Below are 260,147 nucleotides of genomic sequence, written 5' to 3'. Positions count from 1 at the left end.
TCACTAATTTTAATGGACTTTTTAAAAAATGTGTCCAACAACAGGTGAAACAAGACTTAATAAACCAGTCTGGTGGTTATTTGCAGGGGAGGGTTTGCCTCCATAGCTTTACTTTGGTAAGTTTTACATATCCCTGTGAGTTCTGTTACCACACCATGTGAATTGCTCACAGACACAAAACTTCAGTCCATTCCTTTGGCATTTGAACACAATGTACAGCAGCCATACAAGCTGAGGTGTGTCTCTTGCCCTCCTTGTAGTTATCTCTTGGTGGATACATACAGATCGTATTTGCAATTTGGTAACAACTGTGCTAGAATAATCAACGCTAATAAGTTGTAAGATTTGCAGAAGAATAAGCAAAATAAGAGAAAAGAATGGAGTATAGCAGAACTCACCAGAGTCAACAAGCCCATGAGCATCCGTATCCAATGGCTGGTAGCAAGAACAGTAAGATCCAGCAGATGTGCAATAACAACAGAAACAGGCAGCTGAAGAAAATATTAGTACAGATAACTGTATTACTGTCACAGCCTAGCAACAAACATATGTGCATTCAAGTCTGTTGGCTACTGTAAGGACATAAAGATCATTTTTCAGTCATGGGAATCATAAAATTGATCTTTCGTTGACTTAAAAATTTTCTTTTATAAGATGAAAATCAACTATAAAACTATGATTTTTAAAACAGTTATATACTAAAGCATATATAAACTATTTGACATACAGAAGATTAAGTACGTTAGCAGCAGGTTTAGCTTTGGGAGGACACGCAGCAGTTTCTGTCCTTGCCAAGACATGCCTCTCCCTGGGAGGCCCCACAGGCTCTCAGAGACCAGGGCCCTCAGCATTTGATGGAGGAAACCTATACTTCTGTTAAGACCAAGTAAGCCATTCCTTTTACTGGCCTCTTAGTGAAAAGGAGTGATTGAGCTGAGCTGATGACATACTGCCACATTTGTTTCTCGAGAACAAAAAGCAATTTGGTCTGGGGAAAGCCTGACTGTTCATTGGAAACAACACTGTTGATGACAGTGGCTGGCAAACGTAGTGATGACTTGGGTATAAGAGCACACAATAAAGAAAATACCCTACTGTTCATAAACACACCACACATGCCAGCACTTTGACCCCTCCCTGCGTTCAGGGTGAGCAGCTTTTGCTTCTCTCACCCTGCTCTTAGCAGAAACATCTCAGGCATGCCCCTGAGAGCTCAGGGCCTGGATGTTCCTCTTCAACCACTCGCCAAACCCTCTGCTTCAGCCAGGGAAAAGGAAGAGTGCCGACTGCCTCTCCCTAGGCTGCTGACAGCTCTTAATTGCTACTGCACTCACTGGGGCAGCACTAGTTTCTAAAGCTGGAGGTTTCAAGTGTTTTGCACCCAGAGCTGAGGCCAGCACAGCAAATGCAGGCTTGGGAGCAGCTCACACGTGGTTGCCGGTTCCTTTGAAAACCTGGCCACCATTATGGATGCTGAGCTTTTCTGCAAATCTGGCCTTTAAATCCTGCTCCTGTTCCCACTGCAATCAGTGGCGATGTTCTGATTGATTTAATGGGGGCAGGCACAGAGACTTAATTAGAAAATTGGTAACTGCAAGGAAAGGAGAGAATGCACAACAGCCTGCCAGCTCTCTGGTAGGAAACAAGCAAAGGAGCCAGTTGTCCTTAAGACAGAGATTTTAGCCTCACTCTCTCTCAAATAAAGGATAATAAAAGAGATTGGCAAGATGGCCTTGAAGCTGCTCTTAAGCGTCTTGTGTAATATATAATTGCTTTTCAGCTCTTGAGTACTCTATCTAACTTTTAGATCCGTCCCCTGGGAAGAAAATACGAAACACGCTGAAACGCACACCCCTTAACAGCAATCAAGTATTTCAACTTCTGTGTTGGGAGGCAATTAAAACTTTTCTTGAAACTCCTTGCTCTTTGACAGCTACAAAGATGGATTCAGTCTAAGGCGTGTTTGTCATGTTAGTCCAGCTGGGGGCCAGAGAGGCATTTTTCGTACCTTAAGAAAGTACTGAGATTCTCAATTCATTACTGTATGAAAAATCATAATATCTGGAGGCTCACAGTCACAACACTCCAGGCTTTTTATTTGCCTTGAGGATTATCTGCATTGATGGACAGCCTGCATAACAGACTTGGGGGCTACTTCTACACTGATAAATGCATCTGCTTGAATGCCGGATCATCAATGCAAAGTCAAGCTGTGCAGTTTTATCCATACTGCTTGGGAACCAATGGTCCCTTGAGCAAACTATCCCCCCAAGGATCTTTGAGCTTCTTTTGGACAGCAGTATCTGTTTAATACTTCAAGAGAGCCTAGGCATCAACAGTTGTTTGCCTAGTATAGGTAGTAAGAGGATCACAATCTGGGAATACGCTGTGAGTTATTTGATAGCATAGATACACCTGGAGTTTTATAGTCCTTAAGGGGAATGGTTAACTTTGGTATGTTTTATCAGGACTGAACCCTGGGTTGTGTTTAGCCAGGGAGAAGCCATTCTGCTTTGTGCTCAAATGAGGGAAATGCCAGGAGCTCAACAGAATTGTGGCATTCTTGATCCCACTCCTTTCAGTAGGGGAGCAAGGCTATGCATATATGTCAGTTACTGGCTGTGGTAACTATCTGAGATTTTGGCTGCCAACCCATGAGAAGAATTCCTTGTTTAAAAGAATCCCTCCCATTTGGAGCAGTGTCCTATCAGAGTTTAATGCTAAGCAAGTAACAATCATTAAAGAAAACAAAAGCTGTAAGTTTCCAAATTTCCAAAGCTCCAGAATGGATTCTAATTCAGATAACAGGGTGTATCAATGGAGGACTCAGTACAAAAGGCAGTATGCAGCAAAAACTCTTGATGTAGGCAGAAATTTTGCCTGTGAGAATACTGTGAGGCAGACCCGCAAAACTATGTCTTACCTTCCTCCTGCACACAATCCATACTGCCTCACCCCTGTGATGGCTGGGTTAGCAGAGAGCACTCGTACAAACTCTGCAGCCTCCTGCCTCTGGAACAATACAAAAGCAAAACATCACAGAGAGTGAAAAGAGGTTGCAGAAACATCTAGCTGTTAGGACAGTCTGCAACAGCTTGCTTTTGATGTGGCTGTGTTTAGACAGACTGAGTGCTGTGCTGATTTCCTTTCTGGGTGCAAGCTTAGGCCCTCATTACGGAAAAAGCAAGTGTTTCTAAGCAGAAATCTCTCAGCTGAGTGTGCTCAGGGATTGTTGCACTCTGGCAAGGGCATAATTTCTCGGTGTTTACAAAATCTCCTGAAAATGGCATTTGTTAAAAGGGTATGGCTAACATCACAGTAGTGGTGCTACACTATTTATGTAATGTTCTCAGAGAAAACTGTGTATTTACCAGGGTATTGCTGGTTCAGAACCCTACATTCAAATGTCTTCCTAACAATCTTATCTTCTTTAATGTTAAAAAGAGTAATATGGAGTAATTGCCCACTACTGCTTAAACCCCCCAATATTATGAGCTGCTCCCATTGTCTGCTGTAATGTATTTTTGTGTTTGGCTCATGGACAGCTTCTGCCATGCATACTCATACTGGTTAGCACTTCAGGGACGCACTAACACCTGGCTGATTACAGATCAAATGGTTTAACCTGCAAGGAATTCTGTGTGTCTGCATACATCCCAGAGATCAGCAGACTGCAGGGATATACCCCCGATTTATAAGAACATAGACTAAAACTACAAAACACATCACCGACACCATCCAGTTTTGCTTGTACGAAGCCATAGTCTCAGTGCTGAAGAAATGTAGATATGTAATAAATGGTAAATGTAGAAATGACAAGGGAATAAAGCACAACCTGGCTTATTGTATTTATTCACAGGAGTTTCCACAGGGTTTTTATTCTGTTTGGGGCTTGCTAATGTTTTCTCAAACTAAAACTACATTTCCTGTAAGGAATGCAGCTAATTCTGTGGCATAAGCAACCCTGGAACATTATTGTTCTCCTAACAGCACACTGAGATGCACCGAGGGTTACAAAGCCCAAGGTGGGACATTAACTAGCATGAAAATGTGAGGCAGCGCTACAGTTTTCTGCCTGGATACTCATAACAGCAGGCATGCCCACAGAATTCTCTGGTTTTCCCCTGCTGTGTATTTTCCCTGAGCCGGGGTTCAAGGAAAGTAACCAGGCAGACTTGCACAGGCTGTGAGGGAAAAGGAAAAGCTGAAGGGCTAGCAGGGCAAGGGACTGAAAATAGGAAGAGGTAATATTATCTCAGCCTGTACTCAGGACTCACACAAGCTTAACATCTGCTCTGTTCACAGCGAGTGTGATTATTTAACATCATTATAGCAGTCTAGGCTGTACAGTTTAGGCTGCTAATTGCATGTTGTAGATGATGATCACAAAACTATTTCCATATAGCTCCTATAGCTCACAGTTATCTACTTACAGACATCATAGAATGTACCTGTAGTTCAGGCTGCCATTCATTTTCCATTATAGCAAACAACATTCTGCCACTTGCACTATTGCCAAGCTGTTCCTTTCTGGGCCATAAGTCTCCATTTCAAGCATCAGAATCAGGATGAATTGCTTAGGAACACTTCAGTTCAAAACTCCAAGAACAAAATCAGTTTAAACTGACCCAGGCTGCTGATTTTAAATAATTTCTTTCAACTGTTTTACTAAGAACAAGCATTCAAATTTCATGCAAAGGTGACATTTAGCTGGATGGTCTCTGAATGGAAGAAAATATGGCTGTGAAAATGTGTGTCTTTGCCCTCTGGAAACTGATTTCTCACAGAATACCCAGTACAAGTGGACAGTGCTGAGTTCAAAAGGTTTAACTTCATGGTGGGAAGCACCTTTTGCGTGAGCCTAGTAACTCACACAACATGCTGAGAAAGTGGAAGACTTTGGTACTAGGCCTTTGCCAGCGTGAAGAGATCTAGAAAAAAGAAGTATCAGGCTAATGTACAGGGTCAAAAAAGACAAATATTCCTATTCCTCTCCTATCTCTGCTATTGAAACCTGGTAAATTAAGCTCTTGAAAACTTAGGGTTCCCAAAGTAGCTTCTCTGCATACCACATATACATGAATTTGTCCAACTTTCATACTGAATTTTTTAAACTCGTAGCCCTTTAGTGTTCTTAAAACATAATTATACCTACAATGACAATTTCCTTATGGCTAATATGGGCTATCCAGATGTGCAACTCTAAGTGATCCTCTTGGGCTTCAGAGCTCCAACACACATACCAGAGGAACTGAAACAACATTTTAAATTTCACTCCCTCTAATGCAACAGCCCTTTCCTACTGCTATACTTCACCCCATTAGTAACAGCCAGGAATTTAATGGGTTTATTTGTTGCATAAAATGCTACTTGGTGTGGCCCAACACAACTGTTTATGTTTTTCCAAGGGCATCCCTTTGATAGCTTTCTAGAGCAGAAGGTGCAGGCCTCGGTCCTGTAGCACTGCTCCCCATTCCCAAAACATGATACCCCATTTCCTGCCCTAACTTGGTTGACAGCAGCATCCATCCCCAGCAGGAGACCTGGAAAACTCTCCTTCCTTCCTTCGTCCTCAGCCACTGCCTTCACCCATTGCAGCAGCCTCCAGTGTGGCAGGAGCTAATACACTTGGGGCCAGAATGCCTGGCTTGGCTGGAGACACCCAGGTTGGGTGGTTAAAAGCAGCCTCCTTTCTTTGCTGCTTGAATGAAGCAAATGAAGAAGGAGGGAAATGGAAGGGATAAGAGAAAACAGCCCACATACCGCTATGGGGGCACAACTCCCCCCACAGACACACACCACCCTCCTTCGCATCCATGTCTCGCTGGTGGGGCCAGACAGTAATAGCGGCGGCGGGCGGGCGGGCAGGGCTGGACGGGGCGCCTTACATAGGAGCAGAAGGGCCAGCACCTTCGTGGCAGCAGCGCCACCACATCCTAGTACCGTAACGCCGTGTGGTTCGTGAAAGGGATGCGGGAGTACGGGCGGCAGCTCCCCCCGCGCAGCGGTGGGCGAGAGCTGCGGCCGGGCTGGGGCATTTCCGTGCGTCCGCGGGCGTTTAACAGCTTCCAGGTGGTTTGGTTTTTAAATGATCTCAACGGAAACGTGCCGACCCCCGCCAGAGTGGACAGAACTCAACACCTTACCTGTGAGAGCCCAGAGCCCTCCCGAGCACCAACATTTGGGCTGTGCCTTGTGGCAGGCAAATGCCTTCAGTTGCTGCATCACTCCTTGCAGTGTCCCTGGCACTACACGTGGCCTGTCCCATGGATATAGAGAGTAATAGGGAGAGGGAAGGTGTTTCGCTTATGCTGAGCTGTGAGGAGAGGTGCTTTTCAATCCTCCCCAAGGATTTTTTGGAAGTACTCGTGTAGTTCCTCACAGGTGTCTCTGATTTGTTCAGGAGGGGCTATGAATCTGCTTCAGAGCACTTCAGTCCAGCTGATGTGGAGGTGAATGTGACTGGAAGGTCCTTTCTGGTCACTGGTGCAAACAGTGGTATTGGTAGGGCCACAGCCAGAGACAGCAAGGAGAAGTGAGCCAGGCTGTAATGAGGAGCCTGAGGGGTTGTAATGGAGGTGGTGGAAGGAAGCAGGTTTAGCCTTCCAGTGAAAACACAAAGACACAACTCCCTGGGATGAGGGGTCAGGTGTGTTGTTTTACAGGGCCATTAGCATGGGTTGGAGGTTTAAGTATGAGCAGTGTTGTGAAAACTGCAATATTGAAACCAAATTAGTGGAGAGGATCTGCAAAGTGTTTCTCAAGTGCATGTTTACTGAAACTGTGTGTGTTACAGTGGCATCTAAGGATGTTGGTGATGGATCGAGGTCCATTTAGGTCTGATTCAGTACAAGTAGCGACTTGAATGGATTTGAACTGTTTTGAAGAACTTACAAATGTATTCTATGATGAAAGAAAACAATTGGCTGTGCTAAGATGAGGTGGGAGAGTATAAAAGCAGCAACACAGTTGTGCTCGATCTTAACGATGATAACCTGCAGTTTGTGCCCTTTAACTGATTACATTCAACCATTTTTTCTGTTGCTCACTGTAACCAAGGAGATGGTATGAACTGGAACTAGCTACTATTGAAGGATAAAACTAATCCCTTTCAGAGTTGACAAAATAATTTCTGTTGTGAAAGATAGGATTTTTGGCATGTAGAATAAAAGGGAGGAGCTTGTGGCTTTTTGCTCTCTTTGCCTGCTTAGGTTTCGCAACTAGATTACGAAGGAAAGTGGTGGCTCAGTTAAATTAAACTAATTCAAAATTATTAGCATCGAAGAGCCTTTGGGTTGAAGATCCCCATCAGTGCCAGGATGTGACTGATTTTCAGGTTCCCACTACTGCTATTATGTGTAATAGCCTTATGTAAGTATTGCTTTGTCTGGTGACTGTTTTGCTCACAAATGGATGTGCCTGCCAGGTTTTGCAAGCTGTCAGGCTGACTGGATCTGCATAGGATTTGGTCACCATGTCTAGTATCAGGAGCCCAAAGAACAATGTTGGGCACAGATTGCTTGTCTGATTCCTTTTGTGGGTGTTGCTGTACATATAAAGTTAAAATGATTTAACAGTGTGTTCCTGATCCTGTCCTTGAACATGTTGCTCTGAAACTCAGCATCAGTTGTTGGGTCTCTGGCTTTTAGTTGAATCTCTTCAAGTACACCATGACAGGAAAAAAAGGAATTCGGATTCAGCAAAAGAATGACCAAGCTATGCTGGCTTTACCTTCAAGCACTTCACATCTTTGTGAATAATGACAGTCTTGATGACAATTTTTTTAGTTCAGCTTTTCTCTGATTTGGTGTCTCATGGTATTGCAGATTTGGGCTTTCTTGTATGTCTTTGGAACTGCACTTTCAGTTTGATGCAGTCTTCTCCCCATCACTCTGACAATTCCCATGTGTTGTTTAAGTTCAAATAATTTCAATCTTTACCATGGAAAATGTATTTAAATCTGTTTCCTAGCCTGTAGGTCACACCAAATCTGTCTTCTCTCCTTAACAGCAAGAAAAAAGCTCATACTCAAAGCTCTGAAAACCCACCTCTTCCCGTAGAATGTTTTCTGCTGTAGACTATAAGAATGTTTCTGATTGTCTTAAAGGCCAGATTCCATGTATTTAATTTGTACCTGCATGCATAACTTATGCTGTGCCCTGTTATTTGGGAGGTGTTTCTTAAAGACCTGTAAATACGCACCCTTAACTGCTGTATGATCTATAATTAAAGCCCTCCTTTGCAGTGAAGCTTGCAGTCACTGTGAGAATGTCCAAAGAAGTGAGCATTGGACACTGCACCTTCTGATTGCTTACCTTTTCTCTCACTCGTGAAATCTGTTCTCCCTGGGATAAAGACTCTCTTTCATTCTGATCTGTATATATTCAGTGCCTGTCTGTGCATGGTCCGTTGCATGTATGGTGTATGTGTAACACAAACATTGGTTAGGGTTATCTGTATGCTAATCCCAGATTTGGGAGTTTCCCACCGCTGCCTGCAGTTGTGAACTTGGTAAAAGTAACCCAGCCATCTCTGGCAGTGCAGTGCAGTGGAGAACTGGAGAATTTTGGAAGAACCTTGAGGTTTGTTGCTTGTATCATCAGCTGCATGCCCAGCTGTGGGCATTGTGGTGGTTTAACCATGGCCAGGTGCTCACCAAAGCCACTCTCTTACTGCCCTCCCCAACTGGACAGGGGATTGAAAAATACTATGAAAGGCTCATGGGCTGAAATAACTACAGGGAGAGATCACTCAGCAATTATCATCATGGGCAAAACAGACTCAACTTGAGGAAATTAGTTTAATTTGTTACCAAACAAATCAGAGTAGAATAATGAGAAATAAAACCAAATCTTAAAAGCGCACACACCTGCCCCTACTTCCCAGGCTTGACTCTACTTCTGAATTCCCTACCTTTTCCCCCAGGGTATGGAGAATGGTGATTGTGGTCAGTTCATTATACGTTGTCTCTGCTGCTGCTTCTTCCTCACACTTTTCTCTTGCTCCATTGTGCTGTCCCTCCCACAAAAGACAGTCCTCCATGAACTTCTCCAACATGAGTCCTTCCCACAGGCTGCAATTCTTCACAGACTGCTCCAGTGTGGGTACCTCACAGGGTCACCAGTCCTGCAGCAAACCCACTCCAGTGTGGGCTCCTCTCTCCATGGGACCACAGGTCCTGCCAAAAAAAAAAAATTCCCTACACCAAAATCAAAATAACATCATCATAACACTGGACAAATCCACCTCTTGTCCCTTCACCACAATTACAACAGAAATCCCTCATGATCATTCCACTCTCTGACATTGTTTAGTCAATGTTTTGCCTGTTACCTCTCCCAAGTACTATCCATATCTGAAATTCCCCAAGGTCCACATTGGGCACCAGAAAATTCTGTGGTGGGTTGACCTTGGCTAGACATCTGGTGCCCACCAAGCAGCTCTATCACTCCACTCCCCAGCATTACAAGGGGGGAAGAAAATTAAAGCACAGCCCTGTGCTGTGCTGCTATGGGGAAAATTAATTCCATCTCAGAAGAAAGCAGAAATCTTCCAGCTTTCTAATTACATCCACTCCTTGTGTCCTAAACCTTTCATTTGAAGTCTTTTGACAGACCCCATTGGTATTTTTGGCGTGCCCACTCTGCTTGATGGTACAGCTGGATCAGTGCCTTTTAGGGGGAATTTGTCCCTGAGAATGGCCCAAGGCTGGTGGAGCTGGGACTGCTATGGGTTGCTATGGCCCTAACCAGCTCCTTGCTTCCAGCTCATCAGCAGGAGTCACGGGAGCCCTGAGGAATCCACAGACCTGAGCTTCAGCAGTGCTGGTGAAGAGCCACCGCGGCAGAGAAGTGGGTCTGTTATCAGTGCTCAGGAACGTTCTGCCTGCTGGGAAGCTCCCATGGTATTTCACTGACCATCTGACCAGTATTGCCACGGTTACTAGCAGGCTATAGGCTTCCCGCAAACTGGAGCTCAGTCACAAAAGGCTTTTTGTTTCATTTGGTTTGTATCAAAACCTAACCCCAAACAAGGACTGCAATTTACACATCACTGCCTGGCCGTCCCTCTATGCTGATGGGCACACTCGGTAACGAATGATCAGCTGTGTTTCTGGTTGGAATCCACCAGGTGGCACGGTTCATCTGGTCTGCAGAAGTAAGGAATGAGCTGAGGTCGTTAAAGGAGAAATAGTGACGGAAACGGGCAATCAGGTGAGTTGTTTGTCAATCAGTTGTTTACTCTTAGAAAGACTGTTAATATTAAAGACTTCTGAGGCCTTGAGGTATTCTGTTTCGTCATTTTGCTGTTGTGTTTATGATGGTATTTTCATATGGACATGGAAATCTTTAGTAGTTCATCATCCACAGGGTTTGAAGTGATTTAATTTCATTAGGTGATGTTTTCTGTCATTAATAACATCACCACCAGCATGCTGTTTTATTTAATTTTTGTTGTCAATAGGTTTTGTGGTATCTCGCTTTTCCTAACTATGTGGCTGAAGCTTTTGAAAGTTAATGCATTGCAACACTTTCACAACATTTAGGAGTCTACAGCATTGGAGTGGAAGGTTTTATGTGTCTGAATGACATGCTCTTGATTTGCTAAGGTTGGCTGCTCTGTGAAGTCCTGTAGAACATGGTCCTAGTTCCATGTTCTACATGCTTTTCCATGTCCTTTTCTTATACACCTCTTCCTTACCTCCTCCCTTCTGTTAGATATTTTTGCTTCCATGTGTATCAGTGTACAGTATACCCCTGTAGCTGTCACTGCTGCTTTTACTAATTATTCAGGAGGGTGTGCTTATGGAGAAGTGCAATCATTGTCTTTTTATTTTGGTGTACTGGTTCTGCTTGGGACAGAATTCATTTTCTTCATAGCAATTCCCATGGTGCTATGGTTTGGACTTGTTACCAAAGCAATGTTGGCAACCCATGGTTTAGTTATTGTTGAACAGTGTTTGCACAGCATCAAGGCCTTTTCTGCTCCGCACCCCACAAGCAAGTGGATTAGGGATGGACAAGGAGCTGGGAGGGGACATAGACAGAACAGCTGACCCCAACTGACCAAAGGGATATCCCAGACCATATGAAGTTGTGCTCAGCAATAGAAGCTGGGGGAAGAAGGAGGAAGGGGAGATATTCAGAGTTATGGTGTTTGGCTTTCCAAATCGCTGTTGCATATGACACAGCCTTGTTTTCCTGGAGATTGCTGAACACCTGCCTGACAATGAAAATTAGTGAATGAATTCCTTGTTTTGCTTTGTTCGCACACACGCCTCTGCTTCACTTATTAAACTGGCTTTATCTCAACCCACAAGTTTTGTCTGTTTTACCCTTCTGATTCTCTCCCCTTCCCCACTGGAAGGGGAGTGAATGAGTGGTTGTATGGGGTTTAACTGCCTACCAAGGTTAACCCACAACACTTGCATGGAGAGCTGTCATCATTTTAAGTAGTGACTTGGCTCTTGAACACAGTGTTTCGATTCCAGTAATAGTTTTTTAAGTGGATCAAAAATTCTGAAGACTTTTTATGGTTAGAGGTACCGTATTGACTAAATTTCTGCTCATTGGTTTCAGCTCCCTAGTGTGACACAACCAGCATTACACTTCAGTTCTTTAATGAAGGTGAATTAGATCAGTCCTTAAGTAGAAATAAATACTTTCCAGCTGTCTATAACTATGTAATCCCACGGCTACAGTAAGACTGGTGATTCTCTGTGTTATCTCTTTTTCTAACTGCAGTCAGACAGCCTGGGAAGAGGGATGAGTCTGACCTCTGAAGGTTCCTTCATGTTCTGTTTTCTGTCATTTGGTGGAACAAAACTTGAGGCCAATAATGTTCTTCTACTAAAAGAAGCACAATTACCACGTTCCCACTTTTTGGTAGGCTGCAAACCTGTAGTTTTTCTAGTCATGAAAGAGTATGATGGCACTGCAGAACTTGTTTGTGACCCTGGGGACAGGGCACTATTATAGGAAGCATGCAGTGAAGTGTTAGACAAGCTGTACAAGGAGTCCACAAGCACATCCTTCTTTATAAGTGCTTATTCAGAAGCAATACAGGGTGATAACAAAATGCTTTATGTGCAGCTTGACAAGCTGTATCCAGACTAAACTTACTCTTCCTGATCATCTGGACAGAGATCCTGTTGCAGTACACACCAAAGATTTTTTTTCCTCTTCCACAGCAATAGGCTGTGGAGTTGGAACATGCTCAAGTTTAGTGCTGTAATGGAGTTATTTGGTAGGCACTGGGAACTAGAAAGTTCTTCTAATATGTTAAAGTAGATCTAGTCACAGAGATTAGGTCTCATTTTGAAAATGGCTTTGCTACCATCCAGGACTTTCATAGGGAACAGGCTTGCGTGTCCTTTTTCTGAACCAATGTGACAGTCTTCAGCAGATAAGTGTTGTTTTACATCTTCTTCACTCTCTGAAATCACTTGTAATATCGAACATTTACCCAGGAGACTTCAGCTTTTCTGTACCAGTAGATAATGGTGGTAGCTTTAAAAGTAGAAAGCTCTTGGAGAGGTATCGAATTAGGAACAGCAGAGCAGCTTTTGGTCAGAAATGAACATTACAAGGAGAAAATTCTGGCCTAACTCAAATAAAGAATTGAAATCCAATGGCTTGAGAGAAAAAAATCATGGTTTTTATCTTCAGGCAAGCAGAATTATAGGCAGGGAATAATGCCTGCCTATTTTCTCAGCTTCTTCCCTTACTTCATTTGCTTGTATAATGAGTATTTAAAGAAGAAACTTGGAAAGAGAGGAGGCCCTTTAATGATTATTTGTTGTTTTGTATGAGAACACATCCTCTGCATAATTATTTTAAAACTGCCTTTTCCTGGGATACGTCATAGGACTATCTGTGGAGAGTCTTTGAGACTAAGTACTATCCAGGAGAAGAGTAGGAGTTGACATGCCTTTTGTATGCTGATAAATGCCACTGTGCTTGTACTGGGTAGAACACAAATCTGTAAAAAGCAAGAGAATTGCCTTAACAAACAGTAAAAGGTTTTTGATGTTTGGAGAGAGGAAATATTTCTAGCTTTAGTGGTTTAGAAAATTATAACTTTGCTCTGTGTCAAGCTTTTCAATTTCTTCTTTTTATTGTATTGCATCCACATTTCTGGCCATAGTAGTTAAAAGCATTACAAGGCTGTTGTGACATGGGGCGGCTAACAAGGACTTAGCAGTTAATGCAGCATGAAAGGGCGTGCAGAAGGCACCCAACACTCTGAAGCAGCTGGAGTGGGCACCTGAAAGGGTGCTCTCCTGCCCTGGTTGGAGCGACTGCCCCTGGCATGTGGGAGCCTGGCCCCCACAGAGCTCCAAAGGAATGATGTGGCAGATGGGCATCAGGGAGTGGCTGGTGCTTTTTCCTGAGCCTGGGGCAGAGCATGATGGTGGCCTCATCTGCTGGGTTCTGCTGCTGTCAAAGTGCTGGGCTGGCAGGTGAAGTGGCAGCAGGCGATGAGCAGGCTGCATAGCCATAGGGAACAAAACCAGCAGATTGACAGGGTCTTTGCAGAGAGTAGAAGAGCACAAACCCCACGTTGCATGGAAGAAGGGACAAGTAGAAGCTATGCTCAAATAAGTGGTGGATAAAGACTCCCAAGATGAGGAGGAATGGAAGCTGGGGACTGCTGGCAACAGAAGGCAGGCTCGTTCTCTGCCTGCAGATGTGCATTTATAAGATAGGTATAGTGCCATGGTAACAGATGAGGAAGAACAAGTTCTGTCAGGGTAGGTGTTGGAGACAGATGAGCCTGAACCACTGGTTGTCAACAGTGGGAGGAAGTGGTGGGTGATTATGGCTGGAGGCTCCCTCCGCTGGGGGATGGAGGCATCCATCTGCAGTCTTGGCTTGATGTCTTGGGCAGTTTGTCTCTTTATGGGGACTCAGATCTAGGGTATTGTGGAGAGTCTGCTGAGGCTTGTCTGGACTTGAGCCTAGGACCTCTTCTTGCCCAACCACATGGGCGCCCATGGTATAGTGAGGGGTGACCTTAAGTTCATGAAGAGTGCTTTGAGAGAGTGAAAGGCATGAAAGCCCAAGTAGTGCTCTCCAGAGGGCTTGGATAGGAGCATACGCACCCTGCAGGTTGATGCCTGAATGTGCCGTTTGTGGCCTTTGCCATTTTGTCTTTGGCCTTTATGACCTTTTTGACCTTCTCTGAAAAATGAGCCTTGCTGAGCAGTAGTGGCAAAGTGGAGCAAAAGTATCTTTGCCAAATAGCTTAGGTTTGCTAAGCTAGTGAGAAGGGCTTTAAACTGGTTTCACTGGAGGATGGTGACCAAACCCAGAAGAGTAGTGGAGTCATGGGGAAAGTGAGTACGTTTCTAGCATGTGACAGCAAAATGAAGGAGGCTCTCACAGATTTCATGTGAAAGTAACATGACAGGAAGCCCATCTCAGATGCTTGTAGATGAATACACATAGCATAGGAAACGCAGGAATCCATGCATAGTTGCAGAGCAGTGATCTCACTGCAATTAGACAGATATGGTTGTCATGACTAGAGCACTGGAATGGATGTATACAGATCCTTTTAGAAAGACAAGGGGAAACAAGGAGGAGGAGTTGTGTTCAATGCAAATTAGTGGCTTCAATGCATGGAGCTTTGGTCTGAAATGGGTAATGAGCCAGTTGAGAGTTTATGGGTAAACTCTCAACTGAGAGTCACAGAGGTCAGATCAATATGGATGATGTCATGGTGGGTATCTACAAAGACTGCCTGGTGAAGTAGATGGAGCCTTTTTTAGAGGCCTAGGGAAGCCCCGTCATCACAGGTCCTGGTACTCATGGAGCACTTGAACCACTCCGATACCTGTGGCAGAACAGCAGGGCATAAACAATGCAAGAGATTTCTGGAGAGCATTGAGGACAATGTTTGATATAAGTGTTGGACAAGCCAGCTAGGGGTGATCTCTGCTGGGCCTGCTATAAATAACAGTCTTCAATAGCTGGTGGAAATACCCATGAAATTGTGGAATTTAAGATCAAGACAGGTGAGAAGGATGAGTAGCAATATACAGTCTTTGGTTTTAGGAAAGCATATTTTGGGAGACAGCTGTGGAGCACAAAAGGAGTTGGGAAAGGTGGTTATCTTCAAGGGAAACCTCCTCAAAGTGGGAGGTGCTTCCTGTTACCTGGAAAAAGGCAAACCACTCATCTTCAAAAAAGGCAAGCAGGATTTAGGGAACTACAGGCTGGTCAGCCTCCCCTTGCTCTCCAGCAAAACTAAGGAGCAAATCCCCATGGAACACAGGAAGGTGATTGAGAACAAAAGTGTGGATTTATCAAGGGCAAACCCGTCCTGACTGTCCTGGTTGCTGCCTTTGGTGAGATGACTCTACCTATAGAGAAGAGAGCAGTGCTTGCCACTTTTCCTTCACTTTGCCAAGGCTTTTACACGGTCTGCCATAGCATCCTTGCAGTCAGTTTGGAGAGATGTGATTTGAACTGGTGGATGACAAGCTGGGTGGAAAACTATGTGGAACATATGGCTCAGAAAGTAGCAATCAACAGTACAGAGCTGATCTGTTAACAATTTTTTAGTGTCATCCCTGATGAGTCAATACAGGAGCGAAAGCTATTGAATGTCTCTTAACAACTTGGGTGATGGAGTGAAGTGCAGTCTTTGCCAGACTGCAGATGATCTCGGATCGGGGGGAAGCTGGAGAGCTGGGCTGCTACTCAGAGGGATTTGACAGGTGAGGAATTGGGCTGGCGTGAACCTTGTGAAGTTCACCAGGGGCAGATGCACAGTCCTGCCCTGGGATGGAGTAACCCCACAGAGCAGTACAGGCTGGGACTGGCTGGCTGGAGAGCAGCTTTGCAGACAAGGACCTGGGGCTGACAAGCTGTCACTGTGTGCCCTGTGGCAAGGGAGGCCAATCGCACCTCAGGCTCTGTGAACATGACTTCACAGAGCATCTTCGTCTCTATTAAGCCTTTGTGAGACCACAGCAGAAGTCCTGTGCCCAGTTTGGGGATCCCCAGAATGAGGAAGTCATTGATGTCCTGGAGCAAGTCCAGCTGCCAGGGTGACTAGGGATATACACGTGATGTGCAAGGGGAGGCTGAGAGGGCTGGTTTTGCTCAGTGTTAAGAGGGGAAGGTTGAGATGGGTCTTACTGTAGTGTACATTTGTGAGATGGGACAGTGTAGGGAAGGCAGTATCATGCTTCTCTTGGAGGTCTGCAGTGAAAGGACAAGAGGCAGCAGACACATATTGTAACAGGGAAAAATTCCGGCTAGATAGTAGGATTTGCTCGTTTGTTTGGGTGTTTTACCATGAGGATGGTCAAATACTGGAGGAACATGACTATGCATATTTTAAGGACTAGAAGTAGAATTCCCAGTTGTCCATGTTAACTTAAGTGTTTTACTTGTGTTCTGGAGATAATATTTTTTCATACTGCTTAAAATACCTTTTCACCTAGAGAGGTCTTAACAGTGAACAGGGGCCCTTCACTGTTCCTGTTGCCTGTAACTTGTTTTTTTTATTACTTTAGAATATTTTCTTGCATATTGAGGATATACCTAATCCCAAGGAAATCTGGAAGTTTGCTGAAAAATTCAAAAACGAATGTAATGAAATGTGTTAGTTAGTTTGCATACTTAAACCCTGAGCCTGTCTTTGGAGTGCATAGCCTATGAATTTGTCTAACAGGTAGTTTGGATTTCTCAATTTGGCCCACAATTCTCTGCTTAATTTGCTCTAAATGTGTTTGTGGCAGTCTCCATGTCTGTTTACTCTTGTCCATTCTCAATGCACGTACAGAGAAATGCTACGAAAAAGACAGAAAGGCAGTAATTTTTTAGCTACATATTTTGAGGTTCTTAGCAGACATTTTCTGTTCAACTCTCATTACCACTGTTAGGTTTTATACTCAACCTTTTTCCTGTATTGCTTCCTTAAGTCCTATTTACTTTGGAAACTAACATTTTAGATATGTTTTTTGCTTAGCTGATATGCTACATACAGCTTATTTTTTTCTGCAAGTCTGGCTAGATTAAAGTGACAATTAATTCAAGTATAAAGGCACAGATTCATTTTCTTCTGTTAACTTTCTTCTGTTTCTCATTGTCAGAATTCAAAGTGAATTTTATTTTGCCATCAAGTCTCCCCTGCCTGCAGAAGTACAAGAACTTCCACCTTGCAAAATGTATTCACCTGAAATTAGTTTAACTCTCCTGTGGTCTTTCAGACAAAAATCCAGCAATGTGCAAAGGTGCAGTTCTTCCAGAAGCAGAGTAAAACAAATACAACAGTCTGAACATGAAACCATGTTTTGGTTTAGTTTTAAGCACTGAGGAAATTAAATGTTGAGGAACTGTGCTAGTGCATCACTTGAATTAGATTTTATCACACAAGTAGAAGCATCAAGTTCTTCTTTCCCAGCTGTAAATCAGCCCCACTAGAGAGATACAGCTGCACAGAGGAAGCTGAATAATGATTATAATGAAATAGGGGAGTTCCTGCATTATCTTTTATGAATGCTACATGTAGATCTCCTTTGTTCATTTGTGTATCACTTGCTGCATGACTGTATAAGGCGGCCAAGGAAGTGATTGCACATTTGAGCAGATAAGGTAAAACAGGTAAGTTATCCTCTTGTCTTCTGCAGCATTCAGGCAAGGGCTGGGCTGTTTGCTCAGACTGATTCTCTCTAGGCAACAACAAGGATTAACTTTTGAAGCTTTTAGAATCAAGTGGGACTTGGTTGAGCTGGAAGAGGCTGTCTGTGCAAGAGAAAGCTTCTGTGCGTGCAGGTCAGACACATTTGAAGGACCAATGCTATCAGTGGTGCAGGGGTTTTCTCCTCAAAGTCAGAGATGGGGTAATAAATCATATTTGCTGGAGTCATAGTAGGGGACAGCAGCATGGAGAAATGGCTTTCAGAGTAGATACTGCGTTAAGTCATTTCCATAAGAACTAGATACCTTTGGGCATGCTTTACTTTGGAGAAGTTATTTCTGCATTGGTAACTATCAGTGGTTATAGGTTAGTTCTCCTTTTAGCCAGATAAAAACTTGGCTAAGTTAGATATGGCTGGTATATATGTTGGCTGTAAACTAGGATGTGGGCTGAGACAACAAACCAAATTGCCCTTTCTGCCTCTTCCCCCAGAAAAGCTAAAGCCTGAAGGGTGACATGGGCTCAAGATCCTTGTTTGAAAATCTGCAGCTGTCCCCCTCAGCAGCAGCATGGAAACAATAAGTCATGACTGCTTGATTTCTGCAGAAATAAGATGGAATAATATGATTTTTTTTCTTTTTCACATCTTCACATGCGATGTGTTCCTTCCAGCTTTCTTTCACTGTTGTTTTTCTACCCTGGATCTTAGCTCTGGTCTAGTAAAGGAGTGTGTAGGTTATAATTAACTAAGAATATAGGACTCTGAACTATAACATGCTTTAAATGCAGGGCATAGTCTTTGAATTCCGTATCTGATTAACATTCTTCATATAAGCTGTAGAACTGCACATCTGAAGTGCTGAGGAGCTTTTAAACCAAGTCTATGAATATTTTCCTCCTGACTTGTTAGTCTATTTTCAAGCACAATGGATGTTACAGTTCAGTTCTAATTGGTCATCTGACTTGTGAAACATATATTGTATCCTGATCTTTTCTAGGATGTATATGAGGCAAAAATGAATGCATAAGTCCTCGGGCGGATAAGATGAATATGTTCAAAAATAATACTGGTTAGACGAAAAAGTAAACTTCCCTTAATGTGGAACACCACTGACTGGCTAATTGAAGACAGCTCACTGAAATAGGAGGGGCAGAGTCCTCTCTGGTGCTGTCAGAATATACAAGCGGGTGAAGGTCATGAAAATGCAAAGTGCATGTTGACAGTTCAGGCTCTGTATGGTTTGTCTAATATTCAAGTTCAAACTGCAAACTGCATTGAGCAGGCAGCGGCAGCCGTATCTGTACAGATGCCTAACACCCTTGAAATGGGGTTCAGATACGAACACCATGTGGCTTGCTGTGGCTCTGTTATTGCTGTCACATGAAATATCTTACCTTTTTTCCCTGCTAGATCCCCAAGAATTGTTGCTCTGATTGCTGGAGCTCAGTGAGGATGTAGAGAGCGCAACAGCTGTGGAGCACTTACACTGTAATGTGGGAGCACTAGCCAGACGCACATCCGAAACAGCACTTTGCTAGTTGAATCGCACCATCAGTATGAAACCGAGTGACTGTCTTGGGGTAATACGGGCACACTTCCTGGGGAGCTGCCAGTCCTGATGGGCAGGATTTATATGTGTATCCTCTAGTTAGCATGTTGTTGCCCTTATGTTTCCTGCCGTAGACTGGCCCTGTACTCAGGGTTGTATCCAAGAGCTGGGCAGAGACAATCATTTCTTCTGATGAGACTTGCAGACTTTTGAGTCAACACTTCCTTTTTATTTAATTAAAATTAATTTTCCTTGGTTTATTAAAACTCCCGACAAAGACTATTCAAACTGGCAGTATTCAGTCCTGTCAGCATTGGTAGGCAAGTGGAGGCAACAGCAGCATGTTCTTATTGAAGCACTAGACATTGAAGCACTAGACATTTAAGTGAAACAATCCTTGTTTTATACCCTGCCTCACTTTACTTTTACTCAACACATCTTATTGTTTGACACGGAAAAATGGCATATATGTTATATTTTTATTGCTACTGACCAGCCAAGGGGATGCTAAAACACACTCAGAGATGAATAAATAATGATCCCAGTATGCATCTTTTCTTCAGTCTAATGTGCTCTCATGTTTTAATAATACAGCCATATACATTTACTCTCTGTGCAAAAAGGGGTAGGCCAGAGAAAATAAGATGCTTTTCTACAACAGCAGCAGTACAGCCCATCTATAGCAAATTGCCTAACCTCTATGGGTATTGGTCAGTCTGTTCCCTACACGTAAACCATATCTAACTGGTGTTTCACAGAAGGCAGAGTGGCCTGGTGGACTGTGTTCTGAACCACTTGGAAGTCAGGCAACTTGGATATCAGCTGTCAGTCTGCCATAAGATCACTCTCTGATCTTTCGCAAGACAACCTTACCCGTGAAAAGGACACTATGATACCATTTTTCTTTCTAAAGAGCTTTGAAACTTATGGATGAGATGTGCTACATGAAAGGATAAGGTTGAATATAATTGCACATCCACTAGCTGTACTGAAGCCTAAGTTCCCAGGACACAGAGGAACCCTTATTGAGCTGAGCTTTGTAATTCAGGGGAAATGTAAACCTTTGTTTTGTCTTTCATGTTCATTAGCTCTTCCTGTACACTCTGTTATTGCTAGTGTGGTAGAATTGGCCCTCGGAGACAGCACACTAAAATCTTCATTCCTGATCTTGTACTAAGCAAGCAGACTCAAGGATGTCTCTTACTTGAAACTGCATAAACTGAAGACTTGACAAGATAACGGGGTCAAGGAAGACTCAGTGTGTTCTTTTTTTTTTAAAACCTTGAACATAAGAAAAGCAAGCCAATTTAACTGATTTTTACCAGATGAATGAACCATTGAAATCTGTATAATAAAAGACGAGGTTTTTTTGTTCCCACTTTTTTCACAGTTGAAATAACACCGTTCCTAATAATACTGTAAAACTCAGGCAGATAGGAAACTTCACTGAGTGTGATGCTGGCTGCCTGCCCTTATCTGAATGTTAGCAGATTAAAAACCTCACCAACAATTTACCACTAATTGCCAAACAGGACATCAAGCAAAAGTTATTCTAGAATCCACCAAGGCACTTGGGTCTGCAATAATTGCATCATCAATTAATTTAATGTTATAAACAGGTAGTGGCTTTACAAAATTACTTCTGCTGAAACCATAATTTTCTTTATAAATCAATTCTAAAGTACAGGTTTTGGGGTCACTTTAAATCTGTAAAGCAAAGAGGAGTATGTATTTGCGTACTATTACTATACATGATATCCTGTTGACTTCCAAGTCTGAAATATGAATCCTCAGGAGTCTTCTAGGTTTTTTTAGCCGAAACTAAAGCTGAGTTTCACCACCAGCATTTTGGAAATGTGCTTTCACGGTGTTTGTTTATATTTTCTGTTAGGGCTATTCTATGCTTTTCTTAGTTTCATGTTCTAGTACAGAACAATTTATAGCCCTCTGTGGGATAGACCAGTGTCTAATACACTGTAGACTTCTGTCCCTTGCATGGGGATAGCTTTCACTTTGGTTATACGGTGGTAGAGATGCTGAGATCAACAGGGAACTAACTGTTGCAGGAACGTGCAGAGTTACCTTCCTGCAAAACCTAACAATAGTGTTTTCCGTAGAGTCTCCTCAGCTTCTACTTGTGATGCGAAAGGAGCATAATTTTATTTAGGAGTTTATGTAGCAGATAGGCTGACTTTTGTCAGCCTTTTGTGTTTTGTTTTAAACAACTTAGTGCTCAAATTGAATGTTTATCTCCATAACAGTTCCTCATTTTCTACTCTTGCATTATCAAAATTTCACTCTGTGATTGTGAAGGCACTGAATTACTGCTCATACAGGTTGACAGAGGAGCTTGCTGTATGGAGTTAAAACCAGGAGTTGTTAATTAGACCACAATATGACATTACTCAACTAAATTGAGAACATCTTGGAGCAAGTGGAGCAATTACAAACAGACCACAAGGGAATGTGTGCAATTCACTATTTTTTTAGCAAGTAAACATGAAACTTAAATAAACATTCATGTGATCAGCACTTGGGCGGGAGTATGTATGAACAAAGTGTGTTCTCATTAAGTGCCATGCTCCTTGCTTTTACTGGAATTACCATATGTAATGTGCAGATTGACAACCCACAGTGTCTAACCTACTGTATGACAGAGTTGGTTGAATGGAGTTGCTGTATCCTTATAGGAAGGTTTTGATTACACTGTATTTATTATACATGATTTCCTATTATGTGAGCTCAGCTTCAAGACACACAACTTACAGGAATTTTTCCAAAGAAAAGCAAATGTTGAGAGGATGTTTATCTTCAAAAGAAATTGTGCATCAATCCCAGGAGCCTCTTTAACTGGAGAAAACATTGCCAGCAAGTTCTGTGTCAAACCTCATTATGTGGAACTGGGCTGTGGCTTGTCCAGTAGGTTTCTCTAGTCAACTTCTCACCTAGCAGAGTTCAGTGAGGGCAAGATGAAATCTTGTACATGGGGGTTATAGACTGGATGGTTACTCACTCTCTTCTGCATTCCTGCTGCTTCTGAGCAAGCTCCTGAATTCATCTTGCTGGACTCCTTTGTGGAACAGCAAATACTCCTTTTAAAAGAAAGTGTTATATACCATTTCAGTGCAAAATTACTTTTTCCCCACCACTACACCAGTGGGAGTCAAGCTTTCAGGCCATGTAGACAATATACCTTCTTGCCTGGAAAAAGTGATGTGTAAGAGTCTGGCCTCTCTCACGCAATCATAGATGCAGGTAGTATGCCCAGCACTGCTGTGTAGGTGTACTCATGGCTCCCTGCCTGCTGGGTCTGAAATGTGTGTCAGAGAGAGGCTGCTGCTTGAGTTCCCACCATGTGAGCAATTCAAAGCAGCCTGCTCTTCCTGCAGGCACTCAGACCTGTGCAAGAAATGGGCCATAGTCCAGGAGGACTGTTCAGACAGAAACATCCTGCTCCCAGGTGCCTCGGGTCCTCTGTCGTGGATACGGCTGCTGGGAAACAGACACTGGGAAATGTGGTGGCCTCAAGTCTGAGCATCTCCATCCACAGAGTATCTGCTTGACACAAGGACACATGTTCCTCAGAAACCTCCAGGGGTAGTGGCAGTTCTTGTTTTCTGGGGAAAAAAAAAGGTCTTTGTTTCTGACAGAATCCCTAAGCCCTCTCAGAGGAGAGGCAGGATCACCAAAATACCCCAATGCTTAATGCTTTCGGTGTAAGGCACGTCACTGTTGATCATCACCTTTCCCTCCATGCACCTTTGTGTTCTCTCTTGGTCTTTTTAAACAAAAAAAAAAAAACCCAAACCAAACCTGTACAGTTTGAACACAGAGATAATTAAGCATTAATCACACTTGATATGCTTTACCATTTTTAATTAAGCTCTGCAGGAGGAGGTTTCTCCTTTGACAGACATAAATGATTTTTGTGTCAAGGAAATGTATTAGAATGCTGAAGTGTTCATTTTGGAAAGGCAGATGTCCAGTGTGTTGATATTAATAATGAGTTATTAGCAAAAGGATATACAATTTGGATGTTGCCTTGATTTCCTTAGGTGGGGGGAGAAGGGAATGGGGTTTCTTCTGCCAAATTAGTCTTGGTTTTTCTTGCAGAATTGTTTTTTTACTAAAAATAAGGAATTTTTCATTTTCCATTTTTTTATACTGTTACTGCAATTTATGCTTTTATAAGCAGGCCTGTGGCAGGCGACGCATTCATCTGTGGCTTCCCCTTTCACTTAGAAATTCATTTCTGTATTATTGCACGCTGCAGTACAGCTGTACTTGGCAAAACACATGCCATGAGGTACATGGCAGTGCCAGGCCTCTGCACTGGCCGTACTTAGCATTCTTCCTATTGGTTTGAATGTAACTATCTAACTACATGTCAGCTTTTATGTGAATAAAGATGTGGAGGTTTGAATTGATGATGTATCCCAATTGACAATATCTCTTATTAATACAGTACATCTATTCTACTAATATTGTACTAAATTTCTTCCAAGCTGTTTTGCCCGACAAACCAGCCCATGCAAATAAGAACATATAATATCCAAGTATATTGGTTAAAGTACTAAGGCGTTTGTGTTCAAACACTTAAAACCAGGACAGTATTTGGTGAAATATTTTTGTACTGGGAGAAATTAAATGCTTCAGTCTTAATGTCTGTCTAACGACATGTCGCAACTGTGTGTGTTTTGAGATACTAGTGCTTACCATACGAAGCCAAGATCAAAACTGGCCTTTTTGACCTCTGTCTCGAAGCAAATGAGCAAGTGGTTTTGTGGGGCAAAATGATGGAGTGCTCTGGCTCTGTGGGATTTACTGAATTGTTAATAAACTTGGGGAAGAGAGGAGACGCTGGCTTTGCAGTTGTTTTGTGGTTTTAAATAAGCACATAAACTTCTGACAAGCTGTAGTTGCTATAAGCAGGATTTTTGGCATTGAACGTTTGTCTCATCCAGCTGGAAAACAAAACAAAACTCAGTTGTTAATGAGGAAATGTTAGTGCATTCATCTTCGCATCCCTTTAGAATTAACAAATCAACACAAAGCCCCTTAAAAGTGTAGATTAATCTGTGGGACAGTAAAATCAAGCATCATCATAGCTGGTGCATTGCAGCTCTGCCTGTAGGAGTTGCAGCTTATTTAACCAAGACGTGGTGTTACTTTGCACTTGAAGCATCCATAGCAAATCAGAATTTAATCCATGCTCTCAGCTTGTATGGAAGGAATTGGTATATTTGGGGTTTTTCACATGGCGGCAGTCTCCCGTGACAATCAGCGGTAGGTCTTGTCCTCATGATGTCATCCTTCAGTCTCCCCACAGCTACCAGGGGAGACGTATAGGCTCTCGTTATTCACCAGCAACTGCCTTTGCTTGCGTTTTCTGCTGAAGACAGGCTGCGTTCACTCATCTGCTGTGCATTCGCTTTGTTTGATTTGCCAGGGGTTTGAATATATTGTGTGCATATGGATGTCCCTCTGATTACACAGAGGAAATGAAGATCGCTGTGGCTGACGGGGGAACTGAACAGTTTGTGCACCAAGCATATAACACATTTGATTGTGGTAGCATATTTATAAACATGATGTATTTTAACCGGGTGATCTCACTGCCTCTGTGGAAGAGAGGTTATAAAGACACATGTTGAAGTCTTCATGTCTGGTGGAAAACGTGGCCTCGGTAGCTCATGGAAAATAATATGTTTATCACTGACATAGAATTGTTGAACTGGAGCCATTTGTGAAGAGATGAGAGGGATTATTTTACTTGAGGCAGAAACAATAGACTAAATAAGGCTAGATTCATTTGGAATTAAACAGAGTTTTTAAAATACAGTTTAAAGGGAAAAAATGAAAAATATCCCTGAAGAGAGAAAAGAAAAATCCCTGTGTTGCACTTGAGTGGGTGAAACATCACTAGGTGTGTCTGACCCAAATACACTAGTGTCGAACAGTGTTTTGAATAACAAACTTTGCTGGTCATGGTAACCACTGTAATGGAATATATTTGTGTGGTATGTACAAATCTAAGCTAAATGAGCACTATTATAATGGGGATGGACCCAGTTAAGTTTCCCCAAGTAATCTTAGCTCGGCCTTGGGCACACAACATCAATATTCCACCCTCCACCCCCCGCCAAGGACTCCTTTTATTCTCTAATAGTCATGCTGGGGATTTAAGAGGCGTTTTTTGTGTGCAGCACAAATCAAAAGTGTCATACGCCGAGTGATTTCACAGCAAGAGGGCAAAAACGGACAAGTCTTAAGTGCATATGCAAGGCCCTGAGAAACACAAGTGTGAAGCACAGTTTGCTTCTCTTGTTTGTGACTTGGCATAGATATACATATATATGTCACACGGGGAGGAGAAATGCATTCCCTGTTTCTTCACTGGCATCCTCTCCACCCAAGGAAATCCGTACCTGAGGCATTTTGCCTTCAGAGTCATGGCTGAATGTAGTGAGCAGTTTGCTCTGTAAGTACAATAAACATAAAAGTCTATAAAATAACTGATGTGTCTTTTGATAAGCATGTAGCAATGTGGACGACTACAAGTTGAGTTGGCATATTGCAAATAAAGCAGCAACAAAAATCATCATTCAATTCACATAAAGTGTCAGAAATAAAGAGGAGTTTGGGTTGTTACAGAGGGTGGGGAGAGAAGAAAGCTTTTTTAAAAAAAAGTCAATGTTGGTGCCTGTCTTTTAGGTACTTACATTCTGACAAACGCTCTGCTGCCCCTCCTGGAAAAAGCAGCTGATGCCAGAGCGGTGAGTCTGTGATGCTGTTGAAAAGTGGTGGTTTACTATTCTTACCTTCTGGGTTATGACAGCATTTCTTTGACTGTGCTACCAACGCAGGGTTAGTTATAATCCAGTAAGCATCTCTAGAATCCTTTTGGATTTTGCTAACACCCACCTCCTTCTCCAAGGCAAAAGCTCCTGTCTGCTACTCTCAACTCTTCATTGGATATCAAAGTAAATGCTTCTTTTGGAAACTTTCCCTTTTACTTTCCCTGGGGCAAGTTATCTGCTGCAGCATAGTGCAAAATAACTATAACAGGAGTACAGAACCTCAGAGATCTTGGTGTAAAACAGATCTTGCTGTAAAATATACAGCAGGTATACTTTTTAAATTAAATTTCTCAGGTTTTAGAAAGTCTCCTGCTTTTTAATTACCTTCTATAAATGCTAAACTTATAAACTACAAATAGTTCAATTCTGCTGTTTTCTTTCTCCTGATTACTTTCCAAAAGGCAGAAGCACGAAGTTCCCTGAAGGAGTCAACACCACTTTCAATGAAAATCACTTCCTAAAAAATATTCTATTTTTTCCACCTCATCTCCAGGTTTGCTCCACACATGAGCACAAGCAGAGAGCAAAGAGTATGCTGAGGAATCCTGCTCCTTAGGGGCTTCCAAATACAGCCTGAAGACCACATTACATGCGTGAGTGCAGTTGTGGGGAGTTCCTGGTTCTGTTTTTCATTCACTTGCTTTGCATTCATTTGATTACAGATAACTGCCTCTTCTGGGGCCATGCTAGTTCAAAACCTAAACATATTTGACTTGCAGCTGGGAAATGTGACATTTGATGGAACTATGGTGTATGCACAAAAGAAGGTACAGTTCATGTTGTAGAAACGAAGCCCAGCATCTGTTTGCTAGACGGCTTATACCATCTGCGCGGCAAAAAGCCTGTTGTTCACTGTTGCTTGCCCATTGCATCCAACCTATACAGAGACACACAAGCAATATTCTTCAGGCGTATGATGGCATGAGCTTATGAGTGCATACCATCTTGCCTGGAGAGCATGGCTAGACTTTCATTTGATTTAAGAGAAGTCTCAAGGGGGAAAACTGTCTCTTGCTGACAAACCCTTTCTGCCTGCTCAGCTCTTCCCTACAGTCTGCAGCAGCAGATGTGGTCAGTAAAAGCAGTATAACCACTTTAAAAGTAAGCTTGCGGTCAGGATATGGGTTGCAATGACCATGGTGGTCTCTGACAAAATTCTCCCATAGATCCAGCCAGGATGAGCAAGGATGTATTTCTGCCATGAACAAATGACCTGGTATTTATAGCACATTTGATGTCGTTTATCTCCCTGGGAGCCAACTTAGTGGACAGGCTGTTGAACTTGACACTAGTCTGGCTATTTTCGCTCTGTCCTAGAGACAGCAAGTTGTCTTCACAGAACAATGGGCAAAAGCTCATGGAAACATCCATTTCTCTCTTATGCACCCCAGCTGGGCAGACACTCCAGGTAACATCTGCTGGACGCTCTGACTATAATTCTTTCTTTTCAGGATTAGTCTAAAAACAAAGAGAAATAAAACTTTCTAAGTGGATTTCTCCAACAGGTGCAGTGATTTCTTGGCTCCAAATTGGTGCTTAAAGTAGTTTTGTATCCCCTTGATAGCTCTGTTCTGCACAGTGTCTGCTATCTGTGTATATTCAGAGAATAACGATGGGCAATGAATGGTTCCAGCCCTGCGCAAATGCACAGCGGAGCCACAATGCTTTAAGCTAACCTTTAAGTTACATTTGTAGAGGGACTGTTAAACACAGGTAGAGCTTCTGCCTCTCTAAGTACCAAGCTGCAGACACTGTGAATTTGTAAGAGCATGTAGGAAAATGGAGCACGCACCGTTGTGCAGGCTCTGTTCCTCTCCTTTTCCTCTAAACATTTACTGCCCTTGAGAAGCAATGTTTGGCCAGACAGCCCTTTGTCTGAGCTGCAGCTGTTCCTCAGAGACTATGGTTTGGCAGGCATGCAGGCATTGGTTATCCAGTACACATGTTGCATTCCACAACACCTTACCAGCCCCTAACACCCAAGCTTGGGATGCAGACTAGCAATCTAATCTCTAGGTCTTTTCTAGGGATGCAGTTTCCCAAATTTGCTTCTGATGTCAGAAGCATTTACCCCATCTACTTCACACTTGAAAGTTGCCCTTTCCAACTAAATATATTTGTCTTTAAAATACATTTACTGTTGCATAGGCTTTATGGATTTCAAGCCTAATGAACCATGAAGTTATCCCACCTTAAAGTTCAAGGACTCTGCAACCCCCAAAAATAAACAACTGCGAGGGATGGGCCTTCAGTCATCACCTGTTTGACAAAATAAAGAGTTTAAGCATGAATTATGTAATTGGTTTAGGTACTGATGACCACACAGTTTTAAAATACAGTGCTGCAACTGGTTTCCTAAAAATGGTGAGAAAATAAGAGCTAAAAATCCTGTTAGAATACCTTCACCTGGGTATTCTGTTTCCCCCACATCTGACATCTTTGCACAGTCCAACCATTTCTATTAGAATATGAAGAATAACCTGTGCACAGAGACCCAGACAGCTGATACTGTTGTGTGGTTGGTAGTATCGCCCGAAGCAATGAATTTCCCAAGCAGCATGTTCTTCCAAGGTAAGGCAGCAGTGTCTTACTTTACACAGCAGTGGAGATCCCTAAGTTGCCTGAGCTGTAGGATCCCCATCTGGCTTGGCAGGGGATGAAGGCCAGACCAGGCAACCGTTGTTCAAAGGACAAAGTATTTCTCAAAATCATTCCAAGACTAAAGGTCCAAGCGAGCATTGTGCAACCAGAGAACAACTGTGTTAAGTTGTTATGTCCGTTTTTTCCCCTCTAAAGTAGCTGATAAAAACTTTAAAGCTTCTCTTTAGGGAGGGTTGGGCATTTTTTAATGAAAATGGCTGTAAGCAGGACTGTGCCAAGGGAAGGTGAATCAATCACAGTTGTCAAACACCATCTTGTACGAGGCAGGGAAACTAACATCCTTTTCACAGACCACTGGGGGTTGGCTTTGCTTTGGTAGGCTTTTCTTGCCATTCCAGGTAGTTAAAACTGCCAATTCCCCTTTCTCTAACACCGGGAGACTTGAGCACAGTGGCATTTTTGGCACTATAAGCATAGGGAACAGAAAAATAGGGCAGAGCCTTTCTTTTCTCCCAGACAAATGACAGGCATCTCAGTAGGAGCAGCTGGAAGCATAGATGCCTTAATGGTGATGCAGGTCAGTGCAGAAGGAGAAGGGTAAAGCTCAGGGTAATTGCTTACAGAAGCCCAGTGCTTTTGTTGGATGTGGCCTCCAAATCCCAATTCACTTATTTTCTAGGTAGAAAATGCAGGAAGTTCAGACTTTTCTGGATTTGGGTTGACTTTGTCCCTTCTGTCCCCTCCCAGGCAGTCAAACAGGGTTGGTTGACAAATATTTAACCAGACCTCTTCCATGTCATCATGTGGTGCATGTAGAAACTCCACATTCGAGCTGGTCAGTCTTCTTTGTAGAACCAGACTTTGCCTTTTTTATACTCCTGTCACCTTCTGGTCCTAATGCTTCTGCTCGGTTGTTCTTTCTCTAAGATTATAATTCCACCAGGCTTTTGCCTTTAGCCTTTGACTACCCCCAGCTTTAGTAAACAGGGGACACACCTTGGCTCTTTAGCTATAGCTAAGACTTTTGAGAGCTTTGGTCTTGGCATGACTGCTCTTAAGGCTGCAAGAGAAGTCCTGTGTCTGTGTCCTGTGCTTGTCAAATAGTGATGAAATCAGTTATTTCTCTCCTTCCTATTTCCCTTTGGAAACCACAGCTTAGTAGGGACCCTCTTCAGGCTCTTTCAGTAAAGGGCTTTGTGTGCAGGAGCACTTTCCACAGACCCTCATCTGGTCCCTTTGCTCATCTGGCCCTAGACGGCCTTTTCCTGAACCAGTCGCACCTTCCCTCCATTTCCTCTGTTCTCTTTTATTCTGTTCCCTTTGAGTGCAAAATAAAACCAACATTTTTTTTTGTTTTCCCTGAGGAAAAAAAAAAAAGGAAGTAAGACTTGTACAACCAGGATTCACTGCATCTGCCAACATAAATAAAACGTGTTTGACACAATCCAGCTTTCCAAAGACTAGAAGCATCTTCTCCATGATGCTCAACTTGGCTTTCACACATAGTTCCCAAACTTTAGCACAGGCTCCTGGAAGCACTATGGTTAGGTAGGAAGCAGTTCATGTTCAGTGATGGGGAAGAGAACATTCCTTTGCGTATTTCTGTCTCCTCAGTTTTCCATGAGCAGAGGTTATGTGGTGTGTGCAGCCAGTTACAACATTTGCTCTTTAGAGAGCAAACATCTCTGCTCCTCTGGGAAGCCTGATAGGTTTTCAGAGAAATCTGCTGCCCAGTATTGCAACAGCTTGTTCTTTTGGTCTCAGCTGGGTACTACAGAAGTTGGACTTATTAAATAGACTAACAGTGCTGCACCAGTGCTCTGACTGTTGTTGCACAGACATCTGAGAGCATCGTCATAAGGCTCTCAGGCTCTAGATACCATGTTCTTGGAGAGAAAAATCCCCTACAATGGATGGTGATATAGCTATATTTCCAGAGTGAGTGAAGAGTGTGAGATTTGGAAAACCAAGCAAAGCATCGAATTGAGAAAATATGGTCAGGCATCTTTATGTTGAATACATGTTACTTCTGGTGATTATGCAATTAGCTCAAGTTCTTTAGCATTTAGAATTTAACCATTATTTTCAAGGATGAAAGTAGGCATTTTAATACTGAAAATAATCCAAACTACAAGGTCCCAGTTGAGGAATTTGTGTAGCACTAGAAACATTATCCAGGAGGCAAGGGAAAACCCTGCCTCACGCTGCAAAAGCAACCTGTGCCTGCAGCAACAATTTCAAGTTATTGGTCTGCAGGAGTTGCACTAGTGACAGGGAACAGGAGGCATAACCCCACAGTAAGGACTTCCTTTATCTGTACTGCCCTGAGCTACAGCTGAGCTCTTGCTCCCCAGTCTAAGTCATATTGTGCTAAAGGAAAAGTACTCTAGTCCCAGAATACAAATGAAATTAATTTGATTTCTGTTTTGGAAGATATGTTTAACTAACAGTGTTTACAGATCCCTAGAGGGTAAGTTTCCTGGCTTTAACGCCATGAGGTATATTTGGGCGGTATAGATCCTTGAGGAAAAAAATCTCTGTGCCAGAAGAAGTAGTTAAATGTATCCATAAGGACTTTTACATTTTATCTTCCAGACAGGCAACCAGCCTCTACACACTTACCTCTGACAAGCACCCACAGTCCACCAGAAGATGAGGAGAAGCTAATGGAGGTGCTGGAACAGTTCTCCCAGAAGTTTAAACCCACTCCTGCAGGAACTTAGTGTCATTGCCAACACAGTATAACTGCAAAGCTGCTAATTGCACAGTAACAGTATTGCAGTGTGCTTGCTTTTGAGGGGAAGAAGGATGCCATCAGCCTGTTAAAAAGAAATTGGGTTCAGGTGTTCTCATCATGGAGGAGAGCGGTGCAGAGTCTCTCCCATTGTGAATATGCACCTGCTGTCTCAAGACACAGTGAACTTGTGTTCTTTGAGTTAGAAGAAAAATGGGGAGGCATTAAAGTAAAACCAAGGCTTGGTGAGGTCACCCACAACCATTTAAAACACTCAGCTTAGAGAAATACAGAGGAGCATTCCCTCGATAGCCCTCATGAAGGACATCAGGGAAGAAACAGTAAATGTTTTAAACTGTGTTTGACAGGCTGGTGGCTTCTTCACTGTGTGAGAGTGACTGAGCTCAAACCTACAACTGGGAATGCAGAATCTCACCCTTGCATCACCTGCTTAGTTTAAACAGAAGGATTCCTCACAGCACTCAGTTTCTATAAATCAATGCTGGTATGCAGAAGTGACCTGCTTCCTCATGTTTAAACAACAAGAATTTAGGAACACTGCCAAATGCCTTCCACATTACTTTATGGGGCCATGGCTGAATATTATCCCCCTAATGTCGAGACACCATGAAGTAGGAGGTTTCAACATATACCACAACCAGACATGTCAGAATCCAGCAGAAAAATGGCTGCATGACTGTAGGCATGAAAAGAAATAACATGCTAAGCCATCCATGCTTGCTATTTCTGTGATAGATCAAAGGGAATTCCTTGATCATTATGAATGGATTAAGAGGGGGAAGGGAACACTGGGGGCACAGGTTTTAGAAGAGAAGTCCACCTCCTGATGAGAGGGTTGTATTTCCAGACACAGAGGATGGGATTTGCTTTACCTGAGCTGTGAACATTTGAATTACTCATTGGGATTCTCACCGTAAACCAGTTGAGAGAAAACAGGCTTTTTCACAGTGATTTATTCAACCTAGGCTAAGAAAAAACACCTGTATTCCTACATCCTTCTACTGGTGGTGAAGACAATCAGCTCAGACTAAGACATTCGGCGGGACTAATTTTGCCTTTCATATTTCAGATTTACTACAAAGACAAGACTTAACACAATAGTGGTAACACATTTTCCCCTGAAATGAGTGTGTTTGATAGCAAACTGCATAGAGCACCCAACCAAGCTGCACTACTGTTTTATACCTAGCTGCAGACCAGTTTTATACCTAGCTGCAGACCACAAACATAACAGGCACTCCTGGGCTCTCTGCAGTGAGTGGCAGCTAAAGGCCATGCTGATGGGCAGAGGAGAACGCATTATGTCTGCCTTACCTAATTTAGTTTCCCAAAAGATTTTCTACTGGCCAACGGCATTTATTCATTATTCAAAGACATCCTATGAAGTGTCAGTTAGTTAGAAAAAAACCCACTTTTCAGCCTATTGTCAGTCTCCTTGGAAATAAAGGCTTTGCTGTCAGAAAGGCCCTGAAATAAGTTTTCCCATGATAAGCAGTGCTGAGGCAAGTCAGGCTGTGACAGCTCTTCCTGAAGAGGCTGGATCAGCATTCAAATTGTTGCTTCATTTTAGAAACTTAACTCCTTCTCGCACTACAGTGAAAGAAAACAACAGCAAGGCTTATACAGACATTTATTTCCTAGAAGTCCAGTGTTAACATTTTATATGGTTCAAACTGTTAAATACAGTTACTGAAAACAAGAGCATGGTTGGAAGTGTGTATAGTAACTACAGTTCTCAACCCAGCAGCTGCAAGGCTAATAAAAACATTTGCGTTATTATTTAAGTCAACTTGCTACTCAGCTCTGCAGTATAAAAGTTTAATGACTAGTATTTAAATAGTTCACAAAAATAACCCCAAAGTGCACAATATATATATAAAAATCACATATATTTTGGTCCACAGTCTGTACTGATGTATTTGAATAACCTGTATTTGTCATTTTAGTCACAGCTTGAAAATGACGCCAAAGGTATGAAAACTGCTTTAATCAAAGTTTGGTCACAGTGTAAAATAGCCAAATACTATGGTTTAAGAGCACTTGTGATTTAAAAAGAATTAAAACACAGGACAGGAATTAGAAGCAAAATCCAGAGTCCCCATGCTTTGGTGTTATGGTCCTGATGATGCTTTATTTCAGCCCTTTTCCACAAAAGCAAACATGGGACGGGGCTGTGAAGACAGCAAGATGCTTTGTGTTAATGCAATTCAGAACAACTTGCACCTGCACACAAGCAAATACTTTTAGTGCCACCTGTAAAATTTTAAGGGAAAAAGAAAAATGGCATCCAGTGACAGATGAGCAGGAATAGAAGGTGATGCAAATTATTGCTAAGCAGTGCACACTGTGGGCTTCAATTTATAGGAGCCCAAGAAATCTGGAGAGGGACTTTTTATTAGGGCTTTAGGGATAGGAAAAGGAGGAACGGTTTTAAACTGAAAGAGGTGAGATTCAGATTAGGTATTAGGAAGGAATTTTTCCCTGTGAGGGTGGTGAGGCACTGGCATAGGTAGCCCAGAGAAGCTGTGGCTGCCCCAACCCTGGCAGTGTTCAAGGCCAGGTTGGACGGGGCTTTGAGCAACCTGGTCTAGCGGAAGGTGTCCCTGCCCATAGCAGGGGATTGGAACTAGACGATCTTTAAGGCTGCTTCCAAGCCTAACCAGTCTCTGACTCTGTGAAAAGGTAAGGCTCAGCCCAGCAGCAGTGCAGTGGGACTGGCAGCAGTGGTGCAAGGGCCACTGAAATGTCTGAAACGTCTGTCTTGGGTAAAAGTTTTAGGAGGTCAGTGCAACAGAGAGCAGGTAATTTTGTAAACGCATTTCCTCTTCTCCTAAGTTTCATTTCTGGGCCATATTTACTCTTTGTAAAAAAACCTGTAGTTGATTAAACATGTAATTTATTAGTTATTTAAAACATATAAACAGTTGTTTGTCATCTGCTTTTGAATAAGAGGACATTCCCACACATACCTCGCTCTTTTGGAGTAAGCTGCAAATACCAACTGTATGCCTTTGCACCGACACACCCACCAGCTTCTGTGCTGCCCCAACTCTCCATGCTTACACCATTCCCCTCACTGGGAACAGGATGGAAGCAGGGATACCCTTTCCTATTAAACAAGACTTGGGTGGAATGTTGAACATGCATCGCCTGGGCTCAGAGAGGGGAGTTTTGCTGTAGACTTCAATGTAGACAGACTTAAGTCAGTGTCAGAAAACAGTGTAAACAATTTATTTGCTGGGACCCAGCCCTGGGCCAAACATTTCAATTCTCAGTTCAATCTCTAACTGTATTTTTCGAATGACAGAGCATGTTTTTAAAGCTGGAGCAGGAGCAGTACTAGTTTTCATTAACCAATATTTAACTCAGAGAGTGGAGAGTGAACACAGAGTTACCCTTTCATGAACAACCTGGTGGTCATTGACTCCAGTGGAGAAGGGCAGCTATAAAGCAGTTTAATCCTTAAGTTCCTTTCACCTGTGCCCTTCTTCCATTCCCACTGTGTGTTGCTCTCACATGCTCCCTCCAAAACTAAACCCCCCTTCTCCTGACACCAGATCCTACTTATCTAAAATTAGTGCTGGTCAACATCCACCCACTGCCCTTTTAAACACGCTGTTACCACTCTGACTGGCAGCAGGAAGCTTCACATCTCCCTTGGCTCAGCTCAGTGTATTTTCCTCTGTGTCTATCAGGCTTACATCACTTGTTTTGTTGGGAGAGGTAGTCCTGTGTGTGCTTGGGCAGACTCAGTGACTGATTACAGGAGATAATTTTGTAATGCAAATAAGACAACTTGAAAACTCTGTATTCCTGCGGTCATCCTAACACCACAAGATCAGACAGTGAGAGAAAGAAGGCGTTGAAAACGCAAGGAGCCTGTTGGGGGAGCAAGTGTAACAAAAAAGAACCACTTCTGGGACTAAAAGCGACCAAATCCAAGAGCTTCAATTTGTGAAGTAGGTCAGTATTTATCTTCCTCTCTCTAGAGGGAACCTTCAGATAAACGCTAGGAAAAATGATGTATCCTTGTGAAGGAAACTTGTTCTCTCTCAAGGCAAAAGCTCATGCACAAGCCTTACAAAGAGACGTGTCATCTGGGCCAAAGGTCTTCAGCAGGTTTTCATCCTGCCATCATAAGGAACAACTCAAATCTTTGCTGTGACAGCAGTATCAGTGGTATTTCACAGCTAAAACCATTGCCAGAACAGAGGGGGAGTGATAAAACCTGCTGCACTGCTGCAAACTTCAGAGAGGGAGCTCCCAGGAAGCGGTGTTTTCCTTGATGGTCAAAAATCATCTTCTTGAGCATCTTCCCTTTACTTTCCAGTTGAGAATCTGCATTTTACAGGGAGCCTTGGGGCAATGCAGAAAATCCTACAATTCCTTCACTGGCCAAACATGCTGCTTCCCTTGGCTGCTCACCTGCTGCCAGGTGGTTGGAGTGAGGATTCATCATGGCAAAGGAATGATGCCACTTGCCCATACAATAGTGGTCAGTTTTATGACAACTCACAGAACAGGGAGGTGAATGGGTCCAGGCAAAACTCAGTAACCCAAGTTCCTCATTACAAATCAACACATAGAGAAGGAAAGTAATAGCCAGAAGCTGATAGAAATTAATTTGGTGGGATTAAACTATCATGATTTATTCAGTTACGTTGGAGACATATTTACACACTGGAACAGAACTGGGAGGTGTTACAATACAATTAGAAGAAAAGATGGTCAAATTGCAGAGCTGTATTCCTAGAAAACACTGACATGAACAAAACCCAGCAAGATTTTTTCCATGTAAAATCCCTCTATTCTGAAAGACAACAAACCCCACAAGATACTGGTCAGTATAGTGTACTTAACTTGCCAAGTAGAGAGTGAGAAGCAACGCTCAGCCCTTGGAAAACTAAACCACTCCTGAAATTAGTGATAACGACAAAGGTGAATCATGTACTCATTTTTATCTGAAACTTTCTTGATTACTTGGTGGTGGCACAGAATTTCCTTGGGACAGGACAAAGTAGAGGTGTTAATGCTCCTTCACATCTGAAGGAAGCCCTGACCTGTGGTAAAATGTTTGTATTTGGTTAGTATCTATCTGCAAAGGTGCTGAATTCAGTCAACAGAGATGAAAAAAATAAGCCTGGAAAATACGAAAGACGTAAATCCTTCAATAAATTCAAATTATTTAATGTCTAAGGAGCCAGTAACTGGAGAGAGGCAAAACCTCAGCCATCACAGGATCTGACATCTCTTCTGCACCATCTCAATAGTTATGTGTGTCTTCCCCATCATTTCAATGTCAAAGTGCTTATGCATTTAATGCATTTCTTACAGCACCACTTGAGGTAGATACATACAATCAGGCAATTAAACCAGAGGACAAGAAATTGAAGTCAGATCTTCATAGACTCAATCTACCACCCCATCACCAGAACAATTCTATAATCCTCATGGCTTCTGGTTCCTGATCAGGCTGCTGGTCAATTCATGATCCTGGGACAGGGGATGGTTTGGCTTTGTACAGTTCTGATGAATATTCATTTCTATACTAGTGGCTTTTTACATATGCTGATACCATTCTCTCTTGGCATCTCTTGTTTCCAAAGACTTTGCCAGTAGGCTGTGCTCTCTTGTTTTCATTTTGCTTTGAGTTCGATGTCCCCACATGGCACCAAATTCAATGCCTTTGTATTCCACCTCTTCTGTTCTTGGCAGCAAAATGTTGTCCTGCAGCAAACAAAGTTTCAGAGATGGCCAAAGGCTGGTCACAAGGGAAAATCTCCCAAACCAGGAAAATGCAATGAAAAGGCACATGTGACCACACAGAGTTAATCTTAAACTTAAATTCCAGAACTTCAGGTTATTGTCAAACTAGGCACCACTTTTTTCTTCTGAAGGAGCAAAGACCTCCTGTTAAATTTTGCAAGCAATTTTAAAGAGAAAAATATGTTTCTTCCTCAATATTACACAACAGGTCAATGCTGAAGGGACTTAGCACATTAATCCACCCTGAAAAAAGGATTGAGTTTCTGATTACTATTGCATACTATTGTCACATATAGAAACAAAACCTTCTAAATCCTAATTGGAAACATCCCAGTGTGGTCTCCTGGAAAGGACCTATAAAACCACACAATGTACACCTATTTCCTATGTGCTGCAAAACAGAGTTTTGGTTGTTGTTACCCAGATCCTATCGGGAATAGCCAGGAAAGACATATGTAGTATTTGTTAATTAGTTACTAGCCCTTGTATTTTAGATTTAAAGAAAGATACATATTTTTTTATTTTCTAACCCATGAGGTAGATGCAGATGTTAAGCGGACTTTGAATCACAGAAGGGTTGAGGTTGGAAGAGACTTCCAAAGGTCATCTGGTCCAAACCCCCTGCTCAAGCAGGACCTCCAAGAGCCAGTTGCCAAGGACCATGTCCACACAGCTTTTAAATATCTCCAAGGATGGAGACTCCACAACCTCTCTGGCCAAGCTGTGCCAGTGCTCGGTCACCCTCACAGTAAAAAGTGTTTCCTGATGTTCAGTTTGTGCCCACTGCCTCTGGTTCTGCCACTGGGCACCAGTGGCAGAGCCCAGCTCCATCTTCTGTGCACCCTCCCTTCAGGTATTTGTATTCATTGATGAGATGCTCTGTTTCCTTCATCATTTTAGGGGCCCCTTGATGGACTCTCTCTAAAGCTACTGCTTTATCTGTTGTACTGGGGAGCCCAGAACTGGACACAGCTGTGAAAAAAAGATTTACATCCCTCTCTAACAGCGATTTCCTCAGCAGGCATAAAGCAAACTTCCCACCCTTACACCTTTTTAGGACCATGCACAATCCTTTTTGTGTATCCAGCCATCCACCTCCTCATTACTAACCAACCCCACTCACAGGAAACACATTGCATCTTTTCCTTGTGCTGGAAATACTTATGCCACTGTCTCAGGCAAAGCATAGTTATCACTTTTGATGTACTAAGAGTCGATGTGCTGACATTCAGGTGATGGCCTCAAGTTCAAGAGGACAAGGTAGGGAGGTTGCCTGGGCTGCACTGTAAAGAGCAGCTGTAGGTAGGCAAGAGTGCTAACAGATGAGCACAATAATGTCACCATTCGGGATTATTCCCTGTTACAGTCTGACTTTTAGCCCGATGCACTATCTCGTTTCAGCCATGTATAACCACGATGTTAGTCTCCCGCAGATGGAAGGATCATCAGTGCTGCCATCGCAAGCAGTTGCCCACATACTTTTCCCTTTACTAAGTATTTTCAGCTTAAAAAGGCTGAAGTTTGGGGCTCAGGTTGATCTTCCTTCAGCCACCTGGAACACAAGTGGCCCAAGTCAGGTGCTCAAGCACTGTGTATGTGAGCAGCGCCTGCCCCATCGCCTGCCTAAGCTCTCCAGATACTGTCCATTTGAAAGCCAGGAATGGCTCTGAAGAACACCACTTTTTCCCCCAAGCAAACACTAGCTAAGAGAGAAATGAAAGTCATTTTTTCTGAAGAGCAGAGGAAGGACAACCTTGTTTGTATGCCCCTTGGCACAGCTGGAGCAATCACTGAAAGTGTGCTGCCGCATTTCAGCAACCCCAGGGAACAGGGACTTTGCTTCACTTGAGCGTGTGTGGGTGTCTGCGTGGGGTGCTGCACAGTTTACATCTGTACCAAAAGAACCTCCCCTCCCCAATAATGCAATTCATAAAAATAACTGAGATTTTTTATTCAGCAACTCAAATGAAAAGGACCAGACAACAGAGATCCATTTTTGTGTGGCTCTAGAAGACACAAGAAACTGAGATTGTTACCCTAACGTGACAGAACAGGAAGGAAAGTGGTTTAACTGTCCCAGAGTCAAACCCTTCTTGTTTCATTTGGGAGGTAAAGAGACAACTATTTTCTCTTCATATCTCTACATTATAGCTGTTAAGGTCATAGCAAAGGGACAAACTTCCCTTTCCCCCTCAGCTTCACTTTCAGCTTATGTAATTTTCTAAGTTGGGAACAGTTTGTCCTGAGACCGCAAGATAAGGAGATGCTCAGCTTAAGTTCAGATAATCCTGCAGGTAGTTTAGTCAGAAAATCAGCAAGGGAAATTTTGCAAAATGGACATTTATACCCAACATCCACCCATAAGCAACACTGATACCATGACACCTTGGAAGAGAATTTACTGCAGAGCCAAGAGTTTAGTGCAGAGCTGTCCAAACACACCTTGCTCCCAAATTTGGTCTCCTTTGGAGTCAGTTCCTCACCTTTGTTTGAGCGTTACATATTCAGAAGGACTAGGTGTTGACTCAGGGGCAGATCCCTCAGCTTACTGACTCTGTGCTCCATCAGCGTAAGCACAATTCATGTTGGAGTCCCAGGCATATTGCAGCTGCTATGTCTCTTCAGGAACAGAGTGCTGAATAGTGATTTCAATTCACTTCAGTGCTCCCATGTTTCTGCCGCCATAAGAGATACTGTCTGCACAGCAGAGCCCAAGATAACATGGAACAGCATAGTCCAGTAATGTTTCATACATCTTCTCCAGCTGGAATGAAATACTGGCAGGCAACTTGCTCATCTTGCATAGCTTCATCAGCCAACAACACTTCAGACATCAGAAACCACACATAAGGTGTAATGAAAAGGCTTCCAAGGGGAAACAAGCATCTAGCTTCCAGGAGAGAAAGTGGGAGGACTTAGAAAACAATTAACATTCAAGCTGGAAAAAGAATCTTTTTAGTGCTGTGTGAATTACAGTTGAAAATACTCTTAAATATTCTGCCTAGAGGAATACCAACAAGCTGTATGACCACAAAAGCCAAGGTGACATCATTTCAGAGAATATGACTGCAAAATGCTTCAGCACAGTTTATAGGATGTTTAAAAAGAGAATTTCCCCTGAAAATACATAGCAGTCCTGTGACATGCACATGGAAGTCCACTCACCCTTCACTGCAGCAGCTCACAGGTCTACGATTAATGTCATGGATTGTGTTAACATTTTTGTTTCCTCAAAAGTGAATTACTGCTGGGCAAACAAAGGAAAAGCTTTATTTTCTTTCAGCATTATCACTCAAGGGAAAATACAAGTCTTCTCTAGGTAGCAATGTGCTCTGTAGTGATAAACATCATGGACTCCCCACTTCATATGGGAAAAGTAAAGCCCAACATGGGGCAAGACTGAGCACCACTGATGTGCTGTGTCACAGCATCTACAGACCATGAGGCCTGCTTATATAGGAGATACAGGGAATCCCTGGGTCTAGTCTCCAGTATTATTCTCTACACCAGTTTCTTCAAAGCGCATCAGCAATAGCATGCTGAAAAGTGAAATGGAGCAAAGGAAGAGAGAGGTGACTCTTCAGAGAAGATCCCTTTAGAAAAAAGGGTTTTTTTGCTTATTCATCTTGACAATATCCTTCTAAAAAGGTAATTTTGGTCAATCCAGGTTTTTAAATACTTTTTATTTTTAAAAGAAACTGTAAAATATGACAACAGGACAATAGGCGTCATTCAGCAATATCAGTTTCTGCTCTATAAAGGAAATTAATAAAAAACATTAGCATTTTAAAAAATAAATATGACTAACCATATGGAAAACAGGAAAATCAAATTCATCTTCAACAACACAGACAGGTATGAATGCTGAAATGTTGCTGTGCAAGGTAGAGGTAGAGGTAAACCAGACTTTTCAGACCTAGACCAGTTTTGGACCTGCCCCCCTGCATGCACACACTCCCAAAAGTTCCTGTTGCTAATAATTTAATTTGAATCAGCCTGTCAGCCTCATCAAACTCAAACAGGCCCGTGTGCTCCTTGTCATGCTCTGAGCCAGAGAAGTATTTCAGGTTTTGTAGAAATTAGTTGCTAAGCAACCTGCCCCCTGGTTTTGCAACTTGTGCAGCAAGGAAGGAGGCAGGAAACTGGATTTTAGCTACTACAAACCAATGAAACGCTCTCCAGGTGATGCCCAGTAGGACAAATAGATGGTAGAGCCCTTTTAGGAATTGCAATAGTCCATCAGCTCTTTGGTGATGCACCCAGAGAACATGCAAGACTGTGCCTGGAGTTCCTCCACTGCAGAGAGCACGGTCAGCAGGAACATCCCAAATCAACAGGTACTTGTTGTGGGGAGAGCTGGTTGCCTTATACAGTATGTTGCTACCAAACCCTCACATGGTAACACACACCCCAAGAACCCTCTGTACAAAGCAGCAAGTATCTCGACATAGTGAAATATAAAAACTAAAAATTGCACTGCACACGGATTTCCCAAACAAACTCAAGACAACGGAAGTCAGATCGTACAAACCATTAGTTAAAAAAATACCTTCTTGTATATTTTGAGAGTAAGTGGAAAGAGTCTTCGTGCAAATGTTCAGCCTTGATCAAGCAGAGGACGTAAAATTGTTGTAAACACATTAGTTCCTTTCTCATCTGCTGTGTGTGCCCAGCGTTACCTATCTTCTGCAGGATGATTAGGGTTAGGAAATCTGTTTCTTCTGTAAATATCACCTTTCAAGTTCCACTGATGCACCATCAAGACACTACTGGTGTCATATCCCACAACTGTTAATACAATAAAATATAACAACATAGTGAATAATGGTAAAAGTTTATAAGATACAGTATAAATGTAATCTCTTTTTTTGTTGTTTTGATTGAGAGAGGCTCTATGGCTAGAGGTGGATGCACCAAGTCTGAAGAAGCTTGATTTTGTTTTCCAGCACTCATGTCAGACTGGTGGGGGTTGACTGAATGACATTCTGTATGTCACTATGCTTTACCCTTCTGAGCCAGGTTCATAGCTGGCCTTAAGAGAAATCAAAACCCCCATACTACATTGCTAACTTGAATGATTAGTGCAGTCATAACGCAGTGTGATGGTTGGGGTTTTTTAATTATTCAAGCTTTGTTATAAACTTACACATTATTTTAGCTCTTTCTTTATCCAGCCACCCAAACTGAGGTTCGCCATGTTGAAATACAGTTTGTCTTCCCAGAGGAAAAGCTACAGTAAGCACCTGTCCCAACCCCTTCAGGCAATAGACCAAGACCTCCTTGGTCCTTATTGGCCAGAAGTCCATCAGAAAGGGGTGTCCAGTTAGAAGAAAGTGGGCAGGACATACCTGCAGCCACACAGGAAAGGAAGGGGAAATGAAATACAGGAGCTAGAGCCACCGCCTTGCTCTTACCTTAATAACCTTGTCTGTCCCCGAGGTCAACAGCCATCCCCTGGTGGCATCAAAGTGTACATGAACAATGTTGTGCTTACTGTCGTGGAAAGTAGCTGTGGGCGCCCGCCTGAAGAAAGGAATCAAAGAATCAGCAAAGACTGTGACTGTAGGATTTTCCCCCAAAATGTTCTCTATCGAGGAAATAAGTATTTGAATGCTGCTGTAAGTCATTAATTCAGCAATCTCTCTTTAAACTCCATTTTCATGAGACGAGCAAGGGTAGAGGGCTCTCTATCCTTCCCAGTTTGGTAGTCACCAAAAGAGTGAGCCCAGGGACTGCCCTACCTCACTGCTCCCTCCCAGAGCCTTGCGTCTGCCCAGGCCCTCCTGGAGGAAGTAGTTTTGCCTTACTCCAGTGCAAACCAGCCCAGTGTCCACACTTACTCTTCATCTGTTATAGACTCGTGACAGCTATCACAGACCCTCACTTCAAACTCAAACCCCATCAGCGGGATAGAGGAGCGCTTGGAGCTGCATTTGCCGCACACGGCTTTCCCACACTTCCGGCAGTGATGCTGTAAGAGACAACATGCAGAAAGGCATCTTCAGCCACAAACCCATATTACTGCTCAGGTGCCGCTGGCTCTACCATCTCACTCCAGCATACCCAGCTAAGGCTGCAGCAAACAGGAAAGTGACTTTCAGGAAAGATGAAGGAAAACAGGCTCCTCCTGTCTGGCACGCAGCAGCTGATCACTAGCATGGACACAGGGAAGTGGCAGATAAAGCACTACCCAAGCTAAGCTAGGTGGACTCCACCTCTCTCCCAAGCTCCAGGGTGACACCATACCCCACCTAGTAAATCATTGCTGCCCTCCACCACTTGGCATCTGCGGATGTAGCTGTGGGTCAGGGCTTCTACACTGAGTGTGACCAACGTTACAGGGGGCTTTCAACAGGGTAGAATGCAGAAGAACAAAGTCCAAGCTGTCCTCCTTTCATAAGCACAGCTAGAGACAGGAGGACAGGAAAAAGAGCCCTGCTATGCACCCAGGAGATGTGTCCCAGCCAGCTGGGCATCTGCCACAGGGCTGGGAGCTGTAATTACACTGAGAGTGCCACTTTGGGGGCATAGGGGGATGACACCACCACTCAGCAGCATGTGACACTTTAAAACACCTCCAGGTCAAGGTAGGACAGGGCTATATCAGTGCAGTGTCATTCTGAGTCCCATCCCAGTCTCAAAGTACCAACATCTACCTTGGTCAACTCCTTTGGCCATTTTCAGGCCCAGAAGCACTCGTGTTTCTGTATTTTGATGCTATCCACCTCACATTTTCTCATGCACTGGCTGTGTAGGATGGTGAGGCTGCCCCAACAGCTGCAGGACAGCCACGCTCTGCTGTGAGCAATACATAAAGAGCAGATGCAGCTCAGCTCTGCCCCAGGCACCTGATTTCTCCAAGCTTCATGAGAACATCCCTTGTAGCATTTTTACACCCCTCTCCCAAAAGTCTGCAACCCTCAGCCGTCTCCTGCTGGGCAGGAAAACGCAGCAGCATGTTCCAAGCAGACCAATATGCCTTTTCTAACACAGCCTGAGCAGTTACAGATGTTTACCCAACCTCATTGAAAACAGCTTTTGTTCCAGCACAGTCTCCAAAAATCAGCTGCAAATTTCTTTCTACAACACCTTCAACTAACAATAAGCAAAATCCCACATGGCTAAAGCCATGGAAGGCCCCAAACCAATTTACTCAGCTCAAGGCCTATTACATGCGTTTGTTATTGGGACTGGCTAAGAAAAAAAAACGAAGAAAAAAAGAAGTGTCATAAATCAAGCCTCATCAGTACAAGAACAAGGTGCAAGTTCTCAAGGCTTTAGGGGAAAAAGGTTACCACAATCTATTGTAAGAGAACAGCCTAATTGCACCACGTTAACACACCAAAGGACGCATACAAACCTGCCTGAGGCCTATTTTCTTACTGTCCCACATTTGCTTGAAGTTCCAGAAGAAAGGCTGGTCACATTTTTGACAGGAGTCACTATCCAGCCACTCCGGAGTCTGCAATACACACACATAAAGACAAAGTGGGATTGAGCAACAAACAAAAAAGCTTCCAATGGAGCCTAGAGACAGGACAAGAACAGTATGTTGGGGTGCAGTGATGTGGCCAACTAAACTTGATTAAAAATCCCCATTTTCACAAGATGCCATTTTAATTGTTCCCTGGGATGTCTTTTTTGGCTCAGCTCTGATCCATGAAGGACACAGGAAGAACACTTCTCACCCAAACCATGAAGCAGGGTTCTATTATAAGACCATAAAAATAACCCAGCAACAGACAAGCCTCTCCCACCTCTCCAAGTCTGGAATTAAGCATATAAAAATATTCTGTCCTATCTGGACAGCATTTACCATCTGCTATTGCCTCTGGTGGGATCTGGGGGCAATTAGTTTTTCCAATGGCCCATCTGGAGGGAAGTGGAAGGTATATGAAATGCTGATTTGGTTTGGGTTTTTTATTTATTATTTCTTTCTTTAATACTGTAAGGGGCATTCCTGCTGTCAGAGGTATCTGTGCTACAAATCACACATAAGGGTAAGAAAGATGAGATCCACCTGAACAAGCCTAAACCCCAAACCAGCTCTTTTTCCCGTTTTTACACAAAGACAAGGAAGGGAGGTTTTCTATTTTCTAACACGGTGTGTAGTTTTGCACTTACACTGTGGATTAAGAGGGTGAGAAGATTTAAAGAAAAGAAAGAAAATATTAAAGGCACTTCTCTTTCCTGAGGCCAGGTTTTGCTGTGCAGAGTAGTATGGACCAGACACCCTGCAGGGAAGCAAGCAAGTCTTGCCAGATCCTGGAAGAGCTCAGGAAATGCCTGAAGTGGCAGGGGAGCACATGGAGGGGGCAGTCGATCTCCTCCCCTACATTTGAGTCCGCCAACACTTGCCTTGCACTGAGCTGCTTGGGGAACATGGTGTGTCTCCCCACAGTGTTTAGGAAACCCTCTGGGGGATACAAGACTTGGGAAGACTCTTGGTTCTTGACCCCTCTCCAGCTGGCTGGCCCTCAGTCTGTCTGTCCTAACCTGACCTAGCAAGAGTGACACTCCTTCCCTGCAGATGACTTCTCCTTTCTCTGCCCCACCAGGACAAGAGCTCAGCCCAAAGCCAGTGCTGGCAAGTGGGTCCATCTGGTCCCCACAGTGGGGGGGGGGACCATGACAGCCCTGTGAGCACTGTCTCAGCACCACTGCAACACACAACCCCATGAGATTAAATTAACACTAAATAATGTTTAAAACTTTGTGAGGAAGTCCTATTAGCAAATTGCAGTTGTCTTATCAGAGCCACTGGCTTCCCACATGCTGCAATTTAAAATGGCAAGAAACACAGCTGAGATTAAGAATATAAAATAATCCAAAAGCCGGGCAAAGATAAGGTAAGGCTGGTGTAGACCTCCAGCCATAAAGCAACCACCTGCATCACCTTCTTCTGCCATTTTCTCTAAAGGCAGTTCATTCTGCTGCCAAATAATTGTCTTTTCTACTCACGATGGTCTTTCTGTTTAATGCCTACAGATTTACATTGTGTGTTACAGTTTTCATCTCTTACACATAACATTATAGACGAAGACATTTTGCTTGTGACAAGTAACCACTTTGTAGTCAAATAGAAACACAGCTTCTAGCACCTTTCAGATGTTGTCTTCCAACAGCTTTTTAAAAACAGAGAAGAAAATAAAGAATCAAGGGCTAAAATGGCTTCATTCACTCTAATGCAATCGCGGAGATATGGGCAAATCTGATAGCATCCAAGCGAGCACTGGGCCCACATCACATGCCCTTAAATAACGGCAAAAATATCAAAGCCAAATTCCAGAACAAAATGCTCCGGGACCCCAAACCAACTTTGGTATTAAAATCTCCAAGGTTCATGTTTCGGGGATGGTTTAGCACCATGAGCACCCTATTGTGCTACTGATAAAATGAACAAGCCTGCATAGCTATAGACAGAGAAAGCAGCGCACCCATTAGCACTTGCTGCTAAGCCCTCATTTAGTTAATGATATTTCTCCACTTTTTAAACCAGTCCTCTCACAGCATTGCTGCCTGGTTTGTGACAAGCCTTAACCCTTACTGTAGCCTTTCAAAGGCAGCAAATAAATAAAAAGTTTGTATTTCTGGATGCTCGAGTTGCAGTAAAAAGGAAACATCTGTTGGGAAGGAGGAAGCCACTCTGCTTTCGTTTCACTTTGGGAACTGATGACATAATTGGCCATTAGATTAGCAATTAAAGAGAGCCAACTGGAATGCTAATTCACATAAAAAAGGGAGCTCAGTTCCTCCCTATGCCTATTTCAGTAGGGTTTTTTAAAATCCAATTTTCCACTTAGCTTTCCTTCTTGCTCAAGGGAGTCACACATGACCCGGCGAGGACAAACCCCTTAAGAACCAGCAAAGCTGGTGTAACCCATGCTGCCAAAAGCCTTGTTCAGACCCACCCACTGCATGGACTCGGGGTGCCTTCCTACCCCCTGCAGGAACAGGGCAGAGGTTTGCTGTGACTCATGTCACCAGGCTTTGCCACGCTGATGCCTGACTCACTCAGCACAGTGTTCGTTCTCTCCCCCTCTCTGAGTCAGGTCTCCAAAATCACCGAGCGGAGGCTGCTCCAGCAGCACTGAAGACCTGGGGTGCACTTTTGCCCCCACTTACATTTGCTGGCTGCACAGCACAAAAGGAATTAGGAGGGCGTGGGTGAAATCCTACTGTCTGGATCAGCAAAGTCGTTTACCCTGCTTCCACATGGTTACACCAGAGGGAAGCAAGATCGAGTAGTGGGTGAGATTGAAGCCCTAGTTAAATGTCTTTTTAGCAAGAATAGGAAAAAGCCTGAGTTGCAGAGATGACAGAGTTTTCTTGTTATGTTTTCTTAAAACCCCCTAATAATTATCAATCCATCCATTTACCTCTGAACTGATAATATTTCTCATGATCTGCTGAAAAACAAAGCAGAACATCTCACAATACCCTCCTTAGAGGCTGTCTTTCAGAGCAGTAATGTAAAGGGTAAGAGCCATTTAGCAGCCTACTTCATACACATTTTCTGCCAGATAATTTCCCCTGTACCATATTATCAAAGGCACAGCGTAATTGCTGTAATAACAACTGGAGCATGTCCAAAAAACATTTTTAAAGCCTGGAATAATCTTGTTCAGATTGAAAGTTGCACATTTTAGAAAGGGCCCTTCTTCCCAAGATTGTTTTACACCAAATTGACAAGAACCAAGCACCTACCTCCTGCCTCTCAACATCCATGTTCCAGACGACGATTCCCCCATCTGCACCACAGGAGATGAGCTGCCGAGTGTGGTGAGCGTAGGAGAGAGACTGAACTTTATCACTGAAAAAGAAACAAGACAGTTCCTAATCAACCATCTATGCCCAGTACCCAAGTGTAGAATATACAATAAACCAGTACAAACCACTTATTTGTCCATATATTCCCCCCTCCCCACTGTACATGGTAGCCATGGGATGCAAATCAGCCTTTGCTGTCTAGCTGGGACCAAAACCAGAGTGTTGCTCATCTGGGCAGCATCCACAAAAGCAAAGACCTGTCCTGATAACTGCTTTGGCTGCTCCTGAGATGGGAGGTCCCAGCTGTACTGGGAAGCCTGAACTGCTCTCTGAAGGCACATCTGGATGCATAAACACAGCCCCAGTAAGGTACCTTCTTTGTCAGTAACAACTTTGTTTTTGTAAATCTCTGCAACACCTAGGAATGAAGCACTGAGAAGCTATTGAAGATTTTCTTTTAGCATTAACAAGCATAGAGTGTTTAAAAAAATAATAAAGGAATCACTAAACTGTTCCTAAGCCTTCTCAAGGCAAGGTGGAAGATTTAGGTGCTTCTGCTGCTTCTTTTAAGGAAAAAGCAACGTGGGAGAAATAACTCAGCTTAAAACCCTGAAGCTGGGCTCAGTCCTTCTTAAAAGAAAGAAACCCAGGCCTCATCTCAAGCTATTTATAACCTGGGAAACAAAGACCATACAATGCTGTGATGGAAAAAACAGTTACAAAGAGACAGTAACTGAGCATACAGCAACTGGAAATAACCCACAACGTTTAGCTTTCTTTGCTGCCACCTCTGGTCTTGTCTAATCAAAGGACTTTAATGCTGGTGCATTTGCTTGTGCATATGGCTGCTCCTCCAAAGGGGAATGTGTTTATGAGACAGTTTGGTACAACAGAGCGTGCCTTCACGGTGCCCTCCGGCCAATGCCAGCAGCACCATCAGGTGAAACGTGTGTTGTCCTTACAACCAGGTCTCTGTGCTGTACAGTGCCAGCCAACAGCTGTGCCACAGGTTAAGATCCAGAGGTTAACTTTGTATTAGGAGAACTAATTTCCACAGCAATAAATCTAGCAGCAGTGCATTAGCAAGGGTACAAGGGTGATGAGAGAATTTCAGCAAAGGCTCTGCAGTGCTCTGAAATCCCAGAGGCATCTGAATCACTCAGCTTAGTGAAGTATCTCTCAAAAGAAACATATGAATATGTAAGAAACTGTGAGACCAAAACCACCATGGGATTTTGCCTCTCCAGACCTGAGCGTGGCACACAAGCCCCACATATACGCATGCCCTATACGCTGAAAAAACCCTGTTGCATTGCCAGTGCTAAAAGGCTAGATCATTGCAGCTAGAGCCATCTGATCTCTACTCAATGCTCAGCACAGGCTTATTCTTCATCAAAGACATCTTGCTATCGTATGCAAATATGAGCTCTATACGTGCAAAGACGAAGCCTCTTTGCATTGAGGAGATAGTGAAGGCTTCTATGGGTAAAGCACATTACTTAGAATTCAGGTTGCAGGTAAAGTGGCATGGAAAAAGTGTGGAGGAAAAATCGACTAATTGTCCAAGCCTCATGCTCCCTCTAGGGGAAGGAAAGACCATAACACCTAAAACCCGAGAATTTCTCTGCAGCTGTTGTCATTTCAGGAACAACTTTTTTTCCAGCAAAGACGCAGGCTCTGACATAACACATTCAGAACTGCAGATATTGTGCTTTACTTCACCACGCTTTGCAGCCTCTCAAACCAGCCTGTGGGCCCAGTGCCGGAAAACTTACTATAAGCAACTTATTCCTGTTGTATATGGACCACAGGGAGTCCACACATACAAGCTTGAAGCTTGTGAAGGCTGCAACCTTTGGGCTGTTTGTTTCCAGATATTGCTTCTGCCTTTAGCTTTTACCCCATAAAAGCAGGAAGAAGGTCTTTGAACGTACTTATGTCCTTGCAGCTCGATGGCTGTTCCTTTTCTTCCTCCAATATCCCACATTATAATGGAATGATCAGAACTGCCTGAGAATAAAACTCGGTGTATTGGATCCCAACAAAGAGCAGTGACACCACCTGAAATAGGAGATGCATACGACGGTCATTTCATTACAGAAAGTGGAAGACAGGAATGTAGCTAAATATATATATAAAAAGATACAACAAAATATATGAAATGATTAAAATGCACGTCTCTTTAGCAAAGGCCATGCAGCCACTGTGCTTGCCAGTTGAAAACTAACAGTCTGCTGAAGCCCCATCCTGCTCTTCTGTAGGCAGAGGGCTATGCTGCCACTTGCATGGATGAATCCATGAATCCACTGAGCAGCAAAGTGTAGTAGAAGGATGGTCATGGTGTGACTACACAGCTTTTCATCTCCATCATTCTCAGATTACAAAAGAGAAGCAAGTGTGGAATACTATGGACAATTCCATAGTGACGTAGCACAAGGACTGAACTACCTTGTGCTACCTTATGATTGATTGAGTTATTAGTGTTCAATCAGAAAGAAGAGATATAGAGAGAAAATGCTGAGGAACGAGCACCATTTCTTCTGTTAGATGGCAAGATCACATCCCAGGATTGCTGTTTTTAAAGTGTGATGGGGCACCAGTCCCAGCAGTGAAACAAGCAATGTCCAAGATGTGCTTATTCCACATGGGCGAGTGTCCACCAATATTGTCGTTCTTTGAGAAGCATCTTTCTCCTCCTGGAATTACCACAACTAATTCTAGTCTCACTCTGCTTTAAATAGCAGCTACTGATTGTGGTGTTTTCTGCCATAGAAGTTTTCTGATCAGAGGTATGATCACTCTTTTTTTTTTTACCAATAAACTTCCTTGAGCTGTAGTGACAATTTAAAGTCTATCTTCCTTCAGTGCTATGCACTGACAAAAGCCATCCTGGTGTTTCTCAGGAGCGTCAAACCACCATGAACTGAACACAGATACAGAACCAAATTGGGTCTCCTCCTGAGGCCTTACCTGTGTGTCCCTTAAATGTCGTAACAAGGCTGCAGGACTCTTGCTCTAGTTTGAGTATGGTCACTTGCCCAGAATGATCACCTACAAACACGTGCCGGGTTTCCACATCAAATCTGAATGACGAATGCTGAGGCAAATACATTGCTTACACAAGCTTTGCATTCCTTTCATGACTTGTTAATTCTTTTAAGACAAGCATAGTGCAACTTTGTGAATAGTCCTTCAGTCTCAAGGAGGTATTCAGAGTGTACTTTTAGGCATCCAGCTCATACCTGTTCATATTAATAATGTAGTCTCCCTGAGTAAAGCAAAGAATGAGAAAAAATGAGACTATTCCAGGGGACACAATTTGTGGTTTGTTATGAAACACCTTTGAAGTAGCCCTTCACCATGAACAGAGGAGTCATAGCACTGATTTTATGCACATGGGACATTGGGTGAAAAAACCCACGTTCCTGGTTCTGCCAAGCTTTTTGCAATATTCGTCAATGATTCTCCCCTCACCTGCTATCCACCAGCATGATCCAATGACCCAAATTAAAGCGTCCTCCAAAAATTTGAATCACTTGAAATGGTGCATTCTCTAGAGAGATTTAAGACATACAGGACAATTCCTGTATCACAATTTCAAAAGTATTTATCATTTGATTAAAAACTAAATTCAGTCTTTATGCCATTTAGATTGACTGAATGATCAGATTATATAAAGCAAGCCCATGTTCAGACAGTAATTATGAGTCAATCTCACTTCCCATGAGCTTGCAAAACACACATCATCTATACCACATACACTATGGGGCACTAAAACGCCTGTTTATGCTAACCCCTAGTTTCAGCCTGAGAACTCATACTTTTCCACTTCCCCTTCATTTGCAATAAAGCTGAATTAATATTTCTTTTATCGTCAGGCAGCTGGGGCAGCTCTAGGTGAATAAGCCACTTGAGTGCCATTTCTGGAGCCATTTAGTCTTTAGTTAACCCAAATTCCCAATACATAGCGGGCTGTTCCAGAGCGAAGGACAAGTATTCATTATTCTATCCTAAAGTCATTTAATTTTTACCATGCATACACAGGCATACTGACCTGATCGCTGACCTACTTAGAACAATTCTTAGAACAAAGCATGTGCTGCATGTTTAAATGAAGCCCTGTTCATATTTATTACAATAGCAGACCACAAAAGGTTGCAGACTGCCCATTGTTTTGCTCAAAAATGCTTAGACCTAAATATGCCACCGTGCATTAAGGAGACAGAGCAAGGAGAACAGTTATTAAAATTGGTTTTAAATAACAGTTTCTCTCACAAAGTACAGAACCTATACAGGGCACAAAATTTGGAGCACAACTAGAAAAGGCTTGTTTGAGTGCCAAAGAGCAGAAATAAAACTGAGAGCTCAGCAAAGGATACTGCAGGCCACAGGCGCCCGCGTTGGTGCGGTACCCTCCCAGGCGCTGGCCGCTCTCCGAACAGTGCCACGTGAAGTGTTTGTCTTGTCCGGTGCTTAACACCCACTCCATCTCCAGGACAAAGAGAATCATCATGACCCTGCTTTGATGAGCTGGAAATTAAGCAGATAGACATATAATTGCATTGTGGATAACAACATGGGGGCAGAAGACCACTGCAAATACCAGCTGCGTCCAACTCCTCAAATCCCTAATCACCTGCTCACCCTTCCCTACAGAAGAAGCTGGTGTTTAACAATCCCACTGACATGAGCTACCATGCAAGCTTGTAAGGTCCCTGCTCTGCATGTTCAGTGTTTGCATGAAAAAGAGCAGAAGGAAGACTTAATTCCTTCCATGCCTATTGCAGTCATTTATCTTCTGCAGTAGCACAAGTCTTCCTTCCATCATTGTATCATCACCAACAAAGCTGCCATTGTGCAAAAGACTCTGGGCTCTACTTCAACCTCTTTTGAGGTCTGGTGGATCTGGGCTGCAGATTGTGGCACCCCAGCAGAATGATGAGTTACAGCATAGGCACAGTCCTGCACCAAAGGCAAGTTCTAGCATTGCATGTAAACCAGCTAAAAAGTACATTGGAATAAGATAAAATAAAACAAAACAGGAAAAACCCAACCAAACAAACAACAAAACAGAAAACCCTAAAAAGATCACAGCTGGGCAAGATGAATAAAACAGCTGAAGGAATAAATTTCTACTGCTACCTAAATAAAGCCATCAAAAGCTTTTCATTAAAACAAGTGAACCCAGGCTTGTACAGACGGGGTTTTTTATGAATGACCAGTGGGTTTGGTTGTGAAGTGCTGACTGAGATGACTTTTTAATAAAACAAGTGCGTGGTAAGACATGCAGAATTATTCTCAGCTGTAACTTAGCAGCAAATGCCATACTCTTCAATCTGCAGCCCTACTGGTTTATTAGTGTTCTGAAACCCAGCAACATGTGTCACACAAAGCAGGGTGCTTGTATTTGTTCCTGTAAAAGCTGACACACTGGAAAGATTAAATATCTTTGGAAGCTTAAAAACCAGCCTGAAACCTCCATTTGAAATGCAGAGAAATTCCTCAGAATGGAATGGGAAGATGGTATGGGCTGCCTGCCCTATACAAATATACAGCACAGATGAGAGCTGTGGTTCAAAGCCTATGAGGGGGAACTAGTTGTAGCAAAGAGTAGGAGGCTTGCACAAGCCAACATCTGCTCCTGATCCACACTGCTTTTTAGACCCAGATTCCCTGAGGAGAAAAGTCAATAGATGCATTTACACAAGTTGCCATAACTGTGATTGGCAGCTAGACCAGTTTACAGTGTTAGACATGAACTGTGCCCAGATGCTTTCACCCTTGCCTATAGAAGAGCTCAGATTTTGGCTCTTGTTTCCACACACTTTTAAACTCCAAGTTTATAATCAAGACAGATGGATGGGACCACCCAGGAGTCGCTTGAGCTTTTAAACAGATCCTCTCTTCTCCACCCTCCAGATATCTCTGGGAAGAAATTCAGTGACCCCATGGGTGACTAATGCTTGTCTTTACCTATCTGTTTGTCTCTCCACCTACACTAGCTGGTGGAGTGGTGCACTGCAGAAAGGGCTGTGATGGGATGCATGCAGTTCCAAGCATCTGATGGGCTCACATACAGGCCCTAGGGGCTTGTGTGCACCAGGAGTGCCATAGGCGGACCTATGCACTTCTGCAGAACTTGCAAAGCTGCCTGAGATCAGACTGTTCAAGGCCTGTCCAGGAATGTTTTCTCAGCACATGGCAACTGCTACTGCTAGTGTTGGCTTCCCATGGTTTGAACTGGCTGTGGGTATACCTGGCACCACTCAAGTCTCCTCAATGTCCTCCTAAAACTTCTAAAAGGCAGAGCTTGTACCTTTCACTAGAAGTAGTGCCCATGGATGGTGAGACAGCTCTTTCTGGCAAGTGTGGAGTAGACATTAATGAAATAAGTACACACCAAGAGATTGAAGGGTTGTACACGATAGCTTTGCTTATCCTACCACCCCCAAAAGAGCTTTCAACTGAGGCTGCTGAAGGGAGGGAAGGGTTTCTTCAACACCCATAGCCTCGTAGGTATGTGAGAGACACCCCCACACACATAAATTTGGGGATCCCAGCAGCCTGGAATCACCACATCCTTTCCACTCCCAAAACTAGATCGCTTGCATACCGCCACTATTTTTCAATTAGGGGAATACAGTTTTCATCAGCTTGAACAAGGAAATGACCAAACATGAAACTCTGGGATCAAGGGAGGAAAATGGGACAGGGATCCATGCCCCTGAGGGACACATCATCAGCGAGCATCATGCACACTGGCTTAAAGTGCCTGAAGGCAGACACTGTCCACTGTCAGCGGTCGCTATGGTTCAGGCTACAGCTGAAACGTTGGCTATTCTGGGCACAGTATTGCTTCACTTGCCCTAAAATAAGTTCACAGCTTTCAGATAAAATCTTCTAACACATCATCTGAGAATCCTGGCACAAAATGACCAGAACTGATCAAAAACCTTCCCATGCTGAGACAGGCAGTCTAGGAAGGAAGCCACTGCAGTTGGGACTGTGGTCACTTGTACCACCTCTCTTCTGATGTTAATGGACACTCTTTAGAGTCCTCTGTTGTCCAATGTTTGCAGGATGCCATCTGAACTCCTGGGGTTCTTCCACAGGACAACCCATGGAGGTTCTCCATGGCATCTTCCTATGCAAAGGACTCTGCAGCAGCAGCACATCTGGCACACTGCAACAAAAGGCCAGAACAGCCTTTGTTTTCCTTTATCTTTCCTTTTTATTTTATGAGGGGTTCTCCCCAGGCCTTGGATGGGCTGCCATAGTCAACTGGCCATTCTGCCATCCTGACAAGATATATGCTCTCCCCATCAAAATTTTCAACCGTTTCCCTCAAGAGCTTGGCAAGAAAACTGGTCTCATGCATATGTTGTTCTGTATATGCAGAAGATTCAGCTCGCTCTTCCTCAGCTGAGATTAGCCTGCAAGATTGAATCCCAGCATGCAAATGTATGAGTTAATAACAAAGAGGGTGACAGAACAGCCATAGGACTGTTCAGTGCAACAACCCTTAAATATGAGACCTAAGTGTGTGAAACTTTGGTGATTGTGGGGCAATCACAATATCGGATACTAAAGACTTGTACAGTCAGACTGCAGCAATCATATTTAACATTCATGTATACATTTTACCATCACTGGATGTTCTACTTCAGCTTTTACAAGCTAAGAAAAAAACGCAGGCATTCTAGCTTAATTTTACAACACAGCAGACATTCATGAAACAGCTGAAGTAAAACTTAAAGGCTGATGCATGTTAGCCATGTTCTGCAAAAATCAAGATTTTCTTCATGCCTTAAAATCTAAATGTTACAAAGTGATCTCCAGAGTCTCCATTTAGAGATTTAAATTATCCTCTCAACCTTTAAAGTTATACAACTCAAAATATATGAGTACATGTATAATTTAAAATGTATGTGAGAAATCTCAAGCCAACATATCAGAGGCTTCTCCAAAGAAACATAATGCTTAGCATATAATGTGATATGATACCAGATAGTATCATACTACCTCTTAGTTTAACAGCAAGAGAGATGATACAAAAAAAAAATTGCTGCATGTATTTTGTTACTTTTGGAAGAATAGCTGTCCCAAGCGGAGTGTCCTTTACAGGTTTGACAAGCAAAAATAACTAGGTTCTTAAAACATCACATTAGTGAACACCAGAATATAGTTAGAAAAGGTATGGATTAGCATTTCTTGACCTTTTAATAAGACAGGTATTCACTGGTAATCCTGAGATTACTGAAGCCAACAGTTACTGGAATATAACCAGACTAACCCCAGAAGCTACACTCCTAAATGCCTTAGCCCTAAAAGATGAGTTCTGTTCCTACAATGTTTAATTAGATACACTGGATCACTAAAGATTAAAAATTAATACTCATCTTCCCCAAACGTGGCCTGGATTTTGGACAGTTTGTTGTCTAGAATGATATTTCAAAGGAACATTTAAAAGGAAAAACAGAACATGAAACAGCTCTTTAAAAGTCTTGTAACATCAGAACAAAGCACATTATAAATCTGTTGATAAAACCCAGCATTTACATTAGTTAAAAAACCAAAATCAATCAACGGAAATCACCCCTCTATTCACACTCCTTAAGAGAACAATTAACAAAAATTAGCGACAACACAAACCAATTAACACTGATCATGATTCTTACCCTGGTAACTTTTCACTAGTGTCATCTTGTTGTAATCTTCTGATAAAATGAATTCCTGAGGGAGGGGAGAGAAAAATCAAGAGAAACAGTGCTTAGAAATACAAAGTGTTTGAGAGTGGTTTCATTTGATTTTGTTGCCAAGGTAAGCTCTCCCTTCGTTGCCACCACAGCCCTGTCTATACTTTTGCTAATTTTGAGTACCTCCATCTAAAAAACTAAATTATTTCACTTTGTAAAGCTGTCTGAGAAACCATCTCAAGTGCTTTCTGAACAGAATGGTGGAGATAAAAGAGGAACTATTTAAAAAAGGAGTAATTTTTTGAGCTGACAGAAATTCCTGGCTATGAACCTAGGTACCATGAAGTGAGAGACTTGAGGTCTCGCTTGTGGCAAATATCTATTGCTCAGGACTGCCTGGGCAGAAACCTGCATGTGCATATACACATGTATCCATGAGTATGCATACACTATACCCCCACCTGAACACTCGGGAAACTCAGTCTACATATGTAAGAGTCCCTTGAAGTCACCCAGTCCAAACTATATACCAATAATCATGGAACGGTTTGTGTTCGCAGGTCCTTTAGAGATCATCTAGTTCCAACCCCCCTGTCATGAGCAGGGACACCTTCCACTAGACAGATTACTCAAAGCCCTGTTTAACCTGGCCTTAAACACTTGCAGGGATGGGACATCCACAGCGTCTCTGGGTAACCCATGCCAGTGTCTCACCACCCTCACAGTGAAGAATTTCTTCCTAATATCTGATCTAAATCTGCCCGCTATCTATAATCCATACTGGGAATACATTTCAGGTTTCTGCTCAAAAGTCAGTGCTTCAGATAAACAGAAACTCAGAATTTTATGCCCCTTTGTCTTATTCTATTATTGGTTAGTATTTATAGTGGTGTGTCAGAAGCGAACTTTTTTGCTTTGGTACTGGTTCATTGTGGCTAACAAGCAGGTGTGCATGGGATAAAGGGTGGTTTATAGCACAGGCTGTGGCTACCTGGGGAGAGATGTGTGGTGTGACACAGCTGGGCTCGCTCCTGTGGCCAGAGGAAGAGCACACCTATGGGTACTAGCTCTGAACCTGCTGCCTCTGTGCTGCTGTTTAACCGCTGATACGGCTTTGCACGAGGAAATGATGAAAACAGCAGCTAAGAGTCTGCATGTCAGCCTTGGCTCCGAGAAAAACCCCATGTGGTTAAACTGACTGAGCACCTGGGTGTCCCTGCTGCTTGTTTTGAAGAGGAGAGCTGCTCAAAGCCAGGGAAACAGAGTGGCCACAACAAAACTGCAACATCTCTCCGGAGGAAACACACAGGCAAAGGGTAGGCTCTATGGCACCACTGCATGAATTAGCTTTCAAACTGCTGTCAGGTATCTACAATGTGTACACGACATACTCAGAGAAACACTAAGAAAAAACATGGCATGTAAAAACACATCACATTAATAATTTGTAGCTAGCTACACAAAAGCTCCCTGAGCTAATCTACCAAGGGGACTGAAGAAGTGAAACCTAACTCACTTAATCTGAAAAAGGGTAAAAAAAAAGAAAGAAACATTATAAACACAAAATAAGCTAACTTTTAAAGCATACAGTTGTGAAATGTTTGTGTATAAGTGCTTCCAAAACCACTGTGCAACAGTAGAGAAGACTCAATTTCAGGAGCCTACAGACTCTATTTAAGGCAAACCAAACATTTAAGGCAAAAGAGTATGAGAAGACATTCTAACCTCCAAAAAAAAACAACCAGCATTTACCCACAGTTTCCAAACAGATATTAAAAGAAGAGTCACTCTGCATTTTCTGTGGGGTCACTGTAGGTAATCTGCATGGCTTTCCAGCACCAGGATTACCCTAACACACCATATCTACTGCTTGGCACCAAGGTGGAGAGACTACAGTACTACTCTGTGGGACATCTGCAGATCCCAGCTTCCAGGAAAACAACTGTGAGTAATTTGAGGCAGCTATGTATTCTGCCGTTTCCAGGTTTCTGTTTATAAGCTAGTTATAGCTGTGTTCTCTTGCTCTACTTCATCTTCTTTTCCTTTATCTGCCCCACCTCCCATTAGCTTTCCCCTGGCAGCTGAAGGCTACAATAGGGAGTGTTATTTAAACAGCAGTAACAAATCAATTAAGTCAGCTGGATTTTTACACCAGGGTCACCTTAACTCTACAAACCACAGAATGTTAAGAATCTGCTATACCTCCCTACTTAGAGAAGTGTCTTTCATTAACCACTGTCTAAAGAATACTAAACCACCACATGAAATGCTTTACTACAAAGCCTACTATAAGCAAGAACCTTTGCTATGAATGTTAACTTTCTACTGTTGTTACCTAAAAAGAAATGTATTTCAATTACTGTAACACATGGTGGGATAATATGTCTACCTTTCCCACCAATTTGGCTGTCCCCAGCTTTGACTGTGGTGGCACACAGATGCTGGTGGGATGAAGAGTGTGGTCTACATTCTCATTTTTCTTTGCATTTTTCCCTTGATAAATCTGATGTGGCCTGTCTGCTCCATGATCTGAACAGTCCCACAATTTAATTGGAAGACTGAAAAGGCTTTTGAGTTTCTTCATTATAATACAGTGAATCAAACATAACTGCAGATTGTAAGGTTTACCCAAGTATTGATTAGCTCTGTATGCTTTAATACAAACCACAGCTATGTACTATTAATACACAGCTCCATCCAAAGAGATAAATGAATACAGTACAAACCAAACACAGTTCCAGTTAACCTGAATACTGGATAGAATTTTTTCCTTCTCTCCCCCCTCCCCCCCCGAAGAGTTCTTGCTTCTCATTTTCTTCTTTGAAAGCATACTGTAATTTGTAATGCATTTTCTTATTTTGCATTTTCTAATCTTTCTCCAGGTCTTTTACTGCCTGCTCCCCTTTACACTATTATCACGTGTACTTCCATTGCACTCATTTCCCTCTCCCTCTCAAGGCCAAACATATTAATTGCGTCAATAGACAGGTATTTTAGCACAGGGCACCTTGCTCAAGAAATTCATGCCCTATTGCACATACGTTGTGTCATCTGCACTACAAAAACACCGACTACATCTCTTTAACATTGTACCAGCAGAAACTGGTTTTTAATCTTTTCATACATACATGTTTTGCTCCTCTCAGAGCTGCTGACACTCAGTTCTCATTAGGCAGCTTTTTGGCTCCTCTTAATGAGCTAGAAAGGCTGAGGTGACCCACACAGCTTAGGCATTGCTTGTTAACAGAAGGAAGAAAGATTTCCTAGTCATGTGTGAGTCGTTTTGAGCAGGAGGGTTTGAGATCTATCAGAGTGCTCAGGATGGTAAAACCAAAACCCCTCCTTGTAGGGATTAAAAATATTTTTCTCTGGGAAGATCACTCTTTGCTCTTCAGAGGATTTTTTTTTTTTGGAGCTACTTTACTACCTTTTTTTTTACCATACTGAAAATATAAGTGATCAGTCTTGGCTGTTTCAGGTAAGCTTATTATTGCAACAGACTTGGTACCATGAAAGCCTTCACAAAGCAGAAAGAAGAAGTCTTAAGCATCTGAAAAGACTGTCCAATGTAGTGCCCACTGTTGTATAGTCTCAACTATACCTTCATGGAGCACACCTCCCTCACACTGAAACATATACACCCACCACAAACTTCTCTTGAGCCTAAAACCTCTGTAAATCCTCATCCTGGAAATATCAGTATCTTATTTCAAACGACTCTTGTTAAGGCAAATAAAACCCATGTTCAGCTGTGTGCCATTTCAGGGTCCTTGGCCATGGGGCTGGTTGACATGGCTCAGGGTCTAAGGAAGAGCCACACCTTCCCAGAGCTGCAGCTGGATGCTAGCTGATGTACCCCCAGATAGCACTAGAGACCTCTGTTTAGACAACTGAACACATTTCTGAAAGTTAATAATCTTTATAAATTAGTTATGTGTTACCCATTCACAGCCTAGTTCCCACCCAGGGAATTTACAGTCTGATAGATGATGCCATTTTGACAGCACCCTATGGATCTCCTTAAAGGCTTGACTTTATCCCGTTAACACAAGCGACTGACAGCACTGTCATGTCTTCTAGAGAACAAGAAGCTTGCTTCAGAAATGGAAGAGAATGAAGACTCTTAAATCTACTGTCAGACACTATATCTTTTGCAAAGAAAGCTCTATAAAATTATTACAGTGTTTTCACTTTATGAAGTATGAAAACTGGGAGAGGACAAAAACTATCATGCAGTTTTCCTGAAGGAAAACTTCCCACAGTAGTGGAGGGGAAGGGTGCACATTGGCAGGTAGATCCTGACTCAGTCTCAGGTGTTCAAAATGCTGCTTATGGCCAAACTGTAGACACCTGCAAGATCAGATTATGGGGAAGGTGCCTTATCTGAATAAGTACCAACCCCAGGGAAGAATTCCGAAGGGGTTATTCTGGTGCCCTTTGGTCCCTGTGACCCTGCTCAAAGTGTTTAACACCTTCACCTAGACAAGAGCATGGTCAGCAAACAAGATCAATTTAATTCAGTTTCAGCTACCTGAAAAATAAATCCCTCATTTAAATCTACCCAGAAATGGGGAGATTTATGCCAAACAGTTTCTAGGGTAAGTAACATGGGTGTCTCTAAAGGTAATTCACCTCACCTTTACCGGCTGCAGAACCTAATGATTAACTTTATCTAGGAAGCTAACTTTCAGATGGACGAAATTAGGTGAGGAATCTCATCTTGGCCATAGAAGTTTCCTGTCTATTGCAAGTAACAGACCTTTCCTCAGTTTCTTCTTGTGGTATCTGGAGAGATTTGCACCTTTAAAATGTGTTTTTCTCTACATCAGAGCAAGGAATTTATGACCATGATAAAGTCTTTTAGCTTCTAAAAGGGACCTTTAGATAAATTTAGAAACTTATCTAAACTTTTAGATAAGTTTCTATCTAAGGAAGATAGAAACTTTATTTATTTTTTTTTACTTTAAGTACCACTGTTTTTCAAGCAAGATGCTAGACAACCTTCCACTAAAGGAACGGTCTACTGTGCTGCACAAATGTTTGTGAAGTTGCAAAGGGTTGAAAACAATCTTTTCATCTCTGTAGAAACAAAAATTGCCAACCTGTTTCACATGGAAAGGTTGCCATAGAAGCTCACCTCGCAGTGGCTTTGCTGGAACATTTGTCTGTGACTATAGCATTGCTGCTCGTCTTTCTTAAAATGCACCATACACATTCCTGAGGTGTAAGGCTTGTAACTAAAACCCATACAGTTTACAAAAATTTCATATAAAAGAAAAAAGGCAGCTCCACTTTCTTATCTCCATCTACATCTGAAAGTAAAAGCAGTACTTCCTGGCACTACCAAAAGGTTAGTTTGAGATTATGCGGCCCGCTCAAGAGTATTATATCAGCTTTACAGCCCTTGCCAGGAATCCTTTCCTTCTACACAGTCAAAGTGAAGATGCAGAATGATTTTCAGCAATTTTTTTTGGCTCTGCACCCAGCATACTCAAGGGTGTTGGGCATTTACAGAAGTACTAACATGGAATAGCTGACTAATTCCCAAATATTTCAAGCTACTCAAGTAAATTCCCTGTACTTTCCCTTCGAGGGCCACACAATCAACAATAAGGACCCTGAGGTCACCTTGTTGAAGTAAGTTCTCTTATTTTGTGGTCAGTGTGCCCTGCTTGGATATTCCTGTGCTAAACTAATCATCTTAGCTGTGCCCAGGGAGGAAAATTTATTCTTGCCTTCAGAGGGTAGTAGTAACCCCCTTCAAGTACCTGGGGATTTTCTCTAACACCCCAATATTGCTGGGACTTGAATATGGGGTTACTCGTGCCATTCTGCCATTCCTGCTTCCACCACTTCTTGTAGCACATGACAGTTGTGGCTTCTCTTACAAGCCTTACGTTTGCTATGGAGGGAAACATTTAATCGCTTGTGGAAGTTTGTGGAGCATGTTTTCTGCACAATTCTCTACCACACAACTGCCAGCAGCTACAGGGGACTAAATCAAGCAACACAGACAAGTCCTTCCTCCTCTTACATACTTATATGCAGAAGACTGGGAAAAGAAAAGCCCAGCTTAGCAACAAACAGAATCTGCCTTGGACATGGCAATATATATCTATAAGTACCCAGTCACATGTTGTTTCACCACCTGCATCTCTCATTTACCTTCTTTAGCTTCAGAATAGGAAAATATTTGACCCCATTCAGACTCAAGCACTTCTGACTCTTCAAGGCAAAATGCCCCAAAGATAAAGGACACATCTCTTCCATCATGCCAAAGAATTTAAATACCTTATTTACAGTCGCCTTCACATTCCTCAAAGGCCTGATGAAAACAAAAGTGCCTAGTAGGACTGGCAAATTACAGCTATTTGAGAAAGTGGGAAGGAGGGAATTTCAGAGGTGCAGGGAATTCTCTTGCAGCTGTCCCATCTCCTAGATACAAAAGAAGAAATCTCCTACAGGCACAAAAAAACCCCAAAAAACAAAAAAACAAAAAAAGGAAAAATCTCTGCTACAAGCCATTAATAGCTTTATAGGTCAAAACCTTCACATCTTTGATACAGCTTACAGGCAACAGCTAATAGGGTCACACACCCTTTCCCAAATACCATCTTGGCTTTAGTGTAGACAGCTGCCCTTACATCAAGCTGCAATGCTCATTCAGTTATAAAGTCCATAAGGCAGAGAGAACAGTAGTAAAAATCTGAAATGATGGTAAAATGATCTTAAACTGTAAGAGGAGCCTATTGATGAGGCACAGGCGAAAAATACCTCTCTGACTTATGACCCCTCCACAAAGTGATATTGCTCTTTTCTTATCATCCCACAAGAAAAATACAATGAATAAGGTCAACTGTTACCCTCTGCCCCAGATCTAAAAACCACTCTTGCTTTAATTCCCTGCTTCCTTTCCACACATGCACACAGACACACAGACAGACATCTCAGACGTTAACAAACCAAATCTTTCAGAAACAGCACTGCATCAGGAGCAACTCCTCCAAAGGAAGTGAGAGGAAAACGAAGCTTGAACTCTGAAATTTGAAAAAGCAGCTAGATACGGAGCAGAAATCTACTTCTGCCTTTCAGAAAATGATTTTTCGCCTCTAAATTGCTGCTTTCAGAACACTGGTATGGTATGATTAACACGACACTCAAATTTCATACAGCAACAGCTGGTTTTCTGCATCGTTATTTTAAAAGAAATACGCAAATTAAGACAGTCTGTTGAGTTGCCTAATAAATATTGTAAACCCCACTGAATCTCTGTGGCAGTTGGAATTACATTTGTAATAATCTGCCATTTTCTACACTACAGCTTTAGTTCCACAAGCAGTAAAAAGTCTCTCTCCCAAACACTAGCAAAAATATCCTCACCACAACATCACACAAATACTTCTCAAAAGGGAAGCATTTCAACTAGAAATCTTTGGATGTACTTACTGAGATTGTACCATTGTCTAGACCTATGGACAGCCTTCTGGTTTCCGGGTTAAAAGACATGCATGAACATGGAGCTGAAAAAAATGAACATGTTGATGAAGTTAACAAAACTGTGATTCTCATTTTCTTGAAGTTCTGGAAAGCCTAAAACTAGCTAACATGCTTTATGATGCTGTTCAGCATTTTGCTGCTTCTGATAGACAAGCAAAGTGTTTTTGCAATTCATTCAACCTTATCCTATTAGGACATGGAACAACAGCTATTTCTAGCTCCAGCTCCTTCATTTTTTCTTACCAGTTATCTGAAAACAGGCATGTCATACAAGAGCAGTGGTGGTGTTTTGATATAAGAGGCACCTGACATTTCAGTATAAATCTGAGAGAGCTGAATAATTTAGTTTTTTACATTTGCCTGAACCTCACTGACAATAAAAGAAAACACCGTATTATGTCAGAAGCTTCATCCTATACCTGCAGTAAGAAAGTTAACCTGTAGGAATCAACGTATCAGCCAATATTAAGGACTCTGAGTCCAACTGTCCCCTATTCCAGTTTCACCACAGACAATGCTATGACGGTATCACATACTATGGCCAAAGTAAAAGATTGTGTCAAAAACTAGCCATTGTTTTATTATATCAATATTACTCTAATAAACACCAGGCTATACTCTTAGATTGCACCCAAGTCAGTCATACTACTCTCCCTAGAGGATCTGGCAGGATTCACATCAAGGGTAGAACCAGAATTTTCTTGCAAGAATTCAAGAGCTATGCTTGGTTTCATTGAGAAATTGTGAAGTTGCATTCTGAAGGCAGGGATTGTTTTTACTGCTCAACACAGCAGCATACAGCAGGGAGTCCTCCTGTCCCAACAGAAACCTTCAGGAATTACTTTTCAGCAGCAATTGCCAACTGCAGCTAGGGGCAGGCATTCTTGTTCCTTCAAAAGTGACAAGAGTCCTTTTTAAACCCTATTCTTGTGATAAATATAGAGTACAGTCACATGTGCTTTTAGTTCTGTTTTTCCCCACCTCGTGGTTTCTACTCTCCATTGTGATTACACAGTGGTTTTGTTACTACCAAGCCTGGAGTCCTCTCTTTTGCAGTACTTTGGATCTGGTATCTTCACAAGTTGTATAATGTCTCACCTAGGATTAAACAGTCCATAGCTCAGCAAATTTTCCTCAATAGTTTAGTTGGCAGCAAAGCTATATGAAGAAGAAGAAAGTCTATGTTGACTGTTTAACAAAACTTGTTCTATTTCCAGTATTATCTGCCCCTTGAAACATTTCCTAAAGGACAACCAGCCGCAAGCAGAAAGCCTACCAGATCCACATGCAGGCAGGCATCTCCCTCTCTTTCTTTCCTGCAAGGGTTGACAGAATTAAATCAAATAAAAGGCTTCAGTTCAAGGAAACTGCCCAAAAGGAAACACCTAAGTTAGGGCTACTAACAGTGACAAAATCACTCCTTCCCATAACTCTCCCTCAGAAAAGGCAAACTTGAATTGTCCTTTCATATGGTGGTGCATTACTATTACATTGAGACTTCTTTGCTGTAGCAGAATGAGACAGTTGTAGGAAAAATAGACAGGAAAAAAAAAAATCTAAGCAGAATAAACATCAAATCCTTTTAAACGCACTTCATGCCAGAACAGCCACATTCTACACATCAGCTCTCAAATTCTAGACACTGTGCATACACTGAAAGAGTTACTAGTAACTTTGAAGGCAATAAACAGCTCGCAGAGAAGTTGTCTCAGGTAAATTGGCTATCTGAAGTATGCTTTTCCAAAATAGCCTGAAACACTTCAGACACAAAAGGTACAAGCAGCTGCTTGAGACACAAGCTGAGTACAAAAACCAGTCACTTCTAAATTCCAGGCCTGTGTGTACACAGTCATAGCAGTGTAAAGATACTTATTTTGCTATAGTCATATTCCTAAGGGAATTCTTCAGTAACACATGCTCTTAGAAGAATCACTATGTCAGCACTAAAATTACATCCAGACTTGCTACACTAATGTGGTTAAAGCAATGCCAGTTGTAACAAGACTGCAGCAGCTTACACTTTAGTGAAAATCAGATACTTAAGCACTTAGGCTCATTAAGAAGCGGGGGAGAAGAAGGAAAAAAAAACCAACCCCGAAACAACTCCAAGAACCCCAACTTTAAGCTTCTGAGATGTTTAAGATCCTTTTAAAATAATAGCCAGGAAAAATAACAGACCTCTACTTCAGCATCTAGCTATAATTTGGATTTCAGACTGGAAAAAGATTGATCGGAACTACTGCAGAGGACAGGCAGGATATCCCTGATGCAGAAGTCTGGCTGTAGTCTTTGTCTTAAATACAGAGCAAATACACACTGATTTTAGCCTTTGGAAAATGAATTACTGAAGCTGAATTACATACTTCATGTTCCCAACAGTGTGTCGCCTCTATTAGAGGCTGACAGAAGTAGAAGAGAAACACAAACTTTGTACCAGCAGTTTCAGCCTCCCCCCACCCCTCTGAAGTGCCTAAAAGTGGCACAGTTTAAGACCAAAGAAGCATGCTTTGCATTGCAGGTTTTTTTACCCTTCTTCTCAAAGCAAAGTATTAGCTATAAAAACCATCATAAGACAGTGTATTATCTGCCTTGAAGACTGGATACTCCAGTAGTGTTCCTCACTACAATAAATCCTTTACTCTCTTCCACATCTGTGAGAAGTTTGGGGGGTTTGGGTCTTTTTTGGGTTTTCTGGTTGTTTTTTTTTTTTTTTTTTTTGCTTACTTCTTTTGACTACAATTCCTTTCTGTATCTCCTGTCACACACTTAAACATGGTTACACATCTATTATTTGTTACACATGTGTAACCAACGGTACACATCTAACCATGAGGAGGGTTTACATGCTCATCAGAGATCTGTTGTTAATACACTGTTAAGACAACACTCGCATGAAGAAGACGCATTAGCCAGGTTTCCAGTTTACCTAGTTTGCCTTACTTACAATACAACAGTGTGTATGGCACCCACAGCTCTCTCTCTCTCATGGGCTAGAAATGATCAAAAATGTCACCACCACATCCAAAATTTTCCAACCACAGAAACACCCACAGGTAGGGCATAAAACTTTGCAATTGGGGAAATCTCAACTCTAAACGGCAGTGTCCTTACTCAGAAGCGACCCACAATCCTGATAATTTTTCCATGTATTTAATGGGTTTCACATTCAGAATGCACTGATGGCCCCATTTGCGTGCAGAGCACGTGGCTGTCTCAGCCCAACTCCTCATCCTCATCCTCCTTAGCCCCAGAGTACCCAGGGTGCAAACTCAGTTGTTAAGGCTACCTGATATTCAATCATAAAACAGTGTAAGTCACGTACCACCAGTAACCACTGACCAGTCATGGACTAGCATGACCACCACAAGTCATGGTCTAGTCATGGTCATGGACTAGCATGACCACCACGAGTCATGCTAACAGGGTATCTATAGGTGGGATTGCCACTCACAGCTTGCTAAGCAACACAAAGGCACCATCATGCCTACTACATTTTCAGGCAGAACCTCTGGGCAGTCATCATTCTCTAAATGACAAAACCAGTATGAACCTAAAGCAGAGGACAATCAAAAAGGTGATCCACACAGAAACAGACAAACCGATCATTTCCAGTCGAGTGCAGACTTGTGCAGAGGCTGACTCAGAGCCCTTTCTATGATTTCCAAAAGCTGAAAGCCATGGCTGATAACAATGTAATTGGCATCACTTAGTCGTTAATTATACCTGATCATTCTTGAAACTGGTGAATAACAGAGCATAATTTTATTATCTCATGGCTCAAAAGCTTATCAGCCTTCCAAGTGAAGGAGCAGTGTCAGGTGTTCAGATTTATGAAGGAGCTTAAAAATAGTTCCCTTTGAGTGGATCTGGATCTATTTGATCATTTCCAGTGAAGCTGTATTACTGGCAATAATGCAGCCTTGCTAAGACCAGAGAAGAACCTAAGAAGATTTTAAAATGCAAATGTATGCAAAAGCACCACATGTAAAAAGGGAAGTATCCATGCCAAATTGCTAGAATAGTGACTTCATAACAGTTTAACTGGAAGCAAACCTCTTAGGACAGGTCAAGAGAACTCGGGCCATTGCTAGTGATCGTGACAGAGCTCCACAGACTGCCACATCATTAGCTGGTTTCCAATACCTTTTTGTGCACAATTTTGAGCACAAAGTACGTTTGAGGCTTGATATATTTTTATGAGCTAGTCATCACCAAAGGAAGAAGAGAGATCCTCCTCTCTACCAAAGGAATGCTTTTTTAGAGCAGGCAAACACCATGGCCGTTCTAGGGTCCCAAGCTGATGTTGTGGTACTAAAACTTATCAAACATTTTACATATCATGGAGACAGATGTCTCTTCCAAATCTAGCTATCTTAGCTGAAAATAATTCTTTCTCCAGACAGTAAGAATACTTCAGTGGGACTTGATAAATGCTCCCCAATCTGTGGATTTAAAGTCAGCTTCATAAGCTTCCTAAAGACAGGCTAAACTAGCACATCTGAAGCTGATTGAGGAGCATCAGCATACCCCTGCTTCTGGTGACCTGCAGAATTAATTATACTCCTCACTCAGCACAGCTAGGGCTGTGATTTCCTCAACTGCCTCTTGGAAAAATGGACATCGATCTGCCATTTGTTTTGAAGAATGATCACTCTCTCTGGAAGAGAACACATACAGCAGATCATACTGGAGGGATCCATCAGGGAGATTTGGTTTTCCACATTTGGGTAATGGGTTAAAACTTAAACAGAGGAGATTCAGGTTAGATATAAGGAAGAAGTTCTTTACTGTGAGAGTGGTGAGGCACTGGAATGGGTTGCCCAAAGAAGTGGTAAATGCTCCACCTCAGGCAGTGTTCAAGGTCAGGCTGGACAGGGCCTTGGGTGACCTGGTCCAGTGGGATGTGTCCTTGCCCATGGCAGGGGGATTGGAACCAGATGACAGTAAGGTCCTTTCCAACCCTAACCATTCTGTGATTCTATGATTCTATCATTTAACTGCAGGGATAAAATGATTCTTCTTCTTCACTGGAAAAGCTACCTTCCCTGCCTAGTATCCTCTCTATCATATTAGCTGCTGCAGGATATTAAGTTCTTACCAAATAAAGCCATTTACCATTGCACTCTAATGGACTAAGCACATGCAGTAGGAAGGGCAGAGTGATTTATAGTGGAGACTTACAAAGCTTTATGGACTCCATTAGTGGCAGAATGCAAGCCTACATTTTGAGCTCCCATATTTTTTATTCTATGTTTGCATTAAATGCTGGTCCCTTGCTCGCACATCTGTATCCTTTTGCTGCTGTAATCCCTTATGCCTCTCAGAAGCATTACCATGCAACTTCGTAAAGCTTCACAGAAACCAAGAGGATTGTTTAGAATAAATTTAATATGGAGCAGTAAACTTGCAAATGGTCGTAAACATGGAGCTTCATCAAAACCAGAAAAGCCATTTTGCAAATATAGAGTAAATAGCAAACACCTTCTTATACTTACATGGCATTGCATGGTATATGCTGGGCCAGTACTGCCCACTGTCTCTCTTCAGCCAGACACGAACTGTTCTACAAAAGAAAAAACATAACACACATATCAGGAGGAATGAAAAAGTAACCATAAATGAAAACATGGTGATGATGAATGCACAAGACCTTCTTCAAAATTAAATTATCTTGCTGAGAGGGAAAATAAACATGTAAATTCCTACAGCAACCTTCTACACCAGTCTCAGAGTAACCTCAGTAAGGTGATGAGGTGATCAGCCCATCCAGTCCCCTGCAGAAGCTTTCTCCCTACTCTCCGGGTAGGCCTTGGTTCAGCTACTGCCTGTTGTTTCACTGTTCTGCTTTAGGAACACCTCTAAGCAAATGAATACAGTTCTGAGATTTTCAGCTTGTATTTACTAAGATTATGTCTATTTGTGCCTGAAATGAGCTTTTTAGGTTCAGGACCTTCCCCTCTTCTCAGTGCACTCAGAGTGCTATCAAATGCCCATTTTGCATCAGGTTGAAGAATCCAACCTCTAATCCTTCTCTGAAGAGGATCATCAAGATGACAGGCAGCCTAGCAGTCCTCCTCTGTCCCATCAGTTTGGAGTTGCCATCCTCTAATAGAGGCACCCAGAATCACGCAGTGCTCCACACCTGCCCCAAACACCATCAGTGGTTTCCTCTCTGCTAGAAGACCTTCCCAATGTACCTTAGGATTACTTTTGCTTTCTCATAATGATACACTAATAGCTCCCTGTCACTCAATCCTTGCCCTTCATGCATTTGAGACACTTGTTGCTTGTTTCATGAGCAGAGAATCTGGACTGTAGTACCACCTGGGTCATTAAATGTTTATTATTTCAGTCCTCACTGTCATTCACTTGTTTTGGTCCAATCTCTGAAGCCTCTTTCTAATTGAAGCTCTCTCTTATCAGCTAATTTCATCAAAACATGCCTAGTAACTGTGTCAACAGTTAAAGCAGCAGTCAACCAGTAATCTCTACCACTTATTCCTACACAGCCCACTGTCATCTTAATTACAGCCAACTGTTACCTGCCTTTCTGTTCCTCAAATCCTTATCATCTCCAATTTTAACTAGTAAACTTTTCATATGATACTGTATTCCACACTTTACTAATTTACACCAAATGTATTAACCTTCTCAAAAAATTACTTATCCAAGACAGCACTGTGTTAGTGTAGCACAATAGATTGTAACCTGTCACTCACTTCTATTTAGTCCTTCCCACCAAAGTTAGTATGCAGTAGTACATACAAAAGGGATCTAAAAAGCTATTGTTTCTATAACTTGCACTTGATAGTATTAAGGAAAAAGAAACAAGCAAGAATGGCCCTTTCAATTCATGAAACATGTGGAAGTATAGCTTATCCCGAAGACTACATGGCCATTTCTACACAGAATTCAGTAAAGCAGATTTCAGCCCTCCTTAGCCAGTAAAAGTTCAGAGCAATACATTAATATAATATATATTGATCTAAGATACTACATCACACCAAGATACACAAATTGAGTCTGAACAGAGATGTGATGCAACATTATAAAGCAATTCAAGAACTAGTTACCTATCCTGCAAACTTCAAGCTAAGGGCTGCTTAAACACTATGTGTTCTAAGATTGCATATATTTAAACTGAGGTTTGGCTCAGCCTGCCCTGCATCCAAACTAATTTTTCAGCAAATAATTCAGACACCTACATATCTGGGGAACTACGCAAGCTGCATACACATGCATACACTTTGACACAGTATGTTGCTCTAAAAAATAAATTTTACTGGATTAATAAGTCCCATGGTTAGAAAGTTCTCACAAATTACTCAAAACATACAAAATAAAGTATAATTACCTCATAAGTCATAGAATCATAGAATGGTTTGGTTGGAAGCGACCTTAAAGATCTTCTAGGCCAACTCCCCTGCCACAGGCAGGGACACCTTCCACTAGACCAGGTTGCTCAAAGACCCTGAAGCAAAGATCTGAAGTAAAGCCACCAATATTTTTCCAGGGGCAATTCAGCAGCTGATAACAACACTATCATATTTTCAATAGCTAGAGAGCCAAACCCTCTGTCATTTCTCGCTGTCGCTAACCGCAGCTCTTGGAGTGGCACTCTGCCTCCAGACCTCATCATACAGGTTGAGGAAGATGTCCACAGCCACAGGGCTGTACACCAGCTTTGGGGCAGTGGTCCAGAACCTTCAGATCCACCCAAAGGGGTCCACCTTTGCTAAGAAGGTGGTCACTGTAATTCTGGAAGCATATCAGCTGCTCTATTTCTCAAGCAGGTGAGCTCTTACAGTGTGTTTATCTTTGACAGGTGAAGTTAATGTGGGAATGAATGAGTGTGCAGAAAAAAAAATAACAGGATGAATCACAGAAAGATGAAATAACTCAATATGAAACAGTCCTGAGGAGGTGTGCCAACATCCTGTGAGAAACTTGTCTTTCTTGACCATCCCAATCTATATATTCAGTGCTACTGGTTTCAAAACTCCCAGGCTTCAACAAGGCACCTCTCCTCTCCACTTTAAGGCTCTAGTAAATAAGAAATCCAGTACAATATCTTACAGATAGTTCAGCTTGTTAAAAAAGGACTATGTACAAGAAGAGATCTTTCAAAAGCTGGAGCAAATGAAAGTCAGTTATATTTGCAAAAATGGCATCAATCGGGATGCTTTGGGTTGGTTTTGTTGTTGTTTTTTAAACTGTACCCACTGCAGACTTACTAATATGACAATTATGTCAAATCTAAAGACACTTAGATGAATGATATTGAAGCAAAAAAATATTTTCTGCTTAAGCTTAAAAATGAACCAAAAAAACTCCCAAACAAAACAACAAAAAACTCTGGTGGAAGTTCAGTTAAGAGTGAAGCCCTCACTAGTGCAGGCCTCTTCTGTAGGTACACAGTATGCTCATTTATTTACATAGTCAAATATATTTCAATTCAATGACTAATTCATGCAAAATGAGAAACAAAGCATTCTAAGAAGACTATGAAAAGATGTTATCTACCTCAAAGGTGTGTGAAAGGGAATATAATCAGCAAGTCGGTTCATGTAACTCATTACAGAAATACTTATCTCCCCAGTAACTCATTTTGAAGGAAGGAAAACAAAAGATCTTGTAAACAATTTGTTTTAAAATTAAGGACAATTACTATGCATATCTTCAAAACAAGCATTTAAAAGTTAAGCATTACAATGGAATTTCAATCTCTATGTATGCGCTGATGTAAAAGCAGAAAAATTCTTCCTCATGTCAGAAAACGATGACTCACTATTTTCTTCACTTAACAACACTGGATTAGATCAGGCATTTTATTGAAAGAAGAAAAACTGACCTCAGTTCATTAAACTCTTCTGTGTAACTTTTTTTCTCAAAGTAGATTCAGGCTAAAAAACAAACTGTGCCAGCAACTGAACTTGGGAGAAGCTAAATGTTCTTGGAAGAGAGTGTCTTTTTTTCAGCTGCAGTTCTGCACATTTTTGTATACCTCTCAACACAATAGTACCCACTTGTGAAACCCAGAGCTTTTGAAGCTTCTAAAGAATACAAAGAAAAAAACCCAACAAAACAACAAGATGAACGACAATGAGCTTTTTTATGGATATGTAGCACGAAGAGTACTTGCTGGTTGCGTGGTTACTGGACTTAAACACAGCACCCACTCAGGTTAGGATCCATTCTTCAACTGCTCCAGAGTGATTCAGTCAGTATCACCATGGAAATGAGTTGTCCCTTCATTTTCTTGCCAATGAATTGGCTTGGAAAGATTTTTAGAACCTGTCAAATCAATGGATACTCTTCTAGTCTTTTCATAACAGAGATGATGACTTATTTTAAAATGAGACAGGCTGTACAGAAATAATTCTGCCATGCGAAAGACAGGCTACATCTTCATATATTAAGGAGATGTGAAAATGTGTATTTTGAAAGAAAAATTGCTTCTCTCTGTTACGCTTAAGGGCATGCATCTAAGTCCGGGTGGCTGTGGTGGTACTGGCAGGTCTGAAGCACACTGTTAGGCTCTGCCCCTGTGCAGGAGGTAGGATTCACCTCCACCACTCATGGAGGCACCCATGTCAACAGCAGCATGTCCGCCTCAGCATGACAGCTCTACGCTTCACCATCGACAGAAATTTATTCATCCAGTGGTATATGCCATGGTATCTTCTTTCTGAGAAAGATGTTCTGCTCATACAAATCCCAGTTTGTGCACTTAGAATCATAGAATGGTTTGGGTTAGCAAGGATCTTAAAGATCATTTAGTTCCAACCCTCCTGCCATGGGCAGGGACACCTTCCACCAGACCAGGTTGCTCAAAGCCCCATCCAACCTGTCTTAGGTTGCAGTGTGCTCCATTAAAGTCTGCACAATGCTGCTGGGCTGGATGCAAGATTGTCTACTTGACCCCTGGACTGAGCAGTCTTCTCACTGCTGGAAAACGTAGTGTCACTTAGAACTGTGGAGTTGAGTCTCTGTGAATGACTCATAGACAGGGTTTTTGTCTTTCCTCCTTGGTGCCTTGCATGAAAATTAAGACAAAGAGGAATACTGGTGTTGTACACAGACATATAGACATGTCTAAACACTATCTCAAGATATTTTCATGTTGCAATACTGTGAACTCCGTTGTAGAGAGATCCAACACCACCATTACCTTGAGAAACAAGTTATCTCTATTCTACTCCACTTCTCTAGAATAGCCATAAATCCACCAGTTCTAGTTTTCAACTGTGAGTGAAGAAATCCAATACATTAGTTTCCCATAACAGATCCCTCCTCTCCCATTTGTGAATGTTTTCCTTCCTCACTACTGCCTTTTTAAACATTTCTCTTTGCTGAGATGCACTTGTGTAATGTATTATCACCTTCATGCCCCTGGCATACGCCAGCTGTATCACAGAGCACAGGTAACCCTCCAACACATACAATTTACTACAGCATTTCGTAGGCATTCTCAGGCTTCAGGAAACTGGTTTAAATGGCATTTTAACATACTCCTCAATATTGTTTATACCTTGGACCTATTGTGGGTCTTCTTGATCTCCTGTCTTGCTGAGGGACCAAGAGCATCAAACCCAGTACAAGGTGTGAAATGAGTTTTATTCCTATTTGTAGTGAGCACCTGGCACATAAATTTTCATCTGTCACTTCCTACAGCCATATCAGATTCACCCAGAGATCAACACCTACCCTGTGTGCACTACTGCTCCTTGGGAAAGTGAGGTAGGTCATCACTGCAAATGACATTACATGGTTAAAAATAAAGACATCCCCTGCTGTCAGCTGTTCTAACCACAGAACTGATTTACCACAGTTACAGAACAGCTTTCAAACAGGAAAAGAAAAACACTAAAGTATTCTGGAAAATTCTTCAAAATGCTCATCTAGCTATTCAATTGACAGAAGAAAGGAAAAGAGATTAGGGCTAGTACAATCTGTGAGGTTTCAGGCATATATAATGGAGCACTAGCACATATTCTCAATATCACTCTACTGAAGTCTTCTTTAGTGTTGAAACAAAAAATTTTAAAATGTTCCTAAATATCCAATAATAGACAATTCAGAAGTATTCAAAAGCCGTGTCTCTCTGGAAACTGAATATCTGCAGTAGAAACAGCAAAAGCTTTATCTGCTGTCATTAAACAAACCTGACAATAGTAGTATTTGAAGTCCAAGTACAGCACTGACAGTTCTACTGCCTTTAACAGAGAGACATTGTCACTAGAAGTGGGATAAGGAAAACTATTTAACAACTGCATTAAGGATACTACTGTACTATTAACCTCCCAACTTTTCCAGGGACTTCTGTGAGCAAGAGATGTGAAGAGATTCTGGCTCCCACCAATTAATGACAGCTGCGATTTTCTGAAAGAATAAAAGATCTTTCATATTTAATGGCAGCTCATGAACCACTGCCAGTGTACTGGAACCAGCAACTACGAGTTTTGTTTCTCAAATATATGAAATCAAAAGTCAAAACCAGAACTCATTTCAGAGCCACCCCGTATTTCAAGGGAAATAAAAGTAAATTTAATAGCAGAGTGCCAAAACCTCAGGCACCAAGAGGACTTTATCCAACAGGTCCTAATCCTATGTCCTCCTGAAAAAAAAAACCTAACCCAAAACTAAAACCAAACCAAAACCCCAACACTTCCATACCACTACCCCACAAACCCAACCCCAAACAGGGCTGTTTTAGAAAGGTTCTCTCTTCGAAGTGATTAGATATGGGCATTTCAAGAAGATACAACATCTTCTTCATAACCTCAGTCTGCGATTCAAGCATTGGGCTTCCTTAAAATAAAAGCCTTCTGAGCAATAATTTCACTCTTTACTCTGTATGCCTCAAGCCCCGCAACAAAGCCACAGCAGTGGTAAATCTGGTTTCAAGAGGAAGCTGGGCCACCTCCCAACGCCTTTGACATCCTACTGTTGTATGCAAAGTTCTGCTGCTATCACTGCCAGTCTAGCAAGCCTCATGTACAAAGCTCAGAAGCACCACAGAAACATGATCGCTGCAAGAGAGATGAACCAAATAATGGCTGCACACAGTCCCAGATGTCAACTACGCAGGAAGCACACTGACAACCACGTGCAGGCAGCTGGATCTGGCAGCAGTAGCTCAGGCACCAACTCTGTGAGGGAAAGGAGTCTGATGAGCTGAACATTCAAGCGCACTGTCAATCCCTCCAGTGATATAAAATGCCACCACTTTGATTTCATACATGCCCAGGCTAGCAGGGAACATTTAGGTGAGGTTCATCACTACAGCAATCCCATGATAATGATCTACACATTCCCTGTCAGATGTGGGTCAATAAAAGTCCGGACTTTTCATTTCTCCTGCCACACAATGACACCAGATGCAGAATTTACAATTCAGGCACCCACCTGATGCTCAAGAGACCTCAGGAGCAACTCTGCAATCTGGTACAAAGAAGGTAGGGGAGAAACGCACAAGGGGTTTCACTCATGGACTTTTTAACCATCAGCTAGTGGGTACCTTTAATGATTCTCCTTAGTAAATCTAAATAGTCTTATTTGCTTTCTTTCATAATTGGCTCCTGCAAATATTTCTTGCCTCATCTCTTTTCAATCATTAGTATAGTTTCTTGCCATGGACTGCATCAAGACTCTGGATCCTACAAAAATCAAAGTATGTATGTTATATAAAACTTCTGATCATGAATAATCTGATTTTGAGGCAACATCAGAGGAGACAGGGGATGAGCTACTCAAATGTTGTGCAAACCAAGCTCAGAGGTTAACGATCTTGCAGAACACCTTACTAGTTCCTTTCTGCTTAGGAGGAATATGGTGGGAAAGTCTTGGAATGAAGCTCAGTGCAAAGGTACACTAGGGAAGAAACTGCAAACTAAGTACTGTACATTTATCACCTATCTTCAGAAAAAAACACTGCATAAAACAGTACATCAAGCAAGCAGGCAGATGGACCGAAAGGCAGGAATTTTTGCACAAAGCTTACACAACATCCTAACTCAAACCATGCTTTATTAGATATTTCTCCATTTAATTCATGCTGCTATAAATTAAATGCAAATGCATAGTGCATAATAGGGAAAATGTCAAAGTTTTGCTAGGTTATATGCAGCTATTCAATTGCATGGGTTTGCCAGGGAAAAGCTGTTATAATCATGAGTGGTACTTCGACCCAAGAGGAAGAGACATCACTTTATTTAACACAGTTTTGGTTTACATAGAAGGCTTTTCTGGTATTTTGTGGGAAGTGACTAGAAAACAAAGATTCTTAGGAGACAATCTCAGGAGAAACTCAAAAAAAAAAAAGAAGATAGTGACATGACAGTTTCACTACTCAGCTGTGAAACAGTTTCCACCCATTTTCCAGTTTTCTGGACAATGAGCAATGCAGTTGAGTGATTTTTCCAGTTACCCAAGCACATATGCCTGGAAGCAGTGCATGCTCTGCTGTTCAGGCACTGGACCAAAATCAGATTCTGACCAGTTTCCACTGCAGAAACATCAGGCAGGTAAACAGAGACCCCAAAAATGAACCAGAAGTTACAACCACTGAAAAATACTGTGTTACCTTGAGGTTACTAGCACAAGGTTCAGAAAGCCGAGCTGCCTCAGGTCTTCAACAGCCCTACAAAATCACTGCTCGATCATGTATCATGTGAAGCAATGCAGTGACTACACCACATTCCAACATAAATGCTATAGGGAAGCTGATTTTATCTGCAAGTGCAGGGCTGGAGTTCTTAGTGAGCTACAGCTTTGGAAATTATTAAATGAGTGTTATATCACACTAGGATGTTTTTTCCAGCAAAATTTCAAAATTAACTCCTTCACTAAGACCTAGGCATCAGTCTTCATTACAGAGCTTTGGGGTAACAAAATGATCTTTATCCCTCCCTCTCACCAACAGACCTCCCCTACCTGCACCCAACCAAATGATTTCCCTTCCAGAACAGATGCAGCTTCAGTGCTTCGTGTACTGATCAATTCCCGTTTGCATTCGGGGAAGCATAAACACACAACCTTTTGAAGGTAATCGCATTGGATGATTTAATTATTGCAATCCAATTACTTTCACCTCCTTCCCACATTCAAATGTTTCAGTAATGGAAGTTATTAGAAAGATCCTGATTAGATCAAAATACAGGCCTGCTATGCAGCAAGTGACTCAGTGGAACCATGCTAAAAATACCTATCAGGTCCATGATTTGCAAGAAAGCAACCCTTCAGCTCCCCTCTAAGTTGTCCACAATAGCAAACGTGAAGAACGAGAACCTACCAGGTCATCAGCCTGCTTCCAGCTGCCTGGAACATCTGGCAGCAGAACACAATGCTCTTTTTTTCCTTTCCAAAGCTGCTATGGGCTATCGGCTAAGTTAGTGATAATTTTTAAGTTATGCATGCTTCACTCTGCCTAAAAATGAATTAATTACTCAACAGATAAAAAAGTAAGCTTATGCTTTTGAATCTATTAAGTGTAAGCTGGAAATACCCATTTTCAATATACATACCATCAGCATGACATTTCGAAGAAATTATATTCATATATAGGTTAATTTAGGGGAAAAGATTGATATTCGATCCCAAACACTAAATAAAGTCCTTAGCTGGAATTTACAACAGGCATAAATGCTAGTATGTCGAGTAGAAAAAAATTCCTCCATTTTATTCTTCTTTCCCATTCTGCTCTGAAATGATGCTATGGCATCAGTAAGATAACAGCACAGCACCTGGGAGGAGAGATGAATGAAGAAGTAAAAACTTTGCAAGTAACAACGGGATATGGAGGAAGAGGAGAAATCCCGGCCTAAATAGCCATACCCTTAGGCCTCAATTTGTTTTCATATAAATGTTTTGCTTGGTTAAATATATAGTGCAGCATCTAGTAAATTACGCTTTTACTGCAGGGGAAGGAACCCACATTTCCACATCCATAGGATGATGTCCTCTCTCAGCATTTTAATTTCTGGATGTAAGTCATCTGCATCATCCTCTGCAAAAGACTAAATTAAATCATCAACCACTTCACTGCTTCTTGAAGGATATTTGATGTATTAAATGGCATATAACCATTCATTGCAGATATTTCAAAACCCTAGTGTAAAGAAAATAGGGTCCTAGCTGCAAAAAGACAAGAGCACACGCAACTGGTAAAAGTGTTATTTTCCCCTGACAGTAAACTTATCACATTCAGTCAGAAAGCACCAAACATTTAATTCATACAACACAAAGTTGTAGGGGAAAACCTGTGTTTTTTTTAATTTTGAGAAGAGCATCAGCCATATCCCTATGCAAATGAACCTCTTTCCAAGCAAGCAGCTGTTAAGTCCTAACACAGTTCTCATAAAGTCATTACCTCTCAACTTGCACATTTATGTCACTGTATGAACCTTAATTAATTGTTTCTCTGGTTTTGTTCCAAAAAACCCAAAAAGAACTGTGCTGGTTTTGTCTAGGATAGAGTTAATGTTCTTCACAGTAACTGGTATAGGGCAATGTTTTGGATTTGTGCTGAAAACAGTGTCGATAATTCAAGGATGTTTTAGTCAGTGCTGAGCAGTGCTTTACAGAGAGTCAAGGCCTTTCCTGACTCTCACCCCCCGCCACCAGTGAGTGGTCTGGGGGTGCACAAGAAGGTTGGAGGGGACACAGACAGAACAGCTGACCTGACCAAAGGGATATCCCAGACCTTATGGTATCATGCTCTGCATGTAAAGCAGGAGGAAGAAGGAAGTGGGGGACATTCAGAGTTATGGCACTTGTCTTCCCAAGTCACTGTTACACGTGACGAAGCCCTGCTTTCCTGGAGATGGCTGAACACCTGCCTGCCTATGGGAAGTAGTGAATGAACTTCTTTTGCTTTGCCTGTGCACATGGTTTTTGCTTTACCTGTTAAATGGTTTTTATCTTGACCCATGAGTTTTCTCACTTTTATTCTTCCAGTTCACTCCCCTATCTCGCTGTGAGGGGAGTGAGCGAATGACTGTGTGGTGCTTAGGTGCCAGCTGGGGCTAAATGACAACAAAAGCCCAACCCAAAACCCAACCCAACTCTTGCACATGTATGGTACAGGTAAGTTTCTTAGCCAGCAAACAGGACAATCAGCTGGTCATATGCTGCTGCAGACGCTGAAGTCATTTTCAAACATCCTCTCTAAGAACAGATAAGCTTTTGTATATCAAATACTGATAAACAATTATAGTGCTGTTTTTTCAGCAAACACATCTACTTGGAATGTTTTTGCGTGCTCTGTGCCACAAGATTCCTCTGTAAGCGCTCTCCTTGAGACATCAAGGACTTTCTGCAGAGGAATCCCATTTCCAGTTCCTCCAGTTTACCACTGAACTTGAACAATGATTCATGGCTGATAAAATGTTCTCTCAGATTTTCTGCTCATTGCTATTTTCCTCTCAAGGCAGCCTGACTCAGAGATATCTTCACTGTCCTCACACAAACCCAACTCCTACCTGCTTTGCTCTGCTAGAGGAGGCATGAAGCCACGCTGTTGCTCTGGCCTAGCAGGACAACTTTGGCTGGGGAGCCACAGTACTCTCTGGAAAGCGGCAAGCTCAGCAGCTTTAGTGCCAGCAAAAAGGGACAGAGAAAGCAGGGCACAGCAATGCAAACCCAACCTTGTCCTGAAAGGTTTGTTCTTCAGATGCAAAGGAATTGCAGCCCTGAAGCTCCATGACAGGGGTTCTCAGATTTCTTCTTATCACACAGAGGAGTGCCTTGTGAGGTGCCAGTAAAGCCCAAACCACTGACGCTGTATTTTAAAGGTGACCTGGCATTTCAAAGGCTTACAAGGCAGTCACTTTGTCACCTCTGCATTCCCACGGGGGTTGTGCGGGGAGGTGAAAATCAACACAAGTGAATAGTAGCTGTCTTCAAACCTGTGTTGCAAGACTGATCATCACATTTGAAACTGTAGGGTTTATTATTGAAAAAAAATCCATCTCAAATACGCAGTGCGTCTCACATCCGGCTACTTCTTTCATATAGCCTCATTACAGCTTTCCCATTCTTTAGCATTCAACTTGATACAATGTTAATTTTATTCTATAATATAGAATATATTTATTTTTTAATATAGTTAACTGTGAATTTCAATTAACATCCTCTTGCTCTTGTGCTACAAGAAGTTTCTGTTGTCTCTACTTTCTCCACTGGTTAGTTGCTGTGTATACTCCTAAAATTTCTTATGTTTCCTCTTTAAGGTAATCATTATTTCCAAACTCTTGGGAAAGCTGTTCTTTTGTCCTGTTTTCCTTACCTGTCTTCCAGTCCCTTTAATAAGGAAATATCGTGTCTGAACTGGCTTCTTCTGTACTAAACGCAGCAATCCAGACACAGCCAAACCTGATGAACTATAAGAGCATTATCATTCTTTTCTTTATCCATCTTCTCCCATATATACCCTAGCAGCATTTGCTTATTTGGCAGCAGCTGTACATGGCTTTTATTCCCACTGGCATGATTTAGAAACCTACAAACTATGGATGAGAGAAAAATGTATATTTATCAATATTAGATTCTCTCTGTGACACACAGCTATCCTCTTGCTATGTTCTCCTGCAGTTCTTCACATCTCTCCAGACCAAATCAGCTTATCTGCTAATTTGGGGCAGACGACTGGCTCAGACTGCACCGGTAGGGGAGGGAACAAAGGATTCATCTGCTACAGCTCCTGGGGCAACCCCAGAACCACATGTTACTGGCAAGAGAGGTGGAAAGAAAATTATAAAGGAGAGCAATGGGCAGAGGCAATCACATGCCAGGAAAAACCTTGACAGTATACATCACACTTTCTCCTTGTGAAAATAGGACAGGAAAGCAGTATATCTACATATGCATAGGGAGGACACAGGACCAACTCTCTCCACAGGTATGGAGAGATACATTATTTAAATACATGAAACAGTGGAATATATTACAGTGCAGTTTGTAAAGACACCTGGTGGAACTGGGTACTGACAGAAGGCCACTGCTTAGGTGACTGCCACCCATCCACCACACCAATAAAGCCTGTAGCAGCTTCACTTCATTTATCTAGTTGTTGTCTCATAGGTAACTTCTACTTTGCCGTAAGGGACAGGTTCCACTTGAAGGCAAAAGCATCAAACATTATTAAAACCTCTCTGCTGGCACCTTGTTACCAGCTTACTTTACTGACTTATTTTTCTGTAGAGAGTTACAAGAAGAGTCCTTTGCAATTCCTGTGCAGATGCTCTCTCAGCTTGCATTTCCAGTTTTTTACTGCTGCCATTCATAGGGGCAGTATCAGTATTATCTTGGAAGAAACAGATTTGAGGTTGTGAGATAAAATCAGCTCCAAAGATCTGCTTCTGTTTTGCAGCCCCTCATACTTAGATTTTATTCCAAGCTAATACAAAAAGCAACACCCTGAAGTTCCAAAGTAGTATGTTCTTACTAGGTTATGCTATTGGATGTGGTGATCACAATAATGGTGTCAATGTTTACATAGTCACAGGAATCAGGGATTCAAAACAGAGTACTTTCAAAGCAAGGATTTTCAATGTCATTGCTGATTTAACTACTGAGCAACTGTACTGAGCAATGATCACTGGGAGAAGCTGATCAGCTTTCCCTACCCTGATGAGTAGGGAATAAAGATGAGGTTCCTTACTAGGAGCTTCCTTTCAGTTAGCTCCTGCACCAGCCTGTCCAAATTCAGACAGTTAAGGATTTTTAAACTCATATAAAAAAATACTAACAGCTGACAGGTACGGAGATTACAACAGATGCAAAATATTTTATAATATGTACCACAGAGCTGGCCTACAACAGCAGCGTAGTGCAGGTATAAAATCATCCACTGTGCTACATCATCAGAGACGGCACATGCTGTAAGTGTTGTACCACCGATCCCTATCATGGTCAGGATGGTGCCATGCCTGTTACTACTGTTAATAAATCAAGCAATCCTCTTTGAAGAATAGTAAGGATGCGGAGAGTAAAGATGTAGAGAGACTAAGCTAGTAAGAAGTGGATGACTGGAACTAGATGATGGGGGTTGGAACTAGATGATCTTAAGGTCCTTTCCAATCCTAACTTCTCTGTCATTCTATGACTTGTATGGTTGCTTTTTAGGAAAGGGTAACTTGGTGTAAACAAAGACAATTACACATTACTGACAAGTAATATTTTCACATTGAGTTACCTGCAGAGAAGCTGCATGCACATGAACACAGCTTGTTCTACACCACTTCATTCAGAGATGTTGCCTTCCAGCAGAAGACCATTAGTTATCATAGGCATGGACAGTGCGAAGAAAGGTGTCTGAAGTAATGACTTTGGGCTATTTGAGGGCAGTTGGAAGCAGAGGGTGGCAGCAGATTGAAGCAGACTAGATCCGTCACTGACCTTGGCAGAGGACACCAGATTTTAAATGGTAACACAAGGTAGAAGACAGCTAGAGACCACCCACTGGGCGAGTAAATCCTTGTGCCATTATTTAAAGCCTAAAATCAGCTCACCGCATCTGCCAGGGAAAACTATGAGCTGAGAAGGAGTAAAAGCAGTAAATAAGAGAAGGGTCCTTTTTGATCCTGCTGCCATGCAGGGTCAGCACTGCCTGAAAAACTAAATCAGGTTTGTCATTGTGGCTCAGCTATTCACAGGTCAGACAGGATTGCTTCTTACACAGAGGGCAGGGACGGAAGGAACAGCTTTATTTGCAGACAGTTAAGTTATTATGCAAAAAGGCTGAGATGATACATCCAGTTACCTCAGGCCAGGAGATATGCTTCCCACAAACTAAACCCCGCTCATTTGGTTTCAAAACCCATGTATGTACTGCTGTGTCAAGCAGTTCCTCCTCCCACTCTCCTGTTCTGGTATCTGACGCATGCTGAAAACATCCAGGTGGAATGACCTGACAGTCCAGCCAGTCTCTTCCACATGTCATATCTAATACAAGTGAATCGTGTCTTCTCAAACACACACAGTGAGCTTTGGAGGGTTCTACCCAATTTGTGAGCAGTTACCAAAAAATATAAATCACTAACAAGCTGCAGCAGATCAAGCAGTTTACTTAATTCAGAGATGTCCCAACTACTGAGTGTCCAGAGGGAAGCAGTGCACAAGGAGGGCAATATTTTAATAATTTACTCAAAGGCCAATGCAAGGGAACAATTTATATAATCAATTTTCATTCCAGTTGGAGGGGAGGAGGAAGACTAGACAGAGCTGTGCTGTGGACTGGATCTGGCCCCTAAAACAGGTCAGCTGGACAGCTTGCTCTAAATAATACCAATATACAGGAACAGTAAGTTCACAATACCGAAGAACAGTTACGATCTTGAATATTGCAGTGAACAAATGGGCTGTTTTGGAAAGAAACACAAATTTTCATCATCTGCACTATACAATAGAAATACATGCAAACTAACAAAGGCTTTTAGAAATGTAACAACCATACCATTTCACAAATGCATCTTTAGCCCCCTGGCAGTGCACCTTTAAAATACTTGCTTCACTCATGTCAGTCTGAAAGATCAAGGGTTGTCTTTGTTTTTCCCACTCACTTGTTTTTTTTCTTGGCCAGAGCATTAAATGGTTTTGTTTCATCAATTTCTGAAAGGAAAATATTTCTGCAGAGGGAAACAGAAGCTCATGGTATGGCAGCTACATGCTAATTAGAAGCCACTGAACACTGAGGGTCTGTGACCTAGCTTTCCCTGTGGTCAACCAGTAACCCCTGCTTAAGACATAGGGATCAAAGAAGACAGTCCAGTAGCCTACTTCCAAATCATGCACTTAAAAGCTCAGACATTTTTCTGCACTCACATCAGTTCTCCAAGTCATCCCACACTGTCTGCTCCTTTGGCACCCTTCTTTTTTACGCACATTTCAACCTTACTACTTCTCTCCCCAGAGTTTTCGCTCCAGCACCCTGGTTCAGCAAATACTCATGCTATTGGCAAGAACATATATTTCAGATGTGTGTGTGTGTGCGCGTGCAAAAAGTGCAGATACTCCCTCTGCATACCAGTCCTCCTGTTTTCAGAAACACCCATTAACCAGCAGGTACCAGACTACAAAGGCCACCTCTCCTTGGCAGTAGCCTACCTTCAGGATTTGTGCACAACCAAGCAACTGCTGAGGTACCCCACATACCTGCTCAAGAAGCTGTTGTCCCCTTCCACAGCAAGTCCATCATGGCTTTGAAGTGGCAAGGCAAATATTGCCATTCTCTCCACCTCACTGCAAAGGAAAGAATCTCTTCCCATTTGATTTCCATTTCTCTACTGCTTGTAGCATCCCAGCCCACTCCCCATTTCCTGAAAGGCAACACACATTCACTATCCCTTAATTACTCATAATGATTGAATGCATTTTAATAATATTTAAACAGGTTAAAAAAATACCCAATAATAAACTGGGAATTACTATGGACTATTGCTGGAACATAGAAGGATACAGTGGGTACTTCAACTTTTCAGATGGCAACATCTGGCAGGCAAAACCAGCTAAACACACCAAAGGCTTTTCACATCACCAACACACAAGGTGATTTTTACCAGATTCTTGGCACAAGTGTTTTTCCTGATCCAAGCTGCCCCATTTCACTTTCATATCTGATGACTGCTGGGTATTGGTATTTCACAGCATTCAGCATTAGCAAGGACGAGCTGCTGCTCTGAGTTTATGCAGGAAGAAGACAGCCTGCCTTTTTTGAATTCCAAGTTGATAAGATGGGGTCACTGAAAGAATTAATAAATAGGAAGGTGAGGAAAGGAGAGTGAGTTGAGAGGAGTTGTGCTAAAGATAAAACATGAATGGGAGGAATGAGCTGCAATAAAGCACAAAAAATACAAAGCCTGCAGTAAGGATTGGCAGCAAGCATCTCGTTCAGCAACCCCCAGACAAGAAAATTGAAAGGGCACAGTGTTTTGGTAATAACAGATCTATCCAAATGGAGGCAACAGGCTGAAGACAAACCCTTCAGACCCCAAGACACTCTCTGCACTCTGATTACTGTGGTATTAAGGCAGCTTTGTGCATGAGGTCACCAGAAGGAAGAAGTCCAGCTCCACACTTTGCGTTTACGAAGCATTCTGCTGGTGACAGACATGGTAATGAAAATCCTTCCAGCTGCACTCAACAACTGAGCATTTCCTTGCAAATAACCTCCAAATATGTAACATGGAAAGTATGTCCCACATTAAGGCTTCTCCAGATAGTGGGCTTGCACTTACCTCAGTACATCACAAATATGAAGTTCTTGCTCTGCTACTTGGGTCACTAAATCCATTAAGCTGTGTCAGTTTTGTCTTAACAGACAGGATTTTTTTTGTTTAGTTTTGTTTGGTTGGTTTTGGTTTTTTGGGGGTTTTTTTGCATTTAAGACAAACAAAGGTTCATTATCTCCCAGTGCAAACTAAGCATAGACGAAAAAAACCAATAGTTTGAAAAAGGAAGTCATGACCAACACAGACTATCTGAATCAAATTTCAAGTGATCTTTTCCCAACTCTTACTGCAAAATTTGTACCTGAAAGAAAATGTTTTCACTGTACATTTTTCCAGGGAGAGAAAAAGCTCCACTTCAGTTGGCTTCCTCTGCAGTGCTCACGGTAAGTTTCAAGTCTTAGCACTGGCTCTTAGTAAGTTCCTACTCTTGTTTCTTCCCCAATTTGAATCAAGTTACTACTGGGTCTCGAGAATAAAACATTTTTCTGTTCAAAGCAGCTTAGCTTTTGAATAAACACATACATGGAATTGAACTTGGTCCTGTTCGGGAAATATTTACAAAATATGAATATTAGTAAAAAATTAAAACCATGTATTTGACATGCTCCTAAATCAATCCTGGACAGTTAAAGAAACCAGCACCATGACCCAGGTCCACAGGAAAACGTGAGGACAGTGATACCAAACACCAGGCCTATGGAAAGTGCACAGGTCTGGGAGTCCTGCTCTCACTAAAGAGATAGGTGCTGAAAAAATGGGCCTTTCATTAAGCATGGCAGTTCAAGATAACCAACACAAAATGCCAAAAAGATGTGTGAAATCTCACACCCTCCTCAGCCCTGGACTCATTCCTGTAATTCTGTCTTGTACTGTGTAAGCACTTGGATCCCAAACTCTTGCCTTATGACACCCAGAACAGCTTAGCTGTAAAAGCACTCAGCTAGGAGGACAAGGCAGACCATAAGATCTCCTGAGGAAGCAGGGACTGACACCATCCTCCCCAGAACCTCATCTTGAGCATGACTCTAGGGGGAAATAAATTATTAAATAGTTGATGCTACGTCCCCTAGTAGGATGGACATTAACCTGGCCATTTGCTCCCCAGAAGACTCAGGAGCCAGCTGTACTTACTAAGTTCTTACAACCACAACTCACCACTATACAAACTTATCGAAGACGAAGCAGTTATGTTTTTACATAACATAAAGACTGGATATGCACCAATTGAACAAGAATTAAACTTCTCTGCAAGGAAGGATGGATAATCATACGTTCTCTTCATACTCTTCCTCTACAAAGAAACTTTCCATTTCAACTTTTATCTTCACCAACTGATTTTTCCCCAATTCCCTATTTTTTTTTTTCCAGATAATACATAACCACAGCATATTGCCAAATGGCAACACCAGTGTCATTCTGATCTGTGATTTCAGGAAACAGTATCAATGTAGTTACATAGGAGGAAGGGGAGCCAAGTTAGACATCTTGTTCTGTTTATTTTTGTTTCTTCTGCATAATTGATAGCTATTCATAATTTAAGTTTATTTGACTCCAAATCTGCTCCTCTCTCTTAGTATCTGGTTAAAATTGTTGTTTCAACAAGATTTTACAAGATTATACAATGGAGGCCAAGCAGAATTTCTATTTGTGTCCAGAGTAAGAAAGTGCGATTTTATGGTACAAAAAAAGCAGCAAATTTTGTAGAAAAATACTATAAAGTCTGTTGTAAAACCGTTATGCCCTGGGTATTCAAGATACATACGATTCTAAGGCAATTTTGTTGCCTTCTTTATCCTCTGATCTAGGACCTTAAAAAGGCAATCTTAATAATATAACATCTTAGGGCTGGGCTAAAGAAATCTGACACAATTTTCTCAGTATTAGAGGACCTGTACCAGAGGATAATTTCAGACCAAGCATTCTGAGAACAGTTGAAATGATATTAAAACTAAACAAGAAACTTTCATAGAAAATGAGTAAACACAGAAGGCTTTTACAACAAGACACTCCACACAAGAAACCCAAACTAGAATATACAAATTCCCTTACAATCCAGGAGGGAACAAAAAAGCGCTGTGAGAGGTAAGGAAAACCCAACGCTCCTCGCCACTGGAAAACCTGACTCCAAGACACAAAACGCAGCTTAGCAACTTGATCCAAACTCAGGAGCAGGAGGAGAACGCAACTGTCATGGGGCAGCACCATGCCAAAGAGTGTCAGAACAATGATGATACATCCCCATGTATGTTCTGACTCCACCACCTCCCTACCCCAATTACCACGGCAGTGACAGCTAAAGGAAGCCTATCATCCTTCTGCCCACCCCAGCATTTCCTGCAGTAATGCAAATATCAGCTGCTCATCTGATCCGGCTCACAAGGAGGTCAGCAGCAAGACTCTCAGATGACACTGGAGCAGGATGAAACCAACGATTATAATCTTAGTGTTTGTCTATGTATTGAAGCAAAAGCAATGACTACTTCTTCCTAGTGGGAGACACATCAGTGAGTAAATAAAAAAAAAAAAAAAGTCTGAGATAAGTATCATGTGAATCCTCAATCAGATACCCAAATGGAAACAGTCTGTACAAAAGTAAGTTATGTAAGACTACAGAAGAGAGACCTTCTCTCCACAAGCCTTTGCCCCAATGACACGTGTAACTTCTGTTACATTATCAGTGGCAGGTAAGCTGGACAAGGCAGAAAGACCTACACAATAGTTACAGAACAAGCATCTCTAGCTGTACAGTGCTTTCTACTGCAAATGTGCTTTGAAGATTAATTTTTGTACCTTAAGTTTCCTGTGGCAGAAAAGCTCACAAGCTATTGAAGTAGCACACTTCCTCTTCTTGGTTCCTTTGTGGCATCTCCAGTTTTATTAGGAAGTGAAAGTTTCTTATCTTCTGTCCACCTTGAAGTTTTAATAAGCTACATATCCTATTACAGTTTTCTATAGTCATTTGGCAGCAACACTGAAGATCCTATTGAAGCCTTGGTTGCATGAAAAGACGTATGGGTGGAAAACAGTGCTTGGAGTAAGGCCTGTGGCGACTGCATGCCCAAATTATTTCAAGCATTTTAGGGATTGAAAGGAACAGAACTGTCATTTTGATGACTGAAGATCTTTTCAAAGATGAAAAGCTGAGGTAAAGCTGAGGTAAATCCTCCCTGCAGAGGGTCTCTGGACTTTCTTGATCTTCTCCAAGCTTTGCTCTAAATTTGGATCACCTCGATGAAGAATTCTCTCTTCAGCACGTAAGACCCAACTGTACTTGTGGTTCAAAGAGGTAGATGATTAGTGACTTGTATTTCAAACAGCTTAGCACTGTTCTATGACTTCAAAAATACAAGACTAAAGGTTTCACTTAGCTTGAAACAGTAGAAGGACTGTCACTTCTCAGAACTGAAGCCTGGGTTCTTCTATTGACAGCCCATGAAGCAGCCCCAGTGCAGCTGCAATGACAAGCCCGCTGGAAGGATGCCACCTCAGAACAGTGTAAGCAGGGAACGAGTTGGCAGGTAAATAAGAATTCACGTCCCATCTCCCAGTCCTACAGGATATGATGAAGCAATGCTCTTCTCAAACCAGTCAAAGATACTTCTCTGGATGTCAGAAGCAAAGACTCATGGAGACAAATCATCCTGTGGCTGTTGAGGAATGCAAGATATGCTCACACAGGTTATAAGCCCAAAGCTTGGGCCTCCAGTGGTGCAGCAAGTGAACACTGGGGTCTGACCAGAGGACTGACTCAGTGTTCCATCTGGGTTCCAGCCCTGGCTGCAGCGCCATGGGTCACTGCCTGATGTCGTATGAAGGAGTTTGGCAGCACATGCACTTGCGCTGAGCATTGCGGCCTCAGGAGACCTGCCCTCCCCCAGACATCTGGTTGAAGTTAGTCTTAAGAATCTCAAACTATTTTTGGTCTCAAATTCAGGCTTTTAAAACTTGTTACAGATCTCAAACCAGCAGAAATGTTTACAGGCTGTGTCTTGTTAAGGGCTGCATCTTGTTCAAACCAGGGACTGGTTTGTTTTGTTTTAAATCATAGAACAAATTTCTCATAGGCAATCTGACACTCCACCAGCAGTGACAGCCACATGATCTGTGTGCCCCAGAGATGTCAAACACACCTAGATTAATAAATGACACAAGCCTGGGACCAGTCTCTGGCAGGGAGACCACCTGGCATAGAAACCAGCAGCTGCATCCAAGCTGTGTACTGGGAACCACCCCTGGTCCAAGTCGACTCCCAAACCCTGTCTGGGGACTGATGCTGTGTGAATTGGCTCATGGCAAGAACAGTGCCTGGTACCAACAACCATATGGTAGAGCCATCCAAATCCTTGTGCTTGAAAACATACCCTCATGGTATTTAATTTATTAAATAGTCATTATAGCAACTGGCTCTGGGTTCAGCTGCCTGTTTCTCCCAGCTGACTCATGCAGTCATTGAAAAGAGGAAACAATATTGATTCTGCTAAAGTCTGCCCTGCATACACCACCCTGCGCAATACTGGGCTTGTTTAGAAGAATTGGGAAGTCGGAACAACGACGGATGAGCAGAGACAAGAAACAAGTGCTCTCCTTTCTTGTCACACTGTACACTGCAATAACATCTCAAGGTGGTCCATCTTTTCCCACTTTCCCTCCTTCATTTTTATTAGCCCGAGGTCAGCATAAAAGCATTAGCCAGCAACTGAATAAACAGCAATTTCTGGCTTAGGGTCATCATACGCAGCAATAAAGGGAAAATCAAACTCAAAACAAAAAGATGACCATTGCCAGGATAATGCTTTAGAGTATCACAACAGCTGGCTTGCAAATTAGGAGCGTGCTTGCAAACACAGGCAATATCATTTATTTCTGGAAAAATGCCATTGAGTCTGGGGTGTCAATACATGCACACACACTGCTTTTTAAAACCACTATTTGCACTTTTTAATCCACATGCAGAACATTTGAACACAGGTCACTAAGCAATTACCCATGTAATTTGCTTTTCCCACATCCAGAATTTTTGTCAAAATGGTTATCTATCTACTTCTCCTGTATCACTTTGCATACAGAACAGTTGCCTACATAGCTAATAGTCCAGCTTTTGTGATTAAGAGCTGAATAACAATTACACTTGTTTCTAAAATAATATGTCTCTTTAAACCATGTAAAAATGTCTGTTCATGTCAAAGAGTCCACATGAACACGAGCTCAGTTTTAAAGCAAAGAACACTGGACACACTAACTAAGGCAGACCAAGCCATTTATTAGGTTTATCCAAACTTCCTGCTGGTGACCTCAACATTTGCAGTCCTTGGGCCATTCATTCAGATGTGTTCACACCTCGTAAAAAGCAGACAACAATGTTCAAGGATGAATATAAACTGTGAGCAAAAGGATCCTGTGGATGAAACTAGTTGGGAATGGTGACTTCTTGGCTTGGCTTCTTGTTAATGAACACTTAAGGAAATCCTCACCAAGCTTATCTCTTATCTACAAAAGAGCCTATGGGGGAGGAGGGAAAGGAGGAGTAAAAGCATCCTAAATCACAAGAGAGCTTTCAGAATTCAAAGTTCACGCATTTCCAGGCACTACAGCATGTAGATTTCTTTTAAACAATCAGTACATTCATAATTCCCTTTCCCTACCACTTTCTCTGGTATCTAACACGTGTTAGCCATGGTATTTGAGGAAAAGCTAACTGCTGGAAACCTAAGGACCATAACCACCAGCAGTTATAGCATTTCTTGCTTAACAAAAATGCCTACCTTTGCTTTTAATCTTCCACTCCAAACCTAACACTTTGGAACTGAATTAGTGGTACAAGCTACAGCAGGATTTCCTCTCTTCCTGCTGGTCATGTTTTCCCCAACCATTCTAGCAACCGTAAAGAGTTTGTACAAAGGGGAAGATGAGGTGCCAAACAACAGAGATCCCAAATGTCCCCCAGAGCCACATCCAAGCTGTGCAGCCTGCAGAAACCCTGCCTGCAGCACGGCTGAGAGCATGTCTCTGCAACAGCCCATCACACTCAGAAGAGCTCCTCATCTGCTGGTGCAGCTCTGGCTGCCACGGGACTCCAAGCACAGCATCAAGTTCTCCAGAATTTTACATTCTTTTGCTTTTTGGCTACAAATAAACCTAGCATCAGCATGTGAACCTGAAAGTCCAGTGTTTGTATGGGTCTGAGCTGATGTCCCTGCTGGAAGTCCAGCAGGATCATTTACCAGTTGATATTCTGAAGGCATGATGATGGATTCATCTGTTCCCACTCATTTACTGGCAGTGCAGAAGTTAGCAAGAAGAGATTTGTTTATGAAGTCTGATTCATTTCCTGAAGGGAAGAGACTGCGCTCTTCTTCGGAAATGGATTAGCACCTATACATTGTATAACCAACCCCTGCTTCATAACATGCTGTGCAAAGCACACCCATTGCGGTTGATCCTCCAATGCTAGCTGCTTCACCTGCTTTCTCCTGCCTGAAGAAATCCAGCATATGTCCACTCTTAGCTAGCAATGGCAGCTAATGCATTCTCAAAACCTCCCATTACTCCTGATTTCAGATGCAACACAACCTAGAAAACGTGAGGTAATATCAGACAGGCTTTTGCTCTTCAGACAGCACTGAAAGCCTCAGCTGTTAAGACAGCACACAGAACAGCCCATGCAACACTGGTAGACCTGACACACTTTTGGAACTTAATTACAATTATTCTGACTGAATGGCACATATAATAGCGTTCAATGGTACGGAATAAAATGCATCATTTCACTGTAGCAAAAAAGTATCAACTTCTTGATTCTAGTCTTTAAATAACTTTAGGCCAGGCCTAGGGTACAATAAAGCCAAAGGTGTAGATTTTGACTGGACAAAGCACAGTTGATGTTGAGCCAGCTTTAGTCCTCCCTTCCCCATCTTAGTACTACTGCACTGCCCTACTTCACACTCTAGTTTTTATCAGTATCTGTTGCTGCCTGTGCTAAAGTAAACTGTTACCATGGTACGGCATATCAAAAGCATAGAGATCATTAAACTCTAGAAGCCAAACGCAGGGCTCTTCAGAAAAGGCCTTTTCACCTCCCCACAAGCTCCCGGCCACCAGAAAACAGGCTACACTCAGGCTGCTGCCTGTGCCTCCTGTGCCACAGGATTTTAAAGCAATGGGACCAACAGGACAAGAGCAGGCACAAGGGCTGTATGCCTTATGTTGGAAAACAGCACAGGCGTAAGCAGGCATGAGCTTTCCTGCTGGACTTGAAGTAATTGCAGAAACGCAGTCAGCCTTTGACAACAGCTTATTTGTGGCAGAGCTGCTGAAACAGCCAATGAAGCAAAGGCATGATTCATTAAGCCCAGCCAAGACACCATGTAGAGGATCTCCTGGGCCATCAGAATGCTGCAGCTGTCTTTATTCAACCCTGCATGCAGCAGAAGCCAGGCTGGACCACAGGCTATGTCCACACCACCAAAGTGCAAGGCATCTCCTCATAAATTTTTCTTTCATTCTAACCCATGCACACGGTGGTGCAGAACATGAGGCCTTCGCAACTCAACTTGGACCACTCATTGGATGACTCCATAGCCCGCATTTGCTCAAGCAAAACACAGAGGTGAAAGGAGGAAGAGAATTTCTCTGTATCAAACAGGAAAACAGGGATGGAATAGGGGAATGAGAAGATACAGCTTAGTAACACTAAGAATCAAGAATAAAATATGTAAAGTAAGGATAATTCAGCACATAAGCAAAATGAGTGCAAACTAGTTACAAATGAAATGTAGGCCTCATTTCCAGGTTCACAGCACAGATTCCTAAAGTTTCCAACACACATAAGGGAAGCAAAATTCTTAATGAGGACCTGTCTCTTACAAGGGATTACATCACATGGTTTTCTGAGATAAGGGGCAATTGTATTAAATTAAAAGGCAATCCCTTCTGGATTCCTCTTCTTGGAGAAGCATCCAAATCAGAGGAGACATCTGTAAGATAAACTCTGCTGTACTACTTCAGACAGGCTAAACAGCAACAAGAAAGAAAACATCAGAACAGATAATTTTCAGTGCTCTCCTGCTTCATCTTTCTTGGAACACAGTAAACCTGCTGGATTTCCTATTCCAGTCATTGCCTATATTTTTTTTATTCCAAGCCACAGATAATCTAACGAGCATGGAAGTCAGAGACTACCTATATATCTAAATCTCCCAGCCATTGTACCAGGTGAATATATACACCATTGCTCTGAACCAATACCAAAACTCTCTCATTTCCCATCTTCTAGCACGCATTAGCTGGCATAAAGGTAATTATGTTTTTGCTATACCTTATTACCTTTTAAGCTGAAGTAAAAGCTTTAGCACCAACTCATGAGTATATCTTACCAGAGCGTTTTTTGGTTTTTTTTTTTTTTTTTAAGAAAAAGTTATTTACTTCAAGACCCTAAAGTACTCCACAAGGCAGATACACCACCTGCTTAAGAATACAGTGCAGCCTTTATTTGCTATTGTAAGTGAATTCGAAGCCAAAGGTAAATTTATCAAATCTGCACTCATTGTTGGAGGTGCAAAATCTCATTATCTGTCACATTCTGAACACAGGCAAGGATCTTCTCTCTACATCTCTTCAGAACAGGGCACTATATTTGCTCCACCATCTGAATCCAGATAATTCTAACCCAGATAATTCAACCTGGTGGCAAAATAGGCCAATTCATATTAGGACAGCCATTTCTCAGATTTCTCTCCACAGGACTTAACTCCTAAGGAAACCAATATTACAGACTTGTAAAGGTCAAAAGCATTGCCTTCTGGGGCTGATCGATCACTACCGTTATTTCAAAAACCTGCTAAAAAAAAATAAATTGATCTTTTACCTCATAGTAAGAGGGAACAGCACAGGACTTGGAGAAGAAAAGACAATATTAGATCAAACGTCTCTGTAAACTTGGCAGCACAACAGCAATGCTCTTCTTCCCAGAACTGTGCTTTGGCATTGCCTTCGATTCAGTGCTCAAAACCTTAAGAGTTCCCTGAAAACCTTAATTTAGTGGTGAATACACATGGTATGACAAGCAAAGCCCATATGTTCAATGTCTGGCCAAGGTTAGTTACACAACGCTATTTCCTGCAGCCTGACTAAGAGAAAAATTTAAACACCACTTTTTTTAACCCAGCCTCCACAACTGCTCTCCCTCCACTCTCATTAGGATGACGGCTATATTTTGTCCATCTAAAATTTCAGCACAGTCTAACTTGCAAAATTTATCACCTGCTTTCTGATAGCCAAATATCCATTTTGACTATTATTTATGCCCAGTTTCAAGCCATCAGGCATGGAGTCTGTGGCACATAAAGAACACTGAGAGATACATATGGTTTCATGATTATGTAAAGCTCCCTCCCTAGAGGGCTGCCTCATAAACTTGCTCTCTCTTGCTTCTCCTTTCATGAAACGGTCCTTTTCCTTCTCCGGCCTTGCCCCAGCCACTCACCCAACTTGTTTACTGAGGTACTTGCCATTCCTGTGTGGATGCTTGTTTTATAGTGTTCCCATTTACTGCATTTCATACTTCATCTCACCAAGTATAAAGAAGGAACTTTTATCTTCTCTTTCCTAAAAAGACTCACGTAGGTAAAGACCCTGCTGAACATGTTGCATCCCACTGCATGTGGCTATTCTCAGCACCCCACCACTTCTGTCCCCTCCCATGGTGCCCACCCCAGCCTGCTGCATCCTGCAGTGGCATGGCTTCATCCATCACTCACTCGCACCATATGCAGAAGGGAAACCACTGCGGTTTTCCTTGCTGCTGTCTTTGCAACAGACTACACTAGGGAGTACTGCAATTTTCATCAAATCCCTGGTCAAATATATGCAGATATTGGCAGAGTTTTATATAAACCCACTTGTATTTCACAGACATGTGACAGAAGCACCATGGGCAAGGCAATTAAACATGGCTTCTGGGGTTGCTTTCATGTGAATGGCCTTCCAATGCCTGAGAGGTTACAGGGCACAGAAAACAGAAGATACTTGTGCAAATCCCAGTTGCTTTCCTTAGGGCATTATGCATCATTTACAAAGCTTTTAGAGCTCTTTAACACAGGAACACGTGCATGCCTGCATTACACCTTCCCATTCTCTCCTTCCCATTTGTTCTCTGATCCACCAAGTATTTTCTAACTTCTCTTAAGATTCTTACAAACAGCATTTCACAAAACTTGTGCCACTTTTGAGCAGTTGTCTTGCATGTATTATCACATAACTGAAAGTTGTTGCTGGGAAACCCATGCACAGATCACTGTTAGGAGATGCTATGCAAGAACAAGTGCAGCTGGAGGGAAGGGAAGGAAAAAAGTCTGCCTCAGTAACCAAAATCCTACAAGGTAGGTCAAACAAGCTACTGACATATTTCTACTGTACTACAACATCACATGCTATTTGAGACCTTCAGTCTGCTAAGTGACCCACAATGAAAGGCCAGCCTTATTGAACTAGTCTGGTAGCTTCAAAATGGTTGCAATTCTTTTATTTTAATGTATTGCAGTTGTTTAGCGCTGCAGCATCCTCTTTCTTTAGCTTGAGGAGAAAAAAACCTACTAGTTTCCTGGAACACCTATGGTTTTAGTTACATGCCAGCTCTGTACAGCACATACTCCATAACTGGCATTTGTTTTTCTTCCAGGGGCTGCAGAGCACACACAGAGGTGGCATTGTGCAGTCCCCTCTTGGCAAGGAGCATTGTTCAGCTGTAGAACTGGAGAGACTACAGGGGAAGGTCACCAAGCCTGACAGACACAGACACATGGATGAGAGATCCAGTCTCTGTGCAATCAGACGCCAGTGAATTTAAGGTGGGGTCAGGGAAGACAAGAAGAAAAACGAGAACTGGTTAATGTGGGAGATAGATTCAGCGTCTCAAAACTTACTGCAACTCAAGAGCATTGTTCAGCAACTGGCAGAAAAAGAGGCTACCATAAGGCAAACAGAAGGTGTATTAAGTAGTTCTTCTTATTCCAAATAAAGCTTGTAAGATAAGATACATGCATCTAGACCTTTATAGAAAATAATAATCTCTAAAAGAGAGAGGCAAGTAAAAACCACTGCATCTCTGACTCTAAATGCTCAAGCACTTAATGTTCAACTCTACTTTGATGCCTAACTGTGCTGTTGGAACTGGATCTGTACAAGTCGTGGTCCAAGCCACGTCCTACCACATTTTTGCAGCTGCCACGTTGCAGTTAAGACGTAAACTTTACACAGGAGTTGCACCAATTTCTGCATTGACCTGCATGAGCTAGCATCTACAGGATAGCTCAAATCAGGAAGACAAGACTAACGGTTGTGCTTTAAATCTTTAACTGATACTAAGTACTCAGAAGAGAGCATCGTAAGGCAAGGGTTATACAAGCTCTGGCAGACTTCAACAGGTCATCTCCTGGTTGCTCAAAGTGACACAGAGGGTTAAAAAAAAAAAAATACATGACAAGGTCTCCCACAAGTTACTAAGTAGAGCTTATGGTTCCCAACAAGCACTCAGCAAAACATTTTATGAGCTAGTCCCAGGATTTTGGCATCTCAACAGGATACATGTTAGTCAAGTCAGGAACAGTTACTGTTCAACATCTGCAACAATTTCTGATTCCAACAGATTTTGGACCTCCTGTCTTCTCTTAAACCTCTTGCCAGCATCCACTTCTCTCACTCGAGCAGCCAGCACTAACCTCCACCCTGAGCTTTATTCCAAACACAGTCATCAAGTTGCAACACATCTGATTAGTTTTAAAGAATTCAGAGCAAACAAGTTGCATTTACAGCAATAGGTCTCTTACAAACCTTTGCAATGTTAATGTAGAGTTCCTTCATTTCCTCTCAACGATTTTGTTGGTGATTGATGTTTTTATGAAAATTTAAAGAACCTCCAGGCAGCGACAAGTCTTTTCACACCTGTGAAGAACATCCACACCTTCCGCACGGCTTGAACTGCTGCTCATGCTGCAATAACCTGGGAGTGAAACCTACAGGCTTAGACTGATAAACATGCACAGATAGCATCAAAATCAGTTCCCACACCACCTGCACTTCTGCTATGAACCAGCAGCCACACACAAAGCAGAGTGGCCATCAGAAACGTAACCCTGTGCTCGGATGAGAATTACAGACCTATATTGCAACCATACTGTTGGGCAAAGCAGTCACTTTCTACTACTCCACCACAGGAGAAAGAAAACCCAGAAATTCCCAAGGATCTGCAGCTCCCTGCACCCTGCCTGGATGCAGCACTGAGTGAAGAATCCCACCTTTCCATTAAAGGTATTTCACAGACATGAATTATAATGCTATATGCTTTATGTACTGGATGTGGACAAGAAAACCAGAAGCAGCAAAAGATTGCTTTTGATATGTTTAAAGGTGGAAAGATCACACTTCTCCATGCTAGAAGGCATGCCAGCAGGACACCAAAGACAGCCCCTACATTTCTTGTCACATATGAACATTCCCATTCCTAGCTCACCATTAGTTTAGCAAAGTTGAGATTTCATTGAGATTTCATCTACACAGGATGGTCATTCATTTTTTTACACCCCCTAAAAAACCTGTTAGCTAGCATATCCAGAAGGCAAACCTTGCAAAACAGCTTAAGTGCACATCAACATTTAAAAAACACATCTGCATTTGAAGCCCTCAAACTGCAAATCAAACCTAGCAACAAGCTCTGCAGTTTTCTTTATGTAAGATGAAGAAAATAATATGAATGTAAATGACAAACAGTCTGGGCTTACTGCTTAAACAGCAATCCATACAAAGAAGCACAGACATCTCAGTTCAAAAGGAACTTAAGATGTGGTACAAGGTATTGGAGAAGACAAAGGTCTCTCTTCCATTATTAATATATATGTATATATACATATAAAATAATATCATTTCGATGGCATAAATATTTTTCTCCTATGTTTTGTCACCTTGAGACAAGAATGACGGTTTTTTTAAAAGAAAGGATTTTGACAATTTCCAGTTGATTATGAAAACTTTTACCTCCTGTGAATACTTTAAGAACAGTTCTTGACTTCAACACCTACATTTCCAAGGTCTGTAGCACGAAAGTGAGGACAGAACCCACCCATAAGAGGGCACAGACCAGAGTTCATAACTAGCAGGAAAGTTGCCTACACAAGCGTATGTCTAAGTTTTCCTCACCTACAACACAGCTAGTGGAAAAAAGATGGCTAGTGGCAAAGCGGACGTTTGCCACAATGACACCTAACCCCTCCTGCCAGTCTTGCACAGTGACACACAATCAGCACTTCAGACACGCAGCTGAATTAGCCCTCACATCACTGGCAGGCTCTTGAGAAACACAGAAGTGTGGCAACACCGTGCAGAACTGCTTGCACTGAAAGCTGGGTGAGTCAGTGCACTTCTCCCACTGCATCCCCATGTTCAGGTGAGATTAGTGTCACTAAATCTTCTCTGGAGCATGGAGTTAGATATGTCTGAACTTGACATACCAGTGACCTAGTTTTCAGACATGCCCAACACCCACATCTCCCTCTGAAGGCAACACAAGACAAGGATGCTCAGTGATTTTGAAATGGTAGAACATGCTTTTAATGCACAGGAAGCTGATGACAACTTAGGGCCAGCCATGCACATCAGAAAAATCCCACTTGAGCTTCACATATAGCACTTAGGGCATGAAATGCTATGGATCACTCAAGACTCTACATGTTTGGATAAATGGATCTGTTAATTGCACCCGTTTGCTGGCAGGTGAAAGGCCATGGATGAAAGCTAGTAATTTCTTTCTTACATCCCTCCTGCATCAGATTTATACATTCTTGGATAACAAATGCTGCCACTCCTTTAACTCTCACCTGCCTAGACAGGTGCATCCCTTTTCCTTAGAAGAAAAAGTATGTAAAACATATGGGTGATGTGCACTGAAAAGAAACTCCAACCTTGCAGGTTACGTAAAATTTAGAAAATCTAGTTAACTATACAAACCCCACTCCCCTCTCCAAGATTCCTTCTCCCCCCCCTTATTTGAGGAATGGCCACACTCTCTATTATTACTCAGTTCTCATTTTATTTCTCAAAATATGTGCATGTATGTGCTACAGATACAATGATCCAGGGCTATATAATGCATGACTATGTCTGCAAGTTATAGCTGAAACCACTTCTGTGTCTTTTAAAACTAGATAAAACCACTGGTCTCATACAAAATAGACTAGAGACAGCCTCTGCTTTGAAGGGCTTATAGGTATAGAGCCACATTGTGCACTAAAGAAAACCTTTACAGTGGTACAGTTGTTGTGAATGTTAAGACTACTATCATTCAACAATATGTTCAGCCATTAGCCAGCAAACCAACGGAGAACTCCCTCCTCTTCATCTCCTGAAGACCCATCGTCTCCAGCCTGAAGAGAAAGTGCCGGAGATGGCAAGTTGTTCCTGCTGAAGTTCTCTGCAAAAGTTTCAGAACATTTCTCTCATGAGCCATACATGTCACAGGCAGGGAAGCATAACCAAAACTCACTTATTTGGCTAACAAGTAAACAGGCAGATAGCATCTCCATAACTGTCTTTTACAGTTTCCGGGAATCTCTAAAAGCCCTCCACATTCCAAGGCCATTAAACAACTATGACAACACTAACATTAGAAGGCAGGTCCAAACAGGAAAAGGCACCATAAGGATCTGCACAAATCTAATCATAAGCCACAAGTATTGAAAGTCTGGTAAATTATGCTTCCACCTCAGGTATCCTGATACCTCCAAGTTTGACTTCCAACCTGCTATTCCTTCCAAATAAGATATAGTCTCTCAACCTTTTAATTACAATTAAAATGCTAATGCAGGCAGAAAACAAAAGGAAAAAAAAAAAGCTATCAATCAACATCTTCATGCCTAAAGAAATAAAAGGCACGACTGCAGCTTATAGCATCAAAAAGACACTGCAAACCAGCCCCACAAACAGGCAAATTACCTGGTTAGTGCCTTCAAACAGAAAATAGCCTGGGAACCTCCAGACTTACTACAGTATTGTAACATCTGCAGAGCTATCCTGTATCACCAGCAAAACTTCAGACATCTAGCAGCACATCTAGCAGCAGATTTCTTTACCCAGCTTCATCAGCAAGCAGGACTTAACTGACCTGCACCCCGGGGTTTGCTCTGGGACAGGAAAGGAGAGGCTCGTCCTCACAAATTGGTGAGTTTCTTAGTGTGAAAATGCTGGTTTCTGCTTTACCACCTGTTACTTGAACCTGACATATCAGTTATTAGTGAAACAAAGGCCTCTGATCAATCCTTTTCTCTTTGTAGAAATACAAACTTGGACCATGTTGTTCTCAGGAACTCATACATTCTACAACAGCAGAAGCTATGTATTTTTTCTCTGGTGGGGGAGAGGCAGAGATTGAGAGAGACACCTATATGAGAGCAAATTAATTTCAGAAATACTTTCTTACAGATAGAAAGAATTGACTGAATAAGCTTAACAAACAGCTACAGTGAGCCAAAACAAACTCAAGCTTCACAACAAATACACAAAAAATGCAAGGACAACAAAATTGTGAGCACATAGCAATGCAAAACTGTTTAAAGTCCCTTTGACAGTGTACTTGTTTGAAGTAGCTCAGTTCCTCTTTCTACGAGGCATGAGAGTTCACTTGGAGACCACATCTTAGATGAACTGAAATGATCTTGAATTTGCACGTATTTGACAACCAGCTGAAAACTAACTCACAGTGAGGACAAAGACAAGATGAAAGAAATACTGACAGTTTTCCAGAAAGCTGGCAGAGACATAAAAGCAGCCGCTCAGCAGGATAACAGGCATCCAAGAGAAACAGTCCACAAAAAAAAAAAACCAACCTTGAGAATCAAAACATATTCACACACTGGTCAACATTTGTCTTTCAAGCTGGGGACACAGGTTACACCTGAGTTGCAAGAAACTGCTTAAAGTAACTATTTATGGACTCTGCAAGAAAAGCAAGCTCTTACTTTAAAGGAAGGCACCTTCAAGATAGAGTTTTGAAGCTCCAGCTGCAGGGCTACATTGAGTTCGAGCTCTTTCAGAAGGGACAGGGCCGCTTCTGGGCAGCCTCGGACCTCGCACAGCCCAGCTGAACGGCCTGAAAACATTCTCCTCTTTGGCAGCATTATGACAAGAGGTATAACTCCAAGATCTTATCACTGATACGCAGTATTTTTAAACAATTACCAAGAAACAGCCGGAGAGGGGAACTGGGAACCAAAACCACTGTTCTAGCCAACGCCACCATAATCTTTAGGCAAGGTCAAAGATCTTCACAGCCTCCCCTGCAATCTTTGTGAGGAAGGTGATCTCAAATCCCATTTGAACCTGGTTCAGAAAAGTCACTCGACTCCTGCAAGTTTCAGCAGCACTCCAGCCCATTCACCGCCCTGACCCATGCTGCATTGGAGAAGAAGATGGACACCAAGGTGAAGACCTCTAAGCTCCTTCCCCTGCAGGACGTGATGTGGCTGCCTAAAGCCATGTCCCCGTGCTGGACCACTGTGACCCTGGCTCTTGCCTGGACTCCGCTGGTGGAGTTAAAGTCACACCAGCAACAGTGGTGGTCTGTCACCACCATCATCACTCGCTGGTCATGGACCACCACCGCACGACCTGTCACCTCCCACCACCACTCCTCGGTGGTGGGGGTGGCCCATCACCCGTGGGGTCCTGCAACGGCGCTCCATCACCGGTGGGTCCTGCAATGGGGGCCCATCGCCACCACCACCACGGACAAGTGATGGTGGCAGGTGACAGCCCACCGCCACGGCCCCAGAGGACCTGCGGACGCCCGCTCCCCGGTACCTGTCCTCGGAGACGCTGATGACCCCATCCTCCTTGGGCACTATCGCTGCCATGTTCACCACCTCCTGCGAGCCCTCCACTTTGTGGAGCAGGAGGGGCTTGCGAGTCAGCGCCTTGGGCTGGGGCTCCGCCGCCATGGGCGCCGCGGGGCCGGTGGACACCGCCGCTGCGGCCGGAGGAGGCTGCTGCCGGGGGAGGCGGCCCGCACTGCCGAGCCCGAGGAGCGACCTGCCGAAGCCGGGCGCCGCCGCGGGCTCCCTGGGAAGCAGGAACCAACGCGGCGGCAGCGGCACCGCCCCCGAGACGGGCTGGGCCGGGCCGGGCGGAGCGGGGCGGGGCGGGGCGGGGTAGCCGGAGGGGGGTGAAAATGGCGGCCGGTCGCTGCCATCTCGGCGTGCGGAGCCGCTGCGCCTCAGCGAGGGAAACCCTCCGGCCAGAACGGGGTTTAAACACACATCTCCTTCAAAGGCCGCCCTTCCAGCGGCTGCCGGGGCTGAGCGCGTGTAAACCTCAGGGGGCAGGCAGGTAAACGTGTCCCGCTTATGGCGAGTGCCTAGTGCTCCTCTGTTGGCACGGTTAGGCTGTTGTGTCCGTCCCGCAGTCAAGCTCCTGTGAACCCTTTTGCGAAATAAAGGGGTGTTTACATTGTTTTTTCCTATCTGAGCTTATCTTGGGGACTGAAGGTCAGCATGTGCGGTAAAGACGAGATTGCTGCTGCTACATTAGACCTTAGCACTTTGCTGTACTAAACTTTCTGTAGCGTTTTCTGCATCAAACAAGGTTTACGTAATTGAACAATTTCTATGTGAATTTCAATATTCGGTGTTGAAAATGGGTGACATAAAACGCAGGGGCAGCTCAGACAGAGGTGATGGTCAGTGCAAGCCTTCTGGCAGGCAGGGGTGGTTCGTAGCAGGTTTGCAGTGTGGCAGGGCTGCTTGAGCAATGGCAGTAGAAATTCATCATCCAACAGCTCAATCCTAAGGGAAATGAAACAGATTTCCAGCAGCTCATTTTCAAAAAGATGCTACTTTACAGTCACTTTTCGTGACGGATTCATCGAGGTCCAAGAAGGTCAGATAACATACCCAAATCTGTGCTAAAGCCAGTGGAAAAAGCACTTCCTCCTGAGGTATTTGCCAAACTTTCATAATCTGTCTCAAAACATTCTGGAAAATCATGCTCAGTGTCTGAACTGTTGTCTTGCATTGCAGAAGTAATAAGCAGATTGGAAAGCATTATTTCAGCTGTAACTTTATATGTGCCCACACTAAGCTAATGAGCAGCATTTCTCTGTGGGGGGGAAGAAAAAATCAGGTATGAAAACCTTAAAGATCAGGAGTTTACTTTTTCTCTGGGAGTAATGCAGAGCAGCGTCAGCAACAGAACAAATCCTGGCTGCCCACTTGGCACTTATGTTGCCTATGTAGTAGATATAGGCAACAGAGGAAAGATACAGTAAATTCTTGGGGCAGAAACTAAATTTTCACAATGTTTAGTAATCTCTGTTATGCTAAACAAACAAGCAATATTTGCAGGACCACAGCAAGACATTTAAACTTTACTCGACTGAACTATTAGAGTTACAGAAGTCTATTGTGGAGGGAAGTGTCCAGTCAGCGGCAGATGATGGCTGTATAATGGCATATAGGAAATGAATCTGCAGTCTCAAACTATTTCCCACAGGAAGTGTGATTGTACCAGATAACATCTCTTTCTCGTAATTCTTAGAAGGAAACTGTTACTAAAGAGGCAAAGACCAAACCTCTTACTGCTACGGATGATCCTGCGGTCCTAGGTTAGACCTACAGATAGAAATGTTTGCCTTGCTGCTTGATGAGATATGGGAGATAGTCTCTGAAGACACCAATATACTTGACAGTTTTCAGAACGATGTGTATCTAAACATGTCTTATAAAATTGAAGTCTGTCAAGGTCTGCTGTCCTTGTAGTCGTTTTTGTTCAAGATTGGGCACTGTGCATTGCTGACAGATAAACCGAGAGCATGCTGGACCAACGGACTGCAGGCCCTTGGGAGACCCAGAAGACTTTTTGCCAAACGGCCCTTTAAGTAAGCAAGTAATGGAGAAAATGAGTGGCTTTGATAGGTAAAGGTGTGGTTCACAGGACTGGAAATAGGTCCTATGTATCCCCCAAATTAGCTGGATTTTCTTCAATTGCCTATTTAGACTTATTACATTTCCCTATTAACCTTGTCTTTCCTGTATCTTTAAACAGTTTCAGGTCCAAGACTAATCCTTCAAGGTTTAAGACACTGGGGGAAAACACTGGAAGGTGGGCATGCATTCTAGACCAAAGCCAAATAACAATATGCTGAAATGAAATATATGCTGTATATAAAGGTTTGATATTTGTAAATAAGTTACCCTTTGGGGGGAGGAGGTGGAAGACAACACAATACAAGAAAGACTCCAATGGCGGCCAGTCAAGATAAGAATCTTAAGGGTGTGTTTTAAAGCTTATCTGTAATGGTGACTTCCTCTGCAAGACCGGGAAGGCACTTGAATAACAGAAAGGTGTCCTGAGGTCTAGTACATCACTTTACCAGGTGTGCAAACCTGAGGTCAATGCTCTACTCTCCGTTAGAAGAGGGGGAAGTATGATTGGGAAATTATTGCACACCAAAACAGTTTCGCTATGACTGAGGGAAGAAAAAGTAATGCATAGAAACCTGGGGAGAGGAGGAAGGGAAGCAGAAAAGAAATAGAAAGGTTTCGAAGTGAGATGGGAACCTGAAGCTTCCTCCTGAAGCATTCTACCCAACAGGCTGAAAGAATAATGTCATAATGGTGGAAAAGGCACTGAAATTGCCACCAAGACCTGAATGTTCTCCCAGATCTATCATTGTCACACACATTTAAACCAAAAACTTTTAAACAACAATTTTCCCATAATGACAAAAACTAATGGACAAAAGGATTTCAAGTTAGAATTGCTGCAGACATCAAGTTTTATGAGCACATTCTGAAGCAAAATTAGGGTTAGTTTAGAAAAATGTTTCCCCTTATAACTGGGGGGAAAAAAAAATCAAGAAAATAAATCTTACAAATACCTCCTAGCAGATTTTTTTTTTTATTTTTTTAATTTCTTTTCTGTCATCACTTTCAGATCAAATTGCATGGATTAAAAATATTGTTAGGACTGAAAGCAAGATGACTTAGTAACTGAATTTGAAGCCAAGAAAAACAAGCTTATCCAGTTCTTTTTCTGCATTCAAAGTATTTGTATGAGTAAGAATCAAATGATGCACTCTGCTATGTGCTTTTTGCAGGAAATCACAAAAATGTATATGGTGTCAGCATTTAAAAGTTCTTTTTCTTGTTAATATAAATTCTGAATTGGTGGAAGATGTGGTCACTAGGATGTTATGCTTGGTTTATTTGAACTTTCCCAGAAGAGTATATCCATCAGTAACACAGAGTGAAAAACGAGCTGAAAAAATCAGCTTACTTTATCTCAAATTAATATTACCTTATCTTTGTTTCTTAGCATCATTTCTCTTACACTGCTTTTTGGCACCATGGTAAATAAACATCCTTCCCTGTGTTAGTTTTGTACATTCTTGATGTGGGTTGACTTTCACTCCTTTGATTTGGCTAGAGCAGAATTAGGCTGCCTGCCTATGAGCAGTAACAGTGGCTCACAGGTTCATGTACAGGATGACAACAGACCTCTGGGAAGAAGCAGTTTGAACTGGTGCATTCACAGACAGTGGAGCCGCTTTCCATGTCCTCGTGCTGCACCAGAGTCTTGGAAGACTTTCTCTAGTTCCTCATCTGCAGTCTTTGAAGCTTATGATTTGGAGCAAACCGAATTTCCATCTTCTCAGGCAGTTTGCTTTAAAAGCTGCTCTCTGGCTCCATCTTCTGTTTTGTTGGTTGGTTGGTTGGTTGGTTTGGGGATTTTATTTATTTGCTTATTTATTTATTTAGGCATATCAAGGTAAGATTCTTCTGAGTTTTGCAAACTAAAAAGTAGGTAATCACGTCTTGAGTGACAGTTCAGACAAGCAGGAGAGAACCCCAACCTGCAGGTGAAAAGGGTGGCCCAGAGATGAGCTAGCTGGATGATCCCCAGCTCTGCTGTCAGCCCTGTGTTTAGGTACTCCTGTCTGCGAAGTTGTTGCTTCTGGTACAAGAAGAGGAGAAATGCTTTGGCCAGGAAGCACAGCGATGTGTTCTGTTGTGGCGTAATTGTAACTTTTCTGCAAAATAATGATCATTACATGATCTGGCAACACAGTGACATCTCTCATACCTTTCAGCTTAAACTGGCAAGCGCTGGGGGCACCGAGTAAGACAATTTAATAAATAGGTTGGCCTCTTTACGGATACTAAGAAATACAGTCCGTTTATAAAGTGCTCAACAATAATAAGAGTAATATTAACAATCCCAAGAACAGGCCTTTAATAAAGAAAAACTATTTTATGGTGATTAAATCTTAGGCCCAAACTTTTCAACACATGCCCCTTTGAGCCATTAAATAATCTGATTCCAGTTGCTCTTACTCTGCAAGCAGGGAAGTAGTGTAGGAGCAAAACTGCACTTTGACTGATTCAGTGCTTAAATTTAAAACTCCTCTGTTGACAGTAAGCCAGATTTCAGCTTCAGAGGCCTCTTCCTCAGTCACCCATGCAAACCCAAAGAATTTATATACAAAAGACAATCACATAAAAAAAAAGTAAAACCACTTGGCAACAAGTAGAGTTGCCTCTCAACAGCCATCAAATGTGGAATACTTTGTTGTCTCCCTTTCTTTTCTTTCTGCCTGTTTGTAAACAAAATGTTTTCCAGCTTTGCAGTATATGGGATTTATAATTTCTTCAAACCTTACACTTCTATGTACTTCTCTCCTTCTCCAGTTTTGTCTGCAGTGATAGCCTTCATAAGATAGCTACTGAAAAATATTTTTAATTTCAGATGCTACATCATTCTTGGAAGCATGTGGGAAACAAATATAGATGAGCTAGAAATATAGCTCTAGAAATATAGAAAGGCAAACTTCACAGAGCACCAAAATGTTCTGTGGAAAATGCGCTTGTCCATCTTGCTTAAAACTACAAAACTTGTTATAAAAATGCACCCTCAAATTTAGACACTCATTATTTTGCTCATTATTTTGCTCCAGCTATTTATAGGTCACACAATGAATAGTACATCCTATCATGTTTCTATTGATAAGTCCTGTATACTCATTCTGACAGTTTTATATTTCACTAGGTTTGTTTTATGTGGGCACTCAGAAAATGAGGGCATACCAGAAACACATCTTAAATTTGCTGCAGGTCAAAGTTGTGGAGGAAAAGATTAGCTTTAAAAAAATATGCATGTCAGGATCACTGTGCAGCACCTTATTGAGAGGGAATACATTCATTTTTAGCTTCCATGCAAGTGCTGTTGGCTTTGTAACTGACTGTGAACATGTGAGAACAAAAAAAGTGATGCTGTGTCAGTGTGTGGGCTGCAAATGAGAACTCCTGGCTCATACATTTTGCCCCATAAGCAGTTCTAGCATTGTATGCAGTCTTATTGCTGTTTCCTTTGTCCTCATTGATCCTGCTATAGTATTACTCACATTTTGGGCTCCTAAGTTGCTGCAAAAAACCCTCCATAATTTAATTCACTGTCTTTTTGGTGGAACTTTCTGACCACTAGTTCTTCTAAGCTCATTATTCTTGTATTTCTCTAGGCCTCAGGATGTCAGAACTGGGCTTTGGGTTTTTTTTCCTAAACCTTACTTCCCTCTATGATGCTGAAGAATCATGGAGTATCATGAATAAATACATTTTCTACTTGGAAACACACTTTAAAGGTTTCCTTTTCTTTCATCTGAAGTGTACAATTAAGAACAGGGAATATCACGGAACATTTTCTTTCAACAACTTTTCTCTTTCTGCTACTTTTTTTTTTCTCACCTTTACTACACATGGGCCTACAGTGGATGTTGTTAGGTGAACAAAATGCTTTCAGCCATCTGAAACTTCATGAAGTTCAATGAGGCCAACTGCAAGGTCCTGCACCCAGGTTGGAGCAACCCCCATATCAATATAGATTGGGGGATGAATGGATTGAGAGCAGCCCTACGGACAAGGTCTTGGGAATAGTGGTGGACAAAAAATTGGACATGAGCTGGCCATGCGCACTTGCAGTCCAGAAAGCCAAATATATCCTGTGCTGCATCCAAAGGAGCATGGCCAGCAGGTGAAGGGAGGTGATTCTGCCCCTCTGCTCTGGTGAGACCCCACCCAGAGCACTGCATCCAGCTCTGGGGCCCCCAACACAAGAGGGATGTGGACCTGCTCAAGCGAGTCCAGAGGAGGGCCACAAAAATGATCGGAGGGCTGGAGCACCTCTGGTATGGAGGAGACACACTGAGGGAGTTGGACTTGTTCAGCCTGGAGAAGAGAAGGCTCCAGGGTGACCTTATTGCAGCTTTCTAGTACCTAAACAGGGCCTACAAGAAAGACAGGGAGAGACTTTTTACCAAGGATTGTAGTGACAGCACAAATGGCAACAGTTTTAAACTGAAAAAGTGTAGGTTTAGATTGGACATGAGAAGAAATTTTTTTTTACAAGAAGGCACTGGCACAGGTTGCCCAGAGAAGCTGTGGCTGCCCCATCCCTGGCAGTGTTCAAGGCCAGGCTGGATGGGACTTTGAGCAACCTGCTCTAGTGGAAGGTGTCCCTGCCTGTGGCAGTGAGTTGGAACTGGATGATCTTTAAAGGACCCTTCCGACCCAAATCATTCTGTGATTCTATGATTTGAGCACATAAAATAAAACAAAACCCCCCTATTATTAAACTATTAAATACTGAGTTTTGCTTGCTAATGTTGAAAGTATCTTACAAGCAGGAATGAAGGAATATTTTAAATATTTTACAAAAAAAAAGTCTGATACAATTTATGGTCAAAAAGATACTAAAAGTGCTATTGCTAGTAAAGCTCTAGCATCATTTTAATATGCATTTTTCTATAGAAAATTTTTGGAGATGGACAATTTTCTTTAAGTCAAGACATTTTATAGTCTTGACTTACCTCTTACTGCAACTACATGAAAAGCTTCATATTGTACAAAACAAGCATCTGAGTCTTTAAAAAAAGTACCCCCACTGAAGCTGTCATTTTTTGTTGACTCAAACCTGTGACAAAAGATTGCTTTAAAAGCTAGTGGTTCCTGATGCAGGGTGGCAGAACTCATCCTTTCTGTGGGAAATGATTCTTGTAAGGAAGTCCTGAGAAGCAGCTTGAGAGCAAAATTGCAGAAGTTTCAGTGTATACAGGGACTTATGACTCAGTACCATAGGGCTGTTTGTGGAGTTAAAAAGAATCCCAGATTGTCGAATCAAACTTTTTCATGTCTTATTCTGTGCAAATGTTATGAGTCATGTCCACTTCAGCAGGTAAGTCACCATTTCTGGCCACCACTGCAGGAAGGGGTTCCTCAGCCTGTGAGTGTGTATATGCGTCCCAGTGATGCCACATTTAGATGGGCGCTATTGTGGATGGTGGTGTGGAGCATTTGGTTCCCCAATTACCTCATGGCCATTCCTGATAAGCACCATTTTTACTCTACGTAGATGAACAGCCAGAATGTCTGATTGCTTTGAACATCTTGCACAGTAGTGGGCCCATATGTCTACAGTCAGAATCTACAGAGTGCCCTTTGATTTTGAAGGGATAACTATATCTGAGTCAGGTTTACCTGCTTTGGGGAGATATCCTTTGGGACAAAAGTGGGTGTGGAAGCCCTGGCCCACTCCAGGAGAGCCACCAAATGAGAAAATTCATGAAAGTGGGAGAAATACTCTTCATTTGTAAAATAGTAAATGCTCTAAAGACAAGAGGCCATGTGTGTTTGCAGGGGAAAACCAACTATTCTGTCATGTCCTCACCTTTAACATGGTGACCTCCTTGTGTCAAATTATCATCTGACAAGACAGTAGAAATACCTCTGTGAAGACTGTGGAACTGCCGAATGTACATCTTGTACCTCTGAAAGTGGATGAGGAAGCTCCAAAGGGAATGACAAAGAAAACCCTCAAGTCAGCCTGACTGGGACTGATTGAAGGGGAAAAAAAGAAGAAAGTCTGGCATTCTCAGTAGTTTTGATTAGCCCCTGATATTCAAGCTAACTGGCCCCAGAATAGCCTCTGTATTGTATGCTTAATGTGAGCACAGGACAATTTTCAAACAGAGTTTCTCCATGAGGTATCAGTGTCAAAAATAAAGGTGCTCAAAAGGCTCCATCTGAGGCCAAGCGATGCTCCCAAAATTAAAAGAACTCGTTTGGTGTGGTAGATCAGTCCACAGTAATAGGAGGGAACCAGGGCAATAGTTATCTTTCACTGAACCATGGCAAGAAATACTGTTAAGAACTGGCCATGTTGGTGTTCCCAAAGTGTTCAAGTGAGAGGACAGGTAGCAATTAAGAGTGTAAAGACCCTCAAATTGTAATGAATGAGTGGTGGAAACAGGTCTCTCTGTCTGAAAAGCCATATGAGTAGGTATGCATGTACTTAAACACATTAAAAAAAACCCAACACCACAAAACTAAACTGAAAAAAGAAACCTTTCCCTAAGGCTAGAGAGCCCAAGGCCAAAACTGTAGCAAGAAATTTTGGCACATGCCACAGGATGAGACCAGCTCTATTAGCTCATTAAACAGACCAGAGGTTGTTCTTTGGGTTCTGAAGCCAGTGTCCCAGCTTGCATCACAGAACTACATTTTCTTCTTCCCCAAAAGAGTGATGATATAAAACTGCCTTTGGGGAAATTAATGGTCCCTGCTTTATGCTGTTCTCCAAGCCATGTCCAGGTACCCTCTGAGAGGTTGCTAAGAGTCACGTTCCAAAAATTCCAGGTAATGTACTAACAATTCAATTTTAAGAGCTCTGGGTAGCAGTGCCCGAGTCCTGGCCTGTGAATCATACCAGTGTGGATCCAGCTGATGAAGCTTTCTTCAGTATTTTGGTACCTTCCAATCAGCAGTGTGACCACAATGACCCTTCCACTGTAGGAGCAGGTACCAACAAGACATAGAATCATAGACATCATAGAATGGACATATAGCAAACTTCTTGGCATTCAAGAGATACAAGCTGCCAGGAACCTGACTGCTACAGGAGCACTTGTGTCAGGCAATCCAGTTTCTCTCCTTCACAGTGGCACACAGTGAAGTATGAGCCATCCTCTCAAGCACTTCACTGTGCAGATTTGTGCATCTATCTTGCAGACTTCTTCCATAGGGGTGTCTGACTGGACCTGTATCAATCAGCATTCAATCAGTGCGAGAGGAATGCCAGATGCTAGGGACTCTCTTACCTTCTCTTTGGTACAATCCTGCCCAAGAATTTTCCTCCCCCAAGTGCTGATAACTGAAAAGAGAGGGGGAAAAAAAAATAAAGGAGAGAAACTAGAACAACTTTCCTATACAGGGATGGGCTCGAGCCTGATCTAAATGGGGAGGAGGAAAGAGGGAATGCTTGTGCAGCTGCAGCATGATTTCATACACAGTGAACAAACACATCACTGCCCAGCGCTAATGATCTGGCTCCAGTGCCTCCAAATCCTCTTGTAAGACTACATTTGCCATATGTGTAAAAGTGGCAGTCAAAGAGGCTTTGCTACCATGGACTTTTCTAGGCATCTACCCTTTCCTCAGCTTGAAGGCTGGCAGTGTCCTGACTCATATTTAGGTATTAATTTTTCTTTAAAAGTGTATTTTGATTAATTTCAGGAGGTTTTATTCATGTCCTTTGGTTTTGGCCAGAAAAATATGGAACTACGTGCATTTATGTACGCACACATTCATGTGCATAAAGAGTCAAAAGAGAATGAGGGAGAAATACCACTTGTGACTAGGCATAACAATTCTGAAGGGAAAATTTATCCACATTTTATGGTTTTGTTTTTTAATAAGAGGTGACATGCTGCCCTAGTGCTGACTTGTAGCAGAAGAGATTAAAAATTCTTGGACCATCAGTAGCAAGAAATCACAGGACTGTACTTACAGAGGTCATTAACTGTCCAGACATCTGTTGGGTAACAAATTCTGCTAAACATAGATCATGAAATGGTTCTTGAATTATGCAGAGGATAATTTCACAATCCAGAAAACAGAGAATTCAAGCAGAGAAAAAGCCGTGTAAGACCTTCTATTGTCAGTTGGGGAGGAACTCAGTACGATGTCAGAATTACAGGAAAGGTTGGTGCTAGTGGCAGTGGTCTGCTGGACTGCTACCAGTGCAGTAAGGAACAGATTTATACAGTGGTCACTATTACAGTTACATACTCCACAGTGTAACTGACATTATAGCAGAACTGGTTGTACTAATTAGAGGGACACTATGACAAAAGTGTCCAGATAACTAGGCAAAAGTAAAAACTCCAAAGGTCTCAGTGATAACTACTGTGAAGCGTGTTAGCACAGGAGTAATTGATTTTGGTATAAAAAAGGGAGTTAGGAAATAATGAGCGGATGCAGCAATGGAAAAATCTGTGCTACGGTGAAAACAGGCTAGATTATGCCAAACATTGTATAAATTAAAGCACAATAGACCCTAATTCCCCTTGAAAAAGGCATACTCTCCTATTTTCCATAAGTTAACTGTAGTAGCCAGTTGGTAGAGGACCACAAGTGTGTCCAATTATGCTGCACTGGACTATAATTGGGTTAAAGGGCTGTTACTTACCTCTGAAATGAGAGCTCAAGTGGTATCTGTCAACCTTTGGAATCAGAAGCTGCTCTGGATTCAGGAGTTACTTATTAGCTGCTGCAGAAGTCAAGCACACAGCACAACCAATCATCTAAAACATGAAAAGTGAAAACACTTGTCAGGGCAAATGAGTAGTTCTGGCTTCTTTCCCTTGGCCAGCTGAGGAGAGCAATAATGAACAGCTAAGTAGAAAGAAAGGGAATTGTAGTAGAAAAAAACAATATTGTAACTTTTTTTCTGAAGGGAAAGATAAGATAAAGGGGACTCGAAATGGGAGATGTGAAGAAAAATAACCGATCAAGGAAATCAAAATACAAACCCTTCCCCCCGCCCCCTAATACCATGAAAGTAAATGGAATGGATAGAATGGATATAATAGTTAAAAGCCTCATTTTTTTGTCGTCTTTGCATTGTTAAGTTTCATCTTCCTTCAACACCCCAGTTATATAAATCACTGTTAGCTCTGCGTTCACAACTCACATAAACCAGCCAAAATGAATGCATATAACAATGTCAAGGCCCCAGGAAAACAGAAATAACAGAAAATAGAAATACTTCACAAGAGGAATGGAGCAGGAGAATCTCAGAGAAAATGTTACATTCATCATGCAACGAGTGTACACAAAATACTTTGGCAAACCTAGAGAAGTGTAAACTTAGTGTCAGCCTGAATTATGGGAAAGGCTTTCTTGGACTTTTTATTTTGGACCCATGTTTGGAAAATAACCATAAACTGTATATTGCCTTAAAAATGGCTTACCAACAGGAAAATATTAGAACTGGTCCAGAAACATTCAAGGCTTTCCAATCGCAACATCGTGAAATTCAAAGCCATCTCCAACAACAAAAGAACTCATCGCTGACCTAAATAATACTGCTTGGAGAAGACTGCTGTTATGAGAAAAGATTACACTTATAACTTGAGATTCGTTATAAGCTGATCTCAAGTCAGTTCTCGGGTTCTCCTAATGAGAAATGCTTTTTGTAATCTCAACTTGGTAAGAATTATCCTTCTGTGCTTTTCAAAGCCATGTTTTAAGTGTCCCTCTTTCCCGTTTCAAATATTTCTAAAACAAGACACGAACTTTTCTGCACATTGGTGTGAGACAGATTTGCCCACCGTGGCATCCATTCAAGTTTTCTGTAACAAATAGGCCTTATATCAAGGCTTTAGTGTGTGCATAAAAGTAGAAAAAAACCAATTTCCCTTCATTTTAACTGTATCTTTTGAGTAACATGCTCAGCAAACAGAACCAAACACCTTGCAAAGGTGCTTGAGATCAGGGAATACAAATGAACAGATTTCTTCCCTGGATTAAAGAGTCTTTTATCAGGTTTCTTTTATTCTAGAAGACCAATATCTGTGCTTTATAGATGGCTTTTGTAGAGATTTCCAATTAGCTACTAGTTGAAATTTGATAAGTTTTCATTAACTGCTAAGTGGCAGAAGACAGAGCAACTGGTTTATATTCCATTTGACACCAGTCATGCCAGCTGCTTTGCAGAGAGCAACCAAGTGCATCTTTCTTTCAGAGTGTATTTTGATTTGGGGCAAAAGATGGCAGTGAATAAGAATCACATTTAGAGTAAAAGTTGGATAATAAACTTCTGCAGCACGGCGGTATTTTAAAGAGCGAGCTCCCAGCTCTCAAATACCATATGCAGGTGTGATACCTCAGTGGGAAGCAATTTAGGGATGAATGAATAATTCTGTCCTCTTGTTTACCAAGACTATACCTATTACATTGGCCATTAAAAAAGAAAAGAAAAAAAAAAAAAAGAAGAAAAATACACCTCACTGTTCTGCCTCCCTGGGAAGTGCTTGTAGACTGTCTTTTAGCTGTAACTGCTTTATACTCCAAGCTGGCTGTAACTGGAATTGGTGTCCCTTAGCTGCTCGATTAGTTAGATAAATTCTGCACGCCTGTGTCTGGGATCCATGGTAATGGAGTTACGTTGCTATGCTATAAAATGTGCGGGAGGGTCCAGTGCTTCGGGAAGGATATGATTTCTGGGGCTACTGTAACTTCGTAGTGTGGGCAAGAAGGAATGCTTGGAGGAACGAACAAAAGCAATCACTGCAACAGTGACAGTGGATCGCTCGGGTCAGTGGGCACCGGCCAGGAAAGCTTCCCTGGGAGGGATGTAACAACCATGTGAAAGATTGTTTAAAAGTGGTGTTGCGTGGGAAGAATATCCTAGTTCTGTTCCTGTCATCCTGAGGAGAGCCTGCATGGCAACATTGTGGTACAGGTGTTTGAGTGGGGGGCTACATGAACTTCCTACCACACGAGGGAGGTTTTAACCAGGGCCACAAGAAGAGAAAGCTAAACAAAGGGTGGACTGCTACAAATGATCTCTCTCAAACTACAGATGTAACTATAAAGCCAGGTTGGACGGGGCTTTGAGCAACCCAGTCTGGTGGAAGGTGTCCCTGCCCATGGCAGGGGGGTTGGAATTAGGTGATCTTTAAGGTCCCTTCCAACCCAAACCGTTCTGTGAGCCTCTCTGGCCATCCTGACAAGACAGGTTGGTTTGTTGGTGTTTTCCCTCCCTGGCATAATAAGTAAAGGTCTCCTCAGACCTTTTGTTTTAGCAAATGCAGAAGACTTTGTCTGTTTTCATGGCCTGGGAGGCTGGAGGGAAGCTGAGAATTCTATACCAGTATTTCCCTGGGCACCCTGGTGTTACCAGGAATCAAGTGGACTGTTGCTGCCTGCTACTACCAGCATCTCAAGGATGAGAAATAAGTTCAAAAAGAAAGAAAGGAAGGAAGGGGGGGAAAAGAAGAAAAAAAAAAAAAAAGAAGAAAAATTCAGGTAAAATCGCCTTTGTATGCTAGAGGGTGTTTTCTGTTCTCTTTGGGCCTTGACATGCCAGCTGAGAAACCCAAGAGATGGAATAAATTTAAAGGCCCAGAGCCAAGACAGGTTTTTGTTCTTGACCAGAATTCTACTTTAACTGAAAGGAGCAACGTAACGCATCAGGAAGGATGTATAAGAACTACAAATCTATTTGAATTCTCATATGTGCTACCTTATTACAACTGTAATTTTGAAATGTTTGTTTTAAGCAGCTTTCTCCATGTCAGATTTAATATTCCCCCATGGTACTAAATACGAGAGAGGTCCTGCTCTGTTCAACACTGTGAAATACATATGAATACGACTCATAGCCAGGAAGACCTTTCAATCTAAGGCCAGTAATACTAAGGGGAAAGCATGTATCAAACATAGGGTTTGATTTTAATGACAAAAGCCTCCTTATCTTCTATTCAGGTGCCTTGCAACCTATCCATCGTTAACTGACTGACTTCTGCTGTCACAGCACAGATGGTCCTCAAAGAGATTAGTTTTTCCTCTGAAAATAATCTTATTGTGCACTTCTATTATAACTTTATTTGGAAGAATCTAAGTACTTCACAAATATTCATGAACTTAGTCTCCCAGTACCCACATTCAGTCTGTACAGTTAGAAAACAAACTATATCAATTACCATTTCCTTGCATTTCCACATTAACTGTTCTTCCCTGGGATGGTACACTGCTGTTCACTGCAGCTCCAACTCCCAAGCCAGGAAACAGCAAGGGATTTGGATGACTGGAGGGGTGGTGGGGAATACAAAAATCCCTAGGAAGCTTCAAAGGCTATCCTCTGGGTTTTCTGGTGGATAGACAATGGAAAGGAGGCTGTCTTTGAAGATGGGCCAAGAGGAGACAGAATGCAACTTTCTTTTAGAGGTCATTGTTCTGCAGAGGGATGTAGTTTCACTGTGTTCTGGTGCTGGGGAAGCCAAAGTACAGACTTCTAAAAGGTGCTAGACAGTTTCAAAGGAAAGCAGCTGCCTCTGGAAATGTTAGAAAAACAGGCATCCTCAGTCCAAGCCCTAGAACATACATAAAAAACTGAGATCCAGTTATCTTAATGGCACTTTTCCAAAAATGTTTTGGGGTTACATCTTATCTGATCCCAGCCTTCTCAGTGATTACTCAGTCTAGGATGAGCTTTATATGTTTACCTAAGCTACCTGAATTATAAGATTAAACCAGCTTCTCTTTGATAACAATTACAGGAAGAGAGAAAAAAGTAGGGTCAAAATCCACTGAATTGAAACTAGTAAAAACAACCAAAACCCCTCAAGAATATAAGCTACTGTGTACAGCATACACAGACAAGTGAAAAATAAAATTTTATTTATAAAAAAAGCATGTTGAATGCACAGAACTTGGCTAAAGGAAGACTAAAAGGAATCATCAAATCATACAATCATTTAGGTTGGAAAAGACCTTTAAGATCGAGTCCAACTGTGAACATAATGTAACAGAAGTATTAAAAAATAATGAATTGAAACTCAGAATGCTGTATAAAGATATATACTTCAATGATAAGCAGCAACATAAAATTAGGCAATGGAAAATATAAGACTTTTAAAGAAGGGAAAAAAAGTTTTATGATGACAATCTACAAGGCTATGGAATGGTATTCTAAAGGAAGCTCTGATAAATTTACCTGTGTCATTAAAACCTGGACTGACCAAGATCTTGAACTATTATTTGTGAAACAAACTGGGGAGAAAGCCAATTAAATTAAAAAAAAAAAAAAAAAAAGGGGAAAAGAAAGAAGTTACACTGTCAATTTTAGTTCTCAGACCTGCTTGAAGATCTTTACCATAACATCTCCCATACAAGCCTGCAATTTAGGACCAAATAAGGCTAACACTATGTGATGACAAAAAAATCTCACAACTGCGAAAAGAAACAGAGGTAAAAACCACAGTAACAGCAAATGATATCAAAAATGCTCTTCACTTTTCTTATATGAATTTTTTTTTAGGTGTATTTTCATACTTATATTTGAATTTTCATTTACTAACTTAGCATTATAATTTAAAGTGAAATTTGCATTTTTAATACCATCTTCTTTGTCCCCAAATGGACAATGCCCATTCTGAAGATCAGAAAATGAGTATTCTTAGACATGCATATACATTCGTGTTTCCTCATGGATCCATAATAAATTACAAACAAAACCAGTATGGAAGTAGCTGGAATCTTTTGTATTGTCAGGACAGCAATAGTATTCCTCCAGAATGCTGAAATGATTCATCCAGTTTTAGGAGAAAAGGTGGAACTGGCTCATTTATACCACACATGGGGTGTTACTTTGACCTCCGTGTAAAAAAGCTGAAACCAAAGAAAAATGCATCTGTTTTCAGCCACAGCCTCAAGCTCTCTCCCTGCTCAGCTGTGTCAGCTCTACCAGTAATGAGCATAAGCATCACCGGGTTTTGTTCCTTCACAGCAAATCTCCTGTACAGATTTATAAATGTGACTCTGATGGCAGTACTAGCCATTACGACTCTCACATCAAGAGGCTGATACACACTTAAGGCTTGGGTTGATTATCTATCTTTGAAAGTATCTTTCTCAATATTAATCAACTTGGCCTGCTCCCAGCAGAAAAGTACTAATGCCTACCACAGACAACACACACCCAGCCTTGATTCTGCCCTATAGGGGATCTAATACGGATCTAATATAAGATGCACATGAGCGGGAAGAACTGAATGTTCCAAATGGCTTCAAAGATAACAGTGAAAAGCAAGTACACACAGAAAAGTGATTCTGCTTGTATAAATCCCACTGGAACTGCGTTAAAGTTTTGTCTGTGGGATTTTCCTTTCAGTGATAGTCACCAGGGCTGAGGCGACTAGGGGTAGAGCAGGCCCAGCTGCTTCAGTCCCATCTTCCTCTTCTCTTGGTAAGAAAATTATAGCCTACAGTTTGCAGTTTTCAAAGTTGATTCTGAATTTGTGCTGGCTTTTGACTGATTCTACCACTAAGAGATAACATGTCATTCCCCCCCCCCCCACTTCATTTACTGGCAACAAAACTTGAGAATTCCAAATTTTCCTCCAGGATTTATGCAAAGTCTCCATGGCACAGGCTGCCTTTTACCATGACATTTTCCTGGTATGGCAAGAACTCTAAAATGCCTTTTTTCCAGCACTTTGGAGAAGGAACCATTCCAGAGTTTCCCATTTTTAGGATAATCTCCAAGAAGACGAATGATGCTTGACACGTAAAAGCGATGCTGATTTTATTAGGACAGTCAATGAAACATTAGCAACATACAAACAGGAAAGAAGGTGCCATGTCTGAAGAAGGTGCCTATCAGAGATTTAAAAGGAAGCCAATTAGAGGCCAGCATCATACACTCACTCAACATTACTCCCAAATGACGTTACTAATCCCAAGGCATGATTTGTTAAGGCAGCACTGCAGCCTTTACTTAACAACTAGAATCCCACCACCTTAGGGAGACAGTTACTACTCCAGCAGCAGCCAGTCTTGCTGACCTTAGGAGCTTCAACTTTCTGTGGGGAGCTGAGGGGAAGAAAGGTGTTCTGAAACTCCTCTGTAAGGGGGAAAGTGGCTGTGAGCCAAGCCTCTCTGGCAGTCCAAATGTTTTACTGTGTAACAGGGGCTGGCATGCAGCTGATTCCAGGGCAAACTGGCAATGTGGCCTCTGTGGCACCTGCTGGCTTGCTTCTTCTGACAGCAGGGATTCAGATCAACCAGCAGAACCTGGACCAGAACAGCACTGCTGCTGGTCACGAGACACCACACCACTGCTGGGGCTCTGACATTGAACTGTTGGAAAGATGCAAGCAGCCTAAGAGCCACTGGGTGCACACAAGCTTGGCCACTCTTACCACCGCCAAAAGGATCCACACTGAGAAATACTCATGGGAAAAAATGCTGCTTCCAAAGAAACCCAGTCACTGAATTTTGGTCTGCACTGACTCCAAAAATTCCTTCCCAGCTCTCACAGTGTCCTTGAGATTGGAGGTTCCTTAAGGCCTTGAATGGTGAAGTGGGATGAAAGGAGGTGTCCCTGACTTCACCCCAGTGCCTGAGAAGGGATGGCACAGGTGACCGGTGCAGTGCTGACAGGAAAGCCAAAATAAGCTGCTCACAGGCATGAGGATGCGTACCGATCTGTAGTGGAAATAAGATTCTATCCCTCCCTCTTCCTAGAGACTAAATGCTAATCTTTCATTAGCCTAAAAAAAAAAAAAAAAAAAAAAAAAAACACACCAAAAAAAACCACCACCAAAAAAACCCCAAACCAGCTCTTGCCTGGCAAGACAGAAATCTTGCCTGAAGAACAAGATGAATCAAACCAGCACACTGCCAATTTTATCTTGAGAGAAGGAAGGAGCACAGAGGCTTCATACCTTCTAAAGCAGTGGCTGTGGGAACACATCAGCTGGATCAGGAGAAAAAAGATACCAGCCATATAGGAAGCAGAGCAATCTCCTGAACAGATTATGCTGAGAAATGGCTCTGGAGTTACTGCTCCAAGGCTGTGAGAGCAGAAACAGCAGAGACTCTACTGCTGGGGAACAAAACGACCCAAACCACCAAACAAACAACAGAAATCTTCGTCATTAATTGGTTGGAAACACTCCACGATTACACGATTTATAGGAAGTAAATTTGGAGTGCCCTCACGTAACATGTAGCAAAGAAACATTACTGTTAATCTCTGCCTGTGTGCAGGGGAAAAGGTCACAGCGAGGGCTAGCCAGGATTTTTTTTCCTTTTTACTTTTTTTTGCTTTTCTTTTTCCCTAAGCCTCGAGCGACAGGCTGGGCCACGTCTCTGGGAATTCACCGTCAAACGGTACCGAACACTTCCACGTCCTAAACGCACTGGATAGTGCAAGCCCTGCCCGCCTTGACCAGCGAGCCCGCCGCTCCTCCGGCTGGTTTCAGGCTGCCCTGGGGTTCCCTGGCCGCCCTCCGAGCCTAAGGAGCTGCGTTGGCCCCTGAGCACCACACAGGCCCCCCAAACGGGGAGGAAAAGGAACCCCGGGGGAGGGGGCAGGATCGGCCGGGTCAGGCGGGGGCTCCGCGCGGCCCGGGCACCTTCCCGCAGCCTCAAGGAGAGCCGCGGCGCCCGCCCGCCCCCTTCCTCCTCCCTCCCGTGACTCACCGCCCGCTCCCGGCGGGGACACACCGCCCCAGCCGCCGCGGGGGAGCCTGCGGCGGGCCGCGTTCCCCCGGGGCCTCCCCCGCTTAGCTCCCCGAGCGCCGCCGCGCCCCAAAGCGGGCGAGTCGGACAGGGCGCTACCCCCACGGGACGCGGCACCCCCGGCAGCAGCGGAGCTCCCCCCGCCCCGCCCGAGAGCGGCCGCCTGAGGGACAGCACCCCCCGCCCTGCCCCGTGTCCCCTGCCCGCCACTGCGCCTGCGCGGCGGTGGCGCTCCGGAGCCCGGGCCGCCGCCAACCTCTTCCCCCAGCGGCTCGGGACGCCGCGCTCCGCCCTCCACCGGCGATTTAAATATGCTAATGAGGCGGTCACCGGGAGCCCTATGGCGGCGCCGGGACGCGGTCACGTGGGGCGGGGACGTGTCCTTCAGAGGCGGGCCCCGACCTGCCCAGGCTGCTTTAAAAGCGGGCGGCGAGCGAGGAAGCGCCTCAGTCAGAGAGAGAAAGTGCCGGGGTGGCGGGGCCGCGGCTGCTCCGCCCGAAACTTCTGAGTAACATCAACAGGGGGAGGGGAGGGCGGGCGGCGGTGGAGGAAGGTGGTGTGGGGGGAAGGCTAGCAGCAGCGCAGCCCTATCCGCCTCTCCCTCATAAACCAGCCTGTGTCGGGTTGAGCAGGCCCCTCACACAAAGGAGGGCAGGGCAGGCAGGGCTGCCCCCCCTTCCCCCCCGCCTCGGCAGAGGGGCAGCGGGGACGCGCCCTTCCCCGTGCACAGCACTCACAGCCACTTACTCCTCTCCTGTCCCCCGTCTTCTTCTCTTTTCCCCCCTTCCTTTCCCACCCCGCCCCGCGGTTCTCCCCTCAGCCCCCCGCCCGCTGTCCATGTAGCCGCCCGGCCGCCGGCCCCTCCGCACTATGCCCATCTTACTCTTCCTGATAGACACGTCCGCCTCCATGAACCAGCGCACCCATCTGGGCACCACCTATCTGGACATAGCCAAAGGCGCTGTAGAGACTTTCATGAAGGTACCGGCTCTGCCTTGCGAGAGGAGGCGAGAGAGAGCGAGAGTGACTGCGCGGGGAGGGGAGGGGGAGGCAGGGCGCGGGGGGCTGCCTGGGCCGGGGGCGCGGGGCGAGGGCGGGCGGGAGTGCGTGCGTGTGCGGGCAGGCAGGGACGGGAGGGCCGAGCCGAGCCGGGGGGCTCCGGCGGCGCCGCCGCCTCTCGGCTCACCCTCTGCTTTGTCCCCCGCGCCGCAGCTCCGAGCCCGGGACCCGGCCAGCCGGGGAGACAGGTACATGCTGGTCACTTTCGAGGAGCCTCCGTACGCTATCAAGGTAACCCCCGCTCACTCCCCTTCTCCCCACCCCCCGCCGCTCCCCCCGGCCTCCTTCCGGCCCCTCCGCGCCGCCGCGGGCCGCTGCCGGCGGCCGCCCCCCCGCCCGCCTCGCCCGGGCTGCCGGCGGTCCGGGGCAGCGCGGCACACACGGGCTCCGGCGGCGGCGGCGGCAGCGCTGACATCAACATGGCCGACATTTTTTCCCTGTGTGGTGTGTGCGAGCAGCAATGAACTGTGGGGGATATTTATTCAAGTTGGGAGAAGTGACAGCAACTCCAAGGAGAGTTCAGCTTGGAAGGGGCGAGCGGGGAAAGGAGCGACTTCAGCCCGAAGAGTCCGGACTCGGAAGGGGACGGCACTTCCCTCAGCCCCGCCGGGGCGGGGGAACGGACCGACGTACCGCGGGGGGGTGGGGAGGGAGAAGGGGCGGGGTGTCCGCATGACACAGGACGGCGAACCTGTTGGAGATCGCCTCGCAGCGCAGTTGGCTTCCATCTAGAAAGGGCTGTGCGAGAGCGGTGTAAATAGCTGTGGGGGTTGTGCATCGGTGACTTCGCTGAGATTTGTCCTGTGGAACAATAAAAAACCCACCTTAGTTGGATAGATAGGGAGCTCTAAGAGAAGTAAATCTTTCCAGTCTTTATGCAATAACATTAAATATTATTAGTAACTTTTGAGGTGTTTTATTAGCATTTGTAGTGAGCTGCGTGCAGCAAGGAGGGCACTTTGTAGCCTAGCAGGAACGCAAAACTCGTATCTGGAGAATAAGTCTTCTCACATTTCTCTTTTCAGGCTGGCTGGAAGGAAAACCATGCAACGTTTATGAATGAACTGAAAAACCTTCAAGCTGAAGGACTTACGACTCTTGGCCAGTCCCTAAGGACAGCTTTTGATTTATTAAACTTAAATAGATTAGTAACTGGCATAGACAACTATGGGCAGGTAGGTTGACTATTAATAGGTGGCAAAATTGTAAAACACAGACTTCCCAGAGACAACAACTAGTTGTCCTAAGTGGCATCTTCATGAAATACTCAGTATGGGGGCTTCTTCAAAAGTAAGCAGAGCTCAGACAGCTGGAACAAATGCAGTTGCTGACTATAGCTTGGTACCCAACTTCTTTTTTTAAAACTTAAGTTATTCCTCAGTTTTTAAACTGTGACACAGCTTCCGAGTTGACCTTCGCAGTTAAACTTTGTCTTTTCTTTGTATCAAGACCGTGTTTCAGAGCCATAGCTGGTGAGCCTGGTGAGGTCGTGAAAACTTTGCTTTCTCTGTACAGTGCTGTACGATCAATTAGGTACAGTTTGGGAGATGAGCCGTTTCTCTAACAACATGGCATGTCCAAAAGCACAGAATAGAGCACAACTTTTTCAAACCCCTTTCTTTCCATTGAGCTTACTACAACTTTTCTTCACGTATGTGTATTTTTATAAACCTACCTGTTGTATCAGTCTTGAGAACCTGTGCTTTTCTAGTGTCTATATTGCAGCTCTCCCTTTATAAGCAGGACTTCATTTGGGGTGGGCCAGCATTCTCTTGCTCAGTAATGTGAGTTGCTAAAAGACAGAAACTGTAGGTTAAACATGTGTTTTAGGAAGTGTATCCAGTTCTGTCTGGCACTGGATCAAACCCTGGAGTTGTTTTGTATAAGGAACATTATTAGTATTGGACAAAGTATATAATGTATTTTTCACATGGGATGTAATAACTTCAATCTCCCTGCTTTGCTTGTTCTTATGTAATGCTGCCTCTACTATCTGAGGAGGTGCTACTGCTCTTGGTATTTAACATGGGATTGGGATTGTGAAAATACGTCCCTTTCCTCCCTCTCCCGTTTCCAGACCAAGCAGAGTTTATGTGATAACACACCATGCTTGTTTGGGAAGGAAATTTCTGTGTCTCGTATTGCATTGTATGGCTTTGCCACTAGGTGATCAAGTGAGCCTAAACATTTTTAAAACACCAGTTTAGTGATGAAACTTTCGGAAGGAAAAAAAAAAAGTTCTAGTTCCACACATGGTTATTTTCTTTTTGTCTATTACCATCTGCTGTCCTCTTTTACGTCTGTGTGCTAATCTTTCCCATTTTCTGATGTTTTTGTTTGGTTGCATGAGCTATATGAAGCTTTTTTGAACACATACCACTATAGGCACACATAAAATACTTGCTCTTTCCCATGCTACTGATAATTATAATATTCTAATTAAACCCATGTCAAATAATTTCCTCCAAGTGACCCAGCTGTGCTCAGCTACTCAATCAAGTGGGCAGTTGAGTCGTCATGACTGTTTTGACTCACTAGTAGTGTTCATTACTGCAAATAGCTCTTTCATCTGTGGAGCAATGACATTGTCTGATCTTTTGGTTACAAGCCACAGTCTGGGCTTGAACCCACCCTTATTGCTTGTTTTTTGCTCTATTCCACATGTGGAGCTGGCTGTTGAAGGGGTCTTCACATGTGCAGTCAGGTGACTAGGATTTCTAACTCTTTTTAGCATCTGCAAAAATAGATGAATATATTGCAAGTGCCAGGTCGTCTGCTGCTGAAGTCACAGGTTCCATTTTGGCTGTACTAATCAAAGTAGCATTTTTTCATAAACCAAATCAAATTCTGGAGCACTTAAATGGTCCTTCAGGGCTGGCAGGATGAGGTCCAGAGCAGCTAACTTTCCTCAAGTTCACATTGGCCTTTGAGCATTATGTCATGTTATCTTGTCAACTTCCTGTTGTTCACATCTGCTACCTAAAATTTGCTCAGTATAGATGGGTATTTAAATGAACATGCTATGAGAAACTTACGAATTCAGGATAATAAAAGTGACTGGAATGCTCAGCTGCATTTGAAATATTTTTCATTCAGAACATAAAGGAGTGTTAAAAAAAGTGATTCACTTTTTGTTTTTTTTTAAGGCAGCTACAAATATTAGGACCATAAAATAGTTAGCTAAAGTACAGCAGACACGTTTGAAGAGCGGTTGTCTTGGAGCGGAAGGAGAAGATAATTTTATACAAAAATACAACATTTAGATGATCTTAGGTGTGCTATTACATAAAGTACTAAATCCAGACTTTTAGTAAGCTTTTCTCTGGGAAATTTCTCTGGCTTAACGTCTCTTGAATATTATGCTTAGTTTTTGGTGTATTGACAAGCTTTAAAGATATTTGCTAATGACCACTTGTTTCCCATGTAGAAATTGTAAAACAGAATTTGATCATACATACCAATGACAAGACATGATCCAAGCTTGATGGGATTGTCTGGTTATGTCATAGGACAGCATTGTGTCTTGTCCCCTGCTGAGTGTGAACTGTTTGTTTAAATGGCAGCGTGACTCGCTATACTTGTTTTCTTTCAAAGTAGACCAGAGTTCTCCGTCAGCTGACTTCCCGCACAGGAGTAATGGCTGAACTGTCATTCTGAAAGTGAGGAAAATCTCCTGCTTCATCTTTTCTTGCAACATTAATGTTTGGATTTTTAACATGAGTATTTATCATACTGCTTTTTTAGTAAATAAGCACTGACTCAGTTGTATGAAGATTGAGTTACCAAGTGTACAGCTGTATTAGCTGATCACAGTATCTCACATTCAGCTCTTAAAGAAACACTATGAACACATTTAGATTGTCAAGAACCTGGAAGACTTCTTCATAAGTTTTTTTCTGATATTAATTCTATGGTATGGCTTTATAAACCCTTTGTCTTACCTAGGGCCATTAGATCCATGTTTTTGTGAAGGTTTTTTTGGCAACAAAAGATTTTGGAAAGTACAGATATTTTAAGGTGACTGTTCCTTTAATTTTTGAAGCACTTTCAGATAAATTCTATATTATATTGCTTGAGTCCAACAATAGTTATAGGCTTTTTCACCCATAGTATGCTTTGTGCTGGTTATGGTAGCAGAAGAATGAACCTTCACATAGGGTGTGAGCTTTTAGCATTTGCTAAAAATAGTGGTCCTCTTCACCTTCTCCATTTTTATAGAAAGCTTAGGAAAAAAATACAGGATTTGGATGTCTTCAGCAAGAAAGCAATTTAAACACATTAAGTTCAGCAAGGGCTCACTGTCATATCAAAAAAACCTATTGTACTTCATTAGCCCAGTTTGCACTTGGCTGATTGATTTTTCTCCAGTTCAGCTTCCCCATTGTTTCAGTTAGTCTGAAATACCAAGCCTTTTACTAGCAAATTTTCTGTCCTCTTGGAATACACTCTTAAATCTTAGAGCTATGGCTTCAGCAGTACATGTGTAGTCACAATTTAACTGAATAGTTTTGAGTGAGACAAGTGTGCTACAGTGGATGGAAGGGTTAAACACTAATAATGTCTTTCTGTGGAAACAGAAAACACGTAGCTATTACTATTGTACAGTAGAAATGTAAACAAATGGTTGAATTTGACCATCTATATACTTCAGTTATTTGCAGTTTGTAGTGAAGTTTCTAAGACTGAGCTCTGAATCTAAGGTGGGTAAATATGTATCAATGGTGTTTTGATACTCACATACAAAGCACCAACACAGCACTACCAAAACTTGAATCTGATGTATGCTTGAAATTGCTAAAGCTCTTGATTCTTTGATGCCCCATGTATTTCACCTTACCTTTTGTTAGTTGTGTAATGAAGGTCTCTTACTATTATTTTTTTTCAGCAGTATTTTATAGAATGAGGTTTGAGAGGATAAAATGTACTTACCTGAGCAGATTTCAAAGTGGTTGAGTTGATATATCAAGGTATTTTTCCAAAAATTTTCAGGCTGAAATTTCATTTTAATATCGCAGCTGGAAACAGCACTGTTCAATAACAAAAGCTTTTTGTGAGCTTTTTATCTCACTAGAGTATCTCACGCATACTCTTCAGCATCGTAATTATTATTGATATGGTAAAACTGGCTTAGAGATGAGTTTGACTTATAAACAAACGATGTAACAGAAGGACATGCTAACTTAGTTGTTTTGAAACAGAAAAACAGACTATAATGTTTCCGTAATCCAGGTGGACTTGGGATAGGTGTTTTTCATCCACAGCAATGAATAAGGTGCTCTCTGGATCTAGACTACTACAAGAAACATTGTTTTGATGACTTGCCAGGCTGCATGCAGCCTTGGTGAAAGCCTGTTTCTCTGCACTGCATTTCACATACGTACAAGAGCATAACTAAGACATTTTGAGACAAACTAAAATCCAAATGGAATTCAACCAATTAAGAATATTTTGGGAGCTTAAAAATATGCTAAGGGCTGGAAAGACCTATTTCTGACCTGGAAATTGGAAGGTGTCCTGCATATAATGACATCACCACAGTTTTTCTTTTTTTCCCAAGGGTTTTATTCATACCATGTGTGACCATCAAACAGTGCAATCTTAGTGTAATTGCTACTTTATCATTCTCTCTGAATATACGGTTAGATCCATATGTAACTACAGCAGCAGTATTGCTGATGTGTTCACACAGTAAAACTTAGTGTTGGTCAGTAGACATCAGCATGCTTTCCAATGATGGCTTAAATACTGTAGTATTCCAAATACATGTAAATAGTATACCTAGGAGACCAAGTTTAATTGGGCTTGTAGGCACACAGCAGCTTTGTTAAGTAACACGTTGCAGACTGACTCCTTGCTTATGTGCTTATTTGTGTGTAAGATCTGCTGAGCTTAAAAAATAACCCCAACATTCACACATATGAAATATTGTTCCCTAACATTGCCCACCTTATGCTTTTGCAGCGATACATTCTGTTTTCTTTAAACTGTTGAGCAATTTTATTTTTCTATTGGTTTTTGAGGATTGCTACTGGATTTCCTTGCTTTCAAAAGTCAAAATCCTTTGAGCATGACTTTTGTCTTGGCATTCTGGGGTCATAAACACTGCGCTGGAATGGCCTGTGTTGAGTGTGCATCCAAATTTGGAACCAAAGTTTAGGTTAGTATTTCCTGCTTTGTCATGCTGGCAGAGTTGCACAGTGAGTTTGCTTCTCATGTTGGTAGAGGCAGGGGTTTAATCTGTTAGAGTAGCTCTCCTATTATCTTCCCCCTGCCCTTCTCCAACAAAATCAAATGTGAGAATTTAAGACAGTAGAAAACATAGCAAGCTTAAGCATGGTAATGGTAGAAATACTTATAAGAGGATTTCTTATAGTCTCCTGTTTTCTGTGCAATAGGAATGGTTTTCATGTAAACCTATATCCTGGATAATGTCAAAGATCTATATGTGAGGTGCTGGTGAAAGTCAATCTTTCTCACCTCCTACATGACGAAATCAAGCATATTGCTTCCAATTTATGCTTTTTAGGCTATAACCTTTAAACACACCATCTTGTCCGCTCTTGAAATGTTTGGGATTGTAGTTAGTTTTGTTGTATAGTATCCTTTAATGAGAGCTATGACAGGCATTATTGCAAGTGTTTTTTCACGTTGTGAGGTGGAACTGCAAGCCTTTCAGCCTTCCCAGAGCAACAAAGTTCATTGAAAGTCTCAGTCACATCAAACTTGAGTGTTCTTAAAATCACTTGTCTACTTCTAATTCAGTATTTTTTTAAAAGAAGAATTAAAAAGTTAAAACAAGCTCACAAAAAGTACTTTATTTTTTCCACTGAAAATTATCAATCGGTTTTGCTAGCAGAAAGAAGACACTTTATCATGTTCTGAATGTCAAATAATCTTTGACCACTTTGAATCTCGAAGTGCTCAGTATTTCAATAAAATTGATTTGGAAGGTGCAGTGCCATAACATGTTCCTTGTGGCTTTGATTTTTAGGGGTCAGGTGAGCACAGTCATGCTGCCAAAGCTTAAGCGAATGATACAGATGTCTGCCTCTGGCTGATACTCTTGAATTTGGTAAAAAGTCATCAGAGAAAGTCTGAGGACAGTTAGGAGTGCCAAAATTATATCTCTTGGCTTGACTTTCTATCTGGAACAGTTTAGTTGCCTCAGGTCATTATAGACTCCTTGGATATATTAGCTTTCTGATTTGGGTGTTTAAAGATACGTGTTCCATAGTTGAAGTATTCTTGTCTTTTTGAAATGTATTTGCACTTCAACACAGCCAGTTGTCAGGGAGGCAAAGCAAACATATATAGATAAAGAGCCAGGAGTTGGTTATCTTGTGAAGCACGAATATTTTTTATTCCCCCCCTCCCGGTGTCTCCATTGCTATGGTTATTCTCTTTAGGCTAGTTTTTACTTTTCTTACTGAATAGTTACATTCAGTCTTGGGTTTCTGTTGTAGACAGTCCATTTCTCTGAAGTTTGAAAGGAAGAACATATTTGTGTATGTGCCTGAATTTTAATTCAACTGAGGCTCAGTTGAAATTATGATCGTGTTGCTTGAGAGTCTTGCTTGCTGTTGCTTTTTTCCTTGTAGTTCGTTCTGTACCTTTAACAACATGGTGAGTCTTTTAGTTCATAGAATATCCCCATATCTGCATCTCCCACTTAGGGAACGTATTAATGTTTCCACTTCCTGTTGTGTTACTCAACATTGTATTGTCTGTCCCTTTTTTCAAGTTGTTTTCATCTCTTGTTTATGCAACAGGTTGGAATTTAATCTGATTTGTGAGTGCTAATATCTAGCTAATACAGAACTCTTATCAAACATCCAGTTTGCATTGAGTGGTTATGGTGCTGATTTTAATTGTCAGAAGTGTAGGCCAGTCTCATTCAAAGAAAACTTGTACTGCAGATAGGAGTTAATGGTTATATGTATATTTAGGGTAAACCTTTACTAGGTATTAAAAGATCCTTGATTTTTTTTTTCTTTTTTTTTTTTAAAGTGGACTAGCCTGTGAGCCATAAGAGATTTCTGGTGATCCTGTGATGCTTATACAATATTCAGATACAATTCTGAATATTGACAACAAAGGGGATTTCAGGTTATTTATTATTGCCTGTATATTTTATTAAAAAGAAGAAAAAACCCCCAAAAAATAATTTAATCACTTTGGTAACATATAGTTGGCCTCTAATGGACCGGAATTTCAAAAATATATTCTATAGGCAATTTCAGTCTTACATTAACAAGAAATCAAATATCTTATCTAAGCACCTGTTGTTTTCATTCTGGAGATAGTGTCACAGCCTCAGTTAATTGATTTGCCCTACCTCACATAAATCTACAATCCACTATAGATTTAAGCCTAAATTTTTCCAGTGGGGAAACCAGGTTAGTGCCTACAGCTGAATTAAAATAGACAGGTAAAGAAGTTGCTGGCTGCAAGTTACGATACCAGCCTTAGTCAGGAACCTTGGGTGACTCAGACTGGGGCACTGAATAGGTTGTATGAGAGGAAATCTGGTCCTACTCTAGTTATTCTAATATGGGTGTTAAGTGTGGATCTTGCAGCACTGTAGTGGTAGATACCTAGATTAGCAGGTAAGTAAGTGTTGATTATGTCTAGCATAGTTCCATGGCTCTAACATTGGAGGTCTTTTAGAAGACTGACCTAGGAGGAACTGCTGTGTAAATCGACGGTGATTCAGGGACATATACATTGAAGATAATGCTTAATGTCTTGTTGTTGACTTTGCCAGGAAACTTTTACCTGAATAATCACATTTGGTGTCTGCTCAGTGCAGTCACTCCCATTTCCCTTAATTTATAGTGGGTTTTTTTTCTGTCTACATTTAACTGCTACTGCTTGTGGAGAGCAGGGTGTTAATCTGATTTTGTCTAACAATAATATGTGAGGATAAATTACCTGAATACACTGTGCCTTTTGTCAACATCTCCTTGAGCCAAAAAGCTACACTGAACAAATCCAGAATATTGATCATTGAAATCAGTTTAGGACACTGACTTTTTTTTTTTTTTATGCTCAGCATACAGAGTAAGAGAAAAGTGTCCGCTGTTTTCTTCCAGCATTATGCCCCCACAGCTTTGATTCCCAGGTTGATGACTAGACTCTGTGCATCTATATGTAAGACACATTCAGCCTAGCTGCCTGGTCTGATCCTCAACTTAGGGCCTCTTGTGATCATAGTTGTGCCAAACTTGCTTCAAGTTGTGAGTATGACTTCACGCAGGAAAATAAGTCAGTGATTGATTCAGATCCTTAATAAGCTGGACTGTAAACTGTGGTGGTTCGGAATCTGTTTTAAAACAGCCACATTGCTCCTGATGTAGTGGTAATAAACTCTGAAAGGGAGTTGTGGGGAAGTCTTGGGACATTATTCAGAAGAATTGCCCTATGTTCATGAGTCAGTAAGCTACTTTGTCAGCTTGTCAGTACTCTGGATTGATAACCCCTGAAAAGGTGGGGAGAATTTTGTATACAACTCACTCTTTGGCTTTCCCCCTTGTTGTTTGTTTGTTTGTTTGTTTTTGTGTTTTCCCTACTCAGCGTGCTGGCAACTGTGACATTCATTACCCTTCTCTAGTATAGGGAGAACAGAGGCCTGGCTTAGCACTGTGAATTGCACTGGCTGAGCCAGGACCAGCTATGTAAAGTCATTGCTGTGAAACAGAAAGGCTGCAGTAATTAGGGACTTGATCCAAGGTTTGACAAGGTCAGTTATTTTTGGAATAAAACATTCAGAAATATTTTTAGGAAATATGACCAAAATCATCTTTAAACCGAGATTCTTTGGGGCTGACTTTAAAGTCTTGTTTGGTATGGACGGATATTTTAGCTTTTTTTCTTTTTTTTTTTTTTAAGCTTATAAAAGCTTAAATATAACCTATTTTTAGGAGGTTGCATTTGCTATATTCAGTCAAATAACTTTGGAAACCACCAGGATTTCTTGGCTGATTTATCCAATTTCAGATGATTCCAGTAGTGATTCATTTAATAATTGGTAACTAACTGATAAGGTGCATCTTTTTTTAAGTGACAGTTTCCATTAACTTAAAAATAAGGTGCAAGTTGTGATCACAGTTGCTTTGCTGTTTGTATATTTTAATTAACATAAGGAAAAGTTAAAGTTCTTCCCTTTTTGGGATTATCTTGTATCTGTCACATCAGTGCTAACATGTTTCGAATGTTTTCTTCACTTGCTGGAATTTGCTATATACGAAGTCCATTCTATGTATGTATTTTGTTTGTTGTTGTTTCTTTATGAGAATGTCAGGGTTGTGAAAGATTCAAGGACTGAATTGGTTTTGAAACTTACCAAGGACCTCATCTAAATTGGAGCACTTAGAAGTTAATCAAGAAGTTATCACTTATATAATATGTTATTTAGAACTCAATTAAATTTGTTCTTAGATGAAAGAAACAGGACAAACCTTTATACTAAACTGACATTTTTGGAACCCTGTGATTCAGGCATGTGAAAACATCAGTGTATCTTGATGTTTTAAGTTTGTCTTAGTAAATCCTACAATGTATTCATCATTCCTTTACTGTTCAGTATGAACATAGTCTAAAAATGCTTCCTTGACACACATCCTTTCTGTTTTCACATGTGCACTATTCAATATGCAGGTTTTGTACTCCAAAATGATGATTTCTTGCATTGAGACTCATTTCCAGGCTGCTTTGGGTTGCTTTTTTGTTGTGTTGTTTTGTTTTTCTTGCTCTTAGTTTGTTTTTGGTTTTAAGCACAAAGTTTCTGACGAGAATTCCAAGATGACTGAAGTTGCACAGTCTTTAAGCAGTACATTCAGTGCCAGACTTGGAAACCCAGAATGTGTGGTTATAAGCATCTATAAAAATGATACGAAGCACAGGCAATTTTTTTTGTTGCACATTTCAAGATGGATATGCAATGAAATCATTGCCTATAGAACACAAACTTGCAAGCTCAGGCTTGCAAGTTTGTGTTCTGTATCAGCAAGCATCGGATGTGCTTAAATATATTTCTGTGATTTTTGTTTTTTGGACAAAGTTGGGTGTCTTGCGCAATTCAGATAGTTCTGTCTCTAGTATTTTTAATTATAGAAGTGATATCTGACTGGATCTTGGATTTTTTGTAGAGCTTTCAGACTGAGCAGGATGATATAAGATGACATGTTTGGAGCTTCAATAGTTAATTGAAGCTATAAATGTTTTTTTTTTTAAATATTAAAAAAAATGCTTAGGAGCAAAATACTGAGGAACAAATTACTTTTTTATCCCATTTATTTTCCTAAATACCTTGAATTTCCTTTTCATAAATGGAATTTATGTAGTCTGTGTTATGGACATGGCAGGTTTTTTCAGCCATAGATTGCTCCCTTCATGCTTATATTCTGTAACTGCTGTGCCAAGGAGTTTGATTTCTGGCTTGGCTTTAGGAAAAGTCTGCTGTTGCACTTGTGTTCTGCTTTGAAAAGCTTTTGCTAGCGGTTTCTTTCTTTTTTGTTTAAACCTGCAACTCATTTGTTCCAGTCACCTGAAATACAGGCAGCTTCAGTCATACCACCAAATCAATCTCCTAACTGCATGTGCAGAAATAATTTTATCTACTGCTAATCTGTAGTGCCAGTAAGGGATGAAGCAAAAACCATGTAACTACCTTGTAATCCTCCATAGCACATTCTGAATAAGCAGCTGATCAGTGCATGCCTTGGGCATTGTAGTAACTCTTAGGTATTTGTAATGTAGTTAAGTAAAGAATTGTCTAGGACATGAAAAATTACTTTGCCTATAATAACCTTGCTGTAGCCTATAGAGAAGGACAGCTGTACATACCTACATTTAAATTTTGGAATCTCTTCACGTCATGGAGGAAAGGTCTTTTGGTAGCCATCCTTAGTACAATATCATTGCATTGATACCCCGACTTTCAGAGTGTGAATGAGTGCGGGAGAAACAATGATTGCTTGAACAGTGTTTACCATTTCCTTGGGGTAAAGATGGTGATTTAATGGAAGCATGAGTTCAGATCTTGATAAATTCTATTAGACTTTCCTAAAACTCTGTGTTTAAGGTCTTCTCCAGAAGATGAAGTAATTGGAGATAGAATACTATTTTTTAACTTCAAAAGGAAAGGGAGTGTGTGTGTAATGCAGTTGAATGTTTGTGGCTGAGTCTTCCAAAAGATGGGCAATCGGCAGCAAGAAAGAGAAAGTGTACAGTGTGTGCTGTCCCTGGTGTCAGAAACAGTGAACTAACTGGATTAAACACAGAGTTAGATCAAGACATTAGGGTTCAGTGATTGATTACTTCTTATTTGTACTGGTACAATCATTTAGGGTTTTTCAGGTATACGTAATTTTAGAGAAGTATTTACCTGTTTCCTGGGTATTTTGAGATAGCGTTCAAGCAGAGCATGCCTCACGTTTTTCCCCTTTTTACTCAATCACCTCAGACAGGGATAGATTTTATTAACTTCTGCCCCCTCTGCTGGCTGGTTTTCCAATTACAAAGTAAAAATACAAGTTTACGTAGGTGGGGTACTTTGTGATACACAATTTTGGTCAAATATGAAGACCCTTCTATGGGTGTAAAACTGCAACAAAAACTGTGAGTCCGGATTTGTGAGAGTCACTGGTGGTGTTGAGAGTTGGTGTTTTTGTAAGTGCATAGTTATTGTCTTGGGCTCAGTCAAGACTCCTTCAGCATTTGTCAAACTTCTTTCTTTCCTTCATTCCTCAGTTGAAGAGATTTGGTCTTTTTACCCATCTTGTGTGTGTATATTGTTTCATATACAGAGGAACTAGATCTTTATGGTTCTTGGGACCATGGAAGGCTGTACTTCGAGCTTCTAAAACCTGCTACTATCATCTGCAATTCTAATAGCATTTGTTTTTCCCTTAAGATATAGAGATCTCCTCTTTTGGGTATAGTAAGGGGCTCCCTCAAATTATCTTTACCTGTGTGCTTCCCAAAACCTGTCTTTGTGGGTGAGATAGTATTCCCAGCTGCCTAGCATAAGGGAGGTAGAGCATAAGTCCTCCCATGTTTGATACTGCAGGGAGAGCTAAAAGGTTTCAGTGTTATGACAGAGAATGTATGTCCATAGTGCAGATGTATGTGGACTAGAGTTTATAGCAAGAATCCTCCCCTATCCTGCAGCTCTTTCAGAAAAACACTGGGCATTTTTTTCTTGGTAGTAGTGTAATTCTTGGAGTAGTGTTTCATTAGGTTGTTTTGTAAGATTCCAATCTCTGACAGATCTGGCATCTATCTTGCCATTAATCAGGCATCAAGGGAGATTTCTGGTTTATATTAAAATTTCTTTATGACTTAAACTTCATAACAGAGTTCAAAACACTTATCCCGTGTAAAACTGGAACTGGTTAGTGTAGATTTCATTGAACTTTCTTCTGAGACTTCTGAAAGTGATCTTAAAATACATCCACTGTACAAATATCAGATCATCTACTAGAAAGATAGAATTGCTACCACTGTAAAACTGCATTACCTATTGAATAATCAACAGCATCAAGGGAATATATCAAAATCCTATAGACAGCAAAACAGAGAAGAGTTAGCAACTTTGTGCATGAAGTCTGACTTGTCAGAGATCTTAGTCCTGTACAGAATTCCAGTAGGTTCTTCAGCTCTTACTCATTCTTAATGAAGTTGCAGAAGTCACTCTGAGGTGGTTCCTGTTCATGGTGTCAGTTTCTATTCTAAAACAGCCATAGCAAACAAATGCGGTCTCAAAGCTGGTTTTATCATAGGGGTTGGCTCACTTGGATAACACTATGATGCAGTTCAGAGGTGCTGTGCTTTTCAGTCTGGCCATAGAATCACGGAGCATTTGTGACATATCCTATGAGAAGTCAGGTTTATCAAAGCAAATGTTCTGGTAGAACCTGGTTGCCCTTGCTCTTTTTTCCTCCATCATATTCTTCCTTGCATTCAGGAGTTTCCTAGTGTGTGCTAAATATTAATTAGGTGATATGCAGCATAGCTTCATCTGGGAAAGCTTCCATTTAAAGACATTTTGCTGCTTAACAACTAGTAGAAAAGAATGTACTAATCTACTGAAGTAGAAAGCATGTTTATTCCTGAGTACTATAGTGTGTACATACATGTGCATGCCTGTGGTGCATGTCTACATATATTTGAAAAAATCTTAAAGTAGTTTTTGTGAAGAGTTATGTTGCCAATTATAAATTCACTAAAATACTACTGTGGTGCCTGTGTTTGTGACTTGGGAAACAATTGTGTGAATGCATAAAATACAATCGGTGCTTCACAACTGTATTGATCGGTTCTGCAGGGATAATAGAAGATAGTCAAAGTGGCTGAAATGTGAGTTAGGACAAGTAAGAAGTTGCACTAGATGCTACAGTTCGTATGTAGCTGACTGTAAGAGCATAGAGCAGCTGTTAAATACCTCTGTGTACCTTTCTGTCTTGAGCAGTGAAGAGGAAAGTCTCTAATAAATGTTAAATTAATGTTTTAGACATTTCATGATTTTGCTAAAGGGTAACTTAAGTTCCCAAGGTACAAAAATTGAAAACTGTGTTGGATTTGGACTATCAGTTTTAGTTTGTTGAAATTCAAGCCCAGTGTTTGGTGGTTGGGGTTTTTTTTAAGCTTTAAAGTTGTTAATTATTCCATCATTCTGACTTCTAGATTTCATTTTAAACTATTGTTTTTGAACAATGGTTGCTCACAGATTCTCATGAGCATTTATGAGAATCTTGACCTTTTGAATTCTAAAAGAATCTCTGATTGAATCTAAAAAACTGATAGTGCACTTCTGTATTTCCTGGACAGATGACTAAATTTACCAGCAGTTAGGCCTGATACTTCTGAAAATAAAAAGTCTCTGCTGTGATATATAATGAATGGTGGATGAGCAATACAACTTCTGTTAAATTTTGTGATTTACTGCAATGAAAGCATAACTTTTAGACATTTCATTGTGATTTGAAAAATGAGTTGGGTTTTTTTTTTTTCCCCAGCGATTAGTAACGTGTTCTGTTAAAAATACGCACTTTATGTCAGTTTACATTTGTTTTCAACTTTTAGCCTTTCTTGGGCATGAAGCTTTTGTACTACTAAATACTTCTTTTTATAGTAGTTGCTTGTTGAACATGTCATTTTTAGTCTCTGACTGGGCATTTTTTTTGATTGTGTTTCTACCTCAACTATTTTGTACGTTTTTCAACACCTCTGACTCTGGAATTAATATTGAAATATGTGCATTGAGATAACAATAGTCTTAAATCAGTTTTCTCTTACTGCATGCATAATGTTGTATACTTGCACATCTAAAGGTTGCAATAGCTCTTGAATTACTTTACCTGCACACTTTGAAGAAGAAAAAGAAATAATCCATGAATGTGTTAGTCATGCTGAAACTTGTTGCTAAGCTCAGTTGCCTATGAAAGTGAATTCTTAGTTTTGAGACTCTTAACCAGATAATAATGTGTCTTGATAATTTGGTACACTTTTGGCTCGATCAGATCAAGCATCACCTTCGAAAGCATCACTCAAGCTGGAGTGGGCTGGCTGTGCCTCTTTCTGTGACCGCTGCTGAGCTGTGTGGTGCTTACAGCTCTGAATTTGTTGTGTATCATCTGAGCACAGAACTACTTCAGCTGGACACTGGAAAAACGGCAGCCAATGTAGCTGAGTTGCTTTGGGATTTGGAACAAAGAGTTGTGAAGCTGTCAAGTTGTTCAAAAGAATGCATGTTGTGTATCGTAAGTTACCATTAAGGCTTTGAGTCTCTTGCTTGTTCCTTTTTAGCCTAGCAAGCTTGCAGGATTGCCCTGGTATTGGTGCTGATTTTTAAATAACTTCCAAAAAGAGGTGTGTGTGGGTTTTTGCGGATTTGTGCCTACCAGTCCTTGAAAATGCAGATTGTAGGTGAATGAAAAAATCCTTTTGTACAACTTTACAATACTTGGTGGTTGAACAGGATGATTAGCCACTAAAACCTTAGATGCTTCTTCCTTCTGCTAGTAACCTTCAGAGTGAAAAGTGTATTATTGAAAGGAATTTGCAGTCAGATTACCATAGCAGCTATTCAGACTGAAAAGGATACCAATGTAGGCAATTTGCCTACATGCAGCAATTAGCTGAAGTCCCTGTGGGAGCTAGTTGCCACTGAATTTCCAGCTGGAAAAAGAAATAATATTATTTATTCCACAATTCTTGTTTAGAAGCAAATCTATTTAAAAATAAGAGTTTAAAATAAATTAAAACTTGAAAATACTTTTAAATTTACTGTACCCTAAGTGAATTGGGACTCAAATTGCCACAGTTTAAATGTAGTGGTTGAGTTTCTAGACTTCAAAATGTTTATCCACTATTAGTGGTTATAATCTGTCTGAAAACAGTATTGCAAGAACAGAAGTGTCTTTCCTTGTGTGCTTGTTAGAATGTATATGTAATATAGAATATATATAGAATGTTTTTGAACATGTTCTATATAAAGAATATATAATGCTAGCTTAAATTGTGAGCAATGCCCTTATGTTTCCCAAGGTATTGGTACTGAGGCTGAGCTGATCTTTACCCTACTTTAAGAACTCAGGGTTTCACACTTTCAATCTTACACTACCCTGTGTGGGAATGTAAGATGATACTAACATTAGCTGCTGGATTATTTTTGCTTTTGAAATGGAAAAAACCTCATGGTGATTAGTTAGTTGTCAGAGTAAGTTGTAAACAAGCATATTATTTACCTGGGTATGCTGAGCCGATTTCCAGTGCGTTTCAGCATACCTGTAAGCTGCCAAAGATCTCATAATGTATGCTCTGGCACCCACTGTTCTACTGTGTAACTAAAATAATTGAGCTGTGCTGAATTGATTTCCTGTGCATTCACAGTCTGTGTTGCTACATATTTTGAAGAACATGGTTTTTCTAAGACATGTAATTTCAAAGGGTTTTAATAGTATATTTCTAGAGGAAGAGCAATAGAAAATAATTTGATTATCATAGAATTAGATTCATTAGGTTGAAATAAAGTTCTAAAACAGTAATTGACAAAACTGCTACTGCTTAGTTCAAAAAGTTGGTAAGCGTAAGTCTTCTGGAATTTCATTTTGCCAAATTTACTGAAACATTTGAGTTTTGAGAGCTTGTATAAATAAAAAGGTTGAGTAGGTTTTAGGGTTTTTGAATACCTGACTTAATACTGGGTTTATGTGCCTTCGTATAGCTAAGATGAGGAGTGGGGTCAGAAGAGTCAGTGGTGTTCTTAAAAGATTAATGTCATGGAGATTCTTAATCAAAAATGGTAAACCTCAATAATAGGCATTTTATGTGAAATTCTTCCTTGACATATGCTAATTATGTTCCTGCTCCTTTAGGTGGAATGTAGATACATTCATTCGTGTTTCTAAATTGCATGACGCTGTGAAGCTAAGTGCAGCTGAGTGAATTCAGCTCTGTTCACTTGTCTTTAAATAATTCAATGGTAAATAGTGTACTTTGACTTGATTTCATAATTTCTTTCTAGAAAGGATAATATTTAGAGCTGTATTGATGAGTCAAGGAGCTTGAGACTACTGTATTTTCACATCTAGCTAGTGAAAAGGAGATTTCAAGGGGAAACTTTGCAACAGTGCACTACTAGTGTTTCCTCAGTTATCCTGTAGGTGATACATGTGGAAATGTGGGTTACTTTGTCTTTGGGGTCAGAGATTCTTAAATCACTTGTTACTCTGGCTACAAATGAGTATTGTTCTGGTAGAAAGAGGTTCTTGCTTTTGTAAATATGTTGCTATGTGAGTTGGTGCTTGAATTAGGATATTGGTGATCATCCATTGTACAGGTAAAATGCTTGTGAAATTATAAAAGATAGACTGAAGATGAAGTAATTTCTCCTTCAGACATTTTTCGGCGGGGAGGGAGAGGGGGGAAGAGGGAGCTGAAGCTTAGAATTTCTTGTTTCCTTCATTATAGTTTCATAATCATTCTGAGCCCAAAGTGTTTAAATTTAAGGCTTAAATTTTAGGTGGGTAAAATTGAGAATGGTTATAGTTGAGGTACACAAAAGCATTTAAGATAATGAGGATATCTGGGTAATAGGGGCTATTGGAGACAAAAGTTTTAATAGTTAAATTTCAAATTGGACCAGAATATTGACCTAAAGAGTATTGCATATGATACTTTAAATCTGAAATCTTGTTATTTTTATCAATTGTCAATTTGTTTTACAATAATTTATTAGCAATAGGATTAAAGTATTTTTACGTTCAGTATTCATGAGAAAAATTATCCTTTTCCTCTAGTTAGAAACTCAGCTTTCGATATTATTTCAGTGCAACATAATTAGCTTCCAGCTGATGTTTTGCAGTTGTGGTGAACTATTAGATGGCAGGATAACGTACCATAACTGTTCTTCAGAATTAAATAAGGCAAAATATTCTTAGGAAATTATTTTAATTAAAATTGAGTTTATTTTAAGAGTCCTTAAATTCTTTTAAGTAATTGTTTAAATTGGATTATGAACTAGCTTAGCTTTCGAGGGAGAGATTGATCTTCCCTCTTTGATTTTTGTTTTTGCATATTTTTGGTCTGTGTTAATGATATGCTGTTTTAAAAGAAAACTTCAGGATTTTCACAAAAAGTTGAGAAAATATTGAGCAAATGAAGTTTTAATTTTTCTGTTGGATATAATAAGCTGATCACCATAAATGTGGTGTTGCTACTTGAAGCTGGACATCCCTCACCAAATATATTAGAAGTCATTAGGTGATATTTCTATTCTAAGCACACAATCAGTAGATGATCCCTGATATTAAAATGGTTCTAAAAAAAATAAAAAATCAAAAATAATTTAAAATGTCTTTGTCTTAAAACTTGTTAGTTCTCTCCCCATGTTTTTAGAGTAAATTGTAAGCATTCATGAGATTGTTTGTCTTTATAAGCAGAACTAGGCTGTGGGTCTCGTTGTATTTTTCTGTATTGTTTTCTGAAGAAGAAAATCAAGGTCTTAAGCTTGGCAGTAGGAGAGCAGAACCCGCTAAACAAAAGCTTGTGGTGGCTTTTATCCGGTGCATCTTTAACCGTGGCTAGAGTGGAGTGTGCTACCTGGGCTTGGGCTAATTCATGTGCTTAAATTACTTTGGGATCTATTTTTTTTTCAGGAGGGACAGAAGGTTTCTAATATACTAACAGTAGGAAAAGAAATTGCAGTAGCAAATGAAGGGTGTTTTTTTTTTTTTTGTTACAGCTAGGCTATTTGAATGTCTTGATGGCATCACAGAATGTCTTGCTTTTGTATATTTCTGTCTTCAATGACAGAAATGTCTATAGAAAGCTCATCTATTTTTCAGGTATTTGTTTCTGAAGTCTTATGTGTATGGTCGAACCACTTTGGTCAAAACATAACTGGTACTATTCATGTCAGAGTCTTCCTTAATACCTAGAGTATTAGTTCTTAACCTGGAGATCATGATCACAGATACTATGCAAATGCTTTAGTTGTTCACACAGTAATTAAATCACACATAAAATCAACCCTGGAATAGGAGGAATTGACAGTATCTCTGGTTTAAAGAGACAGTTGTTCCTCTAAACAGCTGCTGGTTTGTCAGAATACTGCAGTACGCATTGTTCTTGAAGTTAACCATTTTTGCCATGTTTTTGTATGCATTTATTGAATACAGAGATAGAAAGTGTCTAGCTTTACAAGGCCTAGTTGCAAAAAGACTCAGAAACCCATAGCACTCTACTACATAGTACATAAGAATAAATACCTCTGGCCTCATTGTTTTGTTGGTGGGTATCAGTGGCTGTTTAAGGACTGAACAGAAGCTTTTGAATTTGCTACAGCATGTTAAATGAAATGTCTTTTTTTTTTCCCTTAGGGACGAAACCCTTTTTTTCTGGAGCCAGCAATAATTATAACAGTTACTGATGGAAGTAAATTAACTACTACTAGTGGGATACAGGAAGAGGTAAGATCTGACCTCTGCGTACAATGGTGTGTACTAAACCTTGTGTTAGAATACTCTTTACAGTAGGAGCATAAATGACTCAAGAGTATGCTCATTAATACCTTAACCTTGCATATTTTTTCCTTTTTACTTGAGGTAATTTTATGAAGTACTACAAAAATCTGAATAGCTCTTTTTCCTTATCACATGTTGCAGAAGCACGTTGTCCAACTGTTGGTCTGCTTAGTAGACTTATTTTGCTATTTCTATCCAGAGAGTTCACGCTTTTGCTTTTCAACTTAATAAACAGAAAAATGGATTTCTGTAAAGCATGTATGTCTTTAGCTGGTCTAGGTATAAGCTCTTTATGTACAGACCCAATTTAACGTAGTGATTTCCCAAAGGATGTGGTCACTAAGGAGTGTATAAAATACTTACTTGTTTCACACTGGGCTCTTAAAGTGATTATAATCAAATTGGTAGTGTCCTTATCCAAGAGAAGAGCTGAAGAAATGTTTCTCAAAGTAAGTCTGTAGAGCAGTTTAAAACACTAGATCTTAATTTACTGGAGTGAGTACCTGCTCAGACATCTGGCAAACTTGGAGCTATAGGAAATGCTGAGGCACTGAACTATTTTAACTTACTGGCCGTTTTGAATTCTTTCCTTAAAAAGATGAAAGAGGTCACTAGGGTAGGGTTGGTCTGGCCAGCTCAGTACCCATTCCATGCAGTAGTAAAAAAACCAAACAACAACAGATCCCTAAGATCTGTTAAGGTTAATATCCAAAGGTCTGTCCTAAAACTGAAGGAGAAGATTCAGATTTTTCCATGTGGTACAACGCTTTTGACAATACAGATTAACTTGTCATGTATTAGTTACTCAAATTTCTTCTAATACTCTATTATATCACGTTATTACAGCATTTACAGAAGTCATTTGTATGAAAAGTGTTATTTGGGTGCTTTTGTATTGTCTGACTTAGAGGAAAAAAGTTGAATTGCCACATAATTCTATACGGGCTACTGACAAATAGCCATAGCCAGTATCTGAAAGGGAATGCCTGGATCCACGATACCAAGTAGGTTGTCTGTATAAGACTTCACTTTCATCATCTCTTTTTACCCACTAAACTATTTTCGGTTTAATCTGGTGATTGACTGGGTGTGATCCAAAATACTGAGTAGCAGCCTCATATTTACAGTGATTGTCAGTGAGGTAGTGTTAATTAAACAGAGGGGTAGTGCGACACTTTTAGAGCCTTCTACAACGTTTAGTGCTGTTAGGAGTAGAATACTGGTTTGCTTTTTTAAGAGCTAATTGGGTAATCACATAGCTGTGTAAGTCCTTTCTTGAGGAGAAGCAATTTGTCTGCTGTCAGGTGACATCCTGGAGTGAGGGACACAAAGATGCTCAGAGGGGCGAAGCAAATGACATCTGGGTAGAGGCTGAGAACTGGATTTGTTCTGCCTTTAGAAGAGAAGCCTGAGGGAGTGGGGGGGTTATCTTGCCACCATCTGCAACAACTTAATGTGGGAGGGAGCCCAGCTTTACTTGGAGGTGCACAGGGCTGAGATAACAGCTGCTGATTGTACCAAAGGATATTAAGGAAAAAATTTAATTGTGTGGGTGATTGAACACTGGTATATATTGTCCAGTGATTGTGAGATCTCCATTATTAGACATGCTCAAAACTGAGTCGGGCAAGACCCTGAGCAACCAGAAGACTGTGGACTGTCTAACCTTCATGTGTCCCTTCTAATGTACACAGTTCTGTGATTCTACATTAATATTCCCTTTCATCTTGTTCATTTATCTAAAATGGTTTGGGTAAGAAAGCTCTATTGGCTGTCATGAAGTCTCTGCTTACAACAAGAGTCAGGATTTTTTACAGCCAGCAAGTTTTTCATGTTCCTTTTCTTTCAAATGTGGGTACAACTTTCTCACCTTTGTCTTCACATGAAGACATTTTCTTATGTCAGGCAACTATCTGGTTGCACATTCGCATCTTTAAATTGTTTTAACTTATGTTGAGAAAATGGGTTTTCTGGAAGCTGCTTTAACCTACTAAATTTAGGTTTGGCTCATGAGCGGTGCTGGCTGGTAAGTGTGTGCCACACCCAGAGTTTTAGTATCATGATTGTGACATTGGGCCAAATCTGACACCTATGTGGTTTGATGATTGTTAAGCTACATTCTAGAGATGTAGATACTCTACTAATGATAGTGAACTAATGATTTCTTCATAAATGAGCAAACTTAAAGGCATTGCCTTCTGGAGGAGCTGAAAGTGACCACTGCTCTTCCTTCCTGCAAGACAAAATGCAAGTTTCTTTGAGTGCTCTTCCATATGTATTTACAAAGTATGTATTTCATACCCAGCAATGGATGTGGTTTTATCTTTTTTTTTCTCTCTTGCCATAGCTGTACTGGTAGGAATGTCCTTAACAGTACCAAAGAGCAGGGGAACAAGGAATCCAAAGGTGCTTCTGTCTTTCAGGGACGATCTTCTGCTTTTGTCAACGTGTGTCCCATTGATCAGAATTTTATTTGGTGTGGCTTGAGTGTCCTTTACAGTTAGCTCTCAAGTTGGACATGCAGAAATGAAGCAGAATTGGTACAGTAACACCACCCTGGAGATACAGAAGTCTGTTGTTGCTCCTCTGTTCAATAACAAAGCTTTTCAGTCGCTTTGAAATGTTTCTTCTGTTCTTTGGGTTTGACTTTGGAGAGGCTTTTCAGAGTCGGTGTTGGAAGTGATCATATCCCACTGGCTATGGCAAGTTTTTACTTCCTATGTAAAAGTTCTTATGGACTAAGGCAGTATATTTTTAGTTCTTTTAAAACTTACGTACAAGAGAACTGACAGAACGTTGGTTTTGTTCCGTGTGAAGCCAGCTTGGAACCTGGAGGCAAGTTTTCTCAAAGGTTTGTCGTTCAGATGAACATTTGTATTCTTACCAATGAAATCAGCTTTATCACTGTGGGAACACTGTCATTTGCCCTAGAGTGAAGCAGTCAAGCTTTCCTTTGTGGAATTTAATATGGGTTTTGCAGATAAAGAGCGTTACCCATTCAGCACTACTTTGTCTCTCATGGATGTAGTTCCTCAAGACTGAAGATGCAGATGATGTAGTCTAGGCAATTATCATCTCCACTAGCACAAGTTAGTAGGATTATCAGTCCTGTCCCATCTGGCACTGACTTCAAATGTGCCGGTGCCAGTATACTGAAGAGTCCCAGTGCCAGTTCTACATTCAGTGTGGCATGTTGACCAGATTCTTCCCTGGATTCCCTTGTCCCAGTCACAACATGAGGAAGGGATGAGCTCGTTTTGTTGGAATACCATTATTAATTATTGGTCTCATGCTAGGAATTCCTCTGAGTGGTTTTCACTTCTGGTCTGATCCGTCAAATTTAGTCTACGCCCTTTCCTGATCTTTCCTTTAACAAGTGTTTAATTGCTTTAGGGGATTTCTCTTATTGCTCTTTGTTATGAAATAAAATGTCGTACTTCATTTTTGCAGCTGCTGAGCTATGTTTCTTTATCTTCCTTCTACATACCCTCTGTTTAAAGAGAAAGCATTAAGCTCCTGTTTGCAAGACTGAAACTGGGTTATTGAGCTATTGATACATTCTGATGAATGATCATGCAAACGAAAAGCATGAGCAATGCTGTTTGGCATCTCCATGCTGCCACTCTTCTGATTTTCCAGTTATAAGAGACTCTTACAGGAAGAATCAGTGATTTTCTTGACTCCTTATCCCAGAACAGTTTGGCATTGTTACATTGATCCTTCCCAAGGTTGATCATCTTGCATCCCTGCTGTAATAACTCTGACAAGTGGCAAGGTCCTGCTTACTTTCAAGAGTAACCAGGAACTGTAAATGCGCCATGTTTTTAATCGTAGTTCCTCCAGATAAAAATCTTGATTTCTAAACAAATTCTGCAAGAAATATGTGGCACTTCTCATTAGATGTATGTTCTTGTCCATCCTTGTCCGTGTTATTCCTGTTAGCAGCAGTTGCCAGGATCACAGCATTTGGCACTGAGCCCCAGAGCTCTTGACCTGTGAATTCTATGTAACTATCAGCTCGGTGTGCACTTGCTCATGGTTAATGCTAGCATCAGAATGGCCAAGTATAGTGTATCATTAACATGGTGTGTCAGTTGACCTAGTGTGCCTCTGTGGTGTTATTTCATTTGGAAGAACAATTCGTGGCTTTCTCTGTGTTATAACTGCATGCAATTGGATGGAAAAGATAGGAAAACAAAATGCTGTTAACTCTGAGTAGAGTTACTCAGTCTATCAAGGGTTTGTTTTCTCAGCTGGGCTTGAATCTTGTTGCCCGTTCTTAGTCCTTCAGGATGAAATGCGGCATTTGCTTGGAATGTTGGATGTGTCTTGTCTTTTTATGTGTGCCAGAAAAGCCTTCAAAGAAGGTTACTTGCAGATTGATTTTTTTTTTTTTTTTTTTTTTTTAATATTTTAGACAGAGAAGTTGACTGTATGGCTATTTTTAAGTGCCTAAGTGTGTAACAACCTTTTATGACATTTCCTAAGATAGAGCTGCCTGTAGTTACCTGGGTACTAAACCTTCAGCAGTGCTAGCGCTGCCCATTGTAATGTGTAAGCCTGTATGTGCAGTCATTGCCAGAATAGCTGTTCTCTTTCACCAACTACCTTGCCACTGCAGAGTTCTCTAATGCTTGCCTAGCTTTTATTCAACCTAGGGTCTCCAGGATTCTCTGTTTTTTGAGGATTTCAAGCTGTGCTGCTGCTTATGATTGCATAAATATATGTAGAAGCATGGACTTAGAATAAGCAAAAGGCCTGCTCACCGATAATAGGGTTCTTTAAGATCTTTTCACTAAAAGGTTGTCCTCCAATCCCTCTTGGTTCATTTTAGTGGATTTAAAGGCAGAGAAGAGGGGCATAAGGCACACATTGCTATCTTATTGTAGCATTATGGCATTTGGGAATGGCAGGGTTTGTGTATGCTCCTAAAACCTAGTGTTGAGACAAAACAACTGTTTTTTTAGCGCTAAGCTGGGAGGACACTTATATGTGATTATATATAGATAACATATTGAAGACCATTGCTGGTAAATAACCTTCGTTTAAATTGTTCAGTCTGTCTTTTTCTCAACGATCAGGATGTGCATGCCTTCATATTGAAATATGCTTGGGGAAAGAGAAATGAAATGCAATATGTACACTTCTAGGTTCATCTTATTTTCTGCTAGGTATGCAGTTGCTATGGTAATACAATACTAGTTTAAAAAAAAAAAGTAACTGGCGGTGAGAAGACCAAGATACTAGTGTCTGTGGATAATGAGGCCTGGTTTGGATCTGTAGCTTCTCCAGTAACATGGATGTTAAATTTAGCTGGAATTGAACTGCAGGAAAGAAAGTGAGGACATTTGAGTTGATTCTGGTGGCTTTGCATGTCATCTTACAGTTTGAAAATGTTTCTGTGAATACAAAACACAGTGGTCTGCTCTTGAGTACTGTTTGGTTTTTTTCCCTCAATATAACAAGCTGAGCCAGAGAAAGGTTTTGTAGATTGAGATTAATTGAACTCAGGATGATGTTGGTGCAGGGTCCAATTTGGTGCTTTATATATAAATATATTTAAAAATATGCATATATACTGCCTAAAGAAAAACAGTGCTGTTACATAGGCATGTTTTGCAGATGCAATGTACTCTTCAGAGCCAGTAAGTCTCTGTTTGGCCAGATCTAAATAGGAAAGCTTGGTGCATAGTGTTCCTTAGTAATAGCCCCAAGTGAGGATCGTGTAGTGCTTGCAGTTGAGTCCTCTTACAGCCAGGTTGCTAGGCTGCTTACTAAGTGGCCATTCTTTTAACTGAGTTCCCTTTGCCAGGCAGACATTGTTGGATTTTTGTGTGAAAAGAGGAAACACATGCATGTGAATCAGTAATAAACCAAAAGTGTTCTGATTCTTGCCCATGTTATGAGAGTGGGTTTGTCATATTTGTTGTGGCTTTGAGAATGTATCAATCGGTTCTTTTTCAAACACGAAGACATGTTTTTTTTCCCAGTATGAGATGTTTTCAATTGTGTAAATAGAAATTGCCGAGGTTTCCAGTTTGGAAATTAGGTTTAATGCTTTCAAGTTAATCTCTTAAAAACAAGCCAACAAGGGCTGGAGCACCGATCCTATGAAGACAGGCTGAAAGACCTGGGGTTGTTCAGAAGAGAAGGTTCCGGGGAGACCCTAGAGCAGCCTTCTAGTACCTAAAGGGGCTGACAAGAAATCTGGAGAGAGACTTTTTACAAGAGCTTGTAGGGATAGGACAAGGGGAAATGGCTTTAAACTGATAGAGGGTAGATTGAGGTTAGCCATTTACTGCGAGGGTGGTGAGGCACTGGCACAGGTTGCTCAGAGAAGCTGTGGTTGCCCCATCCCTGGCAGTGTTCAAGGCCAGGTTGGGCAGGGCTTTGAGCAACCTGGTCTAGTGGAAGGTGTCTCTGCCTATGACAGGGGGTTGGAACTAAATGTCTTTAAGTCCCTTCCATCCCAAACCATTCTATAGAAACATTTTCAACAGCTTGTTGCAAACTCCTTAGCTAAATACTATGAAGTAAAAGTGAAGGCAACTTCATGGCTGCTTTTGTGGACTTGCATCAAGTTTTGGAACAGACTAGTAGTTTCCTTTGCTAACATTGAGTTGAGATTGAGAACTGGAATTTTCTGAACGCTGCATGAGAAGGAAAATGTTTGAGGAAGCATTGGAGTCTGCTTCAGCTTGTATTTTGGCTCTTAGTGTGAGTCATGCCTAAAGTGCTCCAGGTGAAAGGAGAATTTTGCTTATACTGACAGTGGTATCATCAGCCAGAGATCTATCAAATATTCTGAAACAATATTTACTTGCTGTGAGTCTAGTCTATCTGTTCAGGGCTTCTGTAGTTGAATGTTTTGGTAAGCTTTCTTTCTCCCACTAGTCTGTGTGAGGTACCTGGATGTGAAAAGAGAGGCTAGAGTTTTCCAAATGCCTTGTGCTGTCCCAGAGAAGCTAATGTGTTGAGTTTATGTATTTATTTATTTATTTAATTTATTTTAAACTTGTTTCAGTTAACTAGTTGTAAAACAGCCACTAACCCTGGGAATTTTAAATGTTTTCTTAGTCTCTTTGGCTATTGGCTGTTAGTGGTTAATAAATAATATCCTATCAATTGCTGTATTTTTAGTACAGCATACTTGAAGACTGAAACTTGAATCTATTTACTGTCTCTTCTGGGAAGTGAAGTGAAAAGAAATGCTCCCATGTATTGTATGTCCCTGGATAGTATCTTTGGTATTTTGAACTAAAACTTCTGTGTAGTTCTTTCTGGACAAAGGCAACACAATGGCACATGGCAAGCAATTCTTCCTTGTATGGGTAGTCTTCTCTACTGTTATCTATTATCTATAAGTGAGACTCATTTTGCATTTCAGAGTTGATTTTAATATTAATCTAAGCTTTTATCTAAAGGACAGGCATGAGTTCAGTTGTGGGATATACTCAAGTTACGTAAAATCTCTGCCTTTTGATTCCTTAACATAACTACCGCATTAGTTCACTTGTTGGAGCTGGGTTCTTTGGAGTAAGAGATCCTGGCAGCTAGATTTTTTTTGAGCAACTACACCTAAGTTGTATTTCTTCTGCAGGCATCTTAGTTTAACATTACCTTTTCATTCAGTTCTGCTTTTTACCTTGGAGAATCAAGGAAAAGACTGAGCTGAGAATGGGCCTGTTCTGTGGAATACTGAACAAAAGAATGCTGCAGTGAAGCAGTTCTTACTGCTGAAATTCTAAGGAAAATATTCTATTCATTCTGAAGTTTAGATCAGGTTTAAAAAGTGATTGTTCCCACTCAATTTGTAACTCTCAACTTCATGCATCACTTTGCCTTGAAATGTTTGAAGGTTTGATTAAAGTACAGTACCTGAATCAAATTAGAAGTATCTGTGGAGAGGTTATAAATATGTTTGTATGGAGTGAGTTGCCATCACTGTGTTACCTGTTTTTTTTTTATAAAGCAGTATATCCAGATTTAAATTCATATAACAGAATTATAACAGGTATAAATTCCTTTTCAGCTCCATTTACCCCTCAATTCCCCTCTACCTGGAAGTGAGTTGACTAAGGAACCCTTTCGATGGGATCAGAGGTTATTTGCTTTGGTTCTCCGTTTGCCTGGTATTACAGCACCAGAATCGGAGCAGATGACAGGGGTACCGGTGGATGACTCCGCAATCACACCTATGTGCGAAGTCACAGGGGGTGAGTGCCCTGGTTTCCTTTGCCAAGTCAATACTTTCTGAAAATGAAAATTAATTCAATTTATTAAGTTTATTAATCCTGTCCACATTGTGGAATAAGTATTTCTAAGTTCTTATATTACTTATAAGAACTCAGGACTCCAATATAATAAAACTAAAGACACTTATTGCATTAAAGCTACACACAACTTAATGTAACCTGCCTTAGAAGAGTGTGAATCTACTTTCCTTAGCAGTTTCTTGGAAGAGAAAACTTAACTTTTTCTAACACATCTTGGTATCACAATTAAAAATTGTAAGAATTGTTGTTTCTGCAGTACAGTTTTGCTAAATTCCTGTCATACTGTGATCTAAAGAAGCCAAAAGTGAAGGAAATGTGTTGAGTTACTTTGTTTTTTTCCCCCTCCCCTTCAGAACATACAGAATGCAATGCAGAATTCCTGTAATGCAGATGCATAATAATTCTGCAAAAATCGATACTTTTCTCTCCATCATAACTCATATTCTTAACCTTTTAGAAATTATATTCCAGACCAAACTCAGGCATTTATTTTATACTTTGTTCGTAAAAGTTTTTGATCACGTCACATATTAAAAATGTGATTTTTCTGGTGTGTTGGAGGGGATGTGATGGAGAGCAAAGGGATTTAAAAAACATTCCAAAAGGATTTCATTCCACTGCTTTCTGACTGTCATATCAGACTATAATGATGATGCTTTGACTGCAATTCGTGGACAGTTAAGTGTTGATGTCTGTCACAAGGGGGAGCCCATTTTCCATGAATGAAACCAAGAATTTGAGCTAAAGTCATTAAGGGGCTAAAACCCGAACATTTCCAATGAGGTGCATGTAACACTCACTGCTCCACTAGGCTGCCTTTCTGCTTAAACAAAGAGGGAGTGTTTGGGGGAAGCTTTAAATCAGTGATCCATACATAAATCAATGTGTATGGTGGGTGAACAGTTTTAAATGATCCCAGTTAAAATTAGGGATAGAAACACTGAACAACTTCAACCTTGACTGTTTTGTTCTAGGTCGGTCATATTGTGTGTGTTCTCCAAGAATGCTAAATCAGTGTCTTGAGTCATTGGTGCAAAAAGTGCAAAGTGGAGTGGTAATAAATTTTGAAAAAGCTGGACCGGATCCCTCACCGATTGACGGTACTGGACATTTTTTACAGTGTGAGATCAAATGGCAGGGATGACTATCAATATAACTTAGCAAACTTCATGTAATAGTTGACAGAAGGTAAAACGTTGCAGTTTAAAAGACATTACTGTAAAAAGGACCTGTTCTGTCTGAGCAGGTGGTGTACTTTTTCAAAATTCTGGCTATAGGTGCTAAACGCTGTGTAAAACCTCTCCATTTGGTCATGTTGCTCAGGTAGTCTTAAATGCAGTTATTCACATAAAGGATAGTTTAATGGGTTCATGAGTTTTAAGCAGTAGTTCCAGTTAGAAATGTAAATAGCTTGGTATGGAAATACTGTGGGTTTATACACATCTCCTTCTGTTTAATGTAGTAAAGGGGCTGCATTAAGTTAAAATAGCAAATATGACAGTGCAGCCTTAACTTCTCATTCTAAGTGGCTTCTAAGCTGGGCTCATCTTAGGATGTTATTGTGAAGTGCTTGTGGTATATTCTTTTTAATCCTGCTTTGCTGCAATCAAAAGTCTAGCAGTATTAGTCATGTGTATCTTTTCTTTGTTTTTTGTATGCACGGAGATTCGAAGGTTATCTGTTAATAACAATAGGAGGAGAAAGAAACTGATTGTTAATAAGGGCTCCAGATAATTAGCTTTCTCAGCTCTCATCCTGTAAACATTCAATGCTTATTTGGTTTCTCATAGTTTCTGGGTTTTTGCAGAAATGCTTACTGACAACTATCTGCTATTCTTAGAAATAATATTAACTGCAGGAAGAGCTTCCCTGGGGGTATAATTCTTAAACTCTTCACAGAAGTTGTTTAATACTCTGAGTTTTAACACTATTTTGACTCATAAAGTTTTTTTCTTGTGTAGATGGGCAGGTGGATATATCTAGACCTTTTGGACCCCAACCTTGGCACAGCTGTCACAAACTTATTTATGTCAGACCAAACCCTAAAACTGGGGTTCCTATAGGTCATTGGCCTGTTCCTGAATCCTTTTGGCCAGATCAAAATTCTCCAACGCTGGTATGTACTGAAGTTAAGGCAAAGGGTTGTGCTTGGGGGGATATTCCAGAATTTCCTGTTCACTGATTTTTAAATCTTGAGATATGTGCTTCATTGTAGCAACTGTAAAAGCAGTGTGACCCCAGAAGGAATGACACTTGTAAACCAGTTTTACAGTTTAATCAGATAAATTACTGATGAGAAAATAATATTATGGGTCTGCTTTTTAGTAACTTTGAAGCATTAAGAAACTGCCCATAACAGATTTGTCAACCTCGTACATGCACAAAGTGTTTCTGTTTGAACTCTGTTAAAATATTAAATCAGAAATAAGGTGACACTTTGATAATAGCCTATCAAATTCTATTGCCTCACAGGCGATACTAAGAGAAGACAGTATTATCTTCCCAATTTTGAATCCCTGTGGTAGCTTTGTCTTCATTCTAGCAGGTGAATGTAATTTTATCTGCTGTTGTGCGGTGTAGTCACTCCTTCAATTTATCTCAAGTGGAGAAACTCAACTTGTTTTTTAAATACTGCCCGCAGAATGAATTTTACTTATATTTTTCGTAAAAGAATGTAGGCCACTGTCTTTTCTTTGGTCTGAGAACTAATCATTAGTATGTATTTTTGTATTTCTCCTAATCTTTGAAAATCATTGAAGTAGAAATAATGCAGTTGTATAATTGTTCCCTATATTTTATGACAATTTTTATTGAATTTTTGTAGGTTTTTTGATCTGAAATTAGTGTGCTGACTAGCAAACTCATTGGACTTTTAATACTTTTTTTTATCTTCTTTGTTTAAAAAAAATATATGAAGTTCTTTGAAATAAGGTTGTTGAGGAGTGATACAAGTATGAAATTTTAGTCGTATTTACAGGTTTGACATTGCTGGTGTCTGTGGCCACATTCATTGAAGGACATGGATGCCTTCCTGAACTACAAAGCAAGTTAGCATATATGAATAAAATTAAATCTTCTATAGTAATTTAAAAAACAAAATGTCATTGTGTACTACATATTAACAAGTTGCTCTATATGAAAACTGTCTTGTGTGCTCCTTGTAATGCCTGTCAGTGGCATATCTGCCTCCATTCACTATAGAGAGTCATTACAGTTTGCCTGCTGCGGCAGATTTTGATCGAGATTACTAAAATAGATCTTGCCAGGTGAAGAGTTGTTGAACTCAATCTGCTAAAAATATGAGGTTGACTTGGTGAGAAGATGAGAAAAAATACTTCTCTCAGTTTCAGCCTGTATAGCTCCCATAACTGCATAAAGCACTGGATTATTGCATATGCAGTTAAATTCCTGTTGACATCAGTTGGAATTCCAAATCGAACTTTCCTTATGCAATGTTGAGGCGCTAAGTTTGCTGATAGAGTTTCAATACTTCTATTTCCTTAGTGTTCTGAAAACATGGTGTTAAAATTTAGCATATGTTGTAACTCTTGTCTACTTAAGAGTCTGTAGTTAGATTAATTTCCTGCCTGTTACCCAACCCACAGTGGAGTGCCTCAAACAGTGCTACCCCAACAACTGTTTTGTGAACTGTAGGTAATGATACTATCAAGTATCATTGGGAGATCAACGTGTAAAATGACTGCTCCCACTGCTCTGAGGAGCAGTTCTGCTGTCCAGCCAAGAGTTATTTGACTTCTCAAGTCTTAGCACTGAACTTCTTTTGCAGCCTTTTTATTCCTGGTATAACTGCTTCATGGCTTGGTCAAAAACTCTACCACAACTATTTTCTGGAGGCATCTTCTTTGAAGAGAATTGCATTTCCTTCAATTGCTTTGGCCTCCTGTTTTGTGTGCACTTGGACAGTACACCTTCTCAGAGTGGAGACACTCAAGGCAAGACCAACTTTATGGGCAGATAACATTTGGGTGGCCTATCCTAAAAGGAAGAGGCTAGAGCTTATAGATGTAGAAAAATTACTTTCAAGGTGAAGTGATAGGAAGGTCCAAGAAACCCCATGTTTCCATAGTTCATGTTATGTATTTATTAGCTACCTTCTTGTAAAGAGAGTAAATGGAAGGAGCCTTCCCAATTGAGCTCCTCTCCAGATTCTAGTGGCCTTGAAGGAGGCTCAGGGTAAGTATAAGAGCTTATGTTCGTCTCCTGAAAAACATTCAGTAGAAGACGTACAGCTCCAATCATCATCACACAAAAAAATCAGCTTTCCCTTTCAGCTAAAGAAATTTCAAATATGTTGTTAACTTATACTTGAAACTTGCGGTACAAAAGGCCTTTTCCCTTTGATTAATAGAAAGATGAAAATCCAAGCACTTAAATTGCTTGAATTGAAATAATTTTTCACAGGCTTAGTTAAAATGCAAGTTCTTCTAAAGCTTGGGGTTTTTTCTGAATTCATGCTGCTGTTGATCATTATAATTCAGTTTGAATTTTGTAACTGTTAAATTTGCCAAGAAGGAAAAGTGCAGGAGGAAGTCAACAAATGCAAAAGTACGGCGCCTGCTTCTGTGGGAATAAAAATGGGCATGCCCCAGAGAAGCATTGAAGATTTGCTTTTTTTTTTTTGTCCTCCCTGCAGTTTAATTCCATTTGCAAAGTTTTTGTGTATATGCAAGAAGCTTTACTTGTGTACTCTACTGTTCTAGCCTTACTAGGTAAAATAACTGGCATTTATTTAGAAAACAAGATTCCTTTAGATTTTAAGACAGTGCTAACATCATAAATTAATTGCTTAGGACTCATTAACAATACATATGAATCCTGTACTGAATAGGCTTCTTAAATATGTCTGTTTTCAAAGAACATGTATTACTTAAGTTGTCATAGTACCATTGCATTTTAATGATTGTGCAGACTTATTAACAGTGGAATGCTTATGTTTAGCCACCTCGCACATCTCATCCTGTGGTGAAATTTTCCTGTACTGACTGTGAGCCGATGGTAATTGACAAACTGCCTTTTGATAAATACGAGTTAGAACCTTCACCACTGACTCAGTTTATCTTGGAAAGAAAATCCCCTCAGACCTGCTGGCAGGCAAGTAGAGTGCATGCTGAATTGAAGTTATTTATAAAATCCAGTTTTTCGTAGACCTTACTCTATAATTGAAATAGGATGTAAAATTTCAGCACACAATACTTTGGATTTACATTCAACAGAATGTGTTTTGTTGCAGGTATATGTGAGCAATAGTGCAAAATACAGTGAACTTGGTCATCCTTTTGGTTACTTGAAAGCTAGCACAGCGCTGAACTGTGTGAATTTATTTGTGATGCCTTACAATTATCCAGTCCTCCTTCCGCTGCTAGGTAAATACAACTTCATGAAAGTTTTCTGAAGTGGTAGGCAGTTGAAAAATTGATCTCGTCTAAGGAGATTACTGCAATTAATACTGGTATTAATCACACACCTGTAGAAAGGTAGCATGTTGAGCAATGTCACCACTGAGCAATGGTGACTTGTTTCGCTTGTCACCAGTTGGCTGCTCTTCATGACTCAGACTCCATGTGAGATGATTTAATTAATCATTGTTCTTTCAGATATGTTTTGGTCTCACTTCTTTCATTATTTTAGGAGCCATTTTCCCCAATCTATCTCAATTACGAATTCATTTTGATAAATAATTTATCAAGTTCCATCTTTTGGCTGCGCATTTATCTTGTGTGTGTGTATACTTAGTCGTACACATGTTAAAATACATATGTTAACTTCAATGTTGAAGAAGTTGTTTCTTTGAGAGTTTCTTCTATTAGAAAAAATGATGCAATGCTGCCTAGACATGCCTTTCATTTTATGTCTTCTTTTTATAACCATCAGATGACTTGTTTAAAGTACACAAGGCAAAGCCTACATTGAAATGGCGACAGTCATTTGAAAGCTATTTGAAGACAATGCCTCCTTACTATCTTGGGGTAAGATGACTTACTGTGTTAAAACTTCTATTTTATCATGTAACTATAGTTATCTTTCCACTATGGGTATATTCCCTATTTAAAGTAGAATATGTATTAATTTAAGAGAGAATAGCTAGACTTCATGCATAATGATACTTGCTGTTTTCAGTGGAGTCCTGTGGAAGTTTTGAGACTTGAATGTTATGACAATTTCATCAGCTGTGACTCATATGTAAATTATATTTCTGTTAACTGGTTCTGTATGAATGGAACAACGCTTTAAAACAATAACAAAAAATGCTTCCCTGAAAGTTGTTTTTTTTCTTTTCTGACTTTGGGGACCTCAGGTTCCATTTGCAACGAATATGTTAGTTGATGTATACAACACTTGCTAAGTTAAATATGACTGTACAATCTGTTCCATGTTTCAGCCTTTGAAGAAAGCTGTGAGAATGATGGGAGCACCAAACCTTATAGCTGACAATGTGGAATATGGACTTAGTTACAGTGTCATTTCCTATCTCAAAAAGTTGAGTCAGCAGGTAATGTTAAAGCAAAAGAGCAGTGAAAGCTTATTTTAATGTCAGGATGATCTTAAAATACTCAAGTTCAATGGCTTTGAGGGAAGAAAGAGCAGAAATATCAAGTTAATAACTTCCCATTAGCAGTTAGCAAAAAAGCATTTCGGTTTTCAGAATTGAAGGAAAACTTAACATTTAAATAGACTTTGTAGTCTGGACTATAAAGATAGATATGGAGGTACAAATTGAGATTATTAATTTTTTTGTTTTAGGAGCATTTTTACTTGTACAGACGGTAACATACTTTTGTCCAAAAGAAAACATGTTGTCTTCGATGTTAAAGATGTTCTAGCATTTTTTCAGAAAATAGAGATTTGTACTTTGTGCATCTGAATCTGAAAATGTCTTTTCTTTGGCTTGTGAAATGAAATGGAAAGCATTCAGTAAATACAAACTGACAAAATTCAGAATCTCAAATAAGGATACAGATGTAAAAGTGGCAAGTGACCTTCTGAAATTGTTGACTGTGTTCAGAATAGTGCCCTTATCTTTGATTAGCCTCCTGCACCAGCTAAAGCATTTCTGCCCTGCTACCTCTGCTTTTATTTTGTTGAACTGTGCATATTAAGCTTTCTTGTTCAAAATAATAAAATAATGCAGTAGGCTTGAAACTTCAAGAAACAGCAGTGCAAATACTTATAATTTAGCTAAGGAGTTCTTATGGGCCAGCTTTTTCTTAAAGCAGTAATATAAACGATTATTTGCAGAAGCAAACCTCTTGAAGTTTACAGTGTATTCTATTAAATCATAGTCATGCTGCTCAGTATTCTGTGAACTGATCTCTCAACCTGGGCATCGTAGACTCCTATAATGTAATAGCATGCACTGCAAATTGTACTTAAAGCTTTTCTAACTTCTGAAAGGCACTGCCAGTAGCGACTCAGTATTCTTCAAAAGTAAAAATTCACATTTTGAGTAGTCTATAAATTTATGTGCATCTGCAAAACCAACATTGGCAGGTGTATTACTAAATTGCTTTTGGCTCTTTGTTCAACTATATTTTGCCAAAAATCTGGCATTTATGAACATGTTTAATTTTGGTACAAATCTCACATGATCTTAGGGGTTAGGTCTGTGTAATCAAACAGAATTGGGTATTATTGTGCATTTCATATTTATTAACATTATGTCTATTCGTATTGAGGTTTTAAAAATATGATGCCATTGTGTGACTGATCGCAACTATAGTTGTGGGAGAATCAGTCTTTTGAGAGTTACAGTGTTTAGCTGTTACTGTAGAAAACTATTAGAGTACAGAGAGATTTGCAGAGAATTACTAGTCCAATTATGGCATTTTATGAAAATAAAAGCATTGCATGCATATTGGTGCTTAGATACCATAAAGGGCAGCAGAGAAGAAATATGCAGAAGACCTAGGCACAAACTGTTCACTATATTTAAAATTGTAGTAAGCATTAAATGGTTATGTATTAAGCACTCCTTAAGCACTTATCCTGGTTATAGTCATCATAGTTTATTAGCACATTGTTGAATCTTCTAGGTAGGAATTTAAAATGAATAAGTCTGACTAATCCTTTTAAGAGCATATTGTCAATTTTATTTATTTATTTATTTCAAATTAAGGCCAAAATAGAGTCCGATAGAGTCATTGGCTCTGTAGGCAAAAAGGTAGCGCAAGAGACTGGAATTAAGGTCAGAAGCAGATCACACAACCTGTCTATGGCACATAGGAACGATTTTCAACATCTGCTACAGGGGATTACTGGGGAAATTCCTCATAGACCTCTAGACCTCAATATGAAGGAGTATGCTGGGTTCCAAATAGCTTTGCTGAATAAGGTAAGCACCACTGTGTGTAATGTTGTTATTTTCAATATACTTCCATTGAAATGCTAAATATTGTTTCATACATGGTATTAATTGGAACTTTATTTACTGGTACCATAGGATTTGAAACCTCAGACTTTTAGAAATGCTTATGACATACCCAGAAGAAATCTTTTGGATCAGTTAACACGAATGAGATCTAATTTACTGAAGAGTACTCGCAAGTTCCTCAAAGGACAAGATGAAGGTTAGATAACGATTTATTTTTTGTCTACCTGTGATATGATTGGTGCTAAAAAAAATAGAAGACAGTAACAAATAGCATAGTGCTTTAAAACGTAGTGGAAGTCTGATGCTGCCATTAAACTGCATGGGTATTTTAGACTTTTTTTTTTTTTCCTTAAATAACTTACTGGAAGAAAAAATGGTGAGGGGAGGGAAGATTGCGGATTCGCTGCTCTGTCTTTTGGTCTGTATGAGGAGACTTGGGCTTTTACATCAGATTTTGTTCGCTGTGTTTTCCAACTTTCATGAGTATCTGAGGAAAAAAGTCACAGGGCAGTTCTGAACATTACGATCTTTCTCCATAAATGTGGATTGTGAGCAGTGGAAAAGTAAGCTCGCTCACTGGGTGCTGCCAGTGTGATCCTTTTGCCCTTCAGGCCAACAGCAAATAGTTCAGTAGTCTGCTAATATATTCCTTTACCTTCCTACTGTGTCTTTTGGTACTACTTTATGGCATCTAACGGAAGATGATGAAATAAGCGGAGAAAATGAGAAGGGCAATGCAAGTGAAAGGCACTTGTATGCTACATTAGTTCTGCCACTACTGAGGTCAGATTAACGTCTGTGATCAAGTGATAATGTAATGTGACATGCAGAGAAGTTGCTCTTTGGAGAGGGAGTTAAACCACATAAAACCTAATGTTATTTTTTTTCCTGCTATTTCTGGTAATGTACATTTTGCTTGATCAAAGGCTTGACAACTTTAAATCCATAACAAGTTTAGAATCAGGTCCTATGAATTTTAAGAATTTGTTGATTTCAGTGGCCAAAAAATCACTGTTGCTTTGGGAAAATGCCAGTCTTGATTAAATTCTGCGTGGCTAAAATTGGATGGAGTTATGTCAAAGCTGTATGTAGCATGGCATTACTACTTTGCATTAATGTATCTTTTGTTTGTAGTAATGTTGTAGTTACAATTTGTCCCCAGTCTCAGTTTTTTCACCGATCTACCTTGTTGTAAAGTTATGGGACACATTGGAAAACTAATATCTATGCATGACAACTATTGTTTATTTCCCTATCATAATGATAAATATGCAAGACACAGATTCATTTAAGCAAGTTTCCTGCACTCAAACCATGATATTATAAGTACCAGTTAGGCTAGAATAATGATGAGTGTTGCACATCTATTTTGTTAATGCATTTGATAGAAGACTGAAAACTGGAGGTATGGAGTGGATATAAACTAAATTGTCATAAGGTGAGCAGTATCATGTGTTAATAAACACTTCTGTTATGATAGATCAAGTTCACAGTGTACCTATAGCACAAATGGGAAACTACCAGGAGTATCTAAAACAAGTACCTTCTCCACTCCGAGAGCTTGATCCTGATCAACCACGAAGGCTTCATACATTTGGCAATCCATTCAAATTGGACAAAAAGGTGAGTTTTCTGTAAAGCTTTTTAAAAAATGTGCTTGTGTGTGTATGTGTGCATGTGTGCATGCTTCTGATTTGACCATTGAAAGAGCAATATAGTGGAGAAACACTTTCAAGTATTTGGAAAAGTACTGCTTACAAGAGAGCGTTTCAGATGTTTTTCCATCGATAGTACCCTATGGAAGGCAGTCTTTATTGGAAAACCAGTATTATGCTTCTGAATTGTATTATAAATGAAATACATTTGTCACTGTAGTATAGCTAATATCTAATCATGTTTCCTTTACCAAGCTTCCCCCATAAAAAGCTTCCAGTAACTCTGAAAGCATGGGCCCTCCCTTCTGTCCCTATATGCCTTGGACTTGACCTGATTGCCAATATTATTCAGAGCTGCTCTTTTAAATGTTTAAGTCATTTTGCAATTACGGAAAAAGAAGCTTGACAGCCCACTCAATTGTCTCAGCAGACTGTTGGATAAGGGCCTTAAGCACATTGATTTGGTCCTGGAAGGATTTGATCGACATTTGAGAATGCAGTGCATTATGGTGTGTTGTACATGGTAAACAGCATCATAACATCAAAGCATCTGTTGTCTTTAATATGGTGAGGTTTTGGCATAAAGTTTAAGAATTCTCCCCATTAATTTAATTATAGGGAATGATGATAGATGAAGCGGATGAGTTTGTATCAGGGCCTCAAAATAAACATAAAAGACCTGGAGAACCAAATATGCAAGGGATTCCAAAACGACGACGTTGTATGTCACCCCTGCTCAGAGGTCGACCACAAACTCCTCCGGTTGTGAATAATCACATCGGAGGAAAAGGGCCACCAACACCAATCACACAAGCGCAGCCTGACCTTGTTAAACCTATTCCTGTTCACAAAAGTAAGTGAATCTTCCTCATCTTTAGAGAGTTTACGTTTTAATTTCTGCAAAAAACTTACGTAAAAATACCATTGGCTGATTTCCCAAATACAGCTATTTTATCCCTCATTTTTGCAAATGAAGTATTTATGCATTTGGGCTTAATTACAGAAAGAGTTAAGATAATCTTTTAGACAGAAGTCTCTTTCATATGAACTTCCCACTATAAACAATGTTTCCTGTACTAAATGAAGAGACAATGTAAACAGTCAGAAGGGTGTTCTTCTTTTGCCTGAGAATTCAGATGCTCCAAAAGTATCACAACATGAACTTAATTTGAATTTTGCTGTACCTTAGTGAATTCACTTCCCTTAGAGTGGAGTTGAGGTGCTGTGTAACAATCTTGTTCACTGTTCAGCCCTAAAGTGAACTTTGTCAGTTCAGTGTAATAGGGAGAAACAAGCATGTCATAAAAGCACATTTTACAGCTGCTTTTTCTTTTGCTGGTAGTCCATGTAGGAATTTCCATTTTCATATAAAGAATATACTTGTGATTTTTTTAAGCCATTAACTGCCAGGAGATTATAGAGATCTGCTCAGTGTTAGAATTCAGAAACTCATTTTCTTATGCCTGGCATGTACACTAAAGTATATAAGCTGGAGCATAGTTTTACAAGAGTTTAATACTGAACTGATTCATTGACTTTTATCAGGTGATAAAGAATGTGAAACTGGCAAATGTATCTGTTTTTTTCAGCATCAGAAACAAATAATGAGGTTACAATGGATGATGTGGTTGAGAATCATGTTACAGATCCACTTTCATCAGATGTTTTCCCAAATACTGTGGATTCAGAGTTTTCAATGTCCTCTTCTTCGTTCAATTCATTGGATCGACCACCAGCTCATACAGAGGATGTAGGCCATGAACATTTAGCGAATAACTTGAATGTTGATGGGTTTTTGGAGAATCATGAGGAATTGGGTAGTAAAGAACAAAGTACCGAAGAGAACTTGCCAATGTCTTCACCCAGCAAAGGGAAAAAACCAGTGCATTGCAGAAGTTCCAGAGAGGTTAATATAGAGCTAAGAGCACAAATTATGAAAGAGATCCGAAAACCAGGAAGGAGTAAGTATACCAAATCTTTCTTTTGGATGATTGGCATGAGAGTTAGACAAAGAATTCATATTAGATCACTATTTTGGAAATGTATTGAGCCATGAAACTGGAGCAAAATAAATTTAAAGCTGAAAAGATTTGTTTTGGAACCTCTGTTAGAAACTTCCTGGATAAGTGATTAAAACATTGCTCTACCTATCAGTGTTTGAAAGTCATGTTTTTTCGTATTACTGGTATTAAAGTGAACTTGTTAGTGTTCCAGTAATATCCTAACTGCAGTATCCTGTGTTTATTAATGTTAGTGTTTATTAAACAGTATGTTATTGCTACAGGCCTGGTTGATAGGTTATATATCCTTAAAGCTTTCAAAAGCTAAATGAAATCTGTTGCATTTCACTTAGATCTATGGCAGCTGATATCTGTATAGGCATTTAAGTAACTGATTTTGCTCTTTTCTTTAAGAATATGAAAGAATCTTCTTTTTACTGAAGCATGTACAAGGAAGCTTACAAACCCGACTGATATTTTTACAAAATATTATTAAAGAAGCTTCAAGGTAGGTAACTGAATTGTATTAATCTTCTAAAACTACACCATGTACTGCTATACATAACTGCTTGACAACCATGGAGTTCTTTCTTTGAAACTTGCCACACGGTGCTTTACACTGCAAGTAAGTAATTCCCTGGGAAATGAACAGAAGCACACAAACTTCCTGATGCACGTAGTTTGCACAAGCTTACCTTTTTGCCTCAGATTTTGTCTTAATGTTAGCAGCTGTAACTGCCAAAATCGTAACTGCAGAAATGTAGACATGAACAATGACGTAGAAAGAGAAGTTAACTATAGAAAACACTTCAGGTTCCAAAGTTCACATGTGAGCATACTGCTAATTTGAAAAACTGATGGAACTGCATGTTACTGTGAATTAGGCTTCCAGAAACAGTTGACATTCAGTATTCTGGATCAATTAAAAATCTTGTCCTAAAAACAATTTTGAGATCCAGGTATGTTCCATAAAGCTATGTTTCTCGTCTTCAGGCAGTGTATTTCCTTGAGAGTCCTGTCTGAGGCTCTGGAAATGGGAGGTAGTTTCTCACTGCAGTTGAGAGACTTGCTGAGGATTTAAACCCCATGTTGTTAATCCAGGTAGAAACTGTTCCTTACAGCATACCTAGACTGACCATACTTGCTTGGCCTTGTAGAGGAAAGAAAGGAGAAATGTGTAATTATGATTGGAACCCATAGTGTTTGAGTTGAAGTGAACTAATAATTCCAACATCTTGCTTGGATCATAAATATAACTGTAACTTTGAGACTTATTTCAGAAACCCATGCAGGTCATAGCCTGTATATTATACATGCTTCCTCACTGTCTCAGCACAGCAAAACAATGCTGTTTCTTCTGGAGTCTGGGGCAGCCCTTAATGGGGTTGGAATATTTATGCCTCTGAAGTTAGGCTCCTTATATAATCTGTAATTCTTGTCTCTGTTTCACAGCCTCTCTATTCCAGCTATCTTGAGTTGAATCCCTACAAAATTTGGCAGCAGTTGAGTGTTGCATCAGAATTAAATCCTACCTCCCACCATATCCAACAGTTTACTGTATCTACTGGTGGAAAAGGCTGGCAATTCTGTTTCTGTTGAGTGTTGTTAAACTTTAATTTTTATTGGCTGGAGTGCAGGAACAGCTTTATCTCTCCTTCCTCTTCTCTCTTAGGTTGGATTTTTATAGTGTGGTTATTTTACCCAACTGAATAACACTGCTTACAATCCCTGTGCAGTTCTCTGCTGCTTTCCTTATTCAGGCAAGCCCATTTAACCAAGGTTACCTGGTCCCTGCAGAAAACATCTCTAGGCTCTCCAGAGTTGTCAAAGTCTAGTTTTGTTAACTGATAGCTGACCTTCGCAATGCCACGGAACGCAATTCAAATTTGGGATGTCTGCTCTGCTTCCCTGCTCCAAGGAGCCCTAAGCTCTCAAACATTTCAGCAACAAAATGTGTGTTTAAAAACAATCCCTGTTCAATTCTGGAGTTAGTTTACTAGAGAGTTGTGAAGGGAGAGGAAAATTTCTAGGACAATCTGCAGTTTTCAGCTTCCTTTGGAAACTGCCTCACAGTTCCTCTTCTGATGGCAGAAAAGCTGTTGCTTTTGAGAGGCAGAAATCAAGATGAGGTAGATAATGGATTTTTTACTTTTTTTTTTCTTCCAGTCCTCCATTTCTTCAGTTGTGAAAATATTAGGGCTGAGGAGATACCACATCTCAATTTCAAATCCTTTGCTAGTCTGAGAAAGACTTTTCCTATGCTTAGTGACACACATTTGGCTCAGTGCTTATAAGGAGTTCTTACTGAACACAAGAGACATGTCTTACCAGTAGATGGCTGTAACTTTGGAGAATGAAGAGCTGTTTAGGAAAGGGCTAAAAGGAATTAGCCTAGGTAGTGGAGACGTCTTCGGTATTTCTGCAGTTGGCATAGCAATCCATTTATGGTCCTAGCACTAAGAATAAGTTTCTTCTTTTATTCTCTGCTAAACAGTGTAGAGCAAAATCTGACAAAACACACATTAACATTCCTCAAATCAGGCAACTTCTCATTATAAGAAATTCAATTCCCCTTTAGTTATTCTTCAAATGAAGAGCTTTAAGCTAACAATACACATTGCAAAGCCTGAAGTGTGTATCTAGACAAAATGCTGAGCAATACCCACTTGTGATAAAAGTGCTGGCAAGAATTCATACAACCACTTTCAAAATAATAATGAAGCGTTAAGCTCAATAGCTAGAACTACTCAAGAAAGTTCTATTATTAAGGGTACTAATATTCCTAGCAGAGTGAACAGTTGAATTGCAGTCAGTGCTTAATTATGTTAATTATAATATTTTATGTGTTAAATTGTTTCTCCTGCCTTCAAAAAAAATTGTTTGCTATGGGGTTCAGCATTGGAAAGGAACTTTCAGTGAGATGTACTGAAGGGCTTGACGTAGTGCACTGTAAACCTGAATTCTTGTGCCAACAGTAAGGTGAGAATAGTTAGCAATGTGTTTTTTCTCCACCTTCCATCAGGTTTTAAGTTTGTAGGAATTATCTGCTGCTAACTTGTACAGCTGCTTAGCAGGGGCTTGAAGGTATTCTGGAAAGTAACATTGCTTGGTCACTTGCACAGAATATGAGCATGTTAAATTTTCACTAGGTTGGTTTTTTTTTTCCTAGTTTCTTTTTTTTAAATTTTCACTAGGGTTTTTTTCCTAACAGCACTGCTGTTAGCTTAAGACTTTTACTAGAGGGAATAAAAAGGAATAATTGTCTCTTTCCCAGGTTAATACTTTTCAATAAGCAGGGAGCAGTTGTGAAAGCAGTGAGGAAGAATGGAGGGGAAGCAGTAATCGAAGTGTGGGGTTTCTGTGGGGTTACTGAGGAGAACTGTGGTGAGAAATACGGGAAAGGGCTCAGAGCACAGGTATTCATGAGATAGTAAGTGGTTGGGAATGGGAGCTTGTTTCCCAATAGTCAAGCTGGGATTGTGGGGAGGTCTGTGGTCTGGGAATCAGGGGCAGATGCCATGGACTGGGAGGCCTGGCTAGGACTAGAGGGTTTTGCTGGGGTTTAGAAAGGTCACAGGGCTGAACTCAGTGTACTGTTCAGAATAGTACTGAGTTGAGAAAGTGGCACAGAAATGTTGCAAGGGAGGTGAGGGCTAGCTGGAAACAGCAAGGAGCTGTGTGCACTAGGGCAGGTGTGTAAGCAACGGTGACAAAATGGCCTGCTTTTCCAATTTATGTAATTGATACGGAATAGAACTGCAGAGACTCCAGGCTTGGATTACATCTGTGTTTTCTTTCATTTCTTTCTCAAACTTCTGATTTGTATTTTCTTGACAGGAAATCTGCTCTGTATTGTGTAATGGCCATTCCTTCACCAGTAACAATCTTCACTTAACTTCTGTGAATACACCGTGAAGGCATGCAAATAATCCCTAAAAATTCTTGCCAGCTTTAGGTTTACGGTTCTTTTGGCATGTGTTTTATTCCTGTACTTCAGAACTTCTAGAAACAGCAAACCCTTGACTCTCTTTTTCCTGGCTTTCTGAGGGCTGAGTGATGTTCAGCAACATGATAGAATAGCCTGTAGTAAGCATGGTTTTGTATTAAATGAAAAAGCAAGTTAGGAGTTTACCAGAACTTCAGGAGACAGCATATGTACTTATGAGGTATATATAACCTCAGCATGCACTGGACCTAAAATAACAACTGTAGTTTCCAGGGTTCACTAAAAGCTTTGTGAATGATGTTTCATGTGCTACTGTGTGCTGCATCTATTATTATGCTTCCTTTTAAATACAGGTTTAAAAAACGAATGCTGATAGAACAGCTTGAGAGTTTTCTGGAAGAAATCCATCGCAGATCCAATCAGGTCAACCATATCAACAGCAGCTAAGAAATACTGCACATGAGAGAAAGCCACAGCAAGGCTCTGCTGTCCTTACTTGCATTCATTTTTGACATGCACTCTTATCTCAAGTTCCTATATCTGAAAGAATGAGAAGCTGCTCTATAAAATGATGAGAATAGTATCCATCATCTTTTTTCTTCATTTCTGTTATTTTTGTAATGTGAAAAATATTACAAAAACATTCTTATTTAACTAAATGGAGAACTTCTTGCTTGTCATGGACTTAAGTGTCACTTTCCCTCAGGTTCTATTTTTCTTAATTCAACCTTCAAAACTATCACCTCTTAAGGTTGAACTTTGCCAAAAAGTTGCTTTGTAATTTTCAAAAAAATAAAAAAAAGGAAAAAAAAAAAAAAAAAAAGAAAAAAAAGCAGCACATACATTAAACAAGGTAATGTTTTGTATATACAGTTATTTTGGATATATTATTGTAAGTTGTATAAATGTATTTTGAAAAATATTTAAGAAAAGCACTTTTGTTATTCCATCAATAAAAGCTCTATTTTAATCTTTGTGTAGGATTGAGTACAGTTTTTATTGGAATGGTTCATTTTGGCCTCCCTGTCTAGAGCTTGTATATTCTAGTATCAGTGTTAAAGAGTGAAGAGCAATTTTGTATCACTGGATATTCTGTTCGTAATCAGAGAGCGAGTGAAAGGAAGCTAATCCTGAACTGCAGCTATGGTAGGATGATACCTTGTGTACTTCACTCTTTGGTGACTTTGGCATAACAAACTGGTATCCCGTTTGCACATCTGCAGCAATGATAAACCCCGCAGTTTTATGAGGATACAATGTGGTAAAGCAGATGTCAGTAGCCTTTGAGGAATGCTGCACAGAGTTTTTCTGTGTCAGAAGTTTTTACATGCTTACAACTGCAGGAATAGCCAGAAGGTGCAGCTCCTTGGACACAAAGTATCACTTTATTGACCACGTTCTTCATCTCTGCTAGATGCTCTTAACTTCTGGGAAGTTTGCTGTGATTCAGTGGGAGCAGATCCCCTCTGATGCTTTTCCTGGGAATCAGTGGTTTGCAATCTTCACCCAAAAATCTTTATGGGCCTAGGTTTCTGTTGTTTGTGCCATGAGTTGCTGAATCTGGTATTAAAACACTCGGTGTATCCCGATTTTTGTCAGGATGCTGAAAAAAAGCATTTTTCTAGATGCTTTTAGCCTCATTCAGTGTTCTTTAGGAATGTCCATTCTGTGCTGTATTCTCTTTAAAAAGTAAAATAAAAGGTAGTAGATGTAGTACCTCTTTTGGTAATAATATTTATTTGGTCACTGATTTGAATAGGTATTTCTGCTTCCTACCTCTTCTGTCAGTCTTGAAACAGCCTCTGAACTTGATTTCCTTGTCACAGCATTTTGCTATGTGCTGCTTACCTTACTGTCTCAGCTGATTACAGCTGAGTCTGGGACCAGGCTTTAATTTCAATTTTATTCTTAAGTTTTTTACTTTAGGACAGGGAAATAAAGTTTGCTTATTCTTGCAAAAGTGGTAATGTTTAAACCAGTGTTTTAATAAATACATATAATGTAGCCTTTAATTTCATTGAAGGAAAGCTCACCGTATGAGGAACAGAAGACAGTACATTTGCCTAGTGTTTATTACGAAGGATTTGTAACTCTTCCTATAAAGAGTACTAAACCTGTAAATGAAAACCATATTAACATTATTTCAGTTTGGGACCACATTTTCAAAGTGTAGTACAGTTCAAATACATAAATTAAGCATGGAAGTAGCAGATTTGTGATCATGCATCCCTTGTATGGAAAAATCAACTGCAGTTGTTGCTTGCCTTAGAATGATTTGAATGTTTCTGTATTAAAAAACTAAAAGGCCTTTCCAAATATTGGTAGCCCAAATCAGAAATTTGCCAAAACCATGCAACTCACTCAAAACATTGGCTAAGGAATTGCTTCTGAACTGAGCAAAACAGCCTAATTTCATTCTATTCTGTTGATACTGTAGTTTCAAAAGAGGTTATTGCAACCCCTTGAATGAAATCACTGCTTCAGATTCATTGCATCTGTGGTTCAGTTGCTTGTATTGCTCTTACCTTGCCTATCCTTCAGAGGAAATGTGATCAAACCCCAAATTCAGATTAAAAAATCCCAAAATTTTCCTATTATTTCATGCAGAACTATGCTATTTTAAGTCTTAGGAAATATGTTTCTGCTATTACTAGAAGAGTGATGCAGTGAAGACTTTTGGTCTACATAAAGATTCATTGTTAACTTTACAGGGATAATAAGTTTTAAGTACCTCTAGTTAAGTTAATAAAATGCATTACAAACAGATCCTATTTACGCTTTCCCCTTTTCATATCTGAACAACTCCAGTCACTAAGTCTGAACAAACAAAATGACTGAATGTTTTCAGTTTTCACTTTTTGTGTTAAAAAGCTTAAATATCAGAAATGTACTTCTCATTTGGGGTTGATTGGAAGTTACAGATTTTGTTATGCATCATATAAAAACCCTATTTTACAATCTGATTTCCTTCCTTTATATATAAAAAAATACTGTAAACTGAGCAATTTTATTTATTGAAATCAGTTTGTTCTTAATCCTGAAGAGTCTGTGGCTTTGGTTTCATAGATCAGCTTTTAGTGCCTTTTCAAAAAATTCTGTATTTGCCAAGTAGAAGTACTTTTATGCATTGAATGACAATGATCACCAAAAGCATATCTGAAACACCAAAGTAGTGCCTTTCTCTTGAACAAAATGCAAACACATCTTTTTAAAAATGTAAGATACAGGTTTTTAAAGCAGAATGTTACATACGCAGCTATTCACTGACTCAGAGAACAGTGGGTGTTGCTTGGAAGTGGATAAGGAAAATTATTCTCTTTGGTCTTCTTGCCAGGCCCCAGTGTTTTACTGAGTGCTATAAATGGCTGTATGTTCCCTGGAAATCTAAATGGACGTGACCCCAGTTACAAAAGAAAGCTGGTGGTTTTGAAGGATTTTTAGGAAAATACTTCAGATGCAAATTTACTGCATTGCTAAGAATGGTAAGAGCTGTTGGAGGTGGCCTGATGCTCTGGAGGAGCAAGCATCTGCTAAATGGTGCATAATGCAGTTTTCCTTTATTATTGCTAATGAGCTATACGGTGTTTTCCTTTGGCAGAGATTCTGGAGTAACCAATGTGATTGGACAGCTGAAATTAGACTACATGTCTCATACTGAAGCAAAGAACTACTGTGATGTTTCACTCTGTCAGACATATTCTGCACTTCTGTTAGAGTTGGACTTTTTCTTGGGTTTGTTTTGGTGGTTCAGTCACCAGAAAAAGTTATCAGTTGCAAAAGAAATACAGATTTTTAGGTTTTTTTTGTTTGGTCAGTTCCTTGCAAAAGTGAAGATACAAGTTAGGCTTTTTGCAGAGCCAAGTTACCTGATGACATACAGTGAATATCCATGGCTTTTGATAACCTAAATGCTCGCGAGGATTTTAAGAAGTAAATGGCCCAGATGTGTAAAACTATCTCCTCAAAGCTGTTGATTTTCAAAATATGAGGGAAGAGAAACTTGCTTCTTCATATTGTGAGCTGTAGCTAGGCAAAAGATTGTTGGTCTTCAGAATTTCTGAGTTATCCCCCTAGAAACTGCTAAGGTAGGAGTTAATACAGCGAGTTTCAGGTCTTGGTGGCTACAGGCAAAAGTCTGTTTGCTCTGTGCCATCTGTGTATGCATGAATAAGTTTCATTTATAGGAAAGGATTTCTTTCTTACCTTCACATATTAATCCAGATGATCTAGCCCATTTGTAATTTGAATTGCCCTGTGGAGGTCAGTCCCTAATCCTATGGCATTTAATCACAGAATCAACTAGGTTGGAAAAGGCCTTTAAGATCACCAAATCCAATCTTTACCCCAGGACTGTCAAGTCCACCACTAAACCATTTCACTAAGGGCCTCAACGCATTTATTGAATGCTTCCAGGGATGATGATTCCACCACTTCCCTGGGCAGCCTGTTCCAATGCCTGAGCACCCTCTCGGTGAAGAAATTTTTCCTAATATCCAATCTAAACCTCCCCTGGCACAACTTGAGGCCATTACCTCTTGTCCTATCGCTTGTTACATCTCACTACAACCTCCTTTCAGGTAGTTGTAGAGAGCAATAAGGTCTGCCCAAGTCTCCTCTTTTCCAGACTAAACAACCCCAGGTCCCTCAGCCGTTCCTCATGAGATTTGTGCTCCAGACCCTTCACCAGCTTTGTTGCCCTTCTCTGGACCCACTGGAGCAACTCAAGATCTGTAAGATCTTTCTAGAGCTTATATTTGTAGTAAAAAACTTTTTTAGTATGCACGGCATATAGATAAGAGAGGCTAACCTGGCTTCCCTGACTTCTATGACTATCATGCATTCTTTTTAAACTGTGTTCTTTATGCTTTAAAACCTCTAAAGCTGTTTCCATAGTTGTTGAAATTTCCTGGACTGAAAATGGTGTGCTATTTACAAAGAACTTGTTAATTTATTTTGGTGCTACTCATGAAAGATTCTGCTACCGAAACACAGAGCATGCGTACCTGTATTAGCTTCTCTCAGGAAAAATGTGAAAGGTCTGTCTGCCTTGAAAATAGGTGTTCGAGATCTTTTTAGTAACACCATTGCTGTAATGCAACACAGAAAACATTAGTAAAATGTGTCCATTTTCTTTCCATCTTCTGTACAGTGCCCTCAAGCTCTGATGTTTAGTACTTTGAGTTTTGCTCCTCTGCTTTAAGAATAAAACAACAATTTTATCCAACAGTGAAATTGGTCCAGGTAAATGGCCAAGTTAAGCCTTGTGAGACAACATGCAGGTGATTTGTGTGTGTTTTGTTGCTGAAGCGAGCCTACCTGGCTTTGGATTTCAAAGGTAATTTTTGCTGTTACCACAGCCCTAACTCATGCTGGACTCATACCCTGCCATTGCCTAGCCCATGAGCCAATTCCTAACCTTGCTGTTCTGGTAAAAAAGATAAACAAGGCACAAATGCAGTCCCTTTTCTAAATGGGAGACAAACATCAAAGAAATATCTACATTGACCTGGAATTTCTCTCTCAGAGCTCTCAACAGAACCTAAGTATCCTTGGTCTGAATTTATGACTGTCTTTCCCCTCTCTGGTTGTAGGTTAATTATTATTATTAAAATACTTCTTGTTTAAATTCTTCCTCGTACCAGTATAGTATTAAGAATACATTGCCAAAAAACAAACCAGCCTAAAACCCCCAGATTTGGATTATTTTTCAATAAGCCATTAAAACAATGGTATTCAATTGAAAATTCGAGTCAGTAAAACTAGTTTGAGTGGCGCTGTTTCAGTGCTCCTAAAAAAAGTGCCTGTTTTAGCTTTCAAGACACTGTGTGACTAGATCCAGAGCTTTTAAAGTAAATAATAAACATAATTACACCTTTTAAAATCAGCTCCTTAGCTTGGTCTGACTGGAGTTAAGTGAAGTTTTGGCATTGGTTTCAATGGGATTAAGGTTTGATGTCTGTCTGCTATTCCCTTAGTCTTTGATACATAATTGAAACCACCTAAAAGCTTTTAATACGTATGGGAATTACCAGAAAAATATGCTAAAATTATTGATGCCCAGTAGAGGAGAAAATTGTCATAAAATTTAAAACTGTACAGCTCTGCAGAAAGGTTAATTTAGTTACATCAAATTTTCACTGTCCACCCACCTATGTACAGCATGTGTCTTATTCAAAGTTGCTGTAGCTGGCAGAATACTACACCAGATTGGGTGTGCTCAGGTTCATTCTGTCATTGTGACAGTAGGATGTCTGCAGACAGGGGAGATGCACCTCACAGAGCAGCCCAACGTCATGAGCACCACAGTGAGAAGCATTGCAATGCTCTCCCTACTTGCCTCTTGGATTTCTTCCTGAAAGCAAGGAAAAGAAATGGGAGAGACCCAGCTCTTGCCCTGATCTGCAGTCAAGGACCACCAGCGTTTGCAATGTGCATGTGGAGCACATCTACAATTGGCACAGACCAGGGAAGCGGAAAGGAGAGATGCTGTTAACCATCACCTTTCTGCTGTGCTGGTGTTTGAACAGCTTGAGAACATGTTCAGCCTCTCAAGAGATGCAAGCAAGCAGCAGTAATGCCTACATAAACTACACAGGGTCTAGGGCTGCCATTGCCTTTCACACTGACTTGCAGCAGCTCTGGAGCATCTGAGACTTCCAAAAGGGAAACAAAAAAATAGAAGCCTTCCTTGATACGGCTCATGTGACTAAAAATAGAAGAGAAATGGGGATTGCACAGCTCAGTAATTTTAGTTTTATGTAAATTATGATGGAGGATTTCTGTTGAGATGCTATGCAGCTTGTGAGAGTCGTTTATGGACTCTGTAGTCCATAGCTGAGATTTTACTCTGAATTTCCCAATCAGCCAACCCCAGCTGCTCATGTGGAAACGAGCTGTTAGCAAAAGCTACTGCACACAAAGGTCACTCTGCAAAGTGTGTAAGAGAGAAGCCTGCCTTCAAGGAGACAAAACTTTCCCATCATTGCCTTTAATGCTGTCAAAGAGATCATCTTCAAATAACAAACCCTGTAACAGTTCAGGAGCTGTAGATAAAATGTTAGTAACCTTTCTTCATTCTTTGCTTTCACGATCTGAGCAAACAGATTTAACCTACAGAAAAATAAGTGGTTTATCTTCTCAAACTGGATTTTTTTGTGGGCTGGTAAAGCTGGATTTCACTTGAGTCTGTAATGCTGGTCTGAGATCAAATATTAAAGAGTTCTTATGAGAATTACAAAGGCAAAATGGAAGTCTGTTAAATATAAAAGTTTAAATTTAGGTAGGTATCCATTTAAATTCTACTATGCCTTAATAAATAAATAAATAAAGACTAGTAGTTATTTCTGTAGTAATAAGCTCCAGAAGTGAGAAGTACAGTCTGTATATTTGATTTACCTGTAGCTCCTGATGCCTTTGTACCATCTTCTGTTATTTCAATCTCTGCTTTGTGAATAGCTTCTGAAATATAAAGATTATCTTGCTCTGCAGAATAAAAAAAAAAAAAAAACAAAAAAACCAAAACAAAAAAAAACAAAAAACAAAACAAAACAAAACAAAAAACCCAAAGCCAAAAACCAACCAACCAAAAAAAAAAAAAAAAACAAACCCCAAACAAAAACAAAACAAACAAACCAACCAAAAAAAAAAAAAAAAAAAAAAAACCACCAAAAAACAAACCCAGAAATGGGTATTGGTAGTTATTTTCTGAATTTCAGTGCAAACACATTCATTTAAATAAATACATTTAAATTAATTTGGCACTGGCACAGGTTGCCCAAGGAAGCTGTGGCTGCCCCATCCCTGGCAGTGTTCAAGGCCAGGCTGGATGGGGCTTTTAGCAACCTGCTCTAGTGGAAGGTATCCCTGCCCATGGCAGGGGGATTGAAACTACATGATCTTAAGGTCCTTTCCAACCCAAACCAGTCTGTGATTCTATGATTCTATTTATTAAAATTCAGAATGCTGTTACCTTCTTTTTCTGAAGAATCTAAGGATCACATAACTGTTAGGTAGTTCAGCCAGGCAACTAATTCAATGGCTGAACTTGAACTTCCCTAAAGTTCAGGCTAAGCCAAAGGATTCCAGTCCCTTGGCATTTAGTTGGAACAGCAGTAACTGCATGGTAACCTGATGGTGCTGGACAGATAGTGTAAAAAGTAGAACAGTTGAGCGTGAATTGTGTTTTAGAGTTTCACAAAAGAAGTAGTACAATCAATTCGGAAGGCTCAGGTCTACTGGATCATTCAATATAAGAGTCTACAACTACTGGGTCAGTGATCATTTTTTTTTCAGCCAAGCCTCTTACCTGAAATGCCTTTAAAATTAGCAGTGATGGGATCAAATGCATCTCTAATTCCCAAGGCAGAAAAAACTGTCTTTAGATCAAAAAGGCTTTGAATACTGAACCTGAAATTCATAGGGAGATTTTATTTAAATGCAAGATTTGCAGTTTCATAGAGCTAAAATGTGGAATAGATGCAGTTTCTTTCAAGCCTTTGCATTACATCTATCTATTTCTGTGTGAGCCCAATGCATTCTGCCTGATAAGTGTACTTTGCAGAAAAGCAAGTCATCTTAACCTGAAGACAATAACATAAGGAATCCCCTGCCTTCAGTTATTGCAATCAGACTGTCTCTCAGTGTTCTTGACACAGGAACTCTGCGTTTCCCCAGGTGTCCTCTTTTGAACAATCTTTCCGGCTGTAGCAAAGGGCCCTTTGAAACATTTGCCAAAGATTGGCTTGTAGAAAAAAAAGTATTAATGTACAAATTGTTTTTCAGCGCTTCATTAACATGAGGCATGCATTGTGAGCTGTAGAATGAAGCCCTTCCATGCTGATCCATACAATAGGTACAGCCACAAAAGGCCCTACTGCACCTGATGCCTCCTGCCATGCAATTTCATTTGAATAGATAATAGAAAATACCTCCGGGATATGTGCATTTGCTAGCAGCAGCAAATGACCAGGATGGAAAACTGAAGGCTGAAACTTGCTTTGTGCACAGAAAAATGGATATGACTGGTGGGGGACCCCCGAGTTCTTTGTACAGTACCTTTGTAGTACACTAACAAGTTGTAAAAATAAGCTATTGTGTTTTCTTAAAGGTTATATATTTATTCTTCCTTAAGCAAAGTGAAAAATGGAGTGTGGGAAAGAGGAACATTTCTCTCTTTTTAAATTCTTACAGGATTGTTATACCCCAAACAAATTGTAAGTGAAATCTGTAGGATCAACTGAAATAGTTGGTGTCTGAAACAGTACAGAACATACCAGAAAGTTTTGGCATTCCTAGCTCACCCCTTTATGTCTTAAGAAAGGGTTAGAGCTTTCCGGATCATGTGCTGAATAACAAAACCAGAAGCATCTCATTTGATTTTGCCTCGTACACTGCTTGTGTCAGCGCTATCACACAGAATTCTCACAACTGAAGTTGTGAAGCCACCTTGGAGTACTGACAATGCTTACCTAGGCAGAAAAATGTCCATCTTCATTCTTTTTAAGCTGCTGGCCCAGAGGGTTATGGTTTTGGCAGAAATGTGTGACTCAATCTGGGACAAAGATGTTCTTTTGTGGCTGGGAAGCACTAGGAACATGCTGAGTTTCTCGCCCAGGTAGGGTAATTCAACCACACTGAAAGCCTCCAGAGCTGCAGTCTGGAACTGGCCTGTGGGTGGGCAAATATAGATCTTTATTTCATCATTAAGGTGGGAAAAAACCCCAAACCCCACAACCCAGGCCTGGGTCAGCAAACAGTTCAGGACCGCAGTAATGGGGTATAAGAGGTTGTCTTTAGCACACGGGCTCAGCTCTCGCAGCCAGCTCAGGTTGCAATTAACTCACAACAGTGGCTCATCTGAACAGAGTTGATTGTGTGAAATATCTATATATAGAGAGATAGATATAGATATCCCAGAGAAGTTGTGGATGCCTCATCCCTTATTTGTTAATTAGAAAGAACATCAAAGACTTTTGATGACTGAGTCAGAACATTTAGCATTCCTTACTTGAACTGATTTTGAGCATCCCATAAGGATTATATATATCAGTATTCAAATACAGTTGACAAATTGCCTGGGAGAAAAGAATATGTAAAATAGCTGCAGTGTTTAAAAGGCATGTGTAAACAGTAATGTTGACATTTTCTTAGAGCAGTGTTAATTGTCCCCAGGCTAATTTGTTCTGCGTGGCCATGTTAAAAGGATAAACAATGTTGTAAATGCTGCAATCAATAACAAGCCATTGCTAATCTTTCTTGCTCTGTGTACTCGAGCCTGATGGGAGATAGCTGTTTTCATTTAATAATGAAAGAAAGTTATCTCATGCCTCTCTGTTGTTGTACTAGGCCAGTCTTTTGTATCAATTTCAAACAGATTTGTTAGAAATGCTTCTAACATTTCTAGTGACAAAGACTGAATTGGCCTTATCAAATCTGACAATCAGCAAACTTTAAATGATCCCTTTCATCAAGGATAATCAAGTCACAGAAAGAAATAGAAAGTGAAGAAATTCAAATATCAGGTATGTACCTGTGGAGATTTCTCTCGCATTGATTTACCTACAACTCATCAGCTGGAAAAAAAATGGAGAAAGCAAAAAGGCTCAGGTGGGGTCAACCCTGAGTTACCACCCTGAGCTGATTCTGCAGTGCACTATGGAAGGTATTTTTAGCAAGTCGTAGAAATACTAAGAGCATTTTATTGAGCATGTATATGGCCTCGTTGAAAGTAGTATGGACATTGCTGGTAATTAGTTTTCAAGAAAGATTAATTTAAATTGGAAAAGTTCAGAAAAGGACCAGTAGAGAATTGGAGTATTTGGTTTAGTTTAGTTTAGTTTAGTGGAATAGTTTAGAAGAGCTTGACACCTTCAGCTTAGCTAACGGAAAATTGAGAGGCAGCTTGGTGACTTGCAAATAGATTTGGGAGTAAATATTGAAGCTGGCACAATGCTAAGAGATATAAATTGGTCTTGAAAAAATTTAGATTTGGAATAAGGAAGGTTTTTACCCAAGTGCAGTTCTGAAATCTAGGGTAGAAGGGAAAGGAGCTTTTTTACAATTTGAAAGAGATTGTAAAGCTAAATGGTCAAATTCCTGGTGGCAGGAAATTAAGCCAACAGCATGAGTCCTTCTGTCAGCAACCCACATACTCACATACTCCAAGCCTTTGAAAGGAGCAAACACTGTATTCATATATTATATAAATAAAAGTTTGACCTATGTTTATACTGGTTTAAGCCCATGCTGCGGTCATCCACTGATTTAGTATAAGGTCCATAAAATTTTCTCCCCGCTTTGTTGCCTAATTTGGCCCTGAAGATTTTCAGTTTTACCCTAAAGCCTTGGAGGCAGGCTGTGACCAGAGACAGGAGGGATGGGTGTGCAGTGCTGGTGTTCCCTGTGATACTATCCTCTCTCTGGTGCTCGCACACTCAAGAGACAAACAGCGATAGTGCCAAGGAGACAGGAAATTTCTTACCCACTCCACAAATCAAATTGGTAGGGGCTTGTTATAGTCCTAGTCTTAACTGCCCGTCTGTCACGGGGTCAAATGTGCTTCCTATCAACCTCACTTCCTAGGCAGCTTTATTTAACAAGCTCCATGCTATTGCAAAGGACTTTGTATACTGTGGTATCCTCAGTCTCGCCTGTTCCCTTCCCCTGGCACATTATCTTGGTGCCTTTTGGTGTTTGCTACAGCTGACAAGTTTGTTATAGAGTTCTGGGAGGTGTTGGTCTGTGAGGGATGGGGCATGGACAGTAGATATTTTAGAAACCAGTTTGAACCCATGATCTCTTTTGTATTGCCTGGGATTATAAGGAGTCAATTTCGTCACCCAGATGATCTCATCATTTGACAGGAGTTCTTCTGAGACTTCTCCAAGTTGGGAAAATAACACATCTTAGTGTGGTACCTGTGGAAATTAAATAAATAAAACTTCTATGTTGTACAATAGAGCAAATCCGGATTAAGGGCAGTTACCGTAGTTAACTTCAGCTGTGTGATGCATTGTCGGCACTTCCAGTGTTGAGCCCTCTGCCGTGGTAAAAGCCAGCATCTGGGTATCCATAAAGGAAAACTTCTTCTGCCACATACTTTTGAAGTATATGGTGCTCACCAAGGTGACCTGGCTGAGAGGCGACCCAGTGGTCTCCAACTGCGCACTGCGCACATCCCCATCTGCATGGAAAAGAGACAGGGAGGGGGACACATGCCATCCTACTCACCCAGGCCTGAAGGCCAGGTCTGTGCAAGTAACTAAAGCAAGTTGGGACTGCTCTTCACCCCTAACGGCAAGAGGCACAACTCACAAAGCACTGTTAAACCCTCTACCTTCTCCTCTCCATCTGTACATGGACCTCATTGGGGTTGCCTGCTGGTCCATGCTCTCCTCAGCTTGAGTTGGTCAGTGTTGAGGGCCAAAGTTGTGCCAGGACTATGCTACTCACTGAACAGCGTAGATGACAGCAGCCCACTGCTCAGCACCATGCCCTCGCCCCAGCTGGTTTTCTAGCTGAAATGTGCCCATATGTAACTTGGAGTAGTTTATTGTTAGCACCAGAAATCTCTCATGAAATGGATTCATGATGACACACCACTTTACAAAGTAACTAAGTCAATTGAAGCTTATATCCTAATTCCCTCCCTCTCCTATTCACTTGCCAGTTCAAATGATCCTGCTTTGGGTATCTCAGCGATTTTTGAGAGTGCAATCCACTTTTAACTCATTGATATGCAGGTGAGCACCACAATATGAACTCCCATTTTAATACCTGCTTCTAGAGCAATACTTTTCTATCATGAAGCTGTATCACTTATTGCAGTTCATTTGAGAAGGATAGGGTTTTTTTATTTAATAGTAGCTTTAATGTGTGTGTTTAACATCACCTCGCATGTTGATGGACAAATTAACGCTCATGTAACTTAAGCTGATGGGGTAAATCAGGGATTGATTTGCTTTGCTGCTTCTAAGGACTTGCTCTTTCAATTATTTTTTTCATTAACACAATTTAATTTCATTACTTTTCTTGCATATGGAAAGTAAATTATTTTTAGTTCCCATTTTGACTTCTTCAACTCAGCGTCTGACTGCTGAGCTTATGGCCCTGTATGTTCCACACAGCAGCATGAAAGCATTCAATGGAGCAGATTCAGTCCCTGGGGAATATGGCTGCTCCTCATTAAGACTGAAAACACTGTGAAGGATTGCCATGTTAAAAATTAGAGGAACAAGGTCAAGAGGTTACCAGCTTGATACTGCAAATGTATACTCTCAGATTCAGACTTTTCCAGCTTTTTCTTCACATTAGAAATCAGTATTATGGACATTCCTGGCTCTCAGCCTTGGTTTGGACAACATAGTGTGGCAAAAAAACTTCATACTTGGTTAAATGCAATTTCTCTCATTACTTTCATTTTAGATTTTATTCATGTGCAGTCATTCTCATTGCTACATTACCTCCAAGTTTACCGGTGATCCATTCCTGTATTTGGGCTGTGGTTCTGTTGGGGTCAGTGAAGTTGGTTTGCTGCAGGCTGCTGTTTGCCCAATGCACAGCACGTGCCGCAAAATGGGGTGAGAGCTGCACTCTGGCATCCACAAAGAAGGAACATGCCAGCTGAACCACCATGCCTTGGCTGGAGTCGGTCACTCCTTCGTACATTGCATGCAAGAACCCCCCCACACTTGGATCTGCCAGGCAAGAGAGAGGGAAAAACTAATTATCGTGTTGAGGTTGAGGAGAGCAGAGATTGCACAGCTCTCCTCAGCTCTCAACTCCAGTGCTGATGCTGATGCAGCACTCATGATGCTCCTCTGAAAGTTAAATCACTATAACAACTGAAGCACTCTTGACTTTATGGAGTATTACTGTCGAGTGCTGCTTTCAAGGATGGTGATGCACTGGGCGTAGGACAGCACTCTTCATGTTGCTGTAGAAATCACTCTAATGCAGGTATGTCAAGTGGCTGATTTCATATCAGGCTCACACCTTCATGCAAACACAACTTTTACAGTGCATAAGGTACATCATTTTTTCTTGGGCACTCTCTGAGTTCCCATTAGTGAGATCTAGCACCTCTGGCCATGACTGGCTGAGCTGCCAATGCCACAATACTGTTGTCTCCTTCTCCTGCCATTAAAAATGCCACCCATCCCAGGAAAGGCATCTCCCTGACTGCCCCAGGTCTGCCTCTGTTACCCTTGGCCCTGATATGTTGTTTTGTTTCTTGAAGGATGGCACCCTGAACTGGCCCGTTATTGCAGGTGAGCCTTGGCAATGATAGATAAAGATGACAGGTTGCTTCATGTGTGTTACAAGCAACTCTTCTTAAACAACCCACAACAGTGCCTGCTTTTTTTTGAAGTACAATTATATTTCCCATTAAATATTATTTTTTTTTAATTCTTAAGAACCCTCAGATCCTTTCCTAAAAACACTCTTCTTTGGCCCATTGTTCACTGATTTGAACATTGATTATTGCCTGTAAATGTAGAATTTTATACTTGCCCATATTGAACTGTGTCCTATTCACTTCTTGTATTTCTCAGATTTTCAAGGATCCTTCAAAATTCTATTCTGGTCTTTCAAAATGCTTGTAGCAATTATGAGTCAGTGTCATTCAAAAATTCAGTAATGTATTCTCTAGCTTGTTCCTTACTAATGAAAATGGTTGAATAGTGTCCTGGTCCCCTGGTCCTTGGAAGCTAATGGTAGTTCAGTGGTGGTAGCTTCTGTGATGGATACAAGGTTGAGGTGTGGGCCCAGCAGGAACATGAGCCCTGCAAACTTAGAGGCTCTTGTGTTTTTAAAATCACAAAGTTTCTAGTAGGCTCCACTGAAGGGTGACTTAGCAGCCATTCCTGCCTGCCATTACTTTGCTTGCTGTAATGATCTGTCATGGGGTGGTTCATGTTGAGGTGACCTCCTGAGGCCTGGGACTTGCACCCAGGCTGAACAATGTTTACAGGCTCTGCATTAAATCAAAGGGAACAGTTTCTCCGGTCACCCGTGGGTGTAGGCAGTGCCGGAGGGAAGTCAGGCTGGGCTGCTGCTTGGGACATGGGCAGCGTGGGGCAGCTAACCAGGGAAGTCCATCCTACCTAGACTAATGTGTTCCAGGCTGAGTGTCAGGTCAAGGGCAGGATCACTGTGAGTCTCCAACTGCCAGCCAGGTCATCAGGAGACTTTTACTGCATCAGTTCAAATTCTTGATGGGGTAAAGGGAGAGTTTCACATCTACCAATTTCTACTGCCTGAGAATCCAGTGCATGTTTTCTGACCCATAGGAAAAATTTCTTCACAGAGAGGGTAATCAGGTATTGGAACAGGCTTCCCAGGGAATTGGTGGAATCACCGTCCCTAGAAGTGTTCAGAAACTGTGTAGATGAGGCCCTCAGTGACATGGTTTATTGGTGGGCTTGTCAGTCCTGGAGTAATGGTTGAACTTGATGATCTTAAAGGTCTTTTCCAACCTAGTTGATTCTATGATTCTATAGTGCTCCTTCAATAACCTGCAGGAAGACTAATCACCTGTGGGAAGTCTAGTATTAAAATTTAGATCTATTACTCTTTAAGGGATAAACTATCGAACTCCTTGAACAGATGTCAAGAAACCTCACACAGTCTGAGGTGTAAAATGCTTTTCTCGTGTGTTTTACATTAGTGCAGGAGCATTTGGCAAGCTCTCTCTGGAGGATGTGAGAAATCAAAGATGGTAAATTGGAAGCAGATGTTAACGTGAGGTGTGGTATCCTGAGCTTGTAACTTCAGTCATATCAAAGTGCTTAGCTAACCAAAGTCCTGAATTCTTACTCGGAGAACAATTCAAAATTGCTTTAAAATGCTCTACTGTTGATAAAATAAAGCAGCAAGGAGAAAGCATTTTAAAGCATGTCATTTTGTCTGTGCTATCTAGAGAGACATCCCTTTCAACATTGTTTTCCTTAGTACTAGAATAAAGGTGAACAAATCTTCCAAACATTAAAAGAAGATTATGAGTGCATGCAAGAGCGGATTCTCCATGAATCGTGAATGAACCATCAATGTTTTCATTGTTTTAAGTCTGCTAAGTTTTTAACCTCATCCTTCATTATTGTTCAAGACAGACCATCAGAAGCATTAATGTAAACACCTAATCGAACAAAGGAATTTTATCAGATATGCATATATATGATTTGGATTTACTCATCTGATAGGAAATTTGATTTTTTTGGTGTATTTAGTTGATTTAAACCGTTTGAGGAAGTAGTTTTCTTCTCCATCACCAGAAATGTGCTGCTATAACCAATAGTAATAGGTCCCATCCTATTTTATTTTCACATTCATGCATTAATATTACTGAAAGCCAAAGCTCATGTGGCTTGTGTCACAGGCAACTAAAATGGATATAAAATGTCTGCTTGGTATGATGTGCCACATGGGAAGTAAGGCAGCAAAAAAGAGCTAGCAGGTCATTAACAACCTCTGCACTTTGTTACATTTTGTATGGAGAGCTGTGCCTGAATTTCACTGTGGATTATTATTTTTAGGATTCTTTCTTACTAACTGAACCACTGATGACCAGAAGTGTCAAGCAAGGTATAATCCCTGTATGAATTAATGTTGTTTAATATTACCCTACTGAAGTTACAGATAGGCAAGATTTCATTATATCAGTTACTCATAATATAGATGCACTGTCCTTGTGTCATTACATGCCTCTGTATCTGTGTATATCAGCCAGAGGTAGCTCTTACCTCTGTGTTGATTTTGAATATCAATGCTATACAGAATGGTAATGGTGACTAAGACAGTTACAGTACAGGCTGATGAAATTGCTGCAGGTTTTGTCTTTAGTCTTCATACACTGACAGTAAATCTTATGCCAAGAAATAGCAGTGTCATCTCTATACATAAGTTTTGTATGTAAGCTGCAAATTTTGAAGATGAGGCAGTCATCTGCTTTTCATAAACATTGTGCCCATAATGTAAAATAGTTTTTGACGTGTGATGTGAGATGGTAGGATAATCCAGAGCTAAAATGAAAACAGCATCCTTAAATTCAGCTGACATAACGCTGGATTTTAAGACATCTGCCTTTTCCATATCCTTTCCAGATTCCCAGTGAATTTTATTTTAGCCTACTTTCAGGGAAAGATGCAATTGGACCATCCATCTGTCAATGTATCTCCCTCTGCCAGTCTTCTTCTAATAACTTTTCACCTTTTTGTCCAGTTGTAAAAACATTAGAAAAAGGTTCAAAGTCTTAAAGATAATTCAATTTCTATAGGTTTCATAAAATTTGTTAATGAGATAGGAGAGAAAACGTAAGTGGGATTGGAGAGAAAACAGCTGTCCTCTGCCTGGCATCTCCTTGCAGCGGACACAGGGATGCCAGGACACAACGGACGTGATGAACATCTGGGAAACCAGGACCAATTCTGCTGCTCATAGAAGCAGCTTTTCTAGATGTAGTTATATTTCAGTGCAGTAAAAGAGTAAGCACTGATCAAGAGAAAAGAGGAATGATAACATGTGTTTCAACTATTTCCTTGAATTTTCTTTCTCCAGCTGGTACTTGGCTATGAAAGATGGAGAAAATACTCCTAAACTACATCCTGCAGTGAGACAGAAGACAGAAGTTTAGTATGATGTCTGTAATTGCTGTTTCCTTAGTAAAGCTGTGAATTTATTGCTAAATGTAAGGCAAGAAGTACTTTTTATAAGCAGTACATTACCATGAATGTTGTATCCTAGAGAATCCTGCAGCTCTGTAAAGGTATTTCCTTGAGCTCCAAACTGCAGAAGCTCCAAAGAAACAGCCACACTTGCTGGAGAGAGTACCAGATTGGTTCTGTTCTCTGCTTCAGATACATGTCCGTAGAGATTGAAGGCAAATTCAGTCTTCAGCTCTTTCAGCTCGTCATAGGAGATGCAGTTTGCTTTGGTTAAGCAAGAAGCAGACAGGACAAATGCAGAGAAGAAAATGGGCAACATGAAGGCGAGCTGGGAACACTCTGCGCCAGCTAATCATACCTACAATTAATAATACAGATACCTTTAGAAAATGAATAGGTTGAGCTGATAGAGGAACTTTTTCTTTCCATCAGTGTTAAGATATCACTTGCAAAAGTAATGATCATTGTTAAAACACTTGTCCAGGTCTACCCAGTAACCGTTGTCATAGAAAATAAAAACCATGTAGGGACATGCTGATGACTGTCGACTAACAAGAAATGAGTTTGCCAGAATGTTATACCATGTAGGATGTTTGGCCATCACAGTGTGTGGAGACACAGAACTTCTTGGTTAAAAAGCTAGCTACCTGCACAGATGATGGGACACTTTATTGCAGTCTCCATGCTGCTGAACACCCACAGCTCCTTTCTGTCCCCAGCAGAAAGGAGGCTACATCCAGCACTCCCAGAATGAAGGCCATCCCTTGTGAGGTGCAGGTATCTAACTGGAGGCTCCAGGCTGGGCTTTAGATCCAAGTTTGCTAAAGGCTGGCTTCAAATTCCCCCTCCCCACACCCTATCCCCCACCATTATTCCTTTTATGAAATGTATCCCAGTAAGAAAAGGTTATATTTACAAAAGGCACCAGTGCTTGCAGCATAAAATCACTGCTTCGGAATTTCATGGGAAATCAAGCATTGGTCAATGTTCTAGTAAGAGGCACTTAAATCTGTATTTAAAGGACTAATGCTAAAATGACAGAATAGTTTTCCTTACAGAATTTCACATTTTGAATATTGTATGCAAGTATATTTTAAAACATACTGCACCGTCTTTCACTTCAGGATTTCCTACAAATCTTTCTCCATGCCCTTTGCTCTAGAGAGCACTTCTAATGCCTTGTATTTACTCACAGTTAGCTCTGTTAAATTGTCTTGCCTTTCTCTGTCCTTCTGGGTGTCTGAATGGAAGCTGTCTATGTACGTCTTGTCTCCTGCTTTAATAGGTAGTGAAGTAAAGACTAGGTCATGAGACTGCATTTAAAGGCATAGTCAGTGATCAGAGTCTCTGTTGGCGATGTCTGTACCACTCTGTCCAAATTCTTGTAGGCTACAAGCTCCATGGAGAGCCAGGCAAAGCAGCATGCCACTGACTAGCAAATCCAAGGCAAGGAACAAAAAGGTACACATGGAGATACAGTCAGCCGCTTCCTTGCAAGCCTTGCTCGAGCCTCATGAGGCTTGTGACCTGCTGGTACCAAGCAAGACATCTCCTATCTCTCTTCCCACCCCCCTCCTTCTTTTATATGAATTCCATTGATTCCTCTGCCACAAAGGGGAAGAGAAAGGGCTCTCTGTGTACCAGGCACACAGCTATTTTTTTGCCCCACTTTGAAACCTTACTCAGAAATCCCACGCAATTAAAATGTCTTTATTTGCCCCCTTTTTATTTTTTTCTTTTTAATGCCATCCAAAATAGTAAGATTTTCATTCACTCTTTAGTTTCGAGGAGGAAAGAAACAACAAAGCAGTGCACTTGAAGGAGATCAAATGAGGAACGTGTCACTTTGAACGGACCAGAAGCAGAAGAGCTGTCGTTGTGACCACTTTAAAAGCAGTTGCAGCTGTTCATGGCTTTCTTAATGAAACAGGATCAAATCCTGGCCATCATATTCACAGGTTCAGCCTCACAGCTTCACAATGACACCAAAGGCAAGCAGGGTTTCAGCTTAAAAATGAGTGTAAAACTGCAGCTTATTGATTTTCTCAGAGTTTGACATTATATATATACTTTGCTACTTTATGGCATACATTCCTGTTGCTACTGGTAAAGAAGACATGGGGGAAAAGGTCATTGTAATCAAGAAATAGTGTTTAGGTGCTACTGTTTCATCCCTAGCAGGGCAGGAGCAGCCACACAATTGAATCAGGGCCCAAATGAGAATGAAGCAATGGGTCTCCCTTTGTCTGTGCTTGTGCGTTTCCTCTCTTTCTACTGTTTTGAGGAGATAAGAGAATAGACAATGATACCAGGATCTGTCTCAGGATCCTGGGGTTTAGACCGCACTCCTGCTAGGGCGGATGTAGGGCAAGAACTTGGCCAGCCCCAGCCTAGTGCAACAGGCAGGGATGTAGCTTTTGCCATGGATTTAAATGACAGTATCCTCACACTGAATATTGCCTTTGGGCTTAAGAGTTTTGCTGAGTGACTATCTCTCTGCTGAAGTTATCACTAACAGTATCCACTGGACTGAAGGTGTATTCAGAAGGATTGAAACGGATGCTACCAAGTGATTTCTTGAAGGGCTCTGAGCTGTCAATAAGTAAATTAACTCTGGTCACTAGTGGGGACTGTACAGTTGGATTTGATGTGATGGTCCCAGAGGCTCCAGACCTGATAAGACATTTCCTCTGTGCTCTGCTTGATACTCTCCTGTGGATTTATGAAGATTTGGAAGAAAGATAGGGGAGTCCCTGAAGGATTTAGGCATTACTGTCAAAAATCGACATTCAATTCCCACTGGGCAAAAATGCTGCTATTCAGGTTTGGGGTAAGTATTTATGGAAGATGTAGTTGAAAATTGGACCCAGTTTAACTGTGGTAGGACAGCATAATTTCTGTTGGAAAGGGGAAAAAGCCATTCTGGATCATGTCTCACCACAGAGGGGACTTAAAAGTTGGGGTGTTTGTTTCAAACTCTCCCTCTCTGCATCTGGTTTAGGAAAGGAAAGCTGTGGAGGAATCTGAGAAGCAAAAACAGTGTTTGTGGGCAAGGAGAGAGCACTTAAGAAAACTCAAAATGAATCAATGCTGTTCAAAGCATGCATGGGGAATAAGAAATGTGCTTTATGTATATGAATAGAAAAGAAAATCCATTAGTAAATTATTAGAAAGATAACGGGCAGTAGAGTAAGAAAGAAGGGTCAGTGAAAATATCTGTGGCTAAAAGACAAGTGATAAAATACTGGGGGAAGGATGTGAACATTTATCATAATCAAGGTCAGATTTTTAAGTTTCTCTTCCCCAAGCTGAGATCCAAAGTCACGAACTGGGTATTCGAGGAGTGGAGTGAGTCTGAAAACAGAGCTTACCAAGTGAGCTGAGATGTCCAAGCGAGGGTAGTTTAAGGGGGCTGCAACCTGAATAGGTCAATTACAGAAATTTCCTCTCAGAAATAGAGGTGTCCTGGACCTACCAAAGTGTTAGGATTGGGCTGCTGTCTCTATTTGCCTGTGTCCTAGTTTAGGCATCACAACCTTTTTTGCTTTTAATCTGGCTATGCACCACAAGGTAATGAGGAAAGTACTGATAAATTTGCTGGCAATCATTTTAAGACACTGAAAATGCATTTAAAAAGGAATGCAATTTATTGGTCCCTGAGGCAACTCTTTAAAGACAGAAAGGGGCAGAGGTAGCAGCTGTATATTGAGAAATGCTTCTTGACATCGAGATAACTTATAGACTGCCTGTAAGGGAAGCGAGGGAAGGCACAAACTGAGGATGTCTGGAGGAAATACAGCAAAGGGGTGTGTGAGTAGGAGACTGAAGCATGGACTGTTGTGTCTCCATGGAGCTCCTCTGGGCATCTAAAGGAGAAGATCTGAAAGCTTGTGAGGGAGTCCAACCTGTCTGTGCCCTCACTGAGCACAGAAAACCACCACTCTTTGGGAAGGAAAACAGCAAAGATCTTCCTGATGTCTGAGCAAATCCCCAGAGAGGGAGCAAAACTGGTGGAAAGTGTTGGAGAGAAGCAGTAGGTGGTGACTGCTTTCACTGATGGATTAGGTCCTGCCTGTGCCTGTGGTGTGCCAGTGCTATTACTGCATGGGCCCTTGATGTTCTCCTGTGTGACCATTGTGGTGAGGAAGGGGATAGACTGCTGAAACTGCTCAGCACTGGCAGATGCCATCATGACTCTGCTATGTCTGGTGTGAAATATACACAAGAGTAGAAAGGTGAGTTGGGAGAAAGCGAGATGTTCAGAGACAGCTGTTCTCTAGAACTTCGTCTTCGAGGTCTTCATGGGCCAGGTTCTACTTTCAGGTACAGGACTGTGAATGCAAACCAACCACATCAGCTTGGGTCCTAGAGCAAATGGGGAGCTGCTGGGGGACTACGAGCTCCTCCAGGGGACAGGGTGGAAAACAGACTCAGGGTTGAGTCTCCAAAGTGATGGCACTGGGAAGGAAGGTGAGGAACTTGTTCAGTCCTGGAAGCAGCTAGTCAGTCATAGGACTGAAATAAGAACCAGAGGGAAAGGCGCAGCCTTCACAGTCACTGTGGGAAGAGGGAGATTTCTTTGGAAGCCTTTTGCCCCCCAAAATGTTTCTACTGGAAGCCCGGAGTTTTCTTTGATTCGTCAATCTGTGTTCTAATAAAACTGAGCCCTGGTTTGGCGTGGCTGTGGAGAGGAAAGGGTGAGCAGTTCTGCTTTTGGGTTCTGGCCAGTTTGGGCTTCTGCTGCAGGGACTTCACAGAGCAATCTGGAGCAGAATTTAGCCCAGGGAAAGACTGGAAGAGAGAAGGATGAGAGGACCAGGTGAGAAGCAGGTCTTCCTCTTCAGCATGCTGTTGTTTGCTTTCCTGTGTCAGGTCTGTCCCTAGCAATTTTCATTTCAATCCAGCACAACCCTGTTATCAGTAGGATTACAGTACATTTATCCCTTCATAAATGAGAACAGAATTTAACCTTCTATCTGCATCTACTGTTTTCTGTGTGCTTTCTCTCTTTAACATATGTAACCTTGGGGAAATCAAATTGAATCCAAGCCAGCTTCCTTCCTGCTTACATCTCTCCTCCACAAGAAAGCCCACACTGCAAGATGCCAACACATTTGCTCAGTGAAGAAGGTGGTTCTGCTGAATTTCAGGATAAGAAAACTTTGCATCATCATTTCATACAGAGTTTATTTCACAAAGAGGCAGTTGGCTGCAGAGCCCTGCAACACCCAAGGGAGTAATTTCAAGTGAATTTGCTTACTGCTATCCACATGCCATGCAAAAACCAGCACTGCCTCTGCCTCCCTCTGGGGCGTGAGTACAAAATCTGGCTCTTCAAAGGGTGACCACTGTAGAGGATCACCTCCAAAGAAGTCCAGTGAAGTCAATCATTTCTGTAGGGCTTTGTTAAAGGATAAAGCAGCCAGTTGACCCTGTGATGGCATCTCAGATCAAACTCCACATGCTGGTGTGGCAACACACTCCTCCACAGGGCATGGCCTTGCTGGACAGATGAGCTTGGTGCAAGAGCCTGGCCAGCCAGGACCTGCTGGGGAGGACACACAGTGTCCCACAGAGTCCCACAGTGGAGCTTCATCCTGCAGGAGCCCCCAGACCTCCTCCCTCTCACCCTCCTGCTCAGCTCCAGGTAGAAATAAGTGCTGTTAGCAGCAATAAAGGCTTTTTGGCAGCTGGAGGCAGCCTCCCTGCCCATGGCTGCAAGAGAGGTAGCAGAGGCTGGCTGTGACCAAACTGTGCAGCACTTGACTCTCCATTCCCTTCAGCCCCTTTGGCTCTAAACCATGAGTATAACATTTTTGTGGGTTCATTTTCCTCTGTCTCTAATACTGCAATTGGAATTAATGGAGCCACGATTTTACAGCATCACACTGGTATCCATGTTTCCTGCCCTATGAGATGCCCAAGGGCACATGGGCACCCTCAAAAATGCCTGGGCTGATAGGCTGGCATTGGAGGACTGTGTGGGACACAGGCTTGGGCCAGGCTCTGCAATGAAGGCTTTTTGAATGAGTCCTGGAATAAATGAGGCCTGAATTCTACCCAGGGGTAGTTTTGGAGGCAGGTAGTGGGAGCAACCCCAAACTTAGCCAGGAAGTAAGTTAGCAATAGGTGTGAGCTATCAGTCAACTCCTTTTTCAAGTTGCAGGATAGGTATTTCTAATGTGCTGTGTGATGTCTTCTGCAGTGGGCAGAATGGTGCCATTCTCTGGTGGAAAGCAAAGCAAAGCAAACATGAGTTCCTCTTTCACTGAATGAGGTTAACATCATAACACCGGTGAAGTGACATATCTCCACCTGAAGAAGTGTAGGCTGAATAAGAGTCCAAACCAGGTCAGCCATCTAACTGATGGTGACTGTTCTTGTTATATGGTTTTCAATAGACAGAATTCAAAAGGGCTGAGAAACCACAAGAACAAGATCACTTCTTTTTTCAGGTTGATGAAGCTTTGACCTTAAAAAGAAAAGAAGCTTATTGAGTAGAGAGAAAGATTTTATACATCCTTATTGTAATCCAAGTAGTTCTCCTATACATGTCTCATAGGGGAAGATGGCTTAAGAAACTCCGGGGAAAATGATGCATGAGCTCCAAAGAGATAATCTCAGCTGTGTATATATTTCCTGCAGTGCTGTATGAAGATCTTAGCAGTAAAGCCTCTTCCCTGTGGACTCTGAATGTATGATAAGAGCCTTCCTCAGTGCACAGATGATCTGTGACGGCTGCTGTCACAGATCAGCTACTTTGCTGCCAGCAGTATCTCAGCGGTGCTGAATCAGCACGTTCAAAGTTGACCTTCTGGTCTGTGAAATCCCACCTCTGCCCTCAGAAGTCAGCCTTTGGTATCTGCAGATTTAAAATGCTTCTGGGAGAGAATCAGTACCCTGCATGGGGCCTGGTGGAAATTCGCAGCCAGACAAGAACTGCCACTGAGCCAAAAGTGGGAGAGGGGAACAGCACTGTGGCAGCGCATTTTCCTCCCAGATGACTACATGAACTGACAATTAAAATACACTTACTGTTGACAAGGGAATGTAAAGTATGTTAAAAGCTGATTTTAATGCAGATACCCCCTGAATGCTTATGTAACTGACTATCACAGTCTCCTACAGTGCCAAATAAATGATGCCAAGTAAATGCCATGGGAAGAGGTCCTCTTGTGGGCATGTTGCCAACTGCAATTTCTGCTACTGATCTGGCTGAAATGACAGGGAACCAAACAGAAGGCGAAAGCATGAAAATGCTTATGAAATTGCAGAGCTGACTTCCCATAAGAAGCCTAGTTTTCAGAAAGAGGGATTTAGTTGAGTAGGGGAGAGAGATGAGATCGAATGGGAACTTACAGAGTGAATCATGTGTAAGAATGTTATTTACAGCGCAGGTCTGCACAGGACAGTTTATCAGCTGCATTTTAACCTCTCCTGTGGCCTGAATCGACCAAGTGGACCCACACTGAAAGCCACATTGCCAAACTGGCTTAGTACTGAGCCACAGCTTTTATATCCTGCCGGTTATCCCACAGAGGACACCCTCCTTTCAGCCTGGGGATCAGGACAGAATACCATTTGAACCCAAGTGAGCAACATTTGACCGACCTTGGGCTGCTGGGCCCACACAGCAGGAATTGCACATCTACAGTGAGTCCTATTGTGGCTTTCATGTATATCTCCCTGTGATCACTGCAGATTGCCCTACCTTCTTACCCCAGCTTGTGATGTGCCCCTGAGCTGGGCAGAGAAGCAAGGTTGTTTATATCTGTAAGCGTTGCACACAGTTTCTCATGCACCTACTTCAGTGCACCAAAGTTGTTTACAAGCCCTCCTACCCAGCCAGCCCCAATCTTCCTCCCTGCAGGAGTTTCCCACCTGGCATTTGATGCTTCTTCACCAAAGTGCCCCACACACTAACAGATGTGGGAAAGTTCAGATGTAGCTCACAGATGTCCCTGTATCTTGAGCATTTCTCCTGACAATATTGGCTTCCTTTTTCCTAAGCAGATTCCTGTATTTGTGCCATCCCAATCCTGGCACAGCAGCATCAAAGAGCAACAGGGCAGGTGGGGGTCCCAGCTCTGAAGGGCCCGATACAGATCCCTCACCAGCTGTCTCCACCAGAACTCATGGTAAAACCTTGGTGGATTTTTGGGCAGCAGCAAGGGTCCTTAGCTGTGCCAGGGCAGGTGGAGGAGAAAGGGAGGGTGGGTGCTTCCTTCTCCTCCTGCTAGCAGGGCAAAATAAAACCTTTATTCTTTAGGAGCTGATCTGCTCTTGCAGCTTACTCCCCACTTCAGGTTATAATCCCTTCTGGTGACATCACAGGTATGGCTGTGGCCACTAAGATGATGTCACCATGAGAAGCTTATGACTGTGAATGAGGAATGTCACAAGAACAGATGACCTCAAAAGGAGCTAATATCCTGTTATGAAGTAAATGCCCCTAATATTTATACAAATGTGCCAGTAACAAAAAAATAAGAAAGAAATGTGAAGCAGACATGAAGATGTCTGTAAATTTGGCATTTTCTCACAGGTCTGTAGATCCTTTATTAGTCTGTTTTGCCTCTAATAGTCTTTCTACTATTACCTCCATTTATATGAAGCTCAGCTTTTTTAATCAGGATCCTTTTTCATTTAAAAATACTATTACACTTAAAATTAAGAGAAAAGCACAGAAGTTCTTCATCTTTTGACATGTCAAATAACCACTTATATGCTTAGAGTTATCTAAACATCTCAGCAAAATACATTTTAGTGTCGGAAATGTGTTAAATAATTTGAACATATAAGAAGAGCAAGGAAATGTATCTTTTCTGTGTAGCCCCCTGGGCTCCTTGGGGAGTGCCATAGATGAGGCTATCTAATTATTATATGTTGTATTTTTATGATAAATAGGAACTAATAAAATGGAAAACTAGGTACAACTATATCCTAGAAAAAAAACTTTATTGCAGTTATAAAATTTATACTTCATATGCTGAACTAAATTCTTAGAAGTTGGAAATAATATTCCGAATCTCTAAGGCCATTTTTTGTAAATATCTTGTCTCCATTGTGCTGCTGGTTTATTATTTTCCGTAGCCAAATATTTGTTACATTTCCTCCTGGAAACTTTTTAATGGATTTTCTTGCTTTGGTAGGATAAGAAGCATGTTTAAATGGCTGTAGGGCTAAATAATTTCACATCAAGACTTTCAAGCACGAAAGATCTGGATCTTCATAGGTTTTTACATTATGCAAGTAGATGTTTAAGGTACTTAATACTTTCTAACCCCTAGTGCCCTTTTTACACAGAGACAGGCAGTCAGCAGGGATTAATCTGATCCTAATTAACCACAAACTCTTCTGATATTTGGTCTCTGCACAGTAGTGTGCTGCCAGGTACACAGAGGTAAACTGATCGGGATTATCTGCCGGTGCATGTGCTTCACCGAGGAAGGTCTAGTGCTCTGTGTTGCGGGTGAGCTACAGGCAGATAGGGCTTGAAATACAGAGTGGGGAGACCGCCGTACAAAGGTGGAGTTGTAAGGAAAATGGAACGCACGGATCAGAAGGCCTCTTCCTAGTGGCTTTCTACTGTGATTTCCTTTTTATAGATGATAGAATTTGTCAGCGTGGCACTGCAACAGGGCAGAAGGTGAAAACCATGAAAATCCAAAGAGATCAGTTTCCTATTTTCAGGTGCAAAGGAACACAACTTTGTGAATACAAGTTCTCTCTCTTTTTCTTTCCTGTGTAGAAGCACCGTGTTTGATGGAGCATCAAGGAGGTGTGAGCATGTGTGTCTTCACTTGCATGCTACACACTGTGGCTCATATCTTCGTTACTGGGCAGCTGAGCTCTGCCCTCCTCATGTGACAGGGAAAGCAAAACATTGAAGCTCTTCCCCAGCCTCATGGTAGCCCATAAAGCAAAAGCAACATGCAGGAAAGTGAGCAAAGTGGGTACAAGAAGAGTCTTACACTGGTGGTGGGGAGAAGCAGCTGTGAGAGCCTTGCACCACTGCAGCACTGCAGGCAGAGTGCCGGGAAGGAGAGGGCTGTGTCTGCTCCCAGTGTGTGATGAGGAGGAGCAACGGAGACCTGTGAGAAGCACAGAGGCCACAGCAAAGCTCTCAGGCTGCTGTGGTCAAGGTGTCCTGGTGCAACCCAAAAGCCTAAAACAGCCTCCGTGAGACCAGACTCCTGCTCTTCCCCTTCTTCCTTGATGCAGGATCAATCGTAACCCACAGTGTCTTGCACCAGAAAAGGCAAAGCCTTTAGCTTACTATTTCTGTAGGGTAACTGCTATGTCAAGTATTCTTACCTAGCAGTCCAGGCTACGGGCTCATTGCATCTTTGTGACTGCTATGAGGGACAGCTGAGAAGACCTGGATGGACAGCTATGCACAGAGATGAAGGGAAAATGCTGAGGAAAATGCAAGGTTAGTTTACAGCAGTGAGGATAAGAGCAAGGGGAAAGCAGGACGTCCGAAGGTCAATCGATAAATACATCCACAATGGCACCAGGATCTGGTAATTGAAGTTAGTCAAGGTGCACAAGAGAGCATTAAGGGGTCGATATACAGTAGAGCAGATGGGTTTCATGAACTGCTGGTGTCCAGTTTAATGTGGTCTGGCTGAATTGGCTCAGAAATGGACCATTTTGCGTGAACATGTTCCCCCCGGTTATACACCATTATTTTCCTGCTGGCAGTCTTCTACAGAAATGCATGCATCTATAGCAGGACATTTTTTTTCTGTTTTTCCAACAAGGAAGATGCCCTAGCACACATCCTTCACAGGCCTGAGCAGGTCTCCACCAACTCAGACTTGGACCTGGCATTTGGTTCCTGAACAAGGAGATGCAGCAGCTGAGGCCAGATTGTCCTTTCTCTCACAATGGAGTATTGAGGGTGGAAGGAGGTCTCCCATCTCTCTCTGCTGTCCTGGAGAGAGATCTAGCTGCTAAGAATAAGCCAGGGACTTTTCTCACTAGGAGGCAAAGCAGATTTATTTACTTTTCAGGGCAGAGCTCAGAAAATCATCCAACTGATTCCCCTGCCAGCAGCTGTCCCTGTGCCACCCGTTTCCCTCCCCTGTGATGGCCCAGTGCTGTCTGCTGGCTGATCCCGAGGCCCACCCCCCACAACCCTATCGCAACCCAGGCACTCGGGCAGCTCTCTCAGGCTGTGGCATCCAGGTCTCACCCATGGCAGCAGCATTTATGCTCTCCCAGGTATTAAAGAATCTCCCAGAAATGGGATCCTGAAAAGTAACTTGCTGATCCTGAAGTGGTTAATGTTAGGCTAATTCACCAAGGAGCTACGAAAGATTTTCTTCAGATACCATAGTGACCGGGGCACCTCCAATCCTCTGAGTACAACATGTTTCACTCCTTTTGTTCAGACTGCTCCAAACAGGAGAGCCAAAAGCCAGCTCAGGCCATAGAAGTAGGCAACCACATATTCGCATGAACAAATGATGGTTTCCAGAGTAGTTTGTTTGCTTTCTATGCTCATTCTTCTTCTTTTTCCCCTTAACTCTGAAGCATTCCTCTCTGAGCCATAGCAGTTCTTGGAGATCAAGAGAGTTAAAATAATTCCCAGAGTGGCAGCAATTTTGGGAAGCTGCCCTCTCTTGTATCAGTGTGCAGCCTGCTTCATATACAGCTGTGAGCTCCTTCTGACACAGCTGGAGTCTGGCAGAAGAAAGCAGCTAGCTCCAAGCTGAGCTTTCAGGGCTCTGAAGCAGGCCCAGCTCTTACAGAAAAGATGCACTGCCTCTTCCTCCTTTGAACTGAAGCCTGCGGGAATAAGCACCTAGCAAAATAAAATTGTTTGGTTTAGGTTTCTCTGTAGTAAGCAGCACTACATTAGACCTAGGTTTGGTAGCACATTGTTATTCTCAATTTTTCTCTGCGAAAACTGGGGCATCACATGGTTGAGGGTCTTGTGTGAAGCCATGCAGAAGGCATGTGCCATTCACTAAGGGGTGGCTGCTGGTTTCTCACCTGAAGTTGTTCTCTGTGCACTTTTGTCCTGAGATACCTTTCAAGATAGGACCCTCAGCACTGATATTCCCAGCCCCTGAGGTTGTATGTTTGAAAATTGCACATCTGTGTTCTTGAAGAAGACAAAATTAAACTGTTGAAGAAAAAGTGTTACAAAGCTAATTGCTCTTTCTGAAGGTCACTTCTTCAAGGACACAATGATGTGCTGATTCTGCTTGAGATGTGGCATAGCACATATGCTCACTGCATGACTGTTGTAATTAAATGTAAACCATTTATTTCTCAAAGGATTTGTTTCTCCTTGCTTAATGTGTCTCTGTTGCTGCTTTGTCTCGTAACAACTCTGTTAATTAAGAAAAAGTGTCAAAGGACCAGCTGATAAATGAATGAATCATGAAATTACAAAATTGTTGGTTTTCAATGTTTTCTTTCCTTTAGAGATAGAACAGCTACATCTGTCTGTAAGTGCTCTTATCAAATACGGTGACATTTAATACTGCAGTTCCTTGGAAATAAGACTCTTCTTTTACTTCAGCATTTCAAGAAGACAAAAAATATTCATAGTTTGTTTAGGGGAAAAAAGAAACATCAGTTGTCACAGTGCCAAAAATCATCATTTGTGATTGATTCATTTGCCTTGGTCTTCGTGATCCTCAAGAATTCCAAATACTTATCAGTCAATAATTTAAAATCCTCAGTATTGTGCACTGTGATAGCTTAAAGGGGAAAGACATTAAACAGTCACATTGTAAAGAGGCTCAGGGTGCCAGCATTTAAACTTAGTCCCCCAGACAAAGTCCAGACTGCTCAAGTATCTCTCCTCCTAGCAGGTAAGACCTCACATACTGTGGTGGCACTTGTCCAGATCTGATGACTTGCCCTGCCGATAGCTCCCGTTTCCCCAGGACAGCAGAGCAGCACTTAACTCCTTTCTTGGTGTGTGAGTGACTTCACAACATGCTCCTTCATCTGCCAGAACCTGTGACTCATGGAGATGTCCCCGCCACATGCATGTAGAGCACACAGGGAGATGTGCTGCACCAAAGTTACAAAATTTGCACATCTGCTTTCTTGTCATCTGTCGTGGTTTAAGCCCAGCCGGTAACCAGAGCGAGCGCAGCTGCTCGCTCACTCCCCTCCCTTCTTCCCCTCAGCTCCCCGAGGGATGGGGAGGAGAATCGAAAGAATGTAACTTGCACGGGTTGAGATAAGAGCAGTCCAGTAACTAAGATATAATACAAAACCACTGCTGCTACCACCAATAATAATAATGACAAGGGAAATAACAAGGGGAGAGGATACAATTGCTCACACCTGCTGACTGATACCCAGCCCGACCTGAGCAACCATCTGGGCCTTCTGGGTAACTCCCCCCAGTTTATATACTGGGTATAACGTGCTGTGGTATGGAATACCCCTTTGGCTAGTTTGCGTCAGGTGTCCTGTCTCTGCTTCCTCCTGGCTTCTTGTGCCCCTCCTCACTGACAGAGCATAAGGCTGAAAAGTCCTTGATCAAAGTAAACATTACTTAGCAACAACTAAAAACATCAGTGTTATCAGCGTTGTTCTCACACTAAAGTCGAAAACGACGGCACTGCACCAGCTACTGACAATGAGAAAAATGACTGCTACAGCTGAACCCAGGACATAATCCTACTTGCCTCTCAGGGGAAGTGTCAACACCTTCCAAGCTCTAGGATGAGAAATGTCCCCTTGGTGAACATCGGGGGAAGAACCCAGCACTGTCACATTAGTTACTGAACTCAGCAGAAGCAGCTGATGCCCTTCAGCGGAACTGCACTCCTGTACCTCTAAGTTTTGCCCTGTGCAAAATACAGATTCCTGTGGCATCTTCAGTAAACATTCTCAGAAATATAATGATTATTTTCATGGAAAAGTTGTTGCTCAATCCCTGAGACTGAAGTTCCCAGAAGAGTCTAGTTCTAAGAACCAGCAATAAGAAACAGGACTGGCTGTCATTCCTCTCACCTTTGGGAGAATTCTTTTATGCAACTCAATTTAGTTTATATACTTTCTTTCCATATACCATTCTTCTCATGTACCCAGAATTTTAACTCCTGTAACACAGATTGCAGTCCCCTGTCTACATTTCTGCTCCATCCATATCTCAAGTCTTTTTTTTTTTCATGCCCATCTTTACATGATTGCATATCATTTTCAGAAGATTTCACACTTCTGAAAGTCCATATGGTTGTCAAACTCTTTTCTGATGACACTTGTTTATGGCTTCAAAATAATCAACATGGATTCACACATCCTTTCTCCTCCCCCCCAAGTCTCTTTTGTACACAACTCCAATATGATTAATTCACTTCTCCAAATGACGCTGCCAAACTTAACACATCAGCAGAGAAGGCCTGGGGCAAAAACCTGTTCCATCTTGCTATGCTCTTCATTGGTGTCAGGCTGCAAGCTAGCTGTCACTCCAGAGAGCAGCCAGGTTTTCTTTGGACCATCTACCAAAACTCACAGCATCAGAAAAAGTTCTGGTGACCTGGTATGTCTAACAGATAACGAGCCTCCATGTACAGAAAAGAGCAGGCCACACCTGCAGCTGCATCCTAGTCATGTCACTGAATGATTCCCAGTGATGCTGACAGCAGAGTTTTAAACTCTGCAGTGTGCTAGAGATCCGGTAAATATCAAATCCCATTGATTTAGTAAGGAGATGATAAGGGGAGGAGTGGGCAGGAGGAAAGGAGGCTGGGTTTTGTCCTGCTTTATTCTGGACATAGTGCAGTCCCAGACTTGGGTCCTGTCTGAACAGATGAGACAAGGGATATGTTGGGGAACTGGGGGAGTGGGCAGAGCAGAAGCACCTCCAGCCTTGTGTTGGCCAAGGAGGGCTTAGCGCTGATTTTTATGGTGTGCCGCGAAGGAGATGGGTGAGCTGGATGGAAAGAGAAAGAAAAGGGAAAGTGAAGGGAAGGAAGGGAAGGACAGGGAAGAGGAGTGTCCATGGGGACAAGCAGAATGAATCCATGGGAACTCATCTGCAAAGGAAGGCGTTGAAACAGCAAACCAGCCTGTCAGCTCTGAGCAAAGGTTGCCCTGGAAACCTAGAAAACACTCTGTGCATTCAGGCCCTACTGGCAACCTTACAACTTCAGCGTCCTCAGCTGCTGGGGCTGGTGGCTCCTCTACACCATCCCTATATCACGCGCCAGTGCCTTGAAGGCCCTGTGTGCCTGGAGGTGGTGCACCACCTGGGGCTATGAAAAGGATGCAAGGTCACATCCTATCTCTCTGCTCCTCTCCTGCCCTTTGGCTTGTCCCAGCACCCTGAGAGTCCCCCTGGCCTCATTAACAGCTCTTGCCTCCTCACCTCCTAGCTAGGTGGGCTGCAGCCCCAGCAGTGGTTGTTCCTACTGCTGCCATAAGCAGCCCCGAAACTCCTTTCTTCAATGTTTCTATCACAGTCTTTATACGTGGCAGGGTGGTAACAAACATCCTCACCCCTCCTGTGGGAAAACCACAGTGCAATCAGATCCTGAAAGAAAGCAAGGAAGCAAAGTGCTGAGGAGAGAAACTTAGGGGCAGAGTCTGTGTTTCTGTGGCTTTATGTGGCACAACAAGCGAATGCTGGCACCTAGTCAAAATCCATGAGCAGAGCCACAGAGTTATTAATGAAAGCTTTTCTTTCTTGTGACCAAACCCACCCAAACAGAATGGGAAAAAGTGGGACTCATAGCCATGTCATGGCAAACTGTGTGAAAAAAACCTGCTCCTAAACACAGTCCAGTTACAAAAATAAATCTGTCCATGCAACAGGACATGTGAACTGCAAAAAGATGGTTGGTAATTCACCAGAGAAGGAGGAATTATGAAATTGGTATTACGTTTTGCATTCTTACACTGTGTCTGTTCCAGAAGGCCCTGCCACCGAGTTCATTACACCTAGGGAGCAGGAGTGCTCTGGTGGCAATGCTAACCTCACAAGAAGCATTGTCTTGGTAGGAGTTGGGTCATACTGAGCAGATTATCTTTATATCAAGAGCACCAAACATTTCATCAAAGTAACTGGTGGAATTTATGACAGCTTACCATGTTGTTCTCATGGGCTTTCTCGTGGCAGATGCTCAGCTCCATCCCGAGCTCAAACTGAGTGGTTGCCCTGTGGGCTGCGGCCACTTCCTTGGCAGCAGCTCTGACACAGCTAAATGACAAGGCAGATTTGTTTGGCTCATGAAGCCGTTGTGTTATTCAGCTTCCCAGCTTTCATAGATTCATAGAATGACCTGCGTTGGAAGGGACTTTTAAAGATCATCCAGTTCCAGCAACCCTGCCATGGCCAGGGACACCTTCTGCTAGATTGGATTGTTTGAGGTCCCTTCTGACCTGAGCTTGAGCACTTCCAATGACAGGGCATCCACAGCTTCTCTGGGCAACCTGTTCCAGTGTCCTGCCATGTTCTCATCATAAAAAAAATTATTCTTTATTTCCAATCTAAATCTATCCTCTTTTAGTTTAAAGACATTACCCCTTGTCCTGGCCCTTTACCAGGGCCCTGGTAATAAGTCTCTTCATCTTTCTTACAAGCTCTCTTTCTTTATATACTGAAAGGCTGCAATAAGGCCTCCCTGGAGCCTTCTCTTCTCCAGGCTAAACAATCCCAAGTCTTTCAGCCTTTCTCTATAGCAGAGGTGTTCCAGCCCTCTGACCATTTATGTGGCCTCATCTGGACCTGCTCTAAGAGGTCCATGTCTGTCCTGTGTGACGGAAGGGAGGGTGGAAAAGCATGGTGGCAGGGTTGAAGCCCAGCACAGACACTGTCAGCAGCTAATACTGAAACGCAGGACACAGAGAGTGCATAGCAGGCAGGTCTTGTTGGCAGATATGGCTGGAGCAAGGCTTGTTTTCTATTGCACTGTGAAGCAAACTTCATCACGTTCAGCCCGTACTCTTTGGGCATGCTTGCTGCAAAGCGCCCTATGGACCCTGGGGAAGGGGGCACATCTCATGCAATGGGGTGCTGAGGGCACAGTGCCAGGGCCTGCAGGGTCCCTGCCGGATGCCCTGCTGCCAGCCTCGGCTGGCAGCTCCTTGCACTGACACTCGTGTGCATGGAAACCACGAGATGGCACTAGCCACTTTTGCAGGCTAGCGTCTTCCCAGCGAGGAACACAAAAATAGAGCGTACTGCATCGCTGTGATCCTGTCACAAAATACAGGGACTCCGCAGTCACGGAGATGTGAACAGGGTATTTCTTTCACTGACTGGTCAGCGTTGACTAAATCCGTTTCCATTGCCATTTCATCATGTACAAATGGTTAGCAGGTTTTATTTACAAGGGGCAGATTGGATTCATGGCCTCCACCTACCAAGCTATTTCACATTTTATGCCTCATATATTCTGGAGAAAAGTGATTAAAAACTGATTCTAAAGTGAACCATGCTTAATGCAAAAGGCTAAGTGAAAGCAGAAACAGGGTGCGCCTGTTTAATTGTGAAGCTCTCAAAGATTCCAGATGCCCTTTCTGTGGCCAGACTGAAGCAACACTGTCTATCTGTAAATTGCTAAATAAGAGCAGGCTGAATATCGATCACCAGCTCCAAGGCCAGCCTGTATGAGCACTGTATGACTTGTGTCCACACCCTTCAGAGCTGTCCCATCGGCCACATACTGCACAGCAGCTGGCCTGGCTTCCCTCCTGGACTGCTGTGGGATCCTTATGGCTCTAGGACACAATTATTCCATATTGCAAGGGAGATTGTTATCCTAAATAAAGTCAGGACTATGTTGCAGGCCAGCTGAGAGATGTTTTTACAGCACGACCCTGGGAGGGGGGTGTGTGTGATTTTCGTGCCCTGTGGGTTGCCCAAGGACATGTGGGAGGACAGGAAGATGCAAAGTCAGGTGGGACAGTGCTGGAGACAGAGGGGCCCCTGCTTGATGTAGGTTCTTCCATAGTGGGAACAGTCCTTGGTGTGAAGGGCACCAGACAGTGTTTTGGAGAAAGCTGTTTGAAGAGGCCCGAAACAGAGCCAACAAGCAACCAAATGATCCAGTGTCTGAACCTTCTCCCTGTCCCTCTTCCATTTACCACTGTAGACATTTCCCATCACAGGATTTACAACGCCTTGCAGGGCTTTACACATCAAGCAGTTGGATTCCTCCCCCACATGCACAAATGCAGGACATTTCCTCCCACTTATCTCATAACCTGTTTATTCCTGGGCCCAGGGCGACAGGATCCTTTGCAGGTACTGAAGTTACATCGCCCAGCACTCTGTATTAACTTCTCCTGGAACAGAATGCACTCAGTGAAATTATCTGGGTGAAGGCTGCAAATAAATGTGACTATCTTCTCCTGTGGGGCATAAATTCAGTGCTGTTCATTGTCATGAAGTACTGCGAAAACCTGAGGAATGAAAAGAGATTCAACAGGAAATTTGACAAAATTGATGGAGGATAAATCCTTTGCTAGCACAATGCAGCAGTTGGTCACACAGTGATCTGAACATAGCTTTTGGCTCAGGAAGTCTGGATTCTGTGTAAATTTAGCAACGTATACTGTGCTAAGTCCTGGAAGCTGGGACAAGATGTCACAGGGAGCATTGCTCTATACTCAAATGACGCTTATGCTCAGATGAGAGACAATTCATTATCTGAACCGAAATAATTTTGTTAGGGTAAGAGTCAGAATGGTTTTATGAAGGGAAATCACACCTCATAAGTCTGTTAGGGACTTCAGAAGGCATTAACAAATAGGTGTACAACTAAGAACAATTTTCCAAAGTCCTTCATCAAAGCCCTTCGAAGAAACCCTGCTGTGATGGTTTACGAGGTAAGGTTATGTGAATAAAGGACTGATTAAAAGGCAGGAAACAGAAGGTAGAAATAAATAGCCAGTTCTGACAGTGGAAGGAGGTTGGCAGTGGAGTCATGCAAGGATTTGTACTCTAGCTTATATTGTTCAGCATGACCTAAACCTGGAAAAAGAGGGGCTTTGTGAGAGGGGAATTTGTTCAGGTTATTAAGCATCCAAAATAGTAAAGATGATGGACAATTGGGAAAGTTGCAGAGTAGTCTCAATACAGAGCAACTGGGCAATAAAAAGGCAGATGAAATTCAACTTAGCCAATTCTAAAATTAATTACATAAAAAAAAATATCTAATTTTACACACATGATAGCAGGCTCTGAACTGACTTTTACTGCTTGGGAATTGGACCTTTGGGCTATATAAAGATCTATGAAAAGGGCAGATCAGTGCTCAGCTGCGGACAAAACAGTAAGTCATATTACTAAGAGAGGAGCAGAGAATAAAATGGAAAACACCTTCAAGCCATTCTGTAAATCCACGGTGCATCTACATCTCCAAAACTATATGTGATTACAGAACCCCTAGCTCAAAAAACACATAGCAGAATAGGAAAAAAAAAAAATATAGAAGAGTAACAAGATTGAATAAAAGCACAGAATGGTTTTCCTACGAATAATACCCAACTAGATTAGGACTTCACAGCTTGAAAGGAGAAATCAGAGGTTTTATAGAAATCCATAAAACCACGAATAGCCTGAAAATGGTTACTGACTGTCTCTCCCTAAAGCAAACGTAGGTGGTATCAAATGGAGTTAGCAGGTGACAGGTTTGGCAGATAACCCTTCCTGTACAACATGTAGTAGTTTCACATGCAGCAGTGGAACTCCCTGTCAGAGGCTGCTGCAGATGATAAATAGGCTCAGAAAGCAATTAGACAATTCAAGAGAGGAAAGCCATTTACACAAGCGCTGTCTATGGCACCTCAGGCCTTCCTGAGCCATGCAATCATGTGTATAGCCTTTGGACATGTTCTTATGATGGCAGTTCAGGTGTCCAAGCTAGGCTACTGCAGTGCTTGCTGCCTAAGCATGAAACTGCAGGACTCAAAAGCTTCTGTACAGGGTCACAAGAGCTCATCTCCATGCTCATACCAGCCACTGAAAACACCAGTGTGTTCCAATATCCTGATTTCTTCAGTAGTTAACACACTCACATTATTCTGCTTCCAAAGCCCTTTGTGAGATGGGACTGTCTTACCAAGACCAAGGTGGTTCCATTGTCCTGGGCAGATGGGATGTCCAGAGCCATTACTCAGGCTGCTGAACCTGAAAATCACTCCTGAAAGACCTCAGCACTCTCAGGATGTAAAACCACATGATTAGAGATGTGATGAGACAGCTGCATATCTAGAGCTGCCATGGCTGGATACAGGTTCTTTAGGAAATGATGGCAGGTGGTGGGGGGTTTTGTGCTCTAGGCAACCGTGTGGCATGAATGCATGCACTTTGCGAGGGAACAGAGGATGAGACAGTCAAGAGCTCATGGGTCAGGAGAAGCCAACAGAAGGGATATTACTGTGTGCATCTCTTACAACACAATCAAGAAGAGAAGACAAACAGAGCCTTCTTTAAGCAACTGGAAACTGGTTTTGAATAGACTAGAACATTTTCCTGTCTTCTGTAACTGGAAAAACTTCTCAGTTGGAAAAACCTGTCTTCACTCACAAGATCTTCACTCACCAGGTGCGCTGTCAGGCCTGCCACATGCCTGTATCTAGTAGCAAAGTTTGGAGGAGAAAGTTACTAACGACACTAGAAGATTGAGTCAGGGATGCAATAAGCTGGACATCACAAGTCCATGGGACTGGACAAGTTAAATCTGACTGTGCCAAAAGAGCTAGCCAATGTCATTGTGAAACTTCTCTCTATCAGTTTTGAAAGGTTGTGGTGATTGGTGAAGTTTTAGATGGCTGGAAGAAAGAAAATGTCACAACCCACTAAAAGACAGGCAAGAAGGATAATCTGGGGAACTACAGACTGATCAGTCCAACCTCAGTCCCCTGGAAGATTATGAAGAAATCCTCAAAGCCACACTCCAAATGGACAAGAAGGTGAGCCAGCATGTATTTATCCTAGAATCATAGAATCATAGAATGGTTAGGGTTGGAAAGGACCTTAAGATCATCTAGTTCCAACCCTCTGCCATGGACAGGGACCTCACATTAGACCATGTCACCCAAGGCTTTGTCCAACCTGGCCTTGAACACTGCCAGGGATGGAGCATTTACCACTTCTTTGGGCAACCTGCTCCAGTGCCTCACTGCCCTCACAGTAACGAACTTCTTCCTTATATTTAACCTTAACATCCCCTGTTTAAGTTTGAACCCATTACCTCTTGTCCTATCACTACAGTCCCTAATGAAGTGTCCCTCTCCAGCATCCTTGTAGGCCCCCTTCAGATACTGGAAGGCTGCTATGAGGTCACCACGCAGCCTTCTCTTCTCCAGGCTGAACAGCCCCAACTTTCTCAGCCTGTCTTCATATGGGAGGTGCTCCAGCCCCCTTGTCATCCTCGTGGCCCTCCTCTGGACTTCCTCCAACAGCTCCATGTCCTTCTTATGTTGAAGACACCAGAACTGCACACAGTACTACAGTGGGGTCTCATGTAACAGTAAATCATGCTTAACTAACCTGATTGCCACCTTTGATGAGATGACCTCCTTGATGGATGGAGAAATAACCGTGAAGATAATGTTCCTTGACTTTATCGAGGCTTTTGACATAGTATTCCGCAGTACCCTTGCAGACAAATCAAGGAAACATGGACTAGACTTGTGGACTACAGCGTGGGTGAACAACAGTTTAAATCTAACGGGTATCCAAGTGTAAGTGGTATTCTTCTGAAGCCAAAACTGGGTCCACTGAGGTTGAACATTTTTGTCTATGATTTGTGTAAAGTGATGAAAGGCACCAAGTTTCTAGATGACCCTCCAGCTGGGGGGAATGACTGATACACTGAAGGGCTGGGATGCCATTCACAAAGACCTTCGCTAACTGGAGGAATGTGCCAATGAGAACCTCAAGTAGTTCAGTAAAGACAAGTGCAAGTCCTGCACCTGGCATGGACTAACCGGGTACAGCACAAGCTAAGCACCTACTGGCTAGGGAACTGCTCTGCAGAAAGGGATCTTGGGGTCCCAGTAGTAGCAGGTTGAACACGATTAAGCAGTGCACCCTTGCAGTAATAAGGCCAGCAATGTACTGAGTGGTATAAGCCAGGGAGTTGCCATCAGGTTGATGGAAATTATTCTTCCTGCCTACTGAGCACTCCTCAAACCACATTCAGAGGGCTGCATACCGTTTTCGGTTCCCCATTATGGTAGAGATATTGACACTGGAGAGAGTTCAGATGGTCAGGCAGCTAGAGCATATATTGTGCAAGAAGAGGCTGCAGGAACAACTGCAGTCTTTCAGCACCTGAAGGGGGCATTATAGAGAAGACAGAGCTAGAGTTTCTGAGAGGTACACACAAAACAACAAGAGGGAAAGATCACAAGCTCAAACATGGGAAATTCTGACTGCAGATTAGGATGTAATTCTTCACCATGACAATGGCTAAGCACTGGCACACATTGCTCAGAGATGCTGCGAAATTGCCACCTTTGGATATTTTCAAACCTGACCTGACCAAGTCCTGAACAAACTGATTTAACTTCAAAGCTTTGAGGTCTGAGCAGCTTTGTGCCTTCTTTCAGCAGGCACTTTGAACTAGACAACCTCCAGAGGCCTCTTCCAACTCCTGATGTTTCTACGACTCTATAACTGCCATATAAACATATATAAAACCCACAGTGTTCAACCATAAAACCATAACAACTAAACAAAGCCAAACCTACATAGGTTTGCATATACAATGTAATGTTGACATGCAGACATGTCCCATGACAGGAATAAAGAAATGTATAATAGATAACACCACACACTGATGGAAATAAGAAGGAAAGACTGCTATGAAGCCCACCATACATGAAACAAACCAAGATGGGATTTAAGCATGCAAGATTACCAATATGTGTCACAGCTTCTATTCTATCATTCAGCTTTACTGGAGCAAATGATTTACAACACCATAGTGAGACTCAAAAGATCTGGTCTGCAGAGGCAAAGCTGAGTCCAATGTAAAAATATTTTTGCTATGTTTATTTTGTAATTATCCCACTGACACACACTGCCAAGAGCTGGAGAGCTTGTGTCACTGCAGTCATTTTGAAGCCTAGTTAAACAGTCAGTGAGTCTGCAGTACTTCATAAATGAACACGTGGAAGGTTGAGAGCAACTGACTTTTCATCTCTATTTTATTTCACAGAAACAATGCATTCTGGGGTGAGAAGGAGAGAAATTTCAGGGAAAACCTACAGTTCTAAAATGACGTTGTTCATAATTTAACCAAAACAATAAGTAAATGCCATGAAACTTGTGCATGTTCTCTGAAGAGATCAGCCCCTTCTTAAATAATGGCAAGAGAATTAACAAAGCCTACCTTCAGTGAAACACTCTTCAAAATCTGGCTTCCTTTATTATTGACAGAAAGTTTTCTGCACACGATCATCTCTGGTTTTCCTGACAGTATGACAGTCAGTTATTGCAAAATTTGGTTACAAGCACCATGAATGTAAACAATTAAACCCAGTGGAGACAGCATAAATTCAGAGTCTGTGAAAGCTCATTTGGCTTTCTTCCCATTAGGATTAACGTGGTAAAATCTGGAGTTGAGATGCTTGTGGAGCTGCCAGTTAACACCACACATGAGCCTCATGATTGGCACTCGAGGTACCCTGTGCTTGTTTGTAGAGGTACAGTACCAGTGCCTCTTTTTGCATCAGAAGACAGCTCCCAGATGTGCTGAACCCCTTCTTGCAGAGACACACCCTAGGCAGAAAGATGTTTCAAAGCCTCCTCTTCATTAAAAGCCTCAGTCAGCTTTTGACAAGAGTCTGGTTACTGGCATAATGCCAGGATCAGATAGACACATCAGCTCAAACCAGCTTTTGATTTCATGTTCAGATTAAATGTTATCTATGTTATTAAAACACCATGAAAAGGCTTTTTTTTTTTTCCCCTCAAATAATGAAAGCTATAATTTTTAACAGATCTGAACAAAATTTATCCTGTTGGTTGTCATATCTGGAAGTGACTAGTGTAGATAAAATGGCTGTCCCATAAATTTGCAATGCTATTTCATCATTTATTTTTGTACTACCATGAATATGACAGAAAATAAGGAATCATAAGTTTAAACCTGTGGAGCCTGACTGTCATAGGCATCACTGCTTCTACGGTGAACTGCAAGCTGATGTAAAAAGCTGCTGGTCTGACCTCACAGTGTTTTACATGTATTTTGACAGTGTGCAAACAAGAATGTGGAGCACAGCTTTGTACAAATTGGGTGCACTGTGTTCAGAGGGGGTTTGACCAAAAGTCCAGGGAAGTCAGAGGAAAGGCTGTGTGAACTCTGAAAGAGTATAAAGAGGTAAACACATGCACATCATGACAAATCCTTGATTGGTGCTATTTCCTTTTCCAGGCATTTCTTAAGAGAACAGTTTACCCAAAACTGCAGTAAGCCTAAACAGTTTGGGAGAGTGGTAGAAGGCTGGTAATCTCCTGTTCTTTTAGAGCTTGGATAGATTTTTCCTATTTATACATTGCGTTTAGCACAAAAGACAAGGTCTACCTCTGGTACATGCTATGATAGCATCTCACAGAGAAGAGACTTGGACTTCAGCCTGATGCCTCTTTCCCTGTGTGGAGAAAATGACAGCAAAAGCAAAAAGCCTTGAGGAGGAGCATCTTGACTCTTGGTGAGCCCTCTGGCCTCTTCTGGTTTGGGCGTGCAGGTTTAATGGAATTCCCTCTCCTCCCCTATAAACCTGTACTCAATTTCCCCCCAACTTCCTTCCAGAACTGTTTGTACAAACTGTGCATTTACTTAAATGAGCCAGGGGAGCTGTTCCATTTTTTGTAGCTATTATTTAGGGTATGTATGAGCTTATTTTATTTTATTTTTTTCCCCCAAAGCAGCAATTCTTCTGATTAAAACTGCCTGGCAATATAGCAAACATCTTTTCCTCCACAAATTCGTTTTTATTCCATCCAGCACAATGCCATCATAGCAAGTCTTCAGCATCTGTACCTGTATATAGCTTTCATCCAGCCTTATACATACACATTCTAACATGTTCATTTTCTCACCGGCTAGATCAGAACTACAATCAGTGCCACTTCTCTGCCAAAAATGTAACTCTTCACGATGCAATCATCTGTTTATACGACTTAAATCCTGGTGAAAGTACTTAGCTGTCATATTAACAGCTTTTAACTTACTTTTTGCTTTTAATACCAAATTAATTGGAGCAAAACAAGTTATCAAGAACACGTACTCTAAAAAAATTACTTGAAAATCCAGTAAAATTATACTTGTTCTCCTTTTGGAGAGAGGTATTTGAGAAAGAAGTATGCTTGAACTGGAAATATGAAGAATAAGTTTCTGCATTAATTATCTTTAGCAGAAAAATAACAAACCCTTAAAAAATAAGGAGCTGCTATATATTTGGGACTAGTGATGTAGCAATATGTAAAAATGATGGGTTATCTTCCTTGATTTGTATTCCAAAAAGGTAAACTCTCTACTGCCTGAATTAAAAGTGGCTTACTTGGGTTACCACTATCCACAGGGTTCAGACAATAGCCCAGATGGCTCCCTTCCAGCTGGAAAGGATATAGGTTGAAAATGTTCTGTAAGGTTTCCGCTTTTGGCACTTTCCTCATCCTGCACTATCCATGGATATACTGGAGCTTCTTCTTCCCTGGGGAAGGAATGAAACTTCTCACCCACCTCACCACTGCCAGCTCTCAGAAATTAGAAAGAACTGTGTGTGTCCTCACAGGAAACTTCTTGTCTGACTCTACTGGAGATGTGCTCTGGGACCTGCTGTGCTTAGAGCTGCCTCTGGAACTTGTGAAAGAGAAAGAAGACCCCTTTCTCCTTCCATCTTTCCTGAGTTAAGGGAATTTCTCAGAAAACTTAAAGCAGTTTGGTGGCATAAATTACTCTTCCTTTTCTGCAAAAGAAAAATGGATTATTATGCACCTCTTCTGGCATTTTCTTCACCACCAGTCCAAGGGTCAGTCACAGCCACCATCCACCTTGCACTGCTGTGGAGAAGCCTCAGTGCTGATCATCTCCTCCAGTACAAAGGTACAGGGTGCAAGCTCAGACTAGTTCACTGTACATAGTTTGGGGACACCCATCTCTGAGGCATCTGAGTGTTTTCTTCAAATATTTAGCATTCTCTGCTGCATCACCTTCTCCTGAGCAAAGAACCTCCTTCAAGCTCAAGGTGGGCCCACTGCTGCCATTCACAAGTAGAACACATCTACCCTAGAAGGTGTAAAATAGAGAAACCTCAGATGTAAAATTCTTCTTCATTAACTGATGAAGCTGGGCAAACACTTCCATGATCATCCAGAGAACAAGGAGCTGCTCTTGAGGACTGTTTGTGCTGCTTGGAGAGAGATGCTGATGTGAATGAGCTGGAAGACCATTCAGAAAGAGAAGGTAGTGAAGCATCAACTGACTCAAAGGTATTGCACATGGCTGACACAGGCCTTCCACTGGTGGCTGCCTGTTTAGCCCTACTGACAGTTTGTTTCTGGGGGGGAAGAGAGGCTTCCAAATCATTGAAAAATCCATTAAGAGCAGAGTATGCAGAGACCACAGACAGGTCTGAGAAGGACAGCTTCATTCCTGTGTCTACATCCGTCTCCTGGGCACCCTCTAAGTCATCAATGTTAAGCCTGGGGCTGCATCTCAATGTTTTTAACCTAGTTGCAGGTGACCCAGTATTTAAAAACTGAAATGGTTCACTGAAATGTAAAGTCTCTGAGGCTGAAGAGGAGTTCACTGTGGGCAAGCAGAACAGAGACTTGCTTCGCTGAAATGACCATGAAATGCTGGAGGCACTGCTGCATCTGCGTGTGAAGTCTCCTCGACCACTGTGTCTCAAGTCCTGCTGGGAGAAACCAAGATAATGACCAAGGCCATTTGTGTGATGTGCCTTGTTTTGACCCATTTCTTTTGGTTGTTCAGGGACAGATCGGTGGCTCTGAGGAAGAAAGGCTGGCAGCGTGGTGAAGCAGGAATCTGTTGGCACAGATGGATATGGTTGCTTGTTCTGCTTTGCAGACTTCCTACACCAACTGCGTGCTTGCTGCAGTTGGGAGAGGGAGAAAAGAAGATCACATTAATACAGAATTGGCAGTCTTACAACCGTAAGTCTCTGTTGCTGAGTTGTTACTGCAAATAATTATGAAGCAGACTTCATTCAGTATGCTTGCAGCAAATGTTTCACTTCAATAACAAGAGAAAGTACCCTGCCAAAATCCCAAATATTTACATAAGGAACCCTGAAGACAACAAGAATAAATGGTAGAGGAGCCCTGCCTTGCGGGCTGAATTACAGTAGCTCGGAATTCTCACTTCCTATTGACTTGTTCAGATTCATTCATATTCTGTCTCCCAACATCAGTGCCTTAGCGGGCAACTGAAGAACAAAAATGAAGAAATGGGCTATGTATGTTACCATCATTATACTTTCTCATTTCTTCCTTACCGTGGTGCAAATGTTTTCATTTTTTCCTCTGAAATGTAAAAAAGCCTTTAGTGAGCAACCTCATCCTCTGTCTTCTCAATGGGAATTTATTATTTCTTTCAACTCTTTCACATTTTCTCTTTCACATCTGGATAGCTGAGCAATGTGCTCTAGAAACAACTTGCTCTATTAACTAGCTTGTAATAATTTTGAGCACAGACATCTAATTTGCTTGTAGACACCTAGACTGTGAAGACCGAACCTGGTGGTTAAGACTTCAGGGTGGACCTGAATCTCAGCCCCAGGGCAGGATTAAGTTGTCTGCCTGCCAGATACTTGAGCATTTGAACAGTGACAGCAGCTGTGACAAATGGGGAGCCAACATCCTTCTCAAGAAGCAGCTGGAGGCCAGGTGGACATCCTATGGGATTAGACACTTATGCGTGGGTAACTGAACTGAGGCCCTAGTGTTTGAGCAATCATAAGGTTATTCGTCATTGCACTTATCTCAGTAAGGCTTTTATAAATTTGAATTTTAAAAAGTTTAATTTATATTTTTCTTACTGGAATTTCTTGCATAATACAAAATGCTAGATTTCTGTCACAAAAGGGACAGGAACTAATGGAATAACGTGCAAGATCATACCCCGTAATCTTGTATATGGGACTTGTCAGTTGGAAGCAACAGAGGGGAAAGAACTAGGTATCTAAGTCACTACGTGTTATTAAAATGAAGACTGCAACAAACATTATTCTGGGCAGTCTCAGCTGAGTTAAAAAAGTATTGATGCACTATAGACAACACTGCCAAGGCCTCATCCAGAATGCTGTACATGACTCAAATTATGCCTATCTGAAAAAGAATAAAATCAAACTGACCAAGATGCAGCCACGAGGAGAAAAAATATAAAATCTATCCATTAAAAAACCTGAACCACAAACTAATAAAAGGTTTCTAATCACAACACAAGTAGAAGAGTCTTCTGGGGCAAGTAATGGATAAAGATGGAGCTTGATCATTTTGCCAAAGAGATTATATGACATGGGGGATGAGACCCTGGTAACCAAGGAGATCCTTTGAATCCCCTGTCTCTAAAAAGGACTCCATAAATTGCTGCTTCTAGCATCTCGCTAGTGCACATCACATTGTCTTAGTGACCCAGATCTGTCATAACCATCTTCTGGTTTTTATTGCAGTGGTTTTCTAAGCAAAAAAGGATTTTCACATCTGCAAAAAATGTTTTGCTTATCCATGATTGCCTAGATAGAGGTGATTTCTAGGACAGCCAAACCATAGGATCTCATTTCAGTGTTGTAGATGAATACATACACACCAATGTATCTGTAATGAGTTATGTTAATTCATAACTTATTTCTGTATAATATAATTAGCTATTTTCCTCAATGCCACAAAGAACTAAATGAATTAATGGGGAAATTAACCACAGTAGTGTAGCAGTTTCATTAACTGACAAGAAATTTAATACAAAAGTCAAATAAAATGAGTCAAGTTGTCAACAAAACATTAACCAGAAATCACATTAGAGCTCTGCACACAACGTTATTTTATTTAAGATGTGAGTTAACTTGTTTAAAAAATTATTTAGCAAGATAAAAGGCTTGTGTCTGGAAGAAAATGCCAGCCGGTTCTTAACTGAAGATATTTTTGGGTAACCCAGCAATAACAATATGATATGCTGAAAATACACAACCAAATCATCACACACTTTTGATAGGTTTGTACAAGAAATCACTTCTCATTCTATTTTGTTTGCATTAACCAAAGGTGCTATTTTTTTCCTCTGTGGTAACTGATACCAGATACATTACAGGGACTCAACCATTATGCTTGGTCAACAAGAAATCAACAGAAACACCTCCAAATCACTTCTCCTACTTCTTGGAGAGAAAATCATGGATTGACTGACCATGGCTTGTTTTCACGCTATATTCTTGTGTTTTTGTAGACTTAGTTGATAATTTGGTAGATCAAGCATCCAAAGAAACCAAGGATCCAAACAAGTACAGTCTTCTTGTTTGTGTAAAGGTAAGGAGGCCTTTGGGAGCACAAGCGCTGGTTACAGTTTGGACAAAACTGCACCTGAAAACACAAGACTTTTGGGAACAGATGCAACACTTGCAGTGGGGAGAGTTCTATATGCAGCACGAAAGCCTTGCCTTTACCTTGTACAGACCATGCCATCTTTCTATCTACAATCATAGAATCAACTAGGTTGGAAAAGACCTTTAAGATCATCAAGTCCAACCATTACCCCAGGACTGCCAAGACCACCGCTAAACCATGTCACTGAGGGCCTCATCTACATGGTTTGTGAACACTTCCAGGGACGGTGATTGCACCATTTCCCTGGGAAGCCTATTCTAATACCCGATTACCTTCTCTGTGAAGAGAGAGCTATATGTGTATAAGATAGACATCAGACATCACGGGTAGGATTTAGTTGTCTATTTAATACAGCTAATGGAGTCTGGAGAGGTATTCAACTTTCTCTGAAGAAACTTCCTGTGTCTGGTTAGCTGAATTATTTTCTAGGTCCTTTGACTGTACTGAGTGCATACCCATCGATTACAGTGAGAATGCAGACTGTAGCTCACACAAAAATACTTGGGTAGACATCAGGTTTAGATGTCTACAGTCTGGAGCTGAATCAAATCCTGCAGAGATAACTCCCATGTGTTCATTTTGCTTAGATGTTTAGAGGAGGTATTTTGCACACTAGTAAAAAGCCTCATGCAGGCAGATGATGGTAATAATTTGTTATTCTTATTTGTTGACATAATTTTTTACATGTGTTAAAAAAATGGTAGTTTAATTGGGTCTCTCAGGTCACCATTAGTGAGAGATACTGGGTCTGATTCAGTTGTCAAATAGCAGGTATCTGCTGTATCCTGCCTGACTTGCAAGCACATGCACAGGCCACTCTGTAACAAGGATTTCAGTGTCTGGGAATATGCCTGGGCATGTTTAATTTATTAATACAGGTAAAGTCTTTGGGAATAAAGCACAGACACAAGAATAATTGTTTTGAGCTCTATCTAATATTTATGAATCCTCCAGTTTAAATCAGAAAGAAGTGCAACTGAATAGCTTTAAGTACCTGGGCTACCTGGAACATGCCTACACTAACAAGAAAAAATTACTTTAGGTAAGACATTAGTTATAGGGTTTTGTTATTTTAATTTTTTTTCCTATCTCTTTTAGTGTTCCTTTGGACAGATAAGAGCATTTCATTTTATACAAAGTATTTGCTGTTATTCCTGCTTCTGGGTCACAGCTCCTGGCCAAGACCAGTTGGCCCAGCAGGAGGTAATGGTGGATCAGCAAGGAGAAGGAAACAAGTACAACCTGCCCTTAGGATGGCTGCCTGCAGAGCAGGACAAGAGACATCACTAACACAGCTTCTTTCTGAACAGCTCTGTTTATAGGAGGAATTGCTAACATCAGTCCTTTTATGTTTCAATGTATTATGATTCAGAAGACCTGTTTTCCAATGTTGCTCTTCATGATATGAGCAGAAAGGGGAAATAATAAAGGGAGATTTTTTTAATATTTTCATCTTGAAGCAACATAACTGATGCCTTTCCTGACTGTGAGAATACCAGACTGCACAACTGCGCTACAGATAGTGTTAGAAGCTCCATCTCATGAAATACTAGTGAATAAAGATTACAGGCTAATCCTATATTGTGGAGAACTGGATTATGTGGACTAATAAGACTTTTCTATATCTACATTCTGTAACTTATCAGAGATCACAGAAAGGATTCAGTGATATAGCTGTGCTCCCTTGTACCACCTTGGCATGGCAAATGGAGAGCTGTATTCAGCCTGTGTGTTTGTGTGATCACTCCTCTTCGTTTTAACCTTACAGTGCCTGACAGTCTCACAAAATTCAAACTGCATTTCCAGGTGTGTCTGCTCGCTAGAGAAACCCTGACAAGCAAGTGGGAGATGCTAATCTTTCATTGCCCTTTGTGCCATGGGATGTGAAAACAGCACATGGGATGCTGAAAACAGCAAGACTTATTTTTGTACCTTGAAGACAGTGTGATGCACATGTAGCTACTCTTTTCAGCAGAACAGCCTTCTCCGGCCTCCTAAATTCTCCCTTTGGCTTTGGAAGAAGTTGCATCTGCTTTAATTTTCTGAACTCTTTTCTTTTTTAATTCCTTATCTTCAGCCTTCTCACAGCTTGTTTTCTGCACTGCCTGTTACCTTGCTAGAGCCTGGCCGTGCTGCCATGGGGAGCATGGGACTGCCATGCTGCCTTGCCTGCACTAGGCACAAGCGTGGCGGAGATGCCAGAGAGAGGGTCAGCCATATGAGAGGACAAAGACTCGATCCAAACTGACGCATTGATTTTGACTGAAATTCTAAATACAGGGAGATTTGTCAGACCCTGCCTCAAACATGCACAGCAAAGCCAGCCATTGACTGAGCAGATTAGCTCTCTAACAGAAGAGATTTTTTCATCTGGTGCTAATCTGCTGCTCATTTATAATCTCTGCACAAATCTTTGTGAAGCCTGGAGGGATTTAGAGTCTTTGTATATCACAATGGGCTGCAGAAGAATTTCATGACGAATATCCGGGAATGCCATAAACAACCTGCGGTGAACCTCACAAAAAGGCACTTTTTACTTCACTTGGGCTGCCTATGCCTGACACAAAAAATCCGTGAGTGCTCCTGCAGTCTATTTACGTTACCTGCTTTTTCAGAAAGCAGATAGTGATCTCATTATGCATTACCTGCAGTAAGCATTGCCAGCAAGGCTCCGCTGAGGTCAGAACCCAGCCAGCACAGCAATGACATCACCATCTCGAGCTCCAATTTTGCTTGCCTTACTCAACAAGTGTGCAATGTGTTTAATTGTATTAAAACTAGTGGGATTGATCCAGGGGGGAAATATCAACACAAGAAAAAGTAGCAGTGGTCAGTCCTTAGTATCACCATGGTAAGTCTTACTTGAAGGCAAAACGTGTTCAGAAGGGCAACATACCAGAAAGCAAAATGCACAAACTTTATTTAAAATTGAATTGAATATATTTGTAAAGCAGCATGTACGGTGTTTACGAAGCCAGAACAGGTGGGTGCCTTGTAATGTTAAATATATTAACTCTCAAGAGGTTTTGTTGAATGTATGTAGTCATCAGATACCTTACTATGCCATGAAACACTGTGCTAACAGAAAAGACGAAGTACCTTTAGGATGAAGAAAATCAACTAAAAAGAATCTCCTTCTGTCTGAGTTAGTGATAGGTTTGCTGTGCCCAACCCTCCAATCCAATCATTAGCACTAAGAAGCAAACACCTACAGCACTACAAGGAAAGGGAAAATAGAGTAGATAATTTTCAGAAACAGGAGGCTAGTATTAGTCTTACAGATTAATTAAATCATCTTAAGGCCCCTCCCTTGACTCAATCAATTTTTAGTCCAAAAGTTTGCCCTTTCCAGCAGTTTCAAAAGAAACTAAAATTAATTTCTGTAAAGGAGCCCTTGCTTATCCTTGATGCTTTTCTTGCCTTTCTTCCTCTTTGTGTTCAGATCTGCCCTACCTGCACTATTAATTCAAGAAAGCTGGAAGCTTTCAAGATGATGGTGGTGGTATTTCACCAAGAAATTGGTCGTTACAGGGTGAATCAGGTGCCTGAACATAGGTGTTTGTTCCATTCTGGTATATCCTAAGGTGCCTGCCTGACATTCCCGGAGGGTACAGCCCTTCTGTAGGTCCTGAGTCTAACGTGCCAGGACACTTCTGGATAACTCAAGTACCTTTGTGATGTAAAATGGCAGTAGGTCTTATGCTTTAGCACTGAGTCACTACCAAGGTGAGAGATTCATTTGCCCACCTTCCTCTCAAGTTTGCCTGCATGTCCCTCCTCACACAGAGTAGATATAGGAAATTCTGCTAAAATGTTGTTTTACTTTTCCTACCCTATCTTATCCAAAGACATTCTCATAATTTAAAGAAGCCGTCTGTTCACTTTATTCTCTCTGCTCACTATCCCTGCTTCCCAAACATGCATGGCCAAGCCAGTCTTATCAGCTATTAACCTTTCCTGCTTCCAACGTTGTACTGCTGGGAGTGCAAGTTCATTAGCACTTCAGCTGTCTCTGAGCGGATTATGCCCAGAGGCTGCCAGGAATGTGGACAAGAACTATAAAACTGGCAGTATATTCAGTATAGCGCTATATGGTACATTCTTAGCTACATTACTTACGTATTCTTCTGACTACTCTGACAAGAGGTCCCCAGAGCTCCTGCTTCTGAGCTTAGTGCTGGTGAAGCAGTATGGGTGTCCTCCCACAGGATGCAAAGGTGCTCTTAAGACTTGCTCCTGCTAAAGCCAACTGAAACTTACCCTTTGCCTCAGCTGGTATATAGCTGCACCCTTGGAGCTAACTTGCCAGTGTGGAAAAGCTACTGTGACAAAATAATTTTGAAGAGATTCCTTGCAAATGAAGGAATAGGTTCTGTGGTATTAAACAGATTTATCCTGCCCATGAATAACTATATTTTTTCTTGCACTGACTCTATCTAAGCCCCTTCGTAATTGCATTTGCAAAATGAGTTAAGAACATGGATCAAGCTGGCTGGCAAGTATTCAAGTCCCTGTAAGCACACCGAGAAAAATACAGAGGTCACATCTTGTTAGTCTAATCATGGAGGTATATTCAAACTTCAAACATTAAACACTGCCTGTAATGTATCAGGGATGTTTATCTACCACTTTGGGTGTAATTGGTAATTTTAATCTGTAAAAAGGTGCAGTCATAAATACAAATATTCTGATGATTACTAAGTGCCAACTGATATGTGGGCTGAAAAATACTAGGAGGTCATTGTTTGGGTTCATATAAATGGGAAGAAGTGGAAATTATTACCAACACTGTGGCATTGATAACATTGTTAATAGCAGCACTCCATAAGAAGTCAAAGGTTACTTTGAAAGGTAGATACTGCGATTGTTTTGAACTCAGAATGAGTTAAAAGAATATAAGAATAAAGAATATAAGGAGTCCATAGATCACCAAATCCAATGTTTCCTATAACCTGTGATCCTATCATATAATCCCTTTTCCTTAACTGACCATCCTGTCTTGAATTCAGGTATTAACCTGTTTGCACTTGCTGGGTGGCTGTTATATAGTTGGCCATCAACACCTACAACTGCCAACTTAAATCTATTTATTGACAGTATTTTGTTCCTGTACTAGAAGAGTCATTTAGTGAAACGGCCTTTCCCCATTCCTGCCTTTAACCTTCAGGTAAATCTATTTATTGACAGTATTTTGTTCCTGTACTAGAAGAGTCATTTAGTGAAACGGCCTTTCCCCATTCCTGCCTTTAACCTTCAGGTATATTTTCCAAGCACAGTCAGAGCTCCCTTCAGATGGGAACTTCCCTTAGATGACTTTACTCTTCAGTTTCCATTTGTCAGACAGTCTCTCCATTCCACTGTATGGGGTGAGAGCCCTTCCCTGTACTTGACTGAAGTCACCTTTCTGCAGCTCAGGGCTGAAGACGGGTGAGGCCCATGTGAACTTGTGCAGTGGCACAAATCCTTGGGGGATACTGACTCTGGTACACACCAGAGACTGCACTTTTCTGTTCATTGGCTGTGTTACATTGGTGGCTTGTAGTCAAACAGGACATTTCCTCTCCAGTTTAGTTATAGAACTCCATTTCTGATTGTATAAACTTGTTTAAAACCTGTATACCGGGACCTAGTATTCATGACCTTACAATCATTTAACTTGGAACCAAAGCTTTCCCATTCTTCCCCCCTCCACCTCCCATTTTGCATATATTAACTTTTGCTTCACTGCACTTCAAGTGTGGTAATTTCCCTTACTGTAATTTCATTCCTATTTGTCATTTTGCCCTCATGTTCAGTATCATCATCCTCACTGAAAACAGAAATGAAAATTAATTGCACTTGGAGGCCACACTTACCAGGCTTTTGCCCTTCTCTTTTGGTGCATACAGGTAAAATCTTATTCTGATGTTTTTTGCAAGGTTTACCTCAGCCTCCTGCTTGACAAGTATCACTTTATCTCTGTACTGCCTGGCACCTGTTACTTCTGAAAATTTGCTGTTTTGAAATCAAAAACCTTATTTAGAAGCCCTATTGTTTTGGAGGGTTTTTTCACCCTTCCCTTCAATTCACCAGTGCAAGATCCCATAAAGCAAAGTTGTATCACATCGCAGAAACTTGAAAAAGAACAGGGAAAAGGAGATGTAGGTGAGTGTGTTTGCTGTGTAGAAGTTTCGTGGGGGCTTTTGTAAGCTTAAGTTTACAAGCTATCTCAGGCTAACACAGTGCAAGCTGTAACCCTGACAAACTGGGGGACTATCTTGGCAGATGGGAAGCAAAGCTGAATTGCCTTCTAAGCCCTACACATGTGTTGTTCAGCTCTGGCATGGGGTGTCTCTGTGGGTAGCATCTGCCAAGTGGCATTGAAAGATTTCACCACCACCTGCACAGAACTCACGAGAGCACAGATGCCCTTTTTCCCAGATTTTCAGTCCCAGGAGCTACAAACCCAGAGGAACTGTGCTGCAAGGGGTAGAAAACACTTCTCTGAACACTGAGTGGTCCATGCAGCGGAAAGGTGGCACACACAATGCCTCTTCCACAGAAACCAGGTCAGACAATCTGACAAGCTTCATGAATGCAATCCACTCTAAAAAAAAGTATTCTTCTTTGAAATCTGAACAACGGTCTTCCAAAGGTGAGGGTCTGTGCACCTTGATTTGAACAGTAAGCAGCAATAAATACCTCTGCAGTGCAGGAATGCACATTAACCTGGCTCTGGATTGCCACAGATAGCCCCTCTGCAGGGCAGGCAGCTATTAAAAGCTTGCTGCTTGTTATCTCCTTTATCTCCTTTGGATGTGGTGTAGTGAAGCAGAGCATGCTGATACATTGCCCAAAGATGGTGCCTACAGATGTCTTAACAAATAAACTCTCTTTCAGAACATGGTTACGAGCATTTGAGATTAGTTCAAAAGGAGAGTCTGTGGGAATGTCTCTCTCAGGCTGCTCTTCAGGGCGCATTTCTTTTCCTTCACTACCTCTCAACCCATCCTGATAATCATTGCGCAAAAGAGAGATGCAGTTTGTCATCCTGTGATGCTAGAAAATAATGAGTACCATCAGGAATTCTGCTTGTCTTCCATAAAAAAAACCCAAACACAACTCATAACGGAGAGCTATTTTATAAACCCCTGTCAGTTCTGTGCCCATATTTCTTATAAAACTACACCCATCAGCCATCATTTCTCCACTCGGGCTCATAATTCCTTCTCTCCTCATTCTTTTAAACAGCTACCTCACCTCACATCACTCTTTGCATATCTGAGGTTGGCTGATATCTGGATAGTATCATCACTGCTTTCCTGATTTTACACACAGAGAAAGAGGTTTCAAGTTCTTTCCTTAGTGGTGTTCTCCTGGCTCTTTCTCCTAGGATAAAGCAAAACCAAAAAAAGCCTCCTTTTGTGTCTGCCATTGCAGGTTAAGCTTTCCTGCACAAAACCAATAAATGTGCTTCTGTTTCCCTGTGTGCTGGACTTACCTGCAAAAGGATCCTATTTCCATCGTGGTCTTCTGTCTGCCACCTGCCTTCACTGATGGGGCTGCAAGGGTTGGGCAAGAGAGGCACAAGCTGCCCCACATCTTTTACTCTGAACTCCAGCACCGCTGACTCTGTTGGCATTGGCAGCTGGCCCTTTGGAAGCTTTTTTAAAGAAAACTGAATGTCTATTTCCATGTTAGAATAGACAGGAAAAACACAGAAGTCTGCTTTTTTCTGACATACTGGTCTTTTCAGTATTAACTCGTACAATTTCAAAATGTCAGTGAAGTTTTCACTCCTGCAGTATATAGTGAAGCGGATAATTTCTTTCCCATAGTGCACTGGGCGAATGGCCCACAGAGGAGTCTCTGGAGCCAGAGTGTAAAAGTCTTGGCTGCATGGCATGTAAGGGAGGAACTTCCCATGCACTTGCTCTGTGTGGTGGTAATGCCAAGGTGGCCGCTGAAAGATTTTGTGGAGGTGCAAGATTGGTTCTTCTCCATATTCTTCCTGCATAAACAGAATGATGGCAAGGGCTGGCTGAGAAACACCAGCCTTACCTGGCTTCCTGTGTTTCTTGGGTGCTCGTCTTTCTGAGACTCGAAACAGCTGGAGGTCTGGATGGATCCAGGCTAGAAGCTTATCAATGGCTTGCTGAAGAGTCTTGGATTCACCTGGGTCTGTGATAATATGTACACTAACAAGGAATGGGTCTTGTATACCTTCCACAGAAAGTTCACCTGAGAGGATAAAACCAAAAATATCCTTTAAGATTTGAAGCCAAGTTGTCAACACTTACATGATCCTTAAAGGAGAAAAGGTCGACATGGTCACACCAGACTTTTTTTCCAGCTCTTTCAAGCTCACCATGAAGCTCGATCTAAAAATAATGTGCAGAGACATGGCAACCAAGAAAATAGTGAGAAGACAGAAGTTTCATCAAGCATACCATAAAAGTTGCTCTTTCTACTGAGGTAGCATCCAGAAGACATTAACCAGTGTGTGCTTCTGTGTTAGAAAAGAGCTGCTCCATACAGCCGAGAGGTAGAAAAGACAAAAATACTGGTGTAGAGTCAGGGGGGAAGGGACACTAATGATGTGTGGAATGATCAGAGTGGGCAGTGTTCATCCCGCCTTGGTTTAATATGTGCCAATTGGCTCTGGACATGGAAATCACACCGCTGAACTCTGCTCTATCACCTTGACAATGGAGTTTTCCACCAGTTAAGAGTGTTCTGTGTCCTGGAGGCAACTATTTAATAAGTAAGGCAAAGTTTGTAGGGAGAGGTAATATCTTTTGTTAGACCAACTGATACAGTTGGGAAAAAAATCAGACAACCCTTCAGGCACACACGTCCTTCTTCAGGAAAATATATTACTTGTCTCTACAAATCTTTCACTCTTTATATCTTCAGACCATCAAGACTATAAGGCTTTTATAAGATTACGGAAGATTGGTAAGAGCAGGAAGCACAAAAAATTACACTTACTCAGGGGAGAAAAAGAGCCCTCTAGTTAGCCTTGGGAATGGTCACAGGGGCTTTATCTGATGTTGTCCCTGAAACCTCTTTGATAGCTCAGAAGCAGAGCAACAGCTGGTTGGAGGGCAGGGGAGAAATTGTCGCTTCTGTTCTGCTGGAGTGGCATAGCAATAAAGTTGCATGTGAATGGATGCCCAAGAGAGCTTAATAAATTATCCAGGTAATCCGGATATTTTTGCTGAAGTTGTTTCCCCCGTGTAGTGTTCTGAAACCACCTCCATGTCTGAGACCCTGAACCCGGGCACAAAGCCTAAATGCGTAAAGCTTTAGAAAGGCTTCCCAAACTTTTCATTGTGCAGACCACATTTAATAGGGGGATTGTCTCACAGGCTGTTTCCCCTGCTATTGGTAATCAGTACGAACCTCTCCCTCCTCCTTCCTGGCATCAGAATAACATTCCTGTGATACTTCAGCAATTGTTTTAATGGAAAAGCAGTATTACAGAAGTAGTGTGTTTTAGTTGTCTTTCAATACAGAATAGCTGCAAGATCCAGAGCAAAGCTAGATGCAACTGCATAGCTTTCCAGAGATAACTGGTAAACATACCATCAGCCTCAGTTTAGAAACTGCAGAAAGATATGGTATGCAGAGCAAATAGCAAGCACGCATTTTGCCTTGGGCAGATATAGAAAAAGCAAGTAGATAATAAAAATATAATTACATCGGAGTTCTTGTATGTCTGCATGAAATCAGTGATACAAAATGACTTTGTCAGATGGTTAATGGAAGAAAAAAAACTGAAGAAAAAAATAATCTGTGTCATTATACAGCAAGAGGCTTTGCTGTGGCAATTGTTACTGTTAGGTAATTCTTTGAGATATTCCCTGTGGATAGTCACAGTGTGGAAGAAAGACAAAGTGGGTGTGTGGGGAGGTCCTCTCATGGTCCTTTACACAGGACAGCAGGACAGGAAGGGAAACAAATTGCAGAGGTCAGTGATCTAATAAAACCAGAAAGCAAGCAATTGCTACAGCTATGCAGTCATTCATTTTCCAAGACTGGAATGGAAGATGTTCCACTCTTTTCTCTTTCTGTTTCCTTTGTTACACAAATGCTATCAAAGCCTGTAACAAGTGACAGCCTTGATATTTATGCATATAAATGATTGCAGCTCTGAAAGAACCCTGGGCGCAACAGTGTGAAGCAAAGAGCCATCGTTTCTATCGGCTTCTTGCTCTGCATTGAAAAAACGAATCCCGGAGCATGGCTTTTCTACCCTGCTGTTGCTCAGCGTGGTGCATGGACACTGAATGGCTCAAGCATCTTTCAAAAGTGGAGCCCTGTGGGAGCCAGCCCCAGCATTAGTATTCTGCAGCCATCACTGCCTGTGCCCATCAGCATCAGATGCTTGCAGAGCCAGTCTCGGCAGAGCACCAGAGCATGGCACATAGCCATCCTTAGGAGCTAGGGTTATACGTACAGCAGAGCAAATCACCTTTTTTTTTGAGCTAGAAGCAACTGAAGGGGGAAAATTGTAACAAATTAGTACACAAAGAGCTTCAGTATCTATTTTATGTTAGTAAAGATGCTGTTACTGCAACACATTTACACCTTTCATTATGTGGCTTCTGTGCTTACAAAATGGCAGCCCTTTCTGTTTTGGTAAGAAAAAGAGAAACACAAGAAAAGCAGAAATATGAGGCAAGGACCTAAGAGAAACTTCCCCTGAAGCGATGATAAGTTGCAAATTGTTTCTATGTCACTAACAAGTTTTTTTGCTTCAACTGGCAAGGAAGGGGAGAAATGACACCATTTCTCATTACACAGTTCAATTTGCCCCTGGCAAATTGTCACAGAAGCAAATGAAAGCTCTGCATATGTATTAGCCTTCCTGTGTTACTAGTTAATCCCACAGAAAATATCAAAATGCTGAGGCATCTATTTGAAAATAAGCTCCACAGTTCTCACAGCTTTTACATTTTTTTCTTTCCTATGACAGAAGAGGATTAGTTCTCTTTGCGTTGGCAAAGCACTAACATTGCTAAGAGGTAATTGCTACCAGGATTGAAAGAGTATTTTACAATTCTAAACTTTCTACTCCTCTGTTAGGTAGTATTAACAACCCATGAGAGGTTAAAGCAAACTGTCAGCCCAAATGCTGCTGGGCTGTCACACTTGATGATCCTAAAGCTGGGAGCGGAATGTGGCCGCGTATTTTATGATTAGGCTTTGGATGTGTTCTTCTCTACATGTTATTTTTGTTTTGTTGCTGATGCAATATTGCTGAGTGGGGAAAACAGAAAGCCCTGTAAAGCAGAATATCAGCCTTACCCTGTGGTTCTTCCTCCCCTGTTTTCCCTGCTTGAGAACCAGGATCTTTTAATCAGAAAGATAATCTGACAGAAAGCAATGGGTACTGTCAAGTTTGTCTGTGCCAGCTGCCTCATTTTGTATGATTTCACTGAAATTCAAGCTGGTTTGTCCTGAGGACAGGCAGGACAGGTACCTGTCTGTCTAGCCTGGTTGCCTATGTTCTCTGCTAGGCTTGTAGAGAGAGGCTGCTGTCTGTGAAAAACCTGCAGAGGATGATCTTGCATTCCTAATTCCTAGTTCCTTTCCTCCTCCCTTACTCAGTAGGGAACAATGGTGCCTTCAGAAGACAACTGTCTTGGCATCTAGAGCTGCCCAGTCCTGCCCTGGCCAGAGGTGCCTAGCAAGAGGGCTATGACAACAGTGGTGATCTGACGACACCAGGGTGAAGTGGGAAGCAGTGGATCAAGTGCTCTGCTCCCTTCAGGGTGCAGCCACCACCCCTGAGAGGTGAGTAAGGATTCCAGTATTTGGTAACACCATTCTTGCTGCAGCTGGCCAGGAATGGAGAGCTCCTGGGCCAAAGCAGGCACAAGCAGGTGTAACTTCAGATCATCAACCCTAGCAGTTGGGAAGCAGCTAGGATCATCTGGAGGTAGAGGGAACTGCAGCTACAATTCATTCTCCCAGGAGTATGTACACATTTCACATTAAACCAGATAAGAGGCAAAATGTCCCTAGAAGAAACGAGCAGTCTTCTCCCATGCCACTTGAATAACCCAAGGTTAGAGAAGTCTCCCGCTTGCATTTTACATACAGGGTTAGGCAAACCTGGTAAGTATGTGAGCTAGGATGGAGTGTATGGCAAAGAGAGATTTTGGGCAGACTGGATCCCAGCCTCAGTTTGTGCATGGCAAAGTGGCTTTCCAAACTCTGCTGATACTTTCAATTTTCCAGCCACCTACATATTTAATCTTCTATCTCGGAAACTCAGAGGAAGTATTCAACCTATATCAGTACATTGACATCAGTATTTTTTTAGCTGACCTGCACACCAACTTCCATTTTCTTGTTGTGGCAGGCTGCTTAATAGGAACCAGTGCCTGAACCAACCTTAAACCATACAAACTAAATTTCTTTATCACGACATCAGGCAGCAAGATTTCACATTTCATTTGACCAAACTGCATTATGCACTAAAGGAGATGTTCAGGCAATAGGAGAGGGTCAGAGTGAATGCACCAAGCACCTGAACTGCAGCTCCCATTTCTACTTGATTTTCAGGAAATAATTGCTATCAGGAAGTAACAAAATAATTCAAACAGAATATTACAGACCATATTTTATTCATTGTTAATAAATAAAAATATTTTAACTGTTGGAATGAAACCACTGTATAAATAATGTCAGAAAAAAAGCACTATAATATTTCCTAATGGAAACTTCCCAAGATTTCTGTTGCAAAGAAAATGCTAATATTTCCCTATTTCAGTCCTATTCCAAAACACAACGAAATGTTAAGACTGTAGCATTTCTCACTGAACAGGACCTTCACATTTTATCTGAGTCCAAGGCAAGACTGACTGTTTTAAGTGTGTTAATTGAAAGGCTCATGGGCAGACACAAAGACAGAGGTTATTTTCATAAACAAGGAGCACCACTTTATGGGCAGCTGCAACAGAAGTAGCAACTGGACACCTCTGGCAGCAGAAGCCACTGCTAGGTCATGCTCTGATGAATTATGCATCATCAATAATCTTTTGAACAAGCAGGATGTGACAGGTTCACCAGCTCCTCCATTCTCTTTCCCTGCTGTTTAATAGCATCTGACAAATGCAGGGCTGCAGGATAATGTGCTTCTCAGCATGCCCTGCTTTGCACACCACCTCAAGCTCATGAAGGATGTTCAGAAGCAGTAAGAAAGGGGATATTCTGCACGGCACAGTGACAGGCTCTTTCACACTCCCATCAAAGCAGCATTTTCCTGTGGAACTGCAGCTGAATGTTCTCTAATGGAGACAGTGGTGCCAGGGTGCTCACACCTTCATCCATACTAAGGTAGTACAGACAATGCACAGCAGACCAGCATACTAACAAGCATGGCAAAATGCTCCTCCAGATGGGTACATGATATAGTCTCTCTGTACCATTATCCAGTTGTTGTAGTACTAAGCAAAACTAAAGCTGGAAAATTAAGCCCATTATCTGTCTGAAGGAGATAAAAAGATTTCTCTGGTGCATTAATATGAACACTCTTATATAGTGTCATTGCCCTTAGTGTACAGCGTGCAGCCAACGCTATGGGAATGAATTTTATCAAAAAGTAATACTTAACACCCACAGAGGCCCTGCATGATCAAGCAAAGGCAATGGCAGATCTCATCATGTGGTGCCTTCGGTGTTAGATGGTGCAGCAATTGCTGAAACTCCCCACCGTGCTACAGCGCAGTGTGAGTTCTCATCCCTCCCCCACCAGCTACATTCCCCTGACCTGCCTAAGGGTAACCTTACATGATCAGCTTAAGCTGCTGTTGAAAGGGACCATCTCACTCCATGCACTCCTGTTCACTCCCTTATGTTGGCGTGGGTACTTGTGTAGCTACACATCTTAAGCTGATCATTCAACTGCACCCTGACACTTGCTTTCCTGTTTGTAGTCGTATGGCCTACAGTGCCAAGATTGCCACCTCAGCTTGCTTTCAGAACCATATGACCCATATCTTCTTCATAGGAAACATAACCATTGTGGCCCAGAGTCATCCCACTGAAAATTAGGTACCTGACAGATTTCCCTCTAGCAGTAGGCTGGCTGTCCTGGGCTCTTTTTGTAGTCCATTGGGAGAGACATAATCAAACATCAGATAAAGCCCAGCCTCTTCCCTGTCCACAAGTGTAGTGGGAACCAAGTAACTCCACTTCCATCTTGGGCCCCTCAGCCATGCAACTAAAATCGGAGGGAAAATTTTGTGTGTGTACATTTTTATCCTGGAGATCATTCTTGTTCTAGTATCTTATCTTGCTGTACCATTTTGTCAACATGAGACATGCTTTTGTGATGAAAGAAATGCTCTTGAACTATGTGATTGTCATGTCTTCCATTACATCCTCCACAACCAAATTCTTTGACTTCTTTAGTCAGGCTTCTGACTACTCATAGCAAAGCAAAAGGTCCAGGACTTCTTAGGTCACAGACATCTATTTCCCTCATCTCCTCATTCACAGTACTGCAGCTTTCTCACTTATCTCCTAACTACCTGGCAGACAAGAAACTCTTCACACTGTATGTAAAGTCACTTGTGGACTGTCTGTCCAGCTGCAGGTTAGGAGAAGAGGTAGCTTGAACTCACATTACAGTCTTTTTTCTCCATGGAGGCAAAAGTTTGTCCCACTGCCTTTCATCCAGTTCTGATGAAACCTGTGGGAAGTTGGTGTCTCTGTGAAGAAAGATGGCACACAGTCACATCATGTTTCCCTTCAAAAACAGGCTAAAAAAGGGATGGGAGTGCCACATTGTGTTTCTGGCTGTGTAATCCCATGTCCTTGACACTACAGACTTCTTGCTGTGTCTGTGTCTTCTACCAAAGCTTTACGGAGCCTGTAGGCATATCAAAGAAGAGGCTGTGCTTTACTGTGTGTTAAACACCCGGTAAAGAAAGAGCCCAACTCTGAGAACTCTGTGTATGGGATCTTCACACAGACAAACTGTAGGAACTCTCAGTGGGTGCTTTCACACCTTGGTTACAAGCCAGCAAATGGCTTGGCAATTCGTCACAAACACGCTACTCGGATAAGGATTTTTCTGCCAATGCTGCAGTCTTCTCTATGAGCTCTTTATTCTTGTTGCATGGTGCTCTTGCAACCTGATGTTCTCCTCCCTCAAAATATGCTGCTGACACCATATGTTACATTGGCAATAGCAGTGTGAGAAATTATCAGAATTTCAGGGTTTTTTTTTTTAATAATCTATTCATACTCTTGAAAGCAATGAAGTCTTACTTCAATACTCTCTTCAATTACAGATTTAGCTACTAACTTGCAGAAAAGCAAAGTGTTGGTGTACTCCTACACCTTCAGGGATATTCTACCGAATGTCAATTATTCTCATTTCCCCTCTTCCCTTCCTTACAGTTCACCACAATTCGAGAGCTGTCTTGATGTCTCAGTCTGTACATCTGTCCATGACACAGAACAGATTCACACGATTTGGCATCTTCAAACTACCTTTACTCAAAAGTCACAATCTATCTCTCTTTGCCAATCTAGGGTCTCAAATATCACACAGAGAATAATTCTCACAGGAGACCAAATACCCATAAGAGAAACAGCAAGGAAAAATTTTTTGATACCCTAAAAATACTGCTTATTCATGCAAAAGAGCTGGCAATTGCCATTCTATGTATTTCAGAAACACACAAGAAGAAACAATGATAAGAACCCCTTGAGTAGAGAACTGAAGCACAATCATGACCTGCTTCTCACAGGATTTGCCACAGTGATTTTGGTGATGCTACTGGCACAAATGGGCCTGGGCCATTAGCGTAAGGTACAGGACTTGATTAACAGCCTACATTGTTGCTAAATTCAGTCCAGTGGAGAAATACAGGGAAGGTGCATTAATTATTAATGATCAACTATTATGTTAATTTGTTTTATTGTTATTTCATACTGTTTGTATAATGTGGATAAAGCTTTGCAGAGATGCATGTCTTCCCCAATCAACATTTTCCTAAAGAAAGATATGGATCACTGTACTTGGCAAGAACCCAGACACTGATCTTCGGTATTAGTATCAGACTCTGTACAGAGTTGTAATGCGTAGTAATTCAGTAAAACTCCCATCATCAATCACCAGTAAATCAAAAGCTGTACCATACATGTCAGGATTCAAACTGCATCCAACACCATGCTGTGCAAAGTCCTTTGATTGCAGGCACTGTATTTTCTTAAAATCTGACTGCTATGTAAAGCTGAGATTCTCAAAAATATGGTTTTTATGAAAGGGCAGAAAGAACATTGCCTTAAAAATACCCAAGAAGCACTGTACACTTGAGCAGCTTACAAATGTGGTCCAGCAATGAGCTCCATACCTCACACAATGTACTCTAGTTAACTGAGAGTGTGATTTTATGATGGGCTTAAGACAATTTAAGACTTCACTGCTGGCACTCTTCCCCTTACTATTCCCAGCTAAGCGTTTCCAGTTCTTACCATGTGTCAGATCTAGATGCAAGTTGAAGCAGCTTTCTGAGTAGACTGAAAAGAAGCTCTCAGACAAGGAGTAATCAGGATTGTGCCTTCTGGTAGCAGTCAGAGAATTGATTTGGCTACAAATATTAGTTTTCAGGGAGATCTCTTATTTTAATCAGTTTGTACTTTTTGTACAAACCTTCCTGGTATCACAAAGAGGTGACATGGAAACCCAGCCAGAGAGAAGGCAGAAGTCACAATAAAGCATCTACACTCAAGACGCATTTAAATAAAATACGGGATCAAACCCTGAGGCATGGCCAAGCATTGCCATGTTTGTTTCTCTGTAGGCAATCAATCAACAATATTAGCATCACAGCTGAGGAACTATTTGGACTCTACAGAACTGGAAAAGTATTTTGAATCTCATAATCCTTTCAGCCAACAGCAGAATGTGGTTCAAAAGACCTACTCCATACCAGCTGGTGGAAAAAAAAAGCAGCAATAGAAAACATGCTTTGTTGTTGGTGCTTCATCCTCGTCCCATACGGTGGCAGCCAGGAGTCACCTGGTAATTATTTCATGAACCTTTCAGACATTACAAATACAAGATTTTTGCCCTAAACTATTAATCAGCAAATGCGTGGTACCAACAAAAATGAAGCAGGCAGTGGACATCTACTGCTCAAAATGTGGCAAGCACCGATTACCAAATGTCCCAGTTCCCCACTGAGCTTGCATAAATGAATTTTATTTATGCATTTTTAAAAATTCAAATTAAAGAAAATACACCTTGATAAGGTACTGCAGCCATAAAGTGAGAAAATTAATTGTTGGCATTCTCAAAACAGCACTTATTTAGTAGAAACTGCCTTAACAGCTTCAGCCTTCACAAGTGTTCTGTCACTTGACTCACTGAGTCAGATGGCTTTTCCTGTTCTGCCACAACAAGTGCCTCTGAGTCAGGAGTTGCCATGGGACAGATTTATTTCTTTAGCTTCCTTCTTTGGGCTTTAACTATTCAGACAGATGTCTCAACAATTTCCAAATTATTCTCATCACCGTACCAGCTGAACTTGGAATGCAATCTCTCCTGCAACCCTTTGCTTAAGGTAAAAGACCCACTAAATAGCTGCCTAGCTCCATGTGGTTTTCTGGGACAGCAGATGTAACACTTCCACAGAGGCAAATTCAACCCACATCACCTAATTCAATGCGACTTTCTCTATAATCTTTCTTGTAAATTTTTACTAGAATTGTGTGGCACTCGATAGCTCAGTGTCTATCAAAGATTTCCTATGCTCTGGATCACGCTTGAGGAGAAAAGAAATATTTGCTTACGTGGTTTTGATTATGACTATGCATGCTTAAAAAATGAGCTAGAAAAAAACATTCAGATTGTCATTCCTACAGGAATTATTATTATTTTTTAATAACTAGTCTAGTTTATGTTCACTGTATCTATATGACAGCATAAAAACCTGACTGGATGTGGTCAGAAAATGAAATACAGAACAACAAAACCAGAGTTTTGATAGCTCTGGTCCACTAACTGTTTAGGGTACACTTTTATCCCCTTGACACAAAAATCCAAAGCCAGCACTAAGCCAGTAGGAAGTAATTTAACCCTGGGATACATGGTTTGGTGTGATCCCAAAGAGTGAAACTCTGATTTTAAAGAAGAACAGAGATACATGGGTACATTTAAACAGGAACTTCAGTCTTTACAAGGGAAGAGCATGCTTGCGGTTAATGCCACACACTTGGCATACAAAAATCAAATCTAGATTTTATTTCAAACAAACACAGTTATACATTCATCTGTGCACATCCTTACACATGACTGTGCTTCATTTTTTATCTTCTCTCTCCAGCCACTGGCCTTCGTTAGTCATGTCTTTAAGGGCATGTTTTGTCTCTACTCCTTATGCTTCTAAATAACCATGTGCAGTAAGACCAACCTCAACATGCTATGTCCCTACTAAAACAGCATCCTAACCTCAGCTTCTTAAAGGGTAAAAGTGAAAATAACAAGGTTAACTCAACACCAACAGCTCCAGCATGTTTTCCAGGCAAAGGTGCTTAGCAGCAGTGATAACTCCATACCATTCCTGACATAGCCAGGGGTCCATTTACAGCTCTTAAAAATCAGGATGCGTCATGTGTGGATGCATGTGGATGAGACTGGGATGTTGGTGGGGCTGGGAGGGGGAATGGTACTGTGTGATTAAATACCAGCAAACCAGGAAGAAGTTGATTAAAAATTATGCAGCTGAGGGGGGGAATTAGAGACTGGAGAGCAACAGGGCCTGCTGATTTTGCTCTGGAAGATTCAAAATAAGATACAGGAAATTCTGTTTAAACATAAGAAAACAGCTTTTCATTGTGGTGGTCACTCACTGGAAGAGGTTGCCCAGACAGGCTATGGGGATATCCAAAACACAACGGGACATTGCCCTGAGCAACCTCACTGCCCCTGCTTTCAGCAAGGGGCTTGGATTAGACAATCTCCAGAGGTGCCTTCCAACCCCAACTTTCTGTGGTTCAGTATTACACTTTTCTATGCTTTACACAAGTGTTTGCTCCTTCATTGTGGTGGAATTTGATGATAAGCAGCTACATAAACATGTTTTGCACATCCAACAACTTCTAGGTGGCATGTAGCAATGGCATTTTCCTGCTTCACACAGCTTCAGTGCGAAACAGCATTGCTCTTTACCTCTAGCAGTATAACACTGGCCAAGCAAGATATGCAGAATATGCTGACTGTATTTTCCACAGAAGCTGACACTTCAGATTTCACTGCTATACAAACCACCTGAATTTGCAATATTGACAGATGCTGCAGGCTGAGAGCTCTACATCGTTTAGGTTCAATTTCCTCTTTCATTTTTCCTCATACTTTAATAAGTCTTCCTTTTATAATAACACCTTCTGGAAATGCAGCATGATGCTGGCAAGCCCACTTTAAATTGTTTTTACAATTGTTTTTAATACAGCTTCTTGCCAGCCATTGTAAAAGCATCTCAGTTCCCTTTAGACATAAACAATATACCACAACATATCTTTGCATTGCAGTAAAATAATTATATCTTTACACTTATTAAATTACGTTGTTTGGAGAAACAGAAGATACCCAGACAGCAGTGCCTGGGTCAGAACTGATTTGAAGTAATCTAACTTACAGTAGGCAACTACATTATGAAATTGTAGCTTTGTGACAGATTTTTAAAAACCCAAATCAAACCGAGCCCCCTTCCTGCTCGTGGTTATTTTTCATCACCTTTACCAGTTAACTGAAGGCAGCCAGATTTTTAAACAATACACAAGTAACTGGAAGTCATTTCTCCACATACTATTGTTACAAGGCACCTATACATCTGCATAATACTGTAGATCTTTACATTCCTGTAGCTCCCACTATCTCTGCAACCAGGAAGGCTACCTCTTTTTGTGAAAAGCTTCATTAGTGCCCATTTTGACAGAGGTGATCCCTCGGTCTCTGGAATGTTTGGTAACAAAAATTCTCAAGAATTAGAAATGGGAGAAGTTCTGGAGACACTGACTTTGGTCTCCTCTATAAAGGACCTAGTGCTCAGGCTAGCTCTATAGTCTCTTTTATTCAAGGGCACATTTTCCCCTTCACATTTCCTGCCAACAATACTTGCAATCTAATAACTCAAACAGAGAGGGAAGAGGAAGATTTTTGCCAGGTAACATCAAGAAGCAGATGCTGGGGTTGGGAGGGGGAGAGTAAAAGAGCCAAACCAGAAAGAGCAAAAGAGAGAGGCAGCATATTGTTACATGCACATGGTATGGAAGTGGTGTGAAAACTGTCATGTAACAGTGCCTTGGCAAGCTCCAAGCATGGATGGGACAGGTGGCCTAACACTCACCCCTTGCAACCTACCTGATGGACTACACTGGCACCTGCGTAGCTTTTGATGGGTCCTCAGGTCCACAAATATGCAATTTCTACTTCTAATGAGGCCCTAACACCACAGCTGGCTTCAGAGTAAACACGGTTATTTAAAATGAGGGCAGATAATTACAGTACTGAATCAGGAGAAGAAGGTAATGCAGCTTCAAGAAAACACATGTTTGCCCCAAATTCAGGACAGCGCTATCTTTTGGGCAACCATTTTTATCTCATTTGAATATTGTCACTTGACTACGTGCCATAAAAAAGACAAGGAGTAAGTCTGAAAGGAAAAGGTCGTCTTTGACTTGTTCAGGTACATACACAAACACTAGGTTTCAAGGGGCTTTTCATAAATAGTAAGTATTGTGGCGCTGGTTATTTCCCATTCCCCATGGCCAGATCCAGCACAAAGAGCAGACACCACTCAGGAAATAACATCCTTCTAAAGTGCCATTAGGGCAGCCTATTTCAATACACAGCTGGTGCATGAAGGTAAGATACAGCTTTAGCACCTCACCCTGCCTCTGGAATCAAGAATAAGAAAAGCCTTACCCTTACCAGCCCTCCATAAAGACTGCAAGTTTTGCATATAAGGACTCTTTCCACTTGTAGAGAAAATAGAGCCCAAAACCAGCCCAGGGAGCTGATGCAGATGACACTGACAAAACGCTGACCGAATCCCAAAACAAAGATTGGAAGTTATACTAGCATAGGAATAGAACACCAAACAGAAAAAAAAATATTGAAAGGAAACATGCTCAGAAACCCACATATTTGTAAATCTGCTAAAAGAAACTGTCTTGCGCTTAATTTTTAGAACCAGAAAGTGGGTGAAACTCCATGGGTTAGGAAGTATGCACAACACAGACATAAAATTTTAATATCCCAGCTCTTGCGTTTATCATGGAAGAATATGAACAATCTAAAAACATCCCTGAAGGACCGAATCATTTCCCAGCTGGTAAATGAAAGGCAGGGAAGCAGGGCAAGGCAAATTACCAGCTTTCCAACTACAGAGCAGGTGAGTGACAAGCCCTTTACCTCACTGAGAAGCACATCATGAACCACTGCGTGCTACAGGGTTTTTACCATCTCAAGTGCTCTAAAATCTGCCACAAACTTGCATCTTATCCCATAGTGACAGTTTTATGTTTCATTTAATGACTTAGCTGGAACAGTACAAATGTGTATCCAGGCAGCTCCCTACTGATTACCTAGCTGAAAAATGTCAGGGGACAAAAATAAATCACTCGCTTCCACAATTATTTCTAAGACGACCTCGTTAAACTGGCTCCAGAGCTGACCAGATATGCGATATTTCAAACGTTACAAATCACAAAAGTCTCGCTTCAAAATGCCAGCTTCTGGTTTGGGTCTTTCTGAAGAGCCATTATCATAAATGCTCTTTATTATTATAGGAAAGGAAGGATTATGCAAAGGAAGAAATAAGCAGCCCCCACCAAAACTCCTCCTCCCTTGTCGAAAATCATCCCTGAAACACATCTCAAAGCAATTTGAAGATAATTAAAATGTTGATGTGCAGACACTGTTGCTTATTGTGCTGACCAATACTAATTAATTATTTCTTTGTGATTTTAAGGGTCTGTATCCGTATGCCACCTACAGTCTTTATATTTTGGTATTATGTACTTTGGGTAAAGGTCTCTTCTCTGTGCATAAAGTGCCTAGCACAATTCCCTCTCATATAGGATTAGGGGTCCTTGATGGTAATTGAAAACCATAATGGAAAAGGTAATTGAAAATATGAGCAAAAAGAAGCTTGATACATTTCCTAGATTAATGAAGAGCACACCATTGAGCAAAGTATCTTAATAAAACAAACGATACCTCCTGCTAGAGAACAAAGGGAAAAGTGGCTCTACACACCACAATTCAGGGAAAACAATGTCAAAATGAATTTAGCACTTCTCTTTCTTCAAATCACACTGCTGAACCTTTCAAAGCTGTAATAACTCAGAACTCAGCATCCAGCAGACAGGTTTGCGTGGCCTATTTACTCTGCTTAGTAAGAACAAAGTGGCACACAGTCACCGTGACAACAGCCAGAGCCCGCACAGCAAATAACTGCTGCATTTTCTTGCAGAAATAAACACACTCTGCAAACTTGGGTACTCTTTCCCAAAGTACTCTCTGCACAAAACCACAAATGTTAGATGGATGCTGCCAGTAAAAAGCATTTTTGGGTTACCCAAAGCTGGAACACAAGGACAAAGAAAAGGACTGGGTTGCTGAATAAGACCCAAGGTCCAACCAACTCACTAGGCAGGGCTTTGAACTGCTGAAGTGCTACGTTGCCCATGATAACTGCTGCCATATGCATAGGGGAAAAAAAGTACTAGAAATAACACATATAACAGAATGATCCTTCCATTGCCATCTAGCAGCCGATGAGATTCTACTTCTGACTTGGAAGGGGTCTAGGGTTCCTGTATGCTTTTGCATTGGTGCAAAGTCCTGCAGTTTGTTCAGCTGCTGTCATCACAGCAAGTGGTAGAGGCAGCTGTAGTTAATTCACCTGCTAAATCTTTCTTATCCTTTTCTTGACATGTCAGTGGAAAACTGTTGTCCAGTGGAGTTCATCCAGAAATTTAGAAGATTATTCATTTATTAAACACTGAAATTGGAGCTCCACTGGTACCACCAATAAGACTCCTGTAAACCCAAATTAGCCTGTAATCCTTCTGGTTCAGATAAACTCCACTTCATTAGAACAGGAGCTTCCACTGAAGCAGCTGTAGGTAATGGAGATTCCTTGCTTTTTAATTCACAACAGCTTACTTTGTATTATGTTAGTGCCTAACAGTATCATTGATTAGGCTGCTTTTTCTACTATGAATGATACCACTTACCACATCTTTTCCCCAAAGAAATTAAAATGGCCAAATCACCTTTTTTCCTAGTATCTCTTCCACAATACTTTTTTCTTCAAATGAATTATGCACCCCCTGACTGCCAGCCTCCAACATGAAAGCATTTCTATTTTACTGAAATACTTTTATGTAGCTGTTTCTGTTATTCCTGCACTGTCTGACCAGACCTACCACACAAAGCCCACAAAAGGATAAATTAAACACTGCTACTTGTGAAGCTGTATCAATATAATTTGCCTTGGAAGCAGAAAAGAGAAAGGGGACTGTCCCATCTCTTGAACTTTTGTGTCTTTGCTGGAATGATAATACCTCCTTGTACTGATAAATTACTGTGTTGAAATTCAACTGTAATTCCCACATATTCTGGACAGCCATGGCCATCAAGACACTGAGGTGACCACAGTTAACATGACACACTGTAGCTGCCACACAACCAAAAATCATCCTTACCAACAGCTTGTTTAATAAAAACAAAGACTTACAACTGCAATTTATGTTACCTTTAAATGTCATCTTAATTTGTAAAATGTGCAGCAGTCATGCCAGGTTGGTAAGGGATTAAAAACAAAGCTTTAGATGAGAAATACTTTATTTACACCTTGTCTTCTGTACTTATCTACTAAATAAGCACTTCTACTAGGCAAATAACTCTAAGTCACCACCCAGAAAGAGGAGGAAGCTGGCAGTGTATTCCCGAAGCCATCAACCAAAACTGTGAGCTATAGGGGTGGCGGGGCACACATCTGGTGTAACCAGTCAAATCCAATATGCTTTTACTATCACAATTGCCTCTCAATCATTAAAATAACTATGTCTGGCAGCAGGAATCTAGAATTCTATTTAAACAGCAGAATTTAGGAAAAAAATGCACAAAATTCTCTCTTTCTCAGACACACACATACTGAGCAGATGGAGGAAAGACAGAGAGCTCCCTGCTAGTCACATCAGCTCAGGAGCCAGACATTATGAACACTGTCTGATCCAGCTCTTGTTGAAATCAATAAAAGCCCTCTGCTGAAGACCATGGAAGATGGAAAATAACCCTCTCCACACTTCAGCCAGAATGTGTGAATGAGAAAAAACTGGCAGCTTTCTTCCCTGCTGATTTTCATGGTGGTTAAAGATCCAGATTATAAAACACAATTTGTCATCTGTGAATTTTTGATCTGCTTGTTTGGCATAAATAAAGCTCATGTCTATGTGTGAATCAGGGAGACAGGCATCACCTTGCACTTTGAAGAGAGATACTAGTAGCTGTACCTGAATAAGCATTATTACATTTCAAAATGCTGTGGATACAGTATGTCCTACAACTAAGAAAATGGCTGGAGTGTGCAGAGAGAGCACTGAAAAAGTGCTCCTTGTTCCTTAAAGAATTGTGATATTGCATTGCTGAAAAAGAAAGAAAAGATACTCCAGACACGAGGATTCATCTTTTATCAGTCAGATAACCTGAAATTCAGCTGGCTTTCATAAACACCTAGAAAGACTGTGACGCTTACTAGAGCATCTATAATCTTTGAAATCAAAGAATTCTTCACGTATTTTGCTCTCAAGTCGTTCCTTGGCATCAGCTTACAATAAGTATTCAATTATTCCTGCATCCTCCCGCACTAGTGACATTCATCACTGCAAACTCATTTGGCCGGAGGACCCATTCGCACTGGCCACACAGTGTCTACAGATTTTCTTCTCATTTTTCTTGCATTCTTGTGAGCTCCATTATTTATGACTTTATACAAGGCTCATATTTTAGTCATTAATATCCAGTTTAAAATCAGTTTAATTTTCTATATTGTTTCTAGACACAGATCCAAGAAGAGAAGGAATGGGGGCTTTACTGTGTCAAAGTGAACTCCATCATAACACTAGGTTGATATTAATAAAAATTAGCAACCAGAATAAAAGAAAATATGAGAATCCAATTTAAAAAAAATCAGAGTTATACTTACTGCTGGTAGAAGACATACGGCTGTACTCAGACCTGCAAGACAAACATTTCAGTTAGACCATATTAAATCTAAAAGAGATCATGAAAAATGTACCAAATCTAAGTCATTTGGCATATTAAAATAGTTGAACACCCATTTAGCATTATTTTTGTGCTAAGATAAAAACCAGAACAGGTCTTGAACATGGCTCAGAAAAACTGGCATCTCACATGAATTTTGAAAACACCTACGTAAGTAAAGTGGCTAGGGTTTTGTCTAAGGGCTATTTACGCTACCTAACTTTAGGAATAAATATTGAAGCTCAGAATGCACTTTATAAGGAAAAAATAGGTTCGTACAGACACAGGTTGGGAGAAGAAGTCTACTAGGTTTTGACCCTGCTCCTCGTCTTTCTTATCTTATGTCCTTTAAATGCTGCTTTGCAGACTTTTTCTTTTCTTAAGAGAACTCTACTTGAAGAGAAGAATTTTTATTCTTCTTTGGTCACAACTGGCAGGCAAGACACAAAATGAGCACCAAACTATAAACATTTAGATGACAAATCTTTTTGTTTTAGGAAACCCTTTTCATCTTCAAGACATCTCTCCGTAAAACCATACATCCATTGGTTCTACTTCAGTGCATACTGGATTACCCATGAGAAAATCAGAGCAGTTAAGTATTTGGTGCAACAAAATCTTGCTCCTGCATATAACCCCAAACTCCCGAAGACCCCTTTCTGAGCTGATTAAAACATGGCCCGTTTATGTCCTAAAGATTCAGAAATACTAAGGTAAAACAAATATGCCATCACTGAATATTTAAAAAACGATTCGTTTCCACTTTGAGGCCCTACCTATGAGTTCAGAGTGTGTGGTTTTGGAGATCATAGTCACACAGACTCCACTCCCCCACTCACTGGGTCGCTAAACTGGACCCCACTCACCAGAGCTGTCTGCCACAATTAACGTCCTGCATGTATGTCCTGCAGTGCCCTAAACATAACATGCAAACTCTCTGAGGAGTGGAAACACAGTTCTTGGATTCAAACCTAAATGCTTGGTGTATATACATATTTGCATCAAGTTTGCAATATTGCTTTAAATTAAAAAACATGTGAGCCTTGACTCCCAATATATTTGTCTGGAAATAGATAGTATCTAAGCATATTCTCAGGATAACTTCATACTTTAGGCTCTCAGGCACCCAAGGGAATAATGGACATCAACCCCACATAACTATAGTGGCTGCTTTCAATTTTAGTATGGACATATCTCTGCAGAAGAAACAAAGCAATTACAGTCATCCAAATACTTCACAGCCGTGTGCAGCTGTGTGCTTAGCACTCAGTATTCTGCAGATCAGATGCAAAGACTGCTGATTTAGGTGAGAAAAAACATGAGGAATTACCCCATTGCTGATCCTGCCGGAGCAGTGAAAGATCACACAATCTGAATTTTTCACAATACTTGTGGAAAAAAATCCTCCAATACCATCAAATACCATGAGGCTATTGTGGCTTTTGAGAAACGTCTGCAATGCTGGGGAGAAAGCTGTCAATGGGGGCTTACAGGTCTCTTTCACTCTCTTCTTTACTAAATCCTGCACTACCAGCTACTTCAATAATGCCAGGGAGAAAGGAAACATCTTTGTCACACATGGCAGGGACCACAGAATTAGGTCATTAATAGCCCATCTCAGTCACTCCATATATACCTGCTACATAGCACCTCCTCCATGAACAAAAACTTGTTCCTCAATCCACCTCCTCCAGGACCCTTGTGTAGCTGGCAAAGGCAGAAGCAGTAACGACGTGAGCAGAGAAGAACTCCTTCTTGCTGCTGCTGGGCCATGTACACAGTGCTGGCCTGGCTCTGAGCAGAGACCAAGGGGAAGCGATCCCAGGGACTGGCTAAGTAATGCTGTGCAGGCCATAATGCTGCACAGTATTTGAGCAGCAAGTCCTATTAGTATCATTTGGCACCATCTATATTTGGAAGGGTGTGAAAACTGTGTAACATGTCACTGTTCAGAAGCCCAGAGGCAAGCAATATACATCCAGCTGCCTCCAAGCATCCCAAGAAAGGATTCATTTATTCTGCACTTCTGTTTGAAAACAGCCCAGGGCTGTCCTTCAGTGTATCTGCGTTCAGCAGTTGGTGGTTAATTCAATATGAATCTGCACTGCTTGGATTTTAGATAGAAGCAAGACAACATTTTGCCTTTTGCTTACTGCAAGTAGAAGCAGCTTTCTATTACTTCACATTGTTATTTTATTATCCCAAAGTGCTGCAGGCACATAGGACATGGAGAATTAATGAGTCCTGAACCAAGGAAGTGGCAGTCTATGTACAGGCAGAACATAAAAAATGAGACAAGAGGAAAAATAAATAGATGGGGAGTGACAAAGGAGGAGACAACAGTGTGCTTGGAGACTAATTGCACAGACACATTTTAATAGGCTTGAGAATTGTATTGGGGTTTTCATGTAATTCTAATATGGTTCAAGGTAATATTTAATTCATGTTTGTTGCATAACTAATATATACAGAATTAAAAAAAAAAAAAAGGGATAATTAAGCTCAAAGGCTCATGTAAACCTCAGATGCCAAAATGAGGACTGTACCCTCCCTCAGCTCCCTCTGTAGTCAATAAAAAGAGAGGTATGAAGTGTGTCTCTCCCTAGCTGTTGTTTAGAGCTGAAGTCTACAGAAAACGCATTCCTAATGTAGGACCCTCGGCTACATGCCTGAAACCAAATGGAATGAATATGAGTCTCTCAATGTGCTTTTAGGGCCAACCTGAATCACCTTTTTCCTCCCTCCAACTCCTTTCTTTCTTAGAATTTCTTTGTCTTGAACCTAGTCCTTAAGAAGAAAAATAACAGTGTTAGAAAAATCCTTAATATTTTCAAAACATTAGCACAAACCATTCAGATTCATATCATGCACTGGTAAGTGGCTTACAAAATATTCTTTTCCCCCTTACAGTCAGTTACTTAGAATATTAAATTCTGAAGTTTCTGTAAGCCTTTTATGCTTTTTAGGCCAGTATACGTGACAAACATTCCTTTTGAAAAGATCAAGCATCAGAAAAATTAAGTACCAAAACTAACATGTCCTGAGTCACACAGACTCTCTGGATATCAAGCAGTTTTGTTCCTTCCCACTATTTCCATCCCGGTTTTAAACATCCTGAGTATTGGCTTCTATCAGTTCCCTTGGAAGAGGATTTTCCCATTAGGATAACTCAAGAGTATAGTACTCATGGGCCTTAATAGTGGCAGACTGGGGCCGTACTGGGAGTCAGAGGTTCCAGGCCGAATACTTGGTCTTGCAGCAAGCTGTTTCCTCTAGTAGATGTTACATTAGAGTTAAAAGGAAAGAGGTATTCAGGACAGAAACTGAACAAATGGAGGCCTGTTCCCTTTGTAGGCACATAATGAGAAAAAAAATAATCAAAAAGGGTATTGAAGCAGTGGGAGGTACTGAAAAGGAGGGCTCACTGCTCAGTCAAAAGACAAATCAGTCTGCAAAGAATTTGTGCTCAATGATCAGCCCACCAGCAAAGAGGAGTTGTGAAGATGCCAAGAGACATTAAAATAGGAATGTAGAAGCTTGAGATAAATGTGGGACCCCAATTCCCATTAGTACTGTTGAAGAATCAGGACTGTGTATTATCAGAGACGGTAAGACCATCAGAAGCACAAAAGATCCTGAGCAGTCCTCTGAGACCAGCATGCACTACTCAATGTTGATTACTAATACAGAGCCTCAAAATACCCAAGAAGGAGAAATAGCCCACTGAATACCAGTAAGCAGCTGCTAGTGCAACTTGCAGTTACTGAGTTATGGTGTATATGAAACCACAATAAACCTGTTTCTTTCAGAAAGAAGCACGGCTGTGTCATACCTCTGAATCACACAAGCAAGGTAGCTACACCAGTGTCCCGCTCTGCTTGGGTTATCTTGGCACGCTAATCAACTATGGCACAGCATCATGTTAACATAGCTGCAGCAGTGACATCTATGGTAATAAACAAACACGCTCAAGAGAACTGTCTGGGACTGAAGCCAACTGCCATGAAACAGTCTGCACCTGTACCATTAAAACCTCTTGCCTTCCAAAACATTCCCAGTGGTCTGCTGGGAGTGGTCCCTGAGCTGTGATAATGTGGTAAAACAAGTGCCTGGCCCACAGTAAAACACACCCAAGAATCACATGGGAGATAGCTAGATGGTCCCATCCAAACTGATGCCATCAACCTTTTTAACCATTCAATAATATGGACAACTCTGTCCATGTGCTCATCATGCTGTTTCACACAGTGACATGGCTGTAACTAAGGTTTCTGAGCGAGGCAGCACCTCCGCAAAGCAGTCTACCATATAAAACAGACACAGATCTCTCCAGTTATTTTAGCAAAATATTACACCACAATATGTAAGTCTCCATTGCCAGGACTCCTTAATCTTCCCAGATGAAATCATGGAAAGTTTGCTAGCTCTTCTGCTGTCTGCATCCTTCGCTTGCCTAGGACTGATGGAATGGCACCTGCTGGATTTGTATTTCCCATGCCTTCTCTGCCTAAAGTTGTTTCAGATTTCACTGTTTCATATTAAGAGCTGTATTTAACAGCTTCTTTGCCTTCTCTCCTCCAAAAAGCCCTCCATGGGGCACATGAGAGGATTTTATAGCAGTTACAGTACAATGCCTGAGTCAGAAGATTTAGTTTTGTAGCTCTGTCTTGGGTTTCTTCTCACCAAATTCCAGTGGTTCAGATTACAGTCTTCATCACTTATATCAATCCAACGCAAATCTGTTGTCTCCATCATGCTTCTACTTGTGTAATGAAGATGACTGCAATGGAATAACTCAGAGCTGCTTGTCTCAAAATGGCTTTGGATATCTAGTAGAGCAATGAAGTCAGATGAGGGATTCCCATCACTCAGCTCTATCACACTCAGCAGCTTCTTACCAACAGTGCTGTTTAAGGCCCCAAAATGAGAGACATCATCGTTGTCATCATCATCATCGTCATCATATAAGGATGAAAGGTTGTCCTTCAAAAAGCATCTGCTCAGGCACGACCACACTGTGCTTTAGTGAGCACACCTACCTGCCTGTGTTCTCCACATCCAAAGGGATGCATCAGGACTCAGGTGGCATGTACTTACCCATCCAAAGCTAGGGGATAAGTCACCCTCACGAGGTCCTCATGCTCTTAACTAACAACATAATAAAACTTATTTATACCAAACCTTCACACAGCTATAGTTAGCTGAGGTGAACCTCACTGCCTGCTGGGACCCAGCCATCGTAGATGTCAGCACAGACCACCTGGCTACCAGAATGTGATTCAAAGTCTGTTTCAACCTTGCTTTCAGTGCTTGGCCCCAGTGCTAGCAGGTCTGCCTGCCCTGAGTTTAACCAAACGGCTTCACCAAGTAAATCTGGTTAGAAATGGTGCCTCACTACCAACTTGCGACAAATAGCTTGTCTACCTTTACGAATTGTCTACCTTTACACATCTGGAATTATGGATATATAGGAAGTGAAAGTCTCAGGGGAAAAAAAAGAAAGAAACCCCAAGGTAAAAATAGGCCTTAAGATATGTTTCAGCAGCAGTGATTTGTATTCCTGAATTTCTTACAGATAGATATGTGACAAGAGACTAACATGCCATGTTGAAGGACTACCATACAGCTGACAAAGTCATAAGTGCTGATTCCACTTAAGACTTTGAGCTAGAAACATGTGACAAGAAAGCAACCTCTCACCCCAATAAACTGTTCAACTACTCACATGTATTGAAACCTTCATAATGCCAGGTCAGTGAAGTGTTATGCTCAGTCAAGGCCTATACGCTTGACAAATAGGAGAGATCATTCCCACAGAAGTAATCCCTGAACTCAGCTAACATGACCAAATAGAAGTTTAGGAATAAAAGATTTAAGACTTTAGGTCCAAGAAACTACCTGTTTTCCACATTTGCTAAGCCCCACTCAGGATATTGGTCCTGAATGCAATTAATTCAGCTGATGCTTTGCCCTTGACGTCAGTGGTAGCAAAAGTCTGACTCATTGCCTAAAAATTACATGCCTAACAATGTCTAAAATGGTCTTAGTTTGTTATTTTGGGTATTTCAGTCCCCCAAAACTTTATTCTTCTATTCAGGGTAAGGATAGTGAAGTAACAGCATTTCCACGGCTTGTAAAATCAAGAAAATTTAAAAATTAACATTTTTACAACTCATTTTAAGTAACATAATATCAATTTTTTCTAGGGCTTTTTTTTTTTTTTTTTTTTTTTTTTTACAATTTGTCTGCAGCTCTTTAAATGTATATGCTTGTCATACAACTTCTTTTTTCCACTTGTTTTACCCTCTGTTTACTTCCTAATCGAAGACCAAGGAAAGACCATTTTCTTTTTCTTAAACCATCAAGTTTTATAGTACAAATCCACTACTAAAATTATTACCAGAGAAGAAAGCTTTCTGTCTCCAATACTTCTGGGCTAAAAGACTTCAATAGCAGATGAAATAAGGTGTTTATACTAAAAAGCCCAAAAGTACATTTCTCAAGAAGAGACAATTTGTACAGGCAATGTCTCTCAAACCAAGGATGGTCAAACTCTTTCAAGTATCATTAATAAATAGCCAATATACACTAACTGGCTTATATGTTTTACTCTCTTTATTTAGGTATTGACAATACCAGCTCAAACCACTCTTATTGTATTCAGGAGTTCAAAATACACTATTTTTGTTCAGTAGCTTCATTGCCAACCCTATTTACTGAGGCAAATGCAGTAAGAGGAACATATTTTTCAACAGATTAGGAAAATGAAGGCTTCAAACTGTAACTGATCTTGCCTGTAGCACAGAGCTTTGTCTGCTTTTGCAGCTGGAAGCCACAGCAAAACCTTAAGGAACATATGCCCTGTAGAGTACTTGATGTATTCAATTGGTTAGCTGCTATAAGCAGCTTCAGCCGTACAGGCTCTGTAGAAGAGCTCACACATCATTACATACAATCATCAAGATGACAAGGGCTTGCAGCACCCGGATTTACTACAGTCACTATCCTCTATTGTTCCCTGAGTGACAGAAAGGGACCACTTGATGTAAAACTGTTACTGAATTACTCTGACAGTTGTATCTCCTTGTACTTTAAGACGATGACGGCTGAACTACAAAATAGTTTTTAATTTTTATTTTTTTCCTTTTTTTTTTTTTGTTACTATTGAGTAATTAGAGAAAAAAATCCAGCTCAATTAATAATAGCTATGATGGGACTGAGACAAAGCAGAAAGCAGATCTGGTAAGAGGGAAAAGCAAGTGTTGCAAACAGTTGGTTTGGTGAGAAAGCTGAAATATAAACATTGTGAAAGAGACATACGCAACATGTTTATCAGACTAAAATAGCTGCTAAACAGAGCTAAAAACAATAATTGAAATGCAGAGACCCATTGCTTTTCAAAATAAACTTTGGTGCAAAGCATTGCAGTTATTAGTTGCCATATGTCATTGTTCAAATTCCTCAGATAGACTCTTCCTCTAACCTACGCTTCCCAGCCAAGCCCGGGACAGGGATGCTTCATAAAATCATCAGCTTTAGCACCTCACCACCATCAGGCACAAGCAGCTGTCATGCTGGTCACTGAGGTCTAAAGGATAATGTCACCAGCTGGGTCAAATCCTTCCAAGTGCCCTTCCCATGGAAACTCAGGGGTTTTTTACTTCAGATAAACACAGCAAATTAAGAGTGACTTGATCCATTAAGGATTTTTTGAGCTTTGAACCAGCCATGAATTCACCAGTTATTTTGTCTTCTTTTTACCCATATTCCCCAAAGATGACTAAAAAACTGTTGTCTCAGTATCTGGAAAGGAGGCCTGGATTTTTTCCTTTAAGCTCATATCACATAAAATATTTTTAAACTTTCACCATTAGTACAAGGTGATGGGAAAAAACTTCTCAGACCACAGAAGAGCTAAAAAAAAATCAATTTGAATTAATAGCTGGATGTATGAAGATCACCATATTCCACTTGCACCTTTAAAAAAAAATTGTAATATTGCTACTTCAGTTTTGGTGCTGTGCACTTGACACCACTTTGCAAGGAAGCTTTACAGTTTTGCAACAGTTGGGCTAAAGACCGAAGGAGATACACCAGACAAGGAGCTGGCAGAAAAACAACCAGGAAAACAAGAAGGGGGAGAACGAAGACCTAGGAGAGGACAGTGTTAACAGGAGTGGGTAACCTTTTGTCCCTCTGGAGCCAGAGGAGGAGAAAGAGCATCGCTGTTTTTCCCAACAAGACGGCACAGCAGCATGTATGATGGGCTGGAAAGCACATCCCTCTCTCCTCACAGAGATGGGCTGAAGGTGCAAACTGAAAGGGGGATCACATGGATCATCCTTACAGCTTCATGATCTTGGGAGAAGTCACCCAACTAGCAAACATAGTGCACCTCTGGCATCAGGGTCACAAAGTCAGAGACAAAAAGTCATTCTCCTTGACTCCAATATGATACTTAACTACCAGCAAAGTTCACAGCACTTCAGAGGTCAGTATGATGAGTGTCGTGACAACACCAGCCCAATTTCACATTGTCACAAGTCTAACCTGCTTTCATAGGTGGCTCTTTGATGGCCCTTCTAAGCAGTCACCTCTGCCTGATGCTGTGTAGGTGTCACTGCCACAAGGACAGCATAGGTCGCTGGGTATGCTCCCAAACTACCCTAAACACAAGTTATCCTGGGATACAGCGATGGTGTGGCACCCAGCCCTCACCAATGTGCCTACAGCCCATAAAGCGCAGCACTGGGCCCCACCGCTCAGGCAGCACAACATGCCCAAGATACTCCTGGGGAGTATCTTCCTCCCCATGTGTTGCGGGTGGATAACAAGAAAGCTGAAGAGGGACTTTTTACAAAGGCATGCAGTGACAGGACAAGGGGGAATGGCTTTTAGCTGACACAGGGGAGATTGAGATTAATTATTAGGAAGGAGGCAACCGAAGGAGAAGGTGAACTCCCCGGGGGATCCCAAGCATGGCGGCCCGGCGGCAGGGTAGCTCCCCGGAGTGCAGTACGGATGTCAGAGGGAGGCTCTGCTCGGGATCCCCAGCCCCGGCCCCGCCGCTGCCGGAACCCGCTCGGCGGCGGCCGCTGGCAACAAGTGCAGCGCTGCGGCCCGGCGGGGAGCTACTCAGCGTCTCGCCGCCACGGCCCGGCCGGGGGGAAGGTACAAGCCCCGCACCCGTTTCCGGCCAGTCGCTCACTCACCCGCCCGTCTCGGCTCCCGAATCCACGCAGTCGTCCTCGCCGCCGGGCTGCTTCTCCATGGCAGCGGCTCCACGGCCGCCCTCCCGCGGGGGAGCGGCGTGTGCCGCGACCTGCCCCTGCCGCCGCCGCCGCTGCCGCTCGGCTGTGTGCGAGAGGCAGTGGCCGCCGCCGCCCGGCCCTCCCCGGCCCAGGGATCGGAGCCGCTCGGCCGGCTCGGCCTCTCACTTCTCTGCCGCGGCGGGCGCCGAGCCCCGCTTCCCACTCCCGTCGCCCTCCTGCCGCGGGGGAGTCCGGTCGGAGCGGGGGGGGAGCCTGCCTGCTTCCTCTGGTCGCTTCAAAATACCCCGTCCCGCTAAGAAAACCGTTCACCCACGGCTGTCGACAGGCCAACGAGTTTAGGTGCTCGTATTTTAGAAACCACTACAGCACCTTCATTCTATCACTTTCGTGTTTCCAATTGAAAGAAGGACTAATAGGTGCAGCGCCCCGTATCCAGCGAAAGTTCGGAGAGCCTGTTGGATGGACGTCCTCATTATCCTTCTGGTTTTGGAGTATCCGCTGTTACAGCCTTTTATTTGAAGTCTTTCACTGTGCTGAGCTTTCTCCAGTCTTCCCCAGTGCTGCCTGGCACTTGCTCATTACATCGGATACAATCATTTTGAAATTACAAACAGAAGCGGGCAGGGGATGGATTTCCAAGCCCATGAGAATGTCTGTAATGATGACAAAAGATGATGTGATGCAAAAGGAGCATTTTGAATGCTGCCTGTGAAGAAGTGCTGATGTAGGAAAGCCTGCTGGTAGCGGGGCAGTCGTATTCAATAACGTGAGAGTGCAGGGAAAAGTTGTGGGTGAGCTCCTGTGTTCTGTGCATGTCACACGTGCCTCCTGGTTTTGTATTTGGAGGTGAACACTTCTGTGAGCAAACCTCTCTGTTTCTCCATCACTTACATAAATACAGCTATTCACCTGTGCAGGTGTGAACCAAGACCTCACTCAGCCAAGAAAAAAACAGTCTTTCCTTAACGCACTCAGGCTGTAGCAGATCACAAGAGGAGGGGGCAGAACTGATTTCTTAGCTCATGTCTCCAAGCAGGGAGACCATCTCTCCATCTCTTCTGAATCAGATTCAAGCACAAAACTGGGAGGTGCTGGTCTGTGTTCCCCTCTATCTGGATATTGTGGGACAGTTACAGTAACAAACCTACCCCAGAACTGGGGAACCTCTCCCATTAATGTTTTTGGCAAGTGTCAGCTTTGATGAATTGGAATTTTCTCTTCAAAAATCTCTAACTACCAAATCTCCATCAATTGCAGGAGATGGCCACTTGCAGAAAGTGATCAGAAGTGAAGAAAGAAAAAGTTGTGGTTTAAAAAAAAAAATAATTTCTTCTACCTTTTAGTATTTGTGTGTTACCAGAAAGAAGAAAAATAATGAAAGCCTCAACATTTGAGACAATAAATAGACCATAAAATAAAAAAAGTACTACACAAGACAATCTTACATTGCATAAAAAGTACTAAACTGGTTTAGTTTGCCATCAGTACTTTGTAATCTATGTCTACATTGCATGGCGTTCATGTCCTCCATTTCAAGATCCATTCACGCTTGCCAGTGGTCCACCAAGCTGTATATAGTAGCACTAATAGTAACATCTAGCATTGTTTAACAGGATGTGAGTAGCTCATGCCACCATTGTCTCTACCAGTATATGGCCCTGGTTCTCTAAAATAGGACTACAGTAGGACTATTGTAAAATCAAAGGAAGGAAGAATACTGTGGGAAGAGCTGTCAAGGTGGTGTTAGTATGAACAAGAGGGCACCAAACCCAGAAATGCTTATTATAAAACTGGTGAATTCCTAGTGCTCTTCCATGGAGAAATACTGGGCTCGTGCACAGTCTCGTGGCCTCTCAGCATTACAGCAGGTCAGCCTACTGTGTGTCTCCAGTGATCTTTAGAAGAAACTTTCAGACTCTGCTATTCATCAAGAATTAGAAAAGAATCATTGTATAGGAGAGTTGGCATCTATTCCATTTTATATATCTGGCTAGGTTTACATGCATGTCATTTTGAAAGCAGATAAATGATTTTTCAGTTTATGTGGATGATTTCACATAAACATTCCCATAAATATTATGATCCCTCTTCCACCTTTCCTTTCCCCTGCAAGTTAGTAAAACCTAGTTTGGATAAAATTGAGAGGGTTGGGCTTGTTCAGCCTGGGGAAGAGAATGCTCAGGGGAGACCTTAGGGCAGCTTCCAGTACCTAAAGGGGCTGAAGAGGGGCTTTTTAGAAGGGCATGTAAGGATAGGGCAAGGGGGAATGGCTTTAATTGGAAGAGGGAAGATTTAGAGTAGATACTAGGAAGAAGTTCTTTACTGTGAGGGTGGTGAGACACTGGCACACGTTGCTCAGAGAAGCTGTGGCTGCCCCATCCCTGGCAGTGTTCAAGGCCAGGTTGGATGGGGGGCTTGGAGCAACCTGGTCTAGTGGCAGGTGTCCTGGCCTGTGGCAGGGAGTTGGAACTGGAGAAGCTTTAATGTCCCTTCCAGCCGAGACCAGTCTGTGATTCTATGATTTTATGAAAATGCTATAACAAGTGCTCATGCAGAACTGTCCTGGACATGCACCTACTTAGTAGTTCAGAATGTACAGAAACAAACTCTTCTATGCTTCATGACTGGGAAACTGCCATCCAAACCAATTTACTCACAAAATTAAATGCATAGGATTTCTTTCAGAACTCAGATCAAAATGTTGTGCCTAGCAGTGAAAGTAACCATGGTTGAGCTGGTTCTCAGCTTGCTAGTATTTGAATCATCGTATTCAGGTAAGAGGCATTAACTTGTTTTCAGATGTAATGTGTCATTAAGAGATTCATCCAAGGCTAGAGAGAGGCAAAACTGAGACAATTCAGTCTGTCTGTCTATCTATCTATCTGTCTATCGACCTACCTATCTTGATTCCCAGTTTACGCCTCTGTTTTGGGTAAATATTGATTCTCCATCAACTGCAATGGCCATGGAGTACCCTGAGCTTGCAAAGGAGGTATCAGCACTCTGTGTTACCAGGAATGGACAGACCTTGCTGTCTCTCTGATTCTTAGTCTACATGCATGCATTTATTTAGGTAGTGCAACTGTGCTTAAAAGTAGGTCACATTCATTTGCTTTTAAATTTGATTTCAAAGTGAAATAAATGACCCTAGCCACTGTTGACCTGATTTAAGATGTAACCAAACCTCCTTAAATATTTAGGAATAGGTTTAGTAAAATTGATACATTTCTGTGTGTAAAATTTTAGGTGGTCAGCTAATAGATCTTTTCCATCTCTGACTTTTATTATTGTAGTTAGTTATGTTTAAGCACTGGCATATGAGAGGGTCTGGAATAGATTTTATGCTGCATTTAAGATTAATTTATTCCATCTGTCCCAGAGAGGGAAAAAAGAAACATTCGAAGGAAATATATAATTAAGATAGTAACTAAAGCTACCACAAACTCTAGGCTCTCTTATTTTTATATTTGCCTCATTTAACTCTGTTTTATTCTGGTCTTTCACATAATTATGGTGAAAAGGAGACTTCTCTTCAACAAATTCCAAGAATTTCAGAGATTTTATTGAATGAGGTGTTAAGTCCTGGCCTTTACTTAAATTTTCTCTGTTATATGTGCTTCAGATTAGATCCTCTGTAGGGTTTGTTGAAAAAAAGAAGTTGAGTTTTAATTACTTTCTTATGCTTATGAGACTGTGATATCAGTTTAAAGATAAGGATAACAGTGATAACATTCCTAGGTTAAATTTCCTCAAATTTCAAGCCTTTCATTAAATAACATTTAATAGCAGAGGTTGCAAAAACTCAGACACAAAAATATGAGGAGATATCTTCAAAGATGCCAAAGAAATAAAGCACTCTGTTGTCAAAAACAAACACCAAGGACATAAAATTAATACTAGTTCTGCAAAAAGTTCTCTTGCTTCTAGTTGTGTAGGGCTGGATCTAAAATAGGACTTTATGTACTTAAAAGAGGATGTAAAGCAAATTTTTATGTCTGTGTTCTGTTATCATGATAAATCATACACAGTGGCTAATTACGAGGTGTCTACCTTCCAAAGGAAACTTTCACTGTGTCTAGATTGTACGTTTACCATTCATCAAAGTTAAGCATCATCTAACTGCAGCCTTCAGCTGCTACAACCTCCGTCCTCGTGGAAGCAAAAGCACACAGCAGAACCTCCTCCTCATCTCTCATGTAATGGTCTTAGTAACTGAGAACATGGTTCAGAAGAGTGATAGCTGCAGCCTTGAGCTGAAGAAAGGCAGAGTGGAAAGCTGAAAGACGAACCGCATCAGATCATACGTGTGCTAAAACAGGAGAGGAAGTGAAAGCATCAATTTCCCTGATGAATCCACACCTGGATTCAAATTGCAGTCTCTTCTCCCTGAATCCTGCTTGGTGGGATATCATCTTTCCAGCACCAGCTGTGAGGATGTAGTGTAAGGAGAAGAGCGTGAGTGGGGCTTTCCAGCCCGAAGAGAAGTGAGCAAAAAGAAACGACTGTTTTGGTCATTGCCCTGTGTGAATGTCCTACCGATTCTGTTATCACTTATGGAATATTTCTAGCTTCTCTGCTATATTTCTTTCTATACAGTGGCAGAGCTTCACTCTAGGGTAAGGAGAGAGGAGAAAAATGTGTCTCTTCTCATGTAACTTAAATTCTGGTGCTAAGGGCGCTCTGTAGGGGAAAAAAATCACTCAGTCATGATTGTTTCTTGCAGCATTTTGGATCTCTCCTTTTTTTCTGTGGATTTCCAGAAGAAAAGGGGACAGATGTCACTGCAGTTCCTTCTGGCATTACAGTGTAAATTAAAGACTCCTTCTAGTTTTTGAGAGACAAACCAAGAACCTTGCTTAGATTCAGTACCGTAGACAAAGAAATTACAAAGATGCTAAAGGGTGGGATTTTTCATTCCCATCCAAAACTTTTCAAAATTGACTATAGTCATACTGTCCCATCCTCTGCTACCTGACTCTGGAGGCAGCCTCTCGCCCCTAATCAGGGGTTCTGGATTCCATTCCCAGCCATTTCCATTCCACTCTAGATGCTGAATTGATGAACTTCTCAGTTTACAGGATCTGGGATATGCAGAAAAGCTTTTTTCCTTTAGTAGTCCCGGTGGAAATTAGCGCTCTGCAGGTCAAGACTTTGTTAACATTCACTCACTACTGGACTTCAGGCACTAGGTTGTGGCTTAAAAAAAATTTGAGAAAATTGCAGTTTTGGAAGGAGGAGGAGAGTTACGACTTGGCATATAGTTCAGTCTTCATGCTAGGTCAGCCCTAAAAGGCTGACTTTTAGACTGGCAAATGTTGCCAAAATATTTGTGGCAGTTTCTCACATTGACTTCTGGGTTGTTCGGATTTTTAAGGGTTATGATGAGGTCAGTTTCATTTGTGGTAGGTCTCCAGCCAGACACCCAACCTCCTAAAATTCTACAATTTTGAGGTAAAATAGAACTATGCAATAAAAAGCTGTTTCTTCAAAGCACTGGGGCAAGCGCTTTCAGTGGAGTTTAAGGTAGTTTGGTTCCCAGGTCCCACTCTTTTAAGTTTCATTTGAAAGCCATAGCACACACACTCCTACCAAAGTTCACAGTACAATGCAGCAAATATGTATTTTATAAGCAAATTGCTCTTTTTTACTTGAATGCTAGTATATTAAAATTTTTATTGAAAACTTCTAGCACTCAGTAACAACTGCTATAAAAACTTGAGCATTTGGAGTCACTTTCTGTATTATCCTGAAGCCCAGAACTCAATGGGAGTGCAAGGATGAGCAGAGCTGCACTCCGTCTCTGTGCAAGCATCTGGTTGGAGGCTTGACTAAGCTGGAAAAGCCCTTTTCAGGGGAAGTAAAGTTGAGCTGACTCCGTATCGTGGACTTTAAGGAAGTCCTTTAAGTTTTTGTCCTCACACTGCAAATGATCCTGTTCAGCCAGGTCTTGTCAGTGGTTGTAATTAGTGTGTTTGCTGCATGTAGGTGCCACGATCAGCATTGAGGCTTGGACTTTAAAGCAGAGGCTCTATGGCAAACAATAACGAATCAGTCCCCAGACTCTGTGAGTAGACTGATTAGTACTGACATCCTAGATACAGTAGAAGAGGTGAGACTTTATGTCAAACCCTGACCCAGCCCTCACTGATGTAAGAGAACCTAGGAGAGCTTAATACCAGTTTGGGCAGCCCTGAATGTGAAAGCTTGGTGTGCAAGGGCTACATGCCACAGTTGCACAAAGGGATGTGGAAGCCATGCGGGTGACTTGCCCCTTTTCCTGTCACACTAGTCACGCTAGTGTTACTCTGCATCTTTCCTTTGGGGCCCTGAAAAAGAGAGTGCACCAGCACAATTCTAACAAGGCTATCTGGGATTCCACTAGCACTGGAGAGGTGCTTTCAAGATCTCGGTGGCTCAATATAGCCCTACAAATTTGCACTTATTTCCAGGTACTTTTAGCCCACTTGGCCTGAGGCCACTATGATTTGTGCTGGCTGATGGATGGAGAATGTAGCTGTCTTCCGTGAAGTTGCTGAGTTGTGGGGGCAGAGCTTGAGCCAGAGTGTGCATTGTAGAATCATAGGATGGTTCACTCACCCTGCCACGGGCAGAGACACCTTCCACTAGACCAAGCTGCTCAACCAAACCTTGAACACTTTCAGGGATGGGACATCCACAACCTCGCTGGGCAATCTGTGCCAGTGCCTCAGCACCCTCACAGTGAAGAATTTCTTCCTAACATCTAATCTAAACCTCCCCTCTTTCGGTTTAAAGTCATTCCTGCTTGTCCAGTCACTTGTAAAAGGTCCTTCTCCAGCTTGATGTAGGCCCTCTTTAGGTAGCTCTCTAAGGTCTCCCTGGAGCCTTCTTTTCTCCAGGCTGAACAAGCCAAATTCTCTCAGCCTGTCTTCATAGCAGAGGTGCTCCAGCCCTCTCATCATCTTTGCTGCCCTTCTCTGGACTCACTCTAACAGCCCCATGTCCTTTTTTATGTTTCCTTAAGTTTGCTTAGTTTCTCCCTTGATGGAAGTTCTAAGAGTGTATTGGCACACATCCTTTAAAGCACAGTGGAAATGTTTCAGTTTCATGTTTAAAGGAGTGCTAGCAAGTGTCATATGGTGCCACATGTATGAAAAGTTTACCAGGAGAGCGGACAGTGGACTTGGTATCATCTTTATGAGGTCAGTGAGACAGTCCTGACTTCTGGTGAGCATCCTGACCTCTTCACATAGACTCAGTGAATGATGATCATATTCACAAAAGCACTCCTATGTGGATAACCATGGCAACTCCTGTTAAAAGAAGTTTCTTATAAAATAGTGTGCTTTACAAGGCAGATGAAACATTTATTTTCAAGGACCAGTCCTGTACCCGCTGGTTTTTAAAGAGGAAGGATTGAACTCCTATGGCAGCAGCAGTAAATATTGTAGCAGCTTTTACGTGTAGACCCTTCTGAAGGGGAAAATGGTCTTCAGGTTTTTTTTCTGCTTTGGATCTGGTTGTGACAGTAAAATATTCTACTCTGGAAAGCAGCTACGTTTAAAACACTGTCAGATCTCCAAGGGAGATTTTATTTCTTGATTGTTCTACCACATTTTAAAAAATCCAGTTTTGAATTACCCATGATATAAATTTTTAATCATAAGATTGACAATCATATGGTCCTATTAGGTTTAAGTATTTTTACTAAAACTCTTCATCTAGTAATTGCGAGCTTTAGCAACAAATTTATCAAGCAATCAGCAAGAATGCCTGTTCTATGCATAATCTAAGCCACGGTAAACATAGTGAAGTAGATCACAGAAATAAAACTAAAATGATTTTTGCTAGAAGATGTTTGATTCTGTTTCTGCTTCTGAGAGTAGATTTAATGGTGTAGAGGGAGACATTAAAGTCTCATTTCCTCTGGCAAGTGTGGGAGCTCCTGTGTCCAGTGGCTTTCTACAGCCTTCCTTTCCCCTGCTGGGTGGGACTGAGGATATAGCTACTCCTTGTACTGGTATAGTGAGAGAAGAAATCTTAAAATATTCCTTCTTTCATGTCAGAAGGGGTATTTTAAGATTTCTATATATGGTGTCTCTACCTATTCTGAGAATATTAGGAGGCAATGACTGCCAGTGAATTGTGAGTCGAATGTTTTTCTTTAGAGGCATCATTGCTGATGATCAGCATGGGGAGAGGCAGGTGCAAGAGAGAAATCCTACTTGATATAAATGTGTGCTTCTATTCACAAAAACTAGCAAGGAATGAAAGTAGAGTCTTGTATAAGAACCATAGAAAGAACATCACCAGGACTTAAAAGGAGGAGAAATGCTCTGACCCAATGTATGGGCCAGGCGGTTCTTTAATGTCCTCTCACAGCAGGCAAATAGCTGAAAGAATGTAAAGCACCCCAGTTTTCTGGTTGATCCACTTGTAACAGGGTGGCCTTCTCTGAGAGCTTATGGATCAGATTAAAGGTCTCAACTAAACCAGCAAACGGCATCATCCAGTGACCTGCAGAACCAGTGTGTCTCATTGTTTTGCTAGCAGCAGAGCTCCTCAGCATCTAACACTCAGCTAAAGTGAGGCTGCAGACTTTGCCCTTCTCCCCTGTCCCTCACCACGCATGTCCTCGTCCTTGTCTCCACACTGCCTGGAGACTTTGAAGGAGATGATTTGACTGAAAACCTGCCCAGCAAAAGAAAGAAGTGGTTTATCTTCAGCCAAATTAGTTTCCTGGAGAGATTCACCTTCTGTTTCCACAAATGCTATCTGCAAAACAACAGAGAGAGACAGAACAGCATGGCTGGCAGTGCAGGGCTCCTCCAGGGCAGAGGGCAGGACCACAGCAGCCCAGATTCAATTTGACTTCAGCTGCTGTTTTCAAACTGCACTGAAAGAGTTGCAGAACAATAACGGGACTATATAAAGGTATGAAGGGCAGAAAAAATCTGCCAAAAAATAGGCCCAAAAATCCACTATCCAGAAAGGATAATTAGGAAAAAAAATTGGATGCTATTGTTGTGGTCTGCAAGTTTTAACTGAAAATTAAATAACTTCTTTTGGCTTGTATAAACCAACTTTAAAAAAATAGCTTTGATGTTTAAGAAGCTCAGACATGTAATAGCTTGCTCTGGCATTTTGTAAGAAGTTCATAAAATAGTTAAGACCGTTAGTATTTGTTGTTGTAAACTCATTCTGTGGCTTGATAGCCATCTGCTTATCTCCAGAGTTTGTTGCCACCCATCTACCTTAGTGTTTTAGATTGCTGCCCATCACTGGAGTGTGTGAATGCCTTCCCTTCAAACAGCAGTGCCTCCTGGGTTCCCTGGCTGCTTTGCAATCTGCTTTTATTAGAGACTATAAGAATGGTTGCACTAGGTCATATCCATGATTCTAGTCCACTATCTGTCCCAGTCAGTAGCAAAAGAAGATGTTTAAGAAAAGCATCAGGACAGGACAAATGTCTAATGATATTCCCCTGATTTATCTCAAGATGCAACTCTGATTTTTAAGGCGGCCGGGGATCATGAGAGTGTATGAAGTGGATTAGATCATAGGTATGCTTAGCCCATCTCTGGCTGTGGTAATAGTTTGACTATGAGAATACATGGCTGATTTTGTGAATGCTACACATTCTAGTAGCATTCTAGTAGCATCACATAGCTAGTGATGGGGAAAAATCTTAACGAAACAGGATAGCTGTCTTGGCAGCAGTTACACTCTCATTACTCCTGGAAAGCTGCACTGTGTAGGTGACATAGCATCTAATGGTGGTTGTCTTCAGCTTGATATGTCTCAGCCAGAGTTTTGTGATGTAGCAAAACTTCTTGGTGAATCTGCCAAGACCTCCACACTAGTGGCTGGCAGTGATGCTGTCTGGAGCTGGCCTCTGGCGATTTAAAGATATTATACTGTACATAGATGGGTGGTTATTTCATCTCTGAGTATGTTGGTTTGATTTGATGGGGGAAAGTGTCTGGAAGAATAAAGGTAATAATATAAATCACCATGGAAGACACATTAAGAGACAACTTCCCACTATCAAAGTTGTTAATTGCACCTCTTAGCTCCAAGCTAATTGATGCAACAATGAAAGCCCAGCTGCCCAAAAGTGCAAGGAAGCTTAGCTGGATCTAAACATTCTGCCATTCAGAAAGAAGAAGGTCCTGTTCCTGACAATAAGAAATTGAAATGTATCTTCTCTCTGTCATGGTATAGGCTTTGGCCTGACCCTGCACAGCCCTGCCTAGTTCCACTGGCCCTCTGGAGTACAGGTATCAGTGTGGCAGCAGGGAGGAGGAGGAGGTCTAAACTCTCATTCTCTCCTCCCCATCAATTCTATTCCTTCCCATAAAATTCCACGTGGCTGATGTGCTGGGTGTACAGGGGCTGTGTGACTTGGGGTGGCAGTGGTGCCCTGCAGTGGGAAGTTCCATACCCCAGGAGAATGCAGGAACAAGAAAGCTGTATTCAAACTTTAAAAACCCACCAACCCTCAAAAATGAAAGGAAAAGGCTTAAGTGTTATTGTACCTGATGTTATACTTACTATAACGGATCTTTTGGGAATACAGTCACTGCCATAGTATAACAGTTAAAACCTTTATAGCGTGAACCTAGAAATAATTATCCAAATAGAAGCATTTACTCTAGTAGTTGGGATCAGTTTTGAAATGCAGATGGAAATGAAATAGTAAAATATCTTTCTAAACTTACTCTTTTTCTCTGATGATTGCTGGATTTTTCCCCAGACTCAGGCCCATGCAGCTCACTGGCAAATAGATCCTTCCAGAGAGCCCATATGGGCAGTACAAGGGTGAGTGGAGAAAAAGGTTTCCAAAAGCCATTCTCAAGGCACCTAATACGTAGCAGCTAAAAGAAAGACAACAACATGTGCAAGACACTCTTAATCCAAATCCCAGTAATGGAGTTACATGATAGGCTACAGCCTCTTGCCTCTTAATTTATAAAGGATCAAATGGTATTACAGCCAGTCAGCTATGCATCATAAAGTGCTCATCACAACGTGGCAGC

General features: G+C 41.5%; 4 protein-coding genes and 1 long non-coding RNA gene across 10 annotated transcripts; 1 reads left to right on the top strand and 4 right to left on the bottom strand.

Annotated features, from left to right (window-relative positions):
- Positions 1-33,388: 33,388 nt before the first annotated feature.
- Positions 33,389-103,521, bottom strand: WDFY2 (WD repeat and FYVE domain containing 2). 3 transcript variants are annotated; one of them, XM_030472288.1, is made up of 12 exons: positions 103,222-103,500; positions 69,646-69,713; positions 64,100-64,173; positions 56,636-56,690; positions 52,337-52,487; positions 50,928-51,040; positions 49,892-50,018; positions 47,895-48,000; positions 44,548-44,649; positions 43,028-43,158; positions 42,602-42,710; positions 33,389-41,975 (listed from the first exon to the last, which is right to left on the bottom strand). In XM_030472288.1, the coding sequence occupies exons 1-12, from the start codon at positions 103,356-103,358 to the stop codon at positions 41,946-41,948; spliced, it is 1,203 nt and encodes a 400-aa protein (XP_030328148.1). In that variant the 5' UTR covers positions 103,359-103,500; the 3' UTR covers positions 33,389-41,945. The 3 variants fall into 3 exon arrangements, with proteins under 3 accessions (XP_030328148.1, XP_030328139.1, XP_030328159.1); XM_030472279.1 differs by having other exon boundaries at positions 49,733-50,018; positions 103,222-103,490; XM_030472299.1 differs by lacking the exon at positions 64,100-64,173 and having other exon boundaries at positions 49,733-50,018; positions 103,222-103,521.
- Positions 103,522-106,591: 3,070 nt separating this feature from the next.
- On the bottom strand, positions 106,592-123,033 carry LOC115601854. The gene is made up of 4 exons (XR_003989532.1): positions 122,881-123,033; positions 113,935-114,049; positions 112,565-112,617; positions 106,592-107,446 (listed from the first exon to the last, which is right to left on the bottom strand). It is a non-coding gene; the product is annotated as an uncharacterized LOC115601854 (long non-coding RNA).
- On the top strand, positions 122,474-168,323 carry INTS6 (integrator complex subunit 6). Of its 4 annotated transcripts, XM_030472240.2 has the most exons (19): positions 122,474-122,505; positions 122,818-122,978; positions 123,210-123,287; positions 124,082-124,231; positions 142,940-143,029; positions 151,116-151,299; positions 152,334-152,459; positions 153,321-153,475; positions 156,319-156,471; positions 156,611-156,743; positions 157,252-157,346; positions 157,760-157,870; positions 159,494-159,709; positions 159,818-159,944; positions 161,229-161,371; positions 162,022-162,256; positions 162,993-163,364; positions 163,818-163,911; positions 167,703-168,323. In XM_030472240.2, the coding sequence occupies exons 2-19, from the start codon at positions 122,868-122,870 to the stop codon at positions 167,794-167,796; spliced, it is 2,667 nt and encodes an 888-aa protein (XP_030328100.1). In that variant the 5' UTR covers positions 122,474-122,505; positions 122,818-122,867; the 3' UTR covers positions 167,797-168,323. The 4 variants fall into 4 exon arrangements, with proteins under 4 accessions (XP_030328100.1, XP_030328117.1, XP_030328109.1 ...); XM_030472257.1 differs by lacking the exon at positions 122,474-122,505 and having other exon boundaries at positions 122,561-122,978; positions 159,626-159,709; XM_030472249.1 differs by lacking the exons at positions 122,474-122,505; positions 123,210-123,287 and having other exon boundaries at positions 122,561-122,978.
- A 3,796-nt stretch (positions 168,324-172,119) lies between these two features.
- SERPINE3 (serpin family E member 3) lies at positions 172,120-186,328 on the bottom strand. The gene is given in 8 exon segments (XM_030472311.1): positions 172,120-172,436; positions 174,745-174,831; positions 175,655-175,755; positions 176,817-177,015; positions 179,333-179,530; positions 180,810-181,043; positions 185,070-185,367; positions 186,203-186,328. Coding segments are annotated over 8 exon segments (1,371 nt in total). The 3' UTR covers positions 172,120-172,308.
- A 21,841-nt stretch (positions 186,329-208,169) lies between these two features.
- Positions 208,170-249,719, bottom strand: FAM124A (family with sequence similarity 124 member A). Its single transcript, XM_030477497.2, has 4 exons — positions 249,070-249,719; positions 239,799-239,830; positions 222,056-222,795; positions 208,170-212,069 (listed from the first exon to the last, which is right to left on the bottom strand). The coding sequence occupies exons 1-4, from the start codon at positions 249,126-249,128 to the stop codon at positions 211,266-211,268; spliced, it is 1,635 nt and encodes a 544-aa protein (XP_030333357.1). The 5' UTR covers positions 249,129-249,719; the 3' UTR covers positions 208,170-211,265.
- Positions 249,720-260,147: the final 10,428 nt, after the last annotated feature.

This window comes from Strigops habroptila, chromosome 2 (genome assembly GCF_004027225.2).
Source record: "Strigops habroptila isolate Jane chromosome 2, bStrHab1.2.pri, whole genome shotgun sequence".
NCBI lineage: Eukaryota > Metazoa > Chordata > Aves > Psittaciformes > Psittacidae > Strigops > Strigops habroptila.
The sequence above is the reverse complement of the archived record's forward strand: the minus strand, read 5'-3'. Positions and strand labels throughout refer to the sequence as shown.

Coding starts and splice junctions, on each gene's coding strand:
- WDFY2 (XM_030472279.1), bottom strand. CDS start 103,358: ATGGCGGCGGAGCCCCAGCCCAAGGCGCTGACTCGCAAGCCCCTCCTG. Junction 64,174..69,645: donor CATATACCATGCAATGCCAT/GTAAGTATAAGA, acceptor CATTTTTTTCAG/CTCCATGTTCATGCATGTCT. Junction 41,976..42,601: donor GGACAGACAAGGTTATTAAG/GTAAGAGCAAGG, acceptor TTGTATTAACAG/TTGTGGGATATGACACCAGT.
- INTS6 (XM_030472240.2), top strand. CDS start 122,868: ATGCCCATCTTACTCTTCCTGATAGACACGTCCGCCTCCATGAACCAG. Junction 156,472..156,610: donor CCCCTCAGACCTGCTGGCAG/GCAAGTAGAGTG, acceptor GTTTTGTTGCAG/GTATATGTGAGCAATAGTGC. Junction 163,912..167,702: donor ATTATTAAAGAAGCTTCAAG/GTAGGTAACTGA, acceptor TTTTAAATACAG/GTTTAAAAAACGAATGCTGA.
- FAM124A (XM_030477497.2), bottom strand. CDS start 249,128: ATGGAGAAGCAGCCCGGCGGCGAGGACGACTGCGTGGATTCGGGAGCC. Junction 222,796..239,798: donor CCGTATGTCTTCTACCAGCA/GTAAGTATAACT, acceptor TTATCCTCTCAG/GTGAACTTTCTGTGGAAGGT. Junction 212,070..222,055: donor GAAATAGGATCCTTTTGCAG/GTAAGTCCAGCA, acceptor TCCCAACTGCAG/CAAGCACGCAGTTGGTGTAG.